Here is a 261,329-nt window from a genome sequence, read left to right as displayed (position 1 = left end):
CTGTGACCAACTCAGAGTTCTGGTGAGGAGGGAGATCAGCAATCTGGGGGGCACTCCGTGCCCAGCCGCAGCACTCACCCGTTGTCAGCGATGACCTTGTACTTCAGCCACGCCGCCGCGCTCGGGCTGGCCACGCACTCGTCCACAAAGACCCTCAGGGGCAGGCGGGGTTCGGTGCTCACGGATGCCTCGATGTTGATCAGCTCCCCCAGGAAATAAGTGGGCTGGTGCAGGCGGGAGGACCATGTACCTGGAAAGCAGGAGGGGGTTTTGTGTTGTGTGTGTGTACCCCTCAAACACACACACACAGGGGAACAAGGGAGTCCGGGGGTTCCCCACTCACTGTCATACACATCCAGGGCGAAGCGCACGCGTCTCCGGTGAGCGACGGTGGAGCTGAAGGGGACCCAGGTGGGTTGGATGGCCCCGGATGAAACACTGCCCATCCTGCGCCACAAAGCATCCTCAAGTGGGGTGACAGGCTCCCAGGGGCAGGCAGGGCACCCCTTCTTGCCATGTCCCCCACAGGCAGGCACCCCTCCATAGCACCCACCCTGCCCAGGATGGGCCCAGCACTGAGGGTTCCCATCACGGATCGCACCCAGGAGTGTGGGGACACGGGGCTCCCCGCTTACCTGGGGTAGTAACAATCCACAGGGAGGGAGAAGGGTCTGGCACGAGCCACAGGCCCCCCAACCAAAGGGCGGTAGTGGAGGACATTGCTGTAGTGGATCCTGTCTGGGAGGAGCTGGGGGAATGAGCAGACATAAAATCATCTGGGTTGGAAAAGCCCTTGAAGATCACCCAGTCCAACCATGAACCTCACCCTGACCGTTCTCAACTCCACCAGATCCCTCAGCGCTGGGTCAACCCCACTCTTCAACCCCTCCAGGGATGGGGACTCCACCCCTGCCCTGGGCAGCCCATTCCAACGCCCAACAACCCCTTCTGCAAAGAAATACTTCCTAAGAGCCAGCTCATCCAGCACATGGGTGCACTGACAACTATGGCACAGGCACCCCAGGGAGGTGGGTGGCTGTGGAGGACCCACCACACCTCTCCCACATGGATTCCTCCCCAGCCACAGGTACCCTGACACTGGCCCTCCCCTGTGAGACATGGTCCCTCCCCTTCCATCCTACACCCACCCCCACATGGGTGCCGCACACATGGGTCACCCCTGTCTCCTCACCTCCAGGGTGGTCCCGCAGCCCACAAGCGGGTGCTCCAGCCGGTAGCCGTCCCTGTCAGCAGTGGTCACCCCACAGCCAGATCCCAGCATCAGCTCCTCACTGGCCACACGACTCCCCAGGAGGCTGGCCGGCACCCCCACGGAAAGCCATGTGTGGCCACATGTAACAGAGACTGCGGCAAGGTGAGGAGAGGGAGGACTGAGCCAGCTTGCCAGGGACCCCCTGGCTACCTGCTCCCAGGGGAGCAAGTCAGGCAAGCCCCCAGCACAAATATCCCCTCAAGTTCCCCTATTTCCACATTTACAGCCGTAGTCCCCCTCCAGTGGCAGCCAGGCATTGCCTGCACCCACCACCTCACAGCAAACAGCCATGCCCAGGGCAGAGGCACCCCACAGCCCAGCCCAGGGGGGCACTGCCTGTTCCCCCTCCCCAAGGAGGGCAGCCAGACTCAGCACAACTCCCCCCCCGCCAGGCCCTTACCCAGAGCATCCTGTGCCCAGGCTGCAGCAGCAAGAAAGAGCAAAAAACACCTTCTCCCAAAAGCCTTCATTGTGATGGAGAAGGAAGAGGAGGGGCAGCCCCCACTGATGGCTTTTACACCTGGGCCAAGGTCAGCAGCCGCAGGTCTCCCAATGGGAGGCTGGGTGGTTCCCTGCAGCCCCACGCCCAGCCCCTCGCACCCACCTGCGGCTCATCTCCACAGAGCTCTCAGAATCCCAGAATCATCTGGGTTGGAAAAGCCCTTGAAGATCACCCAGTCCAACCATGAACCTCACCCTGACCGTTCTCAACTCCACCAGATCCCTCAGCGCTGGGTCAACCCCACTCTTCAACCCCTCCAGGGATGGGGACTCCCCCCCTGCCCTGGGCAGCCCATTCCAACACCCAACAACACCTTCTGCAAAGAAATACTTCCTAAGAGCCAGTCTGACCCTGCCCTGGCGCAGCTTGAGGCCATTCCCTCTTGTCCTGTCGCTTGTTCCTTGGTTCAAGAGACTCATCCCCCCTCTCTGCACCCTCCTTTCAGGGAGTTGTAGAGGGCCATGAGGTCTCCCCTCAGCCTCCTCTTCTCCAGACTAAACCCCCCCAGTTCCCTCAGCCGCTCCCCATCAGACCTGTGCTCCAGACCCTGCACCAGCTCCGTTGCCCTTCTCTGGACACGCTCGAGTCATTCAATGGCCTTTTTGGAGTGAGGGGCCCAAAACTGAACCCAGTCATCGAGGGGCGGCCTCACCAGTGCCGAGTACAGGGGTAAGATCCCTTCCCTGTCCCTGCTGGCCACGCTATTGCTGATACAAGCCAGGATGCCACTGGCCTTCTTGGCCACCTGGGCACACTGCTGGCTCATGTTCAGCCGGCTGGCAATCAACCCCCCCAGGTCCCTCTCTGACTGGCAGCTCTCCAGCCACTCCTCCCCAGGCCTGTAGCGCTGCTGGGGGTTGTTGTGGCCCAAGGGCAGAACCCGGCATTTGGCCTTAGTGAAACTCCCCCAGTTGCCCTCAGCCCATCGCTCCAGCCTGTCCAGGTCTCTCTGCAGAGCCTCCCTGCCCTCGAGCACATCAACACTCCCACCCAACTGGGTGTTGTCTGCAAACTGACTGAGGGTGCACTTGATCCCCTCGTCTAGATCATCAATAAAGATGTTAAACAGGAGTGGCCCCAAAACCAAGCCCTGGGGGACACCACTTGTGACCGGCCACCAACCGGATTTAACTCCGTTCACCACAACTCTTTGGGCCCAGCCATCCAGCCAGTTTTTTACCCAGCAAAGTGTGCGATCATCCAAGCCTCGAGCAGTCAGTTTTGCCAGGAGAATACTGTGGGAAACGGTGTCAAAGTCCTTACTGAAGTCAAGGTAAACAACATCCACAGCCTTTCCCTCATCCAATAAGCAGGTTGCCCTGTCGTAGAAGAGATCAGGTTTGTCAGCAGGACCTGCCTTTCATAAACCCATGCTGACTGGGCCTGACCATCTGGTTGTTCCGCATGTGTTATGTGATCGTACTCATGAGCTGCTACTGATGACCTGCTCCATCAGCTTCCTGGGCACCAACATCAAGCTGACAGGCCTGTAATTTCCTGAATCATCCTTCCAATGCCCAGTTCCCTCTCCTCCTCCCACGGTGCAAATCAAGAGCCCCCATCTCCATCCCTGTCCTTTCTCCAGCTCTGCTCCTTCCCCTGCTCCTGGTTGTTGCCCCACCAGTCCCTGTCCCTGCCCTGGGGGGGTGATGGAGAAGGTGGGGGTCAATCTCCGGTCCCTAAAATCAGGGTAGTCGCCACAGGCAGGGTGATGAGCATATTCTTGGGGCACCTTCCCACTGCAGAGCCTGTGGGGAAACTGAGGCACAGAAGGGCACTGACCCCTGTCCCTTGGGCTGTGCTGCGACAAGGGGGGACACCCCCAGCCCACCCTCCCCATCCCAGACACCTCCGGGCTCTGGTGTGGGGCAGCAAGCAGGGGAAGGGGTGACAGTGGGGACAGTGAGACGGGCCGGGCTGGTCATGGGAGCACAGCCCTTGGGAGCCCATGACACCCCTGTAGCCTGTGGCAAGCAGCCTGGGGCAGAAGATGACCCAGTCGGTGGACCCGGAGCTTGCCCCGAGCCCCCATGTCCTGCCCAGAGCGCGGTGCAGGAGGCAGAGCTGCTGCGTAACCGTGGCCCCTGCGGGCTCACCCACACCAGTAAGGAAGGTTCCCCACCAGTGCACCCCATCCCAGGTGCAGAATCCAGCATTTCTTCTTAAATTTCCTGCTATTTCCCATCCAGCCAGATCCTCTGCAGGGCTCTTGTCCCTCGAGAGAGCCACCAGCACCTCCCAGTTTGGTATCAACGGCAGTGACTGGTCTCCAGCCAGATGTAGCCCCATTTCCTACCCCACTTTGAGCCCCGTCCAGCCAGTTGCTCACCCAATGCACCCTGTCCCTGCTCATCTCACAGCTGGACACCTTCTCCAGAAGGATGCTGTGAAGGACAGGACCAAAACCTTTACTAAAATCCAGAAAAACAACATCCACCGCCTTCCCGTCATCTACAAGGTGAGTGACCTTATTGTAGCAGGACACCAAACCAGTTAGACGGGACTTTCCCTTCCTCAACCCATGTTGACTCTGCCTGATGGTTGCATAATTCTTTAAATGCATTACGGGAGTACCCAGATTAATATTCTCCATAATTTTTCCAGGAACTGAGTTTAGACTCACAGATCTGTAGTTCCCTGGAAGTACAACCCCTTCTTGCGAACTGGGATACGGCTGGTGAGCTTCCAGCCAGCGGGGACCTCCCCGGGCACCCAGAACCTTGGCTAGAGGTTTAAGGGGGCGTCCGGCTGTGACACCCACCAGCTCCTTCAGCACCCTGGGATGAGCCCCCATCCAGCCCCAATTGGTACAACCAGTCTTTTGCGAATTCAGTGACCCCAAATGGAAAATCACTGCCCCTGCAGCCGTGATCCTCCAACCCTTGGGCACACAGATAAGCGGGTGGTGCTTGGCAGGGACGGCTGTGGGAGGGCAGGTGACCGGAGAAGGGCACCAGGAACAGTTAAAAGCAGAGAGGACGCCCAGAGAGACCAGTGAGTGCCCACAGGACTTTGCCAGCCTGAGTGGACCTGCTTGCCCTGAGGACGAGAGGATGCTTGGCGTGGCTTTCAGCATCGGGGTCCTGCTTGCCCTGGCAGGCAGCACGGTCGCCCACAACTGCGGTGAGTGTCAGCCCTCCCGTGGAGGCACTGGGAGTGAGACCGGTGGCCTTGCGAGGGGCTGCGTGAAGGGGACATGGGGTGACCTCCCACTACGAGTGCCTGGTCCCTCTCCTTCCAGTCGCCTCGCACCATGTGGTCTCCAAGATGCTGCGACATTTGGAGGACTCTGTCAAGACGGATGAGCCACCGAACCCCAGTGTCCTGCTGGCCATGAACCTGGCCGGGGCCACCGGCAGTATCACCCACAAGCAGCTGCTGCACGAGATAGAGAAGGAAGCCGTGAAGAGAGCCCAGAAAGGTAGGGAGGGGTGGGGGGTGCACTCCTGCCACGGCACCTGGTCCCAGCGGACCTGGTACCACAGGGTTGGCACTGCCAATTCTCTCCACCCTGGCCGCGGATGGGGGTGCCACATCCTGGCCCCCCATGTGCCCCGGCTGCTCTCTTGTCCCCACAGACATGACCTCGGGAGAGGTGGCTCTGTATGTGCTCGCCCTCATCTCCTCCTGTGAGAATCCCCAGCATGTCCAGGCCCTGGGGCAGAACATCGACCTCCTCCGCATCCTGCAGGAGAAAACAGACGAGGAGGTGGCCAGCCTGGGTACGCTGGGCTGGCTATGAGGGAGTATTTCACCCCAGAAGGGGTTGTTGGGCGTTGGAATGGGCTGCCCAGGGCAGGGGGGGAGTCCCCATCCCTGGAGGGGTTGAAGAGTGGGGTTGACCCAGCGCTGAGGGATCTGGTGGAGTTGAGAACGGTCAGGGTGAGGTTCATGGTTGGACTGGATGATCTTCAAGGGCTTTTCCAACCCAGATGATTCTGGGATGCTGTGGAGGGAGGGCTGGGGGGTGACAATCTCCCTCCCTGCATCCCAGCCCCCGTCAGCTTGCCGCACTTTGCTTTGCAGAGGTGGAGGGCATCCCGAAGACCACCCTGTACAGCGTGAGCCTGGATGCCCTGAGCCTGTGCCTGACAAAGGCAGGTGGCTACCAAGGGGCATCCGTGATCCTGGCCAAGCGGGTGCTGAGCCCCGACAGCCACCTCGATGTGGGTAAGGAATCTCTGCGGCCCCACTGTGTCCCCTCCACTTGCCATGTCCCTGTTCTTGCCAACGGGCTTGGTGGTGACCCCGGGATCCCGCAGACACCCATGCCGTGGCGGCGCTGGCGATGGCATGCGCGTACAGCCACACGGACCTCCGTGACGTGCGGGAGCTGCTCTGGGAGGCACTGTCAACCGTGACCAATGGCTTCCTGGACGAGCAGGAGAAGGGCCATGGCATGATCGGGAACATCTACAGCACGGGACTGGCCCTGCAGGTATGGGGAGGGGGGGAGCTGCAGCACCATAGCCACCCAGTCCCAGTCCTGAGGCTGCTCATGCTGTCTCCCACCTCCTCCGCAGGCGCTGCAGGCCACGGGCAAGTTTTACGCCCCACGGGAGTGGGACTGTGCCCAGGCCTTCTCCGTGGTGTACAAACATGACTACCAGTTGCCCATAGCCATCGCCCAGGTCCTGCCTGCCCTCGTGGGCAGATCCTACCTGGAAGCCGCTAGCCTGGACTGCACCAAAACCAGTATGTACCCAAGCTTGCAGCCGTCCCTGTCCCCAAATCTGGGTACAACCGGGGTTCACAAAGGTTCAGCTGCTCCCACCCGGAGCACCCCCAGCCCCCGTGGGGATGATGCCCCGTGGCAGTGTGCCGGGCACCCATCCTACCTCTCTCCTCTCCCAGCACCCACCATCGAGGTGCACTACTCCATCATCAACAAGCTGCAGGGAAAGCACTTCAGCTACACCACCTCAGTGCGGGTCCCGAGCGGCTCCACGCTGCTCAAGGTGCTGCAGGCAGCGGAGGCAGAGAAACCCAAAATCTTTAGGTGAGAACCAGAGGGGCTGAGGGGGGCGCTGTGGCACCCCCCACCGAGCCCCAAGCCCACCCACCTCCCCGGTAGCTTCCAGACAGAGCAGACATCCTGGGGGCCCATGGTGGTCTCCATCCACGGGTTGGCTGCCAACTCGAATGACAGGACCTACTGGCAGTTCCTCAGCGGTGGGAAGGCCCTCCAAGAAGGTGAGCAGCCCGGGGTGGGGGACACGGGGGAAGCGTGCTGGGGGACACGACATCCCGGCCTCACGCCTGTCCCTCCGCCGCAGGGGTCGGTACCTACAAGCCGCACGACGGGGAGCACATCGAGGCCATCTTCAGCACCTACTGAAGACACCGAGGGACGCCTGGCGCTGCCGGGACCACTGTGGTGGCAATGATGTAGTACACTTTGCATTTGCTAGTAGCCATGGCTAATAATTGTGCTAGTAGTCATAGTTAATGCACTTATGGGGACAATTATGAGGTTTCAAAACCTGGGCGAACAAGGCTTGGAATCGTGGTTGAGCTAACCTTGATTATTGTTAAGGAGTTTATTAAGAAGCAGCTTTGATCTCCAAACCCTAGACAATAAGCAGAACATCCTGGACCATAAAAGTGAACCTCTGGGATTACTTAACTTGGCAATGAAACTAACTTTGGAGAGTCTTGAAAGTGAACTACTTTCATTTTAATACAAAACCCACACCCCCAGGTCAAAAAGACCCCTGCCCAGGTTAAGACCCTTCCCCTGAGCATGTGGAGAAGCCTTATGGAAGCCCCTCTTATGATTGTGGGTTAATCACTAACCAATCAGTATCTAATAGGTGTGTCTGGGAAAGTACTAACTTCTGATTTTGTGTACAAAAGGAGGGTGAAACCTGCTGTTGGGGCGCTTGACTTGTGGAAAAGCCCCCTGAGCGCCCAGGCCTGAATAAACTGAGTGTCTCTCCTGGGCGTGTTAAGCCGGGTTATCGCACAGCGGGCACACGCCGCTGCTCGACACCAGCAGTGAGGAGCCATTTGAGCTCAGCCCCGGGTGTGTCTGAGGGAGCAGCTCCCCGCGCCCCTCCACCCCTGGGGGGACACAGGGCCGGGCCCCTCCGTGGGGACCAGGCCTTGGGAGGACGGTTGGGGCAGGCCCTGGGAGAGACGTGGGCGCCTCGGCGGGACACCGAGGCGGGGGGAGTGTCCTGCCCGTGGGGACCCCGCCCCGGGGTGAGGGACCGGGGGCGACACTGCGGAGGGATTCCCCCCGGAACTAATGTTTCCCTCCGCGTTTCCGGGGTGCGCCGGAAGTGACGGGCCGCGCTACCGGAAGTGCCCCCCGCCGGGCGGCAGCGGGGGGCGGGCCCATGGCGGCGCTCTCCGGGCACTTCCGGGCGGCGGCGGCGCGGCTCGGCGATGTGGCGATGGCGGCTGCCGCGGCCGCTCCTGGCCGGAGGAGGTCAGGGCAGCCCGGGCAGCGCCCCGCGGGGCCGCCGCTTGCCCTGGGCAGGGTCAGGGTAGCCCGGGGCGAGCGGGACTGGGTGCCTGTGTGCCAGAGCGGGGGTGCGCCGGTATCGGGACTCCCGGGCCCCGCGTTAACGGGGGAGGGGGGGGTTGGGAGTCCGGGACTCCCCGACCAGCTGTGGTGGCCGTGGGGGGATCCCGAAGCCCCCGGGCCCCCCCTCCCGGTGCATCAGGCGCCGCTCTGAGCCCCCGCTCTGTCCCCCAGGTGCCGGCGGCGTCGCCGTTCCCCGGGCAGGCCTCAAGAAATACGCGCTGCCCTCGGACTACAGCGGTAAGGGGGTGCACGAGGGGGAAAGAAACCCCCACGGGGATGGCGGGTACACCCCCCGCCTCGATCTGCTGCTGCCCGTGTCCCCCTGAACCGGGGTGTCCCGGGGCCGGTGACCCTCACGTGTGTGTCCCCTGGCAGGTATCGTCTTCCCCGAGAAGACGAAGCTGAAGTTCATGGAAAAGGTCCCGGCGGTGCCCAAGGTCAAGCGGGAGCCCCGGCAGCTGCGTGACATCCGCGGCCCCTCCCAGGAGGCCACCGAGTTCACCCAGGGCCAGTACGGGATCCTGGTGAGCGGGACGGGCCCAGCCGGAGCTGGGGGGAGAAGCACAGAGGGGTCGGGGACTGCGTTTGGGCAGCCTGGGCAAGGAGGTGGGGAGCGTGCAGGAGTGGGCTCCCCCACACTGGAGACCCCTGTTTGGTGCTGAGCCCTCCCGTGGAGGGTGAAAACTCCCGAACAAAGCAGCAACCAGAGGGGACTGGTGCTAAACTGGCTCCGAAAACCTGGATTAACTGAGCTACCTCTGTCAGGAACGGCTCTGCTTTCCCCAGTGAGGGGATAAGGATCATAATACCGAGCTTAAATTAGAAAGGCAGCTTTAAGGTGATAAGTTTTATTGATGATCTAGACGAGGGGATCAAGTGCACCCTCAGTCAGTTTGCAGACAACACCCAGTTGGGTGGGAGTGTTGATGTGCTCGAGGGCAGGGAGGCTCTGCAGAGAGACCTGGACAGGCTGGAGCGATGGGCTGAGGGCAACTGGGGGAGTTTCACTAAGGCCAAATGCCGGGTTCTGCCCTTGGGCCACAACAACCCCCAGCAGCGCTACAGGCCTGGGGAGGAGTGGCTGGAGAGCTGCCAGTCAGAGAGGGACCTGGGGGGGTTGATTGCCAGCCGGCTGAACATGAGCCAGCAGTGTGCCCAGGTGGCCAAGAAGGCCAGTGGCATCCTGGCTTGTATCAGCAATAGCGTGGCCAGCAGGGACAGGGAAGGGATCTTACCCCTGTACTCGGCACTGGTGAGGCCGCCCCTCGATGACTGGGTTCAGTTTTGGGCCCCTCACTCCAAAAAGGCCATTGAATGACTCGAGCGTGTCCAGAGAAGGGCAACGGAGCTGGTGCAGGGTCTGGAGCACAGGTCTGATGGGGAGCGGCTGAGGGAACTGGGGGGGTTTAGTCTGGAGAAGAGGAGGCTGAGGGGAGACCTCATGGCCCTCTACAACTCCCTGAAAGGAGGGTGCAGAGAGGGGGGATGAGTCTCTTGACCCAAGGAACAAGCGACAGGACAAGAGGGAATGGCCTCAAGCTGCACCAGGGCAGGGTCAGACTGGCTCTTAGGAAGGATTTCTTTGCAGAAGGGGTTGTTGGGCGTTGGAATGGGCTGCCCAGGGCAGGGGTGGAGTCCCCATCCCTGGAGGGGTTGAAGAGTGGGGTTGACCCAGCGCTGAGGGATCTGGTGGAGTTGAGAACGGTCAGGGTGAGGTTCATGGTTGGACTGGATGATCTTCAAGGGCTTTTCCAACCCAGATGATTCTGTGAGGTGTCCTCAGTGAGGCAGTTTCACCCCCCAAAAGCACGTGTAAAGGGTGTGGAGTTGGCTGGTGGCACAGGGCAGGACAGGGGAACCTCTGTCCCCCTCGTCCCCCCCCAGCTCATCCCTGAGGTGCCCTGTCCTTCCCCCCACAGGCCATGGGGGGTGGTTACCTCCACTGGGGCCACTTCGAGATGATCCGCCTGACCATCGGCCGCAACATGGACCCCAAGACCATGTTTGCCATCTGGCGTGTGCCGGCCCCTTACAAACCGGTGACGCGAAAGAGCCTGGGGCACCGCATGGGGGGCGGGAAGGGCCCCATCGATCACTACGTGACGGCGGTGAAGAGCGGGCGATTGGTGGTGGAGGTAGGCGGGCGCTGCGAGTTTGAGGAGGTGAAACCCTTCCTCAAGCAGGTGGCCATGAAACTGCCCTTCCCCGCCATCCCCGTCAGCCGCCAGAGCCTCGAGCAGATGCGGCGGGAGGAAGAGGAGAAGAAACTCAACAACCAAAACCCCTGGACCTTTGAGCGCATCGTCACCGCCAACATGCTGGGGATGCGCAAGTACCTCAGCCCCTACGACCTGCGGCTAAAGGGACGCTACTGGGGCAAATTCTTCCTGAAACACCGAATTTAACGAGCAGCTGGGGAGGGGGCTGCTTTAATTAAACCTTCCCCCAAGAACCTACGTCGGCCGCTGTGGGTTTTTTTTTTTTTGGAGGTGCAAACACGGGGCCAGGAGCGTCGCGGAGGTGATGAACGCAGCAGGGCTTGTTTCCCACCGCTGAGACACGCAGCAGAGCGTGGGTGATCTCTTTATTGAGGAGGAAGACTCCGGTGGAGGCGGCTGCGCATCCGAAGAGCCGGCGAGGTGAAGAAGTCGCCGCAGATGAGCTCTTGAGCGAGGGGAAAGGTTCCTCCTTCCACCCCGAGCCAGGCAGAATCCTCTACGTCGCCCGCACACTGCCCCGGGGAGGAACGCGGCCGCTCTGTGCCGCCGAGGAGGGGGCTGCTTTGACGCAGAGGCTGCTGACCGTCGGCCAAAGAGAGGATGGGGAGCGAGGGGGGACGTTGGGGCATTGGTGGGAGGGAATTGGGGAGCGGGGCAGGTGGTCTCCACTCCTCCAGGGACGCGAGGGATGTCCTTGGGGGCTCTGGGGACCGAGGGCTTGGCAGGAGGGTCCCGGGAGCTGGCGGTCGGGGTCTCTCCAATGGCCGGAGCCGCAGGCGGGATCATCCGGGCGATGCGGGGGCAGGAGGGGTGAAGGCCACCTGCAACGGGGAGGAAGATGAGGCGAAGATGAGGAAGGGGATGTGGCTCCCATCCCTCCCCGATGTGGCTGCCGGGGGACGCCCGGTCTGTGCCGGCATCTTAAGGGGACGCTGGCAAGTCCGAGGGGGGTGAATCCCACCCGGATTAACCCCACCGAGGCCCCAACCTACTCCCCGGGAGTGGGGTGGTAGCAGGGACCCCAACTGCCCCCCAACTGCGGTCACCTGGAGGGCAGCGGGTGGGGGGGTCTCAGGCGAAGATGCTCCCAATGCTGGCAGCCAAGATGATGATGAGGACGATGCAGCATATCATGATCAAGATCTTCTTCTGTGAGGGGAGAGAGGGGCTGTGAGGCGGGGCTGAGGGTGGCACAGGGCTGGGGAGGGGGGGACAAGGGATGGGGACAGGGTGGGCAGCGGGGCAGGTGTGAGCTGGTCCTGTGCAGCACCGGGACGTGGCTCTGCCACGGCAGGGACACGTCCCCATCGCCATGACTTACCCAAAATCACGGGGGGGACGATGGTCTGGCCCAGCCCGGCGGAATCCGTGGGGCTTAGGGGGTGTCCCCAGCCCCGCACTCCCCTGTCACATCACTCCGAGGGGCTGTGTCACCCCAAAAACGGGCTGATCCCAGACCCCTCGGCTAAAGCCGCCAGCCCGGCCACGATGCCACGGCTGCCGTGAGCTGAGCCGGAGCCGTGCTCAACCCCTGCTGCGGGTGTTTGGGGGTGCCAGCACCCCACTTGTCCCCGCAGCACCCCGGCATCGCGTTGTGCACGGAGAGGAGAGGCGCAGGGCGGGCGTCAGCGCGGATCTTTATTGTAACGGGAATTAAAGAACCGCGACCACCGCCTCCTCCCGCCCCAGCTCCCCGCGGCAGTCGGTGTCGGGGGGATGTGCCAGCCGCAGACGTCAAGGCCAGGAGGGGACAAGGGGCCCCGGTGGCTCAGTCTGCCGTGACACAGTGAGCAGCAAAGCGTGGCCAGACCCGCTGGCGGCTGCTGGTGCCACCAAAAACCCCCTCTCCTGACCATGTCCCTTGTCCCCGCGCAGGGGAGGGTCCAGCCCTGGCCTGCTCCGAGCGAGGCACTTCGTCTCCTCTCGCTGGGGCTGTGGCACCGGTTGCCACATCCCGGTGGTGCCGGTGTAGCCCCCTCGCTCCCCCCAGCAAGATTTGGGGGGCTGGGAGAAGTTCATTTATCAGTAAAAGGAAAATAAATAGTCCTGTCCCCGCAGGGGACATGAGGACAAGGGGCAGATCCCATGGACTGGCGGGGTCGCAGGGGATGGTTTGGTGGAGGAGAGGACTCCGGTGTCGGGGAGGTGGGGGGGCGGGGGGGGGCAGTGGTGCCAAGCTGGAGTCCAGGGTGGGAGCCGGAACACTGCGGGTGAGGGCAGCGGGTCTGGGAGAGGAGGGGGCCAGGCTGCGGTGCTGGGGAGGGTCCCACTGGGAGACGTCGCTGCTGGGATGGTCGGAAGCGTCTGGAGGAGAGGGAAAGGGGGAGATGTCAGCCCCCAAGTTGGAGAGGATAGCGGGGAGAGGGACGAGGGGCTGAGGGAGGGCCTGGTGGGGATGGGAGACCGACATGGGGAGCTGAAATCCAGACCCTGAGGCACCACAGGGCCCCGCACACCGCAGACACGAGGCCACCGGCCGGCAAGCACCCAGCACCCAGAGCCCAGCACCCCCAGCCCCAAAGGCAGCAGCAGAAACCAAAGCACCAAAGAGCCAGACCCTGGCACGGGGGCCACAAAGCCCCACGGCAGCCCAGCCGTGGCTGTTCGCTATCCCCAAACCCTCCAGGGCACCGTGGCCCCGTGGTGGGGCTCCTCTCACCCCCCCACCCCCCCGACACTTACAGACCACAGCCCCCGCTTTGAGGGTTATTTCTTGTTTAGCCCCACAGAAAGTCCGATGATGAGGGCAACTATCGCCAGCAAGAGCACCACTACCGCTGCCAAAATCAGCATCTTCTGGAGGGGGCAAGAGGGGAGGCGGGGGCCGGTTACGCCTGCCCTGTGGTGAGGGGCGGGACGCAGAGAGCAGAGGTGGGTGCAGAGGAGCCCAGAAGAGACAGAGATGCTGCAGACCCGGGGACAGGGCAGGAGGGGCTGAGCCCTCACCAGCTCATCACACCTGAGGGTAGGAGGGGGCTCAGGGCTGGGACTGGTAGGGGGGACAGAGAGGGACAGAGGTACCAACCCTGTGGAGGTCACGAGGGAGGAGCAGGGACCAGTTGGGGTGGCTGGGAGTCACTGGGAGTAGGTGGGAGCCATTGGGGTCATCTGGGGGACCACTGGGGGACATGAGGGGTGGCTGGGGGACATGAGGAGTGGCTGGAGGAGACGAGGTGGCTGGGGGCCACAAGGGGTGGCTGTGGGACATGAGAGGTGGCTGAAGGACACAGGGGGACATGGTGGGTGCGTTTGGGATGCTGGGGGCTATGGAGGGGACACTGGGGGACACTGGGGCCGTTGGTCCATCTCACCCTCCTGGCCTCACTTTGGTACTTCACGGCCTTTTTGGTGTCGGCCACGGCCCGCTCCACAAAGCCGACGGACTGGTCCATGTTGCTCTCTATGCGGTCGATCATGGCTCCCTACGGGGCACGGAGGGGGGGCGGCGGGGCGAAGCCAGAGAGAGACAGAAAGAGAGGGGGGGGACAGCACACACACGCTGAGAGTACCCAGGGGTGCTGGCACCCACCCACCTTGCGTGCCTGGCCCTGGTACTGCAGCGCCTTCTTGGTCTGCTGCCTCGCCTGCTCCACGTGCTCGGCCGCGTGCAGCACGTGTTGCTCCACGTTATCCAGCAGCCCACCCTGGGGGGGGACGGGAGAGGGGACAGGCTGAGCGTGGACCCGGTGGCAGGGTCCCCACAGCATGTGGCAGGGTCCCCACAGCACATGGCACAGCCCCATGGCGCAGATACTCACCCTTCCCCAGCGCACACAGTGGCTCCTCGCATTGCATGGGGGGGCACAGGGACACAGGGAGGGGCTGAGAGAGGGGCCGGGACCACCGCGGGGTGGGGTGCACCCCTGTCTCCCTCCCCCAAACCCCCCTCGGGCTCGGGTGCTGGGTGGCCCCATGGGGACTTGTGCATCGGTCACCCCCCAGCCCCGCAGGGCTCCAGGCCTGGGTCCCACTGCACGTGGCCCTGTGCTGCCCTGTGTGGCCCTGTGTCACCTCGTGTCCCCATGGAGCCCTCTGCAGCCCTGAGTGCCAGTCCCTGCTCGTCCCCATGCACAGGTCCCTGCTTGTCCCTGCTTGTCCCCATTCAGCCCCGTGCACAGGTCCCTCTGCCTGTCCTCTCACACAGCTCCCTGCTCGTCCCTGCCTGTCCCCATGCCACCCTGTGCCAAGGTCCCTGCCTGTCCCCATACAGCCCTTGCACAGGTCCCTGCCTGTCCCCATGCCACCCCATGCACAGGTCCCTGCTCGTCCCTGCCTGTCCCCATGCAGCCCTTGCACAGGTCCCTGCCTGTCCCCATGCCATCCCATGCACAGGTCCCTGCTCGTCCCTGCCTGTCCCCATGCAGCCCTTGCACAGGTCCCTGCTTGTCCCTGTGCCGCCCTGTGCCAAAGTTCCTGCTCGTCCCCACGCAGCCCTCGCACATGTCCCTGCTTGTCCCTACTTGTCCCCACGTGCAGGTCCCTGCCAGTCCCCGTGCCACTCGTACCTGGTTCTCCACCAGCATGGCGATGTCGACGAACATGTCATGGAGCTCCTTGATGCTGCTCTCCAGCCGCACGATGTCCTTGTGCCGCCCCTCGATCTCGCTCAGCGCCTGCTTCGAGATCTGCGAGTCCATGATCTGCAAATGGAGCGGGAGGCGGAGTGGGGGGGCCATCAGCGGGGGGGTCCTGGCTCCCCATGTCCCCTCCGTGTCCCTCCCGGTGTCCCCTGGCACGGCGGGTGCTCACCCCCGAGGTGAAGATGGAGGGGTTCCCGCTCTCCAGCATCTCCTCCAGCTCCTCATCCGTCGTGTTCTTGCCGGCTGCAGGGGTGGGGGGGGCAGTGGCAGCAACAGGCCCCGCCCACTCCACGAAGGGGCGGGGTCTGGATGACCTGACCACACCCACTTTGCTAAAGGGGTGGGGTCTTTAATGCCCAACTCCACCCACTTTCCCAAAGGGGCAGGGTCTGTAGGGACTGGCTCCGCTCACTTTCCCCAAGGGGGGTGTCTGTAGGGGCTGGCTCCGCCCACTTTCCCAAAGGGGTGGGGTTCTTTAGGTCCTGGCCCCACCCACTTCACAAAGGGGCGGGGTCTGCATAAGGCCCCGCCCACTTCCCCGAGGGGCGGGGCCGGGGGTGCACGCACTGATCTCCAGCTGGCGCTGGATCCGGCCCTTGCTGCGCTCCCGGAAGTCGACCTGCGCCTCGTTGTACTTGGTCATGACGTCAACGAACTTGCGGGACAGGACCGAATGCTGGGGATGGGGACAAGGACATGGGACACTCCAGGCATGGCATGTCCCAACCCAGGGGGTCAGGACCCAGTGCTGTGGACAGGAATGGGGACACAGGACACCCCAGGCATGGCTTGTCCCCATGGGCCATTTTCCCAGGGGACAGGACCAAGGACATGGGTGTGAGGCTGGGGACACCCCAGGCTTGGCATGTCCCAGCCCCAGGAGACAGGGCCAACTGCTGGGGACAGGGACACCCCAGGCAATGCCCCGGGGGAGCAAGGATAGGGATGTGACACTGGGGACACCCCTGGCTTGGCACAACCCTGGCCCAGGGGACAAGACGAAGTGCTGGGGCTGGGGAGAGGGGCATGAGGCCCCCAGGACCCAGGAGCTGGCATGTCCCAACCCATGGGGGACAGGAGAGAGTGTTGGGGACAGGGCGGAGGGACATGAAGCCTGGGAGCACCCAGATATGGGTGCTGCTGGGGACAGAGATGGGAGACATGGGGACACCCAGGACAGGTCACCTCCCCAGCCCGTGGGGGACAGGGTGGGACCTGGGGATGCTGGGTGGGGACAGCCCCGGCAGCAGATCCCAGGGACTGGAACTCACCTGGGACTTGCGTATCCGGAGGTCGGCAGAGGACCGTGCTTCTTCCTGCTCAATGTTCCTCTCCATGCCTGGTGACAGCCCGTCAGGGACCTTCCCCATGGCCCCAGTGTCCCCAGCACACCCTGCCCTTCCCATGGGGACGTGGGGACGTGCAGGGTTGGGTGACATGGTGGCAGGGACATGGCCACTCACTCTTCAGCTTGTTGCGGACGCTGTTGGCCATTTTCTTGATCTCCGCCGTCAGCTGCTCCAGGTCGTCTTTGGTCTCTGTGGGGTCACTGCAGGTGAGCTGGGGAAGCCACCGGCAGGGACATCCCCAGGAAGGGGACCCGTGACCTGGGGAGGGGGACACGGCCACTGCACTCACTCTGCTCAGGGATGGGGGCTGAGAGGATGATGCTGTAGAGCTTCTTGGCCTCCTCCACGTTCTCTGCGATCTTGTCGATGTTTTGCCGGGTCTCTTCGATCTAGACAAGCCAGGGAGGTTGTGGGGGGGGTCTGGAGGCAGCTCTGTGCCCCCCAGCCCCGCGCCCACCCCCCCCCGTCTCACCTCCGAGAAAAACTCATCCATGAACGCCGTGTTGTCGACGGCGATTTCCAGCTCCTCGGTGTCATCGTCCGTGTCCTGCTTCTGCGGGGTACAGCGGGCAGCGCTCAGGGGTGGCACCCCCCTGCCTGCACCCAGGGACCCTGGGGAGACCCCCCGGGGGGACAGCCACCCCACGGGGCTAGTGTGGCTACCAGCCAGCCAGCCCAGCTCTGCATGCTCAGGGGAGCACAAGGAGGGAGCAGCCGTGGGGACACGGTGGCCCAGGGCAGGGGGACATCTGCGGTGGGTGGGGGGGACACGATGCTGAGCTCGTCTCACATCTGGCTGCGCATGGCCGGGGAATTAAGGGATTGCTGGGCTTGGATGGAGGGAGGGGACGAGGATGGGGACGGGGACGGGACAGGGACAAGGTTTTACGGACCCGACCTTTGTCCCGTGGCAGGTCTGAGCAGCACCGGGGCTCAGCGGGGGGCCCAAAAGAGGCTGTTGCCCATCACCCTGGCGTCACGCCTGGCCCCCCACCCATGGGCTCCCAGCTCTGTCCCTTCCCAGGGTGCCAGTCCCGGTCGTTTCACCTCCCCTCGCTCCCCTCAGCTCTGCCAGCGCCCCGGGGGTACCCAATGCCTGGCTGTGGCATCCCCAAGGAGGGGGGCAGACCCTGGCTGGGGACCCCCCGCCCTCCAACCTCCTCCCTCCGAAGTAAAAATAAAATTAATCCCTTCTCTCCCTCCAAGGGTTTTATCTGATGGCTTTGTAATCCCTGCTAAATCCCTGCCAAGCCTCCCTGCCACGGCTGCCTGCCCCATGCTGGGGCCTGGGCAGAAGCTGGGGGGCTGCTGGGACCCCCATTACCCCGGGAGAGCCGGTACTGGGGTGGGGAGGCCCCCGGGAAGAGGGGGGCAGCAGGGCCCCACAGCAGGGCGGGCAAAGGGAGGAGGAAGCGGTGATGGGGAGCGCGGCGAGGCGTGGGGCGCAGGTTGGGGTGCTGGTCACTGCAGGCACCCCACATCCACTCCCTGCCCCCCCGGGGGATGGACCCCCCTGCCCCACACAGCCCGGGTGGGGGCTGGTGTCTCCCCATTGCACCCCCACAGCATGGGGGGAACAGCCCTTGTCTGGGAGTTGATGTCCCCCCAAAATACCCCCCCCAAAGCACTCCCAAACGGCACAGAGGGCTGCCCCCCCCCAGCCCTTTCCTCCTGACACCCCCATTGCTGTGGGGCTGGCACTCAGGGCCCCCCCCATCCCCGTGGTGCCCCCATCCACCATGGGGAGGGGACTCAGGGCCCCCCATTCCCATGACACCCCCATCCACCATGGGGTGGGGTCTCGGTGACATCCATCACCCCCGTGATGTCTCCACCCACCACAGCCCTGGGTCTCGGGGCACCCCCCCCGTCTCCACGGCACCATAGAGGGGGGTCTCAGGGACCCCCCATCCCCTTGACACCCAGTTTCCCCAGGAGCAGGGTCCCAGCGAGCCCCGGGGACCCCCACCCCACCAGGTGCCCCCCATCCCCTCTCCACCCTGGGGGGCGTCTCTCACCGCCTTGAGTTGCTCCAGTCGGTCCTTCATGGTGCCCCCAAGGGCTGGCGGGGCGCGGGGGGGTCCCCGTCCTCACCCACCGCAGGGATGGGGGATGCCGCCCTCGGTCCTCCCTGGCTGGCCAGGCCTCCTACATCCAGGCGAGGTGGCGGGTGGCCCTGTCCCCTTCCCTGTCCCCAAGCCCTGGGGCTGTCCCTTCACTAATCCTCAGTGACAGGCACAAGGAAGGCAGGAAGGCGCCGAGGGGAGGGACGAGGTGGAGCCACCCTTCACCTGGGACACCCGGGGACACCGGACCCGTTAAAGGCGACGGCTTCTGGGTGCCCCCGGCCACTCCGGGAAGTGGTGGCGAGGTGGGGGCGGATGTGGGGTGGCCCTGGCTCGGAGGCGATGAGGAAGCTGGTCACCACTGGGGAGAGGGGACAGAGCTGGGGAGAGGGGACAGAGCTGGGGACACAGCTGAGACACACGGCTATGGATAGGGGTCACAGCCGGGGGGACACGGCTGCGGAGGGGGTCACAGCTGGGGGTAGGGGACACAGCTGGGGGTTAAGGGACATGGCTGGGGATAGGGGACATCGTTGGGGACACAGCTGGGGGGACACGGGTGTGGATAGGGGTCACAGATGGAGGGACACGGCTGCGGAGAGGGGACATGGCTGGAGACACATCTGGGGACAGGGGACATGTGTGGGGACACAGCTGGGGGGATACAGGTGTGGGTAAGGGCATGGCTGGGGACACAGCTGGTGACATGGTGATGGATATGGGGCACAGCTGGGGGACACAGCTGGGGATAGTGGACACGGGTGGGTGGGACACAGATACGGATGAGGTGACAGCTGGGGGACAGGGATAGGGGATCGCACCCGCGCGGAATAAAAAAGGGGCGTCTGCCCCTTTAAGAGCAGCCCTGGGGCGGGGCGGTGCCCTCAAGGTCCGCGAGGGGGCGTGGTTCTCTCAGGCCACGCCTCCCCCGTATCACGCATGCGCGTCAGCGGCGGAGGGGGCGCGGGTGACGTCATGCGCGTGCGCCCGCGGCGGCGCATGCGCGGCGGGGCCCGGAGCGGGCCGCGCGCGGAGCCTGCGGGCGGTGGGCGCCGCCGCCGCCGCCATGTTCCGGTATCAGGTGAGGGGGAGAGGGTCTGGCTGGGCTCTACGGGGGTACACCGGGCTGAAGGAGGCGGGGAAGGGGGGGGGGGGCCGCGGACCGGGGTGGGGAGGGGGTGCGCCGGGTCCCCGGCCCGGCGCACCCCCTCCCCACCCCGGTCCGCGGTCCCCCCCTCCGCCCCCGCCGCCCCGGGAGTGCGATTTGAGGGGTGCGATGCTGCGGGGGGGAGCGTCTGAGAGTAGAAAACGGAGCTGACCACCCCCCCGCCACCATCGCTTTGCTGTCCCTAGTCCCTGGAGGACTGCCCGCTGGATGAGGACGAAGACGCCTTCCAGGCCCTGGGAGAGGAAGATGAAGATATCGACCAGTTTAACGATGATACGTTTGGAGCTGGAGCTGTCGGTGAGCGCTTGTGATACCCCCCAAACCCCCCCGCAGACCCCTCCCTCGCCTCGCTGATCCCCTCCCTACCCCTGTGAGCTCACCCCTCGCTTGGTCCCTCACAGACGACGACTGGCAGGAGGCCCACGAGCGGTTGGCAGAGCTGGAGGACAAACCGGTGACAACCAGGGAACAAGATGGACCCGGCGGCGAGGAGGCAGATCTGCTGGGCGAGCCCGAGGACACACTGGCGGAGCGGCTGACCCGGCTGGTGATCGATAGTGAGCTGGAGGACCCTGCCATCATGCAGGCTGTGCAAACCACGGTCCCTGCGCAGGTGGGAGTGGGGCTGGCGGAGTGAAAACCTGGGAGAACCTGGGTGGGTGAAGGTCTGGTAGCGCTGTGCTGACTCCCTGCCTGTTTTTTAGCAACCTGGAGGGCTCAACTCCAGCATCTGGGACAGCTCGGCCGTCCTGCGGCGAATCCGGGGGCCGCTTCTCACTCAGGTACGATGTAGGGGTGCAGGTGGCTTCCCTAGTGCCCCCCAAACCCCTGTGGCAGCGAGCTGGGCCCTGAGGGTTGAGATGTGCTGTACTGCTGAGGGCTCATCGGTGCTGGGGGCCACCTCCAGCTCAGGCTGAGACAGCTGGGCATTCTCCTTGCCCCGGGCTGGGTCTAGGTGGCCACAGTTTGCCTCACTTGTAGACCCTTTTAGACGTGACCCCTTGGAGAGCCAGGTTGGGGGGTTATCGCCAATCTGTGGTTTCGGGTGATGTTTGAGAGATGTCAGCGCTCTCATCAGGGTTTGAGAATGTTGGTGCCTCAAGGCAGAGGAATTTTTTTTTTTTTTGTTGCGGTTTAATTACGAGTCAGGCTTTTAAGTGTAAGCAGAGCATGCTGCACCGCCAGCCCTCTCCCAGCTTTCTAGGGCCGACGAGGGCTGCGCCATCATCACAAACAGGCATCTTGGCAGTGATGCGGGCTCTGCCGGGCAGGTTCTGGGGGTCCCTAGGACCCCCCACTGTCACATGGGGCTCCTGGGGAAGCGCAGTGGGGTGCGGAGGAGACCTGTCAGGAGGAAGGATGTGGCTGTCGCATCCTGGGAATGTCCCTGGGACACACAGTGCCAATCATCCCCGTCCCAGTCCGTGATTGTTATCCTGGAGGGAGCTTTCTCTCCCCTTCCACTTGCAGGAGATGCCGTCGGTGTCCGTGCTGGACTACGCTCTGCCTCAGAGACCCCCTCAGGCTCGAGAGGAAGAGCGGGACCCCTCCGAGCGGGCGCTGCCCCGCCGTTCATCATCCCCTGTCATCGGGAGCCCCCCCGTCCGGGCTGTCCCCATAGGCACCCCTCCCAAGCAGGCTGCTGTGCCCAACTTCAACCAGCAGGTACCTCCCCCCGGGCCCTACTCGCAGCTCAGGCTGGTCCCCAAGGAGCTGACAGGGGTGACTGCGCCTCTTTCCCTCTTAGATCCTGTGTCCGAAGCCTGTCCACATCCGAGCTACCATGCAGCAGCGTTACCCCGCTCCCTACGGCGAGAGGATGTCCCCTAACCAGCTCTGCAACGTACCGGTACCCGGACCCCCCGGAACCCCCTTCTTGGTGCTGCCTTCAAGCCCCTCAAGTGCTGGGAGGCCTCCCCAGAAACCCCCCCAGACGCCCCATTTCCTTCTTTCCACCTGTAATTCCAGGCCTGGCCTGGCTCCCAGCCTGCCCGGGGCACCTTCCTGGGGCTTCATCTGGCGCCATCACCCCCTCCCCACTTTCCCACCATCAGCTGGGCCAGGGCTGTGACCAGGTGTCCCTTTTCCCTTCTCTTTCTCAAGAATTCCTCCCTCCTGGGCCACCCGTTTCCTCACAGCGTCTCTCCTGTTCTCACCCACCTACAGAGAGCGCAGCTGCTCGGAGGAGCCCAGGTATAACCCCCCATTCCCCCCCTTCCTGCCCTTTCGTGGCCCCCGCCGTGGCCAGGGTCCTGCATTTCTCTTCGTGTGGCTGCGGAAGCTGCTTCTACGTGGCATTTTCTGGTGTTTCACAGCTGCCCTGGCTGGGCTTTTCTTTTTGCCCCTAAATCTCCCCCTTGGCTGACTCGGGGCACTCTCTCTGCTCTGCCAGGCCGGCCGAATGTCCCCCAGCCAGTTTGCCCGGGTCTCTGGCCTGGTTGGGAGCCCTCTCCCCTCCGTCAATCCCAAGCTGCTCCAGGGCAGAGTCGGGCAGATGATGTCTCCGGCCAGCGGGTTTCGTGCCTTTTTTGGGGCTCCCCCCGCTCCACCTCCCTCGCAGCCGCAGCACCCGCCGGGCCCTGGATCCCACCTGCAGAGCCTGAGGTAGGTACCATCCTCCTCCCGGCCTCCTGCGTTGCTCTCTGCAGCCGCCTCTTGAGATTTTTCCACTTTCCCCAGGCCGCAGCCCCAGATGTTCCGCCCGGACACGACTCACCTGCACCCCCAGCACCGTCGGCTCCTGCACCAGCGACAGCAGCAGAACCGAAAGTGAGTTCTGACCCTGCCCCGCCGGTGCCGGGAGAGGGGCTGCCTGGCGCGGGGTGGGGGGGGTGGGTTGCATCGCCCCTCCGCCTCTGGGGGGGTTGTGCTGCTGGGGCTAGCCTGTGCCACCGCTCTCTGTCCCTTCCTGTAGCTCCTGTGTGCTCACGGGTGCCCTTCTTGCCTCCTGCCAGCCAGCACCGGAGCCTCAACGGCTCGGTGGGGGACCGAGGGGGCCACCGGAGCAGCCACCAGGAGCAGATGCGCAAAGATCCTTACGCCAACCTCATGCTGCAACGGGAAAAGGACTGGGTGTCCAAGATCCAGATGATGCAGCTGCAGAGCACTGATCCCTACCTGGATGACTATTACTACCAGGTACTGAGGAGGAGGGGAAGTTTCCAGCCTGCTCGGTTGCGTGTCCCGTGTCCGTGGCTGCTGGCAGGGCAGCACCTCGATGCTCCTGCGGGACCGGTGTCTTCTTGGTACCGAAGGGGATGTCGGTGCTGAGAGTGATGCAGCGGAGGAAGCGTTTATAGATCCAGGCGTGAGGAATGCACTGGAGGAGGAAGGCAGAGGGATGACGGGGAGCGAGCATGCCCAGGAAGGGGAAAAGGGAGCCAGCAGCAAGGGAAAAAAATGCCTTCTTGTTCTTGAGTGAGATGTCCAGGGTTGAGGTGACGTTGGGGGATGCTGGCAGGTAACAGGAGAGCAGCTCCTCTACATCAGAAGCTGCATGGGACAGACTGGATATTAGGAAGTATTTATATATTAGGATATTAGACTGGATATTAGAAAGTATTTCTTTGCAGAAGGGGCTGTTGGGCGTTGGAATGGGCTGCGCAGGGCAGGGGTGGAGTCCCCATCCCTGGAGGGGTTGAAGAGTGGGGTTGACCCAGCGCTGAGGGATCTGGTGGAGTTGAGAACGGTCAGGGTGAGGTTCATGGTTGGACTGGATGATCTTCAAGGGCTTTTCCAACCCAGATGATTCTGTGAATAAAACACCTGGACTGGGAGACAGGGGAGCTGCTAAATGGAAAATGAGAGAGGAGAGAGCCCTGAGCAGGGAACGGCTGCGTAAGGAGGACTCTAGTCTGACAGGAGGTGGTGGTGAAGCCCGTGGGGTCCAAAGATCGCGGTGGAGGAGGTGGCTGGGGAGAGGCTGCTCCTGCTCTTTTCCAGTTTGAGAATGGGAAGTGCCAGACTGGGCTCAGACGAGCCACATCTGGAGCAGGTGAAGCGAGGTGACAGCTGAGCTCTTACCAACGGCGGTAGATGCTCAAAGCTCAGTGGGGTTTGAGGGTACGCAGGGCAACCTCACACGAGGGGAATCTGTGGAAAGCTTCACGCTATGTAGGACAGATGCCTGGCTTGGGAGATTAAATGGGGCTTGACTGGGAGTGTGTTTGGGGCCGTCGTAAGTTGTGCGGGAGGTTTGGCCCCCTGTCTTCATGAAAGGGGTGCGGAGGAGCCAGCCATGCACCCAGAAATGTCCTGGAGCATTCGGTGCAGCCGAGAGTATGGGGCAGAGCAGGGAGGGCAGATCCCAGCACGGTGAAATGGGGCAGAACGGTCCAGTCCCTTCCGTGGTGGGCCGGGGGCCCAGTGGGAGCAGGGATCTGGGCTCCGGTGGGAGCGGCAGGAGAACTGTGGCCAACGGTTGCGTCTGGCTCTGGGGCTGGCGGGAGGCATCACACTGACAGAGTTTTTCCGGGAGCTGTGGGTGAGTGGATCCCCAGTAGAGGAGAGGAACTGGTGCAGCCGCAGCCGGGATGTGAGTCAACAAAGCTTTGCCCTTGCGAAAGAGGCGAACGTTGGTCGGGGTGGGTGGGAAAAGCGCGTGAGCATCAGTGTGGGAGGCCCCAGCCCGGGCAACGGTGCTGACAGAGCAAGGCAGGCTAACTGGAGTGGACTGGGAAGGACTGAGAGCCGGGGACCTCCCAGGGAGAGCCTGTATTGAGAAAGAGGGCTGAGGAGGAACCTTGAGCTCTGTAATCTTGAGGGATGATAGAGAGGAGGACGCAGTCGTGTACTGGGGGAAGAACAGTGGTTTAAAATGCTGCTGCTGAGCTTGGGAAGCCCAGTAAGTGATGGGTGAGGGGTGGACCATGGGCCAGGGAGGGGGATGTGTTGCATCCATCCTTGCCAACTGTTTTTGGGGGGGTCTCAACCTCTCCTCTCCCTGCCTCAGAATTACTTCCAGAAGCTGGAGAAGTTAGCAGCAGCGGAGGAAGTCCACGGTGATGGTCCCAAGAAGGAACGCACTAAACTCATCACACCTCAGGTGGCGAAGCTGGAGCACACTTACAAGCCAGGTAAGAGATCCTGACTCCACACAGCCTGGATATTCTGTAGCTGAAGGGTGGGGGTGGTTCATTCTGCGCTGAGGCGGGGTCTCGCTGGGGCCAGCTGGAGTTTGGAGGTAGCCACGGGGCTACTTTCAGGCCAGAGATAAAGGCGGGTGAGGTGGGGCGAGGCCCGGACTGACTCCCTTTTGCTTCCCTTCTCCCTCCTTCGTGCAGTGCAGTTCGAGGGCTCGCTGGGGAAGCTCACGGTCTCCAGTGTGAACAACCCTCGGAAGATGATCGACGCGGTGGTGACCTCCCGCAGCGAGGATGACGTGAGCTCTCTGGCCCTGCCTCCCCTCCGACGCAGCACTGCGCTCGGTCCTCAGGCCGGTGTGGGAGCCGCCCGCGGCCCTGACTCCACTGTCCTTCTTCGGCAGGAGACGAAGGAGAAGCAAGTTCGAGACAAGAGACGCCAAACCCTTGTCACGATCGAGAAGGTGAGTTCGGGGAGGACCGTCGTGACGTTCATTTCTGCACTTGGGCCACAACAACCCCCAGCAGCACTACAGGCCTGGGGAGGAGTGGCTGGAGAGCTGCCAGTCAGAGAGGGACCTGGGGGGGTTGATTGCCAGCCGGCTGAACAGGAGCCAGCAGTGTGCCCAGGTGGCCAAGAAGGCCACTGGCATCCTGGCTTGTATCAGCAATAGCGTGGCCAGCAGGGACAGGGAAGGGATCTTCCCCTGTACTCGGCACTGGTGAGGCCGCCCCTCGATAACTGGGTTCAGTTTTGGGCCCCTCACTCCAAAAAGGACATTGAATGACTCGAGCGTGTCCAGAGAAGGGCAACGGAGCTGGTGCAGGGTCTGGAGCACAGGTCTGATGGGGAGCGGCTGAGGGAACTGGGGGGGTTTAGTCTGGAGAAGAGGAGGCTGAGGGGAGACCTCATGGCCCTCTACAACTCCCTGAAAGGAGGGTGCAGAGAGGGGGGATGAGTCTCTTGACCCAAGGAACAAGCGACAGGACAAGAGGGAATGGCCTCAAGCTGCACCAGGGCAGGGTCAGACTGGCTCTTAGGAAGTATTTCTTTGCAGAAGGGGTTGTTGGGCGTTGGAATGGGCTGCCCAGGGCAGGGGTGGAGTCCCCATCCCTGGAGGGGTTGAAGAGTGGGGTTGACCCAGCGCTGAGGGATCTGGTGGAGTTGAGAACGGTCAGGGTGAGGTTCATGGTTGGACTGGATGATCTTCAAGGGCTTTTCCAACCCAGATGATTCTGTGAGTCTGTGACATTCAGAGATCGGTGGGGCACGAAGTGGGCTGGGGTGAGGAGAGTGGTTCCGGGCAACATCCTGGATCTCAGGAGCAGGGCTAGTGGATCCCGTCGCAGATCCCTGTGCCCTGCTGTGATGGCCGTCTCTCCCACAGACGTACAGTCTCCTCCTGGATGTGGAGGACTACGAGAGACGCTACCTCCTGAGCCTGGAAGGCGAGCGGCCGGCGCTGATGGGGGAGAGGAAGCAGAAGATCTGTGATATGTATGACAATCTGAGGGGCAAGGCGCCCGGGCAGGAGAGGTGAGCAGAGGCGACGTCTGCAACTGCGGGAGCTCAGAGAGTCCACGGCCGCTTGCAGCTGCTGCGACTGGCTTTGCAGGGCCCTGTTTCCCAAAGAAGAGTCAGGCTGACTCTTCCAGGGGTCTGTTGGGAGCTGGAAGTTGAAATAATACAATTTTTTTCCTTTTTTTTCCCCCCATTTTCCCCACAATTGTTTGCTGTGGTTAGGATCCTATAAAAACTTCAATCCCTGCAGCTCAGGTTCTGCAATTAGCACCTGTCTGCATGTTCATCAGGTGTGTGCCCTGAGTTCTGTGCCCCGGCACATCTCAGGGTGCCTGGTTTTAAGTCAGTCACCTCTTGCCTGACCTGTGGCCTCAGCAGCACAGACGGGCCAGGAAGGACACAGGGTCTCAGTGGCTCCTTCTCTGCTGCCCCGCAGGGAACTGAGCCTTGTTCTCCTGCCCAGCCCATCAGACAGGCAGGGATTAGGGTTCGGGATGTCATTCCCGCATTGTTTTTCCCTCCTCGGGGATGTTTTTTGTGGTGGGTGTTTTTTTCGCCTGGTGCCGGTGCAGGGCTGGCTCTGGGCTACCCACGGGAACCCTCCACTTGCCCTGGGACTCTCCCAGCTTGAGGGTCAGCACTTTTCTCCTCTCCTCGGCAGGCCGAGCGACGATCACTTCATGCAGATCATGTGCATCCGGAAAGGGAAGCGCCTCGTGGCCCGGATCCTCCCCTTCTTGTCACCCGAGCAAGCGGCCGACGTACTCATGGCGACAGCCAGAAACCTGCCCTTCCTCATCAAGAAGGACGCTCAGGACGAGGTGAGATTCCAGGGGCTTGGAGGGCTCCCCTCACTGCAAGGTGGGGTTCAGAACGGGGTCTGGAGCCAGATTTCCTCTCCTCCATGAAGGAAAAATGGGAAACGGCATCATGAGTCTTAAGAATGGTTGTTTCTGCCTCTCCTGGGAGGCTGCAGGAGCCCTGAGCTCCTGGCAGGGCCCATCTCCCGTGCCTGCTGGCTGGCACGACACGGCTCGGCTTCACCGAGAAGAATTTCTGATAAATGGTGCCTTTATTTAATGAGCCCAGCTCTTGGCTGAGTGCTTGTTTGAAGGGTTGTGTCGCTGACTCATCGGGTGACAACGGGAGACTCCATCTTCAGAGACAGAGAGCACGAGGCCAGCATCTGCTCCAGCTCTCAGCCGTCCTTCGGAACCTTTGTTCTATAGGGAACCAAAACACAGGCATCCGCGACGTAAATCCCAGCTTGTTTGGAGAAAAAGGCTGATTTAAGAAGGAAAAAGCTTTGCCTGAATTTAAAGCAGGCCTGTGCCGTTGCAGGGGTGTGGGAGGACGCCGTTAGCGGGTCCCACGCTGAGGGGGTCTGAGAGCGAAGGTGCTGCTGGGGTGTGTGTAGCAGTGAGGCAGCGTCGTGTTGGGGTCCGGGGAGCCCCAGGATGCGCAGGAGGTGACAGGGAAGCAGATTTTCTTGCTGTCACCATTCCGCTCCTCTCCCCGCAGGTGCTGCCCTGCCTGTTGAGGCCCTTCTCTCACGTCCTCTACCACCTTCCCTTGGGGACGGTCACCAGCCTTGTGCAGCAGCTAACGAACCTACCTCAGAGCGCGACCGCGCCAGCGCCCACCAACCTGCACCTCACTGCTGTGCTCCAAAACAAGGTGCTCGTCTCGTTCTGCTCCCTGGGGAGGTGGTGGGGGGCAGCTGGGGCCAACCTCATCCCTCCCGCCCCAACACGTCCCGATGTTTCCACATAATCGGGGAAATTGAGTTTCCCGGTGCTGGATGGCAGAGCTGTGGTGCGGGAACAGCACAGGAGCCACAGGCTGCCAGCCCCTGGCGCTCCTCCCCCTTCCCTTGCTGATTAACGAGGGTGTCTGGCAGATTAATTAGTCATTTGAGCTGGCCTGGGAGTCGGCTGCAGTCCGACAACCAGCTCCCTTTGTCCCGCTGGGCTGCAGCCTGCCCCAAAATCCAGGGATTTGTGAATAAATCCCTCCAACCGGGAGCGGTGTGTCACTCATGCAGTCGTGACTCAGGCCGATAAACAGCTTCTTCCTGCTCTTCTTCCTCAGCTGGGGATTGTCCGCTTGTGCCACCATCCCCAGGGGGACTGGGAGGTGGAGGTGATTCTCAAATCCACCCAAAAAAAGTGTGCAGAGGGGAGGAAAGCTCGCCCTGCCCTGCCCGTCCCGTGCCACAGGGATTTCCTTGTGAGGCAGGACAACCCTGGGGGGGACCCGCGGTGGCCTGGGGACAGCACTGGTGGGACATCACCTCCCCGACACCCTCCCTCTCTTCCCCACAGTTCGGCCTGTCCCTGCTGTACTTGATCTTGAGCCGCGGGGAGGAACTGCAGAGCTCAGATGGCAACACGGAGCTAATGCAGGACAACCAGTGGTGAGCGCTCGGGCTGCGGCGGGGCAGGGGATGGCGGCGATGCCGGGCTCTGAAGGACTTGGCGGGGGGTGGTGGAGTTGGGGGACAGCTCCTGAGTGGCACATCGCCACATTATGACACCCTGGGAGTTGGGGGGTGGGGGGGGGAGGCCAGGCCCCACAGAGCAGCCAGGGTGTCTCGGCGAGGCCGTGGACCCTTCCCTGCGCAGAGGCCGGGGTTTGAGGATGTGGCACCTCAAACTTCAGTTCCAGTGCTAAAAAAAAAGGAGGAGGCTGAGGGGAGACCTCATGGCCCTCTACAACTCCCTGAAAGGAGGGTGCAGAGAGGGGGGATGAGTCTCCTGAACCAAGGAACAAGCGACAGGACAAGAGGGAATGGCCTCAAGCTGCGCCAGGGCAGGGTCAGACTGGCTCTTAGGAAGTATTTCTTTGCAGAAGGGGTTGTTGGGCGTTGGAATGGGCTGCCCAGGGCAGGGGTGGAGTCCCCATCCCTGGAGGGGTTGAAGAGTGGGGTTGACCCAGCGCTGAGGGATCTGGTGGAGTTGAGAACGGTCAGGGTGAGGTTCATGGTTGGACTGGATGATCTTCAAGGGCTTTTCCAACCCAGATGATTCTGTGAGTCTGTAAAACGGGGCTGTAGCACCACTGTCCCCCCCACCCCGAGCGCCCCATCTTACTCCTTCTCCTCTGACAGGACGGAGCTGATGCTCATGGCGACCCGGGAGCTCCTGCGGATCCCTCAGGCAGCCTTGGCCAAGCCGGTGTCCACCCCCTCAAACCTGATCTCCCTCTTTTCTCGCTACGTCGACCAGCAGAAGCTGAACCTGCTGGAGACAAAATTGCAGTAAGCATCACCCCCTCCGCTATGTAGGGACCAAAAAAGGGTGAAACCAGAGGCAGGTGGGGGGGGAAATGTGGGGTAGAGGGTTCACCCTTGGGGTGATGGGGGGGGGGTTGCTGCCTCCTCCCTGCAGCTCCTCTGACCCCCCCTTCCACCGTTTTTCCCCCCCCCCACCCTCCCCCGTACCAGCTTAGTGCACGGGATCCGGTAGGAGATTTCCGCGTCTCCTCGCCACCGGCGTGGTCCAGAGGATGGATGGATGGATGGATGGAGGGCAGGCGGTTTCCCCCACACACACCCCCCCCCAAAAACACACCCCAAGATCACCCCGACGCCCGGCCTGGCAGGACACTGTCCCCTGCTGCAGGAGGCGCATGTCCCCCCCACCCCAAAATCCTGGCTGGGGGGGAGTTGGGGGGTAGGGTAGGGGTTTGGCTGCTCCCTGCTCTCCCCCAAAAATTGCTGCGTCTCCCTGCTGTGCCCAAGCCCCCCCCAGCCCACCGCCGCTCCCCCCACAACAGCTGCTGCTTCTCCCCACACCCCCCACACGCACACTACGGGAAGGGGGGGGGGGCTGTAGGGCTGGGTGCCCCCTTTCTCCTTCCCCAGCCCTCCCCCCCAAAAAAACAGAGCACTGAGGTCTGGTCCCCGCCCCTCCCTGGCCACACACACACGAGCACATGTGTGCGCACACACAACATGTGTGAACACACGTGTGCACACCCCCCCCCTCTTTTGCACACTTGCCTTGTCTTCCCGAGAGTCGGCTCCTTCCCTCAACCCTGTGCCCCCCGCCTCGCGCCCCCCTTCAGTCCTGGGGGGATTCTGCTGTTCTGCTCCTCGGGAATGGGGCGTGGGGGAAGGTTAATTTTACTTTTTTTTTTTTTTTTTGCTTTTAAAAAGAAAACAAAGAGATTTGCACATGTAGGTATTTTACAACCAGTAACTCCTCCCTGGCATTAACCAGCTCCCCTCGGCTGCTTCCCAGCCCCCCCCCGCCCTCTTCCCCCTCACTTTCCTCCCGACTGATCAAATGGAAAGTTCTTTTATTTTTTCTTTGTGCTTTTTTTTTTTTTTTTTTCCTCCCCCCCTCCCCTCCAGTTTTTGGTTCTGGTTAATGAGAATAAAGTTTCTAAATTTACATTTTTATAGGGTATTGTAAATAAAGATGAATTGTATACTGCTGCCAGCCTGGCCTCTTCTTCTCTGAGGGGGAGCAGGGCCCCCCCCCGAGGGTCCTCCCGGTCAGAGGTCAGAGGTCACCGGCCCCTCCGCGGGTGGAAGGGCGCTGTCTCAGCCAATAGCGGCACGACTAAGGGGGAGGCCCCGCCCCCGCGGCCCATCGGTCGCGGGATGAGTCACCCCTTCGCCGCGCGGCCGGCAGTGACGCGCGGCTCCGCCCTCCTTCGCTCATTGGTCCGCTGCGGAGACGGGCGGGCGAGAGCACCAGTGAGAAGGTGAAGGGCGGGGTGGAGGAGGCGCGCGCAGCTTGACGGCCTTCCGCGCAAGCGCGCTAACAGCCAATAGGGGCGCGGGTGCCGCCCCGCGCGGGCGGCAGCACCAATCCGCTTGTCGGGGCGGGGCGCGCGGGGGCCGCCGCCGCCAATGAGGTGCGTCCGGGGGCGGGGCGAGTGACGGCAGCGCCGCGGGGGGCGGGGCGGAGGGGAGGCGGCGGCGATGGCGGAGCTGCGAGCGGCGGCCGCGGGCCCCGGCCCGGTGGCGGCGGCGGTGGCGGCGGCAGCGCTGCCCGGCCCCATGGCGCTGCCCGCGGCGCCCGGTGCGGCCCCCGCCCTGCCCTCCCCGGCAGCGGGCAGTGGGGCGGGTCCGAGCCCGGGGGCGGGCACGGCGGCGGCGGCGGCAGCGGCAGGGGGCGGTGGTTCCGGTTCGGGCGGTGCCGGGTCCGGTTCGGCGCGCGAAGGTTGGCTCTTCAAATGGACCAACTACATCAAGGGTTACCAGCGCCGCTGGTTCGTGCTCAGCAACGGCCTCCTCAGCTACTACCGGTACGTACCGGGGACCCGGCTCCTCGACCCCACCCTGCACCGCGGGGCTCCCCCGTGACCTTGGGTCCGGCCCCTTCTCCCCGCCGTGAAGCCACGGGGTGGGGGTGGGCGGTTCGGGGGGGGTGTGTGTGTGATCCCCCCCGCCCCAAACTGGTGAGGCCTCGGTGTCACCTGCCGCCCCCCGGTGCCAGCTGGGGCGGGGAAGGGCTGTCACCTCCCTGCCCGGGCGGGGCGGCTGGTCCCGGGGCTGTTTGCCGGGGCGGGGAGGGGGGGATGATGTTGTCACCTGCCTGGTCCCCATCTCTGGGTCTCGGTGTCCCTCCGAGCAGCCGTTCCCCAGCGGTGCTACCCCGGGGGGGAGCCGGGTTTGGGGGTGGCGGTGGGGGGACAGCGGCGTTCCCAGCCCCCTCCCCGCTGTGCCACCGCTTGATCCCCGGGGGGACACCTGAGCCCGGCCGTGTGGGCCCTGTCCCTCCATTATTCATAGAGTAACCGGAGCCTGCAGGCAGCGCAGGCAGCTGCCAGCTCGAGTTACAGCCCCGCGGGCGGGGGGGGGACGCACCCCTGGGCCGAACCGAGGGTGTCCCAGGTGCCTCCTGCCCTGGCAGGCCCGGGCCCGGTGACGTGGAAAGGGTGTGCCGGGCTGGCACGGCCTTGCACCGCGCCGGGGGGGGACACTTCACCCTCCTCCCGGGCCATGCTGGGATGCAGGAGGCACCCAGGGGAGCGTGGTGGGCCCTGAGGCCGCTCCTGGGGAGTGCTGAGCCCTGTTTTTGTGCCTGGTGGGGGCTGCGGACCCCCATCCGAAGCGGCGTTGTCAGCTTTGGCCCCGTTCTGGTGCTGGCGCTGCCCAGCCGCCTTGGCAAAACCAACTGGGGCTGGAGCTGGCACCTTATTAATAGCCCTGTCTGCAGGGTGGGGAATGCCAGGCTCCCTCCACGGCCCCCCCAAAAGCTGCCCAGTCTGGGCTACGGAGCATCTCTTGCCTCTAGCCTCACCGTGTTCCCCCCCTCTCCTGCCTCCCCACACAGATCCAAGGCAGAGATGCGACACACCTGCCGTGGCACCATCAACCTGGCCACGGCCAACATCACGGTGGAGGATTCCTGCAACTTTATCATCTCCAACGGCGGGGCCCAGACCTACCACCTGAAGGCCAGCTCTGAGGTAGAACGGCAACGTTGGGTCACCGCCCTCGAGCTGGCCAAGGCCAAAGCTGTCAAGATGCTGGAGGAGTCAGGTACGGCCCTCGCAGCCGGCGTGTGTTCCCCCATCCCCCTGCTACACCTGCTTCTCGAGCCCAGGGGCTTTTTTGTCCCCCCACAGAACGTGACCCCGCATCCCCTCCCTTTTCCCAAACCCCTTTGGCCAGAAACACCACCCGCTTTTCCCCATCCGTCTCCCGTGCCCCGCTGGGGTGCTGTGCAGGGACAGCGTCACGGCACATAACTCCGGGTGCTGGAGCTGCTCCCCGAGCTGGGTTTGGAAAGGGGTGATCGTGGTTGTCTGCGTGCGAGCTCGGCGGTGCTGTCCTGCCTGCTGCGGCCACGCCAGCTTCCCTGCTTGAGGAGCCCCCAGCAGCCTGGCACGCGCTTCCTGGCTAGCGTGACTACTTGTGTGCCAAGAGATCGGCCATCTGCTCCAAGCTGCCATTCCCTGCCACGATATTACTGTCCAGGATGCCGTAGCGGTGGCCGGGAGCGCGCGCCCCGTCTGTGGCTCCCAGCCCTCAGGGATTTTGGGGGCGGGGGGGCGGTTTTCTGCAGCAGCCCCGCGGTCAGAGCCTGGTGCAACTCAGAGGGCTGGTGTGTGCTCCTGGTGCTCAGCTTCCCCTTCTTCCCCATTTCCAAGAGGCCTCCCGAGGCCACGTTAACAGTTCTTCCCGCTGACAGATGACTCTGGCGACGAGTCAGTGTCACAGACGGACAAGACGGAGCTGCAGAACACGCTGCGCACCCTCTCCAGCAAAGTGGAGGATCTGAGCACCTGCAACGACCTCATCGCCAAGCACGGCACGGCCCTGCAACGCTCCCTCAGCGAGCTGGAGACCCTCCGGCTGCCGGCCGAGAGCACCGAGAAGATCAAGCAGGTCAATGAACGAGCCACCCTCTTCCGCATCACCTCCAACGCCATGATCAACGTGAGTCCACACCCCGTGGGGCAAATCAGGGAGTGAAGGGGGGGTTCTGAGCCCCCACAAACACACCGTGAGCTGATGGGGCATCGCCTCGGCGCAGGCTTGCCGGGATTTTTTGATGCTGGCCCAGACCCACAGCAAGAAATGGCAGAAATCGCTGCAGCACGAACGGGACCAGCGCATCCGGCTGGAGGAGACGCTGGAGCAGTTGGCCAAGCAACACAACCACCTGGAAAGAGCTTTCCGTGGCGCTACCGTCCTCCCCGCCAGCGCTCCCGGCACCGGTGGCTCCGCCAAAGGTACCCCCGGGGGCCACCCATAGCCCCCACGTCACGTGCTGGGGTGGAGCGGGGGGGCTGGTTGAGGAGTGATGGTGGGAGATGGAGCTGATGGGGCAGGGTGGGGATGGGGAAGCCGACAGCAGCTTTTAGTCCCGTCCTGAGCCGGGCTCAGCGTCCTTCACATCGCTGACCCTGAGCGATAGGTCTGTTGGGTCTCTCCTGCGCTGCCGAGCGGCTGCAGCACCTAATTGCCTCCCCTGCCCCCTCCCCAGATCCCTGTTGTCCTGCCAAAGGGGACCTGAGCGACGAGGATGATGACAACGAGTTTTTTGACGCCCCGGAGATCATCACCATGCCAGAGAGCATGGGCCACAAGTGAGTGCTGGGGTGTGGGGCTGCCCTCCTGCTCCCCGCACCCCACTCAGGACTGATTCTGCCCTTCTCCTTCACCCCCCCACGTCCCCCCAAGGCGCACAGGCAGCAACATCAGCGGCACCAGCAGCGACATCAGCCTGGACGAGCAGGTAGGACGATGTGTGCTGGAACTTTGGATGAGCAGAGCTGGGCTGGGGGTGCCCCACTTCCCACGGGATGGTTTGGGGGGGCTCACAGGAGCTCTTGTCTGGTCCCCAGTACAAGCACCAGGTAGAAGACACCAAGAAAGAGAAGAGAACCCGCATCCCCTACAAACCCAACTACAGCCTCAACCTCTGGAGCATCATGAAAAACTGCATCGGGAAGGAGTTGTCCAAGATCCCCATGCCGGTGAGCGGGGATACGGCTGGCGGGTGAGCACAGAGCACCCCCAGAACCCCCTTTCTAACCTCTCGCTCCCTTTTAGGTGAACTTCAACGAGCCTCTGTCCATGCTGCAGCGCTTGACTGAGGACCTGGAGTACCATGAGCTGCTCGACCGCGCGGCCAAGTGCGAGAGTTCGCTGGAACAATTGTGCTACGTGGCCGCCTTCACCGTCTCGTCCTACTCCACCACCGTCTTCCGCACCAGCAAACCCTTCAACCCCCTCCTGGGGGAGACCTTTGAGCTGGATCGCTTGGAGGAGAATGGCTACCGCTCCCTCTGCGAGCAGGTACTGCCAGTCCTGCTTTTCCAGGCCCTCCCCGGGCCCGCTGGGGGTGGTGGGTGCTGATTTGTCCCCTCTCCTCCCGGCCAGGTAAGCCACCACCCGCCAGCCGCTGCCCACCACGCCGACTCCAAGCACGGCTGGACGCTTCGTCAGGAAATTAAAATCACCAGCAAATTTCGAGGAAAATACCTCTCCATCATGCCTCTGGGTGAGCTCTGTGGCTCCAGAGAGGGTGGATTCTGTGCTGGGGACAGGTTTGGGGACCCACCCGAGTGTCCTGTGGGCCGAGCAGGCTCAAGGGGACGGTTCCTGGCACAACCTTCCCTCCTCAGGTACCATCCACTGCGTCTTCCATTCTTCTGGCAACCACTACACGTGGAAAAAAGTCACCACCACCGTGCACAACATCATCGTGGGCAAGCTCTGGATAGACCAGGTGGGACAAAACCCCGAGCACGGAGGCGTGGATCCCCCTTGCAGCCCCGTGCCTCAGTTTCCCCCTGTCATCTCCTTCCCTCCACAGTCGGGTGAAATCGAGATTGTCAACCACAAAACGGGCGACAAGTGCAACCTCAAGTTTGTTCCTTACAGTTATTTCTCGCGGGACGTGGCGAGGAAGGTGAGGACACCGGGGCAGCATGGGGACGCGCTGGGGTGCTTGTGAGTCCCCGGTGTCCCCATTCAGGCTCTTTCCTATCCCACCAGGTCACCGGGGAGGTGACAGACCCCACAGGGAAGGTGCATTTTGTCCTGCTGGGCACTTGGGATGAAAAAATGGACTGTTACAAGGTGACGCTGGGCGCTGGGGACAACGGAGCAGAGGGACGGCAGCGAGCCCACGAGGCTGAGGACAGCCGGGTGCTGCTGTGGAAGAGAAACCCGCTCCCGTGAGTGGGGGACGAGGGGACAAAACATCCTCTAAGAGCTGCGGCGGGGAGTGAAGAGGATTGAAGGTGGGTTTTTTCCCTTCCCGTAGGAAGTACGCAGAGAACATGTACTACTTTTCGGAGCTGGCCTTGACTTTGAACGCCCCGGAGAGCGGCACGGCGCCCACCGACAGCCGCCGCCGTCCCGACCAACGCCTGATGGAGAACGGCCGCTGGGACGAGGCCAACGCCGAGAAACAGCGACTGGAGGAGAAACAACGTCTCTCCCGCAAGAGACGCGAGGCCGAGGCCGCCAGAGCCACTGAGGACGGTAAGAACAAAGGGACTTTTTGTCCCCCGTTTGTCTGTGTGACCCCACAGCCCTCACCCCAACTCCCTGCGCCCCCCCAGGAACCCCCTACGACCCTTACAAACCGCTGTGGTTCGAGCGCAAGAAGGATCCGGTCACCCAGGAGCTGGCGCACGTCTACAAGGGCGGCTACTGGGAGAGCAAAGAGAAGCAGGACTGGACCTTGTGCCCGGATATTTTCTAAGCCCGTGTTGTTGGGGAGAGTGGGGGGGTAAAGGGGGCAAAGGCCTAATTTGGGGGGGGTGGGGGGTGGGGGGGAAGGGCCTAACTGGCTGCCAGGGGAGAGCCGCCGCGTCGGCCTCTGTCCGTCTGTCTTAACCGCCCGTCTGTCCCCACCATCAGCGCCTGCCGGGGTTGCCTTAGCCCACCCAAACTGACCTTGATGTGGGGAGCGGGGCCGGGGCCCCCCCCTAAAACCCACTCGGGACATGCCGTAGCCCCCAAAAGGGGGTGTGGGGGTACAGACCCCACCCCAGGGAGGGCAGGGGGCTGTGGGGGGGGGGGGGCGCAGCGGGGCGAGCCCGAGGCTGGCCTTGGTCTCTTCCCCCCCCCCCCTCCCCTTTTTTTTTTTTAATCTCTCATTTTCCTCCCCTTCCCCACACGTTGGGGTGCTCTTGGGGTGCAGGGGGGCCAGACTCCCCCCCGCCACAGCCTGTTCTATAGGTGTATATTATATATATATATATGTAGAGAGCGACCCGGGGTCCCCTTCTCCCCCTGCAGCACCCCCGGAGAGCGCACCCAGCGCCCCCCCTCCAAGTTCCTGGGCTTGGGGGTACCCTGACCCCGGGGCCCCCCCACCGCGAGGTGCCTTCCCCGTAGGTTGTTTAGGGCAGGGGGAGGTGATGAATTTTTGGGGGCAGGGGGTGTGTGTGTCTCTCCCATTTATCTCCAGGGAGCAGCGGGCCCCTGCACCCCCAAACACTACAGGGGCTGAGAGATGTGCTGGGGCGGGGAGGCTGCGGGGTGGGGGGGTCTCTGCACCCCCAAATCTGAAAAGTGGGGGGCAGACGATGCCTTTTTTTTTTTTTTTTTTTTTTTTTTTTTTTTTTTTTCCTTCCAGGAAAACTAAATTAAAAATCTGTGAATGCCCCAGCCTGGCTGTGCCTGCTCTCTTAGGGGCAGGGGTGTGTGTGTGTGTGTTGATCCCAGGGCCCCCCCCCCCCCCAGTGCTGCTGGGACCCTGGGGGGAGCTGAGACAATCACCCCACCCTGCAGGGGTCCTGTGCCCCAAAAAATTAGGCGGGGAGGTGCCCAAAGGGGGACTTGAACCCTGGACCCTCAGATTAAAAGTCTGATGATCTGCTGGCAGAGCTACCCAGGCAGCTCTGGGGATGCTGGGGGGGGGGGGCTGTGGGGCACCCACTCCCCAGCTACCTTCCTCCTCCTCAGCACCCCAATATGTGCCCCCCAGTGCTGCTGTGGGCACCCACCTGACATTCAGGGCTCACTCTGTCCCCCCCCCCCGCCCCAACCCTCTTGGCCCCGCCCTGCCCAGTTCCTGGAGGTCCCCAGGTGCCCCCCACCACAGCTCTGTGTCCCCTTCACCCCCATCCTGCTGCCTTGGGGGTGGGCACAGGGGGCACCTGGAAGGTCAGACACCTCCCATGTGTCACTCGGACCCCCTGGGGTGATGGGGGGGGGGGGTGATCCCTGACAATCCCCCCCCCCCCGAAATAGGAGCCACAGGGACACTTGTCCCCAGGGACCTAACTCCAAGGGTGACCCCCACATCTTTTGGGGCTTATCCCCCCCTCAACCCTCAGGGCTCTGTTCTGGGGGTCCCCGTGTCCCCTGTCTACACACCCCCCCCGCCCAGCAAAAGCAGCGACTCTGGTGGGATTTGAACCCACGACCTTTGAATGGCTGCCCCCGTTAGAAGTCCAACGCGCTCTCCCCTGCGCCACAGAGCCACCCCCGGCCCCCCCAGGACACCTCAGCTCCCCCCCAAACACACCCCCCCCCCCCCCCCCACCCTGGACAGGGGCACCCCACGGTGGTCCCTAAACCAGACCCCAAGCTGGGCTTTGTCAGGCCGGGGCTGAGCACATGGGGTGGGGGGGGCTCTGGGAGGCTTTGTGGGGGGGTGATCCCCTGTGTGTGCCCCCGCTGTGTCCCCTGCTGGTTTGGGGGGGCTGGGGGGATCCCCCTAGCTGGCTCCATGGTGTAGGGGTGATCACGTCTGCTTTACACGCAGAAGGTCCTGGGTTCGAGCCCCAGTGGAGCCACCCCCAGCCCTAATGTGGCTTTTTTGGGGGGACAACACACACACCCCCCCCTCCAGCTCGACCCCTTTCCCAGGGACACCCCCCCAGGTTTTTTTTGCCAAGGGGTGTCCCCAGTCGGGACACGCGGCTCACGCAGCCGGCGGGGACGTGGGGACCCCCGGGGGCACATCCACGGGCTGGGGGGGGTCCCAGGTGCTGCCTGGAGGGGTGACACGGGGGGGCCGGGGGGAAGCAGGGCGTGGCCGAGGGCCCTGCCTGTCCCGCGTGCTGATTGGCCAGCTGGTGCGGGAGCCGTGTGCTTATTGGCCGCGGTGGTGCTCTCTGCTGATTGGTCGAGCCTGTCCCCTCCCTCACGCTGATTGGACGGTTGGTTTGGGCAGCTGTCACTGGGGGCTGATGTTAATTGGTTCATTGGTGTGTGCTGATTGGCCAGACCGTTGGGGGATCCTGATTGGCCACCTGGTTGCAGCCAATCGGATCATCCAGCCAATGGCAGAGCGCAGGGTGGCGCCCGCTGCCCGGGCCCTGCCTGTACCCTTTGAGCCCTGCCTGTACCCCTGAGCCCTGCCTGTATCCCTGAGCCCTGCCTGTATCTCTTGAGCCCTGCCTGTACCCTGGGCCCTGCCGGTACATCTTGAGCCCTGCCTGTCCCCCAGCAGGTTCCCCGGGTGCTGCCTGCCTGCAGGAGTGCAGAGCAGGCACCCAGCATGCACCTGCCTGCACCCTGCCCACACCCTGCCTGCACCCTGCCCCCCCTCAGGGCCGCTGCACAGCTGCCATGGCCCAGCACACCCTGGGGAGGAGCAGCCGCTGTCCCTGTCTCCCCGTGGGACCCCCCTGTCCCCCAGGCACTGGTCTGTGTCCCCCCATGGCTCCCCACGGCTGCTCCCCCCACTGCTACAGCTCGGGGTGGGCGGGGGCTGGGGACGGTCCCACCCCATGTCCCGTGTCCCCTCCCAATGACCAACAGACACTCACCTCCCGCTCAGATCAAGGGGGTTTATTGGGTTCCCCAGCCCCCCCTCGGCCCTGACGCCATCCCCAGGGGGCTGTTGGGGTCAGGGGTCTCGTGTTTGCCCCGTTCCCAGATACGGGCTCAGCTCCGGCTGTTCACTCTGAACCCTAATGCTGGCAGTGAGTTTGGGCTGGTCGACCGAGTAGGGAGAGCCTGACAAGGATCCGGAGGGGGGGTGGAGGGTGCAGGGGGCGTCCCCTCCTGCCCTGAGGCTTCGTTACCGGGTTGACAGCATCATAACGAACTCTGCGGAGCGAGGGAGGAGGGTGTCAGGGGACCCAGAGCTGAGCCACCCTTCACAGCCCACGTGCTGTGGGGCAGCGGTGGGGGCTGCAGGGGAGGCGGGGTCCCTCACCGTCGAAGTCCACGTGCCCGTCCCCGTTGAGGTCCAAATCCTGCAGGATCTCGTTCACCTCCTGCGCCTTCAGCTGCTCCCCCAGCAGCGCCGCGATGGCCTCCCGCATCTCGGCGCTGCTGATCTCCCCGTCCCCGTTCATGTCGAACTGTGGCGCCCGCAGGTTGGGGGTCACCCTCCCCACCGGCCCCACCACCCTCCCTCTGGGGCCACGGTCACCCCATGCTCTTCTTGGGGTCACCATCCCCTCTGTGCCTGTGGTCACCCTCATGGTCATTGTTCCCCATGGTCATGGTCACCCCCTGGTCTCCCTGTGGTCATTGTCCCCTTCATGTCTGTGGTCACCCCATGGTCACCATCCCCCAAGGTCATGCTCACCCCATGTTCTCCCCATGGCCATTGTCCCTTTGATGCCTGTGGTCAACCCATGGTCACTGTACCCCCGTGGTCATTGTCCCCTCCATGCCTGTGGTCACCCTCATGGTCATTGTTCCCCTCCCATGGTCATGGTCACTCCATGTTCTCCCCATCACCATCATCCCCTCCATGCCTGTGGTCACCCCATGGTCACTGTCCCCACCACAGTCTTTCCAGGGTTGCTGTCCCCTGTGGGGGACGCCGCGGTCCCCCGTAGCGGTGGCCATACCTCCCGGAAGGCGATCTTGAGCTCCCTCACGCCCACCATGTGGGCCGTCTCCTCCCGCAACTTCGGCCCCATCATCTGCACAAAGTCCTCGAAGTCCACGCGGCCGCCCACTGCCCGTAGGAAAGGGACAACTTCAGCGCCCCACACCCCATCCCTGCCCCCGGGACCCCCTCCCCAGCCCCATGGCGAGCCGGCCCCACGCTCACTCCTCATCTTGACGTGCTGGGAGATCTCGATGAGCTCCATCTCGGTGGGCATGTACCCCAGGATGCGCATGCAGGAGCCCAGGTCCTTGTAGCTGATGTACCCGTCCTGGTCCGTGTCAAACTCCTTGAAGGCGTCCAGCAGCTCTGCCCGCACACGTGGGGACACGCCAGCACACGGAACCCGTCAGGTGTTGGGGTGGGGGCGTCCCCCAAGGCACCGCGGGCAGGTCCCTTCCCTGGATGCGGTGCTGTGGCCCGTGGCCCCGTGGAACCGTGCCCCGTGGTACATGCCTTCATGACATGTGGCCCCCGTGGCACTGTGCCCCACGGCAGAGCCTCCCGTGACAACGTGTCCCCATGGCAGAGCCCCCCATGGCGCTGCGCCCCATGGCAGGGCCCTCCGTGACATGTGGTACCGTGGCACCATGTCCCACGGCAGAGCCCCCCATGACACATGTCCCCATGGTTCTGCACCCCATTGCAGAGCCCCCCATAACAATGTGTCCCCATGGCACCGTGTCCCACAGCAGAGACCCCCATGACACGTGTCCCCATGGCACCATGTCCCACGGTAGAGACCCCCATGACACGTGTCCCCATGGCTCTGCACCCCATTGCAGAGCCCCCCATAAGAACAAGTCTCCCGTGCCCCCCATGTCCCACCCCTGCTCACCATCCAACTCCTCTGGCGACAGCTCCCGCTCCTGGGTCGGGCACGTAACGGGGTGGGGGCAGAATCAGACCCAGCTCAGCCCCATCCCTCCCCCCCCGCCAGCAAAGCGCGGTGTCACCTTTGTTAAGCGTGGGTCAAAATTAACTCTGGCGGGAGGGATTAGAGGGATTGGAGGCAAAGCCCTGCCCCGTGCCTGTGCCCCCCACCCACCCTGGGACTCCCCCCTGTGTCCCACCTCCTGCCACCCACCCTGGGGCTGCCCCAGCCCGGGACCCCCCCGCTCCGAATGGGATTTACCCAGCACCCATGGGTGCTGCTGAGGGGGCTTCCTACTCCTGGAGGTGGGGGAGCAGCACGTGTCCCTCTGCAGTGGATGGACGGCTCGTGTCCCCCTTCCCAGGCTGTCCCCTGGGTGTCCCCTTCCATCCCCAGGGCCCTGGGGTGTCCCCAACACCCTGCCCACTGCCCCCGTGTCCCCTCCATTGCCAGGGGCCCACAGTGTCCCTGACTCTGTTCCCAGTGCCCCGTGTCCCCTCCGTCCCCAGGGTCCCGGATCATCCCCCACCCCATCTTTGCCATCCCCATGTCCCCTCCACCCCAAGGGTCCTGAAGTGTCCCCAACCTTGACCCCATGTCCCCCCCACCCCCAGGGTTCCAGACTGTCCCTTTCCCCGTCTTCACCACCCCCATGTCCCCTCCATCCCCAGGGTCCTGGGCTGTCCTGTCCCCATCCCCACTGTCCCCATGTCCCTTTTATCCCCAGGATCCCGAAGCATCCCCGATTTCATCCCCATGTCCCCTTCATCCCCAGTGTCCCCCCCCCACCCCGTGTCCTGCCCGGCTGCCCCCACCTTGCCGAAGACGGTGTTGAGGAAGGGGGAGTAGGTCTTGGTGGCAGCAGAGTGGGGGTCCCCGGGCCCCTTCTTGCTGTTCTTCTGCCCGTGGCCGCTGTGCCGGGACTCGGAGCCGGGGCTCTTGGTGTCCTGGGGGCCACCGTCCTCGGAGGCTTTGGGGTTTTTTTCAGCCACCTCCCGCCTCCCTTTCCCTTTGCCCGGGGGGGCCTCTGTGTCCTTGGGGGCCCTCTTGTCCCCCCGGGTGCGTGGCATGAGGCCGGGGCCGGGTGGGCAGGCAGGCAGGCGGGCAGGGAGCGGGACCCTGGGGCGGCCGAGCCTTAAGAAGGAGACAGGGAAATCCTCTTACACCCCGACATGGCCCCCCCCAACTCCACCCCCCCCTCCTCTCCGTGGGCTCCGTAGACCCGGGCAGGGCAAAGCCAATTAGTGGTGATCAGCAGCAGGAAACAGCCAGCGGCCACCGCCACCCTCCATGACCTCACGCCGGGGCAGAGCCACGCGGTCACGGCACCCCCAGCCACCGGCCGGGTCCCCAGCGCACGTCCCGGGCCACCCTCCGAGTGCCTACATGGGTCTGACCCATGTCCCCAATGCTGGCACCCCATGGCCACCACCCATGTCCCCAGCACCAGCCCATGTCCCCAGCAGTGACACCCCATGGCCATCACCAGTGTCCCTAGTACTAACCCATGTCCCCAGTGGTGACACCTGTGGCCACCAACCATGTCCCCAGCACCAGCCCACATCCCCAGTGGTGATACTCAATGCCCACCACCAGTGTCCCCAGCACAGACCCACATCCCCAGCACGCTGTGGCCACCACTAGTGTCCCCAGCACCAACCCGTGTCCCCAGCAGTGACACCCCATGGCCACCACCCATGTCCCCAGCACCAATCCACAGCCCCACCACTCTCACCCCATGGCCACCACCCGTGTCCCCACCCCAGCCCCCCCAGCCCCACCACGGGGACCCATCCCCCCAGCAGGGACGTGACAACCGTGGGTGCCGTGGCAGGCGCTGGCCCCAGCCCCCCCCGCCGTGTCCCCCATGATACCATCGCCCTGGCTCGGCAGAGTGGGTGGCAGCAGGAAACCACCGCGTGACAGGGAGATGCCATCACAGGGGGGATGCCACCGCACCGGCCCCCCGCTACCCGCACCCGCTGCCACAGCACGTGTGTCCCCATGCCCCAGGGGGGCTCCCCGCTGCCCCGTGCCCCCCCACCCCAAAACCCTGTGGCTGCCAGCATGGGGTGGTCACAGGTTGGGCTCCCCGCTGCCCCCCTGTCCCCCGGAACTGTCCCAGATTAGCCATAGCAGGGCCTCTTCCGCTCTGCCTGATAACGGGCAGCAGGCAGCGGGGTCCCTGTCCCCCCCCTCTACATCGGGTGGGGAAACTGAGGCAGGGCTGGGACCACCCCCCAAGGGCCCCCCCAGAGTTCCCAGCAGGATCAGTGCTGGAGGAAGGTGGGTGAAAGATCTGGGGGGGGGGTCAGTGCGGCGGGGCGGGGGGGGGGGGGGGAGAGAGTGGGTGGAGCCTCAAAATCAGGGCCCCTCCCACCTGCTCCCACATATAGGGCACCCCGCAGCTGGGTGGCCCCCACCCGCCGCCTCTGCCTGAGCTCTCCCCACCATTAAGGTAGGTCCTACATTATTTACTGCCCTGGCCCCCCCCGCGGGACAGGGGTTGGTGGGGCACCCCCAGGTTCGGCCAGGGCATGATGGACTCGGTGGGCACGGGGTGGCACAGCCGGTGGGGGACAGAGATGCCACATGCCACGGAGGGGGCACCCCAAAATGAAGGCAGAGCAGGAGAAAACCAGGCTGCGGTGGGGCAAGAGGCTCTGGGGGGGCAGGATGGGGTGACATGAGAGGGGGTGACACCAGAGGAGGTGACACCCCTTCTGGCATCCCTGAGCTCCCTGTGCTGCCCGCAGGGCCGGAGCCCGGGTGATGGAGCCATTGAACACCACGCTGCCCCCCCTGCCACCCTCCGGCGTCCTGTCATGGAACGGGAAGCTGATGGTGGCCTGCGTCGTGCTGGGGTTGCCCGCCAACGCCTTCACCCTCTGGCTGACGGGCTGGCGCCTGCGGTGCGCCGGAGCCCGGGTGATGGAGCCATTGAACACCACGCTGCCCCCCCTGCCACCCTCCGGCGTCCTGTCATGGAACGGGAAGCTGATGGTGGCCTGCGTCGTGCTGGGGTTGCCCGCCAACGCCTTCACCCTCTGGCTGACGGGCTGGCGCCTGCGGTGCCGCGGACTGGCCATCTTCATCTTCAGCCTGGCCGCCTCCGACTTCCTCTTCCTCACCAGCTCGATCCTGCAGATCTGGTCGGTGGCCCACAGACACCTGTGGGTGCTGGGCAGCTTCATGTGCCACCTCTACCAGTTCCTCTACAGTTTGGGCTACTACAGTGGGCTCTTCTTGTTGGTGGCCATCAGCCTGGATCGTTGCCTGTTGGTAGCCGCCCCGCTTTGGTACCGGTGCCGCCGACCGGCCCATTTACCGGTGGCGTTATGCGTCGGTGCCTGGCTAGCAGCGGGCGGTTGCAGCTTGCCAGAAGCGGTGTTGTCGGTGGCATTCGAGATGTGGCCCGGTTTGGTGGTGTGCCGCACCAACAGGGGGAGCTGGGAGGTGCCCATGCGTTGGCTCGAAGTGCTGGTGGAAGGGCTACTGCCCTTCAGCGTGATCGTGGCTTGCCACGGGGCCGCCTTGGTGCTGACCGGGTGCCGGCGTGACCACAGTGGTCGCCCGCCCGTCCGTTTTCAGCGCATCGTGGTGGCCACGCTGAGCGCCTACGTGTTGCTGCACCTGCCCTTCCAGGTGATCCAGCTGCTGCATCTGGTGGCCTCTGGCCTGGGCCACCTCCTGCACCTGGTGGGCTTGGCCCTCAACCTCAACAGCTGCCTCAACCCCTGGTTGTACCTGCTGCTCGGCACCCGCGCCTGCCACCACCTCGCCCACCTGCTGCGGGCCATCCTTGCCCACCTGTCACCCGCCACCGTCACCCCTGTGCCACCCACTGCCACCACCCCTGTGTCACCCACTGCCACCACCTCTGTGTCACTCACCGCTGTCACCCCCCCGCCAGCTGAGGCACCTTGAGCTGCGCCCCCCGACCCATCCCCTCCCCGTCCCCATCCGGCACGGCCATGGGGTGACACAGGGCCGGGTGTCCCCCATGTCCCCCCCCCCCACCTGGAGACACCCCCTCCCACACCCCACCAGGTCCCCCCTGCGTGGGCTGAGCCCTGTGCCCACCCACGCGGCTGGGGGCCTCGGTGGGGCACGGCCACCCTCGGGGACATGGGGCACAGTGTGACGCCGGCCGGGCTCAGCGGGTGCCCCCGGGGGGGACCTGTGTCCGGTCACCATGAGGGGCGCTGGCCCTGCCCCACGGGGCGACCGCACCCACGGGGACCGCGTCCACAGGGTGACCCTGCCCCACGGGGACCGTGCCCACGGGGTGGTCCCCGCTGTCCCCACGATCTCAGACCCTCGCTGCCCCCCCCGAGCTCGTATATCCCCCCCCAACACCCCCAAGCCCGGCGGCCGGGCGCATGCGCGGGGCGGAGCGGGTCCGGTCACTTCCTGCCCCCGCCCCCTCCCGCCGCCGCTACCGGCCCCGCGCGCCGCCGCCGCCCGCTCCCACCGGCCCCGGCCCCGGCCCCGGCCCCGGCCCGCCGGTGAGTGCGGGGACGGCCCCCCTCCCCCCCCCCCCCCCGCCCCGACCTCCACCACCGCCCGGCCCTGGCGGCTCCCGGGGCTCCGGGGATGGGGCAGCGCCGGGGCCCGGCCTGGGGGGGACCGACCCGGACCCGGAGCGACCGGCCCCATCCCCGTCGCTGTCCTCCCGGTGCCCCCGTCCTCCTTCCCGGGGGTCATGCCCGGCCCTGTCCCCTTACCCAGGGGGGCCACCCCTCTCTGTGTCCTTGTCCCCATCCCCTTAATGGGGCCACCCCTGTCCCCATCCCTGTCCCTGTCCCCTTACCCAGTGGGACCACCCCTGTCCTTGTCCCCGTCCCCTGACCCAACAGGGCCATACCTGTCCTCCTTTTTGTCCCCATCCCTCTCACCCAGGGGGACACCCTTGTCCCCATCCCCCCTCTCAGAAGTGGGCCACCCCTGTCCCCATCCCAGGGACCGACACACACGCTCCTTGTCCCCTTCCCAACCCCCCTGTTCCCGGGGGTGCTCCCGGAGCCCCCCACCGTGGGGCCGGGACGGGCAGGGAGGGGTTTGTTTGCCCAGCGGGCACAGGCCAACCCGGGCTTCCCGCTCCCGGGAGGGGCCGAGCCGCCCTTTACCCAGGGCGGGGGACAAACACCCCCCGCCCCGCCATCCCGTCACCCATAGCGGGGTAGGGGGGTCACCCCCACTTCCTCACCACAGAGCTCAGCGACCCGTGCCACGTCCCTTGGCCGGGCGCTGGCTCTGCCCCACGTTTTGGGGGTGTCCCCCCCTACACCCCCCAACCCCCGGTGCTGACCCCGGCACGGGGTGCCCCCCAGCCATGTCGTTTCGGAAGGTGGTGCGGCAGAGCAAATTCCGGCACGTTTTTGGGCAACCGGTGAAAACGGAGCAGTGCTACGATGACATCCGCGTGTCCCGCGTCACTTGGGACAGCACCTTCTGCGCCGTCAACCCTTCCTTCGTCGCCATCATCGTGGAGGCCAGCGGTGGCGGCGCCTTCCTCGTCCTCCCCCTTCACAAGGTGCCGGCGGCGATATCGGGGTGCCGATGTGGTGAAGGGGGGGTTTCCCGCCTTGGTGGGTGACCCCCAGTTCCCCCCCCATCCTGTCTGTCCCTTTGTCCCCAGACCGGGCGCATCGATAAATCGTACCCCACGGTCTGCGGGCACACGGGTCCCGTCCTTGACATCGACTGGTGTCCCCACAACGACCACGTCATCGCCAGCGGCTCGGAGGATTGCACCGTCATGGTAAGGCAGGGGCCGCGGAGGGGTGGGGGGACGCATTAAGGGGTCCCCCCCACAGTTGCCCACTGTCCCTTCTGCGCCGGCAGGTCTGGCAGATCCCCGAAAACGGGCTGACCCAGCCGCTGACGGAGCCGGTGGTGGTGCTGGAGGGACACTCGAAACGCGTCGGCATCGTCACTTGGCACCCCACCGCCCGCAACGTCCTGCTCAGCGCAGGTACAAAGCAGGTTGTGGGGGGCCACGGTTCAGTTTGGGGGGTGTGTGGTTGAGGGGACACCCCCCTGACTCTCCCTGCTGGTTTCGGCCAGGCTGCGACAACGTGGTGTCGATCTGGAACGTGGGGACGGCGGAGGAGCTGTACCGCCTGGAGGGGCTGCACCCCGACCTCATCTACAGCGTCAGCTGGAGCCGCGACGGCGCCCGCTTCTGCACCGCCTGCAAGGACAAGAGCGTCCGCATCATCGACCCCCGCCGCGGCACCGTGGTGGCCGTGAGTCCCCGGGCAACCGCTCGCCTTGGACCCCCCGTGTTGGCCCCATTCCTCAGGGCGAGACCCCCACCCCGCCGCCATGTCCCCATGTTGCCACCCTGCCCTGTTCCTCAGGGCGCTCTCCTGGCGCTCCCCGCTGTCCCTTGGGTGCTCCAGGGTGCCAGGATGGTGCTGGTGACCCCCCGCCCCGACCCTGTCCCCTCCCTCAGGAGAAGGAACGGGCGCACGAGGGGGCTCGGCCCATGCGGGCCATCTTCTTGGCCGACGGCAAAATCTTCACCACCGGTTTCAGCCGCATGAGCGAGCGACAGCTGGCGCTGTGGGACACGGTGAGGAGCACCCCAAGGGCTCGGGGGGGTCCCCAGCACCGTGTCGGGGTGCCCCACAGGGCTGATGTGCTGCCCCACAGGAAAACCTGGAGGAGCCCATGGGGCTGCAGGAGCTGGACTCCAGCAACGGGGCTCTGCTGCCTTTTTACGACCCCGACACCAACGTGGTCTACGTCTGCGGCAAGGTACCCCCCACTCCTTGCCTGTGACACCCACCCCCCCCCTTTTTCACCCACGGAGCCCCCCTAACGGCGTGTCCCCAGGGTGACTCGAGCATCCGGTACTTTGAGATCACGGAGGAACCCCCCTACATCCATTTTCTCAACACTTTCACCAGTAAGGAGCCCCAACGGGGAATGGGCTGGATGCCCAAGCGTGGGCTGGACGTCAGCAAGTGCGAGATCGCCAGGTGGGCACGGGGATGTGGGGGGGACCCCCCAATTTCTTCCACTTGCCCCCCCCCCCCAGTAACCCCTTCTCCGGTAGGTTCTACAAGCTGCATGAGCGCAAGTGTGAGCCCATCATCATGACGGTGCCAAGAAAGGTCAGGGGGGAGCTGGGGGGTGGTGGGGACTGGGACACCCCCACTCGGATACGAAAGCAGGGTGGGGGCTCTGGGGAGGTGGCTGGGTGGGGGTCCCCGTGGGGGCTGGGTGGGGTCTGTGGGCAGGACATGGGGGCTGGCTGGGGGTCCCTAATCAGGCTGGGTGGGGGGGTCCCCAGGGGCACTGATGGGGGGCCCTGGGCGGGACATGGGGGCTGGGTGGGGGTCCCTGTGGGGGCTTTGTGGGGTGCATGGGTGGGGGGGTCCCCATGGGGTCTGTGTGGAGTCTGTGGGCAGGACATGGGGGTTGAGTGGGGGTCCCCATGGGGGTCTGTGAGGTCCCTGGGTAGAACATGGTGCCTGTGTGTGGGGGTCCCTTTGGGGGTTTTGTGGGGTCTGTAGGCACAGTACATGGGTGGGGGTGCCTGTGGGGGCTCTGTGGGGTGTCTGGATGTGGGGGTCCCCATCAGGCTGGGGGAGGGATCCCTGTGGCAGCTCTGTGAGGTCCGTGGGCAGGACATGGGGACTGTGCGGGGGTCCCTGTGGGGGCTTTGTGGGGTCCATAGGCAGAACATAGTGCCTGGGTGGGTCTCTGCTCTGCGTGGGGTGCATGGGTGGGACATGGGGGCTGGCTGGGGGGTCCCTTGGAGGTTCCCACCATCCCCTCTGACATTTGAGGGGTGGGGGGGTGGTGCCCCGCAGTCGGACCTGTTCCAGGACGACCTGTACCCCGACACGGCGGGCCCGGAGGCGGCGATGGAGGCGGAGGAGTGGGTGGCGGGGCGGACGGCGGGGCCGGTGCTGGTGTCCCTGCGCCAGGCCTACGTCCCCAGCAAGCAGCGGGACCTCAAGGTGAGCCGCCGCGCCCTCCTCCACGAGAGCCGCCCCCCCGCCGCCACCGCCGCCCCCCCGGCCGGCCCCAGCACGCCGCCCCCCACGCCCCCCGCTGCGCCCACCCCCACCCGGTTCAGCGCCCCCGCGGCCCTGGGCACCGGGCCCTCTGCACCCACGGTATGTATGGGGCGGGGCCGGGGAGTGGGCGGGGCCTCGGTGGGCGGGTGGGGCTGGGGGAGTGGGCGGGGCCTATGTCGTAGGAGTGGGTGGGGCCATTTGGATTGGGCGTGGCCACACTTGGCTGGTGGGTGGGACTAAGGTGAGGTGGGGCGGTGATGGGGCGGGCCCAGGGTGGAATGGGGGTTGTCATTGGGTGGGGTCAGTGTGGGCGGGGCCAAGGCAGTGGGCGGGGCTTTCTGCATAGGTGGGGGCCAGGCTGGGATGCTGGGCTGGGGCGGGGGTGGGTGGGTGTGGTGGTGGGCGTGGTCTAGGTGGGCGGTGGCTCTGTGGGCGTGGTCCAGGTGGGCGTGGCTGACGACAGGGGTGTGGTCTCGGTGGGCGTGGCTGACGACGGGGGCGTGGTCTCGCAGGGGGGCGGGCGGCTGGAGGAGGTGCTGCAGGAGGTGGCCACACTGCGGGCGCTGGTGGCCGAGCAGGGCCAGCGCATCGCCCGGCTGGAGGAGCAGCTCAGCCGCCTCGAGAACGGCCACGTTTAGGGGACCCGCCACCACCCCCCCCCACCTTCAGGGACCACCGCGGCCGGGGACACTCCCCCAACACCCCTCCACTGCCTGCCAGGGACCATGCCTGCACCCCAGGGGGTCCCCCCCGCCCCGGCCCTCCCACCCTCCCTGGGGTCCTTCTCCCACCGGCCGCCCATCTGGCAGCTCCCCCCCTTCACCCCCATTGCCTTACTGGGTGCTGCCCCCCCCACCCCCAAACCATGGACCATTCCCTGCCCCCCCCTCCATGTCCTCAGGCTGGGGGCTGCTCCTGGGATCAAAACCAACCCCCTGCACCCCCCGTCCCTGGGTGGGGTGGGGTCTTCCCCCCCCCTTTCTCTGGGGCACGGCACGATCTGCCCCCCAACTGTGGAATATTGTCCCCCCTATATTTTGGGGGCTTCTTCCCCCTCTCGTCCTCGTGTCTCCCCCCCCTCCTTACAGTGCAGGGTCAGAAACTATATTTTCACTCCAAATAAAGGACTTTATAAGAAAAATGCTGGGTGAGGTTGGGGCAGAAGCACTCTGGAGGGGGGTGGTGGGGAGGCTATGGGGGGGGGTTGCTGTGGGGCCAGGGAGCTCTGAAGGCTTCAAGGGCCTCGTTTTGGGGGGCGGGGGTGGGACAAAAGGTGGGGACAGGAAGGCACAGCCGTCACGGGTGAGAGCTCACCCGCTTCTGGCAGGAAATGGGGCGATGTGCTGGGGGTGGCTCCCCCCCCCCCCCCCCCCCCCCCCCCAAGAACAGTGCTGCACCCAGTGCCATGGGGCATGGGACCCCCCCTGTATGTGCGTGTCCCCTCACCCTGTGTGGTGGGTCCCTTCGGTGTCCCCAGGGTGTTGGTGTCCCCAGAGAACCGGGCGCAGCACCGGAGGGTGGGGTGGGGGGTCAGTGGTTCCAGGATCATGGCGGGGAGTGGGGGGACAGCTTGGGGGGGGGGGGGGTCAGAGTGGGTCCCCAGGGCTGGCAGCCACCCTAGATTTCCAGGGCCCTGGGTGAATTTTGGGTAGGCGGGGGGGAACACACAGCACCTCGCCTCCCCCCACAGCGATACATCCGCTGCGCGGGGGCAGGAAGCACCAGGCCCCCCCCCCCCCCAGCACAGCTTGCGCCCGCGGCATCAGGACCTGCTCTGGCAGCGCCTGCTGATGGTGAGTACCCCAAAACCGGGCAGGATGGGAGATGGGGGTGTCTGGGATCTGGGGGACCGAGGTAGAGGGGGGGGACATCCCCTAGATTGGGAGGGAGCTGGAGGAGGTGGGGGGGGGGGGGCAGGCCCTTCTCCAGCCTCAGTTTCCCCTGCTAAATCTGGGGGGGGTGTGGCTGTGCTTCATTCAGATTTGGCTCCCCCCGACCCCCCAGCTGGTGCTGCCCCAGGGGCTGAGGCTGGGGGGGGTGAAGCAGTGGTGGATGCCCTGGGGCAGATCCCCCTCCCACAGTGGGGTTGGGGTGGGGGGGGCAGCGGGGCCTGGCTGTGATGGAGGTGGGGGGCGCAGAAAGGCAGGTTTGGGGTGGGGGGGACACAAGGGCAGCACAGTGAGGCTGGGGAGGGGGGGGTCAGGGTAGCACGGAGGGGTTGGGGGGCAGGTTGGAGGTTGTGGGTGCAAGGCTGGGGGGAGGAGGGTGCCCTGAAGCTGTGGGGTGGGGGGGTGCTACGGGGCTGCAGCCCTGTGGGGAGGGGCAAGGGGTGCTTTGGGGCTTTGAGGGGGGGGCCTGTGTAAGCACAGTGTGGGGGTGGCAGGACCCAGGTCCTCTCCCTCAGCACCCGCAGGTGCTGCGGCACCCGCCGACCGCAGCTTCCCGTCACGGGGCTGGCTGGCCACCCACCCGGCACGCAGCGCCGCCGGCGGGGGGCACGGCCCCCCCCCCTTTTCCCTCCCCATCCCCAGGGCCCGTTGCCCTTCGCCCCGGCCCTACCCCATGTTTCTAGGATGGGGTGGCCACCCCAAGTCTGGGAAGGGCCGGGCTGGGTGCCAGGCACGTGGCCGTGACCCCGGTACCCTCACCCGCAGGCTGGAGCGTGGCGGTACCCCCCGGTACCGGTACTGCTGGCGTTAACCGGGCTGGCGGCGGCGGGGGAACCGGCGGGGAGCCGCAGCGACCGGGCGGTGGGGGCTCTGTTGGGGCTCCTGCTCTGCCTGGCCATAGGGTTGGCCGTGGCCTGGCACCATCTTTGCCGGCTTTCGGCCGGGCGTTACCATCCCCGGCCCATGGGCCGGCGGGCGCTGGAGCTGCTGCGGGGACATTGGCACCGGCTGCGGGGACGGGGTGGCCCCACGGAAGAGCCCAGCTATGGGGACGGGGAGGTGACGGCGGCCCCCGGGATGAGGAGGAAGAGCTGATGCCGTGGAGCCAGAATCAGCGGCTGGAGGAGGACGAGGACGAGGAGGAGGAGGAGGAGAAGCAGCATGAGGAGGATGAGGAGGAGCAGGAGGAAGATGAAGAGGAGGAGGAGGAGGCCGAGGGGGTCCCCGAGAGCCCCCCTGGTGGGGAGCAGGGGGCGGGGGGCAGCGCCGAGGCCTTGCTCAGTGACCTTCACGCCTTTTCGGGGACAGCAGCTTGGGGGGACACGCGGCCCTCCGTCACCGCCCTGTGACACCCCTGCCCCTGCCCACGCTGCCCCCCGCCCGCCCCCAGCTGAGGCTCCTGATTGGCTGCAGGGGCCTGGGCACCCACCAATAAAAGAGCGGCTCTGCCTGTCTACAGCTGTCAGTTTGGGGGGGGGGGAAGGCAAAGTGGGGGAGGAGCCTGACAAAGGGGCGGGGCATGAGGGAAGGGGCGGGGCATAGTGCGGGGGGTGGAGCCTGCACCCCCTGCCCGTAGCACAGGACCACCACAGCCTCATCAAGTCCTTTAATTGGCACAAATCCAGCAGCCGCGCCCTCCCCCCCCCGGGGGGGACACACCCTTGGCGGCCACACCCCAGAAGGGCCACACCCTTGGGGGGGGCCAAAGCCCTGGGGGGGACCCCACCACCACACCGGGGGTTCCCCCCCGCTCCCCCAAACTCTGGCAGCAGCGTGAGCGGGCAGGGGGCTGTGCTGGGGGTGGGGGGCGGCCGTGCCCGTGGGGAGAACAGCAGCATCGTGGGGCCCCCCCACACACCCCCCCCGGGGGGGGGCACCAGGCCCCTCCGCCGCCGGCACTCGGTGTTCTTCTCTCCCCCCCCCGCCACCCGCCCCCAACCCCACCCCTACCTGGGCACCCGCCCCCGCCCCCCCTTCTGCTTTTTGGCCCCCACAGAGGTCTTGATAGGGAGGGGGGCCGTGCCCTCGGCGGGGGGGGGCAGGTTGCCCCCCACTTCCATCGGCTCCCCGCTGTTCCCGGCTTGAACACCTCGAAGGGGGAGAACTTCACAGGGCTGGAGAGGGGGGGAGAGGGGGGGAAAAATGGGGGTGAACAGGGTGAGGGGCTACACCCATAGCACCAGCGCCCCACACTCCCCCCCCCCCCGCTCCCCACCATGCCCAATGCCCCCCCCACCCTGCTGCCCCAGCCCCTCTTCCCCCCCTTAATGCCCACCCTGATGCCCCCATCTTAAAGCACACCCCCCCCCTTCCCCAGCCCCCCCGGGGCGGGGGGCAGGTACCTGACGGGGGTGCGGGGGCTGCTGTTGAGGCGGCGGGGGGAGCGCACCTTGGGCTGGAAGGAGAACCCCTCCTTGATGCTCTCCAGCACCGAGGGGGCCACATAGGTGAAGCCCTGAGGGTAGGGGGGCGGTGTCAGGGGGGCTGGGACCCCATTGGAGGTTGGGGGGGGGAGATGGGGGTCCCACTGTCACGTGTGTGTCCCCCCTTCAATACCAGGAAGGCCTGGTTGGCACTTTCGCTGATGGCGACGTCGTCCGGGCTGTCGACGGGCGTCTGGCGGGTGAAGCGGGTGTCGAACTGGCTGACGTCCTCCTCCGACTGCTGCGGGGGTGGGTGGTGGGTGCTCCTGTGGGTGCCCCCGCCCCCCCCTCCAAACCCCAACCCCCTCTTCTCCAGCCCTACCAGGCAGGGTTTGAAGGGGGGGTCCAGCCTGCGGGCCAGCAGGTCCTCCCAGTTGATGTGGCGGAAGAAGGGCTGCTTCTGCGGGCAGCGAGGGGTGGGGGGGGTCAGGCAGGAGGGGGAGTGTCCACCTGGCACCCACCCTGCTGCCTGCCCCTGCCTGTACCTGCACATCAGCTGCGTCGCCTGGGCCCCCCCCAACCCGCTGGTTGGGGTTTCTCTTGAGGAACTGGAAGAGAAATAGGGATGGAGGAGGGCATGGGGAGGGGGCGGTTTTGGTAGGACCTACATAAACAAGCTGGGGGGGTGGGGGGAAGGGGGGGGGGGTACCTTTTTGAGCAGGTCCCGCGCGTCGGGCGTCAAGTATGGTGGCAGCACCAGTTTGCCCTTGAGGATCTTGTCGATGGTTTTCTTGCGGTTTTCGGCGGTGAAGGGGGGCTGCGAGAGGTACCGGGTGGCGAGGAAGAGCCGGGTGGGCGAGGAAGGCTTAGTATCATCCTAGTGGGGACCCCTCCAGCACCCCTAGGAGCACCCCCCCCAACCCAACCCAACCCAACCCGTTGCCCCCCCCCTTTCCCGGGGAGGAAAGAGCAGGAGTGGGACTTGCCGATCCTGTGAGCATGTCGTACATCAGGGCGCCCAGGCTCCACCAGTCCACCGCCCGGTTGTGCCCGCTGCGCACCAGGATTTCGGGGGCCCTGGGGGGGGGTGCAGGGAGCAGGGGGGGTGCCCTAAGTGGGGGTGGCAAGCCCCCCTCCCCCCCTATCCTCGCCGCCCCCCCCTTGCCGCACCCGCCTCACATGTACTCGATGGTGCCGCAGAAGGTGTGAGTGACGGCCCCGTCGTGGATCGACTCCTTGCACAGCCCGAAGTCCGTCAGCTTGATGTGACCTTGGGGGACGTTGAGGGGGGGGTCAGCGCCATCCTCGGGGACCCCCCCGTGCTCCCCAAACTCCCCCCCCCCCATCAAGCCCACCTTGGCTGTTGAGCATGATATTCTCCGGCTTGAGGTCGCGGTAGATGATGCCGTGGGAGTGCAGGTGGCCCAGGGCCAGCGTGATCTCGCTCAGGTAGAAACTGGGGGCGGCGGGGGGGGCTGTGAGTGGTGTTGGGGTCCCCCCATGTCCCCCCCCACCCCCCCCAACATCCCTACCAGGCAGTGTCCTCCAGGAAGATGCCCTCCCGCTCCAGCTGCATGAAGAGCTCTCCACCTACAAAACCACAGCCCAAGCGGGACCCCCTGAGAGCCAGCCCCAGCCCCCCCTGGACCCCCAAATTCCCCCCCCCGGGCCCCCTCCCCTCTTACCGCTGAGGCACTCCAGGATGAGGTAGAGCTTGCCGCCCGTCTGGAAGGCGTAGATGAGGTCAACGATGAAGGGGTGTTTGACAGCCTCTAGGATGTTCCTCTCGGCCCGGGTGTGCGCCGTGTCCTTGGCATTGCAGGCGATCTTGGCCTGGGGGGGGGGGGGGGGGTGAGCCGGGAAGGGGGGGGCTCCCCAAGGGGGCTGTGGGGGGGTCCCAGGACGGCGCTACCTTCTTCAGGACCTTCATGGCGAAGATCTTCCCTGTGTTGGTGCCCTGGACTTTGCGGACCTGGAACACCTGGAAGGACAAGGAGCTTGGGGACGCTGTGGCAGCGCCGGATCTCCCCCATAGCACCCCAACACCCCCAAAGCGTGTGTGTGCCCCCCCCCCGGTGTACCGTGCCCCCCACCTTGCCGTAGCCGCCCTTGCCCAGGACGCGGAGCAGCTCGAAGCAGTGGGGCCCGATGTGCTCGGGGCCGTTGTTGACGCTGCTCTCCGAGATCTCGATCTCCTCGTAGTGCCCCACCGGCCTGTCGGGAGAGGGGGTGAGAGGGGACGCACCCCCTGCCTGCCCCCCTGCCTGCACCCCTGCCTGCACCCCACTTACTCCAGGCCGTTCCCCCGGGGCTCCAGCTCCATCTCCTGCGGGAGGGAACCCACGGTCAGCGGCGGGCAGAGGGGGCCATGGCGGGCAGGGTGCTGGCAGCAGGCAGGGGACCCACAGCAGGCAGGCAGGCAGGCAGGACGCCCGCAGCAGGCAGGGGATCAGGGCAGGCAGGGGACCCACAGCAGGGGTCATAGTGGGCAGGTGCCTGCAGCAGGCAGGACACCTACAGTAGGCAGGGGACCAGGGCAGGCAGGGGACCTATGGCAGGCAGGCAGGGTGGCCGCAGCAGGATGGCAGGCAGGGGACCCACAGCAGGCAGGGTGGCCGCAGCAGGATGGCAGGCAGGGGACCCACAGCAGGCAGGGTGCCTGCAGCAGGATGGCAGGCAGGGGACCCACAGCAGGCAGGGTGCCCGCAGCAGGATGGCAGGCAGGGGACCCACAGCAGGCAGGGTGCCCGCAGCAGGCAGCGGCCCAGGGCAGGCAGGCAGGCAGGCAGGGCACCCGCAGCAGGCAGGCAGGCAGGCAGGCAGGCAGCACGGGGCGAGGTGCCACACGCTGGCCCAGCCGGATGTTTTTGGGCTGAGGTCGGGCCCTGCCCAGCGGGAGCCTCCCTCTGCCCGGCCGGGGCGGGGGAGCTGCGCCGGGACCCACCGGTTGTCCCCCGGTCCCCGGCTGTGCCCGCCCCGGCCCGTCCCCACGCCAGCCTGGCTGCGCCCCGGCCCCGCCACCGGCAGGGTCCCCTGTGCCTGGCCGTGTCCCCCCTCCTTCAGCTGCCCGACCTTCTGCCTGCTCGCTGCCTGCCTGCCCGCCCGTCCGTCCCCGGCGCCGAGCGGGCCCCGGTGCATCCCCCCGTCCCCACCGGCTCCCGGTGCCGCTCATCCCCGCCTCCAGCTCCCGATCCGCGCCCCCGTCCGCAGCGGGGTCCCGCTGTCCCCCTCCCTATCCCGGTCGCCCCATGCCCGCTCCATGCTCCCCCCACAGTCCCGGTTCCCCCCCGTCCCCAGCCGGTCCCCGATCGCCCCCCCCCGGTCCCGGTCCCGGTCCCCCGCCCCGGTGCCGGCTCACGGCGCCCAGCTCAGGCTCGTCCCCATCGCTGCCCTCCTCGGTCTCCAGGTCGATGTCGAACACCCCCGCCATGACGGCGCCGTACCGGGACCCCCTACCGGGACCCGCCCCGCTGGCCCCGCCCCTCCCGGTAGCCACGCCCCCTAGCCACGCCCCCTCCGCGCGTCACCGGGGGACTCCGGCATCCCCGCCGCGGGGCACGCCGGGAGATGTAGTCCCGTGCGGAGGGGGACACACACACACACACACACACACACACGCGTGGGGTCCCCTGGGGGGCGCACAGGGACAACGACAGAGCCATGGCGGCCGCTCACAGCCTTTACTGGGCACCCCCGCGCTGGGGTGGGGGGGGGGGCTGCCCCGCCCCCTTTACGTCGCTGTGACCTCATCGGCGCCGCCGTGACGACAGCGGAGGGAGGAGGAGCGTCCCTGGAAAGAGACCGAGACACCCCCCACACACCCCCAAAACCCCCGCGGCCGCGCTCGCGGCCCACGCGGGCCCGTAGGACACCAGTGGGCGCTGGAGGGCGCGGGGGTTCTTGTAGGGCCGCAGGGACGGCGGCGGCTGCCTGTGGTTGGAGGGTCGCTGGTGTCACTGGAGCGTCTGCGGCACTCGGGGGCTGTGTTGCTATAGGGCCACTGGTGCTATTGTGGGGTCTGGGGCACTCTGGGGGCTGGGTGTTATTGTAGGGTCGCTGGTGTTATTGTGGGGTCTGGGGCGCTATAGGGGCTGTGTTGCTATAGGGTCGCTGGGGTTATTGTGGGGTCTGGGGCACTATAGGGGCTGGGTGTTACTGTAGGGTCGCTGGTCGTGTTGTAGGGTCTGAGGCCCTATAGGTGCTGGGTGTTATTGTAAGGTTGCTGGTGTTATTGTAGGATCTGGGCCACTCTAGGGGCTGGGTGTTATTGTAGGGTCGCTGGTGTTATTGCAGGGTCACTAGTGTTGTTGTAGGGTCTTGAGCCCTATAGGGGCTGGGTGTTATTGTAGGATCTGGGGGCCTATAGGGGCTGGGTGTTATTGTAGGGTCACTGGTGTTATTGTAGGGTCACTAGTGGTGTTGTAGGGTCTGGGGCCCTATAGAGGCTGGGTGTTATTGTAGCATCTGGGGCACTATAGGGGCTGGGTGTTATTGTAGGGTTGCTGGTGTCGGGTCTGGGGCACTATAAGGACTGTGTTGCTATAGGATCACTGGGGTTATTGTGGGGTCTGGGGCACTCTAGGGGCTGGGTGTTATTGTAGAGTCACTGGTGTTATTGTAGGGTCTCGGGCCCTATAGGTGCTGGGTGTTATAGTAGGGTCGGGGGCGCTTTAGGGGCTGTCTCTCACTATAGGGCTCGGTGCCATCCCGGGGCTCGGGGCCTCTGGGGGGGCAGCGCTGCCCTCTGCTCGCGGGGACACACAGCCCAGGGGGGTTCCAGGGCCAGCGGAGGTCACATGTCGTTGTGTGGTCCCCAGGGTGTTCAAGGCAGGGTGCTGACCCGGGGGTGTCCCCCCACTGCCATGGGACTCCCCACGCCGCCCTGTTCTGGGGCGGGACCCCCTGCACCCTGTCCTGGGCGTTCTATAGGGTCCCTGGGGCTGGGTTGTTATTGTAGGGTCTCCCTGTGCAGGTCTGTTATTGTAGGGTTTTCCCGCACAGGTCTGTTATTGTAGGGTTTCCCCACGTCGGTTTGTTATCGTGGGGTCTCCCCTTCAAGGTGTGTTATTGTAGGGTCTCCCCACCTAAGTTTGTTACTGGGGGGTCTCCCTCATGCAGCTTTGTTCTTGCAGGGTCCCCCTGTGCTGCTTTGTTATTGTAGGGTCTCCCCGTGCTGGTTTGTTCTTGTAGGGTCTCCCCGTGCTGGTTTGTTATTGTAGGGTCTCCCCATGTTGGTTTTTAGGGTCTCCCTGTGCTGGTTTGTTCTTGTAGGGTCTCCCCGTGCTGGTTTGTTATTGTAGGGTCTCCCCATGTTGGTTTTTAGGGTCTCCCTGTGCTGGTTTGTTCTTGTAGGGTCTCCCCGTGCTGGTTTTTAGGGTCTCCCGTGCTGGTTTGTTATTGTAGGGTCTCCCGTGCTGGTTTTTAGGGTCTCCCTGTGCTGGTTTGATCTTGTAGGGTCTCCCCATGCCGGCGGGTGCCAGCACACCCCAGGCTGTACCCACTACTCTGCTGGGGTGGCCTGGGTGCCTCCGGGGGGGCTGCCCTCGTCCCCCATTAACAAAAGTATGTTAAGGGGGGACCCTGTCTGCCCCCTGCCCTGGGGAGGGCTGGGGGTCAGTGTCCCCCTGCATGTTCCCTGGCACTGGAGGGGCACTGGCCACCCCCCACCCCCACCCCAGCTGTGGGGACGGGGGACACTGGGGGCAGGGCTTGGGGGTGCCAGAAGTTGGGGTGCCAGGGCAGGGGGGGTGGGGTGTCAGGGTTATGAGGGGTGCCAGAGGAGTGAGGGGATGGGCTGTCAGGGGAATGGGGGGATGCCAGGGGATGGGGTGCCAGGATGGGGGGGGATGCCAGGGGTTGGGGTGTCAGGGCTGGGGGGATGCTGGAAATTGGGGGGATGCCAGGGGATGGGGTGCCAGGGCAGGGGACTGGGGTCCAGGGGAGCAGGGGGATGCCATGGAACAGGGTGTCGGGGGGATGCCGGGGGTGCTGCCAGGGAGCAGGGCGGCAGGGCTGCGGGAGGGGTGCCAGCAGGGCAGCGGGTCAGTTCCCGTCCCCCCCACTTTTTGCAGCCCCCCCGCCTGCCCCGCTGCTTGCCCGGGGCTATTTAAAGTGGGAGAGGAAATGCTCGACAGGGTAACGGGGCGAGTCGATGCCCAGCGCCTGGCAGAGCCCCAGCAGGCGCAGGCAGGCCTCTGCCCGCGTCGCCCCGCCGCAGGCCACGCTCAGGCAGGGCTCCTCGTACTCGCCGGCCCCCGCCGTCTCCTCGAAGAGACGGTTGAGGCGGACGAGGCCACGACTTTGCAGCTCCCGCAGAGTCGCCAGCCCCCCGCCGCCCCCCAGGACCGGCCCGTGCTCCGAGTCCAGGCACATCACGCCGGCAAGGTGGGCACGGGGCACGGGGCGAGCGGGCAGCACTGGTGGTAGCCCCAGGGCCACTAGTACGGCGGCCAGCAGCAGGTCGGGGCCGTAGACCTCCCGGATCCAGTCGCGTAGGTAGAAACCCCCCATGCGGGGGTTGATCTCTAGTAGCCGTGGGCCACCCGGCCCTAATTTCAGCTCCACGTTGAAGACGCCATCCAGTAGCCCGCAGGCCAGGCAGCACTGCAGGGCTGCCCGCACTAGCTGCGCCTGCCGGTCGGCGGGCAGGCAGGAGGGCAGGCAGGCAGCCGTCTCCAGGAAGGCGGGCAAGCGCGTGGGGCCGTTATCGGACACCCAAGCACCCAAAAGTCTCCCCTCGAAGACCACCAAATCGACGTCGTGCTCCGTGCCCGGCACGTACTCCATCAGCAACATGGCGTTGCCCCAACCCAACCCGATGCCCGGGTGATCGGCGTCATCCCGCAGGTCCCGCCAGAGCCGGGCGGCGTGAGCGTGGCACTGCCCGGCGCTTTCCACCAGCCGCACGCCCACGCCGCCCGCCCCGAACTCCAGTTTGGCCACGGCAGGGAAGGGTACGGCCCCCGCCGCCCGTTCCACGTCCCCGTGGCTCTGCAACCGGCGGCAGGGCACGGCGAAAGCGGCGGGCGGCGGGCGGCCCTGCCGGCACCGTTGCAAGTGTTGGTGGGTCCGGCTCTTCTGCTTGGCCACGCGGACGGCGGCGGGCGGGCTGCCGCGTAAACCCAGGCGCTGGCACACCAGTGCCGCCAGTACCACGCAGTCGTCCCAGTAAGAGAGACAAGCGTGGGGCCGCAGCCCCCGGGCGCGTACCAGTTCCACCACCCGCTCCGCGTGCTCCTCGTCCCGCCGGTGCTCCCGGCTGTCGTAGGGTAGGAAGGTTTCCACCAGCTCTGCCGCAAAGTGCTCCGGGTCCGACTCGACCAGGTGGATCTGTGTCCCCAGAGAGGTGTCACCGTAGTGGCGGGGGGGGGCACCCACTCGTGGCATGGCACCTGTGCCACCCTCCTCATCCCCCGCCACCGACTGGAACAGCAGAGAAACCACCCGAGGCGTGGGCACAGCTACGGTGTGACTGCCGTGTGTGGGGTGGCACCCAGCGTTCACTCTGAAGCCTACTGATAGCAGTGCCCACCAGCCCCCTCACCCTCAGGCCGTAGCCGCGTGCCGCCTCCCAAACGAAGCTCTTGCTGACGCCTCCGGCCCCGATGAGCAGGATGTCCTTGCCCTCGACCAGGTGACACTGCGCCCGGTGCAGCAGGATCTCGGCCAGTAGCCGTGGCAAGTCACCGGGGGGTTCCCCCATGGCGCGCCCCATGCCCTCGGCTAGCAGGCAGGTCTCCAGGCACCGCTGGCTGTTGGTGGACAGGGCCACCAACTCCAGGGCATCATCCACGCACGCCAGCAAGAAGTCCACTCCTGGGGACACAGGGACACTGCGCTCAGCACCCCGTGTTCCCACCGCGGGGTGGCCCCCGGGGGACTGGGCGTGTGTCGTGTGTCCCCCCCCACCCCACGTGCTCACCCAGGAAGTCGGTGCGGGCGCGGGCACCGCCGCGCTGCTGGGGGCTCAGCTCGGCCTCGGCGGCCAGGAGGGCGGCCATGGTGGCCTCGGCGGCCTCCTGTAGCCGCGTGGCCAGGGCCTGCCGCTGGCCGGGGGCCACCACCCCCCACTGCTGCAGGCTGGAGTCCAGGCCCTGGGGCAGCGCTGCCCCATGCCGCACCGGCGCCTCCGCACGCCCCACGCCGCAGGCCACCTGTGGGGACACGCCGACACGGGCATGGGGACACCAGCTGCCACCCCAGTGCCTGGCGACATGTAGGGCCAACAGGGTATGGGGGACATGGGTGGCCACCATAGCCTGGGGACATGCAGGGCTACCAGGGCATGGGGATGTGGATGGCCACCGTAGTTTGGGGGCACGTAGGGCCACCAGGGTGTGGGGACATGGGTGGCCACCACAGCCTGGGGACACACAGGGCTACCATGGTGTGGGGACACGGATGGCCACTAGGGCTTGGGGACAGGGACGGCCACCCCATAGCCTGGTGGGACACGCAGGGCCCCATGCCCCCCCGGGTGGGCATCCCCAGGCGAAGGGGCAGAGCTTGGGGCGGGGCGGGGGGGTCCGTACCTGGCAGAGCTGGGGCCGGTCCCCCCAGGACCTGCAGACGAGGGTGCAGATGCGCAGGGCCACGGGCAGCCGTGGGGCTGGGCTGCCTGGGGGGCGAGGGACAGGGCAGGCACGGGACGGGGGGCCCTGCCCGACCCCCCCGCCCAGCCTCCCCTCGGTTTCTGGGACCCCCTGTGACACCGCGGTGGCCCCAGCCAACCCCAACCCCAGGGGACTGCGAGGTCCAGCGTGGCCACTGCCACCCCCAGCCCCATGGGGCTGTAGGGGGTCAAAGGTGGTCACCCCCCACACACAACCCTGCCCTGCCCCAGGGGACCACGGGGGGTCCAGGGTGGCCACGTTCCCTCCATACACCCCTCAGGAGACTGGGGGGGTCCAAGGGGAAACTTGCCCCCCACCCCAGGGGACCATGGGGGTCCGGGCTGGCCACCTTCCCTCCATACACCCCCCAGGGGCTTGTGGGGTCCAGGGTGACCTTCCTCTCACTCCAGGGGACCACGGGGGGTCCAGGGTGGCCACCTTTCCCCCCACCCCTACCCCAGGGGACTGGGGGGGTCCAAGGGGAAACTTCCCCCCCACTCAGGGGACTATGGGGGCCCAGGGTGGCCACCTTTTCCCCACCCCCCCCCCAAGGGACTGTGGGGGTCCAGGGTGACATTCCCCCCCACCCCAGGGGAGTACGGGGGGGTCCAAGGTGGCCACCTTCATACCCAGAAGCCCAGGAGTTTGGGTGCCCCCATGGTCACCCACTCATCCATCCCAGGGGACAGGCCCAGCCGCAGGGACTCAGGGGGGCTGGGGCAGGGGGGGGTCCCTCCTTCCCTCCCATCCCAGGGTGGTGGGCACCCGAGGGCGGGGGCCTTACGTGGGGGGGGCGCGGGCAGGCGGGCGGTGGGCACCAGGGCCTCCAGCAGGACGCTGTCCTCCTCCCGCAGCCCGCGGAGCCGGGCACCCACCGCCCGTGCCACCGCCGCCCCCTCCTCCTTCCCGTGGGTGCTGCGGGCGCCCGTCCCACGCCACCGCCACCCCGCCGGCCGCACCACCACCTGCGCACAGACACCCCCCCACCGTGTCACCCCACACCGCTTACACGTGACACCGTGTCACCCCAACAGCTGCCCCACCGCCTGGGTGCAGGTGTCACCCCCGTGTCACTGGTGACACCCCACTGACCCACAAGTGCCCCTGAACGCCCTGATGTGCCCTACGGGTACCCCCCCAGCCTTATCCCCCCCACTGTGCCCCATAGGTGCCCCTGCACACCCCGCTGTGCCCCACGGCTGCCCCCCACCCTTCTGCCCCCCACTGTGCCACACAGGTGCCCCTGCACACCCCGCCATGCCCCACGGGTGCCCCCCCATGCCCCCCCATGCCCACCTGGCTGTAGGGCTCCATGGCGGTGCCCCCCAGGAAGGCGCCCACCTCCTCCTGCACCAGCTTCTCCTGGTTCTGGGGGTCCTCCAGCCGCACCAGCCTCACCCCGGGGGCCACCGACTCCGTGGGCAGGTCCCCCCGTGGTCCCAGGACAAAGGCCAGGGTGGGGGGCACGGGCAAGCCGGCGCGGGCCGTCAGCACCCAACGGGTGACCAGCGGGTCCTCGAGCCGGCGAACGAGCGGGACCGAGCCCCCCGTGGGGCAGTCAAGGTCACGGGCCAGCTCGCCCACCCAGCCACCCTCGGGGCCCCCCGTCGTAAAGGTGCCTGTCACGTAGTTGGCCCGGCGGGGGGGCACGAAGGTTTCCAGGGCGCTGTGGCCCCCTGCCTCGAAGGAGACCCCCCGGGAGAGCAGCAGGGACCAGGCGCCCGGGGATGTCTCCGAGGGCACCCGGCTGGCCCAGGTGGGTGACAGGCACAGCACCATGGCACCTGTGGGTGAGCAGGGGCACGGGCAGCAGCTGTCCCCGTCCCCCTGCCCTGACACCCCCTGGGGGGGCAGTAAAGGGGGCACCCACCCAGGGAGGGAGCATGGGGGGAGTGATGCCGCCCCAGCACCCTGGGGTGGCATTTGCTGCCGACACTGGTGTGTACTGGGGTTAATGGGGCTGCAGATGTGGGGTACGGGGTGGAGGGGGGGGGGATGTCACCCTCAGCCCCTGCCTCAGTTTCCCTCCCAGTCCCGGTCACACAGGCACAGTGGGTGTGGGGAACACCTTGGCCCAGGGTTGGAGCAGCCAGGTGGGATGTGGGGAGCACTCAGGGTGGGTTCACAGGTGTCTTGTACGGGGTGGGGTCAAGGCGACAGTACCCACCTGGGCAGCGGGTGCCACCCTCCAGCAGGACGGGCAGGAAGGCGGTGGGGGAGCCCAGGATGCAGACAGTCATGTCCAGCAGGCCAACTCCTGCCAGCAAGGCAAGAGTTAACAGCCCCAGGACGGGGACCCCCTTGCCAGCCTGTCCCTGGCACTCCAGCCCGGCTGTGAGTCCCCAGCCACCCCTGTGTCCCCAGTCTGGCACTGTGTCCCTATCCCCACCCCAGTCCTTGCCAACCCCGTGTCCCCAGCCTGGCACCATGCCATTGTCACCCAGTCCTGCCACCCCCATGTCCCCAGCCTGGCACCGTGTCATCTCCACACCAGTTCCTGCCACCCCCATGTCCCCAGCCTGGCACTGTACCGTCCCCACCCTTGTCCCTGCCACCCCCATGTCCCCAGCCTGGCACCATGCCATTGTCACTCAGTCCTGCCACCCCCCTGTCCCCAGTCTGGCACCCTGTCATCTCCATGCCAGTCCCTGCCACCCCCATGTCCCCAGCCTGGCACCATGACATTGTCACCCCAGTCCTGCCACCCCCATGTCCCCAGCCTGGCACCGTGTCCCCATCCCCACCCTTGTCCCTGCCACCCCCATGTCCCCAGCCTGGTGCTGTGCCATCGCCACCCCAGTCTCTGCCCCCCCTGCTGCCAGCACCCCGAGCCCGGTGTCCCCCACCCCAGCCTGGCACCGTGCCCCCCACCCGTGCGGGGATCTGCGGAGCGGTCCAGCGTGTGGGGCAGCCCCTCCTGGCGCAGGGCGCTCTGGAGCAGCTCGTAGGCATGGGTGGCACAGTCGGGGTCCCCACTGTCCTCGGGCACTTCGCCATCCGGGGCCTCGTCCTCCAGCCAGCCCGGGCACAGCGCCTCCGGCCCTGCCCACGCCTGCTCCTGCGGGCTCGGTGCTGGCTCCGCGCTCGTCTGGTCCACTGAGAGCTGTGGGGAGCAGAGACGGGGCTGGCATGGGGCTGGCATAGGGCTAAGGGGTTGGCATGGGGCTGGCACAGGGCTGGCATGGGGCTAATGGGTTGGCATGGGGCTGACACGGGGCTGGCACAGGGCTGGCATGGGGCTGGCATAGGGCTAAGGGGCTGGCATGGGGCTAAGGGCTGGTACAGGGCTGGCATGGGGTGGCATAGGGCTAACGGTTTGGCATGGGGCTGACATGGGGCTGACATGGGGCTAATGTTTGGCGTGGGGCTAATGGGCTGGCATGGGGCTGGTACAGGGCTGGCATGGGGTGGCATGGGGCTAATGGTTTGGCATGGGGCAGCCGTGGGGGTAAGGCGCTGGCACGGGGCAGAGGGGCACAGGGCGCCGCTGCCCACGCACGGGTGGGGGTATTGGGGTTCTGGGGGGGCTGCGGGTGCCGGGCACAGAGCCACCACCCCGGGGATGGCGGGGCAGTGCCAGCCGCCGGGGCTGCCAGCTCCTGGACAAAGCGTCCCCTTGTCCCCGCGGGGTCACGCGGCGGGTGGGCACAACGCGCCACGCCGCCCGCTTCCCCGCCACAAGTGCCCGGCACTGCCGGGGCTCACCGGGACCATGCCCCACCGGGGTGGGGCACCCACCTCTGCGCGGCCCCCCCCCACTCCCCCCACCCCGGGGGGCCACTCACCATCCTGGTGACCGAGGGGCTGCAAGAGACGGATGGGCAGAGTCAGCTGGGCCCCTCGGGGACCTGCCCCCCTCCCCAAGCCCTCCCCCCTGCAGCACCCACCAGGGCCAGGCACCCATCCTGGGGTACCCCACGGTGCCACCCCCAGTGCCACCAGGTTGTCCCCTCGGTGCCAGCCCCGGTGACCCCAGCAGCTCCGGCTCAGCCTGCCGAGCAGGGATTAACGTAATCCTAGGCTAGCTCAGCAAGGCCGGGGGCAACCCCTGCCTCGGGGTGCCAAGGTGCCCTGGGGGTGCAGACCCAAGCATTCAGGGCCACCCCCCCACCCTGCCGTGGGGTGCCCCAGCTCCCAGCAGGGTGCCTGGCAGAGCTGGGCACGGAGGGAAACTGAGGCACGGTGCCTGCTTGCAGCCACCCACCCAGGCTCCCCCAGGCCAGCTCCTACAGCCCCATGGAGGTGGGGCAGGGAGGGAGGGGACCCCAGGGGCCATGGGGTGGGTGTCCCCATGGGGTGACAGGGTTAGGGACCACATGGCTTGGTCCCCTGCCCTGCTGGTGAGCACCTGCCAGCACGAGGAACCCCCCAAAACCCAGCCACAGGGGTCCCTGCAGGTCCACGTGTCCCCCCGCCACCAGCCTGGGGACCACCTTGTGCCCCCTCTGTCCCCATCTGGGGGATGGCCCTGGGGTCCCCAAGCTGGGACAGCTGCATCCCCCGCGCCTGCACCAGGTACCTTGGGGTGGGAGCCGTGGCCTGCGAGTGCCCAGGGGATGAGGGCTCGGGGACGCCTGGCACAGGGGACGCCGCTCAGCTCTGGCCTTTAAAAACACACCCCCCCCTTCTCCGTGCCACCCCGGGGTGCCCGGCCCCCGGCCCCGTGCCCCGGATTAGGCGGCGGGCACGGCGGGCGGCACAGAGCCCCATTGTCCCCTCCAGAGCCAGTGGGGAGGGGGGGACACGGGGGGGGTACACGGGCACCTCGCGCCAGGCGCTGGCACCCTCACCCTGAGCTGGGCTTGCACCCCTGGCTTTGGCCTTGTCCCCTGTCCCCAGGGACGCCATGGAGACACGCTGCCGCAGCGTGGGGAGGTGTCTCAGTGTGCCAGGGTGTCCCTGTCCCCAAACTGGCCAGGCTGGGCACAGCCCCCCCCTTTCCTTGTCCCCCTCTCCCCAGCATGGCGGAGCTGCCAGGACGCACGTCCCCCGGCTTAGCTCCAGCTGCCCACGGCGTCACTGTCACCGTCACCGGCAGGCAGAGAGCCACCACCACGGCCACCATGCCACCCAGCCCTGCACACCCTGTCACCCACACCCAGCTACACCCGGCACAGCCGCCGCCTGTCCACACACCCCAACATACACCCCACAGTCCCCAGTCCCGCACCCTGTGGACACACACACACACACACACACGGGGACACAGGCAGAGGTGCACACCTGCACGTACACGGCACACGGGCGTGCACACACACACGCAGACACGCGCAGACACACACAGACACGCGTGTACACACCCCACACCCCCACCCGGGTCCCGCTGCTCCCGCGCCACCCTACCCCCCAGCACCAGCACCCCCCGGGGCGTGCACACGCACCACCCCCCCCCCCCAAAAAAAAAAAAGTGCCCCCACGGCCACGCACATCCCCCCCGCGTGGACCCCACGCTCCCACTCGCGTCAGCACTCACCGGCGGTAGCGGTCGGTCTGTCCGGGGCTGTTCCCGCTCCGGTCCCGGTGGTGGCGGTGGCGTCTCCTGCCCGGGCGGGGCGGCCCCGGGGAGGGTCGGGGCGGGGCCGGGGGGGGACCGGAGGGACCGGGGAGGAGAAGGGGAGGGGGGAGGTGGGTACGGAGGCTCCGGGGGGGAGCGGGGGGGTGCCGGGACAAGGGGGCAGAGGGGAGCCAGAGAGGGTGGGGGGGAGCCGGGGTGTCACCGCGGGGGACTAGGGGAGGGGGGACGGGGAGGGGGGACGGGGACAGCCCGGCGGGGTCACCCCGGGCCGGCTGTAAAGCTGACACCGCGGAGCAGAAATGTCAGGGCTGGGGCCAGGCGGCTGCCACCACCCCCCCCCCCCCGCCCGGGGAGCTATTCGCGACCGCATGGCACGGCACAAGCATGGCACGGCACGGCACGGCACACAGGGAATGTCACCAAATGGCACGGCATGGCACACAGGGAATGTCACCAAATGGCACGGCACGGCACACAGGGAATGTCACCAAATGGCACGGCATGGCACACAGGACATGTGGGGAATGGCACGGCTCGGCACGGCTCAGAACGGCTCGGCCTGGATAGTGGCAGTGCCGGTGCCACCCGCGGCCTGTCCCCGCTGTTCCCCACCTTGGGGACCCATTAATGACTGCTGCGGGCAGGGGACAGGCAGGGGACAGGCAGGATGGCACAAGCGGGAGGGGGGTGGGCACAAACGGGGCCTCAGACCCCCCCCCCAGAGCCGCGCCCAGGGTGCCGGCGGGAGCCCAGGCTTTGGGGTGCCCCTGGGGACACCGGGGTGGCAACAGCCTCCCGGCAACAGCCCGGTGCTGCTCGCAACGGCGGCCCCACGGCCCCGGAGCTGGCACATGGCGGCGGGGGGGGGGCGGGGGGGTCACCCCGGTCTCCGCCAGGCACGGTGTGTCCTCCTCTGTCCCCCTGTGTCCCCCAGACCCCATGCCCCGTCACAGCGCAGTCCCGGGGACGCCATCTGCCCCAGTCCCCCCCCACCCCTTGCGCTGTGTGACCGTGTCCCCCCCTCCCAGGGGCTGTCCCCGAGCACCGGGATGCGGGTACATGGGGTCCCCCGTGTCCCCCTGCCCGGGGGTGTCCCGGTGCCACGCGTGTCCCCATCTCTCTGTGCCGCCAACGGGGGTGCCTGCAGTGCCCTCACGGCAGGGATGGGGGTGTCCCTGTGCCCCCCGCCCCCGGTTGCGCTGTCCCGTTGTGCTCCCGGTGACACTGTCGCTCTGATTCCTCCGAGCCGAAAGGGGGCGCCAGCGCCTCTCGCCCCTCCCCACCGCCCCCACAGGCCGCTCCCGCTGGGCGCGCGGCGCGCGGGGCGGGGCGGGAGCGTCCGGCGGCCATGGCGGACACCGAGAAACTCAACCTCGACTCCATCATCAGCCGCCTCCTCGAGGGTGAGCGGCCTCGTTACCGCCGGCACCCCCCGTCCCCGGGACCCCGAACAGCCCCCGGCGGTGCCTGAACCCCCGGGGGGGGGGGCCTGGAGCTGAGCCCTGGGGGGGGGGCCTGGGGGATGTTGGGGGGGGGGGTGGTGGGGCTGTGGGGCGGGGGCGGGTGGGGGGGGTTGTGGGTCTGGCTGTCGGGGGGCTGTGCAGGGAATGGGGTCTGGATGTTGGGCTGAGGGGGTTGGGAGGCAGCAGGGGAGTTTGGGGGGAGCTGGGGGTTTTGGGGGCTCAGGGGAGTAGGGGGCTGCTGGATTTGGGATAGGCCGGGAAAGGGGGGGGGGGGTAGGGGATATGGGGTGTGTTGGGGTACGGGGGTGCCAGGTTGGCAGGCACCGGGGCAGGGGGAGGATTGGGGTTTGCAGGCCCCGCGGTTTGGGGGGGGGGCCCTGCCACAACCGCCAACTCTGGCAGGAGAGGGGGGGCCCTGGGGTGGGGGGTGATCCTTGCCCACCCGCTCTGGGGCAGGCCAGGACCCTCTCTCGGGGTGGGGAGACACACCCCCAAATCCCTTGTACCCATCGCTCCTGCCAGTCTGTGAGTGCAGGCCCCAGTGCCCGTCCCTCAGCGCCAGGGCATGGGGTGCGTGTGGGGCGCTGGCGGGGGTCCCTGATGCCTCTTTCTCTTGGGGGGGACCAGTCCAAGGGTCGCGGCCGGGGAAAAACGTGCAGCTGACGGAGAACGAGATCCGGGGGCTGTGCCTCAAGTCACGGGAGATCTTCCTCAGCCAGCCCATCTTGCTGGAGCTGGAGGCACCCCTCAAGATCTGCGGTGAGGGCTGGCTGGTTGCCACACTGGCCGGGCACCCCGGGCACAGGCTGGGCGAGCCCCCCGGGTGGGCACAGGGACCAGTTGGGGGTCCCAGCATGGCCCAGTGCTTCCCCAGGGATGCGGATGGGCAGCACTGGGTGGCGGGGGGGGGGGCTGTGGGTGGGCTGGGGTCCCACACACACCCTGTTCCCCCTTCCCCAGGCGACATCCACGGGCAGTACTACGACCTGCTGCGGCTCTTTGAGTACGGAGGCTTCCCCCCCGAGAGCAACTACCTGTTTCTGGGTGACTACGTGGACCGGGGCAAGCAGTCACTGGAGACCATCTGCCTGCTGCTCGCCTACAAGATCAAGTACCCCGAGAACTTCTTCCTGCTGCGTGGCAACCACGAGTGCGCCAGCATCAATCGCATCTATGGCTTCTACGACGAGTGTGAGCACTCAGGCTGCGGCCACATGTCCCCCCTCCCTGCCCCCAACCCCTCTGCCATCCCCGGGTGCCCTGGTGTTGTCCTGCACCAATGCCGTTGAGTCATCCTGCCACCCCCACGTCGCCCCTGCCGTCCTGTGCCATCCTCGTACCCACAACCAACCAGTACCGCCCCAGTGCTCCTAGTACCATCCGCACTGAGCGTCCCATACCCACCCTGTGCCCCCCCCTGCCCCCAACCACCTATACGAGCATGCACCCCAAGGACACTAAGGGCAACTGGAGGAGTTTCACTAAGGCCAAATGCCGGGTTCTGCCCTTGGGCCACAACAACCCCCAGCAGCGCTACAGGCCTGGGGAGGAGTGGCTGGAGAGCTGCCAGTCAGAGAGGGACCGGGGGTGGGGGGTTGATTGCCAGCCGGCTGAACAGGAGCCAGCAGTGTGCCCAGGTGGCCAAGAAGGCCAGTGGCATCCTGGCTTGTATCAGCAATAGCGTGGCCAGCAGGGACAGGGAAGGGATCTTCCCCTGTACTCAGCACTGGTGAGGCCACCCCTCGATGACTGGGTTCAGTTTTGGGCCCCTCACTCCAAAAAGGCCATTGAATGACTCGAGCGTGTCCAGAGAAGGGCAACGGAGCTGGTGCAGGGTCTGGAGCACAGGTCTGATGGGGAGCGGCTGAGGGAACTGGGGGGGTTTAGTCTGGAGAAGAGGAGGCTGAGGGGAGACCTCATGGCCCTCTACAACTCCCTGAAAGGAGGGTGCAGAGAGGGGGGATGAGTCTCTTGAACCAAGGAACAAGCGACAGGACAAGAGGGAATGGCCTCAAGCTGCGCCAGGGCAGGGTCAGACTGGCTCTTAGGAAGTATTTCTTTGCAGAAGGGGTTGTTGGGCGTTGGAATGGGCTGCCCAGGGCAGGGGTGGAGTCCCCATCCCTGGAGGGGTTGAAGAGTGGGGTTGACCCAGCGCTGAGGGATCTGGTGGAGTTGAGAACGGTCAGGGTGAGGTTCATGGTTGGACTGGATGATCTTCAAGGGCTTTTCCAAACCAGATTCTGGGACTCTGTGACACCCCTTGTGTGACGTGGTGCCATCCCACAGCATTGTCCCCGTGCAGCCAGAGCCTGGCCGGTGGGCCTATGGGCAGCTTTGTGTGCTTCACCTGGGGGGGGGACAAACCCACGTGGGGGCTCATGGGGACCCCACACACCCTTGTACCCCCAAAGGGGCCAGCACTGGCCACCCACACCCACTGCTTTACAGGCAAACGGCGGTACAACATCAAGCTCTGGAAGACGTTCACCGATTGCTTCAACTGTTTGCCCATTGCCGCTATCGTGGATGAGAAGATCTTCTGCTGCCATGGAGGTGGGCATGGCCCTGCTGGGGGGGCTTCGGGGAAACAGCCACAGGGGATAGGAGCTTTGGAGGTGCCCCAGGAGGATGGGGGGCGGGGGGCTGTTACTGAAGAGGCAGGGCCTGACAGAGCCCCCCCTTGCCATCCTCGCAGGGTTGTCTCCCGACCTGCAATCGATGGAGCAGATCCGACGGATCATGCGCCCCACGGACGTGCCGGATCAAGGCCTGCTCTGTGACCTGCTTTGGTCCGACCCCGACAAAGACGTGCAGGGCTGGGGTGAGAACGACCGCGGCGTCTCCTTCACCTTTGGAGCGGAGGTGGTGGCGAAGTTCCTGCACAAACACGACCTGGACCTCATCTGCCGGGCGCACCAGGTACCCCTGGGGTGCCCGAGTGCTCGGGGGGGAGGACAGATGCACCCCTTGGGGGAGGAAAGATTTGGGTCCCCAGTGGGTATTGGGTATGGGGAAGGTGGTTTTACCCCTAATATTTGCCCCTCGAGGGCAGTATTTACTCTAGGGGCTGCCTGGGGATGCACAGGTCGGGGTCCGGGGGGGGTATTTGCCCACAGAGGGGGATGTTTGATCTTGGGGGTGTTGGGGGGGGCTTGTCAGGAGTGTGTGAGCTGGACCCCTGGGGTTATTTGCCCCCGGGGGTTGGGTATTTGCCCCTGGGGGGTGGTTATTCACCCCAGGGGTTTGGTATTTGCCCCTGGGGGGTGGGTATTTGCCCCAGGGGAGTGCATATTTGCCCCAGGGGAGTGGTTATTTGCCCCAAGGGGTGGGTAGTCACCTCGGCGGTGGGTATTTGCCCCCGGGGGTGCCCAGCTCAGCACCGACTCCATCGCCCGGGCAGGTGGTGGAGGACGGTTACGAATTCTTCGCCAAGCGCCAGCTCGTCACCCTCTTCTCGGCGCCCAACTACTGCGGGGAGTTCGACAACGCGGGCGCCATGATGAGCGTGGACGAAACGCTCATGTGTTCATTTCAGGTGGGCTGGGGGGGCTGTTGGGGTGGGGTGGGAGGCGGGCAGGGGCTGCGGGAGGGCCCCAATTCCTGCTGAGGGGGCAGGAGTGGAGTTGCAGGGAGCCTCCACCCTCAAGGTGGGAGGGGAATGGGGAGCTGGGGCAGGAAGGGGCACGACGTGCAGCCCCCCCTCCCTCACCCCTTTTTTTTTCCTCCACCCCCCCACTAGATTTTGAAGCCGGCCGACAAGAACAAGGGCAAATACGGGCAGTTCAGCGGGCTGAACCCTGCGGGACGCCCCGTCACCCCTCCCCGCAACTCTGCCAAAGCCAAGAAATGAGCCGTGAGCCGCCCGGCCCCCCCCGGCCCCGGCTGGGGCTTGGCCCCCCGCCCTCAGCATCAGGTCGCTTTTCTTTCGACTCGTTTTTTATTTGTAAGATCCTGCACCCCCCCCAACCACACTCCACTGAACCAAATACAGCCCCCCCCAGGGCAGGGACCACCGGGGCGAGGGGGGAGCCCAGAGCCCAGCCCTGGGATGGCAGTGGAGAAGAGGAGGGGGGGGGAGCAGGAGAATTTTTTGGGAATAAACTTGTAATGGGTCGTGGGGGGGTGCCTGTGTTTGGGGGTTGATGCTGGTTGGGGGGGGGGGGGTGTGTGTCACGCAGGGGTGGGGTGCTGGCAGCTCCGTGTCCTCGGGGCTCTCAGGACTCCTCTTCGCTGTCTTCTGCCAGCACCTCCTGGGTGGGGGCTGGGCCGGGCCCCCCCGGTGTCAACACTGAGCCAAAAAACAGGGAGCGAAACTGGGGGGGAGAGATGGGGGTCAGGAGGGGACTGTGCCCATTCCCCTGCCCCCCTGGCACACACTGTGCCCAGCACAGACCTTCTTGTGAGGGGGGGTCCCTGGCACAGCTCCTTCCTCCTCCTCCTCCTCCTCTTCTTCAGGGTCACTTTCAGCTGGATGTGGGGTGCGCAGGGGGAAAGTGGGGCTAGGGGGCACCCCCGAGCCCTCCTCGTAGGCACTGGTTTCCATGGCAATCATGTAGGATTCGAGGTCATCGGTGAAGTCCTCTGATGGGGTGGGCAGGTGTGAGACACTGGTGGGGAGAGAGTGAGTAAGCAGGGGCAGAGCGGGGACCATTCACTCTGGTCCCTACTGATGACAGCTGGAAGGTTAAGCTGGGACTGTCACCCTCCCTGTTACCCGTTGGCCGTGGGGGGCTGCAGGCTGCTTTCTGGGTCTGAGAGGGTGGCCAGCACCAGGTGAACCTCCAACACGGCGTCAGCCAGGGTGAAGATCACAGGCCTGGGGGCACAGAGGGGCTGAGGTGGGGGGAGCCAATGGCAGAACTGGCACAGGGGGGGCCTGGGGCACCTGTTCCTACCTGCCAGGAGCATCATAGTGGATGGTGAGGGGCAGGTTGGAGGCCTCAGCGAAGGTCAGCAGCCCCTGGGGACAAAGGGGAGGGTGAGGGGGCCTGAGGGGTGACACGGGGCTCGGGGCGGGCAGCCCTGGGCAGGGGCTCACCCGAAACTCCTTGAGGCAGAAGGTGATGTGGGAGCCCGGGGTGACGGCCACCGTCTCAAACTCGTCCTTGGCCAGCCACAGCTCTGTCACCATCGTCTTGCTTGGCTCTGGGGGGCCGGGGGGGGAAGGAGGTGGGTCAGGGGGCTGCGCTGACACCCTCAGGCTGAGAGAGGGGCACCCCCACCCTGCAGGGCCTCACCTGCCTCATCCTCCACGTAGTTTCGGAGGCTGATCTTGCCCCCGGGGCCTGTCCCCAGCGTCACCTCAGCCAGTGTCGGGGGGAAGTGGACCACGGCCTCTGCCAGCACCCTGTGGGCACATGGGCTGAGCCCCCCCAAACACCCCTACACCCCCCCCAAGAGGACCAGCTGGAGTCCTACCAGCCCCCTGCCCATCCCTGTGCCCCCCCCCAGCTCACCGTGCCGGGGCGCAGAGGCTGCTGGTGCAGCGCTGGGTGTCGAAGACGGCCTGTAGCCGCTCGCACTCCTGGAAAGCCAAGTTGTGCGTCTTGGTGACACCTGACAGGGACAACGCCGGCTCAGTGGGGCGGGGGGGGGGGGGCAGCATGTGTCCCCCCACCCCGAGACTCACCATACTTGCAGTGGAGCTGCACAACCAAGCGGCTGGCCCGGGGTTTGAGCAGGATGAGGCATTTCCCCACCGTTTTTTCCAGCGAGGGCAGCGAGCGGAAAACACCCAGGAAGGACTGTGGGGCGGGGGATGGATACGGGGACAGTCACCCCTATGTGTCACACTCCCAACCCCCTCAAAAAAAAAAAAGTTTTGGGGGTGCCCAGGCAGGATGTGGGGGGTGAGTGCTTGCACCTTCATCAGGACTTTGCATCGGAAGAGCTCTCTGTCGGGGGGGGGGCCGCCCGCCTCGTACAGCTGGAAGAAGAGGGGGGCAAAGAGGAAGGAGGCGAAAGCGGAGCGCGAGGAGTTGACGGTGCGCAGGGACAACTGCGGGGGGACGACACAGTGTTGGCACTGCCTGACCCCCCCTCCGCCATGCCCCAGTGGGGATGGAGGGGGGCACAGGTGACCCCCGCAGCTCGCACCCTGTGTTCCCCCCCCCCCCCCCCCCCATACCCCGCTGTCGGTGGGCTCCAGGTAGAGCTCGTCCCCGATGCGGGACAGGGAGTGCACGGCTCGGCCGAGGACTGGGGGGGCGAGGAGGAAGGGGGGGGGTGAGGCAGGGCACCCCTGTGCCCCCCACACCCCCCCGTGCCCCCCAAGCCCCGCTCACCTTTGACGTTGCCACCAGCGACGATGCACTTCATGGTGCCGGCACGGGGGGGCCTCGCGCCTGCCCCAGCCCCGCCCCGCGCTCAGACCCCGCCCCCAGCCCCGCCCCGCGGCCCAAGCCCCGCCCACACCATATGGGTGCGTGCGGCGGCGGCTTCACGGCCCCGTCGTCGTTCCCCCCCCCCCCCCCCCAGCCCCGCGCCTTGATGGACGCGCCCAGCTGCCCCCCCCCGCCTCGGTAGTTGTTCCCGGAGCGCCTCGGCGGTGCCGCTTCCCCAGCGGTCTCCGGAGTGGTCTCGCCCGCCCCCCCCGCTATCCAGCCTCAGTGGTTCCGGCCGCTTCACCTCCGCGCCGCGCCGGCACCTTCCCCGTTGTCGCGCCGCCTTCTCCCGCCGCTTTCCCATTGGGCAGGAGCCTACCTTCGTCCCGCCCCCAGCGTCAGTTGATTGGTCGGCCCGGCCGCGTGACAACCCGGCGGCGTTCTCGAGCCGGCGTTCTCGCGCCGGGCTTCGCCTCACGTGATCAGGGGCGGGCCCCACCCCGTGCTCCAGGGGCGGACACGCGCGCGGGTAGACCCGCCCCCTTCCCCTCCCACGCCGCTCGCTATTGGGCGGCAGAGCGCAGGCGCCGCCGGCCTTTGGAGTGACGTGTCGCTCAGCCAATGGGGCCTCGACGGCGAGCGGCGGCTGTGTGCCCCTCAGCACGGCTCCCCGTGCCCGGCCCCGGTCCCAAGCCCGACTCCGCGTCCCAGCCTGCCCTCGGCCCGGGTCCAGGCCGCCGTCCTGCCCCCGTGGCCACCCGCCTGCCCTCGGCTCCTTCCCTGAGCCTCCTGATTCATCCCTGGGCCCTCCCTGGGGTCTGTGCCCTACCAGGCCCCAGCGCTCTCCCGGGAGGATCCTGTGGGCCTCTCTGAGGGGCCTGTGCCGTCCCCCGTGGCGTTGGCACCCCCAGCCTGCACCGTGGCTCTCCGCAGGACCCCAGCGTGCCCACTGCCCTGCCCCTCGGATGCATCCTGCTCCCCTCAGCAGCCGTCCTGTCAGTGAGCATGCCCTCGCGCCTGCCTCCCTGCTTCTCTCCTGGTACCATCCAGGGTAAGGCTGCCCCCTTGTTCACACTCTCGTCTCGTTCCCTTCAGCTCAGCCCCCTCCATCAAGCCGCTGCTGCCAGCCCTTGTCTGCACTCCTGGGGCATGGAGCTCTCCCTTGCCCACCCAGGGGCCGTGTTTGTGGGGCTGGGAAGGGCTGCAGCTCCCCGGAGGTTGTGCAGTAGCTGGTGGAGCCATCCCTGCTCTGGTGCCTCCCAGCAGCCCCAGCATTCAGGGGACCCCTGCCCCGTACCCGCAGGCCTCCGCCTCCCGAGCAGTGCCTGAGGTCAATGGGCAAGCGGGGATGCTGTAGCCGGATTGGCAGCGGTTAACAGCCTCCGTCCTACAGGCGCAGCCGGCTATGCGTGATGGAAAGCAGGAAGCTTGTACCTGGAAGGCAGGCACTGAGGTGGGTGAGGGTATAAAAGCAATAAAGAGGATAAAGGGTCCCGGGTGAGGGAGAGCTCGGCAAATTGCTTTTTGCACACACAAGCAGCCAGCCCAGCGCGACTGGCTCTCAGGTTGGGGCCTCGAGGGAGGCTGGGGGATCTGGCTGCGAGTCACTTGACTCACGCTCGCTCGCAGCAGGGTCCTTCAGCTGCCTCCCGCCCGCGGCGGGATCAGCCACTGCCCAAGTCCCTCCTCCTGGGCTCAGTGGCTGCGGAGCCCGAGCCGAGGGGCCCCGATACGCAGCCTACGGAGCGCGGCTGGCACCTGAGGGGGAGGCGGGGAGGGGGACGCAGAGCCACGGCCTCTCCTCCTCCTCCTCTTTGCCGTCTCAGGTGCTCAGCGCCTTTCCGAATGCCCCGTGTCGGGGATTTTGGACCCAACGCCCCTCGGTTGCGCATCCCCTCCAGGTACACAAACTTTCGACCTTTGCAGGGCCGCTCTGCGGGCCAAGCCACGTGTGCGTGACTGGGCTCGGACCGCAGGCGGGGAGCTCGGGGGGACTCCCAGGCCTGCCTTGGCCTGGGCTCGGGGTCCAGCCCCCCGGGGTTGACTGGATCTGGCTCACTCCACCCCTGGGGTAAGCACTGGCTACCGGCCTCTTCCTCCCAGGAGGAGGAGGAGGAGGACAGGATTGTGTGTGAGCGTCCGTTCCAGCTCTTGAACAGCAGCCGGGCTCCTCTGGAGCCGACGTCCCCAGGAGGGGCTCTGGCCTCGGGGCTCGGCGTTTTATGGGGCTGCGGATAGGACGCAGCTGGCTGCGGTCGTGACACACACACCTCCGCGGTGGCCAAAGCCACGCGCACCCCTCCCTCTTCCCCTGACCGCCCTGAGCCAGCGCTGACGAGGCACTGGGGACCGAGCTGGCTATGGGGCCGGCGGCAGAAGCCTGGCAGCCCTTGGTGGGGTCCAGCACCCCCAGGCTCAGCCCACGCCGGGGTCAACCTTCCCTGGGTGCCCCCTCCCACCTGGTGGGCTCGGAGCTGTCTCCCAAGCACCGGGCAGCCACCCGCTCCCCTGAGAGCCGCCGTTTCCTTCCCGGCACGGCGTCCCGAGCACATGGCGCAGTGCCCTCGCCCAGGCAGCGCTGTGGAGAGACAGACGGACACAGCTGGGCTCCTGCTCCCTGCCCGGCAGGAGGGGACAGGCGCCGGCTGCCGCCGGGCCCAGTGGCTGCTCGGTACCCCGAGATATCACCCTGGGGTGTCCCCGAGGAGCTGGGACAGTGCCCTGCCTGCCCAGCTCCCAACTCGGGGCGAGGCCTGAAGGCGGTTTAGGGCTAAAACACCTCCCCAGTGCCAACTTTTTTCTCTCTTCTCTCCCTCCTCCCATCTACCAGGGGCTCAGAGCTCTGGGGTGGCCCCGGGGCGTCACGGGATGGTGCCGGATGCGGATTTTGGGACCGTGGAAGGGTCAGGTAGGAGCGCAAGGGCCTGCGGGCGGGCGGGCAGGGGCCGAGGCGCGGCGACAGGCGAGCAGGCGGCGAGCTGCCTGCCACAAAGGTCAGCAGTGGGAGGCAGAGCCGGGCAGCGGCGCCGGCTGAGGGGCCCGCGGTGACGGGGCCGGGACGAAGGTGAGGTCAGCTGCCCACGGCGCTGCCGGTGACGTGGTCCCCAAGGGCAGAACGGGCCATGGCCTCACCCACGCGGGTCACTGCTGGGCTAGTGGCTGGGCGAGGGAGACTGCCACAACGCCGCGGGGCTGGGGGGCTCGTGCCACGTCTGCTGGTGGCCCTGTTACCCTCCTCCTCCTCCTCTCTTCTCTCTCAGGTGTCGGCCCAGCGTGAGCCGTGTGGCCACTGAGCTGGAAGACTCACCAGAAACAACCTCAGTGCTGCCTTTTGGGGAGGGGACGGGGTGAGAACAGGCAGCCCCGCTGCTGCCTGCGCAGGCAGGACTTGATGATCCCCCCCCCCCCCGCCTCTCTCTCTGCCTTACCCCGGGCTGGCAGTCACCCCCCCGCCCCCCCCGGGAGACGTGAAAGCGGCTTTTCCCAACCACTCCACACTGCTGGCGGGGGGCTGTTTGCTTGGGGAGGGAAACCAGATACCCTGCACCGCGGCTGGGGGAGAAGCTGGCCCCACGCCGTGCGGGCAGGGCTGGAGGTGGGGACCCCCCCAACCCCTCCGGCACGTTTTCAGGGAGTCGGGCCAAAGCACCTTCCCTCCGCCCAGCCACAGGTTTTCCGGCAGCTCCATCCCGACATGAGGGCTGTCCCACCACCAGCACCTCCTTAGGGGGTCCCTAAAACTTGCCCGGAGTTGGGGGGGGGGGGCTTGGTGGTGGATTTGGGCACCCAATTTAGGGATTTGGGGCAAAGCTGGGCTCGGCGTGCTCCGAGCAGCCGCCCCGCTGCTGCGTGCCCGGCAGAGAGCCGGGAGGATGCGACCGCGGCCAGCGCAGGAGCCGGGAGGGCTCAGACCTGGCCGGGGCCGGGGGGCTGGAGTGGAAACAAATCTGCCTTTACCTCCCGGCCCTTCCCGGCGTTCCCCGGCAGTGCCGGCCTTTTGTTTTAAACAAAGCTTTTTTTTGGTCTTTTTTTTTTTTGCTTTTTTTGGCCTTTTTTTCTTTTTTTTTCCTTTTTTCTTCTTTTATTTTTCTTCTTTCATTTTTTTCTTTTTTCTATCTTTTCCTTTTTAAATCCTTCTTCATCCTTTTTTTTCTTCTTCATCCTTTTTTCTTCTTCATCCTTTTTTTCTTCATCATCCTTTTTTCTTCTTCATCCTTTTTTCTTCTTCATCCTTTTTTCTTCTTCATCCTTTTTTTCTTCATCATCCTTTTTTTCTTCATCATCCTTTTTTCTCTTCATCCTTTTTTTTTCTTCTTCATCCTTTTTTTTTTCTTCTTCATCCTTTTTTTTTTCTTCTTCATCCTTTTTTTTCTTCTTCATCCTTTTTTTTCTTCTTCTTTTTTCTTCATCCTTTTTTCTTCTTTTTTTCTTCGGGGAGCCAGCTCAGGCAAGGACGTTCCCCGTTCCCCCTCATCGCCAAGAGAGACCCTCTCTGTTTTCCCCTGCCTGCGGCAGGGATGTGGCGCTCACCTCCCTGGCAGAACCCACTCGTGGATGTGGGTCACGAGGGGAAGGGATGGGGTGTAGGGGGGGGTGTCTGGCTGTCGGATCACCCCCACACACACCCCCCTCCCTCCCCTGTTGCTGCGGGTGTTGGGGTTTTTACACCACGCTTGGCCCTGGGGGGCCGCCCTCACCCCGGGCACCCGCCCCACTCACCCCCAGTGGGTTGTGAGAAACCCCACGGTCACTGCCAAAGTCCCCACGGGCGCCGGGTCGGGCTTCGCCCTAACGAGGGGGGGGTTAATTGGGGAGGAAGCGGCTGCTCTCTCGCACCCCGCGGGGGGAGAGCTGGGGGTGAGGTCGGGGGGGGTGTCCGTGTGCGGGACGGGGCTCCCTCCCCATTCCCCGCGAGGTCCTGGGGGCAGCGAGGCCGGGAGAAGCGCGGGGGGGGTGCGTGTGTGTCCCCCCCCCTCACCCCGGGAGCGGGGCTGAGCCGCTGCCGCCGCTCCGAGGGGCTCCGGTTCTCCCGGGGCCCCGACGGCCGCGCTCCCCCCGCACCCCCCCACCCCGCCGTCCCCGCTCACCTGCCGCCGTCCCGGCGGGGCAGCGGCCGCGGCGCTGCCGGTCCCCGTCGGGGGGGTCGGGTGGGTGTTTGTGGGGGTGTCCGGGACCCCGCTCTTTTTGCAGGGGAGGGGTCTGGCCGTGCCAGAGGAGAGGCGAGGACAGCCCCTGCCTGCCTGCCTGCCTGCCCGTCCCGCCACCGGCCGGCCCCCGCCTGCCTCTGCGCCTCCCCATCCCTCCACCCGCCCCTCCCCGCTCCCACCGCGGAGAAGGGGGGGTTGGGGGGGGCCCGGGGGGGGGGGGCAAGCTGGCACCCCACGCCCCAACACCCCCCCCCCCCCCTTCACCCCGGCCCCGCTGCGGGGCGGCGAGAAGAGCCGCTCCGCCGCACCTCGCCCCCCCCCACCCCCAACCTCTCCCTCCTCCTTTGCCCGGACCCCCCCCCCCTCCTTTACCCCCCCCCCCGGGGGACCGGGCTCTCGGCGTGCGGCGGCGGCTCTGTACGTCGGGAGGAGAAGAGGCGAGAAGGCTCCGACCGGCAAATGGGAGCCGTAGTCCCGGTCCGGTGTGCGGGACCGTTGCCTGCCTCCCCGGGAAATCCCGACCACGCACCCACCGCCCCGGCCCCGCGCCTGTCCCGCATGGAGCTGCGAGCAGGTAGGAGACCCCCCCCCCGACCCCTCACCCCCCCTTATTCCTCCGGTACCGGCCCCGGTACCGGTGCCCCACTAACAAAAGCCGTGCGGGAGCCAGAACCGGGGAGGTGGCGGGGGGTGAAGGGAGGGAGAAAACAGGGGGGTCCCCCCTTCTTTTACACCGCCGGCAGCACCCCGGGGACCCCCTTTTTCCTTCTCACCGCCTTCCGCGGCGCTGGGGTTTGGCTTCAGGCTCCCCACTTCTGCCCGGTACTGGGACCCCGGGGATGGGGAAAGGGGATGGCGGAGGGGGGAACAGAGAAAAGTCCAAGGAGGGAGAGGGAGGGAATGAATGGAGCCCGCTCTTGTGTACAATTGCATCAAACACATTCTTGAAAGCAACCTGGTTCTGCTTAACACTTGAATTTTGAAAAAAAAAAAAAAAAAAAAACGGAAAAAAAAAAAAGCAAAGAAGGGAGGCAGCAGCTTGGAGAGGGTGTATGCGAGCTCGCGTTTTTTTATTCTTGCATTCCTGGACACCAATCAAAAGAGCAAATCAAGGGAGGTGGAAGGGGGAAAGGCGGCGAGCGAGGCAGCCGGAGCGTGGTGCGAACCGTGCACGCACTCACCCACCAAAAACCCACCCAACCCCGCCAGCTTGGGGTTTTTCCACCTAACACCCAAGCAAGCACAAACCAAAACAAATAGGGGAAAAAAAAAAACAAAAACCAACAAAAAAACCCCAACCAACCAAACAACAACAACAACAAAAAAAACCCCAAACCAAAACCAAACCCCGAGCGAACGCAAGCGAGCAAGCGAGCCAGGGCAGAGGCGAGCAGGCGGGCTCGGCCGGCCGCTCGGGGCGCGGAGCAAGAGCCAAACCCCTGTTTTGGGCTCTTCTCGCCCCCCCTCTGCGCCTTCCGCTCCCCCAACCCCACCCTGCACCCCGACTATGTTAAATGTTGCTGGGGATCTCTCAGGTAAGACCGAGGCGCTGGGTGCTGCCGGCCGGGGCCGGGGCGGGGGGCTGCCTGCACTCTGCCACGGTTTTTCCTTTCCGAGCCGCTGCTGATTTTAATTTGATGTGATTAAAACGTCTGTCTGGCTTTGGGATTGATTTAAGACTTTCCCCTCTCTAGGATTTTTTTTTTTGTTGGGTGGTTTTTTTGTGGGTTGTGTTTTTTTTTTTTCCCTTTCTCTCGTTCCCTCTTTTCCATGCATGTTTGTGATTACCAGGGAGGGAACCGCCGCTGAGCACGGAGAATTAAACCCCAGGACTGACAGAGGGGAGGAAAACGAAAGTCGCTGGGATTTGGGGAGCAGGAAGAATTATTTTTCCTGCCTGTGGGCTGGATTTCGGGTTTTGCCTCGGAAAGGCTTTGCCGAAACAGGCAAGGTTATCCCGGGGAGATGGCAGTGGGATTTTGGGGTGTCGGGGAAATGTCACTCTCCGGAGGGGACCGTCCCTGTGGCTGCGGGATGGCTTTGTTCCCCCGGCCCGAGTGGCCACCTCAGGGGTCCCGGGAAAGCCGGGGTGGTTGTGGGGCTGGCTGTCCCCGTGGCACAGCAGGATCGGGGAGCTCCTCGCTTGGAAAGGACGGGGAAAATGCTGGAAAACACCCCTAAAAGGTCCAATTGTGGGCGCCGTGAGGCTCCCCAGGCTCCTACCCGGGACAGCGTGAGGCCGGCACCGGGTTCGGCTCCAGCTCCTGCAGTGCCGGCGTGACGCAGGACGGGCAAAACGGGGCGAGCGCCGGGGAACCGGAAAAGCGAGGCTGGGATCCCCAGCAGCTCCCTCGCCCTCCCTCACCCTTTCCTCTCCCCCTTCCCGCCTGCTGCTGGAGCCGGTGGATGTGGCCACGGAGCTGGTGGCCCCCGCGGCCTGTGGTCAGCCAGTGGCCGGGACGGGAAGGGGACACCGAGTCCGGGACCACGGGAGGAGCTGCGGGATGAGAGTCTGGTTGCCCCAACCCCGGCTCCTCATTTTGGGGTATCTGCAGCCCAGCTTTCCATCCCCGGCGGGGTTCAGGGACTCTCGGCGTCATCGGTGTCCCCGCGCCTATTTAGCAGCCGGCGGCAGGGCACGGTGGCGGCGCACATCTGGGCTGCATTAGGCGCAGCCTCCGAGGGGAAATGCGGAGGGTTTTGCTTACAGGGCCGGCCTTGGGGGGAGATTTATGCCCTGCTAAGTGGCACAGAGCCCTATAAATCATCCCCCCCAGCCCCCTTTCTACCTGCCCGACCCCCTCTGCCACCGGGGGCTAGGACCCTGTTTGCCCGGTGGTCCCTCGCCCGCCTGCTGAGGACGGCAAGCGTGTGGGGATGCGCTCGCCCTGGCACAGACGGGACCATCTGGCAAACTGCCGTCGTGGCGGGGCCGTGGCTGTGGGTGGCACGTGGCCCCGTGGGTGACAGAGATGTCCTGGGCTTGGCCGAGGGTGCTGAAAAGTTGGGAGGGGAGCGGAATGGGGCCAGCTCGGGGATCACAGGGCATGGCCGTCCCCAGCGGGCACAGCCACACGGAGCTGCTGGTCCCACGCTAGCCCAAGGCAGGCAGTGGCCCCGTGGCACTGCTGGGTGGGAAATGCCGATGGTGGTGGCAGCTCTGGAGGTGCCAGGAGCGGGATCCAGTGCTGGGGTGCTGGTAGTGGGGGTCCCCTGCTCCGCCTAAGGGTGCCAGCGTGGCCGTGGGTGCCGTGGTGGTGGCCGTGCCTGCGGGGCAACGGGGTCTGGTTGGGATTAGGGGCCTGCGCCGCCCCCCCCCCCCCCACCTCACCGGTGAAAGGAGAGGGGGGGCAGGGGGGGTCCATCCTGCCGCTGGCTGAAGCTGGATGGGAAATCCAGGCCCAGCTAATTACGGCCTCGCTGGAGTCTCCCGTGCGCGGCCGCGTTTATAAACACACGGAGGAGACAGGATGTAAACACTCAGCACTGCGAGCGCAGGCACGGCTGGTGTGGGGCGAGGGGGGTGGAAACCGGGGCCGTGGGGCCGTGCTCCCCCCTGCGCACCCCCCACCCGCTCCCCTGGCTGGGGCCAGTGGCTTCGCTCGCCACCAGCCATGCGGGGACGAGGGGGCCGGTAGTGGCCTGACGGGCAACGGGGGCTGTGGGCAGGGGCGAGGCAGGGACTGCAGGCAGGGCTGGTGGGTTTTGGGGGCTTCTGGGGTGGGATGGGGACCCCCCCGAGGCTGCTGGTTGGGGAGTGAGGACACACGTGGCCTTACCCTCCGTGCTCGGGGACGTGTGTGGAGCGGGAGCATCCTCAGGGCTGCCGCTGCGCCTGCCCCCCACCACGGTGTCACCTCCACGGCCATGGCGGGGTTCAATGTCACCAGCGTGGGGACACGGAGGGGACTGGCCTTGAGAGTCTCCCGACTCCCAAACCCCAGGGAGAGGCAGGCAGAGCCCAGCTGCCACGTTGGGCTACAAAACCGTCCCACAACAGCGCACGGCGAAGGGTTAAGTGCTGCCGGGCCGGGTTGCAGGCAGCCTGGCCGCTGCCTGCTCCCTGCCTTGCCTTCAGACAGGGCTACTTTGTCCTCAATGCCGTGGTCACGCCTGGCCACCGCGAGACCTCCCGGGCTCGTGTGAGAGCCGCCGGGTGGGATGGGGCTCTGCTCGCTGCTGGACACCGGCCCATCAGATAGGGCGGCTCCCGCCGCGGTGTCAGGGGCCACGGGGCCGCCTGGGCTCCGGTGCGAGGGTCCCCCCCACCCTTTTCCTGGTTGCCACCCCCGCCCCCCCCTCCCAGGCGCCGTTTTGCACGAGGGTTTCGGGAAAGCGGCTCTGGGGTGGCTTGTGGTCACTCCTGACCTCGGCGGCTCTGCCCACAGCATGCCCAGGGAACAGCTCACCCGGCACCGCGGCTACGCTCCCGCCTCGGCCGCTTGCCGGGAGGTCTGGCCAGCGCCGGCCGGCCGCCCGCGCCGACGGCGGGGAGAGAGGCCAGGGGGGGGTTGAAGGAGGGCAGGGGGTCCCGCCGGCGTGCCCGTGACTCCCCGCACATCCCGCCAAAAGCGGGCGACGTTCCCGCCGCCGCGGGCGCGAGGGATGCCCGTGGCACCGCCGCTGCAGCCGCCCACCTGACAGAGCTGGTGGGAGGAGGGTGCCCGCTCCCATGGCCCCCCTGGCTCCCCGGTTGCCCCCAGGGGCCAAGTGGGTGACCCCGGGTGGCCACGCCATGAGCTGCTTACATGGGCTTGGAGCATCCTGGCCGGGCTCCAGGGCCGGTTTTGAAACCCTCGGGCTCTTCCTTTCCGACGTCACCGGGATCCAGCTGTGCCGGCCCCGCGCCTCCCTCCTCCCCGCCGCCGCTGCCGCCGCCGCCATTGTCTGTGCCGGTGCCCAGACATTTTCCGCCTGGCGCCGAGTCGCTGTGACCAGGGTGGGTGAGGGAGAGCGGCTGCTCTGCGGGGCACCCGCTACGGCCGGGCCAATGGCCACCACTGTGTCATAGCCGTGTCTGTGCCACCGCTGTGCCACGGCCGCTGCCGTGCTGTGGCCACCATCACTGCTGTGCCATGGCCACATCTGTGCCACCACAGTGCCACGGCCACCGCTGTGCCATGGTCACCCACGGCCACTGTTGTGCCGTGGCCACGGTGACCGCTGTGCCGTGGCCGTGTCTGTGCCACCACTGTGCCACGGCCACCATTGTGCCCTCGCCGTGCATCCTGCCATCTCCTGTCCCTCAACCATCCACCTCCACCAGGCCCCTCTCCGTCCCCTTCCTCCCTCATCCTCATCCTCGGGCTCCTCCACCCCGTGTCCCGGCCACCTGCCCAGGAGCTGCCGGTGGCTCCGTCCCCGTCCCTGCCGGCCTCGTCCCCCCGCCCCGCGCCCCCCAGCCCTGCTCCCCCCCGGCTGTGTTTGGTTTGGCCGCGGCAGCACCGGGCCTGGTGTAAATCCCGTGTTGGAAACTCGAGCCGGCGGCGGGCGAGGGTCCGGCCGGCCCAGCGGTGCCGGGGGCTCGGCCAAAGCAAACACCCGGGGGCGGGTGAGTCACCGCGGCGTGGCCCCCCCCCCCAAACCAGCCGTCCCACGCGCGCTTGCACGCACGCAAGGCAGGACGGCGGCACGCTTCACGCGCCGGGACGCCGGGGCACGGTCACGGGCAAACGGCCGCATGTGCCCACTGTGCGTGGGGCACGGCTGCGTGTCAGGGTGAGCCCACGGGTGTGCGTGGGCTGCGTGTGTCACACACGGACACGGTGTGGCGCGCGTGCGTGTGCACGGTGTGGCGCGTGCTTCTGCGGCGGGTCGCCCAGGCGGTGTATGGCACACCGATACGGTGTAGCACGTCCCTGCGCGGTGTATCGCACGTTTGCACAGTGTGTTGCACACCCGCACAGTGTCATGCGCCTGCAAGGTCCATCACACGCACGTGTGGTGGTTCACCTGCCTGTGTGATGCGCTGCACAACCGCACTGCATGTTGCACGCCCGCAGGGTGTATCACCAGCAGGTGTGCTGTGTTGTACACCCACAGGGTGTATCGCAGGTGTGAGCAGCTTGTTGCATGCCCACAGCGTGTATCACAAGCGTGAGCAGAGTGTTGCACACCCACAGGGTGTATCACTGGTGTGTGTGCTGTGTTGCACACCCGCAGGGTGTATCACAGGTGTGAGCAGTGTGTTGCACAGCCACAGGCTGTATCGCAGGTGTGAGCAGCTTGTTGCATGCCCACAGGGTGTATCACTGGTGTGTGTGCTGTGTTGCACACCCGCAGGGTGTATCACCAGTGTATGTGCCGGAATGTGTGCCACATTGCACTCTCACAGGGTGTATCACAGGCGTGAGCAGTGTGTTGCACACCCGCAGACTGTATCGCAGGCATGAGCAGCTTGTCACACACCCATAGGGTTTATCACTGGTGTATGTGCTGTGTTGCACTTTCAGGGTGTACAACAGGCATGAGCAGCTTGTTGCACACCCGCACGGTCTATCACAGGTGTGAGCAGTGTGTTGGACACCCATAGGGTGTATCGCCAGCGTGGGTGCTGTGTTGCACTCCGGCAGGGTGTATCACAGGCGTGAGCAGCTCGTCGCACACCCGCAGAGTGTATCACAGGCATGAGCAGCGTGCTGTTGCACACCCGCCCGCTGCCGGGAGCTGGCTGTCTCTCCACAGCCGGGTACCCGCTGCGGCAGGGCTGGCATGGCCAGAGCCAGGGTGTCCCCGAGGACCCTCGTGCGTCACCGGCGCTTGGCCGCTCCCAGGTTTCCAAACCTCCCGGCGGCTCATGACGGGGAGTGGTGACGTGCGAGGGCACCGCGGGGCTCCCCCCGGCTTTCTCGGGGTCGGGGGGGGGCCACTACGGGGCGGGGAGGGGGGGGGGAAGTTGCCGGGAAGCCCAACTCGGCGTGTCGAGAGGTGCCAGTTGGCCAGGACCCTTGTAGCCGCGGGCTGTGACCTTTGCACAACCGCCCGGCTAACGAGGCCGCGGCTCCTAAGAGCCGCCCTGACGTCAGGCACGATGACGATGACCCAGCCGGAGTTTTCCGGCAGCCTCGGCAAAGGTCACCCCCACGCTCCGGTCACCCCTCCAGTTCCCTTGTCCTGGTTTCCCCCCCCCCTCCCTTTTATTCCACGGGGTTCCCCAGCAGGGTTAGGGGGTACCAGCAGCCCCATGGGGTGCCCATCCCACCCCGGCATCGACGACGGGCGAGTTGTCGTGCCCAAATATAACCCGGCCGTGCCGTCCCGGCGGGAGCACCGCGAGCTGTGCTCGCTCCAGACCATATAAAGGATTGTTGCTGCAGCCCGCGCGCGGAGGGGAGCCGGGGGGGGGGTGGGGGGGGTCAGTGGGCCAAAGCGGGGGTCCCCGCCGCACCGGTTGTGGTGGCAGCATCGCCCCGGGTTAACGGCGCTGCTGTGGCTGTGCCACGGGGAAAGAAGGGGGGTGGGAGGGTGGGGGGGGATGCTGAGCTGCAGGAGGGGGTACCCCTTGACCCGCTCCGTGCCTCAGTTTCCCCACGTGAAGGTGGTGACACAGCGGGGTGGGGGGGTGACACCGAGGGCTCAGCCAAAGCCCAGAGCAGCCTGTCATGACTGGGGGGGGAGTGGGGGTGTCCCCATGGCCGGGGTGTCCCTGTCACCACAGGCCCAGGGGTGGGAGGAGGTGCACACACACCCCGACACCCCCCAAATTTATGCCCCCCCCGCGATGTTCTGTGTCCCCACAGGAGACTCTTGGGGGATCTTCACCTTCCTCTGCGCCGCGCTCTGCAACCTGCCGGCGCTGCCGGCCCTCAACTGCACCGAGGAGCTGGGCGCCGGCCAGTCCATCCAGAAGACCTACGACCTGACCCGCTACCTGGAGCACCAGCTCCGCACCCTCGCCGGCACCTACGTGAGTTGGGGTTCGCCCTGCCCGTACCCCTGCCTGCACCCCTGCCTGCCCCACGACACCCCAGGGAGAACGGGACAGAGCGGGGGGGGTTCCCCCATACAGCCCCCCCAAGCCTGTTGTCCTCTGTCCTCTGGGAGCGGGTGCACCCCACCACTGGGGGGGGGTGTCCCCCCACTCCACGGGCATGGGAGGGGCAATGTGGGGCAGCCCTGTGGGGAGGGGAGGAGGGGGGCAGGGGGTGGCTACCCCATTACCACCCGCTGGGGCCCCCCTGCCTGAGGATGGTGCGGGCAGGGTGGCACCGCGGCGAGGGTGTGCACGCGTGTGGGAGTGTGCAGGGGCTGCGTGTGTGTGTGTGCCTGCACATACGTGTGCGTCAGTGTGGCTGCATACATGTGTCTGTACGTGTGTGTGTATTAGTGTGGCTGCATACATGTGCCTGCATATATGTGTGCATGTGCATTACTGTGCCTGCATACATGTGCCTGCACATACATGTGTGTTTAGTGTGCCTGCATACATGTGCCTGTACGTGTCTGTGTGCATTACTGTGCCTGCATACGTGTGCCTGCACATATGTGTGTGTGTACATCAGTGTGCCTGCACGTACGGGTACGTGTGCATTACTGTGCCTGCATACGTGTGTCTGTACATGTGTGTGTGCATCAGTGTGCCTGCATACATGTGCCTGCACATACATGTACGTGTGCATCAGTGTGCCTGCATTAGTGTGCCTGTACATACGTGTGCTTGTACGTGTGTGTATTAGTGTGCCTAAATACATATGGCTGCACATGCATGTGTGTGCATTAGTGTGCCTTCATACATGTGCCTGCGCATACATGTGTGTGTATTCGTGTGCCTGCACGTGTATCCCTGCACATACATGTGTGCCTGCACATACGTGTGTGCGCGTGCGTCCGTGTGCCTGTACATACATGCGTGCGTGTGCATCGCTGCTCCTACACGCGTGCCCGCGCACACACCGGGCTTGTCCTCGCCGAGCCTCCCTGCCCGTGCCTCTGCGCACACGCGTGTGCCGTGTCACGCCCCGCAGTCGCAGCTGACGTGTCTGCGCTCCCAACGCCCTCGCCCGCTGCCAGCGGTGCCGGTGCTGCCCGCCCTGCCCGGGGGAGCTGTGGGTGCTCCCCTTGCCGTGCCCAGCTGCGCCCGTGCCGGCGGCCAAGGAAATGTCTCATCGGCCCAGGGTGCAGGCAGGGGTGCAGGCATCTGCCTCTCCCTGCCCGCCGGCAGCACCGGCTGACGCGGAGGTTCCCCCCGTCTCTGCCCTGACGTGCCCCTGGTGCTGCCGGCTCAGCCCTGATGGTGCCGACACCTGGTGACGAGGGTGGCACTGCCGGGGGGCTGGGTGCGGGGCTGGGGGGGGCTCGACCCCACCCATGGGTGCCTGGGGCTGTGGGGACGGTGATGGGGAATGGGGAGATGGGAGGGTGGGGTAGGATGGGGATGTGGAGACTGGGGACAGGGGTGGGAGACTGGGAGACCTGGGACATGGTGGGTGTGTCCACCTGGGGGACATGGGACATGTGGGACACATCCAGATGGGGGACACGGGATGTGGAACATGGTGGACACGTCCACCTGGAGGCTGTGGGACATGGAGGTTGGGGACACAGTGGGCACAGAGAGCAGGGACACAGAGGGGAAGGGGACGTGGTGGGCATGTCTGCTTGGGGGACATGGGACATGGTGGGTGTGTCCATCTGGGGGACATGGGACATGTGGGGCACATCCAGCTGGGGGACATGGGACATGGAGGTTGGGGACATGGTGGGCACGGAGGCCAGAGACACAAAGGGGAAGGGGACGCGGTGGGCACGTCTGCCTGGGGGACATGGGACATGGTGGGTGTGTCCATCTGGGGGATAGAACACAGGCGTGGGGACATGGAGAGTGGGGACACGCTGTGGAGGGGGGGACGACACACACAGAGACCTGGGGGCAAACAGGGAGGGGCACATTGGAGACCTGGGGGACACAGACAACACAGTGGGTGCGGGAGGTGACAGACTGAGGGGGACACTCCCTCCCCTGCCCTCCCCCTCAATGCTCCCCCCCCTCCTTTTCCACTTTCCAGCTGAACTACCTGGGTCCCCCTTTCAACGAACCCGATTTCAACCCCCCGCGGCTGGCGCGGGCCGAGCGGGTCCCCAGCGCCACGGTGGACCTGGACCTGTGGCGGGGCCTGACCGACAACGCTCGCTTGGCCGCCAACTACCGGGCCTACAGCCGCCTGCTCTGCTACCTGCGGGCGCTGGAGGGGCCGGCGGGGACCGCCGAGCTGCGTCATCGCCTCGGTCACTTTTGTTCCAGCCTTCAAGGTTTAGTGCTCAGCATCGCTGGCGTTATGTCTTCTTTGGGTTATCCCCTTCCCGTCGGGGGACCTTCGGCGCCTCCCGGGACTCCGGTTCCTTCCAATGATTTCCTAAAGAAAATGGAGGATTTTTGGTTGTTGAAGGAGTTGCAGACCTGGCTGTGGCGCTCGGCCAAGGACTTTAATCGCCTCAAGAAGAAGGTACCGCCCGCCGTGGTTACGCTGCGGCTGGAGGCCAGGGGATTCTGAGCGGCGCCCCCCCCCCCCCCACTTTCCCTGCTTCAAGCCCCCCACAAAATGGCCGCACCCCCCCCTCCACTCCCTAAATTCAGCCTCATGGGAATGGGGCTCCTCACCCCCATGGGCCAGCACACGTCCCCGCTGCCACCTCGCTGTGCCTTGAGAGATGGGGCTCCCGACCCCCAGGGCCACCACAGACACCCCGTGTCCCTCCCCCTCCGTCACCAGTGTGCCTTGAGAAATGAGGGTCTTAATCCCCCCAGTGCCACCAAAGCCACCCTGTGTCCCCCCTCCCACCCCCCTGTGCTGTAAAGGATGGGGCTTCTGACCCCCAAGTGCCACCAAAGCCACTAATGTGCCCCCACCATCACCAATGTGCCTTGGGAAATGGGGGTCATGACCCCAAAGTGCCACCAAAGCCACCTCACAGCCCCCCCCCGTGCCTTAAGGGATGGGGCTCCTGACCCGCAAGTGCCACCAAAGCCACTAATGTCCCCTTGCTGTCACCAGTGTGCCTTGAGAAATAGGGGTCATGACCCCAAAGTGCCACCAAAGCCACCCCATGTCCCCACCCACCACCATACCCTGTCCCCTCGGGGCTGTCCCCTACCCCCAAGGGCTTTAGAGGGGGTGCAAGCCCCGCCCAGCCCCCAGAAAGGACCAATCCCAGCATAGGAAGAGAAGCCCCGCCCCAGGAGCGATAGGCTCCACCCCCTCCCCGGCTGGCAATAAGCCCCCCCGCTCACCAGCCTGTGTAGCAAACCCCGCCTCCTTCCTACAACAGGCTCCGCCCCCTGTGGCCTAAGCCCCGCCTCTCCGGTTGCCTAGCAACCCCCAGGCCACACCCCCACCCGGGAGGGCGGGGCTCCAGGCTGCGGTGGGCGGGGCTGGAGGCGGGGCCGCAGGGCCACTGTCCCGGTGCGTCTATGAGTGTTTATTTATTGGAGATGTTATTTATTGGGGTATTTATTGCAGAAGATCTATTCTTGTATGAACGAATAAAAGCCTTTCTCCAGCGCCCCCGCCCCGCCCGCGCCACACGGCGGGGGGCCCAAGGAGCCACTGGTGCCATCAGTAGGGGCCAGGGTGAACGGGGGAGCTGCCCTAGACTCTGAGCTCAGTGTGGGGGTTAGGGAGTGGCAGGACCCCCCTCTCAGGCACAGGTAACCCCATTTTATCCCCCCAACAACCACGGCTTCCCTCACACCCCCCAAACCACCAGTACCCCATTCTGGGTGCCCGTGGCCCCCCCCAGTGTCCCCCTCCCCGGGCACTACTGGGTGGGGGGGGTGACTACCAGGGTGTAGAAGGTTCCGGGCTGGGGCAGGAAGCCGACGGCGCGGACGGCTCGTTGCGAGGGGGTGTTGTGGGGCAGCACCCCGCAATAGATGGGAAAACCACGGGCGTGCAACACCCGGCCCAGGGCACCCAACGTCACCCCGCTCAGGCCCTGTCCCCGCCAGGCGGGCAACGTGTAGCCGTGGCTGAGGGTGCCCAGGGGGTCCAAGAGGCTCCAGGAAACGGGGCGCCCGTGGGGTGCCAGCAGGCAGGCGCTGGGCAGTGCCTGCACCACCCTCAGCAGGAACCGGCGGCTGCGGGTGTTGCCCCCGAAAGCCCACGTGGCGTTGAGCAGCGGGATGTGGGACGGGGACACGGGTGCCAGGCGCAGTCCTGGTGGCACCCTGGAACAGGGCAGAGCGGAGAGATTGGGGTGGGGGGGACGGGGGGACCTGCATGCGCACCCCCCGCAAACACACACACCCTGCAGGGATGGCACTGGGGAGCTGCTGCACCCAGGGAGGGGATTGGGGACCCGCTGTGTCACCTGGGGATGGGATTGGGGACCCCTGTGCCACCCAGGGATGTGCTTGAGGACATCCCTGTCACCTGGGGATGTGCTCAGGGCCCCCCATGTCACCCAGGGATGTGCTTGGGGACCCTCATGTCACCCAGGGATGTTCTCAGGGACCCCTGTGCCACCCAGGGATGTGCTTGGGGACCCCCACGTCACCCAGGGGCGTGACTGGGACCCCTGCTGCCCCCCTGTGCCCAGGTGTCCCCCACACTCACTGCACACGGGGTTGGGGGGGCCGGGGGCTCAGCAGCGCCTGGTACCGATACGTCTCCACCCGCAGCCCCTTGGCGTCGGCCGCCTCGCGCACGGCCTGGTACAGCCCCTCCTGCATCCCTGCAGCAGCGCCGTCAGGGGCACAGCAGAGCCGGGGGTTCCCCTACACGCCCCCCCCGCACCCCCCCGCCCCAAATCCCCGTGTCAGGTTTACCGTGGATCTGGAAGGCCCGGGTCCAGCCCACCGCCTTGGTGCCCCCCAGCAGCACCCGCCAGGCCCCCTCGTCCCGGTAGTAGGCTGTCAGCTGGTTGGTGTAGAAGTCCCCGGGGTCCTTGTTCTCCTGGAAAGGGGGGGGACACACAAGGTTTAAGCGTTCCCCACCCCACCCCCCCCACCCCCCCCCCCAAGCCCCACGGCGTGTGGGGTGCTGCCGGGGTGGGGGGCAGACACCCAAAGCAGCACCTCTGGGCGCAATCGTGTCAGGACGACGCTGAAATGGGGCCAGGAGTCCACCAGCACCTCGTGGGAGGCCGGGTTGCCCCGGGCCACCGTCATGACGGTCCCCAGAACCTGCAGGACAGGGTCAGCGCTGGGGGACACACACACATGGACTGGGGGGGGCTGTGAGGGGCAATGGGGCCATGACGGGTCCCTCTGACCCCCCCACAGTGTCCTGATGCACCCCCAGGGTGCTGCCAGCCACTGTGGGTGCGGGGGTCAGGACACCGTGTGGGGTGTCAGCGGCAGGGGGGGGGGAGAGGCAGGGAGAGGGGTCCCCGAGGTCCCTGTCACCAGCAGGGCAACGAGGGGGGGATGCAGGGGATGTCCCCAAGGTCCCCGTCACCGGCAGGGTGGCAGGCAGGCTCCTCCGCAGGGCCTCCTCCAGGCGCCGCAGGTGGCCCGGGCAAGTCAGGATCAGCATGGCCGTGGGGCAGGAGGTGACACCGCAGGTCCGTGGGGCACGCGGTGACACCACGAGGGTCCCAGGGCAGTGGGGTGCTGGCGGCTGTGGGTCAGGGTGTCCCCGCTGAGCACCAGTCTCCAGGAGGCCGTAGAGTGGGGCAGGGCTGGCCCCATGCCCGGTGCCTGGCGGAACGGATGGACCCTGCCCGCTGCCCCCGTACGGGGCCACCGCCCCAGGGTAGGGGACACTCGCTGGCCCGTGACGGCCGGTGGTGGCCCTGGGATGCACCAGTGTCGTTGCCAGCCCCACAGAACCAGGCAGCAGCTGGTGTCACCACCTGCCCCACGGTCCCCAGGACTGCTGCAGGGTGAGTACTGGAGGGGTTGGGGATGGGGACAGGGATGGGGACAGGGTCCCCCCCGGGGGTCCTTGTCCCTGTGTTATTGTAGGGTCTCTCGGCAGGACCATGCTGATCCTGACGTGCCCGGCCCAGCTGCAGCGCCTGGAGGGGGCCCTGCGGAGGAGCCTGCCCCTCGCCCTGCCGGTGACGGGGACCCTGCTGTCACCCCTGCCCTGTGCCACGATGGGGACCCCAGTGTCACCCTGTCCCGTGTCATGATGGGGACCCCGCTGTCACCCCTGCCCTGTGCCACGATAGGGACCCCAGTGTCACCCCCTGTCCCCTGCCATGATGGGGACCCCAATGTCACTCTGTCCCGTGACACGATGGGGACCCCAGTGTCACGCCCTGCCCCGTGGCGTGGCAGGGACCCCAATGTCATCCCATCCCTTGCTGTGACAGGGACCCCAGTGTCAGCCCCGTCTCTCCCCCCGGTGATGGGAACCCCAGTGTCACCTCCCCGCCCTCACCCCACGGGGACCCCAGTGTCACCCTGTGTGTCCCCCCCGCCTCGGGTGTCCCAAGTCCAGGACATGTCACCGCCCAACCCCGGGGCTGGCTCTAAGCCCGCCTATCCCAGTCCTGCCCTGGCCAATCCCAGCCTAGTTTGATCCTGAGTCAGCCAATCCCCTTCCAGGCCCACACAAATCAGCCAATCCCTTCCCAGACCCTCATACAAGCTGCCCAATCCCAACCCAGGCAAGGTGCCAGGCCACCAATCCCAAACTTCTGTCTTGCCACGCCCCACTCTGGCCACGCCCACTCCACATAGCCCCACCCACTTGTGGGCAACCTGGCATTAGGCACCACCCCCTCTGCCTTCACCCCACCAGGCCCTATGGGGTGGCGAGGGCAGGGTGCTGTGGGGAGCCCCGGGGAGCCCCAAATCTGCCCCACAGCCCCCCCCAGCTCTGACCCCCTTTTCCTGCAGGTTCACGGGGCCGTGATGAACATAAACCGTGGGAACCCGGGGGAGTTTGAGGTCGTGGTGGACTCGTGGCCCGACTTTGGCGCCGTGTTGGCGAGGCGCAGCGGAGAGGTGGCCGGCGGGGATGGGGGTCACTGCTGGGGGGTGGGGGGGGGTGACACACACACACACGGTGGCCTGCCATGTGCCCAGTGGGCTCAGGGCACCCATGGGTGCCCCGCAGATGCCGGTGGATGACTGCTACAGGAACACGCACGCGGCTTTCTACCGGGATGTGGGCGCTTACCGGGGGCTGCTGGAGACCCCCGGCTGCCTGCGCTGGGACACCGCCTTCCACATCATCGGTGGTTCTGGGGGGGAACTGGGCAGTACTGGGAAGCACTGGGAGCGTGGGACACTGGGAGAACCATTGGTGATATGGGGGTAGGGAACTGGAGGCACTGGTGGAAGGAATTGGGGGTGCTGGGGGATGCTGGAGGATGCAGGCATTTGGGTGCTGGGGGGCACTGGGGAGTATTGTGGTGGGACTGGGGGTGCTGGGGGGCACTGGTGGAAAGAACTGGGGTGCTGGGCACACTGGGGGGTGGGGATTGGGCTACTGGGGATAGAGACTGGGGTTGTGGGTGGCCCCTGGGACCACTGGGGAGGGCAGAGCCGGCGTGCTGGGGTCAGAAAGAGGGGGGGTCAGGGGCAGGAATGGGGGTGCTGGGGAGCAGGTGTCCCCCCCCTCCCCTGACAGCACCATCCCCAGGGTTGCAAGAGGAGGTGGCCAAGGTGTCCCAGGCTATCGCGGGGACCAAGGGGGTCGAGCTGGAGGTCTCTGAGTACTACACCTACCTACACCCTGACCCCAGCACCATGCCCGAGCCCCGGTGAGCACCCCTGAAAAAACCAAAAAAACCAAAAAACCAGCCCGGCGCGGGGGCAGCTCCCGCTGACGGCCGACCCTCCCCGTAGGCTGGACCCCAGCGTGCGGGTGGGCTCGCTGAGCCCGTCACACGTGGATCTGCTGAACGAAACGTGGCCCTACGGGGGCAACAGCCGGAGCCGGCGGTACCTGGCGGAGCTGTTACGCTGTTTCCCCAACCTCTGCCTGCAGGACGGGGCTGGGCAGCCCCTCTCCTGGTGCCTGACCGATCATTTCGGGACGGGGGCCCACGGCTACACCTTGCCAGCGCACCGCCGGCGCGGCCACATGCAGGCCGTGATGGTCCTGGCCGCCCGGCGGGCGCAGGCCCGTGGCTTCTTCTCCTTTGGGCACACGGCCACGGGCAACCGGCCCATGCAGCGGCTGCAGGAGGAGTTGGGCCACCAGCGGTTGCCGGGGCTTTGCCGCTTTGTGCTGCACAACCCCGGCCTGGGCAGGGCCGGACCCTGAGTCCCCCACACCGTGTTGTGTCCCCTCCCCGGGGCAGGGAAGTTGCCATGTTGTGGAGCAAAGAGAAAAAAGCAAAACCAAAGAGTGTTTGTGGGCTCTCTGATGGCTGCTATAGGGTTGTGTCTCCCACTGGTATCAATTTTCTCGCACCTGGCTCGGCACCGGCCGTTACAGCCGTGACACGGTTTGGTGGCTTGGGTGGTGTGGTGTCACCGCTGAGGGACGCAGCTGTGTCCCCAGGGAGTCAACCCGTCCCTCTGTGCCAGTGCAGCCCTGCCTCAGCTATTCTCCCCCTCCCGCCCTGTGCCACCCCGACCCCCCCCAGGGAGGACTGAGAAGCCTCAGGCAAATCTGCTGGTGGCACCTGCCGTGTCCCACCCCGCCTCGGGACAGTGTCACCACGGCTGGGGGTGGGGACAGGCAGACACAGCGCCTGTGGGTCACTGGCTGTGCTTCCCTGTGGGGGGGACACACAACAGCCAGAGGGCTGTGAGGGACTGAAGGTGACGGCTGGCACGGTGTGAGTCACGGCTTGTGGGGGTGACAGGGACAGCCAGGGGGGGGTGACAGTGTCCAGGGTGACGGGGACCACTGTAGGGGTGAGTGTCCAGGGTGGTGGGGACATCCGGGGGGACGGGGACCACTGTAGAGGTGACAGTGTCCAGGGTGGTGGGGACAACTGTACGGGTGACAGGGATGGGGACAGCCGAGGGGCTGACAGTGCCTGGGGGGGACAGGGAACCGCCGGGATGGGGGTGGCAGCGGCCGGGCCGCCCCAGTCCAGCTCAGCCCGGCCCAGCCGCTTCCGCCCGGGCAGGGGCGGGCCGGGCCGACGCCCGTTTCCCGGCAGCCGCGGGGCCGCCGCCGCTCCCCCCGCCCCGAGCCGCGTTCTCTCGCAGGTCCATGGACCCCCCCCGGCGCATCACCGACTCCTTCCCGCGGCGGCGACGGCGACCCCCGGGCTCGGTCAAGGGCAAGAACTGTCCCCGGGCCCAGCCCCGCGCCCCCCCGCCCGCCGAGGCGCCCCCGCCGCCGCCCCCCCCGGCCCAGGCCCTCCTGGAGATGCTGCGGCGCTTCGACCTCGCTTGGGAGTACGGGCCCTGCACCGGTGAGACCCCCCCCGTGTGTGTGTCCCCACAAACCCGGTTCCCCCGGTTCCCCCCCCACCCGGCCTCGCTGACCCCGGCCCCCCCACCCCGCAGGGATCACCCGCCTGCAGCGGTGGGAGCGGGCGGAGGCGCTGGGGCTGAGCCCCCCCGGCCCTGTACGCGACGCCCTCCTGGAGCACCGGGACAACCCCGATGTCACCTACAGGTGGGTGTGGGATGGCGGGGGGGAGGGGGGGATGTCACCGGGTACCCCCTTTTCTCTCCCGGTGCTCCCCCCCCCCACGCACCCTGAAGGTGTGGGGGTATCCTTCCCACCACCGACAACAAGGGGTGGGGGGCACCGGGCACCCACTGACACCCCCCTCCCCCTGTGCCCCACAGCCTCTGGCATGAGTACGAGCTCTGAGCCGCTGCACCCCACGCTGGAGTGAGGAATTGGGGGGGCCCCCCTACCTCCCCCCCTGTGCCTACAGCCCCCCCAGGCCTGTCCGCAGCCGTGCCGCAGCCCGGGGGCACCGGGCGGATTAAAGGCTGGTGTGAGTGAAGGAGGGGGGCTGCTGCGTGCTGTGTGGGGGGCACCCCGAGGGTGGGGGGTGAAGGGGCAGTGGAGGGAGGGCAGGGGTCTGTACCCCCCCCCCCGAGAGACCCAGGCAGGTTGTCCAGTCACACAGTTTAATTCCAGGGGTCTGTGTCACCCCACAGGGTCCCCACACAATGCCCTCTGCTCCCCCCTGCCCCAGATCCCCCCCCCCGATATGGAGCAGACAGCAGTCCCTCTGCCCCACAGATCCCCTTGCTCTGGGGCAGACAGGCATCACTGTTGCCCGTAGCTCCCCCTCATTATGGGGGTGCCCCTTTTGGTGGGTGGGGGCACCGGGGCTGGGCAACAATGATGGAGAAGCAGGAGGGTGAGCTGGGGTGGGAGGTGCAGGGCTGGGGGGGCAGGCAGCGGTGGGGGAGCAGAGTTAACGGGATCAGGAGCTGACTACCCAGTGAGCAGAGACCGACAGACAGACAGACAGCGTCAGGGACCATGGCAGGGCCAGGTTTCTGGCTCAGATGCCCGGCAGAGCCAGTGCCCAGAGCCTGGCCCACCCTGTGCCTGCTGCACCCCCTCCCATGCCAGCGGCAGGGGATTGGTTCTTACCACAGGGATGGAGAAAGAACAATGGGGTCCCCGGGTTGGGGTGCCCCCCCCAAAGATGAGCCATGGCTGGGGAAGCATAGGAGAGCAGCAGAGCTCAGCCCCACAGCAAGCGTGACAGAGAGGGGATGCGGGAAGAGACATGGGATACCCCACAGCAGGCTGAGGGGACAGGAGAGGGGCCACCCTGCCAGGCACAGAAAGGGTGGGGGGAGCCGGTGAACCCAGATCTCGATGCTGTGAGGACTCCCAGTAATACCAATGAGACTGACTAAACTGGGAGAGGGGAGCCCTTCGGATAGCGAGCAGGGGTGTAGACGCAGTGCTGGTACCTGAGAGGGCAACGCTGTTGGTTTGTCCTTCGTCTTCTGCACCTGGAGAAAATCAAAGAGGAGCCATGATGTGAGTCGCTGCCCATCTGGGTGCCCACAGGGCTGGCACAGAGCAGGCAATGCCACCTGCCCCCTCCCTGGCCAGTGCTGCCCGTACCCCGGGGTAACAGCAGGGAGGGAGCGGGGCCAATGGGGCTGGAGAGCCGGGGACAGAGGCGTCCCCAGGCTGGCAGGGGCTTGGCTGGAGCACGCTGTTGTCGGTCAGTCTGGGTGGGGGGCATATTGGGAGCGTGGGTGGGGGTCAGAGGGGGGCCGGAGGGGAGTTCAGGTGTCTCTTTGCCCACCCGTGTCCTTCCCTGCACCCACAAGTACATCTTCCGCTTGTGGTACTCCCGGGTGACACTCGAATGTGGCGTTTCCAGTACCTGCCCTCCATCGTCCCCGCCTGCAGCACGCAGACGGTGTGACGTGCCACTGCACCCCGTGATCCTCTCGGGGATTGGGGGGGCTGTGGGGGCTCACCTCTAGACCACAGTGCTCCTGCCTGTTCCCATCCTCCAGCAGCATCATGAAGTTGCAGGCGGGGTTTCTCCTCCACATCCTCCACACCAGGAATCCCATCTAAAGCTGAGGTTACCTAGGTAGTAATAGCAAAAACATCAAATTCAGGGTATGGATGAAACAAAACTAGGACTTGTGGAGAAAAAGTAATTCGGAGCAGGCTGTTTGGGTGGAGAAAGGAAGGTGAAAGGGTAGCAAAAAGGGCCCAGAAATGGAAAAAATTGAGAATAAGGTACAAAATCAAGTAAAGGTCAGCACAGGGTGGGGATCTTCTGATATTAGGGGTGCAGATGACTGCGGATTGTGCTGTCGACCTGCAGAGCCAGACCTGGCAGGCACAGCCCCCCCCAGGCTGTCAGGACTCCGACGGGACCTTCCCCCACCCCAGGCGTTGGGACGAACGATAGAGGTGTCGTTCAACAGCAGTCCTGTGGGATTCATAAGATTTAAGAGCTGTAATTAGTAGCTTTGCTGCGTGCAGAATCATTTAATCATGAATGAATAATAGGATGTGTCTGTTAATTATTTAGGTTATTGATTACTTTATTAGCTATGTTGTTTAATCAATAAAATGAATCGGTTATATCCCAAGCCTGCAATTGAGCCATGCACTGATGATGCCCTTCTGGCCTGTCTGACAGTGACTGTCACAAAACCTGGGGGCAGGACCCAGGTTTGGGGTGGGAGGAATGAGGGAGGTTTCCAGGCTCCTTGTGGTGGCAGAGGGTTGGGGGAGGGAGGTGGTAAAATCCCCCGCAAAGAGCACCCAAAGGCATGTGGGTGGTGATCAAGAAGACCCCAAGCCATGGGAAAGGCTTCAAGAAGAAACAGGGTCTGTTTTATCTCCAAAATCACAGGCAGGAGGCTCTGCACAGCCCACGGCAGCGCTGTCCCGCCCCCCCTCCGTCCCATGGCCTGTATCTCCCTTCTGTCCCATGTGCCCCCGTGGGAAGGGGGGGTCTGAAGAGACTGATGGCATTTCCCCCGCTACAGAGCCCAGGTTGCTGCTGTGCCCAGCTCCTCTGCTGCGAGCGCCTTGCACTGCCCCATCCACAGGGGCAGCTGTGAGACGTGACTGATGGAGCCGAGCAAAGGTCGGGCTGCCGGCAGAGCCCAGCAGTGCAAGTCAGGTCTTTCCTGCTGGGCCACAAACCACCGAGAGCTCTGGCCACACTCCAGCAGCTCTCTAGGTGCAAAGTCCCAACCGGGGGGGTGCCCTGGTCAGGGGAGGAGGAAGACTCTGGGATGGCTCCTGGCCGGAGCAACAGCCTCAGAGCAGGCTCCAGTCAGGACGCCTTTCCTCAACACAGGCAGAGGTGATGTTGTAAAAGGAACAAGCTTTTAGAAAACTCTTTTCTCTTAGGATATTATTAATAGAAGGAATAATTAATAAATATTGTTTTATAGGTTTAATTAATAGAGTACAGGTGCTCTAGGAACAATACCAACAGTTCAGGGCTCATTTGTCCCCTGTACAGCCCTCATCAGGGCTGGCTTAAAACCCACTCAAGCTGAATTACTAAAATTAATCTTACATATTAAGTTTTAGACATAACAAAAGATAAGAAATAAGTGATTAACTTGAGGTAAGCAATTTAGAAAGGCTAGGTAATGAAAAGCTAGACATAGATTAAATATATGTTAAATAGAACATTTTGAGTCGTTTCTCAATAGTTCAAAAGTGAATTATGATGGCCCAACTCTGAGTTGTTAATAAAGCAAACCTAGAGATACCCACAGTCTGGTGAAATCCTTTAACAATGTGCGACCTAGCGCCATGTGGGGCTCCACCTCAGCTCTTCCAGCCTCAAGAGGATCCCTGATTCATGGCTTTGCTCTCCCAGCCCAGGGTTGGCTGTGCCCCCCCGGGGGTCAGGACAGCCGGGTGTGGGGCCTGCCCTCACCTGTAGGCCAAGGTCATGCACTCAGAGGGCTTGGTGAGGGAGGTGGTGATGCTGAGGACGCTGCAGGGGCCACAGCAGTAGTTCTGGCGGGTGCCCTCATCCACCGCGGGTGGTAGGCCTGGCTCCCGCTGCTGCTGCCGGGGCCTGCCCCTGCCCCCCGCTGCCGCTCTGTATGATCCGGGGGATCACCATGGCGGGGGATCACTCCCTGCCACTCCCTCCCAGCGCCCGGCCTGCCCCGCCGCTTCGTTCACAGCGGACTGCCGCCTCCCTGCCCCGCTTCACTCCTCCGCTGCCGGTCCCCGGGGCCTGCCCCGGTCCCGGTCCCGCGGCGCGGCGCGGCCTAGGCCGCTGGGGCTGAGGTAGGCCTGCGCCCGTCTCCCATAGCAACCAGGAAGGAGCCGCGTGCCATGCGCAAAGCGGGCCCCCCCACCCCGCAAGGGATGCTGGGTGTTGTAGTCCCATCCCTCGCCCCAAGGCGCATGCGCACATCCCCGCGGCCCAAGGCTGACCGGGGACTGTAGTTCCCGTCCCGCCCCAAGGCGCATGCGCACTACCGCTCACCCGCCGCACAAGATGGTGCCTGAGCCTCGTGCTGTCAGACCGGGTCCTCGTGTCCCGCGGCAGGGGGTGTGACACCCATCCCCTCCCACACACCCTGGGAGACGCCCTACAGCTCACTTGTTCACTCTGGCCCCTACCGATGGCTACCAAAGCACCAGTTGATGCCCCCACAGCTGAGCAAGGCCTCGTAGGAGGCCCCACGCTTGTCCCTGCCACCCACAAAGCCACCCCCGGGCAGGACCCACGCCAGGGGCAGCCATTTCCACTCTTTATTCTCAGTGCTGGCGCAGCGAGGGGTGGCAGTGGTGTGTGGGGGGGTGAGGCTGGGCCGTCTCCGCCCCCCAAGTGCAAGCTGTGTGTGGGGCGAGGGGGTGTGCTGGCTCTCTGGCCACGCCTCCAGCAGGCCTAGGCCACGCCCCTTCCCCATGGCCCGCCCCCGGGTTAGGGGGCAGGGGCCGGGGCAGAGTCACCACCGGCGGCGTGGGGGGTGTGGCCGGCCGTGGGGGCGTGGTCCCAGGCGGGGGCGGGGCCTCCATCCAGGCTGGCCTGGCGCAGCACACGCCGGGGCCGGGAGGAGGGGCGTGTCCTCGGGGGGGAACCCCCCGGCTCCTCCGCGGCCGCAAACACCTGCGGGGGGGGGACACACACACAGTGGAGGGGGCTCAGCCACCGCCATGACACCCCCTCAGCTCTGCCCCACGCTCACCTCCCCGCCGAGGGGCTCCGCCGGCAGCTCGGGGGGCTCAGGGCACTCCAGCAGGCTGATGCTCCGCATGACGGCGCAGAGGGAGATGCGGGGGCGCCGGGAGGCCCCCAAAAGCCCCGGCCCGCCCGTCTCCTCGGGGGACTGCGGGGCTGGGGCCGGGGACAGGCCCCCCTCGCCCCCCGCGGTGACTTCTGGGCCCTCCTCGGGCTGGGCCGCCTGTTCCCCCGCCGCTGCCGCCGCCTTGGGCTCCCACAGGCTGCTGTGCCGGCTGCCACAACCTGTCTGTCAGCAGATGGCCCCGCCCCACGCGCGTAGCCACGCCCCCTCCGCATCAGGCTCCACCCCCACCCCGGGGCGTGGCCATAGGAGCCCCCCACCGGGAGGGGGCGTGGCCACACAGGCCTCACCCATTCCCCCGCCTGGCCGGAGGGGGTGTGGTCACAACAGGCCCCTCCCTCTCCCAACCGAAGGGGGCGTGGCCACGCCAAACCCCGCCCACCTGGCCTGCAGGATGCCCTGGTAGAAGTCCAGCTGGCGCATGAAGCCGGGGTTGGGCAGGACGCCGGGGCGGCAGTGCCGGACGTGCCGCAGCGCCCGCTCCAGGGGCCACCCGAACTCCTTCATGGTGTAGGCCAGCACCGTGGCCGCCGAGCGGCTCAGCCCCATGCGGCAGTGCACCAGCGCCCGGCCCCCGCCAGCCCTGCGGCAAAACACACCCCCCACCCTGGGCGTTGCCACCGAGCTCCCCAGGTGGCCCCAGCCACCCCGCTGTCCCTGGAGACCCCATTTCCCAAGGCCCCTCCTACCCTCAGGGCAGCAGTGTCCCCAGGGCTCCCCGTGTCTCCAAGGACCCCATGCCTCATGGCTCGCTGTGTCCCCAAGGACCCCATGTCCCAAGTCTCCTTGTGTCCCCAGGGCTCCCCATGTCCCCAAGGACCCCATGTCCCAGAACTCCCCATGTTCCCAGGGCTCCCCGTGTCCCCATGGCTCCCTGTGTCCCTAAGGACCCCATGTCCCAGGTCTCCTTGTGTCCTCAGGACTCCTCATGTCCCCAGGGACCCTCATCCCTGGCCCCCCAGTGTCCACAATGACTCAATGCCCCAGAGCTCCCAGTGCTCCCAGTGCCCCCAGGGCTCCCCATGTCCCCAAGGACACCATGCCTCATGGCTCGCTGTGTCCCCAGGGACCCTGCATCCCCAGTGCTCCCCGTGTCCCCAAGAACCCCGTGTCCCAAGTCTTGTGTCTTCAGGGCTCCCTATGTCCCCAAGGACCCTGTGCCTCATGGCTGTGTCCCCAAGGACCTCCCCATGCCCCAGGGCCCCCCAGCCCCCCAGTGTCCACAGACACTCAATGCCCCAGAGCCCCCAGTGCTCCCAGTGTCCCCAAAGACCCCATGTCCCAGGTCTCCTTGTATCCCCTGGGCTCCCCGTGTCCCCAAGGACCCTGTGTCCCAAGCTTCCTTGTGTTCCCAAGGCTCCCCATGCCCCAGGGCTCCCCATGTCCCCCATTGTCCACAGACACTCAATGCCCCAGAGCTCCCAGTGCTCCCAGTATCCCCCAGCACCTCAGTCATCAAGACACCTCCCCACACACCCCCCACCCGTGTCCCCCCCCCCCCAGCCTGCCGCTGGTTCCAGCCCCTCCATGCCCCCCACACCCTGTACCCCCAATGCCCCCCCCCCCCAACCGCCCCGTGCCCCTGTGCCCTGGGGCTGCCCTGGCCCCACTGACCGGACTTGGGAGAGGAAGAGGAAGGTGTCGTTCCAGTGGGGCAGGAGCTGGGCCGTCTCCTCGTCGTACACCCGCACGTTCATGTAGGTGAACAGTGCCGGGAAGAAATTGTCGATCTCCCGTGCCACGTTCAGGATGTGGGTGACCCTGTGGTGCCGTGGGCAGGGAGGACATCGCCAGTGCGCAGGGTTGGGGCTCTGCCTGTGCTCTGGGGGGGTGCCCCACAGCATCCCCCATGCCACAGCCCTGCTGCACCCACCCTGCCGAGTGTCCCCATACCCACCCCACCGGGCCATCTCATGATGATGTCATACCTGCGTCTCCATGACACTCCATGATGACCCTGTGCCCACCCCACTAGGACACCCCAAATGACCCTGTGTCATCCCACCATGACACCCCAGATAGCCCTGTGCCACCCCATTGTGGCAACCCATGACGGCCCCATGCCACCCCACCATGACCCCCCAGATGACCCCATGGTGACACCCCACAATGGGTTCTTGCCCATCCCACTGTGACCCCCCATAATAGCCCCATGCCCAACCCACCATGGCCCCTCAGATGACCCCATGCCACCCCGTGGTGACACCCCAGGATGACCCCATGCTCACTCTACCATGACCCCCTGATGACCACATGCCCACCCCACCATGCCCACCCATAATGGCCCCATGCCACCCCATGACCCCTCCAGATGACCCCATGGTGACACCTCATGATGGCTCCATGCTCACCCCACCATGACCCCCCCAGATAACCCCATGCCTCCGCAGATGACCCCATGCCACCCCACTGTGACCCCCCAGATGACCCCATGCTGCCCCACACTCACCGGTTCTGCTGCAGCTCCTCCAGGTTGGCCGCATTCCACTCAGAGCCCTGTGTGGTGGCAGCGGTGAGGGGTGGGGACAGCCCTGCCTGCCCTGCCCACCCTGCCCTCCCCGCTGCCCACCAGGTAGAGGTGCGGGAAGACGCGGGAGGGCCGGTCCATCTGCGCCAGCACCAGCAGCATCTCGTTGTCGATGAAGTCCTTGTGCCGGGCCAGGCTGTGCCCCGTGCGCCGCTCCAGCTCCTCCCGCACCTGGGTGAGGGATGACCCTGTGCCCTGCCTGCTCCTGCCTGCCCCTGCCCGCGAGCCAGGCCCTGGGCCTGCCAGGAGCCCCTGCCTGCTGCCACCCACCTCCTTGGAGGTGACGCTCTCCAGGTCAGCGCTGGCCATCACGTCCCGCAGCAGCGCCCGCACCGCCTGCTCCGACAGCTCCGGCGCCGCCGGCCTGGCACCCGTGTCACGCTGTCACGGGTGGGCCCCACCCTGCCCAGACCCCGCCTGCTCCGCTCCCTCACCTCCCCACAGCCCTGCCCGGACTGGAAGCTCCGCCCAGTCCCCCATGCCCCACCCACTTCCTTTCAGCCCCACCCCTCACCCACACCACCCCGCCCCTCCATTAACCCCGCCCCTCAGCACAAGCCCCGCCCTCCCAGCACAGCCCCACCCAATCGCCTCACCCCTTTCCCACAAACCCCGCCCCCTCCACCCCGCCCTGACGCTCCCCAGCCCAGGAGCAGCGCCTGATTGGCCAGCAGGCTGGGAGGGGGCGGGCCATACCGGAGGGGCGTGGGTGAAGCGGGACGGACGGACTCGAGGTCGGCCATGGCCAACCACTCGTTGAGGCAGCTCTGCTCCGAGGCCAACGCCGCCGCGTAGCCGCGGGCCCAGGCCAGCGCTGGCCCCCCGGGGATGTGCCCGCCGCGGGACGCCTCCTCGCAGGCGCGGTGCAGCTCCTGCAGCACGGCCCTGCCGCACACCACCTGCCACCACCGCCCCGGCACGTGCCCGCATCTCCTCCCCGCCACCACGGCCGGGGCACCCCACCGGGGCGGCACCGGTGGCCCCCCAGCATGTGGGTGGCACCTCCCGTCTCCCGTTGGCAAAGTTGGGTGGCCCATGGCTGTGCCCAAACTCCCCCCCAATGCCCCCCCGTTCCCACCACCGTGCCCAGTGACTGTGTGTCCGTGTCCTGGCTGTGCCCATGGTGCTGCCCACATCCTCCGTGCCCATGGTGACACCCATGTACCCCATGCCCACAGTGGTGCCCACGTACCCAGGGTGGTGCCCACGTCCCCTATAACCGTGGTAGTGCTCACATCCCCCATAGCCATGATGGTGCCCATGTCCCCTGTGCCCATGGTGGCACCAACATCCTCCATGTCCATGGCAGTGCCCACATCTTCTGTGCCCACAGTAGTGCCCAAGTCCCCCATGGCCATGATGGTGCCCACATCACCCATAACCCTGGTGGTGCCCACATCCCTCATGGTCATGGCAATGCCCACATCCCCTGTGCCCACAGTGGTGTCCACTTCACCCATGGCCATGATGGTGCCCATGTCTTCTGTGCCAATGGTGGCACCGACATCCTCCATGGTAGTGCCCACATCCCCCATCACCATGATGGTGCCCACATTCCCCATGGCTATGATGATGCCCATGTCCCCCATGGCCATGATGGTGCCAGCGGTGGTGCCCATGTCCCCTTCACCCACAGCCACACCCAGGGCTCGCTCACCACATGGTCTGGACAGAGATGGGCTTGAAGATGCGGGTCTGTCCCCCCGATGTCACGCTGAACCCCCTGGGCACCATGGGGAGACGTGGGGGTCAGAGTGGTCACCCCAGCCCCGCCCCTCACCACAGGCCCCACCCAATCTCATGAGCCCCACCCTTATAAGCCCCTCCCCTTCCCAGAATCTCCGCCCATACTTACCCATCACCGTCGAGGAAGACCTGGGTGTCGCTCCAGAGGGGCAGCACCATGCCCAGGGTGCAGCAGGTGGCCCTGGGGCGGGCAGAGGTCAGGGGGTGCGGCCGCCCCCCCACACCCCCCCCACGCCCCGCTCACCCCTCGTGAGTGAAGTCCACGCCCAGCAGCGCTGTCTCTCCTTCGGCTCCTGCCTCCTCGGGCCGCACCACCAGTAGGTACCGCACCCGCCGCGGCCGCGCCGACTCCAGCCGCACTGCCTGGGGTTGGGGGGAGCATGAGGGGTGCCCCCTGCACACATCCCGTTCCATACAGCTGGGCTGTAACCCATCCCCATCCTGTCCCCACCCCATTTCATCCCCATCCTGACCCCATCCCATCCTATCACATCCCCATCCTCATCCAGCTGTCCTGTACCATCCTCATCCTGTCCTCATCCCATCCTATCCCTATCCTCATCCTGTCCCCTGCCCCCTCCCACCCTCATCCTGTCCCCAACCTCATCCCATCCCATCCCATCCCATCCCATCCCATCCCATCCCATCCCATCCCATCCCATCCCATCCCATCCCATCCCATCCCCACTCTTTCCCCACCCCTGTCCCCATCCCCACCCTGTCCCATCCCCTTCCCCCCACATCCCTGTCCCCGTCCCCGGGGGTGGCCGTGTCCTACCAGCCGGATGGCATCTTGGGGACGCAGCAGCTGCATCATGAGCTGCAGGTGCTGCTCCTGCTGCCCCGGGGCCTGGCCGGGGGGGGCAGCCGGGGGGGGCTCGGCCTCCAGAGGCTCCTCCGCAGGCAGCAGCAGGGCGGCCCCCTTGACCATGACGAAGCTCTGCCTGGCAGGGGGGGAGGCAGGAGGGTCCTGAGTGGGATGTGGGGGGCCCAGCCCACAGCAGGACCCAGCCTTGGCAGCTGGGGTACCCCCAGAGTTCTCCCCCGAGGATGGAGGGGGAGAGCTGGGGGACTGGGACACCAGGGTGGTGGGAAATGCTCCTCAGGGGGTAGCTGTGTCCCCTCCCCACCCCAGTGACACCCCACCCCACCCCCCCCCCCCACTATTCCGTGGCTTTGGAGCCCCTTCTCACCGCCGCTGCAGCTGCCTTCGCCTGGGCACATTTTCCTCCTGCAAAGCACAGAGTTGGGGCGAGGGGGGGGGGCAATGCCCACGGGGGGACCATAACCCCAGGGCACAGAACATGCCTGGGGGGACCCAGCAAACCCCCCCTGGCATGTCCTGCCTGGGCACTGCTAGTCAAAGCCACTCTGCTAAACTGACACCCCCCCCCCCCCCCCCCCAGTGTCATGGGGAGAGGGGGGGCCCTGGGAGGGGTCTCACTGGGGAGGTAGATCCCTGAGGATCGGCCCTGGGATGTCAGCGGGGGGTCCTGTGTCTTGTGCCCCCCCCCCAAGCTGGGTGCTGCCCAGGGGGAAGTGCTCACAGCAGGGGCCCTGGGCTGTGCACCCAGATAAGGCCCAGTGGTTACTGGAGGGGGTGGGGACGGGCACTGGGAGCACTGGCGACAGTGGGAGCAACTGGAGAGACTGGGAACAATCGCCACCCCCCCCACCCCCCCTCACCCCAACTACGAAGCAACTCCAGCCGGGAGCAGAGCCGACCCCAACGTGTGCTGGGGGCAACTGGGCTCCCAGTAACCTCCCACCGGGAGCGACTGGAGGCGCCTTTTCCCCCCTGCACTGGGAGCAGCCGGGACCGCCGCCGGGAGTCCCCGTACCCCCGCGCCAGGAGCCCCCGGGACAGACTGTACCTCCCCCACCCTCCGGGACCCCCCCTGGACAGCCCGGACCCCCCCACCCTGCGGGAGCCCCCGTACCCCCGCGCCAGGAGCCCCCGGGACAGCCCGGACCCCCTCCACCCTCCGGGAGCCCCGTACCCTCCGCCGGGAGCCCCCGAGACAGCCCGTACCCCCGCCGGGACCCCCCGGGACATCCCGTACCCCCCCACACGCCGGAACCCCCCGGAACCCCGCACCGGGAGCCCCCCGGGACATCCCGTCCTCCGCCGGACCCCCCCTACGGCACAGCCGCGCTTCCCACCGGCGCCGCCGGACGAACCGGGACCTCCCGCCCACTCCCACCCCCTACCCCCGGCAGCAGCGGTGGGTCCCGGGCCGGGGTACCCGGTGCCGGTCCCGGTGCCGTCCCGCACTCACCGCGGGGCCCCCGGCGGAACCGGCCGCCCGCCGCACGGTGACCAGCGCCATGCCCCGCCGCGCCGCACCAGGAAGCGCCGCCGCCGCCTCTGCCCCGCCCGGACGGGAACGGGCACGGTCCCGGGGACGGGCCCCGGCGACGGCCCGGCCCGCGGCGGCCCCCCGCTACCCTCTCCCCCCCCACCCCGCTCCGACCCCGGAACTACCGCACCGGCAACCCCTGGATCGCCCTCCAATGGGAGCGGGACCTCCCCGAGAGCCCCCCCCCCCTTCCCACCCGGGACCCCCATCCGTGCTGCCCCTGGACCCCCCCCCACCCCGAATTCACCCTGCAGCCCCTGGGACCCCTCCACGAGGGGCACCCCCCCCGCCTCCCGAGGGTCCCCAGCCCCCCAGGATCCCCCCCCTCCCTGGAGCCCCTCACCCTGGCACCGCTCTGGGTCCCTTGGCCACGTGTCCCCCCCCCGCCCTGCCCCGGGGTCCCAGCCCCCCAATGACCCCCTGCACCCAGCAACCCTCACCCCCACCCCGGGAGAGGGTACCCCACCCCAGACCAGACCCTCATTGCCCTGGGCTCCCCCCCGTGGCTCAGCAGTGGGTCCCCAGCCAAGCCCCCCTCCCCGGGCAGGGGTCTCCCCAAGAAGGATAAATTAAATAAATTAAGCTCAGGGGAGGGAATGGGGCACAAGGCCAAATTTGGGGGGGGAGGTTGAAGGGGAGGGATCCGACCAGTGCCACCCACATGTTTGCTGGCCCCGCCCCTTCACCTGGGCCCCACCCCCTTTTCCAGGCTCCACCCCCTGGGTCACCCCACCCCTCCAGGCACAGTCTGCACACACCCATGTATATATATATATGTATATGTATATGTACATACATCCGGGGCCCCCCGGCCCCCCCCACTGCCACCGAGGGATGAGGCCTGGGGGTCCCTGCCTGGCCTCGCGGCCCCCAAAGCTGGGGTGTCTTCAAAGAAGGTCAACCGCGTCCCATGGGGCCCCCTGGGTCTGTCCTTCCCCCCATGGGGTCAATGTACAACACTGAAGAGGAAGGGGGGGGTCCCTGGGTGGGGGGGTCCTTGGGGATAGGGGTGTCCCGGGGGTGGGGGGTCCCCAGATCAGGGTCCCTGGGCTGAGGTTGGAACCTGGCGGGAGGGGAGCCCTGGATTGGGGTCCCGGGGGTAGGAGGATCCCTGGATCAATTCCCCCCCATGCGGGGGCTGCGCCCACATCAGGGGCGTCCTGGCACGGGGGTGTCACCCCGGCACCGGCTGGTCCCCAGGCAGGGCTATGCCCGATTTGGGGTGTCCTGGTGTGTGGACGGTGCCCACGCCGAGCTGTCCCCGTGCGAGGCGGTGCCGGCAGGGGGGGGGTGGTGTCCCTGTCCCCCCCTAACTCCACGCGGGGGACATCCATGTCCCCGTGCAGGATCTCCCCGCCGCTACTTGTCAGTGAGGGAGAGGCGCAGGATGCGCTGAAGCTCCTCGTCTTCCTCGCGCCGGCGTCGCTCCCGCTCCTCCTGCTCCCGCTCCGAGAGCGCCATGGCCAACCGCAGCTGCTCCGCGAAGCTGCTGTAACCGGGGGGTGCCGGGGGGCTGCCGCCGCCCGCCCCGGGGGGGGTCCCGGCGGAGGGGGGGTCAGCGCTGGGGCCCGCCTGCAGCAGCATGCTCTCCTGCAGGGCCCTGCGGGGACAGGCACTGTGGCCACGCCCACCTCCGCTGAGACCACGCCCCTTCGCGGAAACCACGCCCACCCATCCCCACCCCGTGTGGACACACCCACACGTAGCCCTGCCCACATTGACCACACCCACCAGGAAAGCCCCTCCCCTTTAGCCACACCCCAAGGCTCCTCCTCCTGCTCCACCCTGACACCTTTAAGGCCCCTCCCCAGACGGGGTGGGCGGGGCATGCACAGGCCCCGCCCCCATGTGGGCGTGGCCTCACCGCTCCAGCTGCAGCTCCTCATCATAGGGGGGCGGGTCAGCGCCAGGGCGGGTGTTGGTCAGCGCCTCCCAAATGGTCACCTGCGGGGGGGTGGGGCGGGACTAAGGGGCGGGGCCTGCGCCTAGGGGGCGTGGCCTGCTGTTGGCGGGCGTGGCTTAGCCCGCCGTGGGCGTGGCCATCCCCGGGAGAGGCGCGTGGCCGCACCTGGTCGGTCTCGGTGCCGGCGTCGAGCAGGCTCTGCTGGATGGCGAACTGGAGCAGGTCGTCGTCCTCGTCCCGCAGGGGCTCGCTGCGCCCCGCGCCCAGCACCGTGTACCCCGCCGGCACCTCGAACACCCCCGCCTCCACCTCGCATGGGAAGGGCCAGCCTGCCGCACCACCGAGACGTTGGGGTGCCGTGTGAGCACCCCGCGGCATCCCACAGCACCCCACGCTGTCCCACAGCACCCCACAGCATCCCATGGTGTCCCACGTCACCCCACAGCACCCCACAGCATCCCATGGTGTCCCACGTCACCCCACAGCATCTCACAGCACCCCACAGCACCCCATGGTGTCCCACAGCACCCCATGGCACCCCCTGGCATCCCACAGCACCCTGCACCCGTGGCACCCATGGTGTCCCACAGTACCCCATGGCATCCCATGGTGTCCCATGGCACCCCGCAGCATCTCACAGCACCCCATGGCACCTTGCAGCACTCCACAGAACCCTGTGGCACCCCACGGTACCTCACAGCACCCCTCAGCATCTCACAGCACTGGCACCCCACAGCACCCCGCGGCGCCCTGCAGCACCCCATGGCATCCCACACCCGTGGCACCCCACACCCATGGGCTCCCCATGCTCCTGAGCACCCCCTAGCACCCTGCACCCCACGGCCATGCCACCCTGTGTCCAGAGGACCCACAGGCCCTGACACCCCCCAGACCTGGCACCCCCAACCCAGGGATCCCCCCCCAGCACCCAGCACCCACAGCCACCACCCCTGGGATGACCCCTACCCCCCCGCAGACCTCCAGGGCACCCCCCATCCCACATGTACCCGCCTCCAGGGCCCCCCCACCCCCAGTTTCCCCCAGGCTCACCTCTGGGGCCGGGGGGCTGGGTGCTGGGGGGGTGGGTGCCAGGGGGGTGGGTGCCAGGGGGCTGGGGGGGGGCGCACACCCGCACGGAGCCCAGCGGCTGGTCACACCCGCAGAGGTTGCTGAAGGTGATGCGGGCGTTGAGCACGTGGAAGAGGGGGATCTCTGGGGGTACAGGGGTCAGTGGCCCCGACCCGAGATAAGCCCCGCCCTCCCGCCCCCCCGGCCTTGCCCCCCCGGCCCCGCCCTCACCGATCTTGACCGGGAAGCCGGGGGGCAGTTTGAGGGTGATGAAGTCGCGCAGTTTGGCGAAGTGGGCGTTGGAGATGGCCATGAGGTCGATGATGGGCGTCACCTGCTCCGCCAGCGACAGCGGGTGCTGCTCGCACAGCCACAGCGTCGCCTTGAACCTGCCCGGGCACTGGCGTGGGCACGGGGACCCCGCCACTGCCACGGCCCCTGGGACCCTGTTACCTCCCCCGTGGGTCCTGACACCCAGGGCCATGTTCCTGGGACCCCATCACCTCCCTCGTGGCTCCTGACACCCACTGCCACGTCCCTGGGACCCTGTCACCTCCCCCGTGGGTCCTGACACCCAGTGCCACGCCCCTCGGTACCCTGTCACCTCCCCCGTGGGTCCTGACACCCACTGCCACGTCCCTGGGACCCTGTGACCTCCCCCGTGGCTCCTGACACCCACTGCCACGTCCCTGGGACCCTGTCACCACCCCCGTGGCTCCTGACACCCCTCTACCACATCCCAGTGGACCACGTCACCACCCCCAGTCCTCCTGCCACCCCAGTGCCGTGTCACCTCCCTGCACCCATTCCCTGTCACACCAGTGCCACGTCCCCTGGGACCCCCGTGTCACCCCCGTGGCGGTGACCTCACCTCTGCACCTTACTGGACATCTCGATGGGGCGCCCGATGTTGCGGGTCTCCAGGTCGAAGTGGGGGTCAAAATACTCCTCGGGGGTGATGGCTGTGGGGTTGGTGGGGCTGGCGGCCTGCAGCACGGGCGCCTGCGGTGACACCGCCACCGCTCAGTCCTGGCACCCGGGGGGCCCCCCCCAGCACCGGGGGGTGCGCCCCAACCCCTCTTGGGGGACCCTCCCCACCCCAACCGCTCACCCCGTTGTGGGTGCTGTGCTGCTGCGCGATGCCCAGGAAGGAGTGGAAGGGGGTCTTGGAGCCTGGGTGGGGAGAGACGGGGGGTGCAGGGCTGCAGCGTGGGCAGGGGGGGCACGGCACCCCCACATCTGCCCGGGCTGGCAGGGGTCATGCCCCACACAATGACCCACGCCTGACAGGTCACACCCAGCACCCACAGTGCCCCACGCCTGATGGGTGACACCCCACACGCTGTCCCACCCTGATGGGTGACACCCCGCACCCACAGTGCCCCACACCCGATGGGTGACACCCCACACGCTGTTCCACGCCTGACATATCCCACCCAAGAAGGGGGTGGACCTTGCACTAGGGGGAGGGGCTTGCACCAGGAGGGGGCGTGTCCCAGCTGTGAGCAGGCTCCCTGATTGGCTGACGGGGCTGTCACCTTTGCTACGTGACTTGTCCTGGTCCGAGAGATGCTCCGTCCTCGTCTTGGTGACCAGCTCCACGTTGCTGGCACTGTACACCTGCGGGGGGGGACAGGATGAGCCCCACCAGGCACTGGGGGGTCCCCCCTTCCCCCCCCACCCCCGACTGTGCCCACCTTGGCCTCGTAGCCGCTGACCACCTCCATCTTCTCCGAGCGCCAACCCCAGATCCCCGACTTGTTCCTGGGGAGGGGGAAGTGTCAGCCCCCCGCTCGCCCTCTTGCACAAGCGTTTCCTTCCCCTTCGCCCACATCTGAGCCCTCGCACGGCCCCTTCCCGCAAGGCACCGCCCCCACCCCCACCTCTCCTCATACTGGGGTCCACCACATGCCCCCCCTCACCCTCCCGGGACGTCAACCCACCTCTCAAAAGCGATGTTCCTGGTGTCGAGGTGCGTGGAGACGATGGGGGACGTCAACCGCCCGGCCACGTGCTCCTCCGAGGGCTGCATGGCCGCCAGCAGCAGGTCGGGCTCGTGCAAGGCCAAGGCCAACGTCTCGGTGTAAACCACCTGCTTGTCGTGGTCCACCTCCATCACCACCGCCCCCCTCGTCTGTGCACAGGGACAGGGGTCACCCTGCCACCCGCATCTACCCCAACACCCCCAAGCTTGGGGGTTGCTGCATTTCAGGGGTATTTGGGGGGTGTTGGTGGGGAATCGGGGATCCCTGCAGAGGACTGAGGTCCCTGGTACGTGTGAGCGCTGCTGGAAGGGGGAACTGGGGTCCCCATAGGGGATTTGGGGTCCGTGTGGGGGTTACTTATGACACACAGGGTCTGGGGGGTCTCTGAGGGGGTCTGGGGGTGTCCTGTGGGAGCTGGAACCGACCTTCCCCTTGAAGATGTAGCTGCGGCGGCCGCGCTGCCACGTCATGTGCTCGAAGCCCAGCAGCGTGGTGTCAACCCGCAGGCTCTCGCCCCGCTTCCAGACGCGATAAACGTCGCTGGGACACACCTTGGAGACCAGGGGCACTGCGGGCCCCCCCGCTCCATCAGGTGGAGTGTGGTGGGGGGGGGGACACACACAACACCGCACTCTGGCCCCCCGGCCCCGCTCACCCCAGCTGGTGAACTCCCACTTCATCTCCACGTAGAAGTCGGATGCCTGGAAGAGATGAGGGGGTCACGGAGAAGATGGGGGACATGGAGGGGGCGCGCTGGAGGAGTCGGGGGGGAGCCCTGCTGGGATCACTGGGGGAGATGGGGAGTCTTGGGGGTCCCTACTTGGGTCGTGGGAGACTTGGGAGAGCGGAGTCTTGGGTGGGGGCCTGGCAGGACAAGCAGGGGGTTGCCGGGGGAAGAATGGAGGAGGCGGGGGTCCTGGGGAGACTTGGGGTGCCCGTTTTCCCCCCTCCATCCCTCAGCCTGGTGGGACCCCAGTGCTGGGGGTGGGGGGGTGGGTGGCAGGGCCGTACCCGTCGCAGTTTGCTGAGCAGCTCGGGGATGCCGGCGAGCCGCCGCGTCGCCCGCTGGTAATCGCGGTACTGGAGCACCAGTTGCACCATCTCGGGGTCCCCCGTGCTCACCGCCTCCTGCAGCACTGGGGCGCGGGGGGTACCGTCACCCGGGGCCACCGCCAGCGCCCCGCACCCTCCGTGACGGTGTCCCCAGGCCGCTTGGCAGCGGTGGCGAGGGGCCGCCGGCCGTGCCCGCGTACCCGTCCAGCCGTTGGCGTTCTCCCGGCCCACGTTGGCGTTGTGCCGCAGCAGCACCCGCACCGACTCCAGGTGCCCCAGGGACACGGCCAGCTCCAGCGGGGTCCGGCCGCGGGGGTCCGGCAGCTCCACGTCGTGCTGCGTGGACGGGCAGGGCCACCGTCACCGGCCTGGGGTGTCCCCAAGCACCCCCAAACCCTCCCAGTACCCCCCCAACGTCATTCTGGCACAGCCCTGGGCCCTGTTCTGGCACCCCAGTGCTGGTCCCCAGCACCCCAGGATGTCCGTGCCCCTGGCCAGTGCCCCCCCCGTGCTCCCATCGCCGCATCCCCCCCGCTCCCAAGGCCCTGTGCCCCCCCCGTCTCCCCACCCCTCCAGGTCTCAAGTCCTCCTGCCCCCCAGTCACGTAGTCCCTGCACTCCCAATGCTCCCTGTCCCCTCAGTACCCTGTCCCAGTGCCACTAGCCCCTCCCCAGTGCTCCCAGTGCTCTCAATTTCCCAGTTGCCCACTTCTCCCAGTGCCCCAGAGCCCCCAGTCTCCCTGTACCTCCAGTGCTCCTATCCCAGTGCTTGCAGTTCCCCAAGTCCCAGTGCTCCCAGTTGCTTCCAGTCCCCTGGTGCTACAGTCCCCTGCGCTCCCAGTCCCCCAGTCTCCGCAGTGCTCCCAGTCCCCAGTGCCCCCAGTCTCCCAATCCCCTGTGCCTCCAGTCTCCCCAGTGCTTCCAGTCCCCCAGTCTCTCTGGTCTCCCCTGTGTCCCCAGTCCCCCTCAGTGCTTCCAGGCTCCCCAGTACTCCCAGTTCCCTGTGGCCCCAGTCCCCTCCAGTGCTTCCAGTGCCCCCAGTCTCCCCAGTGCTCCCATTCCCCCAGTCCCCTGTACTCCCAGTCCCCTCCAGCGCTCCCAGTCCCCTCATTCCCTACGCCCCCAGTCCCCCCCCCAGTGCTCCCAGTCACCCAGTCCCCCGTGCCCCATCCCCCCAGTCCCCCGTGCCCCCACTCCCCCCCAGTGCTCCCAATTCCCCCCAGTGCTCCCAGCACTCCCAGTCCCCCATTCCCCCCCCCTCTCCCAGTGCCCCCGCCACCCCTCACCTCTCAGTCCCCGCTCCTCCCCGCACCCCCCCTCCTCTCCGCTCCCCGCCCGGGGCTCAGTGCCGGTGCCCCCGGTGCCCCCCCGCGCCCACCGTGCCGGTGCGCAGGGCGCTGTCCAGCGCCTGGTGCCGGTTGTGCCAGACGAGCCGGTGCAGCGGGAAGGTGTCGGTGGGACGGGCCATCCCGTCACCATGTCCCCTGGGAGAGAGCGAGCGGGGAGGGGGGGAGGAAGGGGGGGCTGGGGGGGAGGAGGGGGGGGAAAGGGGGGGCGGGGGAGAGAAGAAGGGGTGGGGTGGGGGGGGTGGGACACACGGCGACGGGCAGCGCGCGGGCGGACGGGCCGCAGCGCCGGGGCCTGCCCGCAAATGGCTGCGCGGGGGCGGCGGCGCAGCGCGGCGGCGCGGGGCGGGGCCCGGCACCGGGTACGGCGGGAGGGGGGGGGAAGGGGGGGGACACACACCGGGTACCCGGAACCGGGAGAAGAAGGGACGAGGGGCAGCGGGTGTGGGTGCACCGCGACGTGCTGCAGCGAGCAACCCCGCGCCGAGGATCCGTTACCCCCCACCCCCCCTCCCCGGTATCTCCGCGACTCCCCGATTCCTGCCCCGGGACCACCGGGGAGCCGGTCCCGTCCCACCCCCGGCGTGTGTGTGTGTTGGGGGGGGGGCAGCTGTTTATTTCGAGGCACAACCCTCGTATCAGACACCGGCGAATCCCCCCCCCCCCCCGCCCCGCGGCTCCGGGAATTAGGGGCCCGCCGGTGCCTCACCCCGCGGGCGGGAGGGGGGGTGTGCGCTGCCTGCAGGCAGGGTGCGGGCAGGAAAGGTGCTGCCTGTACAGCCCCGCACCAAGGGGACAGCCAAGGTCACCCACGGGGGACAGTGCAGCGATGGGGGGGAGCCGACCCCCCTGTTCCCCCCCAGATCCCCCCCTGCACCCCCGTACGTCCCCAAAGCACGGGGGGGACAACACACACACATGACATATGTCACCTCTGGGGTACCCTGAGGGGGCGGGGGGACACCCCTGTCCCCCCTCACAATGAGGTGAAGCCAGACAGTGTTTTTCTGGATTTTTATTATAAAAACTTTTTTTAAATGTGTTTTGTTTTTTTGTTTTTCCTCCATTCTCACGTCTCTGCTCATTAAAATCTCATTCACCAGCAGCCCCGGCCCTGCCCGGTGCCCCCCCCAACCCCGCCATGAGCAGCCCGACCCGAGACCAATATTTACAGATGCTGCTTGGAGGGGGGGCCCTGGGGGACACCCACCATGGGGGTGATTTAGGGGGGTCCCCCCAGCTGCTGCCTCCTCCCAGTCCCCTCCCCCTCCTCCCCGTGACCCCCAAACTGGGGACGGCAGGGGCAGGCTTGGGGTGTGGGGGGGGGCAGGTGAAGGGGACCCGTGGCACAGTATTTACAGGGGGGGGCCCCCCCGGGGACACACACACTCACCCACAGTCACACACGCACACACTGAGGAGTTGGCACCCACACGAGGGGCACAGCAGAGCCGGGGGGGTGAAAGGGGGGCACACCGGCTCGTGGAAAGAGAAAGGGGGTGGGGGGTGGGGGGTGGAGAAAGGCTACAGGTGAGACGAGTTGGCCAGTTCCCTGCCTGGCTGCCGAGCTGGGCACCCACTTGCCCCATTTTGGCACATACAGCGGTGGCGAAGCGGGGAGAGGGGGGCACGGAGAGGATTGGGGGGGCGTGGGGGCTGCCTTCATCTTAGCCGGAGAGTTTGTAGAGGATTTTGGGGTGGGACACACACACACACAGAGGCTGGGAAGAGGTGCTGAGCCGCGCCACGTCCCCCCCCAGCGCCAGCTCCGTGCCCGGCGGGTGACCACCGGGTGTCCTCCAACACCTGGTGTGGGGGTGACAAAAAGGAGCGGGGGGGTGGGGGGCACGCGGGAACCCAACCCAATAAATTAGAGGCGCGGGGTGGGGAGGGGGGGTAGAGGAGGAGAAGGGGGGTCAGAGGCCGTTGGCGGAGCGCTGGATGAACGGCACTTTGCTGAGCTCCACCACGGGCGAGCGGGGCTTGTTCTGCATCCGCGGCACCCGCTGCAGCAGCTGCTGCGCCTGGCGCTGGGCGTCCCGCAGCTCCTTCCGCCACTGCGCCAGCTCGGGGTCGCTCTGGGCAGGGCAGGGCAGGGTAGGGCTTAGGATGGGGCTCCCTGGGGTGCCCACAAAGGGGTACAGGGTGATTGAAGGGCTCCCCGGGGTGCTCAGGTGGGGTACAGGGTGATTGGAGGCTCCCCGGGGTGCCAGGGCTGGGTATGGGGTGGTTGAGGGGCTCCCTGGGGTGACAGGGCAGGGTAGGGGGTGGTAGGGGGCTCCCCGGGCAGGGTAGAGGGTGGTCAGGGGCTCCCTGGGGCAACAGGGCACAGTATGGGGTGGTTGGGGGGCTCCCCAGGGTGCTCAGTCAGGGTACAGGGTGGTTGGGGGACTCCCTGGGCAGGGTATGGGGTGGTCAGGGGGCTCCCCTGGGGTGTCAGGGCTCTGGGGTTACCCCAAGCTTTCAGTATTTGTGTCCCATGCTGGCTTGGAGGGTTAAATATAGAGGGCTAGGAGTGGCCAACAAGGTTTGGCGAGTGCCCAGCGGGAGCGACCCGCACCCAGGGGAGATGGCGAGTGAAGGGCAGCAGGGGGCTAGCGAGCGCCTGGCAGGACTTGGCCCCTGACCCGCCCCCCGCGCCGGGGCAGCACTCACATCGCACTGCAGCACGAACTGCTTGCCGCCGCGGATGCGCAGCAGGATGCACTTGCGCTCCTTCACCTGTGTCTCCTCCACCGAGTCGATCTCCTCCATGGTGAGCAGGGACTGCTGGGGGGACAGGCTCAGCCCAGCGGCCTCCTCACCCCAGGCCCCCCCCAATTCCCTTCTTGTACCCCTCGAGCATCGCGCTGGCCCCACGGCCCCCCCACCCCAATCCCTCCGCCACCGCCTTACCGGCGACTCGCCCTCCCCGCGCCACTCGAGGCGGTTGGGGAAGAGGTAGAAATAACGGCGCTGCCACTGCGTCAGGAAGGGGTTGCCCAGCTTGGCCATGTAGCCGTGCATGATGCAGTCCTTGCCCATGGCGTACTCTGCGCCCGCCGCCGCGGAGAGAGGCAGGGTCAGCCCAGGGGGTTGTGAGGCGGGGAGAGGGGTGGGGTGGATTGAGGGGGGGTAACGCAGCCCCCACTCACCCTCCTCGTGGCCCAGCTGCTTGTTTTTGGCTTTCTTGCGAGCCTCCAGCTTGTCGGTGTCGGCATTGACGGCTTCGAAGACGGTTTCTGTCACTTCTTGCTGCCACCGCTCCGAGATGGTGAGCGGGAAGTTGCGGTAGAGCTCCTGGTCGCTCTCCAGCAGCTGGTGGGCAGCACCGGGTCACGGGTTTAGGGGGGGGGTGTGAAGGGGGGCTGCCTGCTGCTGCCCGCACCCCCGCCATGCTCAGCCCCTTTCTCCGTTACCTTGATCCCCTTCGTGTCCTCCTCATCGAAGGAGCCGATGTCGAAGGCGTCGGCCGCGTTCACCTCACCGCGGGGAGGGATGAGCGGTGGTGGGTACTGCGGGCAGGAGAGAGGGGGTTGGCGCGGGGCGGCTGCCCGTGGGCCCCCCCATGGCCTCGCCTGTGCGTCCCTTCCCTCTCACCTTCTGCAGGAAAACCATCTGCCAGTCCAGCCCCTTGAAGAAGGGCTCCTCCTTCACCTCCTGAGCCCTGGGGAGCGAGGTGGGGTGAGCACTGCAGGCTCCCCGGGCAGCAAACCCGGCGCCGGGCAGCACAGCGGCGCCCGCTGCCGCCCGCCGGGACTCACCCGCGCCCCATGCAGCCCAGGCGGCGGTTGACGTCTCGTTGCAGCAGCCCCTCGAGCAGGGAACGTAGCTCGGGGGAGAAGGAATCCGGCAGCTCGACGGCCTGCGGGAGAGGGAACAGTCACTCCCGGGGCGAGCACACGTGTGTGCGCAGAGACACGAGCCCATCCATGTGTGTACACACACCCGTGGAAACACGCAGACACCAGTAAACACACCCGTGTGCCACCTGTGTGCGTGTGTGTGAACACACCCGTGTGTGTTGTTCTGCTCACGTGTGTGCACACGCATGTAGGGCACACGCCAGGCACTGCTCACCTTCAGGGAGAGGCTGTTCCTGACCCCCACACCCCCTTCCTGTGCCCTCCAGGCCCCCCCGCCCAGTGCACAGCAGCACAGGGGTGCTCCCACCCTGCCCACGCCTGCTTCAACCCCCCCAGGACACACGGGGCAAAGGCCGGGGTGCCCCAAACTCACCATGGTGAGGGTCATACGGTCAATCTCGTGCTTGTCCTTCGTCTTGTGCTGCCGGAAGGGGCTGTGCCTGCGGGCATGAGGGGAGAGGGGAACTGAGAGGTGCCCACCCATGCCTGCTGGCACCCACCCGTGCCCACACGCTCACCCCCGGAGCAGTTTGAAGAGCATGCAGCCCAGCGAGAACCAGTCGGCGCTGCTGTCGTAGGCCACTCCTTTCTGCAGCACCTCCGGAGCCATGTACCCATGGGTGCCCCTGGAGGGGGAGGGCACAGAGGAGGGTGAGGGGCCGTGCCAGGCAGGCGGGCAGGGCAGGCAGGGGCGCAGGCACACACTCACACGCTGGCGTGGGGTTTCTTTTTGGAGAAATCACAAGCCAGGCCCAAGTCTGAGATGCGGACGTGGCCAAATTCGTCCAGGAGGATGTTTGCCGGCTGCCGAGACACCACGTCACCCCTGAACCCAAGCACTGCCCGTGGGATTTGGGGGTGTTCACAGGATTGAGGTGCCCGTGGGACCGGGAAGCACTGGTGGAGTCTGAGAGTGCCCCCCTAGTCGAGGTCTCAGGACACCCACAGGGTCCCATGGAGTTCTGGGGGTGCCCACAGGACTTGAGGGTGCCCTCTGGGTTTGGGGAGTGCCCACGGCGTTTGAGGGCTCCTGCAGGGTCTGTGACACCTGTGGGTGCCCACAGGGTCCTGGCAGGGGCAGGAGGGGTTTTCTACAGGTCCCAGGATGCCAACAGGGTCTCTGGACACCTGCAGGGTGTGAGGGTGCCCATGGGGTCAGTCACCTTGAGGTCGCGGTACACCACGAAGCGGCTGTGCATGTGTTCCAGGCCCAGGATGATCTCGGCCGCGTAGAACCTCATCTCCACCTCCGAGAAGACACCGTGCTGGGACAGGTGATAGTGCAGGTCCCCCCCTGCAATGACAGGGACCAGGTGTCACCGTGGCACTGCCCTCTGTGCCCCAGGGACAGTGCAGGCAGGCTGGGGGGGGCTTCGAGCCCATGGCTCGGGCCAGCAGTGGTCCAGCAGCCAGGGATCAGCCCTGGGGCCTCTCACCGTTCATGAGGTCAAGGATGAAGCTGAGCTTGTCGGGGGTGTGGAAGGCGTACGACATGCAGACGATGAACGGGCAGTCCTGGCAGGAGAGAGATGGTCACGCAGTGCTGGCAATGCCCCGGGGACACCCTCCCTTACTGTCCCCCTCCCCTGGCCCGTAAGCAGGGTGCCAGCCCTGCCCGGTGCCCGTGTCCCCTCACCCCAGTGCTGACGAGGGACAGCATGATGCGCTCGTTGAGGGCCAAGGTCTCGCCCTGCTTCATCTTGATGCGTTTCTTGTCCAAGCACTTCATGGCATACCTGGGGACAAAGAGTCCCCGTTGGGGGGGGGGCAGGGGGGGAAATGCAGCCGGGCTCTGCCCACAGCCACGGTGCCACGTCCCTCCCGTGCCACTGCCACGTCGCCACAGCCCTGCCTGCCAGCACCCACTGTCACATCACCGCCATCCAGCTACCACCCACGGGCCATGACGTCCCTGTATCCCCCAGAGACCTGTAGCCATGGCGATACTTCCGCATCCCCCCTAACATCTGTTGTCACGGCAACACCACTGCAGAGGTCCTCGGGACCACCACCACAGCCCCAGTGACCCCCCCCAATCGCAGGCAAATCCCTCTGTAGCCCCCCCCCCCCACCACAATGGAGCATCCCCCCATTACATTTTGCCCGTATCTGCTTTCCGGCAGCCGTAGACCTCCCCGAAACCACCGCGGCCGATGATTCGGTGAACGCTGAAGTCGTTCATGGTGAGCTGGAGGGGGTGAGAAGGAGGTGGGGTGAGTCTGGATACCTGAGTCCCACAGCACCCACCCTGCACCAAGAGTGTGTCCATGGTTTGGGGTGTGGGGGGGGGGAATCCCACATCCTGCCTCAGTTTCCCCAGGTGAGGAACACGGAGGCTGCTCCTCACGTCCCCGTGAGCGTGGAAGAGCTACCTGTGAGTGACCGAAAGCCTGGGGGGTGTGTGAGGGTGCCCCTGAGGGGTGTTCGACTAAGGGTGTTCGTCCAAGGGTACCCACGCCGGCCCTAGGGAGCCCTGGGGCAGCAGCTCTTGTCACTGCACCCATGTCCCCCTCCCTGGAAGCGCCCAGAGGTGCCTGGGGTGCCCCGAGGCGCAGGGGTCCCTGCTCACATGGATGTTCAGCTCCACGTTCTTCCACTGGCAGAACCGTGTGAACTTGTCACTGCAATGAAGCACAGAGAGGGGAAGAGTGGAGACCCTGAAGAACCCCGCCCAAGATGCATCTCATGGCAGAAGGACCCCTTGGACTTGTCTGGAGACAGGCAGCACCCCCTGGGACCCCCAGCTGGGAACAGAGAGACCCCGGGTCAGAGCTGGGGATGAGAAGAGTCCCCCAAGTCCCTGCTCTGGGGACAGACACTCCTGGAGCTCCTATCTAGGAGGGGCCCCTGGCCCCTCTCTGGGCTGGGAGACCCTGGTCCCCACTGGGATGGGACACTCCGATCCATGTGGGACTTTCTTTCGTCTCACCTTTCGATGAATTTCTGGAAGATGCCCCCACGCAGGTTCTGGCAGATCTCCTCAATGTAAGGCTGGGGGGGGACACACACAGGGCTCAGCGCTGGGTCCCCAGTGCCACCCAAGTCACCCAAACCCCTCAAGTCCCATCGTGACATGAGGTCTCCTCTAACCCTGGGATTTCCCATATCCCACTGCCACCCTGACACTGCCAGGCCCCTGGGGATGCCTCTGCCACCCAGGGTCACCTGAGTCTCTGGGGACCCCAATGTCACCACCCCTGAAGACCCTGTTGTCACCCTGGGTCACCTCTAGGTCCAGGGTCCCAATCACCACCCTCTGAGGAGCCCCCCCATTAGCCCTCAGTCTCCTGACTACCACCCCATGGGGACCACCAGCAATCCCCCTCACTCCCAACCTGCTGGGGACCCCCTGCCCATCCCTTCTGGGACCCCCCACCACCACCTTTGAGGCCCCCTGTCACCACCAGCCCCCAGCCCCCCCGTAAGGATTAACCCTCTGAGTACCAGAGGTGGCAGGGACCCCCTCTCTGTCCCGGGTGATGCCCACCTGGAAGAGGTCTGGGGGCACCTGCTTTTTGCTCAGGCGGCTCTGGACATGCTCCGTGGCACTCTTGGAGAAGGGCTGTGAGGCAAGATGGGACCGTGTCACCCTGGGCAGAAGAAGAAAAGGCAGCGGGGGGAAAGGCAGCCCCCCCCAGGGGCCAGGTAGGGCTGTGCAAGTTGGGGAACCCATGGAAGAACCCCCATTTGTAGGGCTGCGGCTCCGAAGAACAGTCCACAGTGGTTTTGGAGCTCCCTCTGAAGACATCAGCACCTCGGGACAGTGGGTACACCCCTCCCACCCGTTTTGGGGACCCCACCCTGCTACGTCACCTCACTGTAGTGCCGGCACAGTGCCCGCACAGCACGGCACTCACGTGGGAGCAGGCCAGCAGCTCCTTCATGATGTAATGGTCAAAGATGTGGCGGCTCCGGGCAGTTCGTTCCTCCTCCGAATCCAGCTTCTCATACTTCTTGATCTGCCAAGGGCACAGCTCCCATGGCACAGGGGCACAGTCCTCACCCCACACTGGGCAGGCGCAGCCCACGGCTGAGCAGCCCCCAGGACTTGGTATGCTGGGAACCACGGTTCCAGCCCCTCTGGGTACCACGTCCCGTGGGCACCCAATGGTTATCACCTCCCCATGGCACCCAGGGCATCACCTCCCAGCCCCCTGGGCACCCTCGGGTACTCTGCATGCTCTTGGTACCATGTCTGGGGGTCCTGTAGGTAACCAATCCCACCCCCAACACTCCTCGTGACCATGGGGATCTGTCCAGATGGATCCCCCCCATCTCACCTCCTCATAAAACTCCATCAAGGGCTTGGCCTCCTCTGCCTGGTTAAAGGCGAAGTCCCGGAAGAGCAGGTACCCTGGCAGGGACAGAGCCATGGCATGAGAGATGCCAGTCCCATAGTCCAAGCCAAAGGCCACTGGGGTGTCACCTGTCCCCACAGCCACCCCCATGCCAGGCACGGGGAAGGGGAAGTGCCAAGTTGGGGACTGGCCAGGGTTTGGCAGGGTGACGCAGTGAGGCGAGGACAGCGGCTGGCACAGGGAGGAGCAGCGCAGGGCTGGAGGGCACCGTGGGGCAGGGGTGCAGTGGGGGAGCAATGGGGCAGGGACACAGGCGGGCACCGTGGAGGGAGCAGGCTGCCGTAGGGCGGACGTGCCCGGAAACCGCCGGAGCCGGCGGGAGGAAGTGAGAGGCGCTTCCTGCCCCGGATGGTTAACGCTGGCGCTGGGGGAAGTGACGGGGCGGGGGACGTGGGGTGGGGGGACGTGGCGCAGGGGGTTGTGTCACGCAGCCCCCCTCAACCCTGGCACTGCTGCTCAGCCCCACAGCCCCCTTGCTCCCCCCAGGCCACGCCAGCGGCAGAGGGGAAAGTCCAGTGTCACAGCTGCCACCAATCCAGCCCCCCCCCGCACTTGCCCAGGGACACAGTGAGTGTCCCTGTATTTGTGGGTGCCCCCTGCCGTGTCCCCAGCTCACCGATCTTCTGTGCAAAGATCTTGTCGAATGTCACTTCTCCCCGGTCCTCCAGGTACTTCTGCATGACGCTGCGGATGCTGGGGAGACGTTGGAGGGGCTCAGCGCCCTGCCCGTCCCCCCCGCTCCTCCCATCTTGTGTGCGTCCCCCCCAAAAGTGTGACATGTCGCTGGGCGCTGCTAAGGGTCAGGCACAGGGTGCCCCAGGCACTGGGGTCCAAGGGGACCCCCAAAAAAACCCTCCCTGGTGCCTGGCAAGGCACAGGAGGGCAGACTGGGGCCACACGCCTGGGTTCCCTCCTGCTCCCTGGGGAGGAACAGGGCAGCATGTGCCCACGCGTGCGAGGCTGCGTGCGTGTGCCAGGAGCACGGGGGCCAGGCTGGGCTGTGGGTGTTGTGTCAGGGCTGTGCGGGGCTGTGGGTCACCCGCAGCGTGCTGCTGCGTGCCATGCTGTGCTGTGCATGTGCGCCAGGCTGGGTGTGCAAAGGGAAGTTGTGAACCGGGGGTGTGTGGGCAGGAGGGGGTGTGTGCATGAGAGCGACACAGGCGCGGGGGCAGCGGGGAGCAACACAACTCAGCGTGTGTGTCTGTGTGTGCGCAGAGAGAGGGCACAGGTCCTGTGTGTGCCAGCTGAGCCCTTGCACGTGTGCGATGTATGAGGGGTGTACACAGGTGTGCACATGCTGCCACCCCCCTGCACTCTGCACACAGAATCCCAGAATCATCTGGGTTGGAAAAGCCCTTGAAGATCATCCAGTCCAACCATGAACCTCACCCTGACCGTTCTCAACTCCACCAGATCCCTCAGCGCTGGGTCAACCCCACTCTTCAACCCCTCCAGGGATGGGGACTCCACCCCTGCCCTGGGCAGCCCATTCCAACGCCCAACAACCCCTTCTGCAAAGAAATACTTCCTAAGAGCCAGTCTGACCCTGCCCTGGCGCAGCTTGAGGCCATTCCCTCTTGTCCTGTCACTTGTTCCTTGGGTCAAGAGACTCATCCCCGCTCTCTGCACCCTCCTTTCAGGGAGTTGTAGAGGGTGATGAGGTCTCCGCTCAGCCTCCTCTTCTCCAGACTAAACCCCCCCAGTTCCCTCAGCCACTCCCTATCAGACCTGTGCTCCAGACCCTGCACCAGCTTCGTTGCCCGTCTCTGGACACACGTGTGTGTGTGTACACGCACAAGTGCACCGCTGCAGGAGGGCACGGGAGTGGATGCGGGTGTGCCTGGCAGAGGAGGTGTGTACGGGGATGGCGTGTGGGTGTACACAGGGTGTGACTGCAGGCTGGGGAGCGTGTGTGTCTGTGTGCTGGGCAGGATACGTGTCTGTGTGTGCACACCCAGGCGGGTGTGTGTGTGGGCTGGGTGCCCGTGCACACCTGTGGACACACGCGTACAGGGTGTAGCAGGGGGAGTGTGTGTGTGTGTGTGTGTGCGCGCGCACAGAAGGTGGTTGTGCACACACAGCCATGCCTGCCCGCGGCGGGGGGTGTGTGTGTGTGTTGCCGTGCCGGGCTGAGCGGGAGGGCTGTGCCCGCTGCAGCGGGGCCGCGGTGGCCCTGCCTGGCCCTGAGAGACGGGGCCGGGCCGCAGCCGGGGAGCCGCGCCCGCGCTGCGCCGGGAGAAGGGGCAGCGGGGCAGGGCCGGGGCGGACGGGCGGACGGTCACGGGGCCTCACCTGGGCTCGGGCAGGAGGATCCTCTTGCTGGCGCGGGCGGCGGGCGCGGCGCGGCTCTTCTCCATGGCCATCAGGTAGCTCACGTCCGCCAGCACCGCCTCCAGGTCCGCCATCTTGCACCGCGCCGCCGGCCCCGCCGGCCCCACCGCCGCCGGACCGGACCGGACCCGGACGGACCCGGAACCGGAACCGGAACCGGGAACCGGAACCGGAACCGGGGGCGGCCCCCCCCCTTCCACCCACCTCCCTCCCTCCCTCCCTCCCCGCCCGGGACGGGCCGGGCCGGGCCCGGGGAGGCCCAGGCGGCGGCGCGGGCTCAGCGGCGGGGGGCCATGGCGGGCGGGCGCGGCCTGAGGGGAGCGCGTGTCGCTGCGCGTGGCCGCGCGCGTGCGTGTGTGACAGGCGGCGCTGCCGCCCCGGGACGGAGCGGGGCGGGGCCAAGGGGGGTTGGCCCCGCCCTTCCCGACGCTCCGCCCACAGGGGCGTGGCCTGGACACCCGCGGGCGCGTGGGGGACACCGTGTGTGTGTGTGTGTGTGAGACACGGTGTGACACCAGGTGTGTGACACCGTGGGGGTGTGTGTGACACCAGGTGTGACACCATCTGTGTAACACTGTGTGTATGTGTGACACCATGGATGTGTGTGATACCACATACGTGTGTGTGACACTGTGTATGTGTGACACTGGGTGTGACATCATCTATGGGACACTGTGTGGGTGTGGGACACTGTAGGTGTGACACCATGGGTGTGACAACGTGTGACATTTGGTATGTGACACTGGGTGTGACACCAAGTGTGTGTGACACCGACACCATGTGAGTGTGACATTGTGTGGGTGTGACACCAGGTGTGACACCATCCATGTGACACCATGAGTGTGTGAGAGACTCTGTGTGTGACACCATGTGGGTGTGACACTCTGTGTGTGTGACACCAGGTGTGACACCATCTATGTGAGACTGTATGTGTGTGCACCAGGTGTGTGACACTGGGTGTGTGACACTGTGGGTGTGTGTGACGCTGGCTGTGACACAATGTGTGTGACACCATGGGTCTGCGTGACACCAGGATCGATCCCCTGGGAGCCAGCGTTGTCCCAAGGGAGGCAGGGGACAGGCAATTCCCCGGCCCTGCCTCACGCATGGGGCAGGAGGTGATGGGGGACGCAGGGACGCCTGCCACCACCGCCACCGCCACCCCCCCCCCTCCAGGAGATGACAGGGACGTGGGGACAGCTGCCATCGCCCCCCAGGAGACCACGGGGACAGCTGCCAGCACTCCCCAGGAGGTGATGGAGACACCGGGACAGCTGCCACCGCCACCCTGGGGGGGCTCAGGCCCGCGCCCCCGCGCCCCAAACTTCCTCTCTGGTGGCAATGGGGCTTCGGAGCAAAAGGGGGGGGCACAGGAGGTCCCTGGGGCCCCCCAGCCCCGGGCTCGGCCCCTCCGCTTCCCTTGCAGACAAACAACGGGCAGAGCCCAGACGCAGGGTTTTGTTTTTCTTGAAATTTTTTATTCCAAAAATCCACCCCCAAGAAACAAAATATTTCCCTTCAGAGGCTGGTATCTTCCCTCCCCCCACATCATCTCTCTCATCCCTGTCGTAATATGTTATGAGCAAAGATCCTCTCTAAAACCAGTATCGGAGAATGCTTAGAAAAAGAAAAAGGAAAACCAAACCAAACCAAAAAAAAAAAAAAAAATCAAAAACGAAGCAAAAAAAAATTGCCAACTAGCTCCCCTCCCTCTGCCCCCAGACAAGAAACCCCCAACCCAAACCATACCGACTGAGAGAGCGTAAGACTTGGTTTGCTTTTACCCTTAATGCTTACATTTAATTTTAAAGCACAAACATCAGAGATGGACTCTAAATCGCCAACAAAAAAATATATATTTACAATATTTCTCCGGGGGGGAGGGCAGAGTGGGTGGGTGGGGGGGAAAGGGGGGGAATTGAAACAAAACAAAAACACAACCAAATCCTTAAACAATAGTGATTTTTCTTGCAGGAGGTGTCTTTAGGGAGCAGTCTGGGTTGCTTTTAAATCACTAAGTGATTTTATATATATAATTCTCTCTTTTTTTTTTTTTGTCCTTGCGGATTTTCACCCCCTGCCCACGGATGGGGGCCGGGGTGGCCAGTTGGGTGACGAGGGTCGAACGCCGGAGTCTCTGCGGCCGGGGGGGGGGGACACATGGGATGGGACGGACAGACAGACAGACAGACAGAGGGGAGGACTCGCCGCCCCCCAGCTCGGCCGCTCGCCCACCTCCCGCCCCAAGGGAGGGTCCACGGCCGAGGGAGCCCCGTTCCCACCCGATTCCGGCTAAAAGCTTTACCCCAGCATTTTTTTTTTTCTTTTTTAAAATTTTCTTTTTCATTGCAAAACTCAAAAAAAAAAAATCAATCCAAAGGAAAAAAAGAAAAGCTTTCGATTCTTCTGACGTTTTTCCCAGGAGCCACCGACAAGAGAGAGACTAAGGCAGGAGGCCTCCACCGCCCGGCCGCGGGCAGGGGCCTGGCTCCCCGCTCTTCCTCTCACCCCGGGGGTGGTGGTGGGGGGGGTGTTTTCTGCTCCAAACCCTCCGGCTTCACTGCGGCCAAACTGCCCCTTGTCCCCAGGCCCTGCGGCCATCGTCCCCTCGCGTCCCTCGGGCAGCCGGGAGCGGAGGCCGCCAGCCCCGCCGACGCCCGGGCAGCAGGCTCGCTCGGCGGCCGTCTCTCCTCCCTTATTGCTTCTGAAGCAGCGGGGCGACGCGGGCTGCTCCCCCCCCCCCGCCACCGGAGCACCCCCCTTGGCCCTCGCCGGGGCTGGGGACCGGTGGCAGGGGGCTGGGGGGGGACCCCGGTTTGTGCTATCTGGATGCGCTTGCCAAGGGGCTGGGGAGGGGGGGGGCGGGCTGGGGAGAGCGGGGTCCTGACACCGGGGGAGAGGTGGGGAGTGTCCGGTCACAGGCAGGACAGGGAGGGAAATAAAATAGTAACCCAAAAGAAGATTCCAACCTTTTTTTTTTTTCTTCTCCTTTCTTTTTCTTTTTTTTCTATTTTTTTCCTTGTTGGTTTTTTTTGTTTGTTTGTTTTTTTGTGTTTTTTTTTTTTTTTTTTTTTTTTTTTTTTAAAGTGCAAAAAGCTCTCTGCTGCCCTAGAGAGAGGTTCTTTGGACCGACCATTCATTGCAAAGGAAAAAACGGCAGCTAAAAGGGGGTTGGGGGTCAGGAAAAGGAGAGGACAATGCGGTGGGGCGTTCGTGCCAGTTCGGTCCCAGGCCACAGCGCCCTGGGCAGAGCGAGCAGCCTTTGCCCCTGCGGCCGCGGCGGCCCTAGAGTGCTTCACGATGCTGGGCCCCGCACAGGGAGCTTGGGGGAGGAAGAGGAGGCAGCTCCTGTCCCCCCCCGTGCGCTCACTCACCCCTGGCTGATGCTTTCCAAGTCCTCCCTGAGCTCTGATGTACCTGCGGTTTCTCCCCTGCTCCCAACCGGCGCCCGGCCATCAACCTCCGTGCGGGGCTGCGTCAGGACAGACCACGCCGCCCGGAGCGGGAAGCGCATCGCCCCCCAGCCTCACCTCCCCAGGCAGGGGGAAGAGCGGGCTGCAAAGCCCCCCACCCCCAGCTCCTGGCCAACGTGCCGGAAAAACCCACGACACCCCGGCCCTTGACACTGAAAGAGCCGCCCGGCTGCGTGCGAGCGGGGCGAGGAAGAGGGGGGGTGGATCACAGCCCCTGCAGCCGGACGAGGGGAACCGTAAGGGGACAAGCGACGAGCTGGTGGTGGCACGGAGGGGTACGTTTTGTTCCAGCTCTGCTCCCGCTTCCTTGGAGAGACCTTGACCCTCAAGCTTTGTGCTAACGGGGAAGTGACAAGTGTTTCAAGGCAAGGAGACGATGGGGAGGGGAAAAGCTGGGGGAAGAGGGTGCCCCAATTCTCTGCACAGAGACCTCTGTTACAACCTCCGCCTCGGGAGCGGCCAGCCTCCGGGCTGAGGCTCCCTGCCATTTGCCCATTCCTCCTCTGGTACTGGCCAGCCTGGCGGGACATCTTCATCGGCAGAAGTCCCGGGGGAGGAGGAGGAGGAAGGACGGTGGAGCGAGGCCAGCGGTGGCCCTGCCTGCCGAGTCAGGTGGGAGGCAGCGGCAGGACACGGAGGGCAAGGTGGGGATGTGGAGGAGTGGCTCTCCGAGAGGGGTGGGATGGGCTCTTTTTTTTTTTCCTTCTCCTCAGTCTGCCCCGGGGAGGGTCTCTAGCTGATTTTTTGGATCAGCTTCTCATCGGACAGGCAGTAGAGGCTGTTGATGGACAGGTCCGAGATGAAGTGCTCACAGGCTTTGCGGGTGATCTGTTTGCAACCTCGCAGGTCAATTAGAGTGATGTTGGAGATGCGGCGCAGGTACAGCAAGGCCTGGTCCGTCAGCTTATTGCAGCCTGGGAGGGGGAAAATGAGAGGGAGAGTGAGCTGCAACACCTCCGCGAAGCCAGAGCTGAGCTCGCACGTCAAGCCAGGAGGAAGAAGCTGCTTTTCGATGGCAGCCAAGCCACCCCGAGCAGCGTTACCCACCTGCCATGTTGAGCTCGGTGAGGGAGTTGCGTGTGGAAGAGCCCACGGCCGTGAGGAGGTTGACCGACTGGTCTGTAAGGTGGTTGCAGTGGCTGAGGTCGAGGCGGGAGAGCAGGGGCATATGGCGGATGATCAGCCGCAGCGTGGCGTCGGTGATGTCCAGGCCGGCAAGCCGGAAATCGATCATGTTGCGGAGTTTGCTGCGATTGTCCTGACCTGCAAAAAAAGGGAGGGGAGAAGCTGAGGGCAGACTATCTGCCCGATGGAGTTGGGGACATTCGGGATCCAGCATCGCCTCCTTGCTCTGGGCCCAGCATGTCACCCTCCTCCAGCTCCTCACAACCCACCGGGACCCTCCTCGATCACCACCGCCCCAGCCTGGGCAACAGCTTACTGGGTTTGTCTGTTGGAGGGGTGAGTAAGTCCCGGATCTGAGGGTCCTTGATTCCTACTGCCCACCGAAGATCGAGGGTCCTGAGAAGGGGGCAGCTGGAGGTACTGAGAGCACAGACCGCAGACCAGGAACAGCCCGCTAAGATGAGGTCTTTCAGGCCTGCCAGGAAAAGGGAGAGAGGTAACAAGTCAGACGGGCTCGGTCAGCTCCGAGGCGTCCCCGATCTCAACCCTCCCTTCTCCAGGCACACGAGGAAGTAGCTCCTCTCCCTGCCTGGGGTGGGACGGGGAGCCGGGCTCTCTGAGGGAGAGATTAACCACATCGCTATCAGCTGCTCACATCCAGGCACCCCGGAGTTTTCAAGCTGGTGGATATCAGGGTGCAGAGCCCGTCTCTCGCTGTGGTCCAGCCACCAAGAAGCCTCGGAGCAGGGTGGTGGCAGACGTAGGGACCCCTCCCCAGCCCATGCTCACCTGGCAGCCTGTTGACGAGCCACGTAAGCTGTTTTTTGGAGATATTGGTCCAGCTGAGGTCGAGGCTGACCGGCTGTCTTTTGATGATGCCGCTCAGCGCCTGGGGGGTGATGGACTTGCACCTACTCAAATCTATCTTTGTCCACAATCTCTTGTCACAGCACCTGGGGACGAGGACAAGGCTGAAAGCTGAGCCCCAAGAGCCCCCTGGGACAGGAAATGGCCGGTGGGTTCGGGCAAGAGCCTGGCCCTGGCGCAGCCCCAGCCGCAGAACAAGGCTGCTCTGCCTGGTTTCCCCGGGTTTCCCTGAACACGTAGGGATGTTGCTGAGGGTGTCCGGCCACCCAGGGATGCCCAGAACAGCCCCAGCAGGATTTTACTGCCACGTAACAAGGCTTTGAGTCACAGCTGTCTGCCTGCTTGCCCCCTCCTGCGTGCTCCTCCTGCCAAGGGGGAAGATCTTCAGCGTCCTCACTCCCAGCAGGCAAAACACTCAGCCTGGGGAGACCCAGGAACCTCACAGTAGCTCAGCTGCGCCCCGACAGCGTCACACCAGTGGCAGGTGAGGGGACACTCTCCTCCAGTCACCACCCCACATCATTCCCACACCAGCCACCAACTGAAGCGGGCCACTCCTTTCCCACTGCTCAGCAGTTAGAAACCTCCCAGTTTCCAGTCCCCGCCTGTTCCCAAGCCCTCCATCCACAGCTGTCCCGGTGCCAGCATTGTCTTCAGGCCTGCTGCCCCCTGAGGCGTTTCCAGCCAGCAAACCCAGTTTCCAGCCAGCTAACCCATCCCTGCCTCAGCCTGCCGGGAGGACGGGAAGCAGGGAAGGGCAAGGACCACGCAGGGTGGCGGGCGAGGCAATGGCATCGGCACCTCGCAAGGACATGGGCACTCAGGTGACGAGCGGTTTTGGCTTATGACAGCACTGCCTGCCACGTCTCCCAGCAGAAGGGACAGGAGGAAGGCAGGAGGGGACAATAAAGACCAGCACATGTATGGCAAAGGCAGCAGCAGGCCACAGGGTCCAAGGGCAACGCTGCCCGGCGAGTGCCAGCTCCGGGGAGACCCCGCCCCCCCTTGGCACAAGGTTTGGCGTGGCCATGCCTGGTCCAGGGGGGGATGTGTGTGTGTGTCCCCCTACTCCTCTCCACCCCGTGTCCCCACACTCACCACTTGTACCAGGTCTTGCACACCCGCATGCACTCGCAGAGCTCCCTGCGAGTGAGGTAGCGGAAGACGGGCATCCACACGTCGCGCTGCATCCAGATCTCCTCGCCCTCCTGCACCCGGCCCCCTCGGCCGTTGAGCCGGGCCGCCCCCCCCTCCTCCGCGTTCTCGTCGTCCTCCTCCTCTTCCTCCTCCTCCTCCTCGGCGGCTGCCTCCTCCTCCCCCCCACCCCGCAGGGGCATTCTGGTGGGTGCGTGGCGCATAACCACGCGGGGAGAGTGCTGCAGGTTGGTGGAGGAGGCGGTGATGGCTTGCAGCTTGGGGACGATAGAAGTGCCGTGGACGTCTTTGGTGGGGCGTTGGAGCGTCACAGTGAGGTAGGAGCCGTGCAGCTTGGCCTTCTCCACCTCCGACAGCTCCTTCTTGCCGCTGGGGTTGTTCTCCTTCTCCCTCACCATGGTTCTCTCGGTGGCCTGGAGCCGCAGAAGTTGCCGTCGCTTGAAGCGCTCGTCTCTGCTGGCGCTGTGGTGGTCGCTGGGGCCGGCTCCTGGGGACGAACGCGTCACCACGCCTCGCGGCGACGCCGGGTCGTGGATCAGCTGCAGCATGGGGGTGGGCGAGTTGGGCGGGGGGGTCAGGGGCTCCTCGCAACTCCGCAGGGGCCGCAGCACCTTCGCTTGGGCCGTGTCGTCATCGCTCTCCTCTACCTTCCGCTTCTGCGGGGAAGTGGGCCAGTGGGTTAGCAGGGATGGAGCCTGGGGAACACATCCCCCCTCTCCTCTTCCCCAGGGCACCAGCACGGTGCTGGCAGGGCCTGCACCAGCAGCACCCAGTACCACCAGGAACAGAGTCCGCCCACACCAGCAACCAATATTTTCCCTCCCCCCTTCATAAAAGGGGATCCCCTGAGGTCGGGGGTATCTTCTGCTTTGTGTTTAACAGTCCCCCACCTCTTGCAGTGGAAACTCTCAGGATCACAGACCAGCACAAGACACTGTGGGGACAAGGGGGGCTCGTCACCCCTGCTTAAAGTGCTGGGGGACCCAAGAACCAGGCAGATGTGCACCCTGAGCATGTGCATCACCCAGGAGAAGCTGCTGCAGAGGGGTTGCTCCTTGCCTGGCTTGCCTTAGCTGCCGTGCTTCTATCCACAGCAGCAGGCACGGTCCTACAGGCGAGGCAGCAGCTGCAGGCCAGTGTCCCGGGCAGTGCTGGCAGCCACCAACGGGCCAGCTGCCACCGCAGGCAGCCCACTCACCGCCTGGCCAAGGAACACCCCCGCTCTGCCCCTGTGCTTCTGCAGGAGCCTGGCCTTGGCCTGCTGCCAGGCTCCCTGGGAGCCGGGGACAGAGAGCAGGGGGCTGTCAGCTCATCCTACTGCGGGATCCCAGGACTTGGCTGCAGCAGCATGCTGTCAGGCCCCCCCCGAGCTGTGCTGCACCCCCAGTGACTCCCCCCTCACTACTCACTGCCCAACTGGTCCCCTGGGGTGCACTGGTGCACGCCTGCCCTCCAGCCAGCCCACGCAGCCCAGCCTGGTTGAAGACTGCCCATCCCTTAGCAGGATGCAGCGGGATGGAGGACACAGGCCCTGCCCTGGCACAGCACAGCTCGTCTCCTACCTGGCCCTTCTCTGCGTCATCACCCTGGTAGCATTTGGGGCACTCCCAGCAGTTAGGGAGCTCGTCGTTGAGCAGCCCTTCCCCATCCATCTGCAAAGAGAAGAGGGTAGTCAGCAGCAGTCCCTCCCCACAGCCAAGCCCCCATCTGCCCCAGCACCCACGCTGTTCACCTGCAGGCAGCCAGGGTGAACGATCTCGTTGCAGATACAGCACTCCATGAGCTTCTTCTCAAAGTCCTGCGAGTCCTCGTTCTGATCCACTTCCCCGCAAAGTGCACACGTGACCGAGTGAGGCAGCCTGGGCTACAAAGGAAAGCAGGAGTGAAACCAGGGCAAGGTGGGACAGCCTTCCCCCTTGCTTTTTTCTATTCCCCCACCGCCTGAACAATGGGGAAGGGGCCAACTATCCCCCAGGAATCAAGCTTAGTCATTGCTCTCGTCTCTCTGACCCTAATTGGCCACACAGAGTTGCTGCCAGGCTGCAGCAGACTTCTGAATGACAGAATCCCAGAATCATCTGGGTTGGAAAAGCCCTTGAAGATCATCCAGTCCAACCATGAACCTCACCCTGACCGTTCTCAACTCCACCAGATCCCTCAGCGCTGGGTCAACCCCACTCTTCAACCCCTCCAGGGATGGGGACTCCACCCCTGCCCTGGGCAGCCCATTCCAACGCCCAACAACCCCTTCTGCAAAGAAATACTTCCTAAGAGCCAGTCTGACCCTGCCCTGGCGCAGCTTGAGGCCATTCCCTCTTGTCCTGTCGCTTGTTCCTTGGGTCAAGAGACTCATCCCCCCTCTCTGCACCCTCCTTTCAGGGAGTTGTAGAGGGCCATGAGGTCTCCCCTCAGCCTCCTCTTCTCCAGACTAAACCCCCCCAGTTCCCTCAGCCGCTCCCCATCAGACCTGTGCTCCAGACCCTGCACCAGCTCCGTTGCCCTTCTCTGGACACGCTCGAGTCATTCAATGGCCTTTTTGGAGTGAGGGGCCCAAAACTGAACCCAGTCATCGAGGGGCGGCCTCACCAGTGCTGAGTACAGGGGGAAGATCCCTTCCCTGTCCCTGCTGGCCACGCTAGTGCTGAGAAAAGGATTGGGCCGCAGACTCACCGCTAAGCATTGCCGGAGGACGCAGGACTGCTTCATGCGGCCAGGCCCACCAAACTTCTTCATGTCCCTGCAATAGTGGCACATGCCACACTCGCCCTGCATGCAAGCCTTGCATTTTCGGCACCGCACCCGCCTCCGCCTGGCGCCTGACACGATGGGAGAGACCGTAGGCCTGACGGGTGTCGGGCGGGGGGTTGGCTTCATGGTGTGCGGCTTGGTGATGGGGATGGTGGGCAGGCGCACCCTCAGCCGGGCCTGGAGCTTTAGCTGGCAACAGAAATAGAGGGAAGTGGCGTGAGACGAGCCAACGGCTGCATTCAGCTTGGTCAGAAAGTCTCAGATCCCTGGCTCCCTCGCTGCAACCTCAGATAGTGTGCCAGAGAACAGCCCCACTCTCTCACTTCTTGGCCTGTATAGGCGCTGCCCCGAGCACCTCTCCTCGAGCACACTCATTCAGCCTTCGCCACCCCACACCAAGAGCTCTCCCCTTCCTCCCACCCCCCATGAGGAGTCAGAAATGGGTCTGAAAAGGGCTGCTGAGTCCCAAAAGCATTGCGGTGCTCCAACAACAGCCACTTTTTCCTTCTGAGGTAAAGACAACCAAATCCACCCAGGCAGCCAGAAAGCCCATCCTGTCTCTGCACTATCCAGGTCCCTCTGTCAGCTGCACGAGGGCACAGGGCTCAGCTCTAACACGAGTGCTCTTGTCACCCTTTCCCTCAAGCTCAAGGTGCTCTGGGAACACCCAAGCACCCGTTTACAATGTGGGTGGGACAGCACAACTCTCCCAACAGACTCTGTCCCATCAGCCCTCACAGCAAATACTGCAGCACCCTTCCAGGATTGGCCCTCACACTTTGTGTACCATGGTGATGAGCTTGGGGAAGAGCAGGCACCCGAAAAACCCAGCCCAAGCTCAGGGTCAGGGATGTGCCAAGCATTTGAATGCTGCATCCACAAGCACGAAAGCTTCTTCTCCAAGAAAAGCTGCCCAAGGTGCTTGTGCTGGTGAAAGACCAGGAAATCAGGCTGGATCCCCTTGGGCAGGGCAGGCAGGCAGAGACAGGCACCTCCAAAGGGCAACCCGAGAGGCTTGTTTGTCTCCAGACACCCAGACGGGGTGTTACCCACCCTTCTCAGCGCGATGGGGTCCTGCTCTTCCCACACACCCACCCGTGAACCTGTCTCCTGGCAGGAAGGAAGTCAGTGACCTATGGGAGCCGGGCTGGCAGGCCACGGGAAGGCAGCCTGCAGAGGGGAAGTCCGGCCGGCCAGCAGCAGGCTGCTCCTCACCTCCATCTGCCCAGCAAGCTCAGCCTGGGCTGTAGCTCAGCTTTAGGCTCTGGATTATGCACACAGCTGGAGAGGGAAGGGCAGCGGCACACTGAAAGGTCACTTTCCTGAGAAGCTGGCTGCTATTTTCAGGTAAAGACCCCCAGGAGGGAGTTGCCTTTCTTTGGGGTTGCAAGAGCCAACGCTACAGCATGGGCAGTGTGTTGGCAGGGGCAGGGAACTCGGGGGGCACATACACCTAGCAGCGAGGGGCTGGCCTGCCCAGAGAACAGGCAGGGTTGATGCTGATCAATCCCCACACCTCGCCCTTCATCCCTTGGGGAAGGCGACAGCAAGACATTCCCCTGACACACAACATAACTCATATCACCCAGGACTCCCTTATCAAGCCAGAGAGCTGCCGGGAGAGCACCCTTTAGAATCCCAGAATCATCTGGGTTGGAAAAGCCCTTGAAGATCATCCAGTCCAACCATGAACCTCACCCTGACCGTTCTCAACTCCACCAGATCCCTCAGCGCTGGGTCAACCCCACTCTTCAACCCCTCCAGGGATGGGGACTCCACCCCTGCCCTGGGCAGCCCATTCCAACGCCCAACAACCCCTTCTGCAAAGAAATACTTCCTAAGAGCCAGTCTGACCCTGCCCGGGCGCAGCTTGAGGCCATTCCCTCTTGTCCTGTCGCTTGTTCCTTGTTCAAGAGACTCATCCCCAGCTCTCTGCATCACTCCTTCCCCACCAGCGCAGCTCCATCTCCTCTGAGCACAACCAAGGGGCTGGAGAACACGGAGCAGCTGGGGTTGACGCAGTTACCACCCGCCAGCTGAGCCAGGGTAACCGGCACAGTGGGAGACCTCCACCACTGCCAGCAAACAGGTTTGCCTGCAGAGCTGTGGAGATGGTTGTGCCCCATGGCCTGCCTCTGCGCTGCTCCCCTCCTGCCCGCCGGCTTGGGCTGCCAACGCAGGTAGGGAAGCGGTGCCACCACAGCCTGGTCGCAGGTAATCAGCTCAACCACAGGCGATACCCTCCCCAGTCCCCTCCTCACAGCTCCTACCTTATCTCTCTTGGGCCACTGGACGATGGGGATGCCTGTAAGTGCCAGTTTGGGGTCGCTGTTCGCGTATTCTTCTAGCAGCAGCTAATGGAGAGAGAGAAGGGGAGGGAAAGAAAAAAAAAGCAAGAAAGACAAAAAGCACAGGTGTGAGCAGAGTGAAACAGGCTCCCGCCAGCGAGGCGGGCTCCGACCAGATGCCAAGGCCAGCAACGCTTCAAACACGGCTGGGAAGGAGCCCTCCTCTACCCACGCCCGCCAGCAACGATCCCTCCCCACATGAGACAGACAAGCTCTGTCGAGTCGATCTGCACGAGCGCTTTCATCAACTGCATTTCAGCCCCGAGGCCCCGCGCTGTGCAGTGGTAGGGGGAGAGCGCCAAGCTTTTGCAATCGGGGGGAGATTTATGGGGGAGGATTCACGAGGGTCACCCCCCCACATCTGCTCCCCAGGCACAGGGTAGCTGGAGGGTGCAGCGGTGGCAGGACGTGGTGCCCCAGCAACCCCTCCGTAGCCCGGTGCAAGCTGTGAGGTAGCCAAGAGCTGCTCCCCCGCATTGCCTCGGGGTTTGGCTTTGGCTTTGACTTTGACGTGAGAGATCCCTCGGCAGCAACCGGACGGGCACACAGCCCTACGGCACGATAAGCACCCTCTCGCTCTGGGTGGACACGAACTCCCTGTGCTCACCCTGGCCGCTTCGGCCCCTCTCGCTCCCCTCCATCGCAGCCCCCTCCCTGCAACCATTCCCCACCAAATTTACCCGTTGCAAAAGGTGCTTTATTTACTTGGCGTTGCCATGGCTACGCCGGCAGGAGTCTCCTGCCGGCATCCCCACGCGTGCAGTGCTTCCTGCTGCCAGGCAGGACCAGGGCAGGGGGCTGGCCAGTGTCCCCCGTGGGGCTGCCCACTCCCCGGGGTGTGTGCCCCGGCTTTCCGGTGCTCTCCCGCCCTTCTCGGGTGGCTGCGGGCGGCAGGAAACCGCGGCCTCCCCTTCGCTCCGCGGTGCTGCCTACAGACTTTCCACCTCCCCGCCAGCCCTCCCCTGAGCGCACGCTGAAAGGAAAGGTCAGGGGCTGGGGGCTCACACACACACACACACACACATATATATATTTTTATATATACGTGTGGGCAGGGAACCGCAGCCTCCCCCCGCCCGGGGCACCGTAGGGGGTGGCGGTGGCTCAGGCATACTTCCAGCTGGGGAGATGGACAAGGGGCTTTTGAGGGGGGCACCCGGGTCTTGTGGCTGCATCTGGCTCGGCGCTGGGGTGGGCAACAGCCCCCTCGTCCTCTCTGACCCCTCACGCTCTGACTGGGGGGGGGCACAGACACACAAGGCGGAGGGGACCCTGCGAGCGCACCACATGCTTCCCCCGGCCAGCAAAAAGTCGGCACCAGCGAGCGCACCCCAAGGAAAGGGAGGGGAGAGGTGAGCCCAAGCACCAGCCAGAGACCCCCTCCAGGGAAGCAGGGGTCCCCCCGCCATCCCCTCCCACCCTGGCTGGGTCGAGAGCGTCCCCGCGTCCCCTCCCCGTCCCACGAGCATTGCCAGCTGCCTGACCTTGCGCCTCTGGAGCTGCCGAGACTCTGGGGTGAAGTTTGCCGAGCCCTCTTTGTTTCGGTGCCCGCACTGCGAGGGCTGGGGGCCCCCCCCCCTCTCCCCGGACACCTCCAGGGGTTGGGCTCAGTCTGAGCGGACTCGAACTGGACCCCTGGTCTTCGGGGCCATGGCTGGGGGAGCCGTTGCGCTCCCCACCCCGAGCACCCCCGGCTCCTCCCCGGCTCCGACAACCGCGTGTTCCTCCTGCCGAGCCCTTGGGCAGCAGCAGCAGCTTCCTGAGCCTGAAACAATGCTGCTGCGTCACCCACATGCGGTTCCCAGCAATGCTTTGCAACGGGAAGATGGCAGAAGAGAAAAAGCGAGCGAACGAGCAGAGAGGGCAGAGCCGTTCTGCTGCAGAGCCGGGAGGGGCCCGGACGGGCGGCTGGCGCCGTACGGATTGGCGCAGGGGCCCGGGCGGCGCGGCCCATCTTCCTCCCTCCCTCCGCCACCGCAACTGGAGATGCCGGGGCCAGGCTCCCCAAGGCCGGGGCGAGCACAGCGGAGAGCCTTTACCCTCGCTCCGCCAGTCCCGCTCACGCCCAGCCTCCCCCAGTGCCTTTCTTTTGTCTTTGCTGAGGTGGTTTTTGGGGTTTTGGGTGGAAGCTGAACCCACCTGGATTTTAGGAGACACCACCCTCTGCACCCGCACCCTCCCAACCTGGATGGACAAACCTGCCCGGACAAACATCCCATCAGCCAAGTTTGGGAGCATCTGTAGTCCCAAAGCCACCAGTGACCTAACCACTAGAGGGGGATAAACCCATGCCGGGCAAAGCAAGTTCTCCTCAACCAGCCCCAGCTCCCCAAAAACCCCCCACCCAGCTCCAGACCACCGTAATTAAAATGGAGGAAACTCCTGAAATAAAGCAAGCTCCCCAAAGCAGCACCGGAGAACAGCGACTGCTCCCACTCCTGATGCAGCCACAGCATCTGCTGGCAACCTCAGCTTTTGTCTCTCTTGCCCCTGGAGAGCCCAGGAAGCCACAAGGCCACAATGACCATACACCTGGGTCCAGACTGTCACCACCTGAACCACCACCGACACCCTCGGGCCCCACCGCACATCTCACCAGGGACACCCAGCCCGGCAGTGTGGTTTGGCCCGGCATGGAGGACGCGCAAGGTGGCTCCTCCATCACATTGCCAAGGTCAAGCACATCAAATGGCCTGTCGAGGTGATGCCCCATCAGGCAGGATGGCAGAGGGTTTCTGGCCTGATGCGCTCCAGGCTGTGGCACGCGCATTTGGGCAGTGATCGTGGACACGTCGGGCAGCGATTGTGGACGCTGTACCGCTGGCACAGACACGGGGAGGGACCTGCAGGCAAGAGCGTGGCCAAGTGCTGCCGTCCCACCAAGGGGGGACCCAAGGGTGGCCCAGCTCAACCTGAACTTCCTCGCCCATCCCGAGTGGAAGCAGCACCCGCTCCCCACCAAGTCCTCTCTGTGTCCCCACTGTCCTGCAGCAAATGGGGGACTGTGCACACTCCCCCCCATGGCCACAGAGAAGGAGCAGAGTGCCCCGAGACCACTCGCTCCTCCCAAAGGTGCTCATCAGCGATTTTACATCCCCTGGGCTTCAGCAAGCTGACATGTTCGCTGCTTCTCTTAGATGTGAGCACCTGGAGAAACAGTCTTGGGAAAACAGATTCCAGCTGGCCGATTTACTGGGGCAGGGAAAGGAGAGCACAAGGAATGTTTCAGGCAGATGTGACCCACAGGAGGAGCAGATCATGCAGACGAGAAGAGTAACATGTTTGCAGATGAGCGAGAAGGTGTCTCTGGTCACGGGGAGACCCAGCACAACACAGAACCAGGTATGTGGGCAATGCCAGACCAAAGGCTTTGAGATGAGGTCCTGGAGACAGGATCTGCACTTTTAGGAGAGGTTTTTCTTGCTTCTACGTTTGGCACTTTAACGCCTCCAGACAGAGCCCAAATATAACCTGTTTGTGGCAGTTGCTGAGGCCACAGGGCTTGGTGGCACTGCAGCAAGCCAACGGTTCGCACATGGGCTCAGCTCCCCACGAGTCAGCCAACAGCAGGTCCGACAGCTCTAACGCCAGAACCTCACGGACCATCCTGCTCCTCTGAAGCCTGAACGAGGGAAACCAGTACATCCCAAGAGGGGTCAGAAGCAATGGACAGAAGCAGTCAAAAAACCAGTGGGGCCTCTCAGAAGATTCCTCTTTGCCAATGACCTTTCCAACAACCCCAGTCCAGATCCACAGAGGCATCACCAAACGCACAGAGATTTTTCGGCAAGACATCAGTGCTACAGTAGCCTTTTTGATTTCTGTGGACCCTCCACATTTAAGTCACTGCAGAGCAGCCCTCAGTCACCAGTTCAGAAGGCAGCAATGTGGTGTCACCAGGAGCTTTCCAAGGGAGACAGGCAAAGCTAGAAAGGTTAAGGAGAGGCAGAGGTGGCAACATGCTCTTCCTATTCAAAATGCCTGATGCAGACCTTTTACAGAGTCTCAGCAGACAGACAATCCTGCCATGGAGCTGGAAGCACGTCTTTGTCACATCCAAAGTGTCACGTCCCACCATGTGACAGCTCCAGGCTCAGCTCATGACAGGATACAGAAGCATATTTCTTCATGTAACCCAACATATGGGCATCCTGAAGACATGATCACCACACAAGAGGTTGTGGGAAAAGGCAGAATTTTCCTGGTCTGTACCTGCTCCCGTGTGCCTGGGGACGCTGGTTAGCGGAGGGTGGCTGGAAGCGTGGTAGGATGTTTGATCTGGTAGTGCCAGGTCACTACCTGCCTGTCTGGGCTCTCTTGATGAGAAAACACCATGTTCTGATCCTGGGTAGCAGACAGACCAAATAAACATGCAGGCCACAGCCACGAAAACCTTCCACAACGCAGCGTCTGCCTACCTGGACACAGCTACGTAGCAATGGCGGCAAAGGCGGTGAGCACCGAAAACACATCGATTCTGTGCTTCTCCAGGGTGGGTCTTTCCCAACAGTCCTGTTGGCCAGATCTCAGGTCTATTAATGACCTCACCTGGTGATGTAAGGGTAAGAGTACCTGCTGCAGACCGATGGCCCCAGAGTCAGGCTAAGACGCTGTGGAGGATGTACTGCTTTCTGTTTAGCTTAAGTCACAGAAAAGGGATTAGGCTGTAGTTCTCCGCTACTGCATAAAGACAAATAGGTGAACAGAAAGGATCCAGGTCTGGGGTGCAGCACGAGGGATCCCACATGAATCACCCCTCTGAGAGCTGTGAGGGAAGGCGGAAGCATCAGAACAAGACCAGAGAAAGGAAGGGCTGCGCTTACACACAGCCAGGGTAGGACTGTGTTGTGGGAGAGTCAGCTACAGTTGTGCAAGAACACAAAAGCTATTAGAGGAGGGAGTTACACTGAAGCTTACAAAGAAAACATGACTGAAATAGGATCTGTATCCCACATCATGAGTTACAGATGCAGAGATGGCTGCTTCACACCTTTAGCTTGGTAACAACTTGTCTTTGCCTTAGGGAAAAAAAAAAAAAAAAAAGAAGTGTTCTCCATACAAGCTGTTGATATTGAAAAATTAGACCTCCACTTATACCAGGCTTTTCAGTAACCAGACCAGTTAAAAGATTTAGCTAGAAATGTCTTACCCCTTTGCAGGTTTTACAAGCCAACCTACACTTGTCAGTTCCACCACTTCTAAGGAAAACATGAGTTTTGACAGCAGAGGTTTGCTGTGGTTTGACAAACTTGCCCTGTTTTCTCCAGCCACTGCAGTCTGATGACTAAGGATCTTCATGCCTTGAGGATGCCCTGCAGCACAGGCTTTACCTGGGAGGCTGCTAGTCCTGAGAGACAGAGTCCTGCAGCTCAGGACACTTCTGAACCTCAGAGGACAGCCAGCTTTAAGGAGCAAAGTCCTTCAGGGAAGCTGTTTGCTTTGACCAGACTGCAGGGACTTTCACCCACGGCTCATCCATGAGGTACAACCAGACACAGAGGCTGATGGGTCACATCAAAACCACAGGCACACATACATCCATCAGCTCCAGAACATAAAAAGTCCTTTGAACAGGTCTCAAAACCGAGCTGAACACCGACAACCTTGAATGTTCTGCCTTCAAAACACCCACCACACCCCACCAGCCTCCCTTCCTCAGTCCAAGGGCGAAACACTGTGCTCACAGCCTGAGTCTCTCCAGAGCATCGTAAGATCTGTGGTAGGGCCGAGGCCACCCCACCGTAGTGGCTCAGAAACACACACGCTGCATACTCAAAGGCCACGGCACGCACAACGCACTTGAAAAAGTCACAGGAAACCAGAATTGCAGCCACTCAACAGCACCTACTCCCACCCCCCCTTCAAGCCCTCCAGAGCTCGGCCTGCAAACAACAGCCCACCCTGGGACCCCAGAGCTGCACCTGCTGCTCCAAACGCAATGGAGCACCAGATTTACCAACAAAAGTCAGGAGACAGCACTTGGAAAAGAAACACAACAGCAAAGACAAGGATATACCCACAGCTGCGTCTGGATGTTGGCTTCAGTAGAGGCAAGCAGCTGAACAGATCACCATCAGCCAGGAGGGAGAAGGTAACTGTGATTTTAGGGACTAAAACAGACTTCTGGGGAATAGAGTGAGGCTGACATCCTCACTTTAGTGCTGAAAAGGGCTAAAACACCAAAGCTCATGGAATCAGCACAGCAGGTCTGGCAGATACAGCTCAGGGTATAAAGCAGGGCAGGGGGGGAAAAAAACCAAACAAACCAAGCCACAAACCCCCCCCGACTTGTATAACCTAGGCTCACATCCTGTGCAAACAACCCAAAGAAACAAGGCCAAATCCACCTGGGGCAAGGGAACGGCTCCAACTGTCACAGTGTCCAGCATCCCAAGGAGTCCCCAGTCAGAACTGGAAACCAACTGCGTTGCAAACGAGCGCTCTTGCACTGACACCCACAAGGGACCCAGACAGGGCCCAGAGGGTCCCCAGGTGAGTCTCAGCCACGCTGGCTGGGAGCAGTTACTGCTCCTGCTAGTCCCAACCCAAAATCCAAGCCAGGGCTGTCCCACAGCATCAGCTGGCATAGCATTGGCCTCATGCAGAGGAAGAAGAGGACACCAAGCCTGCAGACACATCACTCCCTTGCCCCAGGGTGTGGGTAAGGTCAGGGTCAAGCAGTTTCCCCGTGAGGAAATGCCTTCCCACCTCCAACCGCGCAAAAAGTGGGTGAAGCCCCGAGGAACGGCAGGGCCTGTGACTCCCTGATGCCTACGTACCTTGACGTCAGCGATGAGGGCGTCCTCATCCTCAATGCCAGTGGGAACACACTTCTTGTGCAGAGGGAGCGACTCCAGTTTGTCCACGAGGCAGCGCAGCCCCTCCAGCTCAAACTGGGTCAGGTGCACCTTCCTGCTCTTGCGTGGGCTGCCACCGTTGGGGTCCCAGGCCTGGCCGTTTTGGGAGCCGCGGCTGGAGTCGGAAGAGTCTATAGACGGGGTCTTCTTCAGACCCGGCAGGCTGCTCCGGCAGCTCCTGCCCAGTTCATCATAGTCCACATTGGCACCATTGGCTACGGGGCTGGTGAGAACGGACCGTCTTGTGACTGGTCGCCTGGGTTCCTTCCCTGCTGCATCCTCCTCTTCCTCCTCCTCCTCCTCCTCTTCCATGTTTACCGAGTCCGAGGAGCTCAGCTCCATATCTGCCACGATGGAGAAAGAGTGAGAGAAGAGCGTGGTGGGCAGACAATCACTCACAGGAGGCATTCAGCTTCTAGAGGAATCCCCCCAGTTACCAGAGATGCTGCAGCAACAGATACATACGGGGACACAGCGAGAGGAAAGGACGGGGCACATAGCAGCTGGAAAAGAACAGCTAAAACCCTTTCCAATTCCTGGCTTGTTTTGTGGGAAGGCAAAGCACAGGACATGAGAAAACCTCCCAGAGGAGGAGACAGCAGTGCCCTAGACTGAATTTCACAGAATCCTAGAATAGTTTGGGTTGGAAGGGACCTTTAAAGACCATCTCGTCCAATCCCCCTGCCTTAGGCAGGGGCATCTTTCACTGGATGAGGTTGCTCAGAGCTCCATCCAACCCGACTTTGCTTTGGAGGACTTGGGATCTCCAGCCATCTGGTCCTGGGAGTGACTTGGGACCTTGATCCTGCCTTCATGATGGGAAAAAGAGGATGTGGACTCTCTAGATGACCACGAGGTCTCTGAGCCTGATTGTACGTGATAAAGCACCCTTCTCTGACAGTAAAAAGGAAGGGGGCTCTCCTGCTCCCTTCCTTTCAGCAGTCTGCACTAGTTCCCACTTCACACTGCTCAGTGGTAGAGGAAAGGTGATGAAGGCACCGGAGGCCTCCAGGCAGGAGGAGGACAGAGCCAGCCTTTCCCAAACCAAGTGTTGAGGGAGATCTTGAGAGGGCCCCTTGCACAGAAATCCTATGCTAGGGGCCCTTGCACAGAAATGGAAAGCCCCGAAGAGGCCTGAGATGAGGTGCCCAGGAGTCAGCATTTACAGCCTCTTCAGGGAGTGGGGACAGATTTACTTCCAGGGTCTTGAGTGGAGGCTATCCCACACTGAAGACGACTCTCTGAGAAATTATCTCTTGAACCACTGCTCAGGCCCCGCTTGCCTTGGCTGTAAGGTAGCCAAACATTCCTTTTGAGAGACTCCCTGCACTCCCTGGCACATTTAAACTCTGCGTGCAGGAAGGCCCTGCTCAGCAAGAAAGCATTCCTGCCCTGCAGCCCACAGCACAGCGGTGTCTACAGCAACTTCCCTCCACCTCTTCTGTTAAAAGCTTTGCGTGTACCAGCAAGGCCAGGAACTTGTGTACTGGTTTTGCAGCTACAAGGAACCTTGGCCTGTCACAGGGGCAAAGGAGGAAGTAAAAGTCTGGCTAGTTTTGACTTCTTGTTAAAAGGAAGGGTAATAAACAGCACCTCCTTTGGCCAGTCTGCAATGCTCTCTGTCTGCTCAGTACAGCAAAGAGTGAAAAGGGAGGAAATACCCAAAGAAACCAACTTGTGAAATTGAGGAAGTGATGGTCCTGAACTCTTCCCATGCAGCCCTCCCCTGCCCGCCGCACAGCTGAACCAGACCCCAGAAGGAGGGTGCAAGAAACCGCTTTGACACGGGCGAGGGAGAAATAAGGGCTGGCCAGTCAGTTTAGGGGGCTTACCCATACTGAGCGATTCCTTCTGGAAGTCCTTGGTCAGATGTGAGCGGCTGGTGATGCAGTAGACATAGCGCTCCAGCACATACCAACACATCTCGTAATAGAAGGGATAACGAAACTTATTTGGGACCTGCAAAAGAGGAAAGGGGAAGGGGATCTGCTCAGGCCTCCTTTGCCACCGCGCTGCACAGAGATAGTAGCTCTTGCTCCTGATGCCTCAAACCAGACGGAACCCCTTCCGAGAGACAGGAAACGCATGTACGTGTATAACAGCATCACTCATGCTTCTGGCAGCCTGATGTAATTCTCCTTGCAGAAGGATATTATCACCAGGCAGAGCAGAGACCAGGCACTACTCACTTGCAAGCCATTAACATTTCATTTTTCTTTTGGCTCTTCCCACCCCAGACCTCCTTCTCATTAGAAGAAAAAAGTGGCAGATGCCACCAAAGGTTTCAGTTGAAGGTAATGGTTCAAGCCCTCCTCCCGAGCCCCAGCACAGCATCCAGTGTTTGTATGGGAGGAGGAAAAGGGTGGGTCTATTAAGAGAGATGTTACCAGCTCAGCTATTTAGCAGAGAGCTGTTGGGGCTCTGTCAACTCACACACAGGCAGAAGATGTCCCTGACCCTGCTGCCTTCCTGAGGCTACACTGCCCAGGGTGGAGCAGGCACACGCTCCGTTGTTCTTTGTACGTCTCGGCTGCTCTGGGTGATGGTCTGACAGCTGGGTGCTAACCCCCAGGTCCTGCTGCAGCACCCTGAGCTGCTTTGGAGAGGCCAACAGACTGGTCATCACAGCCCAGGCATGTCCCGAGGCTTCTCAGCAGGTGCTGAGCGCTGCAGACCCCACATCTCCACAAGGAGCAAGTGAGAGCACTTGCTCGCCAACACCATTCTCTGCTCGAGACCTCTCATCTTAGACCACATCACAGAATCATCTCGGTTGGAAAAGCCCTTGAAGATCATCCAGTCCAACCATGAACCTCACCCTGACCGTTCTCAACTCCACCAGATCCCTCAGCGCTGGGTCAACACCACTCTTCAACCCCTCCAGGGATGGGGACTCCCCCCCTGCCCTGGGCAGCCCATTCCAACGCCCAACAGCCCCTTCTGCAAAGAAATACTTCCTAAGAGCCAGTCTGACCCTGCCCTGGCGCAGCTTGAGGCCATTCCCTCTTGTCCTGTCGCTTGTTCCTTGGGTCAAGAGACTCATCCCCCCTCTCTGCACCCTCCTTTCAGGGAGTTGCAGAGGGCGATGAGGTCTCCCCTCAGCCTCCTCTTCTCTAGAATCTCTAAGATCAACACCCAGCAGCAGAAGGCAGCTGGATAAGGGAAGAGGCAACACGCTGGATGTGCTCCCATGGACAGGTTGGTGCCTTCCTCCTCAGGCAGCCAGGGGAGCGCCCCGTCCCACTCACAACAAGGTTTCCAGACCCCTCGGGAGCCCAGTGTGACCGCAGGCAGGACGAGGGGAGGTAATAAGCCTTCGTGCACACTGCAGGCTGTCGCTCTGCCCAAGTCCCTGCCTGTACATTTAGCAGGCTGGGACATCTCGCTTAGACAGCCAGAGTTGGAGCAATCTCTGAGGGGGAGGCTCGCCTTGCCTCTCGGCTGCGCCCTCCCCGCATCCTCCCAGCTCTCCCGCAGGGCCTTACCCGAGTGCGGTCTTCGATGCTGTAGATCCGGAGCTGCATAGGGATGTTGAAGCTGTGTAAGAAGTTGCCTCCAAAAACCAGTGTGTCCATGGGCGTGTACACAGCATGGATCCAACCTTGGAGAGAAAGCAGAGTTTGAAGAATACTTCTGAGTGACTAGGTGAGGTCAAGGTCTCACCACTGACAGTCCCTACTAATTGAATTCCAATCTCTTACAAAATGTGCTCTTTAGAGCAGCAAATCTGCACAACCTTGATGCTGCTCAGTTAAGTCCAGCCTGACAGTTGCACCCTTAACCTGCATCCAGGTTAGCTGCAAACACACAGACGAGCTGCTGACCCCCCGTCACATCAGCCAGCCCCAGCAGCAGTGGGGGGCTACAACAGGACCCCAGCTCTTCGAGGAGGGCAGACACTGATGCGTTACAGCCACCGTGTCACTACTGAATTACTCAATACCCAGCTCACTTGACCCATTTAAGAGCTAGAGACAGACTTGTACTTAGGTACTTCAATACACCCGCAGATCTGGCCTCGCATCGTCCCGTGGTGGCACATGTGCCAATATCCACTCCCTGTCCGTAGCTTTTTGTCATCCTGGTCTCTCTGGAAAGTTGCTTCCTAATTGCATTAGGCCTAAGAACACCAGCAACAAGGAAAACAATCTTCTGAAGTCTGTTCAACAATTGAAATACCCTCAAAGTAACTCAAGTTCCAGCTCTCTTATCTCCAAGGCTAAGCAATCCAGCCAAGCCCAACATTTTGGGAATTCCAGCGTGGGTTTCAGGCAAGGCCACTCAATTCAAAAGAAGTGTCAGTTGTGATAACAGGACTCAAATGAGTAACTTGTGCAATTCGTGGTGTTTTCTGTAGCTTACAGCGGGACTAGGAACAACACAGCTTATTCCTGCACTGCTGTTGGGAGATGAAACAGCAGGTTACAGTGACCTTAGACATCTGAGACAGTCTTATGGACACAATTTTTATGCAACAGTTTTATTAGCAGCCTTCAAAGAGGTCCAACAACCCTTCTGCTCACAAGGGAGTATTCCCTAGTGCAAGCACAACATTTTACAGACACCACAGGTCTCCGTCACAGGTTCTAAAAGGCTGTGAGCCACACCTTGCAAACAACCAACCTGAGCTGCTTTTCCATCTGCCTCATCCCTTCTGCCTTTGCTGTTTTCTAGCACAGCACTGTACTAACTGTGCATGCAAGACATCGCTGATGCCCTCCAATTATTCTGCTGGCTAAACCAAGTCAGGCTAAAGATTTCTCTTAACTCTTGAGAGCTTCCCACTCCCAACCTCAAAGTCTCCTTGCCCAAGCCCTCTGCAAAGTAGTTACCTGCAAGTTTCTACATGTTACTGCTTCCCAGCTCCCTACTGGGTTTCACGGTTTTCCAACATCTAGCTACATGCTTTCCAGTTCTCCTACCTCCGGTACATGCAGACTGTTTGACTGTCTTTCCTTGTGTCCAGAGCAGTCACCTTGTTCCTTGAACTCACACACTGACTCCCCCTTCCTTGCTTCACAATTTGAACATAACTCCGCAGAGATTTCACAAGAGACCCAGGAAGCTGAGGAGCTGTTTTTGGGCCAGCCTCTGTCCTCAACGTGCGCTGCTCCGCATGTCAACACAACAGGCTCTGGGAAAGCCTCTTTTAATAATTGATCAAGCATGAGGTGAGCCAGCCACAGCCTTCCTGTCGCTTGGGCTGAATCCACAGTGCCATGACAGGCATGTTTTGGGAGCTGGCAAGCAAGAGGATGGAGCCACGTAACATCTCCCTCTCCCCGTTACTCCCGAGGGAGAAAGCTAGAGCCTGCCTGTTCTGATTTTGCTCGTGTTCCAGGAGTTTCACTCTCTTGCCACAACCCGGGGAAAAGCCAGGATGTGCCTGCCCACCCTGTGGTACCTGAGGGGATGACAAACGTGTAGCCCTGCTTGAGCTCAATGCGCTGGCACTCTGACACTCTGTCCCCAAGAAAAATGTCTCCCTGCTTCCCTGAGAGAAGCCAGTTTTCATAGAGCTCCAGGTTCTGGGGTGTAGGAGGGATCAGCCAGAAGATCTGCAAATAAAAACAACACATGTATGTAAGTCATCACATAATTAACAACTACTGAGTAACCCTTCTTTCTTCCAAACCTGCCCCGCTCCCTCTTCAGACATCTAAATCTTTTCCTCTCCCCACTCACAGAGGGTGGAAATCTGCAGAAATTCCCAGTAAAGTGACCTAAGAAGCTGTCCCATTTGGGAGGGCAAGCTGTTGAGTGAGGTCTTTCCCAACCTGGTGCACTGAGCACCACAGGTTGACTGAGCTTGGGATATTTTGTAAATGTATTATTTACATAAGCCTCAAGAGATATAGAGCCCAAAGACACCAGTGTTAGAGACCAAGGAGATACTTACCTGCGTGTTTCTGCCATGTTAGTAAGAGCTACGACTGAACTAGGGAGTTGCACCTCCCTGGCTCCTTGCAATACAGGTGGCAAGTTGATATCCATCCCCAAGGAGGCTCTTCAGAGACTGTCAGCTCCTCCTCTGGGGGAAGGCACTGGAGCCACAAACCACCAGAATCGCTTGGAATGTCTGGCAGCTACAGCTCCTTTGCAAGGAGAGGTGGGGGAAAAGCCCAGATTCTTCAGGTGGAGCAGTTTGCTGTGTTCCCTGAACTTAGAGTAAGTCAGTAGAGAAAAATGGGACCGAATAATTGCTCAGGACTTGTCCTAAAGAAGTGACAAGGGTTTTTTTTTCCCCCCAGAGATCTGCCTTCACTGGCTGTGGAGGGAGCCCTTTAGCTGGACAGTTCCTTCGCAGCAGTTACAAGCAAAGGGCTCCCTAAGCCCAAGGCTGTCCAAGGCTCTCGGATGTCATCCAGCCACCACAGGCAGCCTTTTTTACCCCCTGGCTCCTTGATGAACTCAACCCTAAATGGCTGATCATTTTTATTAGAAGCAGCAAGGTCTTTTCTAATGCTCACAAGGGTTTAAGTCAGGAGCTGGGTGCATTTCACTGGCCAAGAGGCAGGACCTGCCTTTGGTAAATCCTGCACTACAGAACACTCCTCCACATCAGCTTTTCCTAATACTACGAAGCTGAGCTACTACCAGATTTTGCTGCCCTGACTGCATCGATTTAAATGTACTATGATGAGTCTGTTTGCGTTGCCACCCTCCCTGGACAGCAGTGCAAAGTTTCCTTGACTACAGTAGAGCTGACAACTGCAGCTAGCAAAAACTTGAATACAAGCTCCTCCGTGCTGTTACAGTGGTAACGCTAAAGCAGAAACTGAGTCCCCTGACAACGGGGACATCCACCCAATGGCAGTCAGAGGGGAGGTTTTCCCAGCAAGGACTTCATATTGACCAAGTGTCATGTTTTGAACACGACTGCGCTCTCTAGAGCGGCAGAAGTGCTAGCTAAGGTGTCTGACTAAATTGATCAAGTACTAGCTAGCCCCTTCAGTGATACAGTACCCAAACTATTACAGATCTGGTTTCTGAAGGTTACGAGAACAAATACAACATCCCCAACTGTAAGGGGAGCTTAAGGTGCAATTCACCCTGCCTAAGGACAAGTGGGAGGACTGGCACCTTTCCACATCCCCTTCCAGACAGAGTTCTTCCAAGCCAGAACACCACACAGCTGGGGTGATGGACGCCTGGCACAGGGAAATCCCTGCACAGTTATAACTGGAAGTCACCCATCAGGGAACAAACACTGCACTCGAAGTTTGTAACCAGATAAACTCAAACTCGATGGGGCCTGGGGTTAGTTTCGAAATCTTGGGCTGGGCTCAGCTACAGGAAGTAACTCCAGACAAGCAGCTCATATCTGACACTGTTTCAGAGCTACTTCTCACCAGAAACCATTCAAGGGTTTTGCAGTGAAGACCTGTCACTAACCTTCAGTTCAAATGCTTCTGCTTTTGAAATCACTTGATGCTTTAAGGTGACCCCTCAGACATCTGTTGGCTATTTAAAACCCCTGGACAGCTGAGCTTTAGGAGAGGCTCCTATTCATCTTTAATTACCTTTCTTCCATTTGCTGCTGCTCCCAGTGTGCTATCGGCGCCACACCAAGAGGTGATCACCCATGTAGCCAAATGATCTCTCAGAAGCCCAAGGCACGTTCTGTCATTTAGCCTTTTATAGGGTTGTCTCAGCATCATCTCTACAGCACGAGTTTTCAGCCTGTGCCTGGTGGACCTCTGAGGGCCTGAACTACTTCCAAGAACCACAGATAAACAAGTTTAGGGTGGAAAGACTTCAGTTTGCTGTCTGGGATCTGTGTCTTCAAGGATTGACAAGCGAATAGACTAGAAGCCACTCTCCTAGAGCATCTGTAACTTCCCCAAGAGGGGCTGTTCTCCTACCTTTCCCCCTCGATGGATGTGATACCACACAGAAGTACCACCGAAGTCCACGTGGAAATCTGTGTAGCAGCCCTTGACACTCATCAGACAGTATCTGGCGGAAAATAAGATGAAAACAAGGTAAAATGAGTGGTGATCCACGTTTTAGAGCAAATACGATGTATTCAAAGAGAACGGGCTGCCCAAACCCAGGCCAATGGCTCAGAGCAGTGCCAGAAGCCAATGACTGCAGTGCTAAGCACTTTAGCTGCAGGGAGGCGGTGGTTCGCAGGAGACAGCTCGCTTTGCATTTGTATCACATCCCCGCAAAAAGATCTAGCCCAGGCAAAAGGAGAGCTTTCATCCTCAAACCCCCGGCAGCTCTAGGAACCCCCAGTAGCTCAACTGACTCCCCATTCTCAAGGTGGTGAGCACCAAGAGTTTCCCCCAAGCTCTTTAGAAATCACTCGACTGCCCTTCCACATAGCATTCAGCAGGGACTTAAATAACTAACTGCAGTGTCCTTGGAAGTGTCACCTGCTGAAACAAACAGGGAGACTGTTCCTCCCGCTTCCCCTTGGTACAAACTGCTTCTCCCTTGGGCAGTTTTCTTGCAGGAGATGCTTTGCTGCCTGCTACCACTGGAACAGCTCAGGAAGTCACTTACTTCTGCACCTTTGGATACTGCATCTCCAGGATGGCATTCGTAGACTCTGTCTGACTCTCCTTCAGGTGTCTGGGCCACATGTTATCAACCCAGTCAATCAAATCCACCTACAGCAGAAAGGTGGGAGACATGAGTAGAGATGAAAGGGGCATAATAACCCCTTTTTCTATCCCCAGGCTGTTCTAGAGGCTCAAATACCTATTGCCTGCCTGGTAAGCCCCCAGCTCACACACAGCTGGACACTGGGGCGTTGCACCGGGCCCATCAAAGCCACTGCAGTGCTGCACGCACTGGCCCAGAGCAACCCACAACCAACGACAGTACTGAGGAAGGGGAGGAAGCCCCGGTGTTAGCTGAATCACCATGACACCCCCATTCTGGCCCTAGGTTGGGTTTTGGTAGCAGGGGAGGGGGCTACAGCAGTGGTCTCCTGTGAGAAGCTTCTTGAAGCTCCCACGGCTCCAACTTGGACCTGTCTTTGGCCAAGGCCGAGCCAATTAGCAATGGTGTCCACACCTCTGTGATAACATATTTAACAAGGTGAAACTGAGAGGAGTTGTGAGGAGGAGCTGTGAGGGAGATATCTCTGCAAACACTGAGGTCAGTAGAAGAAAGGAGGAGGAGGAGGGCGGGGGGAGATTCACTGGAGCAGAGACCCCCCTCAGCCCATGGGGAGAGGACAGGCTGTGCCCCTGCACCATGGAGGTCACCGGTGGAGCAGATGCCGACCCGCAGCCCATGGAGGACCCCACACTGGAGAAGCTAGCTGTGCCCACAAAAGGCCAGCACTGAGGGCAGCCTGCACTAGGCCAGTCCATGAAGAGCTGCAGCCCATGGGATGGACTCATGTCAGAAAAAGTTCATGGAAGACTGTCTCCTGTGAGAGGGACCCCACTCTGGAGCAGGGGAAGAGTGTGAGGAGTCCTCCCTCTGAGGAGGAAGGAGCAGCAGAAACAACGAGTGATGAACTGACCGCAACCCCCATCCCCTGCCCCCTGTGCTGCTGGGTGGAGGGAGAGAAATTGGGAGCAAAGCTGAGCCTGGAAAGAAGGCGTTTTTAAGATGTGATAATACTTCTCACTGCCCTATTGTGATTGTTAAATTAAGTGGTGGTGGTGATTGAATTAAATTGATGCTCTTTTTCTTCCCTTTTGTCTGTCTTTTGCCCACAACAGGCAAGTCATGAACTATCCCTCTCCACCCTTATCTTGATTATCGAGCCTTTTACTTTATATTCTCCTTCTCATTCCTGAAGGGGAAGGAGTGAGCGAGCAGCTGCATGGTGCTCAGTTGCCCTCCGGACTCAAACCACCCAGCAACCTTCCTGATACTACCGGTGCAACCCCACACATCAAGTACTTTGGACCAGCTGCTCCGATGCCAGCTGCTGTACAACGGGTCTCTGAATTCACACAAGCAGCAAACAACCACAGCAAGATCCCAAGCATGGTACTGTGATGCTGATTTTCTACTTAGGGGCTAGGCAGGAACTGCACTGGGCTTCCATAAAAAAAAAAAACAAACATGCTGGGCAGCATCTGCTAGGGTGGGATTCAACTCGCTAAGCTTCAGGACAGCCAGAGCAGGGAGAGATGAGCAGGCAGAGATGTCCAGGCTCCCTCTGCAGTTAACGGAGGGAAGTGAATGGCCCTGCAGAGCTGCCCCTTCCTCTCTGACTGCAGAGAGTGTTCAGGATGTCCATCCCATCCATCCCACCTTCCACACTTCAGGAAGGGCAACTCGTTTTCCCCCTGCCAAACAGCCTCCTGGCCCCCTCCCAGCACACCTCCAAGTCTTGGCCTCCTCCACCCTCAGAGATTTCAGCACTTTGCATCAGAAACTCTCCCTGCCAGGCTGCACAACCCTCTGGAGTCCCAGCTGAACACAGGGTTGCTGTCTTAACGGCACCACAGTTTCCAAACAGCAAGGAAACTGCGAAGCTCAGCCAGCATCCAGGCCTGAGCTCCTCTCTCAAAACGCAGCAAGCATTGCTGAGCTCCGATTTAGGCCCTGCTGGAGTTTTACACCTGGCCATGTGTTATGGCAAGCCACCCTTGTCCTGCACCCCTCTTCGGGCACAATGGAGCTGATTGCTGCTGCTGGATGCAGGACGGGGCTCTGCACCAAGCACCAGAGCAGCGCAGTGCACAGCACAGAGTGAAGGGAGGCCCAGGACTGAATGACAGCCAAGGTCTTGGCAGACAGTGGCCAAGACTCTGTGCCCGTTCTTGATCACCAGCCAGCAGGAGCAGGTTAATTCACTCTAATTATTCCTCAGCCAGTCACTTCCATTTCTCTAATTGCTGACAGCTAGTGAACAAGTCAGTTCTCTGCAGAACGACATGTCAGGGACTTGACCGTGGTCACAACAGCTGAGAGATGCAGATGCTGGGCAGCCCCAGCCTGACTATGAGATCAGCTCCAGCAGATAAGGTTGGAGTCAAACACAGGACCAGCTCCAGCAGCTTCCAGAGCACAGCAGTGACATCCCTGGCTAAGCCCATGCATGTTACAAGCAGCCCCTCTCCTCCCATGCTCAAGTGCCAGGCTGCACCTTGCCTACAGGGAACCACAAGCCCAAGGGAAAGGCCATTCCTGTGGAAGGAAGAGCCACGCTCACCGTAGCAGGTCTCTGCACCAGGTTCTCCAGTTTGGTGTGGCTGAACTCCAGGCTGATGACGTTGTAAAGTTTCTCCCGCTCGGCCTCTGGTGTTTCGTAGTAGCGTGCCCACTGTGCCATGGACATCTCAATGTCCCTCTGCGTGTTCACATCCATGACATCCACCATCCGTCGGCTCCCTGCCAGAACAGACAGACGTCACCGGAACCGTCCCTGTGCACAATGGACCACCCAGAAGAGATGCTCCAGGACACATGAGATCCTTCCTCAAAGAACCCACCCACACAAGTGTGACATCTTGGCCTCTCCCATAACTTCACCTTCTTCCATACCCACATTGAAACAGAAGCTGTTTCAGGTCAAACTACACCCAAGCAGTTAAGAGTTGTGATCCACCAGCTAAGGACGGCTCAGGTTCAACCAGCTGCACACTGGGGGAGCCACAAAACCAGACCTCTAGCTTTGATAAACCCAACAACTCTCCCCATTCCTCCCTGTCTGCCCAGGGCGCAGAGGTGCACTGTGGTCCCCGGACACTTACCGACACACAGCCGCACATCATTCACGCTGAAGTCCGGATCTGGCATCCTGCAGGACAAACAATCTTGCTAAAAAAATCATGAAGTGCTTCTGGTTGCAGACCCTTCCCACCTGTACCTCCAGTATCAGCACCCTGAAGATATTACTGGGCTTCTTTTTGCCTCTCAGGTGTGGGTGAGGATCATGCAACTAGATCTCGGGGCCATAGCTCTGGGCTGAGTGCTGGGGTGAAACACTGGGCCCAACTTCTGGCTAGGGAAGCAGATTTGGGAACAGGATATACCACCTCTAGAGCATGTTGTAGAGTGGCTTCTGGCAAACAAGCAAGCAGGCCTTGAGCTAAGCAATCCTAGCTCTTGTTTTAAAGATTGCTAATAGAAGTTATCCCAATATAAAGGGCATAGCCAGCCCAGTACAACCAGTATATTTCACTGACACAGCATAACTCCTCTAACTGTTTGTACTGGCATACTCATCTGTACAAACACTGCTGTCACAGGCAGAACGGGCAAGCAGCCATTCAAGCAGCTCTTAACCCAGAGAAATAACCAAAAGGTCAGAAGAAATCCAGTTTCACCCACACTGTAATCCTCAGTATCACATCTCTGCCCTCCCAAGTCAACCAGCAGTTAAAACTGAGCCTGGCACAATTTCCTAGGTAATGCAGTACAGTACATCATGCACTGGATGAGTTGTTGCCCACCCGTTCAGCCAGCTAAGGAACATAAGAGCAGTGTTGCTGATACTGGCTCTGACAAAGTTTGTTAGGGCTAATTTATTCCTCTAACTTTTGTATTAATCAAAACCAAAAAACACTGACCCAGCAGAAACACTAGAGCAGATTTTGTAGAAGACAGCTGTCATATTTTGATGTAGTATTACTTGCTTTAAAACTATATGTACCACTCCACAGCGTATATGAACATCATAAAACGGCATAAAGTCTTGCATCGGTACAGCTTTACACTCAAGAGCTGTAAACCTTAATTGACTGACTTGTAGTAAGAGAGACAGATGGCAGTTTAAAAGTAACCATGTTGGGTAAATCAGGTTGGAATTCTGGAAAATGCCAGAAATACTAAATTGCTTGACTCGTTGGCAATAGATGCCTATATTACTAGGAAAGAAACCCAGCCAGATGTTGCATCAGAGCAGCACTGGGACTTTTCAGAGATTTTGCTGAATTGTGATCACCTACAGCCAACTCAGTCCTCTCATTTTAAGCCCAAACAAGTAAGAATGGGATAACTGAGGTAGAAGATACTTCTCTCTGCTCACTGCACGTAAAGAACAGCATGGACAGGATGTGGTCATACCAACTTGAGAGAGCACAGATCCCACTACCAGGATCAGATCCCACAATCTGGAGAGAGGCAAGGAATTCGGCCAGAGCCACCCATCTGGGTGCCCCAAATACTCACTTTATCCCCAGGCCGTCAGAGCTCCTGAAGATGAGAGGGTCTCTCAGGCCGCCCCGCTGGATGTATTCAACTGTGAAGTCTGGTGTGGGGAGACAAGAGAAGGGAAGGTGTTAGGGGAGGCTCCTCCAGAGGACTGTAGACACACTGAGGTTAGAAAGGATCTCTGGAGAGATCTCCAGTCCAACCCTGCTCCCAGCCAACTGACTTTAGACTCAGATCAGGTTGTTCGGGGCCCTGTGCAGTTGAGGCCTGAGAACCTCCTCCTATCTCTGTGGCAAGGCTAGCCAGCGAAAGCAAGCCCTGTTCCTCACTATTTCTACATCCCTGCAGAGATGCTGGAACTCCTTTGCGGCAGGTCTGTGAGCAGCATGATATGTGCTGCTGACAAGTCTCAGACAGGCCCCCCAGGGAGGGGGGAGTTTGCTCCAACAAGCCGCACCAGACAAGGGAACAACACGGTTTTTGGTCCTCACTTCCTCAAGAAGCTCACAGCCAAGAAAGAGATGTCTTGAAGAAATGCTCCTCCCTCATGGTAAATCCTCATGAGGCTTGCACTAGCTGTGTGATGAAAAGACATCCCACTGAGCCGTATGCGTGGTGAAAGAAAGGGGAGAGATCCCACATAGTTTTTGAATTAAGCATCTAGTAGACATGTGGCTGCAATTACAGGTGCTGACCCAGGCGAACCCTCTTGTTCCTGGCTGCCACGTGTCCCAGCGAGCCTGCAGCGCTGCAGCCTGGCTCATGCCTCTCCAGATCGAGCGGCTTCCATGCCATTTCCCACACACGCTCCCTGTTACAGCTCCCCTGGCCCAAGGGCTTAGCAGATTTGAGCCAATCCTCCACCAGTGTGTCTCACATTGCCTTCAAACTGCTTAGGGACTGCTGCAGAACTGGCAGGGCAGCAGGCAGAAACGTCCTCTGCCTGCTCTGCACCACTTGCATAACCCAAGTAAAGCAGTTTACAGCAGAGGAAAGCACAGAACTGGTATGAACAGTGAACAGTCCTCCCAACTTTACAAAAGGATGGAAAGTAAAAGGCAGCAAAACGCAGGACAATGGGAAAGGATTTCATTAACACCATGAGTGCCTTGTAACCGCCCTTCAAGTTGGCAGTCAGGGAGGCTTCGGGTGTAGTCAGATGCACAAGAGCACATCCAACTGTGATGGCTGTTAGCTTTCTACGAAAGGCTCGGGGAAAGGTCATCTCACACACCATGCCTCGCTGGAGAAGCCGCCAAGCGCAGCAGCTGTCTGGTTACTGACAGTAGCACACACTGCAGCAAGAACAAACCTTTGCCTTCCATGAAGACCACGAAGGTGGAGTTAAACTTGTTGGTGGACAGCTTTTCCTCGAGGTCAAATGTCCTCTTCCCTTCAATTTCATCATCAGAGATGCCATCATCCTCATAACGCCGCCGCATCGTGCCACGCTGAGGAGAGATCAGACCAAAAGGATAAGAGTTACGGATCAGGAGGAACAACCAGCTTGCTTCTCAGAGCCTCATCTCAACCCAGCGCAGCTCAGCGAGGGCCTCTGGGGGAGCCCTTACCCCGCAGCAGAGAAGCCTACATGCTTCTACTCCCCGAGAGAGAAGAGACCCTGCGTTACCGAGTTATATTATCCACTAGGTCTCTTGCTCAAAAAGCCCTGTTGGTATCAGTTTTCAAGAGAGACATGTCAGAGAAGATCTATTTCTGCAGCGTCTGTCCTGGATCCAAAAACACACCACTGAAACATCAGATTTGCTCCTCCTACAACCAACAGATTTGTGCAAGTTGGGCTGTATGGGAGACAGATAATTCACTGCTAATGAGTGCTAACACAGAAACACGGGAGGAAGGGACATAGTTCAGTATAACTGGGGCAAAGAAAAAAAAAGAAGCCATTTCCCATTTTTACAGGTGCATCAGTATTTCGCTGCGCTGGAGGTAAAGACACTTGTGAATTTAAATCCCTGCCAGAACACACAGTGGTAAAGGAAGGGTTTTACACTGAAGACAATTCTCAAGTTTTCATCTTTGGCTACGCTTGTACACAAAAGTTTATTTATTCTCTTGTTTGTGTGTGGGGGAGTGGTGGTGGGGAAGTAACCATATTCTTAGAGGGTCTCATAAGTACATCTGTACTGTGATTCCTGACAGCCATCCTCTTCTAGCATTGCTGGATCTGGAAGAAATTACTGTCCCCAGCTGTTAGCCACCCCTCCAGAGATCAGCCACACTCTGGCAGAGCCGTTCGTGGGAATGCTCCCTAAATCCGCTCAGATAAAAGTCAACCTGGTCTGAATTAGCCAAGCTGACTTCCCCCAATTAGGGATGCTCCCATTATAAAACATTCACACCAGTTGTTGTGCCAGGGACGGGATGGGGCAGGAGGTGACGCAGCAGCTACTGTCACATCTGCCTGGAAGCAGAGAGGCACAGCAGCATCGCAGCGCTGGTAGCAGGCTCACAGCCCCAGCAACAACACTGGTCCCATCACGGACTGTGACTGCGGTGCCAAAATTCACCATCACCGTGAGGTGACCGGTGTGCACGTCTGCACCACAGCCCCTGCACGACCTCCTGCCACAGCACATCTCCCACTGCCTGGAGTGGAGCGCGTTCGATAGCTCATTTCTTCCTTCTTTTAGGGTCTCCTGGAAAAAAGACAGGAGTGCCCTTTCCCAAGTGAAGGCACACACACTTAGGACTCCCCTCCTGGGGGCAGCAAGCTGCAGATCTCTCCGGAGTTCAGATCTCCTTCCCAGAATTTGGGATTTGGATTTCACCCAAAGCCACACTCTGCTTACTCCTGTCTTCCTCACCCAGGCAGGCAGGGGTAAGGCAGGGCTTGCTCCGACCACATGAAGTCCCAGGAGGTACAAGCCCACCTTTTGGTGGTGATAGTGGGTGAGGGTTTATTTTACCCTTAGCAGCCAGCTTGGTCTCACTCACCTTCCCCTTAACCCCCTGCCTGGCTGCTCCCCCAGCCTTTCACACACTATGATAGCTGAATCAAACACACCTGGGGTACTTTCCAGGTAGTATTAGCCATCCATCAGTCCAATCATTACATTGTTTTGCTTGTCCCTCTCTTCTTTTTGGCCTTATCTATTTAAACAGCACCAGTGAAAGAGAAAGGACCCCCTCCTACAGATGCACTGCTTTAAAGATACTTTTTAAACTAATTAATTCAACCAGTACTGGAGCATGTGGGGACACTTGTTTTGAAAAGGGACTTTTTCCCCCCTCGTAACATATAACTTCATCCTCACACTTTCAAGAAGGCTGATCAATTCTCAAGTAGTTTCCCTGCCATCAAGGCAGAGCAGATTACCTCTCCCTAAGTATCCTGAAAGCAAAGTTCTCCCAGGACCTGTTCAAACAGCCCCAACGATGGAGCAATCTGGAAAAAGGGCTGCGTGTTTGCAGTCTCTTGTCTTAAGGCACCCACTAAAGCTGGATAGCAAGTGGGGGTACTTTCTTTTACTGTTTTTAACAATACAAAGATAAAACTTACTTTAATTACAGACACACTTCAACACACACTTGTATAAATGCATAACCATGCATTAAAAAAAGACAGATGGAGGTGCCACCAGCAGAAGCCAAGTGCCATATTCCTGGGGAACACTTTGCATTTCACACTGCAAGGGCCAGACTGAGATTGGCTCTTTCCAGGAGATGCACCAGAGCTTGAAGTTAGAGATGTAGAGGTATTACTGGGAGAAGAGCACCTGGCTGTGTTATATTGGAGGGTGAGGCCACCTTATAAAGCCCTTTCCCTTAAAAAAAACAAAAAAAATCACTGAATCGGTTAACACTGTGTAGTACTCAGTTTTATAATAGTGCAGTGGAGAGGGGGCCTGCCCTGGACAGGATTTAGGGATACATGAGAGTGAGCCTCATGCTCAGTTTTTGCTGGAAAGCCCCAGCATTTTGGGAAAGGCCCGTTTCAAATGCAGTCCCCCCCCATCCCAGGCAGGCTGGCCAGCATTTGAGAGCATCACTCCGGCACCCAGCACTTCTGCCGAAACCCAGCAGCTAACTGGGGCTGGGCCAGGCTTCCAGCTCCTGGGAGGAAGGGAGTCTCTTCCCCCATCTGCAACCCTCGCCCCACGGCAAAGTCTCCTGTCTGGAACAGTCCAAAGGAGCTGCCTGGGAGGGCTGAAGCCCGATGGCCCCAGCACAGCCACCATGGCACGATGCCCATGGTGAGAAAGGATGGAGCAGGTATCTGCTGTCAGCCAAGAACCTTGTGTGGGTGTCCTGGGCTCTCAGCACCAGCAGGCAGAGCGGTGCTGGCCCCACCTTTGGGGGGGCAGGAAGCTGCACCACCAGCTCCCACACATCTCTGCTCCTCTTAACCCACGGGAGACCCTGCTGAACTCCCACAGGCAGCACAGCATGCACAACAGCGGCCAGGCGCTCACCTCTGGGTGCCAGAACACCGAGAGCACCCGCCCTTCTCCCCATCACCGATCCGCCCAGCTCAGCGCTTGCTTCAGGAAGCACCGCTCGCTGCTGCGAGCCCTGACAAAACACACTCCAAGCTCTGCCAGGCAGGATGCAGACACACTTTCCTGGCTGGTCAGTGTATGAATCCAACAGATTCCAGCTCCATGTACACCCACAGACCCTTCCTCACCTTTGCTGGAGGTGCTTAAACAGCCCCATTTGTGGACAGCCACAATTCCCATCCCAGAACCATTTCAAATCACTTCTGCCCTGAAGAGCGCCGAGTGAGGGTGGGGAAGGCTTAGGTCATGTGGGCAAACATGCCAAGGGAACACGATTTGTAGCTTCCCCTTTATATTTCTACACTTCCAGAGAAAGAAGCAGAGGTCATGGTGCTTCCTCGTGCTTGTTTGGACCCTTAGCTGTGCAGGCTCTGTCCAGCTGACACATGTCTCAGATCCTGCTCTGTGACGCTGTCACACATCAGCTGCCTGTTGCAGTTCCTACTGGGACACCTCCAACTCCTCTTGTAAGGACGCCAGCTACCAGAGACTGTTTTGCAGGTATCTTACTCCTTACTAAACCATACCAGGGAAGTTCAAGGCACACCTCATCCAGTCGAGCATGCTAATAGCCTTCCAGCATGATTAGCTTTTCACTTACCCGCATTCCCGGGTAAGTCTAGGAAACAAGGCTTAGGACTACTGGCTCCAGCAGGCAGGTTTCTGTCGATTAGAGGCTGTGCACAATGAAGCAGAGGATGCTGGGCGCTGTAGTCCTTGGGTCTCGCCTGCTTTGGGATCAGGTGGGTGGTGGCACACTGCAGGACCAGGCTCTGGTCTGCATTTTGACCCGCTCCCTTACTCCAGATACTCGCTATTAGTTGGCAGGTTTGAAGAAAAGCAGCTCTCCTGCCTTCACTGGGTATAAAACCTCCAAGATGAAAAAGGTTTGGCATGCTAAATGCTGGTAAGAAGAGGCTACATTCAAATTAGCCTCTTAATAACTTTATATTTGGGGCCCAGGCTGGAAGTATAAATGATATTTCAGGGCTACACAACAGGAGTTACTGCATTGGGGTGAAACTCTGGCATGTTCTGCTTGACCACGAACCTCTCACCTCGGGAGACCTGGGCTGGAACGCAGCTCCAGCCAGAGGTGTGATGAGCTGCTGCAGCTCTGTTTCAAGCAGACATTTCTCACAGTAAAGAGCAGCACAGAGCAGCTGACAGCCCTTGTCCAAGGACACCAGCAGCCTGAAACACTAGGTAGCAGCAAGGTACAGTACAAATGCACCATGTAGGTAGATAACCAACATAATGGGAAACTCCCTCCTCTGCTGTCACCTCGCAGGGACCCTGGTGTCTGGCTGACCTGCCCAGATTTCCTTTATCCCAGCAGAATGTCAGATGGCATTAGCTGGCTTGCTCCTAGGCACTTCCCTACAGCTACTGCCAGGACAGGAAAGACAGGGCGATCCACAGAAGTTTTACATGGTTTAAGTGTAACTATGGCATGGCTGAACAAGCATCCTTGGGAGCCTGCCCCTGACCAAGACTGCTGCAGCCACACAACTGGGTACTAACCCAGTGCAAGCTCAGTCTGACAGCTCCCCGTAAGATTTCCTTCTGGAGTGGACACAGTTACTGCCCTGCTAGACTGTGTGCCACATCAGGCATTGTCTGTCCTTCTGGAAGTGGCACCAAGCCAGCCCAGGCTCTGGATTGTGTAGGCCAGCTAATTTAACAGAAATGTGACCACACGGCCAGGCCTGATCCAGATCCCACTGGTGCCATGGGCAGATGTTGCACTCATGTTGGTGGTACAAACCCACCAGCACTGACCGACCCGGGGTAAACCGCTAGAGATGCTACGCAGCGGAGTTCCCGCTCCCTCCCTGTGCCCCATTGCTGCTGCTTACTCGCATGATGCTAGCTCTGGTGCCCAGTCACTCCAATTTGGCATTTGGGCCACAAAACCACTTTGTGTTCATTAATCGTGAGCACAAATTACGGCTTTGAGGACAGATCCCACTCCTACCCTACATGAACATGCAGCAGATGTGGTCACTCACTAATAAAACTTGGAGGCTTTATGACCAAAGAAACACAACGTTTCAGAGGATGCCGCTCTACCAGCCCAACCGACCGTGGACTCACACTACATGGAACAGCAGTAATGTAAACTTCACTTTACTCCAGCTAGATCCACCCATGGATCTGCACTGTGGGATCAGGGAACCATTCCCACTCTTCTCCCTGATCTCCTTCACAGCACAGCCTCTGAGGCAAACAGAATGCAGCCACACCGCAAAGGTGCAAACACCAGGAAATGGGCAGAAACACTTTAAACTCGAATCCCGTTGCAACAGGGAAACAGGGATGCAGAACACAGAAGGAAGGGGACTGCCTCCTCCAGCTGAGCAAATTCCAAAGTCTAATGCTCTTGTCATCAGCAAAGCATCAGCCACAAAACTCCCTCCACACTCCCAGCCAGATCAGCTTTGCTTGTTCCTGTGGGCAGGGAAGAGTCTGGCCTCCTAATTTGCACAGTATGTAGGAGAATAGGATCCCAGTCATGGCTGAGGACTCAAAAGCGCTGTCACAATACAAATAGCTCCCATCAGTTATACAACGCCTCTCGTGTACTCGGCTGGGGCCACAGCGCTTTCATGTCATTGTTGTCTTGGGACGGGTGGGGAAAAACAATATTTCAGTGTGTGCAAAGCAGACAGGAGGAAGGAAAAGCTTCTGCACTTCCAAGCGTGTGTTTTGGGAGAGGCAGCATCTGCTGGGACTTTGGGCAAATCCCTGCAGCAGAGTTTTCCCCTCCTGGAGTCTGCAGCTTCCTCACAGCACAGTTACACAAACCACAGCTCCCCAGCTCCCCAAATTGAATCTCTGTTGAGGACAGATGTGGTCAGTGCACAAGCCCAGGGCTTGTGTAGGGACACTCCAAGACCCCTTTCTTCTCTGATGTGCTTTGGTTCTCACCTGCCACGCAGGGAATTGCTACCTGGTTAAATAACTGGCTACAGGCGACACCTGCAAAGGGCAAGAGACATGCAAAGCCACGACACACTAATTTTTTTCCACTAGCACACACTTTGTGAGAGCTGCACAAATCCTTCCTACGGCACAATTTCATCTCTTCCTAGGGAAAGCTGGTTACCTCTGTCCCACAGCCCGTGCCAGGGCTTGGTCTTGGCCGAGTACCCCTTCCCAGCAGATTGCTACAGCCTTCCCAACTCTTCTTTCTGTTTCTTGGTGCAACCCCATGCAGGCAGGCCTCGCCAGAGCATATCAGCAAGTCACAGCCCGGGGCTCTTAGGCTAAGACCGCTTCTGCCCAGGAGTGGCTCCGCTACTGGGATTTCTTCCAGTGTCAACTCTCAGTTCAGCCAGGGATGCACGACTTCCAAAAAGGAGATCAGGAAACACCTCCAAAACTGCCATCCATCAGAATGTCCCAGGTGGAGCTCAGCCCCAGCAAAGTAAGGGATAAGAGTCAGGCACATTACACATATTCCTGTTGGATAACCTCAGTGTTCAGCATTAGGCAGCAATATATAAATACTGCCTTTTTTCAGCTTTGTGATCTGTGTTAGGATTCAGACATTTCTCATCCTGATGAGTTTTACTAAGGAAGAACTGACAAGCAGTCCAAAGCCTTTCTCTGTGTCAGGCAGGGTCAAGATAAAAGCAGTTTATTCATCCTCCAACACCAGCCAGCCAGCAATTCTCATCTAAGATAGCTGTCCTTCACCATTTTTTTCTGGCCCTCTTGGGTACCATTCAATTAGTGTAGGAAATAGGAAGCATGAATATTAATCCTGCAGACAGCTTCAGTGCTAGCCCTTCTATTCTGATCCTTTCACCTGCAGTCTCCTTCTCCCAAGGATGCCGGGGGAAGTGCCTCATGCAGCTCCACAGCGGTACTCTTCAAAACCCTTCCTCGGACACATCTCTCCAGCAGCAAGCGCTCCCTCGATGGCGCACAGCTACCTCTAATGGCAAAGGAACTGACAGTCAGCTGAAGGGAACCAGAAGACTACTCTCCTGTGGGGTTTTTTTTTTTTTGAGAGAAGAACAAGTACAAGGTCACATTTGAAAAAAAGAACAAGTCGTCCTTTCTCTGAGAGCGCCTCACATATTTACAGAGTGAAACCAACAAACACCACAGTATTTTAGTCACTTCCTGTTCTGTCTGCTGCCATTCCCTCCCTGATCTCCCAACATCTCCATCTCCCAGTCCCCAGGAAGCCTCCTCCTGCAATGCCACAACTTTCTTCCACTTCAGGAGACCAGAGCACCCCTCACTTTTCCCTCCCCTGTGTCTCCTCCTCTTTGTCTGCTGTGTTTCCAGAGTAGCTTGCCTGGTTTGAAGTCTCCCACAACCCTCCCTTACTCCTTTAGAGGAAAGATGTTGACATGAAGAATGAAGTGAAGTTTCACTCCTGTTTCTGAACTCCCTTCTTTCAAGCTGCCCTTGCTGCAGGTATTGTAACTTCTACCTGGCTCCCAGCATATGTACAGAACAGTGTGACTTACCCGTGGATCTCTCCCCTTCCTCATCGGGTGCCTCCTAGCCACCCATCGCTCTGTAGGTTTACTTTGCTGAAATGCATCCAAACTGATAATAAACCAACAAGCTTAACTCTCCTCAGTTTACGAGCTTAACTTCTCACGTACTTTTACAGCAAGCAGCTATAGCTCTTGTCTAGGTTAAGTCCAGACCTTCAACATCCAAACCGGTTGATGGGTGTTTTAATCTTGAGTGAGTACCTGTGGCAAGACGCCGTGCTGAGATCCGCCAGCGGCTAACAGCCACCCCGCAAAGGTCAGTGAGATCCGTTATATCAGTGGGAAGAGGTCCCGTTTCCCTGGGAAGGCACAAGGCAAAGGCAACCCCTGGCAGGAGGATGGACAAGCATGGAAGCAGCAAAGCCGCTGCCGGACAGACCCAGGGCAGAGCAGGTGCCAATACCAGAGCTGACTACGCAGCGAAGACACTCCCTTGTAATTATTTTCAGATACAGCATGAAGATCCAAGGCACAAAGATTACGACATCCAGTCAGCAGTCTGCCAGGTTACTGCTTATCTTAAGCACAAGAGCTTTTCCTTTCTGTATGCCTCTGCTCCAAACCTGCACCTCCCACTTCAGTTCCTGGGGTAGGCTCCAAGCTCTGGTCCATACAAGCACATTACTTGTGTTTCTCTCTGCCCACAGTCCTCTGTGCCTCCCCACCTTCAATCACTTCACTTTCTCCTCAGCTCCTCTTCCTCCCAAGCACAGGAAGCAGTAACTAAAACCACAACACGTCCCATCATCCTGGGGGTACAAAGGGTCCTACAGCAGTGGGCCCATGTCATTCTGTTAATATTGTGGCTCTGCAGAGCCATTTGCTTTACCAAAGAACTGCCAGCGCCCCAAAGATGATCAATAAAGTGGTCCTGGGCTCCCTGCTCCCCCAGCTAGAAGGAGACACCACAGAAGGATCTGAAAAAGGCCATAATCCCCCAAGCAAGAGCCCCAGGACAACCTGTCAGTGGCCATATCTGTCTCAGTGCAAGCCTGGAGGCCGGCCGACACCAGGACAAGCTAGCAGGCGTCTAATTTTAGCAGCTCTCTGTGCCCTATCCACCAGTGACGACTATCTGGACAAGACGGCTGTACTAAACTCACTCCTTTGCTACCTGGTTTCACAAGAGGAACCCAAGAACTAACCCAGCAGGTTTAACCCAGGTTTAATGCCCCATATCCTCTCCTGTCTCTCTCAAAACCTGGAGAGCAGAACTGGTGTATCCCAGGTTGCACATGCTTGGACAAAGACAGACTCAAAGCACCAGGCTGAGGAGTGAACAGGATCTACACAGAACTGGAGCCCTTCCAGGCTTCACAGCTCCAGGAGGGATTCCTATCACGAGCAGGGCTGGCAGCGTTTCAGAGTGAGCAGGGAGAACGCTTTCGTTTGCACTTTTGGTTATAAAATTGGATGTACACAAGGAGTAATTGGGGAATTGGAGCAAGGCTGAAAGAGGCAGGTGGGGAAACAGCACCAACGGGCCAAGGAGAACTCCAGCAGCTGCTGCTAAACCACACACTGACCAGCCACAGCGGCAGAACCATGAGACAGAGGAACATGCTAGATCAGATCACAGATGGGCAAGTCTGGCAACAGTCCCAATAAGGAAACGCTGCTCCTAGGAAAGGATACGGCTTCTCACTCCAGTCACCTGCAGCACATTTCACAGCCACTGTCCCAACTAGTTTTTATGACACTACCAACCCTCAGACTGCCCGCACCCACCACCAGCCATAGCACCCTGATACCTGGACAAACCCTGCCTGGATTCTGTGAGCTTGAGGAAGCTCATGAAGGACCATCAATTCTTCCAAGTCCCTTTAATTACCTCCCACCCCTTCCAAACCAGAAGAAATCCAAGTAAAAAATCTGCTGTGTAGAGTCCTTCCCCTGCCAAGGTGTCCCTAGCACACGTGCCACACAGTCAGCCTCTGACATTACCACCTCCTTTTTGCTTTGTACAGGAAGGCAACAGAGCATCCCCAAAATGGAACAAAATAGACCAAAACTTCTCCAAAAAAGCAGGCTTAACAGTTTACCATTAACTTCCAGGTTTCTGAGCCCACACAGACCACGGGGCAGAGACTCAGCAGAGCCAGCCCAAGGGACAGATGGAGCCACCCGCGTTTGGGGACAGAGGTGCAGCTGATCTAGCATTAGTAGGTCAGCACTACACAACTTCACTCCTTACTGGGACAGGCAGAGCACCTCTCTGTCCACAACATGGTGGGAGTTCAGAGGACTTAGCTCAGATTTTTCAGTGGGAAAGAGCTCACCCTCCAAATTTCCCAGCGTCCCAGCTCAGCTCTGTAGAAACCTGTTGCTAGTTCTGTCTCATCACACAAACTGAACAAAGCTGGACCACAGGAGTACTTGGACAGCAAAAGCACAGGAAGCTTTGGGGTTTGTTTCCTGCTAAGCTGACACTGTCCCTTAAAGAGAATAGCAACGGGCTGCCTGAATTGCAGGCTATAGGGCCTAGGATGCTTACAAAGAAGGAAAACAACCCAAACCATTGGGAAGAACATGGACAGTGTGTGAAACCATCTACTAGGAAGGATTATTTCCTCTGTACTCTGCACTGTTACATCATCACTGCATGCACTCCCTCCCCCTTTGCTCCACAAGAAGCCCAGTACTTGCCCCTTCCTTACTCCAAATGGGGCAAAGGGGCTCAGTGACACATGGAAATATTTACACACAACAAATTAGAGATGCTAAGGCAGTCTAACCCTAAAGGAGCACACGCTTTCAGCCCTCTCCTTTCCACTTCCAGCAGCTTGATCCCAAGATTACAGCTCCTGAGAGCCAGGGGTACATGGGAGAGCAAGGGGGAAGCAGAGCACTCTTGGACTGAACAACACAGGCCAGCCTTTTTTTTTTTTTTTTAATTAAACAAATATACGCTTTTCCGCTCTTCAGCCTTCTGATTGTTCCTCCAGCTTTTGCTTCACTGTCTCTCCAAGTTCTGCAGCACTGCCTCTCCTCTCGCCCTGCAGACTTTCACTGCTGCCTCATGAAAAGTTAGGCAAAGTAAGAAGCAACATCAAAAAGGACCATCCCCTCTGCACACCACACTTGCAGTGAGAATGTGCCTCACTGGGTGGGATCTGCTTCTCTAGATAACGGTTCTATCAAGCAACATCCTGATCCTTCCCTCGGTGTCTTTTATCAAGCAACCTCTTCTCCCAAACTCTGTCAGGACCAGCTAAGACATGACAACACAATTCTGCAGTCAGTTCCCAGACCAGCGCTAACAAAAACCACAGACGATGATCACACCTCAGAGCCTCTTCCTTGACATAAAAGGGTGCGAGGTCTGTGTCTGTGGGGCAGCTTTAAAACTCTTGTTAGTGTACAGTGTGATGGCTAAAAAGATCCAGGGAAAGACAAAAAGCAGCCAGTGTTTTATGTACTGTAGGGAGGAAAGTTTACCACTCCACTCACGTCATCATCATGACCTGTCCCAGCTGACAGCAGTAAAAGTTGCCAGTCCTGCCACCCTGCCCCAGCTTGCTCACTCACACAAGCACATCACATGCAGCGCCAAGAACCACATCTCAGCTCTTCTGGCAGCAAGGACGCCACCCAGATTTGCACCCTTCCAGGCACCCAACCTGGGTGGAAGCGCTACAGAGAGTGCACCTCCCCATCAGGCTACTGCACAAGCGTAAACCCACCTCCCTCTTCTTACCAGACTGCAACCCCGGGCAGATCCCAGCCCAAAACCTCCTCCAGTTCAGCTTCCTGGAACTTCTACAGGGATTCAGAGTCCCTGGACAGCCAGCTCATACTGTTTACTATCCGTACTGTTTCTACAGCAACAGAGATGCACAAGCATGGCTGCACAGAAACGGAACAGAGAAACCCTGTCAAAGGGATGCATCTCCTCTCCCCCATCATGAATTCGCAGGCTACACTTTGTCACCAGGTTTATCTGAACCATCTCAAGTGCCAGCAAGCAACACCTGCAGACAGCTACGCATCTCCTCACCTGGTTCCTAGGAGCTGGGGGGGGGGGGGAAGGTAAACAGGGAGTATCAGCAAACAGAAAACTTTGAGTTGATCACATCCCTTCTGGTCTCTCCAGATTAAGTGCCAGGCTGTATGAGCTGAGTCTTCTAGCATCAGTGACTTAGAGCAGCTCACGCTCATTCTTGTTACACTGTCCTGGAGCCTGTGATTTCCCCATCCGATGAGCAAGGAGAAGTGAAAATTAACCAGTGTGGTCCAACCGTTAGCTACCTCTAGCTGGGTGGGGGACACAAGGCACAGAACGTTTCCTAACCGCCCAAGATGCAACACAGAGGTGGCAGAACATTTGTTCCTAGAGCTGCTACTTGGCAGAACTGACAGGACCTGAGAGGTAGCGAGTTAGAGGAGGAGCAGTAGGAACATGCTCTCACTACTCTACTCCTTGGCCCTCAAAAATCAGAAGTCATTAGTGTCCTCGCCAAGGGAGATCTGCAGGTACCTGAAGGTGGGCAGCACTGGGAGTTCAGACCACTGTGGAAAGGGAAGACCAACAAAGTTCCCTACAGCCCCAACGGGGCTGACACCCTGCCCTAAGCCCTCCAGAGAAGGAATTGAGCCTGGACCAGCACAAGCACTTGTACAGCAAAGAGTTCAGTCTGCAGCTCAACTAGCTTGAGATCATCCAAGAGGAAAGATAGCCGCGATGCTGGTTTCAAATTTTATTGACAGGCTTTTTGCTGATGTGTTTCTACGAGCGCAGTCACAGACAGCTTCTTTGCTTCAGCTGAAGCTTTTCCAAGCAGGGGCATATGCCTCCACTGCTCCCTGCTCCCTCCCAGTGGGGAGGGCTCCGCACAGGTTTTTTCTGTCTGACCCCCACCCCAAGAACATCAAACCTAACTGAGATGTCAGGTTCTCCAAACTGACTGGAGACAACCCTTCCAGTTCCAAGATACATGCTCCCCATCCTTCTTGCCTCCTAGAGCTTTTGACAGCTTATTATCTTTGATATCTAATTATACACCCTGTCATCATACTGTGGGGTTTGCTCTTCCACTTTGCTCTTTTGCTTTTCTCAAGGCAACCAAGCAAGATCTTTCTCTGCTCTCATCTCCCTCTCCACCAGGACCAAAACCAGGTAGGATAAGGCAGATCTGCTCAGCTACAACTCTTGTTCTCTGAGCACACCAGTATGTGCTTTGGTGCAGCAGCCGGCCCCAAGCAGGATCACGCTGCAGATGCACCGTCCACTGCCGCAGGTGCACGACAATGCGCCGCGATTCAACGTGGTACGTCGTGTTCCTCCTCACCTTCTACCTCTTCCACCAAAATAAAAGCAGGTCAGGCACAGTATAACAAAGTCTGTGAACTAGTACGTCAACTCCGGCAGCAAACCGAGCCTTCCAGAGCTCAGGCTACTCCCTCAGAGCTCACCCATCATTTTCTCCTCTGGAATCAACAACACTCTTCTGTCATCAGCAGCACAAAACATCTCACCCTGAAGACAACTGCTTTCCCTCATACATTTTCAGAGGACAGTGTTTGTGCACCACCTTGTTTCTCCACCTTCTGAGCACACCACCACTTCCCCCACATGTGCCACTTCTCCCCAAATGCCAGCCAGTGACCTGTAGACCCATCTGGGTAGCTCCTGACATAATGAGCCAACAATAAAAAGGTACTGGGGGCATAGGGCCCGCTCTCCAACTTGTTAGTGTCACCTCCAGCTGGGATAACCCTGTGAAAAATCTACTCCTGCTTATTAACAGGAGACATAGATGCAACTCGCAGATATTCTTTGGTAACTCATAAATAACTTCAGGAGCTCCTGCACTGGCTTCCAGGACACACTCAAGACACAGCCAGGCTTCGGACAGTAAGGAACCAGCGGAGATATTTACCTCCTGCGTTCCTCTCTGCTGACACAGAACATCATCCAGTTGGTTTCAGGGACGTATTCTCCCAGGGTCCAGCCACACTCTTGCATCTTTCAGCATCTAAATGCTCACAGGGATTTCTAAAGCTTTCCCAGGATAGCTTTCAGTTGCTGCTAGCTTCCACCAAAGAGCTGCCCAGATCAAATCTGAACAGTCCCTAAATTATTTAGAGCTCAATTATTACACCTGGGTCATTTGGAATGACTCATTTGTAGTGTCTTCACTTTGAGGCAGAGGCATGTGGGAGATATTAATTACCCTACTTGCACAGGTCCTGTCTAGACTAGGAAATTGAGGTGTGTCCAGCAGACCAGCGACATCTGGCCAGACAGGGTTTCACGGAGGGCACACAGCAGACAAACTCCGAGCCCTTTCAGGCAACCAGAGGGAGCATCGCTTGACCGGGTAAGGGATTGCCAGCGTCAAATTTCAAACGCGGGGGGGGGGGGGTGGTGGTGGTGTGTGATGTACAACCACCCAGATTCTCAGCGAGCGCATGTGGCTCGTCCCACGCTTCAGTACCCGCAGGAACTATGCTGGTAGGCTCAGCCCAGCACACACGTACGAGTCTCAAGTCAATAGGAGCAGCTCTGGGAAAGCCGGTATCCTGCAGGCCTCTGCCAAGCACACCAAGATCTGAGGATGACAAACACCAGCGACTGCAAGGGATCACTACCTGGTAGCAAGCAGCACTACAAGGAGAACAAACAAGAAGTCGGGCTGAACTGGACAGGAAGACATTGCTCCTTGCATCCCACTTTTGGGACAGCGTGAGCCAGTCAAGATAGAGCAAGGGCAGTTGCTTGACCAACACAGGGAGGGCTGGCAGCTGCCTCCTCCTCCTCGCTACCCTACCAGCCATAAGCAGTGTCCTGCTGACGTCCCTCTCAGCTCTGAGGCCATCTATCCCCTTGGCAGTGTGAGGATAAGGGCTGGAACTCTGTCATGAGTGTCACGTGAACGCTAACATGCACGGGTCTTCCTGGCCCCACGGGTTGCATCCTGCATTTGACATCACCCAATCTTGCAGAAAATATCTGGTACCACCGATATGAACAAGTTGAACACCACAAGTTTAGAGCTGCTGCAACTCTGGGCACACATCAGAGCCAGCCTTGCCGTCCCACGGGCACAGGCAGCGCACACCCTGAGCACGCTGATGCCACTCCACAGTGCACATGGCTGCAAGAGAAACCTTTTCCTCCACGCTCCCAGAGCTCCATCCCTCAGCTGATGACTCCGCATACTGTAAAGCTCATGTGAACTCTTGCCCAGGGGATAGCGTGGACACCAACATGTAAGGACAGGTTTGCTAACTGCTGTTTACAGGAGAGGCCTCAGTTTTTGGCTGGGAAGGACAGGCAGAGGCCTCCTCTCAAATTTCACACAAGGATCTGACCAGAGGGCAGGGCAGGGCAGTGCTAAGGCAGGACAGGGACTGCCCCAAGCGATGGGAGAGAGAGCATTTCACACTCCGGCTCGCCCCTCATCTTCCATATGCTCCAGCACCCAGAGCACTTATCAGCGGGTTGGTCTACTCCTCCACAGGCCCATTTCCTTTCATGGGAGTCACAACAATCAAAACAAGGGTGCCACTACACCCAGCCAGGGGTGGTCAGTCCAAGCCCAGGCATCACAATACCCTCGGCAGGAGCTGTGCCCAAGCCCCAGAGAGCACCCGCTGCCCCGAGGGAGGGGGTGGCTCCACTGCAGGCTCTCTCCAGCAGAAGAGCCAGTTTAAGAGTTTCCTACCCCACCCTGTCTCCCCATCTCAGGCTGCCACCTCTCCAGTTTCATCGGGTTTGCTGGTGGGGCAGCCAGCAGAGTCAACAGCTTGGATTAGATACCCACCCCCCCACACACTTTTATCTAGTGCATGATCCACAGCATTCAGCTCAGGGGCATCAGTGCCTGAGGCACTAACAGAGGGAGGGAGAAAACCTCTTAAACCAGCTCTGCCACACCGGCAATCTTAACTTGGAACCACACCCTGCGATACAGACTGCTGACTTGACAGCAGCAGAAAGACCACGAAGGCAGGATTTGGGGCAGGATTTGTCATTAGGGTAATGGCACTCACCCTCTATGCTCCCCCAAGCCATTCTGAAGCGATCCAACGTTGCCATCCCTCATTCCTCACCCTGAGTATTGTCACTGAAAGCGTAGGGCATCACTTTGGTGATGTGCTAATCCAACTCATAATTCAGAGTCTTGCTAGTCTTAGTTCACAGGAAAGTCCTGGCAAAATCAGCCCCGGAGCAGACAGAAGGCGAGATTTCCTCACACTTCCAGCACCCAGGAATACTCAGCGACTGCCCTGCAGGAGGACAGGCAGACACCAGCCCCGCGTCCCGCTGAGGAGCCCGTCGGCAGCTCCACAGATTCACACAGCTCCAGACGGGTAAAGCGGCTTCGTGTGCGGTGAAGAGTGGAGAAAGAGAAATCCCTCCTCAGCAGAGGCCCACACACCCGGCACGCCTCACCTCGAGCAGGCCAAGCACAGCTTTAGAAAGCGTTGGGTCAAACAGCCCCTCCGGCAGCAGTTTCCAGAGATGTACTAACTTGCTCCTCAAACAGCTCCGGAGCACCACTGGGAGATTCCTTCCCTGCTGATGATCTGACACAGATGTAACCTTACCAAAAAATTAAGTTACATACATGCAACAGTTTCTTTTTCAGACTCTATCACCTCATGGAGATCCTGGTGAGTGCCGAGGCAGCGCAATGCAGGTGACGTACTCTGTGAGGAAACTGCTGGACAGTCAAAACCAGGCAGAGTATCTGAGCACTGCAGCACCACACTGACTGAACTTTTTCTCCAGAGCTTAGTCCATAGCCAGAGCTGCTCATGTTGCTGCCCCTGCCTTTAAGAAGCCCAGGCTCCAGCTCCAGGTGCCAGTGTGCCTCCTCACGGGGAGCTGAACAGCCTGGTGTGACATGGGCTGGGTGCGACCACCCAGTGACAGTCAGCGGAAGACTTCCAAGTCTCAGAGAGGGACCATGGCATTGTTAGTGCCAGGGCTGGACTGTCACTCGGGGCATAGGATACAATAGAGCATTTCAGCTCCTCGATTAAGGGACTGCAAAACACGCAGCTAACAGCTTATAAAGCCAGCACCTCAAATCAATCCCCAAAGTACCGCCTCATTACAGAGCTGAGGAGCAGCCACATATACGCAGACTTCATAGAAAACTACTCTGCAGTGCCTGACAAGTCCCATCCTCCAGGACTCATGCTGCAGGGCTGAATCTCGGTGAGGAACGGGGATAACCCTTAACTCACTGCTCTGTGCACTCTTCCCCACTCACGCAGCATCGTCCACGGGCTGCCTTCCCCTCCTGGGACAGCCTCCCAGAGCTTGCCGTGACACAGCTTCTTCCACAGTCTAATTGTTTCAGATGGGTGCAAGATACCCTCCCAACAGTACCCTGTGACCAGACCAGCTCACCCAGGCCTTCAAAATCTTGGGATGTAGAGCCCGAGCTAGGAAGCAAGCACAGTGAGACCAACACGACCCACCTAACGTAAGCATCGTTGTACTACACAGGGATGTGGGAACTGGCAGAGAATTCTTGTAGGAGTGCAACTACATCTGAAGCAGAGGTGAATTTCTCCTCAAAACCCAGATCTTTCACCAATACTGACACTCCATTCAGAAAGCATACATAGATCAGATTTTTGTTGAACCAGAGGAAGGCAACAGTATCGCTCACTAAATAAAAGAACACAAAACACTCAAGACTTGCTCTACATTCTGCTGGAAGCCAGTCAGTCAGCGAGGCTGTTGGTGCAATTACCCTGACACACCAGATAGGAAGCTGTTTTTGCCATCTCAGGCCACTGGTGCCATCAAACCACGCTACTTGCCCATGCAATTAATTCATCCCCTTCACCACTACTAACTATGCTGGCCAAGGTTGTTTGGCTGGTAGGACTACTTTGGATTTTATTTTTTTTTAAAATATATTTATTCTTTTGCTATCACATCCACATTGATCCCCAGTCACACAGAAACACAGCTTACAGCAGCAGAAACATACTGTACTACCAACTACCTGTTTCCCTACCTAGAACTTTTAATGTAGGCATATTAAAACCAACTCCCAAGGCCAAGGCATACATAGGAGCAGGATATTCAAATAAGTCAGATTCAGCACTTTTGTCTTCCTGGGTAATTCACCCATGATACCTTGATCTGCAAAGGCCAGAAACACTAGCTAAGAGAACAGCTCCCAACATTTCAAAGCATGCATCTCAAAAAACCAAATAATCATATTTTAAAGGTCCTTCAACAAGGAAGTGTCACTGACACAGCAAGTGAACACAACGAGCTGGAAGTTCCCAGGAAAAACAAAGCAGGAGGCATGAACTAAGCCTCACCTACCACACAGGGGTCATGCCTCCTCCTCTCAGCTACAGGCCAGCAGAGACAACATGCACATCAGGCCATAGAAGCCCAGGTGAGCCTCATCCTCTGCTTGCTGCCCATGTGCCTTCCCAAGCCCCTTAATCATGGAGCTCATCAGCATGCAGCCATTTATCCAGCTTAGCACATTCTGCTGGAGTCCAGACCACCTACACGAGGACAGCAGCTCTTCCTGACAATTTTTCTTTGTGAGATTATAAGCATTTTTAAACTGGTAAGTTCCTAGCTGCTAGTTGTCTTCATCTGCCCAGTCTTTATCCAGCCATTTTGGGTTACTTCAACTGGTCAAAGCATAGCTCAGATTGTAGTTTAACCAAAATCTCAAGCTGCCACCATCTCCAAGAGAAGCTATCCTGCCACCCTGACTGCTGGCTATAGAAACAGTCACTCCCCAGTCAAACCAGCACCTTGAGCTGCGCAGTTGTGGGAACAAATGTATCAGGACAAGGGAGGAGGTAGGACTGCTGTTTTTGGCAGCATTGCCAAATTAAAGCATCCACCAAAGCACTTGGGGAAAAACAAGCCATCCTGAAGGACCCACAGATGTATTACAGTTTTGTTTGTTTGTTTTGGGTGTTTGTTTTTTTTTTTTTTTTTTATAAGCACCCTCTCAAAAAAGAGAAAAGATTAAAAACCACTTCAAATCAGAGTCGCTTCAGGTTCCTGAAGCGGGCTAAGGCAGCTGACTATAAAAGTATAGATGCCTGTAACCAAATCATCTAGTATGACAATCCTCTCTGCAAAAAGTAAACATGGAATTCATTCAGGGGCACCAAGAAGCACCAGAAAAGGAGCACACATTCACTAAACCAGGGGTGTGGACAAAACAGGGCCTATACGGTATCCTCTTCTCCACAGGGGCCAGTGCTGAAATAACCATTTACACCCTCACCAGAGGATTTCTGTCCCCAGGCCATCTACAAGGCGCGTGCTGGCGACAACTCCCCGGCACCCATTCCATGGCCAGGCACCCAGCAGCAACAAAAGGGTAACAAGAACTGCTCACTCTCGAGGACAAAGCTTAATGCTGAGTACCACACTGCCTCACATCAAATGATTTCAGAGTATTAAAGGATAAGGATTTACCTTTACAGACACCACCTTGAAGGAGAGGGTACACACACTGCTGTGCTTCAGAGAGAAACCCTGTTACAGTTTCAGCTATCACAGAGCTGACACTCGCCCTTCCCAAAGGGTTTACAACTGCCTCAAAACAACATGAAACGGACCTGCAGGAGACACAGCAGCTTCCTGCCTTCCCCGGGATCTCCGGGAATATCATCTCAGACTCTCAGAGCAGCTGCTCCCAAACTGCTCACCGTTACGGCCCAACTCCCAGACCATCGGCTTCATGCAGTCCCCTAAACAGCAGCGCAAACATCAGACAAGCTGGAGCGCCTGACAGGGCCTAACTAGGACCTGACTTTTGGAACAGCTCCCTCCGAAAGAAAACACCAGGAGAAGACACATGCACATGTGCACAGGCATAAGTACATTTGAGCTTGAAGCTGAAGCTGGTTTTCTCAGATTTCGCAGCACACTCAAATCAAGTCCAGGCCAACATAATGGTAACACACAGTATTTCAGCTTCTCTGCTTGTTACAAACACATGGAGAAAACCTGCCGTGCCAGAAACTACACCAACACTCATTTCATATTTCTGTCCAGCAGCTTTGCAAAGCGTCTTATCCAGACTCAGCCGCCAACCCTCCCCTCCTCCAGAGTTCAGTAGCCAAGCACCCTTCATTAGGGCAAACTTTGTGACACGCACAGGACCCACGAAGCCACCTAACCCTCTGCCAGCTGAGCTAATACCTCCAGGCAGGCTGCAGCGATGCACCTCGACACTTTTTTGGGTTGTTTAAACCTGTTGCCAGTAAAAGCCTTTTATTTCTTCAGTTGCAACAGAACCAGGAAGAGAAAATGATTCTTTAGGGCCAATACTGACCAGTCTTTGGCTGTAACGGATCCTTTCTTCCTCGGGCTCCATCTCCGACTCTTCTGAAGAGAGTGAGAAGGACACTCCAGGACTGCTGTCTTCCTCCTCTTCCTCCTTTGAAGTCAGAGAGAAAGAGTGAAGCAGGGCACACAGACACAAGGCACCTAAATCCCTCGTTTCTCTGCTCATTTTGAGGCTGGTTCCATACCACTGTGCAGGGCTAAGTGAACACAGCGGATGAGCCCAGCTCAACTTTTAACACTCCCATTCTAACTTTAGGCATGACCTAGAGCAAATGACTTTACCAGCTGTTCTGTAACATGACATGAGCTGCAGGTCTCAGATCAGGAAAAGACCTCCACTCCATACTACAACCAGCACAAATGGCAGCTCAGTTGGCCCACACTAGGATATGAAACAGGCAAGCTGCTGTCAAACACTTGACGGCAGTCGGGGAGCTGCCTGGTACCCCCAGAGTACAAGATTACTCATTAGAGAACCAACTCCTCCAAGCAACACGATTGCCGTCCTCTGGATATCCTGTACCATGGCACTTGGGAGAAGCTACATGGGTACAGAACATCTCCCATGAACGGGGAAGGTGTATGGCATCTCTCCTACGTACAGCACTTGAGCACAGCTGCAGTAAGGGGACTAACTCCTGTCTTGAGAAGACTTAAGTGCTCAGATCTCAAAATCTGCCACCTTGTGACACCACACAATAACATGGGAAAACCTCCCAAGGCATCAGATGGCACCTAAACTTTTTTTTTTTAAAGGAACAGAAAGAAACCAAAGCTTGGGTATACTGCAGCTCTTAATCCCCATGACTATGCTTACGCCAGACCTTCAGGGAAGGGATTTGCCACCCCGTGTGGTCTTACAGAAACGCTACCATAGCGTGGAGAGAAATTGTCTCATCCTGCTCTTCCCCGACCCTCCGAGCACGGTTTGACAGCAGAGCGTTCCAAGTCCCGCTAGCATCTCCCCCATCCCTGCCGCCCGTACCGCTCAGGACCCGGCTTCCCCGCTCAGCTAAGGCTGCCTCAGCAGTTTCCTTACACTTGCTAAACTCTGTTTATAAACACCCGGACAACCGGAGTGCAACACACCAGCCAAGCCAGCCCGCCCGCAACACCCGCTACCACAACACGGGGCAAACCCCCAGCCCGGCGCGGCTCCACCGGTCCCATCCCACCCCCGCCGTGGAGGCCCGGCCCGGGCCGGCCCCGCTGCTCCCCCCCCCGCCCCCCTACCTCGCCGGGGCAGGAGGGCGGCAGCCCCGGCCCTGCCGAACAAAGCGGCGGCGGGGGAAGCCCTGGGACGGCCGCTGAGGACGTCAGTCCCCGGGGAGCTGTCAGCCAGCACTCTCCAGCCGCGGGAGCGCCCCCCCCGCCCCACCGGCCCCTGCCCACCAACTTCCCGACCCGGCCTCCCGGGGGCCGCAAGGAAGGGGAGACCCGCCCGCACCCTCCCGGCCGGGGCAGCGGCCCCGCCGCCTCCCGTAGCGCGACCCGGCGGGGGAGGCGACCGGCGCCCGCCGCCCGGCTCCTCTCCGGGGACTCGCGGAAACTTAAGGGTCGGCCGGGGGCGGCGGGTCGGCGCCGGACCCCCGCCCCCCCCCCTCCCCTGCTCCGCCGCCCCCAGCGAGTGGCTCACCAGGTCTCTCCTGCGCCTTTGTCCTCTTCTAAGCGGCGAGACGGGGAGAAACAGAAGAGACGGAGGAGGAACCCCCGGGTCAGGCAGCGATCGCGCCCCGGGCCCGGGCCCGGCCCGCCAGCCGCGCCGCCCCGCGCCCCCCCCGGTCCCGCCGCCCGCCCTCCCCCCGCCGCCCCCGCCGCGGCGAGCAGGCGCTGACAGCCCCGCCGGCCGCCCCGGGCCGCTGCCCGCTCCCGCGGGCCCCGCTCCCCGGCCCGGCGCCGCGTCCGCCCGGCGCCGCGTCCCCCCGCCGCCGCCACCACCGCTGCGCCCCGCCGCACCCCCCCCCCTCCCGGTTCCCCCCCCCCGCCTTCCTCCCCGCCCCGCCGGGTGCCGGGCCGGTGCGGCCTCACCACCCGCCACGCCATGCCCCACCGCCGCCACCCCACCGCCGCCGCCCCCCGGCCGGGACGCGGTTCCCCTCCTCACACAGGAGCCGCCGCCGCCATTTTGAACCCGTCAGAGTCTCACATACACACTGACTCGGCCGCCGCACTGCGCCTGCGCCGCCCGCAACCTCCCCTGACCCCCCCCGCCGCCTCCCCCGCCGCGCACCGCGCGCATGCGCCGCTCCCCCTCCCCGCGCCCGGCCCGCTTCGGCGTCGGGACGCGCGCACGCACCCCAACGGCCCCGCCCCTCGCCGGGGCGGGAGCGAGCGCGCAAGCGCGGCCCGGGGATTGGCTCCGCCCTCCATCAGCCCCGCCCCTCACGGGCCCACCGCCCCCCGCGCATGCTCCGAGGGACCGGGGCAGCGGGAGTCCCGGCGGGGCGGGGGCAGCGCAGGGCCAGCGTTGGCAGCACGGGCAGCGGCGTGGGCCCCGCGTGGACACGACTGTCCGCACAGGCGTCACACCTCTGCGCGCCCGCGGTCACCGTGGGGGGTCTGTAGGCGTAGGCGCGGGACACGTGCGCGGGAGGCGCCTATAGACGTGTGCATCGACATCCGCCCGCTATAGGGACACGTACGGCCGGCGCGCTGACCGCCGCCGGCAGAAACCTGCGTGTCCCTGCGTGTAAACACACACAGGGGTGTGTGCACAGCCCGGAGACGCGCACAGGCACACCTCTGTATGGGCAGCACCCACGTGTATACACCCATATACACACAGCACCCATGCATACACGCCTACATACGGGCAGTGCCCACACATACACACCTATATACATACATACACATGCCCCAGCCAAAAAGCAGGGGGGGCTCGTTCCCGGGGGCTGCAGGTCCGTGGCAGAGCCCTGTCTCCTGCCGCCGTGCCTCTGCCTGCAGGGACCATGCCACGCTGGTGTGTGTTGAGCTTTAATGGTCAAAATTCACCAAAATCACCCCGTGTCACCACTCCCTCGCTGGCCTGCCAGCAGGAAGGGGACACCCCCCCCCCCCCCCCGCCCCGTTAAAATCAGTTCTCTGCTGCCAGACCCCGTCTGCCCGCAGGACTCAGTGCGGGCAGGCTGGCAGAGGGTGCTCGGATGCTGGGGTCCGTGGTGGGACTGTTTCTTCATCCCCAGAGGGGTGCAATCCTGCTGGTACCCCATGGTGACCGGCAGCACTGTCCCCCCAGAGCTGAGGGGGGGGACACAGGAGCGTGGCAGCGGTGGCAGAGGAGGTCTGGCAGCAGCTGGGAACTGAGGTGCTGTCCTGATTTGGGGGGCAGCAGCGGGTCCCAGGGGCTATGCCAGGGTTGGGGGGGGCTCAGCAGAGCACGCAGCCCCCCCAGGGTCGCCTCCGGCGCTGGCGCTGACGAGCAGCACTGCGGGCGGCACGGCAGGCCTCGGCGAAGATGTTCCTGATGTTCTCCTGGTACTTGGCCGAGCACTCCCAGTAGGACACAGCATGGATCTGCCGGGCCATGGCCTCTCCCTGTGGGGAACTGTGGGGTCAGAATGCCCCCTCGGGGGGACCCTGGCCTTTTGAGAGGGTGTTGGGGGGGCAGGGGGTGGCACTTGCCTGCTGGTGGGAGATGGGATACAGACGTGCCTGCTGCAGCTTGAACAGTACCCACCGGTCCTGCCGCAGGTCAGTCTTGCAGCCCACCAGCAGCACTGGGATGCCCTTGCAGAAGTGGTTCACCTCTGGGTACCACTGCGGGGGGGACACACATATCACCCAGGGGACAGGGACACAGGCAGCAGCTCCGGCTTCACGCCACTTTCCACAGGGAGGATGCGCAGGGCAGGGAGACCCCCCCCTTCTTGGAGGCTGCGTTACCTTCGTTAGGATGTTGTCATAGCTGTGGGGGTTGGTGACGTCAAAGCAGATGAGGACGACATTGGCGTCTGAGTAGGACAGCGGGCGAAGCCTGTCGTAGTCTTCTTGTCCTACCGGGTGGAGAAACAGACCATTACGCACCAGTTTCCTACTGGACTGGATCTCCCCCCCAGCCTGGGACCACGCCTGTCCCTCCAGGTTGGGGACACCGTGGGGTTCTGGGGACAGAAAGGCAGCACTGCTGAGGGTGATGACCTTGAGGACCGGCGGCTGGCTGGCTGTGGGTTAACCCCCCATCTCCCACGGTCAGTGCATGGGGACACCCCCTCAAGGCATGACCCACGGGTGTGGGACATCCCGAAACCCACGGGCTGGGTGTGAGGGGGGCACGACTGCCTGCCCCGTCCCCTCCTGTCCCACCTGCTGTGTCCCAGAGGTGGATCATCACGGATTTGCCGCCAACGTGGATGGAGGCTGTGTACTTCTCAAACACAGTAGGGACGTAGACCTGGCCGGGGACAAGGGGGGGCATGAGACAGGTCCTGCCTGCCTGCGGGCAGTGGCAGGGGGCAGCGACGGAGGGGATCCCCGTGGGGGTGTGTGTGCAGGACAGGGCACGGGGAGGTACTCAGGGTCAGGAGAGGGAAACGGGGGAAAACAGAGGGGGAGGAGATGATGGTGCCTCCCTGGGGCAGGCGAGGTGGGGACTCTCCTTGTCCCCCACAGCCCCGGGACAGTGGCCCCCTCAGCCCAGGGCAGCACCGAGCCTCAAGCAGGCGGGATGCCTGGGAGAGAGGTGTTGGGGTCTCCGTGGGCTGCCCCCCCTCCCTGCACCCCCCAGGCCCCGTACGTGCCCTCACTGTGGAACAAGCCCTGCTCCCCATCCCGTGACCCACCCAGGCGAGGCAGAGGTGCCCACCCGCTGAGGGGGGACCACCCCAGACCCCTCTCAGCCCCAGGCTGGGTCACCCCCTGTCCCAGCACCTCCCTTGGCCCCATGTCCTGCTGCAAACGTCCCCGCTGCCGCCACCGTGCCTGTCCCGTCCCGCATCCGCCGCCCTTTGCCCGCGCCGCCACCGCTCCTGGGAGCCTCGCCCGGCCGCAGCAGATCTGCGTGGTGAGCCGCTCGGGGACGGGTGACCCCACTCATGACGAGGTCCCACTGGGGTTGATGTCCCAGGGGACAGGGAGACCGGTACCTTGGGGAAATCCCCGCTGGCGAAGGCCATCAGCAGAGACGTCTTCCCGCAGCCCCCGTCCCCCACCACAACAGCCTTGACCTCGGCCTCGGGGGGTCTCGGGTTCTGCCCCCCGTGCTCCTGCTGCATGGGGGCGGCCAGTGGGGCCACGGAGCCTGCCTGGCCTCGGCGGGGACAGGGACAGGGTGGCAGGAGGCACCAGCCCGGCCCAGGGTGCGGCCCCCACCCTCCCACTGGGCCCGCCCGCGGCGCCACTCGGGGCTGGGGCCGTGGCGGTGGCTGGGGCAGCGCTGGCAGGGTGCTCACACGCGTATGGGTGTCCTTGCACACTCACGACGCCTTGCACACGCGTGGGGGCAGCTCCCTGTGCGTGCCAGGGACCCTTCTGCAAGCGGGTCCTGCTGCCCGCGGGGCACACGCTGCTCACCTCTACTCCTGCCTGAGTGTGCAACGCTCCTTTTCACGCCTGTGTGCGCAGCTCCCTCTTGCACACACACACACACACACACGCACACACACATGTATGACACCATCCCACATGTGCAACTCCTTTGCACACACGCACCTGCTCGCACGCCCGGCTCCTCCTTGCACGCCTCCTCGCAGGTTCTCTCGCACACGTACGTGCACACCCGTGCTTGTGTGGCTCCCCCTCGCACGCCCGCAGCTCCCTCCTACACGCACCCGCATGCTCCCACGCTTGTGTGTGCAAACACACGCGTGTGCCCCCTGACCGCTGAGTGCCTGCTGCAGGTGGGGGCCGTCCTCAATGCCCCAGCCCACTCCCCCGCCCCCGCTCCTGGAACCGGGGTTTTATTGCCCCAAACATGCACGGGAGGCAAAGTCCAGGGTGGAGGGAGGTGCGGGGAGGGGTGACTCACAGCTCCAGCCCCCCTCTCCCCTGCCAGTGCCACCCCTTCCGTCACACCAGGTGATGTGCCGTGCCCAGCCCTGACCGGCCGTGCCGTGCTGTGCCGTGCCATGCTGGGAAACTGTCCCTGGCACCCAGCCCAGCGGGACATGGCTGGTGCAGGCAGACCCCGCTCTTTTCCCGGTGACCCCGGCACGCTGGATGCACTCCAACACTCCAATTTTCTCGGGGATGTGCGATCCCCGGTGGGGGTGAATGGGTGCTTCTGGTTTAGGGGTGCAGGGAGGGATGGGGGGGATCATGTGTGCCATTCTCTGCCACCTCCCTCAGCCCTACGGCTGGCTCATCACCAGCTCTCCTGCCGCCAGCCCCCCCACCCCGGCTCCCTCAGTGGGTACCAGCTAGTCCGGGAGGACACTGCAGCCCCCAGACCAGCTGGGGCAAGTCTGAACCAATGGCTCGAACACCAAATTCCCACCCAGGCCTGATGCACGACCAAGACGGAGGAGAGACAGCGATAATTCACATGCCAGGAGACTGGAAAGTGAATGCACACAGTAATGAAGAATCTCAGAAGGATGCCAGCATCAGGGCAGGGTGGTGGGAGGAGACTGGAGCACAGTAAAACAATTAGGAAGGTGGTAATTACCAGTCTAATGAGATATCTGGTTGAATCCTAAAAGCATCAAGATACTTTCACAGCAAGATGTAGCTGCTGCAGTATTCATCCTCTGGGGTATTCTCTCAGACAAAACATTTCCTTTCCCACAAGACCAACAGAAATTTGATGGGAGAAGAGGCTTGGTGATGCAGCCTGTGTTTCTGAAACTGTCCAGCGCTCTCTTGACCACCTGACCCATGATCTTGCAGAAACGCCCCAAAGAGCAGCTTTATTTGGAGATGAGACGGGCTGCTTGGAGCTTCTGAGGATGTGAAGACCCCAGTTCTCCTCATCTGAGAAGATCGTGGCAAGGTGAGCCGGAGGGAGGGAGCGTGCTCCGCTCGGACGCGTGGGCAGGTCAGTCCCAGGCTGCTGCCTGGAAAGGTAGGGAGTTGGGACCGGAGCCCAGCCTGGGTTGCTGCTCGCATCTCCCTGGAGCTCCCCACAGCCCCCCTCACCGCTCCCACGCGCATCCCACCTGGGGACACCTGGAACCCCTCCAACTTCTCCTCCAACCACCCCCCAGCCCATCACTGGGGAGGCAGCTGCCTCCCCAGCCCCCCTGTCACCCCCCTGTCCCCAGTCCTGCTGTGCCACATCACCAGGACCCCTCTCCCTGACACATCCTTTGGGGTCCCACTAACTCCCCGTCTGCTCTGACCGCAGCCGGGCACCACGTCCCGCCCCCCACCATGGAGATGAACCAGACATCCCCACCTCCCACATCACCTGTGCTGGAGACAGATGGAGAAGACTTGTGCAGGATAGACGTCACCGACGTGGCCATAGACGCTGTCACGCTGCTCATCTGCCTCTGCGGGCTGGTGGGGAATGGGGCCGTCCTCTGGCTCCTCGGCTTCTGCATCCGCAGGAATCCCATCACCGTCTACGTCCTCAACCTGGCTGTTGCTGACTCTACCTTCCTCCTCTTCATGGTCGCCTCAGCTCTCCTCTATATGATCAACAACATCTCCTGCTCCCCCACTGTGTCCTTGACGTACCTGAGGTCACTTTTCCTGCTCTCACTGTTCTCCTACAACATGGGCTTGTACCTCCTGACGACCATCAGCATCGAGAGGTGCGTGTCCATCCTCTGTCCGCTCTGGTACCGCTGCCACCGCCCCCAGCATTTGTCAGCTGGGGTGTGTGCCTTGCTCTGGGCCCTCTCCATCACTGTCATTGCTGCAGTGACTTCTCTGTGCCTGTTGCAGGAGCATGAGCACTGCCAGATAGCTCTTATCTCCATGTATGTCCTCAACTTCCTTATTTTTGCCCCACCCATGGTCATTTCCAATGTGATCCTGTTCATTAAGGTCCTGTGTGGCTCCCAGCGACGTCAACCCAAGAGGCTCTACATAGTTATCTTGCTCACCGTCCTCTTCTTTCTCATTTTTGGTGTTGCCCTCAGCATCTGGAATTTCCTGCAGCAGTTTGGCTACAGTGTTTTGTCCTCCCAGGTTGCTTTCCTGCTGGCCTGCATCAACAGCAGCATCAACCCCTTCATCTACTTCTTGGTGGGGAGCTGCCGGAGACACTGCTCCTTGGTGTCCCCCCAGGTTGCCTTCCGGAGGGTCTTCGAAGAGACAAGGGTCACCACGATCTCTACCTAAGAGATCACTGTGGTCTCACTGGCTGCGCTGCCCACCCTGGCTTCATACTCAGCTGCCCACCCTTGCTCCCGGCCGGGCCCGCAGCTCACCTTCCTGCAGCTGTGTGTGGGGATGCATCCCATCTCTTACCCCATCCCATCCCATCCTGATCCCATCTTGTCCCCATCTCATCCCCATCCCCATCCTATCCTCATCCTATCCCTATCCTCACCCCATCCACATCCATCCACATCCTATCCTCATCCTCATCCCATCTTCCTCCTATCCCTATCCCTATCCCCATCCCATCCCCATCCCCATCCTCATCCCATCCCATCCTCATCCCATCCCACCCCATTCCCATCCCCATCTCCATCTGATCCCCATCCTCATCCCACTGCATTCCCATGCCATCCTGATCCCATCCCATCCCATCCCATCCTCATCCCCATCCCATTTCCATCCCCATCCTATCTTCCTTCTATCCCTGTCCCCTTCCACATACTCATCCCACCTCATTCCCATCCTCATCTCCATCCAATCCTCATCCTCATCCCACCTCAGCCCCATCCCCATCCCCATCCCCATGTCATCTTCCTCCTATCCCCATCTCCATCCCCATCCCATCCCTATCCCATCCTCATCCCACCCCATTCCCATCCCATCCTGATCCCATCCCCATCCCCATTCCCATCCCATCCCATCCCCATCCCCATCCCCATCCCACCCCATTCCCACCCCCATCTCATCTTCCTCCCATCCCCATCCCCATCCCCATCCCCTTCCCCATCCCATCCCCATCCCTATCCCACCCTCACCCCATCCCCATCCCATCCCATGCTCATCCCACCCCATTCTCAATCCCCTCCCCGCCCTCTCCCCGTTCCGCTCCCTCCCGGCCGGGCGGCCGCTCCCCGCTTCCCAGCGCGTCCCGCCGGGCTTTGCTGCCCTCCAGCGAGGGCAGAGGAGATGAGAGGCCTCCGCAAACCCTCCCGGGGCCCGCCTGCCCCTGGGGAAGCGGCTCCCCGGGGCTCGGGCCGGGGGCTCCGGCGGACGGTGCCCGACAGCCCCGCTCCTGCCCCCCCGGTTCGCTGTGCTGCCCGGCCCCGGCCCCGGCCCCGCTCCTCCCGCCCCAATAAACGTCGCTGACTCCATCCGCCGCCTCTTCTTCCTCTGCGGTCACTGGCGGGGACGGGGAGGGGGGTTCGCAGGGGTTTGGGACACCGGAGGGGAAGCTCTGAGGAGTGGTGGGTATCCCCGAGAAACAGCCCCCCCTAAAACCTTATGGGGCGGCTTGGGGTGGGCAGCCCATAGGGAGGCACTGGAGCCTCAGGTGTGGGGCTGGCCTGGGGGTGGGAGGTGGTGGGGGCTGCATGGGGGGTGTGGGAGGTGGTGGGGTTAGAAGGGGGGAGTGTGGGATGTGGTGGGGCTGGTGGGACACTGTGGGACGTGGTGGGCTGGTGTGGGACGTGCTGGGGCTGGTGGGAAGGTGTGGGATGTGGTGGGCTGGTGTGGGATGTGGTGGGGCTGGTGGGAAGGTGTGGGACATGGTGGGGCTGGTGTGGGATGTGGTGGGGCTGGTGAGAAGGTGTGGGACGTGGTAGGGCTGGTGTGGGACATGGTGGGGCTGACCAGGGGGTGCAGGAGGGGGTGGGTGTCCACACTCATCAGGACAGGAGGAGCACCAGCCCCCGGCGTGACAGTGGGGCAGCGCGGGAGGAGACTGCAGCTCGCAGCTCGCCGTGTCCCCAGGGCAGCTCGAGGACGGGCGATGGACCTTCCTCCTCCTCCTCCTCCGCCGTGGCGCTGGGGGAAACCGAGGCCCGGCACGATGGCGTTTGGTCAGGAGCCATCTGACATGTGGCTGCTGGCTCTGGCACCGGCGTTCTGCACACCCACAGCTCTCCCCACCGCGGTGAGGGGAGGCTTTGCCACCAGCTGAGACCTTGGCAAAGCCATAGGGACCTGAGCGATGCCCCATGGAGACCGTGGTGGCCAACAGACGTGGCACCCTGCTCCTGGAAGGTGGTGGCCAGACTGGGGGCCATGAACTCCCCCTCTCCTTGCTGCTGCAGCGTCCTGGCCTGCTGAAGAAGGAGAAATGCTCCAGCCTGCCAGAGTCAGGGGAGAGGAAGAATTTCAGAAGGAAAACAAGAGTCCTTTACGCTTAGACCTGGCTTACAAAATTAAAAAAAATAGTATTTGGGGAGATACTTGCTGTGACACTAATAAACCAGTCTGGGGGCACCGTTGCACCCCTGGGCCCATCCTGCCTGCACTGGGAGTGCTGGTGCAGTCCCAGCTGCGGGCCGTTGGCATCATTTTTTCTCCGGTGAGCACAAGTCGTCACATCCCCCCTCCCTTCACCCGTGGCCCCGGCCGGCAGCAGGACCCAGACGAAGGCAGCAAGCACTGGCACACGGACTGAAGGCAGCTCAGGGTGCACGATGCTGTTTATTGATATCAGGCAGCAGTGAGATACAGGAACCGGGTACCAGCAGTAGGGGAGGGCGGCGGGGCCTTGGCAGAGCCTGGTGGGGTGCAGTGGTCCCCCCCCACTGCCATTGCAGGGGAGCAGAGCTCAGAGAGGCTGCGCAGGATGGGGAGAGGGATTTAAGACACTGAATGGGTTTTACTCCCACTCTGTAGATGAGTCAGAGTATCCCGAAGGCAACGCTCATCCCAAAAAGCAGGGGATTTTGGGGAGCACGGAGGGGACCAGTGCCCTAAGATGTGGGGTGGGCCGGCAGGGAGGAGGAAAGTCGTGCTCCAACACGCTCTCCGCGGAGCATCCCTCCCCACATCCACCTCCGCGATGCCCCTGCTCTCCTCTCCTGCAGGGGACAGAATTACACCACGAGAGGGTGACGTCAGGGGAAATACTGCAGACATTTATTAATCTGGTTACTCAAGGAAACCCTCAGCCACTGTCCCGGGGGCCTTAAGCAGAGCAGTGGAAAGGTTTCAACAGGCTGGGGCCAGCGTGTCCATCGTAGTATCGTTGCTGCATGTTGTGTTGTCTTCTGGCTCCTCAAAGACCCTCCGGAAGGCAACCTGGGGGGACACCAAGGAGCAGTGCCTCCAGCAGCTCCCCACCAAGAAGTAGATGAAGGGGTTGGTGCTGCTGTTGATGCAGGCGAGCAGGAAAACAACCTGGGAGGACACAACACTGTAGCCAAACTGCTGCAGGAAATTCCAGATGCTGAGGGGAAGAGCAAAGAGGAGGAAGAAGAGGACGGAGAGGAAGATAACGATGTAGAGCCTCTTGGGTTGGTGCTGCTGGGAGCCACACTGGGCCTTAATGAAGACGATTGTGCTGGAAATGACCATGGGTGGAGCAAAAATAAGGAAGTTGAGGCCGTACATGGAGATAAGAGCTATCTGGCAGTGCTCATGCTCCTGTGACAGGCACAGAGAAGTCACTGTAGCAATGACAGCGATGGAGAGGGCCCAGAGCGAGGCACACACCATGGCTGACAAGTGCTGGGGACGGTGGATGCTGGAGCAGAGGATGGACACGCACCTCTCGATGCTGATGGTTGTCAGGAGGTACAAGCCCATGTTGTAGGAGAACAGTGAGAGCAGGAAAAGTGACCTCAGGTATGTCAAGGACACAGTGGGGGAGCAGGAGAAGTTGTCGATCATGTAGAGGAGGGCTGAGGCGACCATGAAGAGGAGGAAGGTGAAGTCGGCAATGGCCAGGTTGAGGATGTAAATAGTGATGGAGTTCCTGCGGATGCGGAAGCCGAGGAGCCAGAGGACGGCCCCATTCCCCACCAGCCCGCAGAGGCAGATGAGCAGTGTGACAGTGTCTATGGCCACGTCGGTGACGTCTATCCTGCACAAGCCTTCTCCATCGGTGGTCGGTGTGGGTGGTGCGGGAGGTGGGGACATGTGGTTCATCTCCATGGATGCTGGGCCGGTGGTGGGATGTTGTCCCCGGCTGCGGTCAGAGTGGATGGGTAATTAGTGGCTTGGAGAATCCGGGGCTGAGCCATGTGGCCCCTCTCCAGCTTCCTGCGCCGGGAAGGCACCAGTGGAGGGCAAGCAGGACGTGCTGGGGAGGGCAGTGGTGGACATGGAGATGGAAAGGAAGGGAGAGGGACATGCACCAGGAGATGCAGAAACCAAGTGCAGGGCAGCAAGGAGAGAACCTGGGGAGACTGCTGCCGGTCACCAGGAGAGGTGGGAGGAATGCAGCTGCTGGCAGTGGATGCTGGAGGAAAGGAAGGTGGGGTAGGGATGAAGGAAAACCGCACTTAACTGTTAACTTTGGTGAAGCAGCAGGCAAGGGCTGTCTTTCCAGCTGGGCTCAGGCAGATCAGTGTCGGTGTCTTGGCATCTCCACTCCTTTTGGATCCATCCCCTGAAGCGGATCCTCCCAGGACAGTTGCATGGAGAAGAAAGTGCCCTGGTCACCAGGAGGTCCCCTCTCTCATCCCGCTGGCTCCTCTTGGAGCCCTGTCCCCGTGAGCCCCTCGGCAGCACACCCCACTCCCCCAGATGCAGTGGGGGAGTCGCGAATGGTTTTGTAACTGCGGCTACGTCAGAGCTCTGCGTCCTTGTTTTTATTTATCTTGCTTTCTTTTTTTGCCACAAAGGAAGTGGCTTTTGCCAGAAGCACCGCAAGCAGAACTTTGTGAATGGCTCCTCTTTTACTCCTGATTAGAAACACCCCTCCCTGAATTACGACCCGTTGGCTCACTGCTTTCCCTCTCCTGGCAGGTTTCTGCCATTCTTCATTTCTCCTCTGCCTGCCTCAGGGCTCCCAGGACCTCAGCACCCCCAGGGGGGCATCACCCCTCCAGCAGCAGAGCACAATGCTGGTGGTGCTGGTGGTGCTGGCGGTGCTGGTGGTGCCGGCAATGCCGGTGGTGCTGGCGGTGCTGGCAGTGCTGGTGGGGTGGCCGGGCGCTTCTCAGAAGCGACTCCCCTTCTGGGAAGAGCACGGGGATCATTGCCAAAACCTCCCCTGGGCCCAAGGGCACATACCTTCAAACTGGAGCCAAGAACTAACATTTGTCAGTCTGCTGCAGGCTTTGACAGCCCAGTTGAAGGACAGAAAACAGTTGTTTTCAGCCAGGTTACCACCATACTAGCACTTATAGCCCAGATTAATTATTGCTTAACACCCCCTAGTAATGCAATGAAAGCTATGAGAGACCAGGTTTTGGGGTGCTGTGCTCCCCCTCCCAGCTCTTCACCACATCTTCCTCCTCAGTCTTGGGAGTGCTTGTGGTTGTTTTTACATGATCCCATGCCTTTGGTAGCCCACACACCTTGGGCTGCAGCTCCTGAGCTCAGCCTGGATGTTGTTAAACCCGCCCGTGGCTCACGGCTCCTGCTCAGGACTGAGCAGAACATCTCCTTGGAGGCACTTGCCCCCCATGCCCGGTCTGGCCCCACCATCCCACCAAGCAGGTCTAAGGGAACCCCAAACTCCTTGCAGCTACCCCACAGCCTGCAAAGGGCTTAATGTTAAAGCCAATAAATTTTGTGCAATTAACATCCTTGTTGTGGTGGTTAAAATAGCAGAGCTTCTCCGGAGGGACGCACTGTCCCGAGGAGCACCCTGCCCCTCCCATGCCACGGTGCCTTTGCAATTGGGAGGCATTTTTGGCTTTTCTGCCAGCTACCTGGCTGGTTACCTGGTTCTTTGCTGCAGTAGCCTTTGGCTGCTCTAAAACACACTGCGAATACTTAAAATTGATTCCCAAAGACACTGGATTTATCCCAGTAACAATTGCAGTTTCAGGGCTTTCAGTAAGGGCAGAGTTGTTTCCAAGGGTTTTGTATCCAAGACACTTCATATCAAAGTCCCCTCCTTCAGCAGGGGCTGTATTACAAAACCAGACCCTATCACCTGCGTTTTGTGTGAGAAACCAGACCAAGTTCATGGGCAGAGCTCGTCGCTGAGCCACGAGCCCTGGGGATGCTGGTGGGAGCTGCAGGATCCTCCCCACTCCCTTCTCCTGCATCCCCCAGCTAAATTCATCAGCCGCATCCCAGCTCCCTGAAGTCAGGCAAAACCACCGTGGTGGCCGCGTCAGCCCTCGATGGGGCTGCTTGCCAGTTTGCAGAGTCAGAAGGGAAAGAGCATCTTCCCTGTGGCATTCCCGGACTTTGGACTTCGGGGTGGGATGGACGGGGACAGCCTGGGAGCAGCACATCCGCGCGTGTGTCTGCAGCACCGCGCATCAGCAGCGCCCAGAGGATTTCTGAATGAAACCTCCCACTCATTCTTCAAGTATCTGAAGCATCCAGAAATGAACCACTCCAGCTGTCTTACCAAATTGTTGTGTGCACGACGAGCTGATTTCTTAGAAGTTACATGTTTGTTCCCAAAGAGATTATTATTGTGTGCTGACTTCAAGGTTCTTTTCTGGGGGTTTTGTCTGTTTGTTTGCTTTGTTTTTAAGGCTAAATATAATAGTCTGAGTCACACTGGAGTCCTTCATGGTGGGGGGGAGGAAGCCCTCTGTTCCCTGGCCACTAATTACCTGGGCAGGCTGGCTGCAGCCGAGCTGACCTCTGGCCCCCGTCAGTGCTTCCATCCACCTCCCTCCAGCCGCTCAGCTGGGAAATACAGAGAAACACATCGCAACTGGCAGGAGACTGGGAATTCCCTGCTGCATGTGGGAAGGACAGCTGACAATGTCTCTGTTTTTTCAAATCAGGACACTGAGTTCATGAAGAAACAGATATTTTTTTTTTTCCAATGAGGTTTAGTGAAGCAGACGGAGACATTAGTCTGGGCATGATAGGAATCTCTTTTCTGCCTCTAGTTTTTTTGCTGAGCCTCTTCGCTTACCTGATACCTGGTTAGGCTGAATTTTGGGTGCGTTGGGATTCTCTGTAGAGTATTTTTAATAATAAAGGACAGGATGTTGCTAAATTAACTTCAAAAAATCAAAAGCTCCCCAAGTCGCAGGCAAGAGAGCCCTGCGTAGCAGCACTGCTGTGCATCACCCTTTCCCTCTTTTTGATTCTTTTTTTTTGGGGGGGGGTGTGGTGTGTCTTGTTTTTCTTTTGTTATGGGGAAAAGAAGAAACAGATTTTATCTTGTACTCATTTAACTTCTCCCACTATCAGCCCCACTATCTGCACGGTCAGCCACTGCTGGCAGTGGGAGGGATGATTCATCTGGAGACGGGGCAGCTCCAGCGAGAGGTCACTGGGCTCTGCACGATCCTCATGGCCACTTCTTTTGGAAAGGGGAATTCTCCTTGTTATAAACTCACCACGAAGACAGCCTAGTGCAGAAGGGCACGTACTGCCGCTAGCCTTTTACAAAGTTTACAAAAGACAGCAAAATTAAATCTGAATATCATAACCTGCGACTGTGTTTAACACGCTGTTATGCCTCAGGGAACAATCCTTTACACAAAACAACAAATCCTCTCATTTTGTGCAATTCAAGCCAATTCTTAATTGCCAGCATTACATCCTCTGAGCTTGAAGGAACGGCTCCCTTCTCTCGTGACTTGGTAGGCTTGGATTTTTTTTTTCTCCCTGTGCAAATGCTTAAAGATCTGTGCCATTTCTTTTCAATCAAGGCTGTGCCATGCGTGCGAACTACAAAGTATTATTAGTAAAAAAACTCAGGGGAGGAGTCATCCAGGAGCCTCCTTATCGCTCTCATATCAGTAGGCACCTTCTCTCCTACAAGTGCAGACATCCATGCTTGCAGGGCCAGAGATGGCTCATTAACACTGATTGGTAAGATTTTGCAGCTGACATAGAGTTTTTTTCCAGATGTCTATTTTTATCTTAAGAAAACAGACTTTAAGCAGGCAGCATCACCCCTCGGTCCCACAGAAAGGTTGTCAGCCTTTTGCTGAAATCGGTTCGTGCTACATCTCTTCAGGAGCACACACCAGGGTTTTCTCAGCCCCCAAGTGCCGGCACAGCTCACATCTCCCCAGACGCTCCCACAAATTGCTGCCCAGCACCAGGGGCTCCTCAAGGCAGGGGGTTCACATGGTCACCCCTGCAAGATTTGTACCCTGGGGAAAGCCAAAATAAAAGCAGAACCATATTTGGATGAGTTTCAGTGAGAAAAAACCATCTGGGAAGTGAAAGCTGTTGGGATGCTGTTGTGCTGTTGACGGCTATGGATGGGTCTCACCCAGAGCTGGGCACAGCGCCGGTGCCTGCAGGCTCTGCCTTCCCGGGAGGAGGAGGAGGATGGACGGTGAAGCACACCCTGCAGCCGCAGAAGCCAGGAGGTACCATTCTGCAGATCCGTGCCGATTCACGCTGACTGAAGATGGATTAAGAAAGCACCAGGTCGTGCTTTCCCTCTGCCCCATGGAAATCTGACTGAAGAGAAGCTTTGGGAGCAACGGGGACGGAGCTGCAGTGCAATTGCATTGCATTTAACACAGCCCGGGCAGGACATTTTTGGCTAATCCTAACATTACTTTAGCATGAAAAAGCTACCTTTGGGTTAATTTTTGCAGGGGCTGAAGGAGAAGCCCCGCAGCAGCGCTGGTTCGGAGCTGGCGGGGTGTATCGCCCGCGGTCCTGCAGCGGGTGACTGTTCCCAGCCAGCCCAGCACATTTCTCCCGTGGGCAGGGGCTTCCCGGAGGATCCTGCTACACCCTGCCCACTCCTCCACGGCCAGAGCAGATGCTGGGAGTGCGCTGAGGGGGAATTTGGAGCGTGTTGGCCCAAAGGATTTGTGGTTGGAAGGACATTTGGGACAAAGGCAGTGAGAGCTGGAGATGGCAGTGATAATTATTACAAGCTTCGGCAGCGTTATTACTGACTGGGACACTTGGAAGCTCATCACTGAGATACCTGAATTTTTCTTGAGCTGTTTAAACAATTCCGGGTGGAAGGATTGCCCTTTGTTATCGATTATATATTTTTCATTACTACCCTGTTAGACTTGTCTATAATTTTCTTCTAGTTTCTTATAATTTTAGGGGTTCTCTCTGACTGCTGAGTGGGCTGTAAGAAGATGTTTCTGCTGGGAAATGAGCGTCTCCGCTCGAGCCGTCCCCAGCGGCACAGTGTGAGCTGCAGGCAGAGGAATGCTGATTAATTAAGTTCAGTTCACACATATGTTGCTGTGGTTTGGTGTTTTGTCCAGCTGGCCCTGGGTATGGCAGAGATGGGAAAAGACCATCTCCAATCCTTTCTGCTTTTTTTGTTGTTTTTTTTTTTTTTTTCTGGGATCATAGTGATCTAAAAGCAAATCAGAGTCTTCCTGGGAGAAGTTGATCAAGCCTTTTCCATATTTCCTTATTTCTGAGAGCTGTGTGACTTCAGAGTGGGCAAAACTCCAGTTTTAATTAAAGACTATGAGTTTGTTTCTTAATATTGTCCCTTTCTCCCTGTTTTTACCATAGAGAGAAGAAATGTAAACATTTAAAATTATGCCAAAAGGTTCCTTTAGGGACATCAACATGAAGGAACTTGTCACCCTTGTCCCCAGCACGGCTGTCACCACATCAGTGGGACTTAGTAACTGCCATCCTGATGAAGAATCAGATTTTGATGCCTCAGTGGCTGCCACAAGGTGACATAAACAAACAACTGCTCAGTGCAATAATCATCGTTGTCACTGTGCTGGTTGTCCTCGGGTGTGCCCGGACCCTGGGACAGGAGCTGCCACCAGGAACCATGTCCCCCGGCCTCATGCACACCCTGCCCAGCACCCACCCGGCTGGGCATGCGGCCGCTGGGCAGGAGGGAGCTTCCCCAAAGGGCAGCTTTAACATTATTTATCACATGAATAATTGTAACAAATATTATTTATTATTACTTATTTATAGCTTAATTTCTCTATTATTTGTATGTATTTGTTATTTGCTATTTATATTTGTTGTTACTTATTGCTATTTATAATTTATTACTTATAATTTATTATTTATTCAGTAATTTACTATTTACTGTTTATTATCTACCACCTACAGTTCATTATCTACCATCTACTGTTCATTATTTCCCATCTACAGTTCATTATTTACTATTTACTATTAGTAGTATTTATTATTTACTATTTGTTGTTTACTTATCACATAAACATCATTTAATATTTAACAAATATTTAACAGTATTTACAAACAATTGGGAAACGTAGCCAAATAGCTGCTGGCTGCACTTCTCCACGTCAGGAGGAGTCGTCCCCACAGCAGCCTCTGCCTTACGCTTGGCTGGGCTCTCACTGTCCTGCTTAGGGGTCCTGTTACTCCCTCCTTGAATCTGATTTTCTGTTGAACTCTTCCTTTAAATATAAAAAGAAGTGTCTCGGCGCAGCCCCTTCCCTGGTGGTGCCAGAGCCCATGACCCTGGGGAAGCTGAAGCCGCTCTCAAACCAGCCGGTGGTTGGATCAGCTTGGGGGCTTTGGAGACGCTGCAGAGTCGGGGCCGGACGGGGCAGGTCATGGCACCAAAGCTCTCTTTCGGTCCAGCTTCGTTATCATTTAAATAAATGTTATTTATTAAGGCATTTTGAGGAGCCTGTGTTTCATGTCAAATCAGGGCTGTTAACTAACGTCAGGAGTGTTTCACTTCCCGTTTGGTGAAAGCTGTGAGGAAGAGGAGTACCCGCCGGCACACGGCATCCCCTCCGCCCCTCTGCCTGGAGCTGGGCTGGAGGTGCAGGCAGGACTGCAGCCTGGGCTGGACGGGATTTGCTTCCCCTTGCTCTGGGAATCTCCAATGATTTTTTTCTGAGATATTTGTTTAGATTTGCTGTACAGCAGACATGGAAGCAAGACAGATCTCCGTGGCCCCAAAAAAGATGCTTGGAGCAGGGTAAAGGGATAAGGCTGCTGCCATGGGGAGTCTCCTGCCCCGCAGAAATCACTCGTGAGGAACAAATCCCCTCCAAGGACTCACGCCACACCCCTGCAACCTCAGCAGAGTGAGACGTGAGGTTGGGGCACAGAGCAGCCACCCACTCTCCAGTGTCAGAAAGGGCAGGTCCAGTGGCCTGCGTTGTCCCCGGGACGTGGCGGGTGGGTGCGTCACGCCGCCCCACTTCCCTCTTGACCTCCTCACGGCATGGGGTGATGGAGGTCTCCAGCTCAGCTCTTGCAAGTGACAGTCAGCGGGTGCTGTGCCTGAGCATCGTTTCCCCAGGGTTGGTGTGGAGCTGGTGCGCTTTTGTGGCAAAGACTGGACGTTCACACCGATGGAACATTGCCACCAGGCACAGAAGAGAAGAAGCGGATGAGAAGAAAGATGATAATTTTGTGCTCAAGATGACAGCACGTTTGCAAACAGGAAGTTTTTGAAACAACCAGAGCAGCCTGCAACGCCCATCCCGTGAGGGTGACTCTTTGGTAAGCTGCTTCCTCTGCTCTCAGAAGTGATGACCAAGCTCTGGCGCATCTGTGTGCCTGCAGCCACCCACTTCTGAGCAGAAACCCAGGACCGCGGGCCCAGGGCCCATTTGGCCTCCAGCTGAGGAAGAGACAGGGTGCCAGAGCCTGCACGGGGACTGTTGGAAGAACTTCATCATGGAGTTACCTTGTTCCTGGTGGTCAGTTCTCATCTGGGATGATTTTGGCATGACAGCTTTGTAAACTTGCACATGTAAGTCTGATAGAGAAGACTGGAGTGTGCAGCTCTGGGATACCAAGGCTGTGCATGCAAGGACTCTGCCCTCACTGGACCCCCTACGCCTGGTGAGAGGGGTCTGGGGCTCACCTCCACTCCTGTCGCTGGGGCACTCTGCTCTGCTCTTCCTTATCTTTCCATTCTTTCCAGTCACCTCCTCAGTCCTTTTCAGTCCTTAATGGGCAAATGGCTCTGCATGTCTTTTCTTTCTCCCTCCACCCCTCTTCCAGCTCTTTGTTTGTCTCCTGCCACCCTGGGCCCAAACTTTTTCCTCCTACCCTTATTTCTCTGGATATCTTCCCCCTTCCCCCTTCCCCCTTCCCCCTTCCCCCTTCCCCCTTCCCCCTTCCCCCTTCCCCCTTCCCCCTTCCCCCTTCCCCCTTCCCCCTTCCCCCTTCCCCCTTCCCCCTTCCCTTCCCTTCCCTTCCCTTCCCTTCCCTTCCCTTCCCTTCCCTTCCCTTCCCTTCCCTTCCCTTCCCTTCCCTTCCCTTCCCTTCCCTTCCCTTCCCTTCCCTTCCCTTCCCTTCCCTTCCCTTCCCTTCTTCTTTTTTTTTCTTCCCAGTTCTTATTTTCTCTGGGTTGCAGATGTTGTAGCCCATGGAGGAGGGGGGAAGACTGAATGACCAGAGGACATTCACAATACTGGGGAGTGGAGAGTCACTAATTTTGCCTTCATCTCTTGTCTTTCCCCAGGCGAGCACGAGTGAGAAAGGAGGAAGATGGATCGACATCCCAACAACACGATCCGTGACTGGCGCACAGTGTCCCCGGCGCCTACAGAGAGCATGGTCTATGGAGATGGACACAATGGGACCAGGTGCTTTGCAGAACACATCCCTGAAATCGTCACCGGTAGCATCACGCTGCTCATCTGCCTGTGTGGGCTGGTGGGGAACGGGGCCATCCTCTGGCTCCTCGGTTTCCGCATCAGGAGGAACCCCTTCACCGCCTACCTCCTGAACCTGGCCGTGGCTGACTCCTGCTTTCTCCTCTGCACCTCGGTTTTCCTTGTAATATATCATATGCCCATGCTCAGCTGCTTTCAGCCAGAGCTTTTGCGGGTGCTGCCGCTATTTCACTCCATGGTTCTGCTCATGTACAGCACCAGCCTCTATCTCCTCACGGCCATCAGTGTGGAGAGGTGTGTGGGTGTCCTCTGGCCCTTCTGGTGCCGATGCCACCGCCCGAAGCTCCTGTCAGCCATCGTGTGCAGCCTGCTGTGGGCCCTTGCCTTCGTCCTTGCCGGGCTGGTGTACTTTGTGTGTGACCTGGGTCACTCTGAACACTGCTGGATGGTTCTTGGAACCTCGTGCTTTCTTAATTTCTGCTTTTTCACTCCCTTTGTGGTTCTTTCCAACGTGATCCTCTTCATCAAGCTTAGGCATAGCCCCTGGCAACACAACCAGGCGAGGTTGTACGCTGTTATCTTCCTCACTGTTTTCTTCTTCCTCCTCTTTGGCATCCCGCTCAGTGTCCAGATCTTCCTCAACTTCTTCGTCTACATTAATTTTGTCTTTGAGATCTGCCTGTTGCTGGCCTCTGTCAACAGCAGCATCAATCCGGTCATTTACGTCCTGGTTGGGAACTACGGCAAGTCCAGGTTCAGGGGATCCGTCAAAGTGGCTCTTCAGAGGGTCTTTGAAGATAGGGCAGATTCCCAAGAGGTGGGTGAGACCCCTGTGATGGGAATTGCTGCCTGATCCTGTATGGCTGCAGAGAGGGGCAGCCCTGCCTCTGCATCCCGGGCCAGCACCCACGGGAGCAGAGCTCTTGCCCAGCAGTGGACAGTCGTGCATCCCCCAGGACACAGCCACGCTCAAAGAGACTCCCAGGGGCAGGGCTGGTTCCCACCTCAAACTTATTTTTAATAGTTATTTATATATATATTTAATAGTTATTTTAATAAAAGTGTCTTTCATGTAACTTATCGTTGTCTGCAGTTTCTTCCCTTGCTGGCTCCATGGGGTGCCCTTGCTTGTTCTCAAAATTACCGTTGTGACGGTTGCCTCACACTGCCCACTAGTTTATAATGCTGAAATATTGTGGTCCAGAAAGTCCTGCCTCATCTGTTCTCCTGTTCTTCAGGGTTAACACGGCCACGCTCTTGGCCCGATCTGTGCCTTGTCTGCTTCCCAGCGTGGAGATGTCCCAACTCTTCTTGCCTCTACCCTCTGCTGGGACGTTGGTGCCTGATACTCACTACCTTGATCCTCAAAAGCCCCCAAACCAGAGGAGATGGCGGTGAGGGACAGAAACAATATGTTCAGCTCCTTCTGGCTTAATTTCCTCCTGTGCCGCAGTCTGACAGAGAAAACCCATCTCAGTCTGGCTGATGGAGCTGGCAGCATCAGTCAGCAGCCAGACCTTCACCCTGCCAAGGGGGTTTAACCAGGAAGGCAGGAGGGGACAGGCAAAGAGACAAGTGCTGCTGGAGATCAGTCCTGAGCCAGGTTGGACAGAGGATGGAGAGACAGACAGCGAGGGGCTGATGGCTCTTGGAAACAGCAATTCTGTGCACCGGGTGGGGAAGCCCATGGAGCAAACAGGCAGGGCAGACCCAAGAAAAGAGATAGAAATAGAGGCTGGGAAGGTTCTCGCAGATGATGGCTTGAGGAGGCTGAGCTCTGCCTGCCAGATGGTTTTATTAGCCTTCCCGACACAGAAACAACTGCTACCAGAGCCATAATATTTACAGAATGTAGCTTCCTTTGAACACATACAAGCCTGACCCCCGTACAAACAAACAATTACGTCTGTAAATCATGTGTTGGACATCAAAATCTTAGGCGAACGTGCTCAGGATGTTGCCCATGAAAGCAGAAGCCGAGAAACGCTGGGTGATTCTGCTCTTTTGTGGAGCACACGGGTAGATTGGGCAGCGAGCGTTGTGTTGCACGGCATTTAGCTGCTGGGCCTTGGTGCTTTCCTTATCATGACCTGTCTGCACTTGAAGGGGTTGGCTGGGTGAGGGGGTGTGAGATTCTGTAGCTGGGGACACAAGCGCATCATCAGCGAGGGAGAGAGGAGGCGGGTTTGGTCCTGGGGTCCCCACAGCAGGAGCACCCCTGCTCCCAGATGCAACAGGAGATGTTTGACCTTCGCAGCGATCGGTCTGGGTAGGAATCATTTCACCTAACTTCAGCTCTCTAGAACTTACATGGGCCTGTCTGAGGAAACCCTTGTAGGCTGCTGACTGACTACAGAGTGTAGAAGACAACTCAGATGAAACCCGTAACTTTTAGATGGCTAAAGCCAAGTGAGCAGCATTGATTCACCTCTCCTTAGGAAAATAAAAGATTTTCCTGAAATTCTAAATCATCTTTCCACCATCTGCCTGTGTTCCGGTTCATGCACAGATCTTATAATTCAGTTGGCTCCTGGATGCAATCGGTGCACACACTCCTAGCACATTCTCGGAAACGGTGTATTTGAAGGTCGAGTACCACTGTGAAATTGTGGTATACAAGTGGCAAACCTAGATCTGAATCAGAAATAGAAGTTTTGCAGCAACACAAAGTTTGTAGCACAGGGTCCTAAAGATACACCCCTGGAACAACAGGAGAAAAGTTCAGCCTGTTCAAAGATGTTAATATTTTGGAAATGGGGTTGCTTTAAAAAGAAATGAAAGAGGAACCTGACATGGAGACAATCTGCTTTTCCCATAGGTCTCATTTCTGAGACTCTTTTTTGTTAGTCATTTCCTGTACAAAGACAAGAATAGATTATAACCAGAACCCTGATGCTGTCAAATGCAATGAAATAGTTCCCTGTTTGCAAGAACCCTTGAGAACATGACCTGCTTGGCTAACGTGGGGAAAAGTGCTTTGTGAAAGGACCTGAGAAAGAGCCCTTGCTGGACGCTGCACAGGCTCACCAAGGCAGGCTCCTGCCCAGTGTTCCAAGTGATAATTCCAGAAAACCTCATGAAGATCACGGGGGTGGCAGCTGGCGAGTGCGAGGTGATGAATCTGCAGCGCGTCTGCTCCAGTGAAGTTCTCCGGGCTGCGAGAGGAAAGAAGGTCAGACTTTTTCTGGGTGGGGCTTTTTTTCAGCCTAATCAGTGCCTCCCCTCATTAGTTTTGAATCTCTTGGTCTATTTTCACCAAATCTGATTGGGGATAGTGGTTTCTAGGATATTAAGACCTATAAATATTGGGGGAAAAGGTGGTAGGGGAATACTGAAACGAGCGTCCCACTGAAGGAAACCAGCAGCTTAGTAAGATCAACTATAATATTAGACACCTGAGAATCCATACCAGATCCACCCCCAAAACCACTTGCTCTTTGACATCTCCAAGGACAATCCTCTCAGCTTATTATTTTCCTTCTCCAGATCTGTCCTGTCCAAAGCCAGGAAGGTGGCATCTCCCTCGCTTTTGCTTCACCTCTGCACATGTTCTTGTGCCAGACATGTCATACCCATCTCCCCACATCCTGTCTTCCCCTCTCCTGTCCCTTGTTTCTCTCTGTGCTCCTTCACGTGGGAGCTGGGACACGGCTGCAAAGATCTGATAAACCTAGTGTGGGGGACAGGAGAGTTGCTAACATGTCTCTATTTTGTCTCATCCCTCCAGCTGTGGGAGGGGGAAGAAGCAGCAGAGGTTTTTTAATGAGCACACTGCTCCCTGCCATGGAAAGAGCCAGCTCTGCTTGCTGGAGCCAGCCCGGTGGGACAGCATTTAACAGGACTTGGCATCACAGGCTGCTGAGGTATGAGGACGACCACTACGACTGGACCGACCGTGAAGCTGGTCACTACAGCAAAGTCCCTGTCACGCTGCTCATCTGCCTCTGCGGGCTGACAGGGAACGGGGCCGTCCTCTGGCTCCTCGGCGCCCGTGTCCGCAGGAACCCCATCACCGTCTACATCGTCAGCCTGGCCGTCGCCAACTTCACCTTCCTCCTCTCCATCGCCGTTGCCCTTGCAATATTTTATGGGCCGGAGAGCGCTTGTCACAGGCTGGGCTCACGGGACGTGACAACTGTGTTGAACATCACCATCCTCTTCGCTTTCACCGCCGGCGTCTACCTCCTGACAGGTTTCAGTGCTGTAATGTCTGTGTCCATCCTGCCCCCGGCCCGCTGCTCCTGCCACCACTCCCAGCACTTGCCAGTGCTGGTGTGTGCCCTGCTCTGGGCTCTCTCCTTCCTGCTCACCGTGACCCTCTACGTCTGCCCTGCGGCGCTCACTGTCTTCGTCCTGAGCTACCTCTTATCGCTGCTTATTCTGATTTTTTCTGGTCTAACCCTGCTTGCCAGAGTCTTGTGCTGTTCACGGCAATACCCCCCAAGGAAGCTCTGTGCTGTGGTCCTGCTGGCTGTCTTCGTCTTCCCCTTCTTCACAGCTGATTTTGGTTACTGGCTCTTGCTGAGACTGTTTGATTTTTCTGTTTTTGTCTTTGACACCTCTCTCCTGCTCGCCTGTGTGAACAGCAGTATCACCCCTGTTATTTACTTCTTGGCTGGGAGCTGTGCAGACAGGTTCACACTCTCTGTTAGGGTTGCTTTCCAAAGGGCTTTTGAAGATGTAACAGAGCCCCAAAATAGAGGCAAAAGTCCCAGAGAAAACACAGTGGAAACAGCTGTTTAAACCTCTGCAGCCCCTCCCTGGGACAAGATGCTCTCGGGACGGAGGCGTCCTGCCAGCCAGGGTGAGATTTCAGTGTGGATCTGGCCACAGCTGAACAGAATCAGCTGCAGCCCAACAAAACATGCTGGGTGTCACGGGATCTTCCTGGGATGGACACTGGACAGCGTGATGACATACCCATCGAAACCTTTTGCTTTGAAACCTTCTCTTTGAATCTGTCCTATCCAACAGGTCTGAGCTTTCCCAGAAGTGAGCTTGCTCTACCCCACGAGCTATTAAAACAGAGCGGTGGAGGATCTTTGCTCCTGCCAGTGGGGTTTTTTGGTGTGTTTTCTTAAGACAGAGTGCTCTTGGATAAGAAATCTTGGCACAACAGGGCAGAACAATTCCTGGGCAAACCCTTGTGTGTGCATCTCCAGCGGGTGCCAACACGTGTGAAGAATATGTGGAGACTTGACACTCAGCTTTGTTAGCAGGCAGGTAGGCGCGTGTTTGGGGTTGCTTTCCCTGAAACGCGTCGCTTCTGCTGCAAACTGAGTTTTGTCCACACATCATGTGAGTTGTCTGCACACAAGGGTTTTTGACTGGAAGTGCCGCTCGTGGTTCCTCCCACTTTTCTGCGGGCTGTCTGTGAGCAAACGCCGTTTCGCAACCATGACCTGAGGTCTGTATCCATTTCTGGAGTGCCTGTTCCTCATCTAGAAAAACAAGAGGAGTAAGGTTGAAATGAAACAATCCAAAAAGCACAGCCCTGGCTGAAGACTCTGTAAAGACTGGATTTTCCATGTGAAAGAGGATACAGGGAGAGGGAAGGAAAACAGTGGACTCCTTATGGGAAAGACCCTGCTGAGGCCATGAGGACTGACTCCCTGTAGCCTGGCTCAGGCACTTGCTGGGTAAATGGGGTAGTGGCAGCATTTTCTCTGCTCCTCTCTCCCTTCTGTGCCTGTCAGCCCTTGCTGGCTGGGGGATACGCCAGCCCTCGTTTGTCTGTGAACTAAACCACCAACAAATCGTTGCTTTTGAGCTGATTTTGTTTCCTGGAGCGACTCTCCACCACATCAGGCTGCACTAACTTTAGTATGAGCACAAGGGAAAAGTTGGGAAGATGCAGCTGGCAGGGAGGGGTGGAGGGAGAAAAGGCATCAGCAGAGCAGACCCAGGAACTGCTGATGTTGTGGCCTCTGGGACCTGGGACGGTGACAGAAGTTTCTCTGCCTTTTGGCTTGTCCCTCAGCCCAGAGCCACATGTCACCGGACAAGCTGGAACATAAATCGATCACTTGGCACCATACAAGTACAGAGCCATGATAACTAAACCTGTAAGACTCTCTCGTAAAAACAAGGAGCTCGGATAGGTGGTGGCCTGGGTGACTCTGCAGGCAAGGGAGATCCCAGGAATCAGGAAAAGCACACGGGAGGATCGTAGTCCTTCTGCACCTGCCTTGGGAGGCACAACCTGGATGATGGGAGCCCTTTCCTGGACACCAGGTTGTAACTTGGAAAGTTTTTACTTTCCAAAGGACTGGAAAATAGGAGAGAGGGAGAAAAAAAACCCCTCTCAACTATGGAAGACTCCTGCCCTGTTCTGTAAAACAACTCTCTAAATAAATGCTTCTGAGATGTTTAATCTCATCATGTGTCTTCAAACCGTGACTCACCACCCATGGGTTATACTATTGCTTCTCTTTCTAAAAGCAGTGGCATGTTAGTTACCCTTGGATTTGAGGTAGAGGGAAAAGGATGGACAACTCCCCACTGTGTAAGAGTCAGGGAAATGGGTGGGTGAGTACAGGCCTCCCTGTCACCTGCAAATGGGATGATTTCCCCTGTCAGGGTGTGTGCCTCCTCCCTGCTTTCCCCAGCAATCTCCCAGGTGCTGGGATGCTGCGAGGTCCTTTCCTTCTGGTCTTTCCCTCTGCCCTTCCACTTCTGCCTGCGGCAGCCAGCCTCAGCCCTCTACCCTATGAGGAGATGCTCTCCTGGTGTGCTCAGCTTTTCCTGAGGAAAGCTTTCAGCATGTCTGGGCAGCTCCAGTGCTGTGGTTTGGCTCAACTGGAGGCTTCTTTCAGTGAGATACATCTCTGTTAACTGCAAGCATCCCCGACAGATGTCATCTGCTGCCCAGGTCCCTCCCAGAATGAACAAGCAGATCTTTGGGGTCAGAGCTACCATGTTGGAAACAACAAAAAAAATATATCCATATTTAATTTAGGAGTAGCAACAAAATGAAGAAAAAGATCACTACAATCAGGATTTTGGAATGTATGGTTAGTCACTGAAACAGCCATGCAGAGGAGCTGCTCAGCTCCTCCTGAGGTTCAGGATGGAGGCACGGAAGGGCTTCCTCTTGATGCTGAAGCTAGAGAACCAAAGGATGGCCCTAATCCCCCCAGCCCGCACAGGCAGATGAGCAGTAGGATGCTCCTAATTTCTATAAAACTAAGTGGCCCATATATGTGGTTATCTTAATTTCCATATTTCAAGCTCTTGTTCAAGGACAGAGAAGGTGTGTTCAGTGGAGTTACTATGAAATCTTTGCTGCGAGCAAAGACAATACGGGAATTAGTGTCTCTGAGTTGCCAAGACCATCTGATCTGGTAATCCCCTGCCTTGCTTCATGGCATGGCTTGCCATTGTGTCTGGGGAGTGTTTGGTGAGCTGTGCCAGAGCAGGTTCCTGTCTCAGCCTCTGCAGCTGACATTGGCTCACTGTGCTTCTCTCCGGCATCACAGAGGTGGTCTTTGGCACCTGACACCCTGAGCTGCACTGTGTTGGCTCGCTCTTCACCTTGAAATATTTCCTTTCCAAAATTAGTACCTTTTCTGGAGACTTATCTCCCTCCATCTGCCCTTCCAAGTTTAGCAGACAGGGTATCATAGCACTGGCTGAAGTAAGGCAAAAAGAAGCCTCCTTTGGGATGTTTTTGTCCCTGTGGACAAAACTTTTGTGGAGATATTGAAAAGCAAAGCATGTCTTAAAATTCTCTCTTGGTTTTCCTGTAGGGACTGATAGGAGCAGGGCTGGAGCAGATTCCCTGCCCGCTTGCAGGGACACTTTCTGTGCTGTCCGGTCCCTGAGAGACCCCAGCAGGGAGGGGACAGCCTCCAGGACATGATGTCTCATCAGCCGGCCATAGTCTGTTGCAAAAGCCCATATTCCCCTGGAGCACAGCCGAAAAGCAGCACCTTGAGTGAACTTCTTGGCATGAACATGAGTGCGGGGAACACGACACTCGTAATCCCCTGGCACTATCGAATCTATACTTTTCTCAGAACAAATTAACCCTGTAATTAAAAAGTGTGACAAATTCCCGTTTAAAGTATAAGAGAATGCTCTTGTTTCTCCCCGAGCTCTGCAGCCCTACCTGGTGTTGGTTGGTCTCTCTTTCCATCGGCTGGGAGTGCAGGGCCGGCTCTGCTGACCGGCTCTTTGGAGGGAAGTCCAAGGACGCTCTGTGTGATCCATGCCCCTCTCCTGCCATCTAGAGGCATCGACCCCGCAGATATTTGTGAAATCACCGTCCACTGAGGAGGCAGAGGGGTTCAGCTGGGCTGGGAGGGGGATTTTGGTGGGGGTGAATTGCCAGCTTCTCTGGGCAAGAGAGCCCTGCCTTGCTTGGCCAGTAGAGATGGCCAGAGCTTCCCAAGGACCTAATGTGTCAGAACTTCCCCAGGCAAGAGATCCCCCAAAACACCACAAAACTCATCTGTTGAGCCAAAGGAGCCAGACTTTATTCGCTGAGGCCGGAACAATGAGGGTCACTGCAATGGGACCGGCAGAGCACGCTGGCTCTGTGCCATGTGCCCCCACGCCTCCATCCCCTGGCTGTCTGTGAGGGTCTCCTCTCCAGCAGGGCCTTATAGAGGGGTCTGCACCGCAGTATCCTCAGGCACATGGGTCTCCTCCTCGCTCACCACTTTCTCTTTGAACACTCGTCGGAGGGCGACTTTCATGGAGCCTTGGAACCGGCGTTGCCGGCAGCTCCCCACCAGGAAGTAAATGACCGGATTGATGCTGCTGTTCATTGATGCCAACAGGTAAGAAATATGAAGGTAAAACAGGTTTAAATAAATAGGATCAAGAAAAACCACCACGCTGAAGGGAAACCCAAAGAGGAACAAGAAGATCACACTGAGCAGAACAGCAATATAGAGTTTCCCCAGGCGTCGCCTCTGTGAGCCACATTGGAGTTTGATGAACAGGGAGAGGTTGGAAAGGAATGGGAATAATGAGAAAATGAGAAAATTCACAATGCTTACACCTTGTACTAGTCGTTCACAGCTTATATGCAAAGGGAAATAACAACTAATGAAAACCAAAGAAACAAAAATTCCGGCGAGAGCCCAGAGCACCCCACACATGATGCCCGACAAGTGCTTTGGGCGGTGACACCTGTACCAGATTGGGAACAAAACAGACAGGCACCTCTCCAAGCTCATTGCTGTCAGGAGATACATGCTGGCAAAATACCAAAACAGAAACAGATCCATCAGGATATAGTTGGTCAAACGATATTGAAATGAGAAAATGCAATAGACTGCTGAAATAAAATGTAACGTAAGTTTAACAAGAAGGAACAGGAGCAGAGAGAAGTCAGCGATGGCCAAGTTCAGGACGTAGACAGTGAAGGGGCTCTTCTTCATCTGGAAGCCCAGGAACCACACCACCACCACATTCCCCACAAGTCCACACATGCAGATGCAAATACAGACACCTGAAATGATCAACATACTATGATTTTGTGTTATGCATTGAGATTGATTAACTGCCTGAGAGTCTGCATATTCAGAAACCATGTAACTCAGAGAGATGTCTGTTGTGTTGGTCTCATCCATGGTGACTGACCCTCCTCTGGGTGGCCGCCTTCTCCCTCTCCCACCACCTCCTAGGAGAGACGAGGAAGGAGAAGGAAATGAGGGGCACTGGTGCTCCCAGCACTCCCCACCTTTCCCCACACCCCACACCAGCCCCAGGCTGCACCAGAAAGGACCCCGTCCCCTGCCGTGCCCAGCACAGGCTCCCACCCCTCCAGCCCTGTCCCTGGCCAGGAGGCATCTCCCACGTGCCCGTCCCTGGTCTCTTACCTCCTGGTGCTCCAAGGAACAGTGTTACCGCAGGAGCTCCGGCACACGGGGCCTCGGCAGGGCCAGGCTTGGCACGAGAAAGGGGCTGATGATGGCTGTCGGGGACACCCCTCTGTGCTTCAGCTTCCTCCCTTGCACCTGATGGACAAGACCTTTGCCCACAGATCACGGCCCGTGGTCAGGAGACTCCTCACAATCTCATCACATCGGCGGCAGCTTCCCCTCACATGTCCCATGGACAGTGATCTTGTCAGTAGGGGTTGGCCACGTCACCCCCCTCCTCTCCTCCCGCCATCCTTCAGCATCGTCCCACCACGCGAGGGGCTTCTGGCTTTTGCTGTGTGTACCTGGTGCTGGAGCAGGAGACCCTCCACACTGGGAAATCACCCGTGTGTGGACACGCACCAGCATAAGGGCTTCACCCGCTGCCTCGGATGAAAATCCCCAGGCGTGTCGCCTTAGAGGTTGTGTCTGTGGGCTACATGGGGCTGCAGATGGGATTTTAGCTGCAGGTTCTTGTGTCTCCAAACCCCATCCATCAGCACTGTGGAGACAGTTCATTTTCTCTGTTTTTCTTTTTCTCTCCCATTCTCTCTCTTCCTTTTTTCCTTTCTCCCTTCTTTTCTTGCTTTCTTATTTTCTTTCTCTGCTTCTTTCTCTCCATCTCTCTCTCTTTCATTCTCTCTTTCTTAGTCTCCTTCTTTCTCATTCTCCAAATTGTAATTTTACCCTATGTCTTATTCTCTACACCACTAATTCCCCCATCACCTGTCAGGATCCATTGACTTGTCCATTTTTGCAATCCCTTTTGCAGAGTCCTGCCTTGCTTGGCCTGAGCTATGCAGGATTTGGACCTCTCTGAAGATCCGTCTCCATCCACCTCTCATGGATGGACCTTGAGCCTGTGCTCTAGCCTTGTTTCAAGTTTATCTCTGGCCCCAGCTCATGCAGCTCCAGTCTGGACCCCTGAAGAGCCTGTGGACCTTGTTCATTACTGTGTGTTCACCACATGAAAACAAAGGTCATCCTTGGAGGACTTCTGTCTTGGGGATGACAAGCATAGGCAACAACTCTCAAGAAGAGGTATTCAAAAGATGGAAAACACATGAAAGATGGAGAGAAAAAAAATCACTGAGAATGCTAGTCCCTGTGATGTTAAATGATGAGATTGTTTGACAGGAACCACTTGTAGATAAAAGCACATTTACAGCACTATGTACCCTACAAAATGTAATCTCAGAGCAGACACATGCGTGTCAGGGATGTGATTAGAGGCAGTGGGCAAAGCCCTCGTGCTGTTCTGTATCTGAATATTGGTGATTTCTCATCGCAAGCTGAAACAAGGCCAGTCCTCTGCCTCACTGGCTGCTGTTAAGGGGACTCTGGTGGCATCCCAGGTTCAGGCAGTGGGTGTATGATGAGGCTTGGTGGGGAGGGGAAGGGATGGGCATGACCAGAAGTAGTTCTGCATATGAAGAATGATGGGAAGAAGAAGGAATATTAAGGCCATGGGACTGTCAGGGACTTCCAAGGGGTTTCTGCTGGTTCATCCTTGTGGTTGATGGTCCTTGGCTTATCTCACTCATTCTCATCTTTCTGCCTTCCTCTTGCCCTGTCAAATCTCTTCCCCACCATCCCCTTGGCGATGCAAGCTGCAGGAATAACAAAGGAACAGAAGAGAGCTAGGGGAAGTCTTCCACCACCAGCTTCGCACCATAACACCCAGGAGACCCTGGCATGGCAAGCTGAAGTTGGAGGACAGGGGTGTAGAGATCATGACCAGAAGACCATTATACATCAGGGAGTTAGTGATCCACAAAACACTCAACCCGAGTAGTCCCAGGCCTGTGCTGTGCCATGCTGTGCATCTCCCTCGGCCATGGGACAAACCTGGTTGGTTGATGGTCATGGAGGAGCCAGCAGGCAGATCCCACTGGGTGATGGTGATTACACCACCTGCGTGTTCTTCCCTTTATCTAAGACTGCTGCAAGGGTTGTCATGTGAATGTCCTTTTTGTTTGACAGCAGAATGCAATGTTTTCTTTCTTAAGAAAGTCCTGTAATAGCTCAAATGAGCATAAGGGGGTAACCTTTCCATGGACAGGATCTGCACTGAGCAGAGGTCTGTCTGATGCTTCAAGACCTGGGCACCTGAAGGGACATAGGATTATCTGTGCTATCCTTTCTCCTTCATACTTTTAGATCTAGTAAATGGCATTTAAAATGATACTTTATGGAGTCTGAGGGCCTTTCTTAACAGGACTATAACAGATCAGTACCTCCTGGTGAAAAACTTGGGGGTGGAGAGGAGGGGGGTGACGTGGCCAACCCCTACTGACAAGATCACTGTCCATGGGACATGTGAGGGGAAGCTGCCACTGATATGATGAGATTGTGAGGGGAGTCTCCTGACCACGGGCCGTGATCTCTGGGCAAAGGACTGCTCCTCAGGCACGAGAGACAGGGCCACAGAAGAGCAGGGTTATCCCAGCAGCCATCACCACCCTCTTTCTCGTGCCAAGCCTAACCCTGCTGAGGCTCTGTGTGCTGGAGCTCCTGCGGTAACACTGTTCCTTGGAGCACCAGGAGGTAAGAGACCAGGGACGGGCACGTGGGAGATGCCTCCTGGCCAGGGACAGGGCTGGAGGGGTGGGAGCCTGTGCTGGGCACGGCAGGGGACGGGGTCCTTTCTGGTGCAGCCTGGGGCTGGTGTGGGGTGTGGGGAAAGGTGGGGAGTGCTGGGAGCACCAGTGCCCCTCATTTCCTTCTCCTTCCTCGTCTCTCCTAGGAGGTGGTGGGAGAGGGAGAAGGCGGCCACCCAGAGGAGGGTCAGTCACCATGGATGAGACCAACACAACAGACCCCTCTCTGATTTACATGACTTCTGGGCATGTGGACTATTGGGAAATTTTAAAAAATGAATGCTTAAGAACACCTTATGGATTAATAGTCTTTGCAGGTGTCTCTATGGGGATTTCTCTCTGTGGACTTGCGGGGAACGGGATAGTCATGTGGTTCCTGGGCTTCCACATGAAGCAGAACCCTTTCACGGTCTACTTCCTAAATCTAGCTGTTGCTGACTTCTCTCTGCTTCTCCTGTTTTTTATGCTCATATTGGCATTTTTGTACTTAATATCAAATTGTTCTTATTTGTCTAATTTTATTCATTCCTACATAGATTTTGTGTGTATAGTTGAATTTCTGTGCCACTTCTTTGACCTTAGCAGCCTGGGTCTCCTGACAACAATCAGCGTGGAGCGGTGTATCTCTGTCTTCTTCCCAATCTGGTACCGGTGTCACCGCCCAAAGCACTTATCAGGCATTGTGAGTGGGATGTCCTGGGCTCTCGCTGGATTTTTTGCTTTCTCAATGAGTCTTAGCTTTAGCTTTGCTGAAGGCTATGAGACAGTATTTGCAGGCATAGCCATTGCAGTTTCCACGATTTTATCATCAATGATGTTGATTTCCAACCTTCTCCTGTTCATCAAACTCCAATGTGGCTCACAGAGACGACAACCAGGCAAAGTCTATGTTGTTGTCCTGCTCAGCGTGATCTTCTTCTTTGCCTTTGGTATTCCTTTCAATGTAGAGGTCTTCCTCAATCTTCCAAGTTCACATGAATTATTACCTGAAAAGACAACTTTTCTGCTGGCGTTGCTGAACTGCAGCATCAATCCGGTCATTTACTTCCTGGTAGGGAGCTGGCGGCAATGCCGGTTCCAAGGGTCCATGAAAGTCGCCCTCCGCCGCGTGTTTGAAGAAAAAGTGGTGAGCAAGAAGGAGACTCATGTACCTGAGGACACTGTGGTGGGGACCTCTCTATAAGGCCCTGATGAAGAGGAGACCCTCGCAGACACCAGGGGGATGGAGGCGTGGGGGCACGTGGCACTGCTCAGCCGGGCTCGGTCCCTGTGTCCAGGCTGTACTCCCCATTGCAGGGACTCTCAATATTCTGGCCCCAGCGAATAAACTCTGGCTCCTTTGGCTCAGCAGATGAGTTTCATGGTGTTTTGGGGGATCTCTTGCCTGGGGAAGTTCTGACACATTAGGTCCTTGGGGAACTCTGGCCATCTCTGATGGCCAAGCAAGGCAGGACTCTGCAAAAAGGATTACAAAAATGGGCAAGTCAATGGGTCCTGAGAGGTGATGGGGGGATTAGTGGTGTAGAGGATAAACAGAGGATAAAATTACAATTTGGAGAATGAGAAAGAAGGAGAAAGAAAGAAGGAGACTAAGAAAGAAAAAGAGTATGAAAGAGAGAGAGATGGAGAGAAAGAAACAGAGTGGAGATGGATGTTTGAATCCCTCCTGGAAAGGGGAGGAAGGCTTGGGCTGCTCCTGTGCAGCAGAGTGAAGGGGCAAGTGGCTGGGCTGGAGACGTGCCTCCTCTGCGGTGGGAATAGCCACCATGGGAGCATCCTCAGGTGTCCTCGAGGCTGGTGCCTCACCTCATGGCTGGTATGAGGTGACACTGAGCAAGGGGCACAGCCCAGGTAGAGCAGGGGAGGAGGAGGGACCCTGGGTGCTGGCCAGGTCTGGTCCCTGCATGCCAACTTCTCCCTCACTTGGACTTGAGGCCAAGGCTGGAGGGCTCTAGACCCTTGGGAGGCTGGTCCCAGCAGCTATGGGGTTTGTTGCAGCTACCTCAGGCTCATGCAGAGAATGCCGTGTGCTGGTGGGACCCGAGAGAGCTCAGGCAGGGGAATGTGGAGGGTCAGCAGGGGCTGAAGATGCTGAGCCCCTGAGGCAGCCTGAGGGGAAAGAGGGCCCCATGCCCTGGACCCAACCTAATAAACTCTTACTCCCTTTGATCAGTGAATGAGTCTTTGTGGTCTTTTAGGGGATCTAAATCTGATTTTTTGAAGCTAGGTCTAAATCAGAGAAAGAAGTGAAAATGTTCTGATCAGAACATTCAAAGAATGGTCATAGCCTTTCTTTTTTGTTTGTTTTGCTTTTTACAGGGCAGCATTTTCACTGAAACCATTTTGTGTTAGTTAACAGGGTTTGGAGAACATTTGACGGTTGATTACAACATTGTTTTAGCGGAGGTTTCACTAGAAACCATGACACCTCCCAACTGTCTTCTCCCCTTACCTCGTTACTCTCTCAGCTCCACTGATTGTGTTTACAGGGTCTCTGTGTTTATAGTGGGGTCACCCGACACATCTGTGATTCCTGCGGGAATCCCTCCCACCCAAATACTTTACATTTATTTTATTTCTAACTGAAGTTCTCTTCAACAATAAAAGAGAAAAGTATATCAGCATAATAAGAGAAGTATTGCTGTTTCTTATGATAGTCTTGGGACATATCTGAGGGAGGATTTGTAGGTATAGGCACTATATAGGACCTTGCGGGAGTTCACTTTCACATAACTGCAGCTCCCATGAAAGCTTTCCTCTTTCATGGGCCAGAAGGAGCTTCGAGAAGCTGTGTACAACAGCCAAAGTGTTTACACAAGTGTAAATGTCTAATGCGAATGGCACAGGAGGAGTGTCTAAACCCTGGAGCTTGCTAAGCACAGGATAGATGAGTGTTGGTACAGTAAGGATGGCACATGAACACCTACCTTGGGATACAGATCAAAGAGGCGCCAGGATGGCCAGAGGTACCGGTAGAAATGGGGAACAGGGATAGCATAAAGTGTTTGCATGACAAAGGGTTTGCTTGGACAGGACAGATGAAGGAAAATGTCCCCAGCGTGCTAAATCCCCATGTTTATCTTGGGTGAGTCACACAGGGGCTGGCCCTACTCCCTCTGGAATCACTGCAGAAAGAGTTATTCACCTGGCAAAGAGCAAGCACGGCTGTGAAATATCAGACTAACAGCTGGAATTAGCTGTTTTAAAATAAACTTGGCTTTTCTGTCCTTTTTCAGCACACACTGACTTGACGGTTCTTCCTGTGTCAAATAAAAAAATATTTATCTGGTCCAGTCCCTATTTTCTGTCTTCATTTTCCCCTTTGTTTATTTTCATTATGATTTCCCTTATACTTAGTGCTTTGACAGTAATTCAAATATTATTTCCTCTACAACACATTGTGCAATGAGTATTCCTGGTTCTTCTCAGATCCCTCCTTTTTGTCAGGAGCTTCCCGTAAAATGGGTGATGCATATATTGCTGCTCTAATGCAAAGCAAAGCTCTGATGGAAACACATCCTGAGGAAGCTCCGGAATAGACATAATGGACTGAGATAACATGATGTATTTTAAGATGGAGGAAATCATATTGCCAAATATCCATGAGATTCAACAATTAATAACAGAGAACAGTAAAAACAAACCAATTAAGTAGGTGCCAATATTGATATAATTACCAGGACAGAAACAATCTATATAAAATAGGAATATCTGCCAGCGAAAAAGGATGTTTTCTATCTGCTTATCTTCCGAAGTTTCTTTCTGTTAGTCATTTCCGCTACTCAGAGAAGATTAGCAGTCATGAGCATCACTGAGCACCCTAAAACTTGGTCTGTGTTCAGAAGAAATTCTAGTCTCAGATGACATCCATTCTCTTAGGGAAGAAACAAGGTGAATGGCGTATTGAGGATTAAGTTGGACATGGCAGATGCTGCGTAGAGTGTCCAAGAGTGTAGAGTGTCCAAGAGCCCATGCAAGAGCCTTGGCCCAGCCATTTCTGTGGCTTAATTCCTTGAATTTCTTGACCCACTTGAATTTCTGTGACCAGTCAGCTTTACTGCAGGGATGTGTCACACTATTTGAGATGTATTCACTCAGGGAACATCCCCAGCTGCCTGAGCTGGGGTGAAGGAGGGAGAAAAGGCCCCTCTGTTGCTACACAAGTGAGTTTTGAAGGTGCATGAAAGGAGTAGAAATAAGGGTAAGTGAGTTCTGCCATAAAGGTACATTCAGAAAGAGAATGACCAGCACTAATCCTGTCTGTGGTCTCCAACACCTTGTGGCTCCCCTTGTGATTCCCCCAAAAGATGTTCTAGATTTCTTCTGGCCAGGGCTCCATGGGACACCCACAGGGACTTGAAGCAGATGCCAGGAGAGAGGCTCTGACAAGTCCAGTCTGTGCCTGCAGCCAGGTAACCCCTTTTGCTGCCAGGCCTTGCAGAGACTCCTCTGCTGTGCAGGACGGTGCAGTGTGTGCCTTCCTCAGCTACTTACGAAGCTCTTCTGCACCACCAGAAGCTCATCCCTTTGTTCATTTTTCCCCTCCCCAAAATCTGCCCCATGCCTCTGTGTCCCTCCCTTTTTTTAAAAGAAGGCTTTTGGTTTGTGGCCGGGGTGGTTTTGGCAGGCTCCTTCTGGTGAGCCCTTAGGGACAGTGGGGAGGAGAACACGTGCAGAGGAGCATCGCTCCCACATAGCTCTCCTGGCCTCCAACACACTGCGGGCATGCTTGTGTCTGTGTTTCTTTCTGAACAACTGATTTGTTTGGTTTTTTTGGAGAATAAATGTGAGGTGAAGGGAGATCGCATATATGCTTTATTGTGAAAAATAATTAGTTCTGAAATTAGTTTTGAGAAGGCATTTTTGACAACATGCAAGCTCTGAAATGGCTTTAGAAGTGAGAAAGTTGATGGAAAAGGAGCTGAAATGTTGGTTCAAGAGTGGCAGCTGAAAGAAAAAGCAAAGACCAGGGAGAGCCATTTTAAGATGCTGTTTATTAAACTTGACACACAAAGAGAGTGACAGTAAGCAAAGTAAGCTAGCCACAAAGACACTTCTCATGCTTTATCACGGAAGAGTCTAAATAAACAAAAGTGCATTTGAATTTGTGGTTAACATATGGGGCTAGCAACATGGCTTAGTATAGATCTAAATTAGACATATATTCACTTTTGCTCCAACTCCCAGGATCTAGGGCCCAGTGGTTGAAAGGAATCTTTATGTTTTTCCTGTCTTTTTCCTTCTCTCTCCATTTCAAAAGGTGATTGAGCAAAAAAAGGGAGAAATTTAAGAGGACATAGTTATTGTGTCACGGGTTTCCCGTTCATCTTTGTCATCTGCTGACTCTTCAAAGGCCCTCTGGAATGCCAGCCTGAGGGTGAACTTGATTCTCCGATCCCTGTAGCTCCCCACGAGGAAGTAAATGACAGGGTTGAGACTGCTATTCACACAGGACAGCACAAAGCCGATCTCCGGCGAGTAGAGAAATTTGTAGCCCAAGAAGTCAAAGAGGATGAGGACGCTCAGAGGCACGGCAAAAATGAGGAAGAAGAGGACGGTGAGCATGATGACGGTGAAGAGCCTGCCTGTTCGGAAGTGCTGGGAGCTGCACTTGACTCTGAGGAAGAGGGTCAGGCTGAAGAGCAGCATGAGGGGCGTGCAGAAGAGGAAGTCCAAGGTTCCGATGGTGATGAGCAGGAGGTTGCAGCTCCTGCCAGAGGGGTTGAGGGTGCACAGAACATACCCGAGCGTGTTCAGCAGCAGGGAGAGACCCCAGAGCAGGCCGGAGATGATGGCGGACAAGTGCTTTGGGCGGTGGCTGCGGCACCAGATTGGGCAAAGGACAGACAGGCACCTCTCAATGCTGATGGTGGTCAGGAGGTACAAGCCGGTCCCATACATGAAAAGATCCAGGAAGAGGAATATCCCAAACTGCACCCCCACGTTGAACTGCATCAGGTACTGGACCGTCTCAATGGCGATGCAGAGGAGATACCCAAAGTCGGCAGCGGCCAGGTTCAGGATGTAGACGGTGAAGTGGTTTCTCCGGATGCGGAAGCCCAGGTACCAGAGGACTATGCCATTTCCCACCATCCCACAGGCAGCGCTGATGAGGCAGAAGCTCTCCATGAACTTGAGGACAGCGTATGATGGCTCTGCCTTTCCCACAGCCCCACTCTGGTTAGTCCCATGAGCCTGGCTTGCATTGCTTTGGGGAAAGAGTGTTATGAGCTTCTCAGTCATGATGAAATACTCCAAATCAAATACGTCTCTCCTTTCTGTTTCTCTTGGGATCAGAGAAGAAACAGAGAGCATTTAGGTTTTTTTGCTTTTATTCTTACAGCTTTGTCACTTGGGACAGATAGCTTTCAAGGGGCATGCATGGTTACTATCTATGTAGGCAACAGCCAGCAAGATGCAAAATTTTGAGGATGGGCAAAATCATGCAGGAATTTGAATGGGTGGAGATCGACTAAGTGTGGCATCCATGCAGAAGAAGAAAGAATGAGACTGTTCAACAAAGAAAAAGAAGCAGTTCAGAGCAGACAAAGCAGTAGGAGATGGGAGGGTGTGACTGCACAGCGACTCTGTGTGTCTGTATGTCTGTGAGAGAGGACGAGAAAACGGCACAGCAGAGACAAAGAACACTGGAAAACCTGTGGATGGTGAGGCATTTCTGAACCCCGTCCTCAGATGCTTACCTTCTGCCCTGTGCAGCTGAATTTTGCTCTCAGAGTGTCTTTCTCTTGGTTTCTAACTTATCCCATTGGATCTTCTGGGAAACACTTCCTGAGGAAAAGACAGGGAAGATGTCTCAGCCTGCAGATTCAGTTTGTGTCTTCTGTCGTGTAATGAAGCAGGTGCTGTCAGGAAGGAGCATTTTCACTGTGCAGAGAGGGAGGATGGGATGAAGTCAGCAGCAGATGAGAATGGGTTTCTTTTATGTTATGAGGCAATTTCTCATTTCTGCTCCACTTCTCTGGTTGCTCCTGCAGTAGGTGGGGAGAAAATTACCTGCCAGGGATTCCATTGCCGGCAATGCTCTGGGATATTGCTTGCATCTGTGAAAGGCTCTTTGTGCATTTGTACTGGGGCCAAGTGCTGTTATGCTAAGGATGTATAAATGAGTGGTTAGTAGAGACTGTGGGACGTTCTCAGAGAAATGGTGTTCTATCTCGTTTTGTTGTTCTTGGAAAATCAGACTTGGCTTAGATCGGATTATTCTGAGGGACAGTATCCCTTTTCCCAATGTTTCCTTCAAAATTCACTCCCTGTGCAACATCTTATCCCAAATCCTGCCAAGACCCCAAGAAGAAAAAAGGCTTGTCCAATGTGCCTGGGGTGATGGAGACAGATCATCCCCTGAGTGCTAGGCATCAGTAATCCTTTCCCGACATGATTAACCCTCGCTTTCCAGCCTGGAACACTTCTGAGCCTTTCTTTCACAATATGTGTAGAAAGCTGCCTATTTCTTTTTCCTGCTTATAGGCAGAGCCTCTCCAAACTGCACAGGGCTCTTACAGCTCCTTGATGATTCATTGCTCACCTCTGACCCCAGAGAAATAAAGGATTTTAAAAGGCTGAGCTGAAAGGAACTTTAGAAAGATAGTAAACACAGCAATTTATTCATAGCAATTAACAGAAATACTGCAGGCGGGAAATAAACTTACTGTGTGCCAATTATAAAATGGACAGGAAGAAAGGATGCTCAGGATGCTTCAGGGTGCTGGGCCATCTTGTCTAGACCGTGATTTTGCCAAGAAAGGTTGGACCAGATGATCCTTCCAACCTGGTATTCTGTGATTCTATGAAAGGACTTTTAACACTGTGGCTGTGCAAGTTTTGAAATGGGAAGGTGTTGGCTCTAGGGGGACAAACATCCCTCAGTCTTCAGGTGTAACACTGTGAAGAAGCAAGGGTTTTTCTCTGCCTCTGCAGCCAGGAGCTGCCTTTGAGCAGACCTGATCCAAATTTTGTGATGTGATTACTTGACTTTGTCATGTCCCTCAGTTCAAATTAAACAGAGCTTAGGATCGAACTAAGTCCTTTATCTCCTTTCTTGCCTATGGACACTTGCTTTGACGTGCTGTCTTTTTCTGGCCTCGATAGGAACGGGTGACTATGCTTTTGATGGTTAAACTTGTAAAGCATACACCCTGCAGGGCCTAAATTGGGGTTTCTGTAATGCATCTCAAGTCTTACCAGCAAGGTCTACCAAAGTCTGTTTGCACTGTTGTACCTTCTCTGCTCTTCTTTGTGCATGATCCCAAGTTGCTCTGCGGGTTGTAAGACATCACTTGGCTATGAGCTGGTGCAACACCTCAATAGTACAACAGATAGCTGTCTAGAGGTGCCTGCCCCTCCTTCTGCCCCCAGCTGGCTGACCCTGACTCTCCTCTTCCAAAGAGGACGTAGCCTTCTCTTACTACCTGCTGTTCCTTCCCTTCTGTGGCATGAAACCACGTCTCCAAGAAAGGTGCAGAAGAAGGAATTTGGCAGCTGCTGCTGGAGAGGTCTGCGAGGGGAAGGCTGCTTCTTTGAGGTGCGTGTGAGGTGGGCTGGGGTGAGGGAGAGAAGTGAACTGGTTGTTGTAGAGGTTCTTGGAATGGAGAAAGGGGTAGATGCTTGAAGAAGAGGGTGGGGATAACTACTGAGGGACAAAGGCTTGGGAAAGGGAACCAAATAAAGGCACTGAAGAGTCTTTCACTCTGCTGCATGTCATGGAAACTGGGCTGTTCTGAAGCATCCACATGGCTGTACACATCCCTCCCTCCAGGCCTTAACTGTACCACAGACATATCAACAGTAACGTGTGTGCCTTCTGCTGAAATCAATGAGAAAACAAAGATTATTTCAGACTCTGGTGTCTAGGGACTCCTCAGAGGAGTGGAGTTAGGTTTACTGCTCTCAGGATATAGGTGACACCATCCCTTGCAGGCACCACATGCCGCAGGCACATGGATGGCGGTGAGGAGCACACTCAACACTTATGGCCTGGGCTGCCTGTCTCCTTTCAGCTGTCCCCAGGGAAGCAGAAATGTGGGCTTTTTTCAGGGTGCTGGTGGCCTCTGAGGAATGTGCCCTTTGCATGCGTCACCACTGCTCTTCTGGATGCCCTGGCATCCTTCCAGAGAGATACTGAGCAACTCAGAGGACAAACTTAGTTCAGATGTTGAGGATATTCTCCCTGGCAGGCTGGGCTGACTATTGTGGCGTTAGTTCAGGGTGGAAAAGCCTGCAAATGATCCCCATCTCCTTGCAGATCCCATCACTGACTTCTTTTGGACCACAGGAGATACACACTGCAAATATCTGGCAGATGCCACCCTGAGAACACTTGTCTTTTACCATGGATGATTGAGGGTGTCTGCAACCATGGTTTATATTCAGGTATCACCTCTTAAATGTCCAAGGTTGGATGTAAAGTGTTCACATTAATGTGATATGTAAAATGTGTTCACATTAAATGCTGCCTGTCTTCACGACAGGTATGTTTAAGGACAAACTGTCAGGATGGAAAGTTTTTCTCAGCTTATATTCTGTATGTTTTTACCAGCTGATGGCTTCTTCTAAGCACAATAATGTTTTTAAATACAATTTGTACTTCTTTTTAAAAAAAGGCTTTTGACATTTTTAATAACAAAGGAGATGTTTCAGTTCTCACAATGATAAAATCATTACAGATATTAAAAGGATATTTAACATGTTTTCTGATAAATGGATGCTTTCTTCCCCTCAGCAGTAGAAGTTAGAAGAAAAAAAACTTTACAAAAATAATTGATGACATAGACCTAATCTCAACCAACTATATGTACATCACAGAACAATAGCATTAAAAATTAAAGAATAGTAGAAATGGAACTCAAATTTCAGCTTTCAGAAACTGTAAACAGGAAGCAAAAAGCAACTACAGGCATTAGGGTGAACCACTATTTTTTTAAGCGATGCTTTTCAAAATTAATAAAAAGACGAACAGCAAAAAGATAATAGACAATAGAGGAATGCAGTTTCCCTTTAGGAAAGTATTTGCAGATGAAGGCATGAAGAGAAAAACTGTAAGGTTTCTCAGAGAAAATTGCCTGTGTTGCCACTTTCTACCAGTTTAGGTTAAAAGACTAAATGTTATGTCATCTGATAATACAATACTTCAAATAATCACATCTTGTGTCTCAAGGTATTGGGTCTAGCGAATAATTTATTGCAAATTGTGGTATTTATTAACCTTTCGTCTTTTTCCTACTTTCTCCCTATCCTTCAATTTATTTCTATTGGTAGAGGAGATGTAGAAGCCATGGGTTCTTATCTGTCCTTCTTAAAGGAAGAAATAACAACCCAACGCATGCTGTAGTTAGATGTAGAGACTTGGGCTGGAGGAAGCTAAAACAAAATGCAACTCCAGCCCTGTATGTCTTCAAAACACAAGAAAAGGGAGCATGCAATTCAGTGCATAAAGTTGTAAGGCAAGTTGGTAGGGGTTGGAGCCCTTTTCTGCTTCATCACAACACTATTGTATGGAAACCTCCCTAGCTAATAGAAGAACGGAAGTTCTAGGGCATGAATCATTTCACTATTTGAAATGCTCACATTAAGAAGCAAAGAATCGTGCACTCTGTGAGCCGCAAAGGGTGGCATGTGTTGCTGAAATACAGGTATTTAAAATTAAGTGAGACAAATAGACTCTCCTTCCAGGAATTTCGTGGGTGATTTCAACAGGAGGAGGATTGTTTTCCATCTCATCTTGAGAGGTTGGAGTAAAAAGTGACTGAGAATTTATGAATTTGATATTGTTGTGCTCTGAAAGGCAGAGATTTATTGAGTAAGCTGCAAATTCTGAGTAGGATGCCTTTGAGGAAATACAGACATCAAGACGTTTCACCTTATCAAACTGAAATTTAATGGTCACTGAAAAGAAATGGGCACATTCAATGTGGTCCTAATACAGGTCAGATAAATTCTGTGGTCCAGGTGCTTACGTGTTTTCAATGACCACAGATGGAGCTTAAAATAATCCGCTAAAGGGTAGAAATCTACAATGAGGGTACTGAAGGTTAAGTGAGATAAACCTTCCCCAATAGCCCAGAGTTCTTCAATTATGTAAATTATAGGGCCCTCGGTTCCAAAACAGTGTTACAGTGATAGGCACAAAAGGGTATTAGGAGGACATAGTTATTGTGTCACGGGTTTCCCGTTCATCTTTGTCATCTGCTGACTCTTCAAAGGCCCTCTGGAATGCCAGCCTGAGGGTGAACTTGATTCTCCGATCCCTGTAGCTCCCCACGAGGAAGTAAATGACAGGGTTGAGACTGCTATTCACACAGGACAGCACAAAGCCGATCTCCGGCGAGTAGAGAAATTTGTAGCCCAAGAAGTCAAAGAGGATGAGGACGCTCAGAGGCACGGCAAAAATGAGGAAGAAGAGGACGGTGAGCATGATGACGGTGAAGAGCCTGCCTGTTCGGAAGTGCTGGGAGCTGCACTTGACTCTGAGGAAGAGGGTCAGGCTGAAGAGCAGCATGAGGGGCGTGCAGAAGAGGAAGTCCAAGGTTCCGATGGTGATGAGCAGGAGGTTGCAGCTCCTGCCAGAGGGGTTGAGGGTGCACAGAACATACCCGAGCGTGTTCAGCAGCAGGGAGAGACCCCAGAGCAGGCCGGAGATGATGGCGGACAAGTGCTTTGGGCGGTGGCTGCGGCACCAGATTGGGCAAAGGACAGACAGGCACCTCTCAATGCTGATGGTGGTCAGGAGGTACAAGCCGGTCCCATACATGAAAAGATCCAGGAAGAGGAATATCCCAAACTGCACCCCCACGTTGAACTGCATCAGGTACTGGACCGTCTCAATGGCGATGCAGAGGAGATACCCAAAGTCGGCAGCGGCCAGGTTCAGGATGTAGACGGTGAAGTGGTTTCTCCGGATGCGGAAGCCCAGGTACCAGAGGACTATGCCATTTCCCACCATCCCACAGGCAGCGCTGATGAGGCAGAAGCTCTCCATGAACTTGAGGACAGCGTATGATGGCTCGGCCTTTCCCACAGCCCCACTCTGGTTAGTCCCATGAGCCTGGCTGGTTGCAGTTGGAAGGAGGATTGATGTCATTGAAGTATTCATAATGAGTGATTTCAGACAGACCTGTAAGTAGAGAGGAAAGAAGCTGTAACTCCAGTGTGACTTTCCCTCACGGTGACCTGGTCGTGTTTCTGGATTTGCTGCAATGCTTTGTAGCCAGAGCTCGATTTAGGGAGGGATTGTTGTGTTTGGACTTGGAGCACAGAGCTTTGAGGCGTTGTTCAAAGCACTGTATCTAAGGTCAAATTCTATACAATGTGTAGGAAAAGTTAGATTGCAGTGTATTTCTCCCTTTTTAAAATTTCTTCAGGTTCATTTTGGCAGTCAGTATTGGGAAACAAATATCTTAAAAAAACAATTATAGATTAGATTAATCATGTCTGAAAAGTACCTCTTGTTTGAATAAAAAGAGAACCCAGTATTAACAACTCTGGGATAATTGTCTTCGCTGTAAGTAGCTGGGATTAGGTGAGGCAAATCTTGTCAAAAGTGTGTGAAAGTTCTAGGTAAGCAAGCAGCATACAAGTTCAGCAGGAAAGCTGACCGAGTTTTGTCCTGTGCATATGCCCACAAAATAAGGTAGAGAAAACTCAAAATAGCTGGTATTTTTTTATGTTGATGACTCATTTCTATTTTAATAAAGTGTAGTTTAATGTGGTTGGTCTGTTTTCTTGAGCCCTGTGTACAGACAGTGAACGAGTCACTCTGACAGAGTCAGCCTTTAATAACTTCCTTCTCAGAGAAGAACTGTAAGAACCGTATGTGGGACAAAATGTCTGACCCTCACAGGACATTGGACACAGGACATTATGGCTTAAATAATTATTTCACCCCATTCACCCTGCTTCTTCCCCCATGACACTGAGATCTGAACAAGAATCTTGAAGAAAATGAAGAAGTCAAAAAATAGATTTCACACCTTTTTCTTTTGTCTGATGGGATCAAACACTGTGGCTGTTTTCCTCTTTCCCCACCAGCTATTAATTTTGCAATGAGAAGGTAGAGAAGTGTCATGAAAGACAGCAGGAGATAGTTAAAAAGGAGAGAGGAACAAATCAAAACGGGGAGAGCTGGGAAGATGTGAATCATTGAACAGTCTAACCAGCGAGAATAGTCTGTTCTCTCTTTGTGAGATGCTGCCGCATACACGGAGACAGACTTCCACAAACACGCGAAATGTGACAGATTGAATTATTATTGTTTCACCTCAGCACCCCAGACACGCTGTCTTTTGTGCTGCATGGATAGAGGCAAGATAAAAGCGTGATGCAGGTAATTTCCTTGGCCAGCTGATGGCCTGGAGCAGCAGAGACAATCTTGCTGCATTGGAAGGCATGTAGGTGAGCTGAGCTTGGCTGGGAGCCCAGCTGGGACTGTTACACCCAGCTTTCACCATTAAAAATGCAAACATCTCATTTAGCATGGCCTTTAAAGGTGCCATTTGAATTAATGGAGGTTTACAAGCCCCTCCAACAGTTATATATTTTATCCTAAGGTCTTAGATAGGTGCGCAGTCACCTGCCTGTCTTTGCTGGCTGCAGATGCATTGCAGAGTGCCAGCTTCAGCGAGAGGGTTGGTGTGTGGACAGCTGGAGGTAGCTGGGGTGAATTCCACCCTTACCTTCACCAGGGACTGCAGGATGTGAAACCTTTCGGGTTGACTGAAACCAGGGAACTTCTGACACTGCACCATACTCTGATATAGGAACCTGGACGATGCCATCCTCAGCTGTTACAGGACCTCGAGTGCTTCTAACATTAAGGCTTTAGAGACCAGTGATCTCTAAAGAAAGGAATTTAGTACATACTGAAAGGGACTATGGAAAACAAAACCCATCATCTCCCACAGAATGGGCAGAATCCCTGCTGTAGCACAGTTTTACAACAGGAACATCCCTGAGTTCCAACTCACCTTCTCTCTGGGGAGAGCCGCACACTGCCTGACCAACATCACTCACAAGGCTACCTCTTCCCTGAACATCTGTAGCAAGCAAACTCAAAAGATACAGCCTTATAACTTTGTTCCCTTCCTTGCTACCTGCTTTTGGCATGGCAGAAATTATCAGAGCCACAGCAGGAAGTAGCTGAAGCAGCCTCTAATTCTGTGAACCAAGTCTGCTGTGAGGAGAAAGGAAGACCCAGTGGTTAAGCAGTTTCCTAGCCTTTTGAAGACCCAGTGAAGCACTATCTCTGCCACAAGCTATCTGTGTAACCTGAAGCAAATTTCCAATTGGTCTGAAGAGGACATGAACATCTGAGTGTCACTTAAGCTCTGACTAAGCCCACTACAGCCTTCTGACCTGGTCCCCATTTTAGGAAAGAGACTATTCAACCTCCCTGCCTCAGACATCTCCAGAAGGCGTTGACCCTGTCCTCCAGAAGTGCGTCTCTCTCCACTGGGCATCCAGGCAATGACGGGTGATTAGCTGTTTAACTTAAGCTTGTCAATCATATTTCCTAACGTTAAATGACATAGCACTGTGCCATCGATCATATACCCATAAAGACTGCCCGGTACAGATGTGGCTGTAATGGATGCCCTTTGGATAAATGGCAAAACATCAATAATTTTGCCTTCCACTGTAATGGAAGTGAAGAAATCCTTCTCTGACTTCTGCAAACCATGGAAAAGAATACCAAAAAAGTCACCCACAGTTCTCATATATTTATTGTATCACCTTGGAAAGACTGATTTCTTGTTGTCTCCAATATACATTCAAGACATGAGTCCACTTCCTTAATGAAACTAATTAGTGAAAGCTTGCATTAAACAGCAGCAGACTGAGTCTATGTGGTCTTTTTTCACCCTTGAGATAAAACATCCTTCCTGTGGTTTGCCTGCTAAGTACCATGTAGTCTTGTGGCAGGTGTCAGTTTGAACAGCCTTGCGCTACAAAGACATTTTAGATGATGTACAGAAAGTTATGCTGTTGTATTTTCTTGGCTAATCTTAAGTGATCATCTAAGACCAAAACTGTTAATGCAAGGTCTCTGAATAATGACATCTTATATTACAAAGATGTATTTAGAGCAATTCATTAGCACTTGCTCATGGAAAAGGGTCCCCAGAATGAAGCTCTCCTTATCTTGAAAATGATCAAGACAATTTCTTACCTATAGTGAATTTCTAACCAGCAGGAGAAGAAAATGTTAGATCTCCTTTCCTCTGTTTGGTGGTTATTTTTTTTTTTTTCCTTCTCCCTTCCCCTCATCCTCTCTCCAAAAGCATGACAGAAAGCATTAGACAGAGTGCAGCAGCAAAGGTACCATCGAGGAATTTCTCACCTTTTTGTGGGTTCCTTGGAATTTCAGTGGCTGATTTGCAGCAGCTGTCTGGTATGGATCTGCTGGGTAAAATTGTCACCTGAATTCTGTGACATATGGTCCAGATAAAATCCTTGGTGTCATACTGTAGTGCTGGGCTAGTTAGACACTTTAAAAAGCCACGGTCTTGTCAGCATGACATTCAGCAGCCAGCCAATCACTCGCGTGAGGAAATATCTAGTTTGTTGTGTGTGGTCACTTCGATTTGAGCCACTTCCCCCTTCCCTCTTTGTACAGAACCTATCACTGTCATGGGTCTAGAAATGTTTTTTTACTACTTCCCCTTCTTCAGCCAGTCTCACGATACAAAAAAAGCAAGAAGCGTCTGTACAAAATTATACCTTGCCTCTTGCACCGATGCTTTGTTTCCTACTTGTGTCCCTGAGATGCTCTAGTTTCACAGTCTTTGAAGAGGATGCCTTGCTGCTACTCAGGGTCACATAGAGTGAGAAATTGCCAGTCCTCTTCCATAATGCCTGCTGACGATTTCACCATCTCCCTCAGCACAACTTCTCATTCCCCAAGGACCTACTGTCCCTGCCAAACTGACCTTAACACACCCATTACCACAGTGTCCTCTTTTGACCCATAGCCTCTCCCAACACAAGTTACCACCCTGCGTAGTCCCTACTGCTTCACACAACCTTCCCCGGAGGAGGGTCCACCCAAAGTCCATAGCCTTTACCACACCTCAGCAGCTCTGATTGCACAACCTCTGCTCGTGCTGCCTTCAATACACAGTGCCCGTTCTGATGTCAGGAGCTCTTTTGATGTAACTTCACGCTCCACAGTATTACCTGCCAGTTCATGCTGTCTTTCAGCACAGTCCTTCACCACACCTCAGGCACTTCCGATTTCACAAAACCCCTCAAGACAGCCTCCAGCCTTGTGCCTTCCACTTCCAGTTTCACAACTTCCCCCCCAAACAGTGCCTCAGCCCCATCCTGCCTACCATCAAATCCACACCTCATGTCTCTACCAAGACAGCCCCTTGCCAGCATTTACTAACTACCCACACCACCTCATTCCTCTTCTCACCATGTACAGTCCCTCTATGTGCATGAGCTGCCACCACCATGGTGTCCAGATCCACCTGTCAAAGTAAGTGGAGTGAAAATGGAGAAAAAACCTTTCTCCTTTCCTGGTAGTAAGCACATCCTTATAGGAAACTATTTTGTAACAGGAGATACTGGCAACTCTTGATTTGGGCTGGTGAATTAAGTCACTTCTGCTAGTCCGTTTGGGTAGGGAAACAAAAGGAGATGAGTATGACGCTAGCCAAATTGCTGCCATGTGTGTCAGTGGGTACAGAAACTGGCAGATCTGGCCCAAATAACTTAGCAGGCTAGATACCTGCTGACTCATCTTTAGCTTCTTCTGTCATTTGTTGTTCCTCTTCCTTTCCCAAAGATTGTAAGACTGTTTTTACTTTCTTACCCAATACTCTGTTTCCTATAGTGACTGCTGTTAACACTTATTAATCTGGCCAGGACTCCAGGCTACAGTGTAAGATGATATTTAAGTTAGAAGACTATTTTCACTTAAAGCAGTATTTAACCTCCTCATTAATTTTTCATTTTCATTCTCACTGCATGGATCGCTGGCATTCTGTGTCAGGAGATGGCTACATTGCCTTGCTTGTTATTTGGCCATTCTAAATTTCAAGAACTGTCAGTGAATCAAAGTGATGGGCAGTGGATGAAACAATTTATTTATTGACACCCGTAAGTCAGAAGCTAAAAATACACAGTAGACTTCAGAGCAGTGATGAGTTGAACTGATGCATGAAATAGCATATCCATTTGCTTTACTGTGTTTAATTTCATAGATTCAACTTTGGCTGCAGAAGCTTTAAGTTAAGAAAGATGAGGCTCTTCTTGATGTCAAGATTGCATAGAATCATAGGATGGTTTGGGTTGGAAGAGACCTTTAAAGATTATCTAGTCCAACCCTCCCTGCCATAGGTAGGGACATCTTTCACTAGATCAGTTTGCTCAAAGCCCCGTCCAACCTGGCCTTGAACCCTTCCAGGGAGGGGGCAGCCACAGCTTCTCTGGGCAACCTGTGCCAGGGCCTCACCACCCTCATCATAAAAAATGTCTTCCTTGTGTCCAATCTAAATCTACTCTCTTCCAGTTTAAAACTGTTGCCCCTTGTCCTGTCACTACAGGTCCTGTTGAAAAGCCTTTCTCTGTCTTTCTTATGAAATATTGACAGGCCACAAGAAGGTCTTGAGGGGTCTTCTCTTCTTCAGGCTGAAGTCTTTCAACCTTTCTTCATAGGAGAGCTGTTCCAGTGCTCTGATCATTTCCATGGCCCTCCTCTGGACCCACTCTAAGGTCCATATCTGTCTTGTACTGAGGACCCTAGAGCTGGATGCAGTATTCCAGGTGGGGTCTCACCAGAGTGGAGTAGAGGGGAAGAATCACCTCCCTTGACCTGCTGGCCATACTTTTGGTGAACCCCAGGATATGATTGGCTTTCTGGGCTGCAAGCGCACATTGCCAGCTCATGTTCAACTTTTCATCCACCAGTATCCCCAAGTCCTTGTCTACAGGGCTGCTCTCAATCCCTTCATCCTCCAGTCTGTACTGATAGTGGGGATTGCCTCAACCCATGTGCAGGACATTGCACTTGGCCTTGTTGAACTTCATGAGGTTCTCATGGGCCCACTCCTTATGCCTGTCAAGGTTCCTCTGGATGGCATTCCTTCCTCAAGTGTATCAACTGCACCACTCAGCTTGGTGTCATCTGCAAACTTGCTGAGGGTGCACTCGATCCCACTGTCTATATCAATGATGAAGATATTAAATAGTATTGGTCCCAGTGTGGACCCTTGAGGGACACCAGTTGTTGCTGGCTTCCATTTGGACATTGAGCCATTGACTGTAATTCTTTGACGCAGCCTTTGTCTGCCCTAAGCAATTTTGTTCAAAATCTAAATGTCTATTTCAGACCTAATCCCATCCTAAAATCGGGTCTGAGGTAGATCAGGTGAATCAAATTGTGGAGAGGTATATTTCTTTCCGTAGGAAAGCCTAGAGTGATGAAGACTCAACTCAGCTGACTTCCACAGGCATAAAATAGCTGACTTCCTCCCTCGGTTCCCCCATTTGTAAAAGCAGGATTTTTTTTTACTTATTCTGTAATTTGCTGACCTTTGCTAAAACGTGCAAGTTCTTGCAAGAGGCTTTATTCATTGGGTTGCCAGTGATGAAATTTCATGCAAAAGAGGACTTGAAGGGACATCAAGAGGTAGCCCAGGCCATCTTCTGTCTCTGTGGAAGCTTAATCATAACCACTACTGATAGAAGTGTGCCTGACTTGCCCTTTAAAAGACTATTGTGAGAGGTAACTGACAGCCCCAGAACATGACACCTCTCTCCTTATTAATGGAAATCCCTCTGACTTTTTATAAAAGATTTGTGTTTTATGTGCTTTCTTTTTGGGATACACACAGATTTAAAAGTACTGTTTTATTACTCACAATGCTATAAAGCCAAAGCAGTGGATCTAATGGGCCTCTACACTTGGGAAAACCATAAAGCGTGGCTTACTGGAAGACTCTGGAAAGGGTTAACTGGACTAGGTCATTGAAAATTCTTGTCCAGTTTAATATTCAGCTAATCCATTGGCTGTTATTTCTACTGGAGAAATCCTGAAATGCCTTCAGAATATCATCATCACTGACTGATGGCTATTTCTTTAATATATGTTTGCTTAAACTTTTCAGTCAGAAGAGAGTTATTTTCTCCTCCTTTGCCCCTTCCTTTCATGCCTTCCCTTCATTAAGCCTCCACACCTCCCTCCTCCAGCCCCAAGAGCCCTTGAGGTGGGAGATTTCCCTGGAGAGGGTTAAAGAGTTCTACTTAAGCAGTTTTCTTCTCAGTCTTCTTTCTGCTGCTGGGTTGCGAATGCATCCTTCGGTGCACCCAGAGCAGGCCACACTACCCAGACAGCCCACCAAAGCAGTTCTCACACAGGCAGAAGATACCAAGATACACTTGTGATGCAAGAAATGAAATTAGATGGGATTATACAGTAAAAGGCACCTCCTAAGCAAGTGTTGGAAGATTTCCAGAAGCTATTCTATGTTCTTTAAAGATTCTGTGCTCTAACATATTCCTACCAGAGAAGGCAGGTGTTGAGGAGATAAAATCATACAGCCCTTACACAAAAAATTAGATCTCCAAACACAGCCAAGGTAAGTTTTACAGGTTCTCGGGATCCTTTCTTGTTTCATTTCTTTTCTTTTCTTGTTTCCTTTCTTCTTTTCCTGATTTCCTTTCCTCTTTTGTTTCCCTTCTTGAACAAATGTGAAAATACAAAAAGAAATTTTCAGTAAAGTTATCAATTGTCTATGGCTATTTTTGGTTGGAAGCATGCAGAACTAGTTCTGTAGTTCCAGATTAGGTTATTTTTTTTCCCATTAACCACATGAGATTTTAGGGAAGAATGCTTGCAGCAAGGAGATGATGCAATTACTCACCCTTTTTGAAATGTTAACCATCCACATTGTATTTATTTTATTTTGCAATTGATTGCATTATATCATATACCTATAGTCTCTCCCTGAAAAGATACCTTTAGAAGTATTCCTATGTGGGAATCTTCCTCTGAATTAGTCATTCTAGTCATTCTCTTGGAGTCGACAGAAAGAAATAGGCATCTCCAGGATGTAATTCATCACATCTTAGACACCTTAAGTAGACACCTTAGGCTGGTCATGAGCTGCCCTGCAAAGGCAGAAAAAAGAATGCACGTGACTGGCTCAGATATAGGTGCCTACATGACGTAAGGCAATGAGATGGAATGAGGCAGATGAATATACTGTAAAATGCAGTTTGATGATGGTGACAGGGGTCTTACCAAGAGGGACAGACAGTAGAGCTATCTTGTGGTGAATGGGTCATATCTTTACAATCCTTTCAAAAATATACATCTTGTTTTAGCTCAGGAGTTTCCCATCTGTCGTTATTCAGGAATATAGTTTTCCTTGATCATTTATCTCTTGGTCACTCCTTTCTGAACCACCAGTTGCCTAAACGTGACACTGAGACTGGAGGGGTTTGCTTCCAGTTCTGCTCTGGCCTAGATGGGGACCAGCTGTTTCTCTTCCTCTGGCTACTGCCCAGCCATAAATATGCACACATTTTGTCCTTTGTTTTCTGTAGAAAACTATGTCAGTGCTAAGTGAAAAGAGGAGGGATGGAGAGGATCACAACTTGGTAAGACTAGGTAGAAATCGATGTCACATTGTTCTTACTGATCTTTTTTTCTTGGAGATGTATCAGAAAAGGAATTATCCATGTAAATTTTACTCCCCATCTTGAATACCTTTTACCTACTGTTAGTACAACTGTAAGCACAGGAAAAGTCCCTAACTTTCTCAACTTCCTCTCTAGGCTTTACTTTGTGGGTTTGAGAGCAATTTTGGGTTTTCTCCATTTCTGTGTTTCCTGTGGATGCTTGACCAGTTTTTGCGTGCACAAGAGCTTCTGATTTTGCTGTAATTTTAAATAGGTGCCAGATAACTTGAATTAACTGAATCATTCCACAGATCTGCTCAGACGACCTGCACAAACAGGGAGCACTGCTTGTGTTTTTATTGGGCAGGACTTGCCATGGCCATTTTTAACAGCAGTTGACTGGGAATGTTTTGATACTAGGATGAATCCCATACAGCTGATAGTTTGTTTCTAAGAGGTGCCTATTTTTGGTTAAACTCTAAAGTAAAAACCAACAAAAAAACCACTTCATAGACTTAATACTAATCCTGTATATTTCTTAGTGTGCATGCACTTCTGATAAAGAATTCATTTTTAAGAATGAAAAAACCTGATGAATCATTTGTCTTTATTTTTCCATGTGCCCAGGCTGTGCATTGCATTATCGCCACCCAACTGATTAACATGGAGAATGCAAGCAGCGTGAAGGAATTCATTCTTCTGGGCCTCTCAGAGAACCAAGGAGTGCAGAAAATATGTTTTGTGATGTTTCTGTTCTTCTACACAATTACCGTGGCAGGGAATCTGCTCATTGTTATCACTGTAATTAGCAGTCAATGTCTGAACTCCCCCATGTATTTCTTCCTCTGCTACCTGGCCTTTCTAGATATCTGTTACTCTTCCATCACAGCTCCCAAAATGATTGCTGACTTCCTTGTTGAAAATAAAACCATCTCCTTTGTGGGTTGCATAGCACAGCTGTTTGGGGTACATTTCTTTGTTTGCACAGAGTTTTTCATCCTCACAGTGATGGCCTATGATCGCTACGTGGCCATCTGCAGACCTCTCCACTACACCACCCTCATGACCAGGCGCGTGTGTGGCCGGATGGTGTTTGGCTCGTGGGTAGGAGGCTTTGTGCACTCCATAGTGCAGACTCTTCTAACCTCTCAGCTCCCCTTCTGTGGCCCTAACAAAATTGACCACTACTTCTGTGACGTCCACCCTCTACTACAACTGGCCTGTACTGACACCTACACTGTGGGCATCATTGTTGTTGCCAACAGTGGAATGATAACTCTGAGCTGTTTCTTCATCCTGGTCATGTCCTATGTTGTCATCCTGGTTTCCCTGAAAAGACAAATATCTGAAGGGTGGCACAAGGCCCTCTCCACCTGTGGGTCCCATATTACTGTGGTGATTCTATGCTTTGGGCCATGCACGTTCATCTACATACGTCCATCCAGCAATCTGTCAGAGGACAAGAGCGTGGCAGTGTTTTACACTGTCATCATACCCATGCTGAACCCACTCATCTACACGCTAAGAAATAAGGAGGTGAAGAGTGCCATGAGAAAACTGTGGAGTAGAAAAGTGGGAAGTGAAAATGGGAAGGTGTAGAACTGTGGTAACATTTCCAAAGGACCGGAGGAAATCAAGCATCTTTCACTATAATTTCTTTTGTGAAAATTCCCCAAGAACTGCCTTTCAAAGAACAGCTTGTTAGCTCCTGTTGTAATTAGGAAGACACCAAAGATTCATCTTTTGATTTGAAAGACATTGTGAACTCTGTGACAAGCAGGCATTCTCTTTCTATTCTCTTGTCAACTAGCACAGGCCCAGGCCTGGGGCTCCTGAACACTAACTGAAACACCAGTGTTTAAATAAATACTATCAAAAATACTGAAAATGTTGTCCAGGTAGAACATCCCATTACTCAGATATAAACTTTCAGATGAACTCCATCTGCTCTGTAACCCATTCAGCTGAGAAACAGAGGACTATGGTCATCTACTGCTGGAATTTCTGCTTGCAGTAAATGCCTTTTTATGAGAACCACATTGTGGTACCTTGAATCCATGGGTTAGCAGTTAAAAATCTGGTATTAGGTGCTAGTTGGGTCATTTGCTGATGCAGGTAAGAGGAGGGAAACTTCTCCCCTTCTCCTGCCAGTAAAACAAATCTTTCCTGCAGTGTTCAAGGCCAGGTTGGACAGGGCTTTAAGCAACCTGATCTAGTGAAAGATGTCTCTGCCTGTGGCCAGGGGGGTTGGACTAGATGATCTTCAAAGGTTCCTTCCAACCCAAACTGTTCTGTAATTCTATCTACTTCACCTATCACTGATGCCATCCTTCCAACCATCTCCTCTATCCTTCAGCTCTGCCTCAAGATTTTTATTCTGATGTTTAGACTAATACAGAATCATAGATCTAATGAAAGACACCTTTCAGACTGTAGGAAATGAAGGAGTCACCAAAAAAGGCATTTGGAGGCACAATTTCATTTATCAATGGAAAAAAGAAAGAATTGTTTAGAAACTATTCCAGTATGCAAGACAACAAGTAGCCTGACAGAGCACGTTTACATACCCACACAAGGGAAGAAGGTGTTTTCCATGGGAACAGCTGGTACCCCTACTATTGCAGGAGGGAAGAGAAGAAACATGAGGATGAAAAACCAAACCAGTTCAGTGCCAGTCAAAGCTGTCACTGGGTGATAAGCCATAGCAGCCTGGGGTCTCCATCTGAGGAGCACAATGAGATAAGAGACCCTAGCCCCTACATTGTCAGCAGAAAACCACCAAATCAGCTGAGTGAGGAAGGAAAAGCCCTGCTTGGTTGCATCCAAAAGTAACTGAAGCTCTTTTATTTCTTCACTTACATTCCCTAATAAACACCTGCAGCTGTGTTACACATTAGTGTGACTTAAGCAGGATTCAAGGTTACAAGGTGTTCCCAGCCCAAGCTAGGGTTTATAACTTTATATATATATGCACAAAATTATACATATACATATATACTTTTTTAATGCTTTGGAGGTCAACATCAAGTTTTTTTTCTGGATGTCTCATTTCTGGGTGCTGCTGGGCGAATATTCAACCATAGCTTACAGAAGGTGTCACATTATGCTCCTTTACAGTTTGGTAAGAATTCTTATAAGAACTTAATACTTGGGCTAAAGAGTTGCTTCTGTGTTTTGCATTATCTCAGTAAAAATACCTGGTAAGCAGTGACGACTAACCACAAACTTTTCTAAATTTTTGAAGTAATTTCCTGTTTTACTTCTTGTTTCAAATTTGTACAGCAGATGTCTAAGGGATAACAGTCTATAGCACATACAATAATAAGAACAAGTTAATAAGAAATAAGAATGCATATGAGAAATATTAGCTTAGGACCAAAGGCAGAATTTATATAAATGTCCTGTGTAAGAGACCTCTTTACTCCAAGAATATTTGATTGCAAAGGTAAGGTGAATACAAATCTTGCAGATGGCCAGGTGTGATGTTTATTTGAACCAGAAATGCTTCCAGAAGAAATACATGTCCAATAGTAAATATTTATCTGGACAGCATTAAAAAGTCAGACAGCAAACAAACAAGCAAGCAAGCAAACCCATGTGCAACGTAACAGTCTAGATGACCACACTCCAAAATCACTCTCCAGAGACTGCCCTAATAACTATCCAAAGTACAGTTTTTAGCTCCTTGTCCACTGATGATTTCTGACAAAACTCTGTATGCCTCTGGGATCTCATTACTCCTGATAGTCTTGTGCTTCTGCTGCATGATTCAGTTTAAATATTTCTGCTACAATTTCCCCATCTTCTGAAAGATAATTGTTCTTGTAGATGTTCTTGGAAGTTGTTCTTTGTACAATGAGAAATGCAGGTGGAGAGGCAGGCTGCTCTTTTCAGCTGCTGTAGGTCTCAGAATTGGCAGAGATATGCTCTCACAACATCCAAGCAGCAACTTGCAGCTGAGACATTCTGATGAAACCACCTAAAGCCGTTAAGAGGAGGTCATCAGAGGAGGAATAGCATGCGAACTCTTGGATACTGGTAAATATGAATTGTGTAAGTTTTCTGATATTGTTCCTTTGTTTTGTTCTAGCATGACTGAAATTCTACCTTTGAAAACAGGCATTTCTGAGAGTGACTTTTGTGAGGTCCATTTTATGAATTAGAAAAAACTCAATTGAAGATTTTTCAACCTTTGCTTTAGTTGGTGTCTTATCTGCTTTTTTTTTTTTTTTTTTTTCCCCAGTTATATGCTGTTCCCAGAAAGATCTGTCAAAAGGATGTTGTCAGTGTTACAGAGAGGACTTGGGAGCTGATGACAGCAGTTCCTACGTGATCAGTCTGAGCTGGACATGTCAGGCAACAACGGTCACGACACACACACTTTGGTCTTTCTCACAGTGCCTTCATTCTACTTGTGGAGGGGCATGGAGATAGGGATGGAGACATTAAGGAGCCTTTCCTCTGCTGCCCTAGCTGGGGAGTAGCCAGGAAATGAGCCAGAGAGCTCAGGAGAAAGAACCAAGTGTCCTGTGACTGTCAAATAGAATCCAGACCCCAAAGGGTTTGCTGATATCACAGGCAAGGTTATTACCCATTTTCCACCTCTATCTTCACACATACTTTGAGCACTAGTGATACTTGTGTACTGCATGGGAATGCCGCAAAGGTGAATTCATGGGGGTTTGTGAGCAAAGGAGAGTCACCAGCAGTGCATTCATGACCCCAGTGTCACTACAGGTGTATTTATGAGGTGTGTTCTGGGAGCTGGGTGAGTTATACAAACCCCTGCTAACTCACCATTAATGCAAATTACCTCCAGATTAGTTCGTTCATGTACTGTAAGAAAGGCAGTCCAAGAAAACACTGGCCAGCTCTTTCTGTGACTGAACTTATTCAGGTCTATCACAGTCAGAGTGATAAGAAGTAGCTCTGCTGCAATCCTTTAGAGGACTGAAAAGGAAAGTACAGTCACTGCTTAGGCAACAATCTTCCTTGAGCCATGATCAAAGTGTTGAGACCTGAATTATAGACGCACTGTCTCTTTTGGTCAACTTTATTTCAAATCAAAGGGTAAAAGTGGGTCTTGAGGGGACCTGGTAATTAGTCTTCTTTTTTAAAAGAGGCAAAGGTGAGAACTAGGATTCTTGAGGGTATTATTTCTACCACCCTCCTCAAATAAATAATTTGAGCTTGTTATTATATACCTCAGTAATACATTCTGTTTCGGATATCACCTGTTACTCCTTGAGGGAAACATTGACTTTAAATGGAAACTGTCCCAAAAAGACAGCAAAGGAAGTATGTTTAATATTTAACATACCGGTGGTCCATATGTATGTGTGTGTGCTGATAATGTCCCATGTCTAATGCCATAGCTGGTGTCTTTTCTGTGCTTCAGGTCCTGTCTACATATGGAGAACAAAAACAATGTGACTGAGTTCATCCTCCACGGACTGACACAAGACAAGACAGAGGCAAAAATGTGCTTCTCATTATTCTTAATCTTCTATGCCATCATCATTCTTGGAAACCTGCTTATCATCACTACTATAAAGACAAGTGAACAGCTGAACTCTCCCATGTACTTCTTCCTGAGCTACTTGTCTTTTGTAGACATCAGTTACTCTACTGTCACAGCTCCCAAACTCATTTATGACCTTCTTGTTGAGAAGAAGACCATCTCTTTTGTGGGCTGCATAGCTCAACTGTTTGCATGCCATTTCTTCGGGTGCACTGAGATCTTCCTTCTCGCAGTGATGGCCTATGATCGCTGCATTGCTATATGCAAGCCGCCTCATTACACAAATATTGTGAACAAGCATGTCTGTGGCTGGCTGGTGGCAGCTTCTTGGGTGGGGGGCTTTGTACACTCAGCGGTGCAGACCTTGCTGGCCATTTGGCTACCGTTTTGTGGGCCCAAAGAGATTGACCATTACTTCTGTGATGTTCACCCTTTACTGAAGCTGGCCTGCACTGACGTCTACATCATTGGTGTAATTGTGGCTGTCAATAGTGGTGGGATTTCCCTGAGCTGTTTTGTTGTTCTTGTTGTGTCCTATGCTGTTATCTTGGTTTCTTTGAGGACACACTCTTCCAAGGCGCGTCTCAAAGCACTCTCTACATGCAGTTCCCACATCACTGTTGTAGTTCTGTTCTTTGGGCCATGCATTTTCATCTATATGCGCCCTTCCACCACCTTCTCAGCAGACAAGATAGTCTCTGTGTTCTACACCATCATTACGCCTATGCTCAATCCCTTAATTTACACCCTCCGAAATGAAGAAGTGAAAAATGCCATGAAAAAGTTGTGGATCAGAAAAGTGAAGAGGAGTGAGAATTGAAACAACACAGTGCATGTTTGCAAGATGATGTGAGCTTAAGAAACCATGGGGAGTGAAAGAGAAATGTTCAGGAGAGACTTTCCAATAACATCGCTCTGTTTTCAGCACAGCTGTTCAGAATAGGGCTGATACTAAATTAAAGGTTTTATGTAACTCATCTTCTTTGGAAACTGTCAGTCAAAAGGATGTGAAGTTATTGTCAGCTACCAAACCTGAGCATTGGGGGTGGTATTGTGGTATTCACCTTTGGGCCCCTCACAGCTGTATCTTGGGTATTTTTCCAGGCTTCTCCTGGCAATAGGAGAAATGACCAAGTATTTTGAGAGGTTGTTCTTTCCTACTAGCTCCTACAAGCTTTGGAGAGTAGCATCTCCTTAAATTTTTACACAAAGGAGTGATGGTGGTAGCAAGCTTCCAAGAGTACACAAACCTTTCAGTACGGTACAGCACTGGCAGCTTTTATCTCCAAATTTTGATGTGCTAAAGTGAAGTGTCCTCCACTCACAAGTCAGCAGCCTTTGGGCAGGTGGGACTCATTTAATGGTACAACAGGACCATGAGAGAAGTCGGAGGTTTTATTAGGTCTCTGCATGACAGGGAGAAATGGTGGGTTGTACTGAAATACCAGCAAATTATGTAAATATTAAAAATGTTTTCCAGGTAGAGCATCCTATCAGTTAGTGTGACCTTTCAGGCAAACAACCTGCAGCTACTCTGTAGTCCATTCAGCTGGGAAATGGTGGCCCAAAGTGTTTGCAAAATTGATTGTTGCCTGATGCTGGAAACAATCATACCACTGGTGTTCCCGTTCTGCTTGCTTTAAATGCCCTGCTATGAGTATTGCATTGTCATATGCTGAATCCATGAGTTAGCTATTAAAAAACTGGTACTAGATGCAAGTTTTATCATTTGCTGATGCCAATAACAGGAGGGGAATCTTCTCTCCTTCCCCTTCCAGTGCAACTTCCAGTAATGATAATTACTATTGTTACAGCTTAATGTCAGCACTGTGATTCAAAAGCTCACCAGGATAATAGCTAAAAGCTTTCCTTTCTTTCAAGTCCGAATGTTCCCATTTTTATGTTTTGGTACTTTCTGGTGAATGTGCTATCTACTTCAGTTTTGTTCTCCCTCCTGCCCCTGGTTCCTCAAACACTCATGATCTAAGCTGTCCAGTGACAACAAATATAAGACATGCAAATTAATGCCCAGGTCCAAAAAATCCTCACGTACTATAAACCTAAAATTATGGCTATTCTTGCTTGGATCAATATAATTTAAAGGAGCCCTGCTGTCTAACACCATTCTGAGACCTTGAGTTTATGTCATAGGTGATCTTTATAACCTATCAGGGCAGCAATCCAAGCATGGTTTAAGACTATAGACATGACTGATCCACAGTCAGGATATTTTTCATAGTTTTATTTAGACAGTGGATTAAATTTCATGGTTTGGCCAGTACTCTGGAGCTATTATACTAGTGTTATCTAAGGGATAGGTATCTCAGTGGCAATATGAGAATTAAATATTTCTCCATACTGAAATACAATGAAATTCCTAGTTGAACATGGAAAACATTCCTCATCTTCTTAATAAGAACGTTATTGTTTGGTTGACATTTTCCTCAGCCATTTCCAGTATGGAGACGTAGAAATGTCTCTAGAATCTCATGAATCTGGGCAATGCTCTTCTACTGCAAAATGACTGACTGTGGTCAAGGCACAAATTTTCTAAAATCTTCTATTGGCACTAATATTTTGGAAAGGGAAGCAGAGGAACAGGATGACCTTAAAATAGTTGACAACTCACTCATTTGCCTCAAAGCAATTGGTGACACATGGAGATGGAATTCAGCAATAAGTCCTCATTACTTTACAATGGTAGTAAAATTAGAAGTAAAACATCACTACTTGGACAAATAATTTTTATAATTTCTCCATATTTCCAGACAGAATAGGAAGAGAAAGAGTTAGCAATGAATAACAGAAGAGGAAGGGTTTATCTTCCCTACTGTTAGGATGTAAAAACAGGGGTGTAGTCACAAAGATTTCCTTTCTAGATTTTCAGGTCCTTCCTCACTCTAAGAGGCTACTTCTTTCACCTCCTGAAGATACAGCAGACATGGCCATAAAATCCGGTTATCACATTTCTTCTTTTTCTACATTGCATGTTTTCAGAGACTAGTTTCCAGTCTTTAAAGTTCATGCCGTGTGTTTGGTTTACCTTGGCTAGCTGATGGACACCCACCCAGCCCCTCTCTCACTCACACTCCTCAATGGGGCAGGGGGAGAAAACGAGATAAAAAAGCTTGTGGGCTGAGATAAAGACAGGGGGATCTCTTATCAATTAACATCAGGGGCGGAACAGTCAGTTCAAGCTGATTTGAACTTGAGCCATAGCTTTCAGTAGCACATCACCACTGATATCTTTGGTCTGTCCGGACCTTCCATTGTCTTGGGGAATGAGCACTCATATTAGTTTATGTTTATATCGCATCCTGATGAAGCATTGATCCAGTCTATCCCTGAGTGACTGCAGTTTCCCATAACACTACCTGTCCTCTGCATCTTCTCTGATCTCAACATTTCCCGGTGCCCAACACTGTCTCAATATGGGGATTGGTAGTACAGCCCTACATTTATGTTTTTATTACTAGAGACTTGTTTTTTCATACAAAGGACTTCTGAGAGTTTAGAAGTGTGTGGTGTCTTTCTCAACCTTCAGGACTCCATGCACAGAAGGTCATTGAGTAAATTGGTGTGCTGCTGCACACCAAGGGACCCGGCCACCAAAACTGTTTAATAAGGCCCTTGGGTAGCTGCTCGGGGTTTGGTAATGACACAGCTCTCACAGGTCCAACTCCACTAGTGGAAAACTATCTTTTGCTTATGTTTAATACCCAGTATTGTTACAGGAGTATTTATATGTTGCACTGGGATGGGATGACTTTAGGGAGAAGGAAGATACGGGAAAAACAGAGGTCAGTTCTGAAAGCCTTGGAGGTGTTGCCTCATTGGATCTTCCTGTCTAAATGATAGATGGAAAAATGGAACATTGATACCATCACAGTAAAATTTGCCCGTAACCTGCCAGAAAAAGAAAAATCACTTGAAAACCTCCTGAAACAAATTTCTATGCAACAAGAAACTTAAACAAGAGCAAGGATATGGCAATTACAAGCAGGAGGAAGAAGAGTGGAACAATGGCCTGACTTGTTGGATTAATAACTTGAAACAGATTTGGAGTGAATGATTTAAAATATTTTCAGACAACAAATGCTGTGGAGTTCAGACTTGAAAGTTCATATTGTATCAACATTTAGTAACTGGGTACAGTAGTAATTATTTTTTCCTCTCCTTTGCTGGTGTTCTTCGTAACAGTCATGGCACATTAAAGCATATGTGTGTGGTTGTGTTTGTTTATGTGAAAGGCAGAGAGAAATGCTTGGTAATCTGTTGAAAAATATACAGAAAAATTTAGCTACTACTGTGACATTTTGGTCATTTGGATCCTTCAAGGCAGCTTCATTTAATGTTGATTGCGTTGTAGACATCTAGCACGGGGCAGGTGTCTGCTCTCCCTTTATTCTCAAGGACAGATGTATTATCTTCTGTGGTATAAGTCATCTCGCTGTAGTGTAATGATCTAAATAACGTGAACTGAGTCATGTCTTTAAGGTGTTTATTTCCTCTTCATTGTCTATACAGGGAGCCAGAGCTGTTATGTTCAAACTGTGATGCCTGTTCTGCAGGTCTCTGTCTAGTACAACGTCAGGGATGGTTACACACAGTTCACCCTCTCTGCAGCTGTGTTAGCTCTGGAAGAGTACCAAGCCCTTGGGAGAGGCAGAGAGGAAAAAGTGGCATCGTTTCTAAACTAGTGCTGTGATTTGCAGACATAGATTCCAAATTATGCATGAAACAAACCTGATTGATATGAAAGAAAAACAGTCTTTGTGAACTACCAGAAAGTGGTAGAGAACAGAGCAGGGCCTGAGGAAAGTGTTCAGGTATGAGCAAAAGGCAAGAGGCATATATGAAAAACAGACACTGCTTTCTTAGTAGTAATCTCCAGCTTGCTGACTTATAAACTCTTAGGCAGAAATGAGCAGCTAAAGAATTTCCTGGTATGATTGTAAATGAAAAAAACATTCCTCTGCCAGTCCCGTTTTAACCTCCACAAAAAGTAAATGTATTTGTCCACTGAAGAACTTCGAAAATTACTTGGAGCAACAAAGAGGTAGAGAAACTGTGCAGAGTTTTGCAGCTTCTGCTGTGTTAGAAAACACAGTTTCTTCAGGAGAGCATGTTCTGTTAACAGCAGGCCTAAGAGAGCACTCAAGCTACTAAACAGCTGCTAGCTCAATGGAGAGGAATACTGGTGAAGAACCTCCCAGACCTGGTTTCTGTGCATGTATTTCTAGTTTCAGAGTGGACAAGTCAACTGGAGAGCCCTTTTGCCAATTCAGAGGAATGTAATCAGGAGTAGAACATGGAACAGCCCATGGTTGAACCATATATTGTAGACACGATGCTTCAGCATTTGCTTCCATCACGGCACTTTAAACTTCCATCAGGTAAAAGGACAGTGTAGCATTTTTCCAGCATTTGTGGCTCTTGTCCTGTGGGAGTAGGATGTGATTCCTCCCTGACAGAATGGGAGCACACACTTTGTCACACCAACTACAATGCAGAAAAATAGTGGTCAGAGGGAGTTCAGGGGCAAGGGTCAGTGTGGAGGGACCAGAAACCTGAAAAGGGAGTGGGAAGGAATCAGGTTGTTGGCAGACGAGGTGCCTTCCCTGGCAGGAAGGCAGGAGGAGAGAGGTGGGCAGTGCCCTTTGTGAACACTGCTCACCATAATTTACGATGTGACACTGTGTTTTCTGTAGCAGGCAGAACAGCAGTAAATGCATCCTGCTCTCATCATCCATGAACCTTGGAGCTGTAGCACATCCCCTTCTCTTCCTGGCCAGCCCATGACTTCACCCCCACAGCTGTGCCATGACAGCCTGAGCTGAAGGGATGGCACTGGGAAACTTCTCCCGGGTGACTGAATTCATCCTCCTGGGGCTTTCTGAGACAAAGGAGCTGCAAGTCCTCTTCTTCACCTTCTTCTTCCTGGCCTATGCCATGGTTCTGCTGGGGAACCTTCTCATCATTGTAACAGTCAGGACTGACCCCAAGCTGTCCTCACCCATGTACTTTCTCCTCTGCAATTTGTCCTTCATAGATATCTGCTGCACCTCTGTCACCTCTCCCAGGATGCTGGTGGACCTGCTCTCCCAGAGGAAGGCCATTGCGTTTGAAGACTGTATAGCCCAGCTGTTTTTTCTGCACTTTGTTGGGGCATCGGAGATGTTCCTCCTGACTGTGATGGCATATGACCGCTACACTGCCATCTGCAAGCCCCTGCACTACACAGCCATCATGAGCCGGCAAGTGTGCTGGCTCTTGGTCTCTGCTTGCTGGGCGGGGGGCTTCCTCCACTCCATTGTCCAGACACTGCTCACAATCCAGCTCCCCTTCTGTGGCCCTAACACAATCGACAACTACTTCTGTGACGTGCCTCCTGTCATTCGGCTTGCCTGCACGGACATCTATGTCACGGCGTGGCTCATGGCTTCCAACAGCGGCTTAATATCCCTGGTTTGCTTCCTGGTGCTGGTCACATCTTACACCTTCATCCTGCTCACAATCAGGGTCCGCTTCACTGAGGGGCACTGGAAGGCCCTCTCTACCTGTGCCTCACATGTGATGGTCGTCACCCTCTTCTTTGTACCCTGCATCTTCATCTACCTCCGTCCCTTTTCTACCTTCCCCTCTGACAAGCACATCTGTGTGATCTACACTGTCTTCTCCCCGGTGATGAACCCCCTCATTTATACCCTGAGGAATAATGAGGTGAAGGCGTCCATGTGGAAATTGTGGAAGCGCTGCAGAGTCTTCTGAGACAACTTGGGTTTGCAGCAAACCTGGAGTTACTTTCCTACAGAATAATGGCAGATTAGGGCATGGGAACAGGGTTGGAATCCAACATGTAGGGCAATATCTGAAATCCAAAGGATGTTTAGTTCCAGTTAAGGAATTTACCTAAACTTGGTTACTTCAGAGCCCTAGTTTTCATTGGTATTCTTACCTGTCTTGTGCACTTTAGGTTGCCTTGGTCCACCTATGGATTTTTCACTGCTGCAGGACAGATCAGACATTTTTAAGATTTTTACTATTCATGTAGCTTTGCAATTATAATTGCAGTTTCTGATGACAATTAAAACATCCTTCTCTGCACCCTCAAAGAGAAGTCAGAAGGACCAAACTCTTGAGTACAGAGTGACAGCATTATGCAGGGAGCTTTGTGATGCAGTGAGTGAATGACAAGTTTTGCTTGGGCAGAGCTCAGATGTTTGGGATGGAATTCTAAGGGAAAAGGAATTATGCTGCAGAATATAGCAGAGTCTAAGCAACGGCCATTTGAGCACTGGACCTGCATGTGTGGGGAATGTTGAGCAGCCTCCAAACATTGCTTGGAAAGAGTAAACCACCATTACACAACAGAACTTGCACGAACATTGTTACTGTTTATTAAGAAACATGCAGAAATTTTTAAGGCATGAATAATTCTTTTCCCTGAACTACAAATCAGAAAGATCTGAAGAGCTGTGGTCTTTTGTCAGCGTCTTTTTTCCTCCTGTTGTCTTGTCTTTGCTTTTCTATGCTGGTTTCCATGATGTTCCTCTGTTTCTCATAAAAATGGATGCAGTCTTCCCTTCACCACAGCCATTTCTCTGCCATGGCAAGTGATTACAACCTGTTCAAAAACATTTCAGATCCTTTCTTAAGATATTACCTACTGTTACCACAAAAATCTGGTTAGAAAGGAGTTCTGGAGCCCGAGTGACTCCTCTTTCCACATTGTTGGTGAAAGAAAATTTCCTCTACTTCAGCCCTGAAAACATTAGGTGTGTGGAAAAGAAGAATGTCCACAGCGACTGGCTTTAGGCCTCTTAGTTTTTAGACTGCTTCTTGGTTTTTAGACTGCTTCTTACAGGCATTTTCTGCACTATCTGAAATAAGAGAGACAAAGTCAGTTTATATTTAAAACTGAGCATAAATTTAGCAAAACATCATTTCAGGACAATGTGGAACTAGAATATTACAGTCTAGGAATCCCAGAATAGTCTTATTCCAGTTTTGGTAACTCCCAGCACTGTAAAAATAAAAAGCAGCTCCAAAAAGGCCTGCATCAGGTTAACAATGGAACTTCTATGTGTACGAATAGACATCGGGAGATCAAAGGTCTACAGGGAAATCTGGCGAGTAACCCAGTCCTCAGCAGAGAGACTCACAAGCAGTTACACAGCTGCTTCTTCTCGGGTCATACAAGTGCTGCTGAAATGTGCACCGGGGTGATTTCCCAATTCGGAAAGCCAGCAACTCTGCTTGTGTCGAAATCCTCTGTTCTAGCAGAATTCAACAGCAGCAATGATTGGCCTTCCGTCATGAGGGAGAAACCAGAAATGGGAAACACGTCTTTCACCACGGGTTTCTAAGACTTGAAGAACACAAGTTTCACACTAACCTGCGTAACTGCTGAATTCCCTCCCACAAGAAGCAAGAATTCATTGGTTTGGGTTGGGGGTTTTTTGACCTTAGTATGTATTATATGTCAAAGACCCTTCTCACCTTAGTCCAACAGGGTGGTGTGGCTATACCTGACACAATATTTCAGGATACATGACAGTAATGGGGCTTTGTTTATATTCATTCAGTCACTTGGATCCCCCAGCTTGAAGGACAAGGTGTGAGTTTTTGCTTTCTACACTTTAGCTGTCTGTGGTATAAGGTATATGGTCTCAGAAGTAATCAGCTTCATTTGTGCTGTTCATCTGAACTTGATAGTTAACAACAAAGATCCGTGGATCCTAGGGTATGAACATGTCTATTCTAAGAGAAGATGAAGAGTGCCCAAGAAATGGGTTTTTTTTGACCATGAAGGAAGCTTAGACTGATGAGATCTGATGGACTCACTTCTGATGCAGATTTGGGTGAGATAAATCAACGTGCTTACCCATATTTGGAATAACTTGGGACAGCCTGTTGCTGAAGCTTATAGCTAGAATCATGCTCAGCTATTTGAACAGAGTATGTCTTATATCTCGCTGTCACCACATTAATGTATAGTGCAATGGTATCGTGTTCAGTACAGTATAACACAATACATTGTCAACAACTAGCAGCAGTAAACAATAAACATCACAAAGTCAAGAATCTATAAAATATAAGCTCTTCAACTTATGGATATATACATAACTGATAATATTAAAAATAAACGTTGAAAAACCTGAAGCTTTCTAAAAAAGATTCACTTGCGCGGGATCATAATTTTCAAAGAAATAAATCCAGGACAAGAATTTTCTCCCCCTCTGACGTGCTATTACTGTGCTTTGCCACCAGATGGCAGAGGCACATATGCTGAGTGTATCTAAATGCATACCCTGACACTGATGCTTACAGGTGAGTTAAAGACTGGAGATTTTGTTTGTAGGATTTTCTTTAGACATATAAGGATGAGATTTTTTTACCTTTTCAGAAAATAGTCATCATTCTCTCACAAAAGCCAATTATTAAAATCATACAAGGGACAATATGTAAAGGAAGAAGTGACGGAATCCAGAGTTATATCTGGGAGATAGCAACAGTGTTTGGGGGAGAAGACCAAAGAAAGGACAGTAGAATTTTCTTCTGCAAGGTGTTTTTAATAACTAACATTTCCACATTGCAATAAATAAGTTTCTGTACTCCTTCAGCAAACTTTATCCTTTATGAGGGTAACAATTACACCACCAAATGCATCAGAAGTTCAGTGTCTGCCATCAGGAGAGTACCATAAGTTTCTTTGTGCTGCGATGGTTTATGATTGGATTCATCCCACCTAAATTAGGGCACCCTGCTGCAGCATCTCATCCTGGAGCCTAGGTGATTCAAGATCTCTCAACAGAGAAAAAGATGCCTTCAAAGGGAAAACAATAGAGAGGGTTGAGCGTGAAAAAGTTGGTGCCATCTGCCACTGAGCATGTACAAGTGTTGTGTGAGCCTGATCTAGTCATTGAAGCTCTGTCCATACTCAGTGGATAGAGGCAGTTCCTGGAAACGATCCATCCCATCCTCAGGAAGGAGGGATGGGATTTCACTCTTTGAAGATGCTAGCTTCTTTCTCTCTGATGAATATGGAGGAAGCCTGATTAAACAGGTCACTTATATACAGCTGAAGTCCAGTGAGGAAATTTTTTTTGTATGTTTACCCCAAGTATTTGAAACAGTTCATCACAGAGACTTACCTCACTTATTGGTGTGGAAAATGGTGTTATGGCATGGTACAAAGCTGTGGGCTTGGAGGATAAGGCAGGTGGATTTCCAGGGCAGGCATTTTTACACACATATTTGCCATTTCAAACATGCCCTGTCCGTGTCTGTTAAGCACAGTGCATCCCAAATACAGCTGGTTTGCTGTGTGTGTGAAGATTGTCAGAGCAACATTTGGTGCTGCTTGGTTTGGTATTTCGGAGCTGCAGCCCATCTCCTGGCACAGCTGTGCAGTGGATCTAGAAACATCAGGCTTATTGTGTGCATACAACATGTCTACCTACACAACAAGTAGGACTCATCTCTCTCAAGTTAAGCTATTTAAATATTAGATGACTTGATCTAATCTAGTTGTCTAGGCTGCCTTTATAACAAAGAAACAGGCCCTCTCAGAAGATAAATCATCATATCCCTCTTACAAACTCATCTTAGGGGTCATAAATTGTCCCCTGGGAGAGAGCTGATAACCTAGTTACTGTTACGTGAGATTTTTTGCATCCCACATCTCCTCCACCTTAGTTGCATCAAAATTTTTTGCTCATGCTGCAGTGGTGATCTGAGATATTTGATCTGCCCAGAGCACATGGAAAGCTCTGGAAACACTGTAGGAAAGAGCTGAGTGGCCACAGCACCAGCTACGTGGGGTTTTTTTGTAGCTATCACTGCAGTATTAAATTCCAATTTAAGACTCGGACAATGACAACACCGAAGACTATAACAGTTTTCCTTTGCAGATTGTCCAGACTTTCAGCCTTGTTGCTCAGCAGCACTTAGATCCCAGTCCATTCGTTGTGTCCCAAGGAGAGACTAGATCGAGAATAAACTTGTGCCTTGATCCCAACCTTGTATGCCGAGCAGGTGAATTACTGCAAGGAAGTGGAAGGCTTTCTGCTTTCTTTATCTCTCCCCTGGTACAAGTTGTCTTAAATTAGCCCTCAATCCCACACCAGCAGGAAGAGGAGGAAGATCAGAAGCACTGATGAGTCATTGATCCTCCTGGTCAAGACAGATTTCCAAATATCTCCCATCTTTGTGCAAATGATATTCCTTTTTAATGATGAATTCCTACTTCTGTAATCTTCCTTTGTATTAGAGAGAGATGTTAAAATATTAAAATATATTCTGGGTCAATTAGGGTAAATTTCAATTGAGAAAAAGAAAAATGTATAATTTTGGTAATTTTGTTTCATTTCAGTAAAGTTTTTATTGGACATTTCAGAATGTATATTATAGAAATCATATAATATTTAATAACACTCTATTTTAAATTAAACTAGACAGGAAAATAGGCATGAACCCTGTTTTATTTTACTGAGGCAAATGCTTCAATGTTATAAGATACCAACACCCCAAATTTCTCTGGCATTTTGAAACTTCTTGTTTCAAATGTAATGTAATAATGTAATAATGGATCAAAGGCAAACTGTGCCAGCTGACTACCTAGGCAGCCGGCTTAAAAGAAGTAAAAATAGTTTAAAATATTCATAGATCAGGATCACTTAAGCTATTGGGGAAAATGTCTCATCTGGAGCAAAATGTTGTATCTAAACTGAGAAAAACCAACCAGATCTCCAGCTGGTAAGAGTGAGCACAGCTCCTGCAAAGACTGTAGCCAAGGTGTAGGTTAAAGGAAATCACCCCGGAACACACAGAGGCTGGTCACCCAGTGTTGGGGTAAATGTGCTGTACTCCACCGACATGTCCCAGCTCTGGTGAATCACCACCACCTCTAATAAAATCCCAGGGCTAAATAGTACTTTATTACAGCAAATTTTCCAGAAACAGTATTAACATCTCCACTGAAGATACTGAGTAAAAACATTTGTGGTAAAAATTACTTTTATACCACTGAAGCCTCTAAACCAAATCCTCAAAACAGTATAAGCACAGTAGCAGGTGGAAAAGTTTTCAGCTGTTGTAAATCAATACAAGTCTAATCAGAGCCTGTGGTCCAGTTATTCAGCTGATGTTAATTTGTTTTGGTTGATTTGTTCAGCAGGTATAAATGAGGGGCACCAAGAGGTTAAAGAAGTTGCTGGAATGAGTTCATGTCTGAGGTAACCAGGAGCTGTCGCCAGAAAAAGGTCAGAGCGTGAGTAAGAGATGTCCTGGTGATGACCTTTGGCCAAGTGTCTCAAAGCTTGGGGGGGCCCTCTCTGTACCCCAGGAATACAGCTGCTTGAGTACAGCTAGTGCAAACTGGCAGTGGCTCTTTTGTCTGTTAAGGGACCTGTTTTCTCATTTGTAATGAGTCTATATAACTAAAAAACCAGATCACTCCTATCATCAGTCAGACTCTTGAGAAGCCTGTGGGTTTTAGCAGCTTGCGTTAAGCTAAAAGTACAGGTTTCTGAATTAGTAGTTTTTTTTTTTAATTGAGCTGTATAGCTCTGTTTTTCTAGGCGAATGTAAGGAAAATAATAGACTGGGCAGCAGCATCAGAGGAGACTGGGATAGGAGATGGAGTTGTCCTGCTTAGAGAGGCAGAAGGGATGTAACCAGCTATCTTCACTGTTTCTTGCTGTTATTCACAAACCTAGGCACAAATCCAGGTATAGATATTTATGGGATATTTAATTAGTTTTAAGCTCTTCCACCATATATTGTCAGCCCCTATTACCTGTATCCTCACAGTGAAATTGGCCTGTAAAGTGCTCATTGACTTCCCCAAAGATTTAGAGACTCGATACATCGACTCTAAGTCATCTCACAGTGCTGGTATTGCTTTGTGTTGAACTTGCCACTGGATGCTACAGTAGAAGCAGTAAATCCAGGAATCTTTTTTTTTTTAAAAAGGAGGAAGAACCATGGCAAATGCAAAAGGGGAAAAAAAGTGGAATTTAAGTGGTTGATCTATAAATAATTCTGCATTTATGTCTGCCATACCAAACTTTAAGCACACAAGATTTATCAACTGAAAATAATTTGGAATGTAATTATCTCCCAGGAACAGCTTATGGGAAAGATGTCCCCATGTCTGCATGGGGGTGAGGGCAGAGTGAAATAGCAGAGGCAGCTGCACTGTAAAACTGAAGTGGCTCAGCTGGACTTTGGAGACAAGTCCCAGGACAGCAAATATGGCGAGTCTAGGAGCAGAACCATCCCTCTGTGCAAACCAAGGCCATGTCTGCTGAGGACATGGACATGGGTTTATCTTGGCAGTTTTCTGATCACCTCACTGTCTGTTATTGCCTGAAATGAACTATGCTTATGCTCTAGCCCTAAGTTGGAGTAGTGCTTTCTGCTGCTTTTGGCCAGTCCAGTCCTCCAGCTCCTTGACCACACCCTGCCCTCAACTGCACTTCTTGCTCTTGATTTGAACCGTTCAATTCTACTCGTGCCTTCTCCTCTCTCCCTGTGTTGTCACATCTCCTTTTACTCCCTCCTTCCCTTCCTCTGTCCTGAGCCAGTATCCTCCCACAGCACCAAACCCACTCCACCATGGGGGTTCACGTTCTTCCCCAAACAGCCCAGAGCCTTTCTCAGGTGAGCCCCTTGCTCTGCCCATTCAGCCTCATCCTGACATGGACACCACAGACTGCACCATCTCTGTGTGGTCTGCTGTTCTGTGAATATATTCTGGGGTGTCAAAGTCTTTTTGGAACAGGGGACTGAACCTTCCCTTTCCAAGTATCTAATTAGGAGCTTTCATTTGGATCTGTGGTTTGGTACACACGGGGAGATGGGATGGATATGCCCTTGGTTGTTGACACAGTAGGGAAAATGGGAGAGGAAATGAGGATTTGGGAGTTTTGATCGAACCTTTAGGTAGCAAGTGAGTGGATTTCTGAAAAGTGCGTGCCCAAATTGAGTGACTTTTCTTCTTGAGAGTGTTTCAGTCTTTGTTTTAGTTTGGATCTGAGACCACTGAGAAAATTCAAGGCTCAGTCTTGTGTCTCAGTCATACTCTGTGGCACCAGGCTGTGGAGTAAAACCCATGGATCTTAAAACTAGAAAGGACGTTGTTGCGTGTCTGTGGAAGCTGTGGGGCCTGGACCTCCTGTGGGATGTACACTGTCACACCTCAATTATTTTACTGTGAAAACTTTCTTAATATGAGCCACTCTGTTTCATAGTCTGTGTCAATGATGGACATCTGTGTTCAACACAGGATTTCTCAATTGCTATTTTTTCCTCTCAGCATTATGGCTTGTCCCGTTAAGAAGAAATATTTGTGCTGGGGAGTCAGAAGAGAGAGACTCTGCAAAATGGGTGCACTAGGCTTGTAACTATTAGTAGATGACTAACAATTTTTGTCTGATGATAAAGCCCCCATCAGAACCAGTGTTGCATTCCAGCTGTTTCTTTATTTGTTCTATCTGTAATCACAAAACTGTAATTTCCTACTTTCTTTTTTTAAGTTACAAATGTCTTCTAGGGGAAGTGCCTGCTATTTCCTTTGCTTTTCTATGAGAAAACACTCTGCAGATCATTGCATGTATTGATTTGAAATAATCGCTCTGATTTTGACAAGGAAGCCAAATGCAAGTTCCATACGGTTTTTGGGAGCCTGTGTCTCAAGACAAGCAATTTATTATAATTGATTTTTCTCCAGGAAACAGCTTGGGATGATTTTAATAAGGCCTCAGAAGATGCTGTTAAAAAGTTGGTGCCTGACAAATTGCAATGGTGCAACTTGGCAGGTGAGTTTATAAATGTGTATAAATTGGCTCCACTGTGCATCATTAAAATCTCAAGTTCTTTCTCTTCTGGAAATTAGCTGCTCTCTGAGTTTACACTCTGGTTTGATTATTGACGTAATCTAGAGGACAGTGAAAGACTGCCTCAAAGGAAAAAAAAACTCCTTTGAAAACTGGGAGGATCTCTACAATGCTTTTGTTAAACCCCAAGAAAACTGAAGAGATGCTGGTCTAATCAATTTTATTTAAAGACTATGGATCAAGTCTATTGGGGTGCCCAGCTTTAAAACCACTTGGATATGGCTGGTTTCAAATATCTTTTATTGTGGGGTGACACACTGTCGACTGATGAATCTTGTTTTCACAGCGAAAACTAAACTCTGAAATGGTTCTTGGCAAAGATAAGGCTAATCCAGAGCTGTCCCAGGGCTCCTGCTCTGCAGGCATCTTCTGGCTGCTCCTTCTTGCCAGAACCTGGCAAATGGGGGCCAAAGTTTTGAGTAAAATCCCAAATTTAATTTTAGAAGAGAGGATATTGTCAGAGAACCTGACAGTAAGTACAGAGCCCATCTGCAATGTGAGTTGCAATGTGGGATTATTCCCTTGTTAAGCATGAAGACAGCAGAATTACCTCAAATGAGTTTATCCCTGTGTCTGAAACACAAATGGTCATTAGAGGGGAAAAAAAAAAATTTTCAGCAGCCAAGTCTGTAATCAGTTTGGGCTCATAATAAATGTTCCTAGCTGGAGAGCTCCAGATTTAACAAAGCTCATTAATCCCACAATTAGTCAAAATCAAATCACTTTGGTTGTGTTATGCTGGGGATGGTCCTGACATTGGCAGGAGGGGTGGGAGCTGCCCTGTGCTGTCTCTGCATTCAGAGATGTGGCCAACAAGTTTGGTTTAAATGGGCAGGGACTGGCAGTTAGGGTAGCTCTAATCCAGCGTATCATCACCTGGTGCATGGGTGTATTTTGCAAATAGATTGGGGTTTTTTTGTTGTTGTTTTGGGTTTGTGTTGGTTTTTTGTTGTTTTTTTTAGGGGAGGGGGAAATGATGTCTATTATAAAATATAATGTAAGAACTGTCAATTTAGGGGTTTCTTGTGGAGGCCACAGCAAAATGAGCAAATTGAGTTGTAACAAGTGACTTTGAGCTATTTGGGTGAATAAGATATAAAATGAGTTTACTCTGTACTACATATACCAGCAGTTTAGGGGTATGGGATAGCAACATTTGAGGGATTTACACCATCCAAGTATCTCCTTGCTTTGAGGTATTGCAAGATGAGGAATACTACCTGGGAAATTTTTTTTTTTTTTTACTTTGAGCCAGAATACCCTTTCTACAAGCAGTATGTCATGTCTGCAGGCATTTGGGTTTAAGGCCTCATTTTTCTCCTGAGAAATGTTTCAGAGCTGCTACAATTACTGCATGTGGACTGAGTATTTCAGTGTATGCAGAGGCTAATAAGGCTATTCTTATGAAACATTTATGTAAAATTCAGCAAGCATACGATAAATAAAACTGATTAAAATAACAGCATGACAGGCACATCTGAGGAAGTTTTTGGTAACTGTTGATTTTCCTGAGAGCTTAAAGCTGTGTTGGCATGTGGCATGTACTGGGGACCACATAGTTCACAGGCTTTATAATCCTGGGGGTTGGGCCTTTGCAGTGTTGGGCTAACAATGTCACAAATAACCTCATTAAACGGAAAGCCTGATTAGGTTAGGCTAACAGCATATCTCAAATACTGTCCTGTGTTTCTACTTCTAGTAACCCAGCGAAGAATACCCCTGCAAATACACAACTGAGCACTAGATGCAGCGCTGAGAGCCAGCGGCCTGCAGTGCTCTCCATAGTCCTGGGTGACCGTCACCCTGATGGGGTCGATGCATCCCACTCCAAAAGAAGCCTTTAAGATTCATAAAGCTAACCTCCCCTTGAGGCTGTTTATACTTGCACGTGTTACCACACCACCACTTTTTAGAAGTTTGCATTTTGGAGAGATAAGTAGCTACCACATGCACATCATGCTGGTGGCGAGCAATGAGGAGTTTAGCAGGAGGTCAGGTGTTATGTTGTACTGAGGTTGGATTATCAGCGCTGGGCTTTAGGCATAAAATCTCGGGTTAAAAATACTACAGTCAAACAGTAGGAGGCCCCTTTTCGTGGCCAGTATTAACACATCATCTCTTGAGTATTAGTACAGCGATGTACTTTGAAGCCTTGCACCAGAGATTTTGCAGGAGGTATTGCCCTCTCGTGGCAGCTCAACGGAAAGATGGGTCTAAGTGCCATGAAGCCAGTTTAGGAAGATGGAAGGGCACAGTCCTAGCTCTTCTCACAGCTATGGATGTGATTGATCTCTTTATTGTATCTCCTTCTGGCATCTGGTTTTATTACAGAACGATTAGCTCTGTTCTTTGATGCAAAACGTCATGGGAAGTGTGATGTCTGCTTGTTCTAGGGCTAACTGCGGTACGCAGAGACCTGGACTGTGTGGATTTATTCCAACCACAGCAGGATAGGCCTGTGCTTTGTAACCCTTGGAGAACTCCAATTTATCTTCTGACATATACTCAGCGGTCTTAATTTTGTAAGAGTCACATACTGTAAACCCAAACAGGCTTTAAGAATGATTGGCAAACAGGGTCGTTCATGTTAACAGTGCAGAAGTTATGGGCAGGTAATACTGGAATAGGAGCAGGTCTGCCGTGCTGCACATCAGATGGAAAGTGGTGCTCCTGTAAATGAGTGCATCATACATGGATGCTTTCTGGAACTAGAAGGGAATTTTTATTTGCTCTTCAAAGCAGTGCTGGTAATTTATGTTCCTCCTTATGCCAGGGTACACATCTGCTTCCACTAGTGGATGGATTTCACAAGTGGCTTCTCTTCTGTTATTCTGTAGAGACTACACAAAAAGGTTGCTCCTGTACAAGAATTGTACAGGATTGCCCATAAAATCGACATGGAAGGCATTTACACCGGCACATGATGCTGTACTGGCTGTTGCCACTGCCCTTGTCTAAAGTACACTCTCTGCAGAGTAGCTGTCACCAAATGTATTTTGACCCAATATGTGCAAGTGATAGACATCAACCTCCACAGCAAGACAAATTAGTTTGAAAACAATTTGTGATTAAGTAACTTTAAGGCTGTAGCGTAAAGAAATCGGAACACTGGGCTCTTGGGAGATGTAAAACTTCAGCAGCCTGGAATGGCACCTGAGGTGGGCTGGCAGGACCTAGGGAGAATGACACCATCTATTTTTTTTTTTTCCTAGAAGTAGACTCAAGCATCAAACCACAGCCTTTTAAAAAGGTCCTACAACATGAAAGTCATAGGAATCAAAGGACTGAGGGTGAAGAAACAGCTTATCACACTTCTAGCTCTCCTTGACCCTTTGACAACATGCTGGAAAAGCCTCATATGTGCAATAAAGGTAGCATCCAAAAAAGCTTCAGAGACACTCCTCCCCAGATACATCCTCACATGTTTATAAAACCTCATTAAAGAAAAGCAGTGCTTACCCTTGCGGTCAAGCTAGCATTTTTGACAGTGCTTGCAGATGCCTGTATGAATATTCCTGTGCTGCTAAATCTGGAGCCATCACTTCCTTAATAGATTGATGTTCCTGAGTCTACAGTGAAATAATTTTTCTGTCACTAGATATTCTGATCAGATCTAGAAAGAAGAAAAAGGATAGTCACATTTCCAGGAGATACAGATGACTATATATTACCAGTAATTAATTCTTTGTAGCAGTGAGTATTTCTGCGTTAAGTTTCTGTTGTATTTCACCTGAATAAGTTCCCTATTTTAAGAACAAGCAATGCTGTGATTTAAAACACCATGTGCCTTTTATTTCTGCTGACTAAAATATTTCTTATGGTAGTTTAAGCTCTGACTTTGGTCCCTTTCAAGCTGGAAACAAGGTTCTGTGAGAACATGAGACAGCAGAGGAGCCTGTCTCAGCTGGGATGTCAGTCACCTATTTAATTTTTTATCTGTATCTTTTACAAATGAGTGTTACGATATTTGCACTGTCTGGTAACCATGCTCTAATGTGCAAACAAGGCGGCGCTTGTGCCAAACTTTGCTTTATTTCTCTATAGGGCTACTACGTAAATCATTACCATAAGTACTGAGTTGCAGTCAATGTAGCAATGCGGGGTAGATGGAAAGATCTGTCGGTGCCAAGTGTTTCTTCTTTCTTCCTTTGAATTGGAAAAAGGGGGGAAAAACGTTCAGCTAGATCCTACAAGTACTAGTACTGTTATAGAAGTCTATAGGGTAAAATTTATAGAAAGGAGGGAGGTCTTCAATGGGATACTAGATTATATCTCTGTTATATCCCATTGGATAAAGCTGAAAAAAAACCCAAAATGCATCTGGGGTATACTACCTGTCTGTTGATTACCAGGGATTTAATTCTTCTGTGATAGCATTACTTGCTTAAAAAAAAAAGGCCTTTTAGCTTCAGCTAGTAATATCACCCTTTGATATTATTATCATTAAATAATTTATGCTGAAAGGATTTGTATAGATCTGTACTTCACCCGCCCTGCTCAGAGTACAGCTGCCTTCACATGCCACTCAGGTTGCTCAGGGCTGCATCCAACCAAGCCAGCCACCACAGAGGAGGTGTCTTCGTCTTCAACTTCCAGGTCTTCAGTCTGAGAAGATGGCTTGCAAGAATTAAACTTTTTGATTAATCACTGTTAAGCTTAATACCTATATTTTCCCTTTTACATTGAGTATATACAAGTAAAATGTAGGTTTTTGAATGTGGCAATGCAAACTTGCAAATGTTTTCGAACTGCAAAACAGACCAAAAAACTCACATTCTTTAGAAGGGAGATGCAATTTTGACTAAGTTACAACTTTTCTTTCTTCCAGGTAAACCTCCTCAATAACTTCTACAATGAAAGATAAGTTGCAGAGGGTCAACCTATCAACAGTATCTGAATTTGTTCTCGTAGGCCTTTCTGATGCTCCGGAAGTCCGTTTTCTTCTCTTTGTGCTGTTCTTGATCACTTATTTGGCCACCGTGGCAGGCAACATCACAATCCTTGTTGCCATTAGCACAGACACTCGCCTGCACAACCCCATGTACTTCTTCCTTGGCAACTTATCCTTACTGGATATCTTATGTCCCACTATCACTGTGCTGAAGATGCTGGAAGCCTTGTTGCTTGAGAATCAGGTGATTTCATTCACTGGCTGCATGTTCCAGCTGTTCTTCTTCATTGATGTTGTGGGCACAGAGATTTTTCTCTTGGCTGTGATGGCGTATGACCATTACGTTGCAATATGTCATCCACTGCAGTACATGAATATCGTGAGTATGAAACTGTGTGCTCACCTGGCCATTGGCACCTGGGTGGTAGGATTTTTTAATTCTCTGTTGCACACCTCTTTGATTTTTACACTCTTTTTTTGTGATTCTAATGAAGTTGACCAATATTACTGTGATATCCCTCCTATGCTGGCCATATCCTGCTCGCCTACTTACAGTAGGGAGCTGGTAATTCTCACAGTTGCTGGGGTCCTTGGAAGCAGCGCCTTTGTGGTCACTCTGATCTCGTATATCTATATCCTCTTGGCTATCCTGTGCATGAACTCTTCTGAGAGCAGGTACAAAGCTTTCTCCACTTGTGGTTCTCACTTGACAGTAGTATGCATCTTCTATGGCACCACCATTTGCACATACGTACGGCCTTCCTCCACCTACTCACCTAATCAGGATAGGATAGTTTCCATGCTCTATGGAATCCTCACTCCCCTGCTAAACCCCATTATCTACAGCCTGAGGAACAAAGAAGTTAAAAGTGCCCTAAGAAGAGTGATCAGCCAGGTAAGAACTGCTTTAACAAGACAAGAACATCGCGCTCAGTCTCTGGCATGCTCCGGAGCCCCAGTAATTGGATAGGCACTGCAGTTTGTGACTGATCTTCTCTAACTCTAGCCACCTAAAAGTCAGATGCTGGAATCAAAACTCCTTCTCTGTGCTCCTTTTACAGTGGAGAGGTGTACACCTCCAGAAGGCCAACAGGTTGGCACAGCTTTAGGTCATTATCGTGGGAGGAGACGACTTCAGCTGGCAATGTTTTTTTCCACTGAACACAGACAAAGCTTAGACAAGAGCCTCAGCCTTAGACACAGGTGTTGGATGCACATTTTAGAGTGTGAATGCTGGGAATTGGTACTGTAGGCACACTTAGATATACATTCTCCTGTACTAAAGTAGCTTATGGGACTGGTGCCTCTTATTGACCACATTGCTCCTGCAGAAAACATGAGCATGTCCTTTGTGGGAGATTGTCTGGAAG

General features: G+C 58.2%; 34 protein-coding genes, 1 long non-coding RNA gene and 2 other non-coding genes across 61 annotated transcripts in view; 21 read left to right on the top strand and 16 right to left on the bottom strand.

The window, feature by feature from the left end:
- The window catches only part of LOC141931016 (zona pellucida sperm-binding protein 3-like), a 2,763-nt gene extending 1,020 nt beyond the window's left edge, over positions 1 to 1,743 (bottom strand). The window contains exons 1-5 of the mRNA XM_074842624.1: positions 1,674 to 1,743; positions 1,193 to 1,365; positions 636 to 748; positions 344 to 447; positions 79 to 250 (exon numbers count right to left, since the gene is read on the bottom strand). Of these exons, the coding sequence (XP_074698725.1) occupies positions 79 to 250; positions 344 to 447; positions 636 to 748; positions 1,193 to 1,365; positions 1,674 to 1,743 (632 nt within the window). The remainder of the gene's footprint in view (positions 1 to 78; positions 251 to 343; positions 448 to 635; positions 749 to 1,192; positions 1,366 to 1,673) is intronic.
- Positions 1,744 to 4,542: 2,799 nt separating this feature from the next.
- Positions 4,543 to 7,714, top strand: CBLIF (cobalamin binding intrinsic factor). The gene is made up of 10 exons (XM_074841837.1): positions 4,543 to 4,582; positions 4,692 to 4,898; positions 5,017 to 5,196; positions 5,354 to 5,497; positions 5,802 to 5,945; positions 6,038 to 6,213; positions 6,299 to 6,470; positions 6,630 to 6,774; positions 6,850 to 6,968; positions 7,052 to 7,714. The coding sequence occupies exons 1-10, from the start codon at positions 4,558 to 4,560 to the stop codon at positions 7,111 to 7,113; spliced, it is 1,374 nt and encodes a 457-aa protein (XP_074697938.1). The 5' UTR covers positions 4,543 to 4,557; the 3' UTR covers positions 7,114 to 7,714.
- Positions 7,715 to 8,107: 393 nt separating this feature from the next.
- Positions 8,108 to 10,763, top strand: MRPL16 (mitochondrial ribosomal protein L16). Its single transcript, XM_074841954.1, has 4 exons — positions 8,108 to 8,208; positions 8,479 to 8,544; positions 8,683 to 8,831; positions 10,227 to 10,763. The coding sequence occupies exons 1-4, from the start codon at positions 8,166 to 8,168 to the stop codon at positions 10,710 to 10,712; spliced, it is 744 nt and encodes a 247-aa protein (XP_074698055.1). The 5' UTR covers positions 8,108 to 8,165; the 3' UTR covers positions 10,713 to 10,763.
- A 111-nt stretch (positions 10,764 to 10,874) lies between these two features.
- STX3 (syntaxin 3) lies at positions 10,875 to 18,820 on the bottom strand. Of its 4 annotated transcripts, none has more exons than XM_074841952.1 (11): positions 18,474 to 18,817; positions 16,928 to 17,008; positions 16,745 to 16,844; positions 16,570 to 16,644; positions 16,378 to 16,445; positions 15,674 to 15,782; positions 15,276 to 15,349; positions 15,032 to 15,166; positions 14,060 to 14,170; positions 11,573 to 11,675; positions 10,875 to 11,347 (listed from the first exon to the last, which is right to left on the bottom strand). In XM_074841952.1, the coding sequence occupies exons 1-10, from the start codon at positions 18,501 to 18,503 to the stop codon at positions 11,598 to 11,600; spliced, it is 861 nt and encodes a 286-aa protein (XP_074698053.1). In that variant the 5' UTR covers positions 18,504 to 18,817; the 3' UTR covers positions 10,875 to 11,347; positions 11,573 to 11,597. The 4 variants fall into 4 exon arrangements, with proteins under 4 accessions (XP_074698053.1, XP_074698052.1, XP_074698051.1 ...); XM_074841951.1 differs by lacking the exon at positions 14,060 to 14,170 and adding an exon at positions 13,838 to 13,948 and having other exon boundaries at positions 18,474 to 18,815; XM_074841950.1 differs by lacking the exons at positions 10,875 to 11,347; positions 11,573 to 11,675 and adding exons at positions 12,733 to 12,830; positions 13,209 to 13,319 and having other exon boundaries at positions 18,474 to 18,820.
- A 693-nt stretch (positions 18,821 to 19,513) lies between these two features.
- On the top strand, positions 19,514 to 30,715 carry PATL1 (PAT1 homolog 1, processing body mRNA decay factor). Its single transcript, XM_074841809.1, has 19 exons — positions 19,514 to 19,602; positions 19,875 to 19,986; positions 20,091 to 20,302; positions 20,394 to 20,471; positions 21,160 to 21,354; positions 21,437 to 21,538; positions 21,793 to 21,882; positions 22,082 to 22,293; positions 22,369 to 22,458; positions 22,644 to 22,827; positions 24,641 to 24,764; positions 24,972 to 25,069; positions 25,175 to 25,234; positions 26,159 to 26,307; positions 26,954 to 27,113; positions 27,814 to 27,969; positions 28,617 to 28,708; positions 29,402 to 29,551; positions 29,738 to 30,715. The coding sequence occupies exons 1-19, from the start codon at positions 19,588 to 19,590 to the stop codon at positions 29,757 to 29,759; spliced, it is 2,301 nt and encodes a 766-aa protein (XP_074697910.1). The 5' UTR covers positions 19,514 to 19,587; the 3' UTR covers positions 29,760 to 30,715.
- Positions 30,716 to 31,225: 510 nt separating this feature from the next.
- On the top strand, positions 31,226 to 36,520 carry OSBP (oxysterol binding protein). The gene is made up of 14 exons (XM_074841808.1): positions 31,226 to 31,551; positions 32,583 to 32,791; positions 33,444 to 33,691; positions 33,789 to 33,987; positions 34,242 to 34,344; positions 34,439 to 34,493; positions 34,603 to 34,734; positions 34,811 to 35,056; positions 35,141 to 35,261; positions 35,386 to 35,489; positions 35,577 to 35,672; positions 35,759 to 35,940; positions 36,030 to 36,250; positions 36,331 to 36,520. Exons 1-14 carry the CDS (start codon positions 31,226 to 31,228, stop codon positions 36,471 to 36,473), a joined length of 2,385 nt encoding a protein of 794 aa, XP_074697909.1. The 3' UTR covers positions 36,474 to 36,520.
- Positions 36,521 to 38,117: 1,597 nt separating this feature from the next.
- TRNAR-UCU (transfer RNA arginine (anticodon UCU)) lies at positions 38,118 to 38,202 on the bottom strand. The gene is given in 2 exon segments: positions 38,118 to 38,153; positions 38,166 to 38,202. It is a non-coding gene; the product is annotated as a tRNA-Arg (tRNA).
- A 242-nt stretch (positions 38,203 to 38,444) lies between these two features.
- On the top strand, positions 38,445 to 38,517 carry TRNAV-UAC (transfer RNA valine (anticodon UAC)). Its single transcript has one exon. It is a non-coding gene; the product is annotated as a tRNA-Val (tRNA).
- Positions 38,518 to 39,502: 985 nt separating this feature from the next.
- On the bottom strand, positions 39,503 to 42,600 carry CABP4 (calcium binding protein 4). The gene is made up of 6 exons (XM_074841905.1): positions 42,264 to 42,600; positions 41,413 to 41,443; positions 40,740 to 40,883; positions 40,534 to 40,643; positions 39,888 to 40,035; positions 39,503 to 39,778 (listed from the first exon to the last, which is right to left on the bottom strand). Exons 1-6 carry the CDS (start codon positions 42,516 to 42,518, stop codon positions 39,750 to 39,752), a joined length of 717 nt encoding a protein of 238 aa, XP_074698006.1. The 5' UTR covers positions 42,519 to 42,600; the 3' UTR covers positions 39,503 to 39,749.
- A 795-nt stretch (positions 42,601 to 43,395) lies between these two features.
- On the top strand, positions 43,396 to 45,416 carry GPR152 (G protein-coupled receptor 152). Its single transcript, XM_074842623.1, has 3 exons — positions 43,396 to 43,530; positions 43,845 to 43,906; positions 44,205 to 45,416. Exons 1-3 carry the CDS (start codon positions 43,396 to 43,398, stop codon positions 45,373 to 45,375), a joined length of 1,368 nt encoding a protein of 455 aa, XP_074698724.1. The 3' UTR covers positions 45,376 to 45,416.
- Positions 45,417 to 45,873: 457 nt separating this feature from the next.
- Positions 45,874 to 50,625, top strand: CORO1B (coronin 1B). The gene is made up of 11 exons (XM_074842314.1): positions 45,874 to 45,956; positions 46,782 to 46,984; positions 47,090 to 47,212; positions 47,296 to 47,425; positions 47,518 to 47,699; positions 47,909 to 48,028; positions 48,109 to 48,213; positions 48,292 to 48,437; positions 48,515 to 48,572; positions 49,275 to 49,583; positions 49,997 to 50,625. The coding sequence occupies exons 2-11, from the start codon at positions 46,784 to 46,786 to the stop codon at positions 50,120 to 50,122; spliced, it is 1,500 nt and encodes a 499-aa protein (XP_074698415.1). The 5' UTR covers positions 45,874 to 45,956; positions 46,782 to 46,783; the 3' UTR covers positions 50,123 to 50,625.
- A 554-nt stretch (positions 50,626 to 51,179) lies between these two features.
- On the top strand, positions 51,180 to 52,827 carry PTPRCAP (protein tyrosine phosphatase receptor type C associated protein). Its single transcript, XM_074842045.1, is given in 3 exon segments — positions 51,180 to 51,277; positions 52,139 to 52,442; positions 52,445 to 52,827. Coding segments are annotated over 3 exon segments (585 nt in total). The 5' UTR covers positions 51,180 to 51,274; the 3' UTR covers positions 52,723 to 52,827.
- Positions 52,828 to 53,319: 492 nt separating this feature from the next.
- RPS6KB2 (ribosomal protein S6 kinase B2) lies at positions 53,320 to 57,204 on the bottom strand. The gene is given in 16 exon segments (XM_074842295.1): positions 53,320 to 53,444; positions 53,447 to 53,487; positions 53,716 to 53,828; positions 53,930 to 54,037; positions 54,119 to 54,196; positions 54,282 to 54,344; positions 54,446 to 54,553; positions 54,723 to 54,813; positions 54,916 to 55,006; positions 55,092 to 55,192; positions 55,269 to 55,326; positions 55,422 to 55,569; positions 55,649 to 55,717; positions 55,830 to 55,950; positions 56,028 to 56,062; positions 57,095 to 57,204. Coding segments are annotated over 16 exon segments (1,422 nt in total). The 5' UTR covers positions 57,167 to 57,204.
- On the top strand, positions 56,027 to 57,071 carry LOC141930874 (uncharacterized). The gene is made up of 3 exons (XR_012625422.1): positions 56,027 to 56,147; positions 56,213 to 56,298; positions 56,431 to 57,071. It is a non-coding gene; the product is annotated as an uncharacterized LOC141930874 (long non-coding RNA).
- A 197-nt stretch (positions 57,205 to 57,401) lies between the features above and the next one.
- Positions 57,402 to 67,898, bottom strand: CARNS1 (carnosine synthase 1). Of its 4 annotated transcripts, none has more exons than XM_074842003.1 (11): positions 67,822 to 67,898; positions 66,868 to 66,922; positions 66,134 to 66,152; positions 65,220 to 65,451; positions 64,516 to 64,605; positions 63,645 to 64,132; positions 63,133 to 63,313; positions 62,268 to 62,353; positions 61,658 to 61,889; positions 61,280 to 61,551; positions 57,402 to 61,065 (listed from the first exon to the last, which is right to left on the bottom strand). In XM_074842003.1, exons 3-11 carry the CDS (start codon positions 66,134 to 66,136, stop codon positions 59,839 to 59,841), a joined length of 2,811 nt encoding a protein of 936 aa, XP_074698104.1. In that variant the 5' UTR covers positions 66,137 to 66,152; positions 66,868 to 66,922; positions 67,822 to 67,898; the 3' UTR covers positions 57,402 to 59,838. The 4 variants fall into 4 exon arrangements, with proteins under 4 accessions (XP_074698104.1, XP_074698106.1, XP_074698107.1 ...); XM_074842005.1 differs by having other exon boundaries at positions 66,868 to 66,952; positions 67,822 to 67,854; XM_074842006.1 differs by having other exon boundaries at positions 66,868 to 66,887; positions 67,822 to 67,853.
- Positions 67,899 to 69,162: 1,264 nt separating this feature from the next.
- On the top strand, positions 69,163 to 73,439 carry PPP1CA (protein phosphatase 1 catalytic subunit alpha). The gene is made up of 7 exons (XM_074841978.1): positions 69,163 to 69,266; positions 69,954 to 70,085; positions 70,287 to 70,517; positions 71,775 to 71,879; positions 72,022 to 72,245; positions 72,727 to 72,861; positions 73,066 to 73,439. Exons 1-7 carry the CDS (start codon positions 69,212 to 69,214, stop codon positions 73,174 to 73,176), a joined length of 993 nt encoding a protein of 330 aa, XP_074698079.1. The 5' UTR covers positions 69,163 to 69,211; the 3' UTR covers positions 73,177 to 73,439.
- RAD9A (RAD9 checkpoint clamp component A) lies at positions 73,245 to 80,912 on the bottom strand. 3 transcript variants are annotated; one of them, XM_074841975.1, is made up of 11 exons: positions 75,611 to 75,720; positions 75,454 to 75,524; positions 75,190 to 75,324; positions 74,956 to 75,070; positions 74,783 to 74,882; positions 74,564 to 74,673; positions 74,365 to 74,471; positions 74,222 to 74,286; positions 74,041 to 74,142; positions 73,720 to 73,933; positions 73,245 to 73,639 (listed from the first exon to the last, which is right to left on the bottom strand). In XM_074841975.1, exons 1-11 carry the CDS (start codon positions 75,642 to 75,644, stop codon positions 73,541 to 73,543), a joined length of 1,152 nt encoding a protein of 383 aa, XP_074698076.1. In that variant the 5' UTR covers positions 75,645 to 75,720; the 3' UTR covers positions 73,245 to 73,540. The 3 variants fall into 3 exon arrangements, with proteins under 3 accessions (XP_074698076.1, XP_074698078.1, XP_074698077.1); XM_074841977.1 differs by lacking the exons at positions 75,454 to 75,524; positions 75,611 to 75,720 and adding an exon at positions 80,737 to 80,912 and having other exon boundaries at positions 75,190 to 75,252; XM_074841976.1 differs by lacking the exons at positions 75,454 to 75,524; positions 75,611 to 75,720 and adding an exon at positions 76,029 to 76,701 and having other exon boundaries at positions 75,190 to 75,252.
- A 326-nt stretch (positions 80,913 to 81,238) lies between these two features.
- CLCF1 (cardiotrophin like cytokine factor 1) lies at positions 81,239 to 92,334 on the top strand. Of its 3 annotated transcripts, XM_074841754.1 has the most exons (4): positions 81,239 to 81,370; positions 88,536 to 88,702; positions 90,801 to 91,238; positions 92,062 to 92,334. In XM_074841754.1, the coding sequence occupies exons 1-4, from the start codon at positions 81,256 to 81,258 to the stop codon at positions 92,080 to 92,082; spliced, it is 741 nt and encodes a 246-aa protein (XP_074697855.1). In that variant the 5' UTR covers positions 81,239 to 81,255; the 3' UTR covers positions 92,083 to 92,334. The 3 variants fall into 3 exon arrangements, with proteins under 3 accessions (XP_074697855.1, XP_074697854.1, XP_074697856.1); XM_074841753.1 differs by lacking the exon at positions 92,062 to 92,334 and having other exon boundaries at positions 90,801 to 91,286; XM_074841755.1 differs by lacking the exons at positions 81,239 to 81,370; positions 92,062 to 92,334 and adding an exon at positions 81,571 to 82,331 and having other exon boundaries at positions 90,801 to 91,286.
- On the bottom strand, positions 92,211 to 110,022 carry SSH3 (slingshot protein phosphatase 3). 4 transcript variants are annotated; one of them, XM_074841747.1, is made up of 19 exons: positions 109,946 to 110,022; positions 108,860 to 108,897; positions 108,445 to 108,610; positions 107,911 to 108,029; positions 107,776 to 107,847; positions 107,578 to 107,643; positions 106,617 to 106,805; positions 106,191 to 106,284; positions 105,963 to 106,091; positions 105,843 to 105,889; positions 105,008 to 105,154; positions 103,776 to 103,976; positions 103,277 to 103,544; positions 100,064 to 100,178; positions 99,542 to 99,583; positions 93,809 to 93,916; positions 93,560 to 93,686; positions 93,348 to 93,465; positions 92,211 to 92,959 (listed from the first exon to the last, which is right to left on the bottom strand). In XM_074841747.1, the coding sequence occupies exons 1-19, from the start codon at positions 109,994 to 109,996 to the stop codon at positions 92,258 to 92,260; spliced, it is 2,799 nt and encodes a 932-aa protein (XP_074697848.1). In that variant the 5' UTR covers positions 109,997 to 110,022; the 3' UTR covers positions 92,211 to 92,257. The 4 variants fall into 4 exon arrangements, with proteins under 4 accessions (XP_074697848.1, XP_074697849.1, XP_074697850.1 ...); XM_074841748.1 differs by lacking the exon at positions 93,809 to 93,916; XM_074841749.1 differs by lacking the exon at positions 93,348 to 93,465 and having other exon boundaries at positions 92,422 to 92,959; positions 93,797 to 93,916.
- GLYATL3 (glycine-N-acyltransferase like 3) lies at positions 94,512 to 97,038 on the top strand. Its single transcript, XM_074841751.1, has 6 exons — positions 94,512 to 94,617; positions 94,713 to 94,794; positions 95,582 to 95,689; positions 95,802 to 95,922; positions 96,330 to 96,450; positions 96,536 to 97,038. Exons 2-6 carry the CDS (start codon positions 94,717 to 94,719, stop codon positions 96,954 to 96,956), a joined length of 849 nt encoding a protein of 282 aa, XP_074697852.1. The 5' UTR covers positions 94,512 to 94,617; positions 94,713 to 94,716; the 3' UTR covers positions 96,957 to 97,038.
- On the top strand, positions 97,592 to 98,610 carry POLD4 (DNA polymerase delta 4, accessory subunit). Its single transcript, XM_074841756.1, has 3 exons — positions 97,592 to 98,064; positions 98,159 to 98,270; positions 98,447 to 98,610. The coding sequence occupies exons 1-3, from the start codon at positions 97,653 to 97,655 to the stop codon at positions 98,469 to 98,471; spliced, it is 549 nt and encodes a 182-aa protein (XP_074697857.1). The 5' UTR covers positions 97,592 to 97,652; the 3' UTR covers positions 98,472 to 98,610.
- A 759-nt stretch (positions 110,023 to 110,781) lies between the features above and the next one.
- On the bottom strand, positions 110,782 to 117,567 carry ANKRD13D (ankyrin repeat domain 13D). 7 transcript variants are annotated; one of them, XM_074842245.1, is made up of 15 exons: positions 117,413 to 117,567; positions 116,236 to 116,371; positions 115,994 to 116,118; positions 115,638 to 115,683; positions 115,408 to 115,550; positions 114,941 to 115,131; positions 114,695 to 114,761; positions 114,536 to 114,617; positions 114,109 to 114,170; positions 113,869 to 113,999; positions 113,229 to 113,386; positions 112,980 to 113,141; positions 112,095 to 112,258; positions 111,891 to 111,970; positions 110,782 to 111,616 (listed from the first exon to the last, which is right to left on the bottom strand). In XM_074842245.1, exons 1-15 carry the CDS (start codon positions 117,500 to 117,502, stop codon positions 110,914 to 110,916), a joined length of 2,340 nt encoding a protein of 779 aa, XP_074698346.1. In that variant the 5' UTR covers positions 117,503 to 117,567; the 3' UTR covers positions 110,782 to 110,913. The 7 variants fall into 7 exon arrangements, 4 of the variants coding, with proteins under 4 accessions (XP_074698346.1, XP_074698347.1, XP_074698348.1 ...); XM_074842247.1 differs by having other exon boundaries at positions 111,165 to 111,641; XM_074842249.1 differs by having other exon boundaries at positions 111,165 to 111,626.
- Positions 117,568 to 118,380: 813 nt separating this feature from the next.
- GRK2 (G protein-coupled receptor kinase 2) lies at positions 118,381 to 128,102 on the bottom strand. 2 transcript variants are annotated; one of them, XM_074842029.1, is made up of 21 exons: positions 127,876 to 128,102; positions 126,200 to 126,276; positions 125,506 to 125,579; positions 125,083 to 125,184; positions 124,713 to 124,787; positions 124,155 to 124,216; positions 123,795 to 123,846; positions 123,322 to 123,413; positions 122,862 to 122,961; positions 122,662 to 122,740; positions 122,389 to 122,519; positions 121,935 to 122,029; positions 121,744 to 121,851; positions 121,599 to 121,665; positions 121,124 to 121,224; positions 120,960 to 121,026; positions 120,779 to 120,874; positions 120,515 to 120,677; positions 120,276 to 120,412; positions 120,036 to 120,146; positions 118,381 to 119,458 (listed from the first exon to the last, which is right to left on the bottom strand). In XM_074842029.1, the coding sequence occupies exons 1-21, from the start codon at positions 127,986 to 127,988 to the stop codon at positions 119,297 to 119,299; spliced, it is 2,064 nt and encodes a 687-aa protein (XP_074698130.1). In that variant the 5' UTR covers positions 127,989 to 128,102; the 3' UTR covers positions 118,381 to 119,296. The 2 variants fall into 2 exon arrangements, with proteins under 2 accessions (XP_074698130.1, XP_074698129.1); XM_074842028.1 differs by having other exon boundaries at positions 120,036 to 120,149; positions 127,876 to 128,101.
- A 1,585-nt stretch (positions 128,103 to 129,687) lies between these two features.
- On the bottom strand, positions 129,688 to 183,089 carry KDM2A (lysine demethylase 2A). 4 transcript variants are annotated; one of them, XM_074842692.1, is made up of 22 exons: positions 183,013 to 183,089; positions 182,545 to 182,572; positions 180,895 to 180,999; positions 160,874 to 161,012; positions 159,580 to 159,658; positions 158,160 to 158,206; positions 157,619 to 157,797; positions 154,999 to 155,105; positions 154,353 to 154,446; positions 151,892 to 152,045; positions 149,973 to 150,088; positions 148,320 to 148,446; positions 146,410 to 146,831; positions 139,553 to 139,636; positions 137,205 to 137,471; positions 136,267 to 136,398; positions 136,097 to 136,186; positions 134,478 to 135,190; positions 133,302 to 133,465; positions 132,829 to 132,987; positions 132,435 to 132,650; positions 129,688 to 132,301 (listed from the first exon to the last, which is right to left on the bottom strand). In XM_074842692.1, the coding sequence occupies exons 1-22, from the start codon at positions 183,030 to 183,032 to the stop codon at positions 132,120 to 132,122; spliced, it is 3,624 nt and encodes a 1,207-aa protein (XP_074698793.1). In that variant the 5' UTR covers positions 183,033 to 183,089; the 3' UTR covers positions 129,688 to 132,119. The 4 variants fall into 4 exon arrangements, with proteins under 4 accessions (XP_074698793.1, XP_074698794.1, XP_074698795.1 ...); XM_074842693.1 differs by lacking the exons at positions 180,895 to 180,999; positions 182,545 to 182,572; positions 183,013 to 183,089 and adding an exon at positions 167,194 to 167,204; XM_074842694.1 differs by lacking the exons at positions 154,353 to 154,446; positions 154,999 to 155,105; positions 157,619 to 157,797; ... (4 more) ...; positions 182,545 to 182,572; positions 183,013 to 183,089 and adding an exon at positions 154,011 to 154,344.
- A 1,157-nt stretch (positions 183,090 to 184,246) lies between these two features.
- RHOD (ras homolog family member D) lies at positions 184,247 to 186,118 on the bottom strand. Its single transcript, XM_074841835.1, has 5 exons — positions 185,990 to 186,118; positions 185,211 to 185,298; positions 184,791 to 184,900; positions 184,526 to 184,664; positions 184,247 to 184,438 (listed from the first exon to the last, which is right to left on the bottom strand). Exons 1-5 carry the CDS (start codon positions 186,116 to 186,118, stop codon positions 184,275 to 184,277), a joined length of 630 nt encoding a protein of 209 aa, XP_074697936.1. The 3' UTR covers positions 184,247 to 184,274.
- Positions 186,119 to 187,547: 1,429 nt separating this feature from the next.
- Positions 187,548 to 189,337, top strand: LOC141930866 (mas-related G-protein coupled receptor member H-like). The gene is made up of 2 exons (XM_074842287.1): positions 187,548 to 187,833; positions 188,188 to 189,337. The coding sequence occupies exon 2, from the start codon at positions 188,214 to 188,216 to the stop codon at positions 189,129 to 189,131; it is 918 nt and encodes a 305-aa protein (XP_074698388.1). The 5' UTR covers positions 187,548 to 187,833; positions 188,188 to 188,213; the 3' UTR covers positions 189,132 to 189,337.
- Positions 189,338 to 191,545: 2,208 nt separating this feature from the next.
- On the bottom strand, positions 191,546 to 194,246 carry LOC141930655 (mas-related G-protein coupled receptor member H-like). The gene is made up of 2 exons (XM_074841841.1): positions 193,375 to 194,246; positions 191,546 to 193,053 (listed from the first exon to the last, which is right to left on the bottom strand). Exon 2 carries the CDS (start codon positions 193,017 to 193,019, stop codon positions 192,075 to 192,077), a length of 945 nt encoding a protein of 314 aa, XP_074697942.1. The 5' UTR covers positions 193,020 to 193,053; positions 193,375 to 194,246; the 3' UTR covers positions 191,546 to 192,074.
- Positions 194,247 to 200,320: 6,074 nt separating this feature from the next.
- Positions 200,321 to 202,608, top strand: LOC141930739 (mas-related G-protein coupled receptor member H-like). 2 transcript variants are annotated; one of them, XM_074841964.1, is made up of 2 exons: positions 200,321 to 200,661; positions 201,379 to 202,608. In XM_074841964.1, the coding sequence occupies exon 2, from the start codon at positions 201,405 to 201,407 to the stop codon at positions 202,383 to 202,385; it is 981 nt and encodes a 326-aa protein (XP_074698065.1). In that variant the 5' UTR covers positions 200,321 to 200,661; positions 201,379 to 201,404; the 3' UTR covers positions 202,386 to 202,608. The 2 variants fall into 2 exon arrangements, with proteins under 2 accessions (XP_074698065.1, XP_074698064.1); XM_074841963.1 differs by having other exon boundaries at positions 200,322 to 200,753.
- A 1,889-nt stretch (positions 202,609 to 204,497) lies between these two features.
- Positions 204,498 to 207,910, top strand: LOC141930710 (mas-related G-protein coupled receptor member X1-like). Its single transcript, XM_074841919.1, has 2 exons — positions 204,498 to 204,704; positions 205,260 to 207,910. The coding sequence occupies exon 2, from the start codon at positions 205,295 to 205,297 to the stop codon at positions 206,273 to 206,275; it is 981 nt and encodes a 326-aa protein (XP_074698020.1). The 5' UTR covers positions 204,498 to 204,704; positions 205,260 to 205,294; the 3' UTR covers positions 206,276 to 207,910.
- Positions 207,911 to 210,135: 2,225 nt separating this feature from the next.
- Positions 210,136 to 213,271, bottom strand: LOC141931014 (proto-oncogene Mas-like). Its single transcript, XM_074842622.1, is given in 7 exon segments — positions 210,136 to 211,235; positions 211,238 to 211,318; positions 211,363 to 211,500; positions 211,590 to 211,737; positions 212,369 to 212,405; positions 212,945 to 213,014; positions 213,253 to 213,271. Coding segments are annotated over 7 exon segments (1,593 nt in total).
- Positions 213,272 to 213,458: 187 nt separating this feature from the next.
- On the top strand, positions 213,459 to 215,187 carry LOC141931013 (mas-related G-protein coupled receptor member H-like). The gene is made up of 4 exons (XM_074842620.1): positions 213,459 to 213,484; positions 213,623 to 213,723; positions 213,814 to 213,951; positions 214,151 to 215,187. Exons 1-4 carry the CDS (start codon positions 213,459 to 213,461, stop codon positions 215,185 to 215,187), a joined length of 1,302 nt encoding a protein of 433 aa, XP_074698721.1.
- Positions 215,188 to 218,984: 3,797 nt separating this feature from the next.
- LOC141930773 (proto-oncogene Mas-like) lies at positions 218,985 to 220,187 on the bottom strand. The gene has a single exon (XM_074842039.1). The coding sequence runs from the start codon at positions 220,131 to 220,133 to the stop codon at positions 219,291 to 219,293; it is 843 nt and encodes a 280-aa protein (XP_074698140.1). The 5' UTR covers positions 220,134 to 220,187; the 3' UTR covers positions 218,985 to 219,290.
- A 4,595-nt stretch (positions 220,188 to 224,782) lies between these two features.
- On the bottom strand, positions 224,783 to 229,463 carry LOC141930697 (proto-oncogene Mas-like). The gene is made up of 2 exons (XM_074841902.1): positions 229,357 to 229,463; positions 224,783 to 226,134 (listed from the first exon to the last, which is right to left on the bottom strand). The coding sequence occupies exon 2, from the start codon at positions 226,111 to 226,113 to the stop codon at positions 225,157 to 225,159; it is 957 nt and encodes a 318-aa protein (XP_074698003.1). The 5' UTR covers positions 226,114 to 226,134; positions 229,357 to 229,463; the 3' UTR covers positions 224,783 to 225,156.
- Positions 229,464 to 235,292: 5,829 nt separating this feature from the next.
- LOC141931012 (olfactory receptor 4S2-like) lies at positions 235,293 to 236,243 on the top strand. The gene has a single exon (XM_074842619.1). It carries the CDS (start codon positions 235,308 to 235,310, stop codon positions 236,241 to 236,243), a length of 936 nt encoding a protein of 311 aa, XP_074698720.1. The 5' UTR covers positions 235,293 to 235,307.
- A 3,812-nt stretch (positions 236,244 to 240,055) lies between these two features.
- LOC141930704 (olfactory receptor 4S2-like) lies at positions 240,056 to 240,985 on the top strand. Its single transcript, XM_074841906.1, has one exon. The coding sequence runs from the start codon at positions 240,056 to 240,058 to the stop codon at positions 240,983 to 240,985; it is 930 nt and encodes a 309-aa protein (XP_074698007.1).
- A 5,003-nt stretch (positions 240,986 to 245,988) lies between these two features.
- On the top strand, positions 245,989 to 246,936 carry LOC141930698 (olfactory receptor 4E2-like). The gene has a single exon (XM_074841903.1). It carries the CDS (start codon positions 246,010 to 246,012, stop codon positions 246,934 to 246,936), a length of 927 nt encoding a protein of 308 aa, XP_074698004.1. The 5' UTR covers positions 245,989 to 246,009.
- A 12,985-nt stretch (positions 246,937 to 259,921) lies between these two features.
- On the top strand, positions 259,922 to 260,929 carry LOC141931011 (olfactory receptor 1f45-like). The gene has a single exon (XM_074842618.1). It carries the CDS (start codon positions 259,922 to 259,924, stop codon positions 260,927 to 260,929), a length of 1,008 nt encoding a protein of 335 aa, XP_074698719.1.
- Positions 260,930 to 261,329: the final 400 nt, after the last annotated feature.

The sequence above is a fragment of the Strix aluco genome, chromosome 16, assembly GCF_031877795.1.
Source record: "Strix aluco isolate bStrAlu1 chromosome 16, bStrAlu1.hap1, whole genome shotgun sequence".
NCBI lineage: Eukaryota > Metazoa > Chordata > Aves > Strigiformes > Strigidae > Strix > Strix aluco.
Note: the sequence above shows the minus strand (reverse complement) of the source record. Positions and strands in the feature narration are given on the sequence as shown.

Bases quoted from the DNA above. Each gene is read 5' to 3' on its own strand.
- CBLIF (XM_074841837.1), top strand. From the start codon at position 4,558: ATGAGCCCCCATCCAGCCCCAATTG. The intron at 4,583-4,691 runs GTACAACCAGTC...GGTGCTTGGCAG, and splicing joins CCCCCATCCAGCCCCAATTG to GGACGGCTGTGGGAGGGCAG. The intron at 5,197-5,353 runs GTAGGGAGGGGT...TTGTCCCCACAG, and splicing joins CGTGAAGAGAGCCCAGAAAG to ACATGACCTCGGGAGAGGTG.
- MRPL16 (XM_074841954.1), top strand. From the start codon at position 8,166: ATGTGGCGATGGCGGCTGCCGCGGCCGCTCCTGGCCGGAGGAG. The intron at 8,209-8,478 runs GTCAGGGCAGCC...TCTGTCCCCCAG, and splicing joins GCCGCTCCTGGCCGGAGGAG to GTGCCGGCGGCGTCGCCGTT. The intron at 8,545-8,682 runs GTAAGGGGGTGC...GTCCCCTGGCAG, and splicing joins GCTGCCCTCGGACTACAGCG to GTATCGTCTTCCCCGAGAAG.
- STX3 (XM_074841949.1), bottom strand. From the start codon at position 18,503: ATGAAGGACCGACTGGAGCAACTCAAGGCG. The intron at 16,845-16,927 runs GTGAGACGGGGG...TGGCTTGTCTAG, and splicing joins TGGATGAGTTTTTCTCGGAG to ATCGAAGAGACCCGGCAAAA. The intron at 15,350-15,673 runs GTGCGTGCACCC...CCACCCCTGCAG, and splicing joins CCAGCGCCAGCTGGAGATCA to CCGGCAAGAACACGACGGAT.
- PATL1 (XM_074841809.1), top strand. The intron at 21,539-21,792 runs GTACCCGGACCC...CTCTTTCTCAAG, and splicing joins ACCAGCTCTGCAACGTACCG to AATTCCTCCCTCCTGGGCCA. The intron at 25,235-26,158 runs GTGAGTTCGGGG...TCTCTCCCACAG, and splicing joins CCCTTGTCACGATCGAGAAG to ACGTACAGTCTCCTCCTGGA.
- OSBP (XM_074841808.1), top strand. From the start codon at position 31,226: ATGGCGGAGCTGCGAGCGGCGGCCGCGGGCCCCGGCCCGGTGGCGGCG. The intron at 34,735-34,810 runs GTGAGCGGGGAT...GCTCCCTTTTAG, and splicing joins TGTCCAAGATCCCCATGCCG to GTGAACTTCAACGAGCCTCT. The intron at 35,262-35,385 runs GTGAGCTCTGTG...TTCCCTCCTCAG, and splicing joins CCTCTCCATCATGCCTCTGG to GTACCATCCACTGCGTCTTC.
- CABP4 (XM_074841905.1), bottom strand. From the start codon at position 42,518: ATGCCACGCACCCGGGGGGACAAGAGGGCCCCCAAGGACACAGAGGCC. The intron at 41,444-42,263 runs GTGGGGGCAGCC...TGCCCGACCCAG, and splicing joins TCAACACCGTCTTCGGCAAG to GAGCGGGAGCTGTCGCCAGA. The intron at 40,036-40,533 runs GTATGGCCACCG...CGGGCGCCACAG, and splicing joins TCAAGATCGCCTTCCGGGAG to TTCGACATGAACGGGGACGG.
- GPR152 (XM_074842623.1), top strand. From the start codon at position 43,396: ATGCCACCGCACCGGCCCCCCGCTACCCGCACCCGCTGCCACAGCACG. The intron at 43,531-43,844 runs GTTGGGCTCCCC...TCCCACATATAG, and splicing joins CCAGCATGGGGTGGTCACAG to GGCACCCCGCAGCTGGGTGG. The intron at 43,907-44,204 runs GTAGGTCCTACA...TGCTGCCCGCAG, and splicing joins GAGCTCTCCCCACCATTAAG to GGCCGGAGCCCGGGTGATGG.
- CORO1B (XM_074842314.1), top strand. From the start codon at position 46,784: ATGTCGTTTCGGAAGGTGGTGCGGCAGAGCAAATTCCGGCACGTTTTT. The intron at 48,438-48,514 runs GTGGGCACGGGG...CTTCTCCGGTAG, and splicing joins AGCAAGTGCGAGATCGCCAG to GTTCTACAAGCTGCATGAGC. The intron at 49,584-49,996 runs GTATGTATGGGG...GTGGTCTCGCAG, and splicing joins CCGGGCCCTCTGCACCCACG to GGGGGCGGGCGGCTGGAGGA.
- CARNS1 (XM_074842003.1), bottom strand. The intron at 63,314-63,644 runs GTGGGCATGGGG...GTCTGTGCGCAG, and splicing joins CCATGGAGCCCTACAGCCAG to GTGGTGGTGCGGCCGGCGGG. The intron at 61,890-62,267 runs GTACGGACCCCC...GTGTCCCCACAG, and splicing joins ACCGGCCCCAGCTCTGCCAG to GTGGCCTGCGGCGTGGGGCG.
- PPP1CA (XM_074841978.1), top strand. From the start codon at position 69,212: ATGGCGGACACCGAGAAACTCAACCTCGACTCCATCATCAGCCGCCTC. The intron at 70,086-70,286 runs GTGAGGGCTGGC...CCCCTTCCCCAG, and splicing joins GGCACCCCTCAAGATCTGCG to GCGACATCCACGGGCAGTAC. The intron at 72,862-73,065 runs GTGGGCTGGGGG...CCCCCCCACTAG, and splicing joins CGCTCATGTGTTCATTTCAG to ATTTTGAAGCCGGCCGACAA.
- RAD9A (XM_074841975.1), bottom strand. From the start codon at position 75,644: ATGAAGTGCATCGTCGCTGGTGGCAACGTCAAAG. The intron at 75,325-75,453 runs GTATGGGGGGGG...GTCCCCCCGCAG, and splicing joins TGGAGCCCACCGACAGCGGG to TTGTCCCTGCGCACCGTCAA. The intron at 75,071-75,189 runs GTGCAAGCACTC...CCCGCCCCACAG, and splicing joins GATGCAAAGTCCTGATGAAG to TCCTTCCTGGGTGTTTTCCG.
- CLCF1 (XM_074841753.1), top strand. From the start codon at position 81,256: ATGGGAGCCGTAGTCCCGGTCCGGTGTGCGGGACCGTTGCCTGCCTCC. The intron at 81,371-88,535 runs GTAGGAGACCCC...GTGTCCCCACAG, and splicing joins CCGCATGGAGCTGCGAGCAG to GAGACTCTTGGGGGATCTTC. The intron at 88,703-90,800 runs GTGAGTTGGGGT...TCCACTTTCCAG, and splicing joins GCACCCTCGCCGGCACCTAC to CTGAACTACCTGGGTCCCCC.
- GLYATL3 (XM_074841751.1), top strand. From the start codon at position 94,717: ATGCTGATCCTGACGTGCCCGGCCCAGCTGCAGCGCCTGGAGGGGGCC. The intron at 94,795-95,581 runs GTGACGGGGACC...CTTTTCCTGCAG, and splicing joins GCCTGCCCCTCGCCCTGCCG to GTTCACGGGGCCGTGATGAA. The intron at 95,690-95,801 runs GTGGCCGGCGGG...GGTGCCCCGCAG, and splicing joins TGGCGAGGCGCAGCGGAGAG to ATGCCGGTGGATGACTGCTA.
- POLD4 (XM_074841756.1), top strand. From the start codon at position 97,653: ATGGGGACAGCCGAGGGGCTGACAGTGCCTGGGGGGGACAGGGAACCG. The intron at 98,065-98,158 runs GTGAGACCCCCC...CCCACCCCGCAG, and splicing joins GGAGTACGGGCCCTGCACCG to GGATCACCCGCCTGCAGCGG. The intron at 98,271-98,446 runs GTGGGTGTGGGA...TGTGCCCCACAG, and splicing joins AACCCCGATGTCACCTACAG to CCTCTGGCATGAGTACGAGC.
- SSH3 (XM_074841747.1), bottom strand. From the start codon at position 109,996: ATGGCGCTGGTCACCGTGCGGCGGGCGGCCGGTTCCGCCGGGGGCCCC. The intron at 108,898-109,945 runs GTGAGTGCGGGA...TGTGCTTTGCAG, and splicing joins GTTCCGCCGGGGGCCCCGCG to GAGGAAAATGTGCCCAGGCG. The intron at 105,890-105,962 runs GTGGGCAGCGGG...GCCACCACACAG, and splicing joins TCTTCCCGCACCTCTACCTG to GGCTCTGAGTGGAATGCGGC.
- ANKRD13D (XM_074842245.1), bottom strand. From the start codon at position 117,502: ATGGCCCGTCCCACCGACACCTTCCCGCTGCACCGGCTCGTCTGGCAC. The intron at 114,171-114,535 runs GTGACAGCCCCG...CTCCCCACCCAG, and splicing joins GGACAAGTCACGTAGCAAAG to GCTCCAAGACCCCCTTCCAC. The intron at 113,387-113,868 runs GTGAGGTCACCG...GTGCCCGGGCAG, and splicing joins ATGTCCAGTAAGGTGCAGAG to GTTCAAGGCGACGCTGTGGC.
- GRK2 (XM_074842028.1), bottom strand. From the start codon at position 127,988: ATGGCGGACCTGGAGGCGGTGCTGGCGGACGTGAGCTACCTGATGGCC. The intron at 122,962-123,321 runs GTAATGGGGGGA...CTTTGTCCCCAG, and splicing joins AAAGCAGATACGGGCAAAAT to GTATGCCATGAAGTGCTTGG. The intron at 121,852-121,934 runs GTGAGTGTGTGC...CTCCCCCTCCAG, and splicing joins AAGAAACCCCACGCCAGCGT to GGGCACCCATGGGTACATGG.
- KDM2A (XM_074842692.1), bottom strand. From the start codon at position 183,032: ATGGCGGCGGCGGCTCCTGT. The intron at 148,447-149,972 runs GTAAGGCCCTGC...CCTCTTTTGCAG, and splicing joins GCATCGAAGACCGCACTCGG to GTCCCAAATAAGTTTCGTTA. The intron at 132,302-132,434 runs GTGGGTAACGCT...TCCCCCTCCCAG, and splicing joins CACCGAGCTCAACATGGCAG to GCTGCAATAAGCTGACGGAC.
- RHOD (XM_074841835.1), bottom strand. From the start codon at position 186,118: ATGCAGCAGGAGCACGGGGGGCAGAACCCGAGACCCCCCGAGGCCGAG. The intron at 185,299-185,989 runs GTACCGGTCTCC...GTCCCCGGCCAG, and splicing joins CCAGCGGGGATTTCCCCAAG to GTCTACGTCCCTACTGTGTT. The intron at 184,901-185,210 runs GTGGGACAGGAG...TCCACCCGGTAG, and splicing joins CCACCTCTGGGACACAGCAG to GACAAGAAGACTACGACAGG.
- LOC141930866 (XM_074842287.1), top strand. From the start codon at position 188,214: ATGGAGATGAACCAGACATCCCCACCTCCCACATCACCTGTGCTGGAG.
- LOC141930655 (XM_074841841.1), bottom strand. From the start codon at position 193,019: ATGGAGATGAACCACATGTCCCCACCTCCCGCACCACCCACACCGACC.
- LOC141930739 (XM_074841964.1), top strand. From the start codon at position 201,405: ATGGATCGACATCCCAACAACACGATCCGTGACTGGCGCACAGTGTCC.
- LOC141930710 (XM_074841919.1), top strand. From the start codon at position 205,295: ATGAGCACACTGCTCCCTGCCATGGAAAGAGCCAGCTCTGCTTGCTGG.
- LOC141931013 (XM_074842620.1), top strand. From the start codon at position 213,459: ATGGACAGGATCTGCACTGAGCAGAG. The intron at 213,485-213,622 runs GTCTGTCTGATG...CTTTCTTAACAG, and splicing joins AGGATCTGCACTGAGCAGAG to GACTATAACAGATCAGTACC. The intron at 213,724-213,813 runs GTGAGGGGAAGC...ACTGCTCCTCAG, and splicing joins GATCACTGTCCATGGGACAT to GCACGAGAGACAGGGCCACA.
- LOC141930773 (XM_074842039.1), bottom strand. From the start codon at position 220,133: ATGGAGAGCTTCTGCCTCATCAGCGCTGCCTGTGGGATGGTGGGAAAT.
- LOC141930697 (XM_074841902.1), bottom strand. From the start codon at position 226,113: ATGAATACTTCAATGACATCAATCCTCCTTCCAACTGCAACCAGCCAG.
- LOC141931012 (XM_074842619.1), top strand. From the start codon at position 235,308: ATGGAGAATGCAAGCAGCGTGAAGGAATTCATTCTTCTGGGCCTCTCA.
- LOC141930704 (XM_074841906.1), top strand. From the start codon at position 240,056: ATGGAGAACAAAAACAATGTGACTGAGTTCATCCTCCACGGACTGACA.
- LOC141930698 (XM_074841903.1), top strand. From the start codon at position 246,010: ATGGCACTGGGAAACTTCTCCCGGGTGACTGAATTCATCCTCCTGGGG.
- LOC141931011 (XM_074842618.1), top strand. From the start codon at position 259,922: ATGAAAGATAAGTTGCAGAGGGTCAACCTATCAACAGTATCTGAATTT.